Source organism: Monodelphis domestica, chromosome 1 (genome assembly GCF_027887165.1).
Source record: "Monodelphis domestica isolate mMonDom1 chromosome 1, mMonDom1.pri, whole genome shotgun sequence".
NCBI lineage: Eukaryota > Metazoa > Chordata > Mammalia > Didelphimorphia > Didelphidae > Monodelphis > Monodelphis domestica.
In genome coordinates this window covers 609973460-610261817 of record NC_077227.1, presented here as the reverse complement: position 1 = coordinate 610261817, position 288358 = coordinate 609973460, and the positions used below count along the sequence as shown (strand labels likewise).

Sequence of the window (288358 nt, the reverse complement as noted above, 5' to 3'; positions counted from 1 at the left end):
CTTCAAAAGGAGTGTATGTAAGCATTTTCTAAGGGTTGATGAAACATTTTTTAAAATGAGTTTAGGCAAAAAATTGTTCCAAAACACTAATGTTAAGAGAAAGGCAGCCAAAACAACTCTGAGGCTTCATCTCAGACCCAGTAAACTATCCAAGATGACAAAATATAGACAATGATTATATTATTGTAAATAGAAAAAATAATAACAACACAAAGAAAATTTAATACTTTGAAAATATGATTTTCAGATCTCATCCCAGAAAAGAAATATCTCTTTTCTTTGAAGAGGTAAAGGACTACAAGTGAGGAATGATGCAGATAAAGGGAACCTTTTTTGATGTATTAGTTGTACTGAACTATTTTTTCTCCTCTCTTTTATTCTTTGTTATAAGTGATAGTTCTGGGAAAGGGGTATGTGTGGAAGGAGACATTGAGAAATATAGGTGATATAAAAAAATTAATTAAAAATGACTTAAAGAAATAAATAAACAAAAGCCCCAAACCATGACACTAGGTCACTTCTATTCCAGAACTTGCTTTATGTGTGTATATAACAAATATATATAAATATTATGTGCATATATAAATATAATAAAATATATATAGAGAGAGAAATTTACTTCAGATCAGTGGTGATTTAAACAGAATTTAAATATGGAAATGATCTTAGTGGTGTGCTAAATGTTTAACAACATATTTTAAATTTCATTTACATTATTAACATTTCCTTGTCACTTTATTAAATCTATACAATCAATAAAACAATAAATCAAGCCCCAATTTCTAGTGCTGATTTCTAAGGTATAAATATGAAAATGTGACAGTTAGCTCTGGTGAGCTGGTTCTAACTGGTTTCAGTACAGTCCTGATCTTATTGACAGATGGGTTAACTAAGTCCTGGAGAAGCAAAATAACTTACTTAATGTCACACATATAATAATATAATATAATAAGTATGCAATAAATATTTATCAAGTGTCTATTACAAGACCACTAGATGGCTTGAAATACACATTTGTATTTATTGTACTTTACAAAACCTTTTTTATGAATGAGGATTCATTTAATTCTCATCTTAAGCCTTTGAGGTAAGAAATAAAAATATTGCCATACAACTAATAGATAAGGAAACTGAGACTCAGAAAGGTAAATTAGTTGTCTCTAAGTCCCACATCTAAGCTGAGAGTTGGGTGGGGGAAAGAAGCAAAGTCATCGATTTCAAAGTGCTGTACTCTTTCTATTACAGCATTGCCTCAAAGGGAAATAGAATAGAGGGTCCTTGTCTTGAGAATAAATAATAGATGGCCACCATAAGTAGTCAGTTTATTAACTATCTCTTACTTTGTGCAATCTTGAGCAAGGAAAATTTTCTAGACCTTGGTTTCCACTTCTGTAAAATGAAGAGGTTAAATTAAATCACTTTTATGGTCTCTTTCAGATATATGATCTTATCCTCCAGAAAGGTACAAATAAGAAATACTACAGGAGAGGCAACTACATAGACCAGTGGACAGAGAGCCAGACCTGGAATCAGGAGGACCTGGGTTCAAATTTAGCCTCAATTGTCTAGTCCCTAACACTCTTCTCTCTTAAAATTAATACTAAGATAGAAGGTTAATGTTCTAAAAAGAAAGAAAAGAATGAATGCTAGAGGGGATGCAGCAAAGGACACTAATTCATTGCTGGTGGAGTTGTGAATTGATCCAACCATTCTGGAGGGCAATTTGGAACTATGCCCAAAGGGTGATAAAAGACTGTCTGCCCTTTGATCCAGCTATAGCACTGCTGGGTTTGTGCCCCAAAGAGAAAATAAGGAAAAAGACTTGTACGAGAATATTCATAGCTGCACTTTTTGTGGTGGCCAAAAATTGGAAAATGAGGGGATGCCCTTCAATTGGGGAATGGCTGAACAAATTGTGGTATATGTTGGTGATGGAATACTATTGTGCTAAAAGGAATAATAAAGTGGAGGAATTCCATGGAGTCTGGAACAACCTCCAGGAAGTGATGCAGATCGAAAGGAGCAGAACTAGGAAATCAGTATACACAGAGACTGATACACTGTGGTACAATCCAACGTAATGGACTTCTCCATTAGGGACAATGCAATGTCCCTGAACAATCTGCAGGGATCTAAAAAACACTATCCACAAGCAGAGGATAAACTGTGAGAGTAAAAACACTGAAGAAAAGCAAGTGCTTGACTACAGGGGTTGAAGGGATATGACTGAGGAGAGACTCTAAATGAACACTCTAGAGCAAATACCAACAACACGGAAATGGGTTCGAGTCAAGAACACATGTGATACCCAGTGGAATCATGTGTCAGCTATGGGAGAGGTGGGGAGGGGGGGAGGAAAAGAAAATGATTTTTGTTTCCAATGAATAATGTTTGGAAATGACCAAATAAAATAATGTTTATTTTTAAAAAATCACTGGAAAAAAAAGAAAGAAAAGAAATATCACAGGAGCTCCAAGGAGGCACAAGAGAGGCTTTTCATAACTATTTGATGAATGAATGGAAGCACAGATTATCATCAGCTGGAATGGTCAAGGGAGGCTTATTGTCGATTTCATGCTCCTCACCCCACCTATCTAGGCTATTGCTAAATATTTCTATCTTTCTACCTCCACAAAATCATCTCTGTCTTTTTCTGGCTACTCAAAAGAACCCTCTGAGCTCTAGTCCTCATCACCTCTGCCTAAACTATTGCTTCTTAATGTCTCCTCCCTTCCTCAGATCTCTCACCACTACAATCTTCCATACCTTTGCCTGAGTAATTTTCCTTATGTGAAGCTCAGACCATGTCACTTCCCTACTAGATTTATTCCAGTAACTCTCTATTGCTTCTAGAATAAAATGTAAACTCTGTTTCCATTTATAGTCCTTCACTTCCTGCCTTGGCTACCTAATTACCCATTATTCCCCATTACACACATCAAAAAATGGCCAAACTGACTTTCTTACTGTTCCTTATACACAAAACTCCACCTCCCATCTCAGGGGGTCTCCATCTCTTTTCATGGTCCCCTACTCCACAATGGGAAGCTTTCCACCTTTTGGAATCCCTACTTTCTATTCATTCAAGGCTCTCTGCTCAAGGGCAGCCTTCTACATGAAGCCTTCCTGACCACCAACTTTCTTCCTACCCAGTTACTAGTACATTCCCCCCCAAATTATCTTGTGTATATCTTGTATATAATTAGCTTGTAATTATGTACATGCTATTTACACACACACACACACAAACACACACACACCTAGAATGTATGTTCCTTGAGGACTTTTTTTTGTCTTTTTCCCCCAGATTTTAGCACAATACCTGGTACATAATCATTACCTAATAAATGCCTGTTGAACAATCAACAGCCACATTTAAACATTTTCTGAATTATTAACAATTAGAAAAATTAAAGCAAAAATAAACTTGAAGTTTATTTTTTTTAAATCTACCTCACACCTATCAGAGATAATAGAAAAAGAAAATGACAATTAGTAGAGGAGCTTCTAGAAGATAGGCTCTCTAGTGTACTAATGGATCTGGGAATTGATCTCACCATTCTAGAAAGTACAATTAGAACAATACCCAGAAAGCCGATATACTGTCTATAATCTTTGACCTACTAATGCCATTATTGCCCAATAGAATTATGTGCATTGGGAGGTTTTGAGTGTGACTCCTCTGAGGAAAGGGATGGTTTCAGAGAAACCTTGTATGAACTGATACGAAGGGAAATAGCAGAACCAGGGAAATAATTTTTTTGTGGTAATTACAGAAATGTAACAACATGATAAAGAAAACAACTTCAAAAGTCTTAAGACCATGAATAATGATATAATTATGACTAGAGAACCCACACCAACCTCCTATAAGGGTGATGGACTCAAGTTGCAGAATGGGATATATTTTCAGGCATGGCAAATATGTGGATATGTTTTACTTGACTATATTTAGTAATTACATAATTTTTTAAAGTTATTGATTAAAACAGAAGTTTATGCATTGAAAGGTTGTTAGGAGGCGGGATATGGTCTGAGGGTAATTACTGGAATAAAGATGCAGGAAAATGAAATTTTGATGTATTTAGAAAATATTGAGTACTATGGACTGGGTAGAACAGAAATGTGGAAAGGAAGAGTGAAACAATAAGTTAAATAAGACTATGTAGGACCTAGAATACTAAGTTAAGGGGTTTGGACTTTATATTGTATAAATATGAAAACTGGGAAATTTTTTAAATTGAGAATTGGGGGAGTAAATTTTTCTAATTTTGTGTGGGAAATACATTGTGAAAGCATTCTTTTTAAATATTAATTTTACAAGATAGTACAGATTAGATTGGAAGAAGAAAGAGACTGGAGGCAACTAGTTAGAATCATATATGGAGTTTTATAAAGGCAGCTAGGTGACACAGTGGAGATAGCTCTGGACCTGTAGTCAGCAAGACCTGAGTTCAAATTAGATCACAGACACTTACAAGGAGAGTGACCCTATGCAAATCACTTAATCCTGTTTGCCTCAATCTCTTCATCTGTAAAATGAACTAGAGAAAAAAAACTACTCCAGTAATTTTTGCCAATCAAAGATATCAACAAGGCCAAGAGCCTCTATCAATAAAATAAAGGTATAAACTAAGTACAAATCTAGTTAATCAAGTCAGAGAGAGTATAGAGTACTTTATACTGGCTCATAAAATAAGATAATGCTACACAGGAAGTATGTTCGATCTGATTGAAGAGTAGCCAGCTCATTTAGAATCAAGCATTCCAATGGTAGGGCAGTCTAGTGATGCAATGGATTTTCTGACATTTTGCACTCTGTTCTTTCCTTCCTTTCCTTTCCTCTCCCTACCACAATACAGCAGATAATATTGTATTGGTTATACATATGCTAGCTATCATGCAAAACATATTTCCATATTCATCATATTGGGAAAGAGACACATATCACTTATACAAGAAAAACAATTATGAAGGAGATAAGATGAAAAAGGGTATGCTTCAATACGCATTCAAACCCCATCAGTTCCCTTTATGGTGGTGGATAGCTTTTTTTTAATCATGAGTCTCTTGGAGTGGTCATAGATCCTTGCACTGATGATAACTGTTAAGTCATTTAAAGTTGACTAAAGTACTTGATTTCTGTTTCTGTGTATAACATTTTCCTAGTTCTGTTCATTTCACTTTGCATCAGTTCATATAAGTCTTATGGAACAGTAGCATTTCATTACAACCATCTACCACTGCATTCAGTTATTCCTCAATTGATGGACATCCCTTCCATTTCCAGTCCTTTGATGATATAAAAAGAGCTGCTATGAATATTGTTGTATAAGTAGGTCCTTTCCCCCATCTTTGCTCTCTTTGGGATACATATCTAGTAGTGGTACTGCATTGTACAAGGGTATACACAGTTTTATGGTCCTTTGGGTATGGTTCCAGATTGTTCTCTAGTATGGTTCTATCATTATTACAAAACTGATTAATATGGAAATGAGTGTTAAGTGATTACACATGTATAACCCAGTGAAATGGCTTGTCAGCTCTGGGAGTGGGGAGGGGAAGAGGAGAAGATGGGAATCATGTAACCATGGAAAAACACTTAAATAAAAATTAAAAAAACAATAGAATGGTCATATCAGTTTCCAGTTCCACCAACAGTGTATTAGTGTCCCAATTTTCCCACATCCCCTCCAACATCCATCATTTTCTTTTTTTTGTCATGTTAGTCAATGTAATAGGTGTGAGGTGATTCCCCAGAGTTGTTTTAATTTGCATTTCTCTAATTAATAGTGATTTTGGAGTATTTTTTCATATGATTAAAGAGAGTTTTAATTTTATTTGAGAACTACATGTTCATATCTTTTGACCACTTATCATTTGGGGAATGACTTCTATTCTTATAAATCTGACACAGTTCTCCATATGTTTGAATATAAAGCATTTTTCTTTTTGCAAATGTTATTTCATTTGATCCTCACAATGACCCAGTGAAGTAGGTGTTATTATTACTTCCATCTTATCACTTGAAGAAATTGAGGCAAACAGAAGTATCTTGCCTAGAATCACACAACTAGTAAGTATCTGAGAACAAATTTAAACTCAGATTTTCCTGATTCTAGGCCTAGCACATTATCCACTGTGTTTATAACTCCCTCTAGTTAAGGATTAAGTAACTATTATTTATAGACTTCTAAAATATTAACTCAAAACTGTTTCAAACTATTATGATATTTTCCTTATTCAAGATTCCTGCAAATGTCACTTTAAATCATCTCAGAGAGGAGAGACATTTCTGAGGGCACTGGGTGGGAGATGAAGGGAGAAATTATGCTAGTTTGGACAGTTCTCTCTTTAAGCTAGACACTGGTGAGTATTAGATAAACGTTAACTTGAATAAATTGTTTCTGTCAAACTTGTAGCTTATACGTAGAGTACAGCATAAATATTTTGTCTTCAAGACAACTGAAGCTGTTGGTGATACTACCATTATTGCTAACAACAAAAGTATGAATAAAGCCTACTTTCTATATAAATGTATGACTAGATATAAATTTACTTATTTAAATATTTGTATAAAGTATAAAATAACAATAAAAGTATAAAAATAAAAAATAATTATAGAATTACTTCAAGTTTGCAAACTTTATCTCCTTTGAACTTCATGACAACTTTATGAGATAGGCACTACAGGCATTATTATTATTTCAAATTCATACTGAATATAAGTATAAGGGTAGGGTCAAAACTCCCTTTTAGCCCCATACATTTATCTGGTGTAAGCACAATCATTCATTCTATGAAAAAGGCCTGGACATCTCCTGAGGTTTGTGAGGGAGACTGTTGAGACTGGCAGGGGAACTTGATCATGCCCTCTGGGGCTTGTATAATGCCATCTATCTTGCTTGAACCAGAGATTAAAATGTCTGGAATTGGAGAAGAGAAAATGTTCCAGCTAAACTGCTGAGAAAGAATCAATTCAGGAGAGAGAAGCAGAGCCCTGGGCCAGGGACAGACCTTAATCTCAATTTCTCTCCTCTGTTGGTTGGAGTACCTAGTGAGCTATCCACAGAATTCTCAACAGCCCCCTACTAAGCATTTGTGGAATAGCTAAAAGCTGTGTCTACATCATTAAGAATTAAGAACATTGAGACATGAGAAAAGACAGATTCATGCTGCCACAAGAAGCTCAGAAGAAAAGCTATACTACACCTAAGAGAAAGCACCTTACAGGCTCCAGCAAAGGGATTTGTAGAAACTCTAAATTTTGTAACATTTGACTACATATGCTTCTAAAGCTGGAGCCCTCTCTTCCCATGTACTTGTGGGAGATTGAATCACCGACTTTCAGAGGAAAGTTTTGTATTATCTTCTCTTTATCACCCAACTAAATAACCCTTTCTAAAGACTAATTGGGTCTGACTGACTGATATCAACTAATAATCATGGTGGGAAGCACACTGGTTGGGGCTTGTGAGCCATATAGCACTAGAAACCATACTACTCCACCTGTGAGGACCAACTTTATAGCACTGAAAGTATATAGTAACAATGCTATTGGCATGTGATCCATAAGTACAAATTGAAATTGGGATCATGACTCCAGAGTTTTTATCCACCACACAAGCACAGAAAATCTTAGTTATGGAAAAGGCTGAGAAAAGTCTCTAAAAGATGAGAGGCCAAGAGACTCAGTCCAAATTTAAAGATGGTCTCTTCAGATTTAGAGAATGGTGGTTTGATTAGGGTTCATTTCTCTACTGGGTATCTAAATATGGTTTACTGGAAAAAGTAGTACAGATCACAGATGGTCCATGACATTTCTCTAAGGCTATGTTTATAACCGACTACTAGATCAAAAAAATTGGTCAGATTGAATGACCAATTGTTTTGGTGCTCTTCAGACAAAGCTTTAATTGCCTAGATTCCTCTCTTTTAAGGTAAGTGAGAAGAGAATGAAAAAACCTACAAGGAGTAAAAATAGCCATGTGACCAAATGAAAGTCATTCCCTCTCTCTGAACCTCAGTTTCCTCATTTGTAAAATGACAATAATGTTAGTAATACAAACTTTATAAGGTTGCTTTGAGGAAAAGTGTGAATTATAAAGTGTGATATAAATGTGAATTATTATCATCAAAGGCTCATCTTTTTAACATCTATATTCTTTCAATGTAATGACAAGACATAGAACATTCTTGGGCAATATTTCTGAAGAAGTGGAGCTTAAAATCACTTGAAAGGTAATAAGGAAATATAGAGGGCATGACCAAACTGCAACACATTCCCACAATGTAAAGGATATCACTGAAGAAATGTATGAACAAGAAAGATGGGCTCCTTATGTGATAAAAATGAATTGAGAACCATTAGACAATATGTGCTTTATTGATAGACTCACAGTATTAAGAGAAACCCAGAATAGCAAGTTCCTCCCCACCCCCACCCCAGGGCCACATTAGAAGGTAAAGTTTTGAAAGGGCTTGAACAAGCATTGGATAGGATAGTCAGGCATGTGTGAGATTTAAGTCGATTAGCTAGTATAGTATTTAGAATGGTGGTCTTGAAGTAAGGAAGACCCGGAATTCAAATCCTCCCTTAGTCACTTATTAGCTCTGCTACCCTGAGCAAATCATTGAGTTTCCTCATCTATAAAATGGGGTTAATAACATAGCACCTACCTCATAGGGTTGTTGTGAGAATCAAATGAGGTAACATGCAAAGCACTTTTCAGATTTTAAAGTACTATGTAAATGTTATCTATTAAGATGTTGATGATTTTTGTTGGAAATATTTGCATTGATGGACTTAAAGATCTATTTGAATATGAGTATCAATCAATTATTATCATTATTGGTGCTACTGTTTGTACTACTAGTGCCATGGGGAAGTGATACTGATGTAATTGTTGAAAATCATGAAAATGTTACTAGTTTTGATGCATCAATCAACAGGCATTTACTAATTAGTCTCCAGCACTATAATAGATGCTAGGGATACAAATATAAAATTGAAAGGAAAGAGGCAAGGATGATGTTAAAATTATGAGCCTGGGGGGAAAAAGGTGTCACTTTTTGAAGCCACCTGAACAGAAAGAGAGAGGTTTGAGGATGATAGGTTCAGGGGAAAGCTAAGTTCTGGTTAGATGTGTTTTCTTTCTATATCCAGTTAGAAATTTCCATTAGTTAGTTGGAGTTTTAGAACTAGAGCTCAGAACTGATAAGACCTAGATATCTCTACCTCTGAATTCTCTAGGACTATGCAGTAATATCTTTACTCATCCATTTCCCTTTCTTTTGAAATCCCTCTCATACCTCCTGCTCTAAGAACTGCCACCAAATAAAGTCTACCTTTGTCTCTGGAAAGGATATGTGAATTGATTGCCCTATTTTGCTATTTACCATGTGTAAAATGAGGATATTAACTTCACAGGGTTGTTGTGAAGATCAAACGAGATAATGTTTATAAAACTCTTAGCAGCGTGCCTAGTACACATTAGGTGGTATATAAATACTACTTTCCTATACCTCCTTCCTATCTTTATGACCTTATGGACTTTTCCATGGCTTCTATTTCCTCACAAGCTATTTCTCTAGTTAGAATGTAAGCTCTTGGAAGGCTAGGACAGTCTAATTTTTCTATTTATAATGCTAGTATTTTCCTAGGGCTTATCACATAGGATGTACTTCATAAATACTTTTCATGTATGCAAAGTAGACTAAGACGGATTAGTCAGATAGATATGAGGACAACCAGTACAAGCCAGTGCCATGAGAACCCAGAGAAGAAAGGATAAACTTTAGAAGGGAGAAGTTAACAGTGTCAAGAAAAAGGCCATTGGGTTTATCAATAAGGAGATCATTTAAAAATTTGGAGAGAGCAATTTCAGTCATGTTGTGGGGAGGAAAAAAAGAATGCAAGGAGTTGAGAAGTAATTGGGAAGTAAGAAAATGAAGTCACTAAATATAGATAGCTTTTTCTAGGAAATTTTCTAGGGAAGAGATTCCAAACTCTAAGGATGATCCCATGCAGAAGATTGAGAAAGATCAGTAAGATAGGTAGCAAGATAACAATAACAGAGCAGGCATTAAAACCCAGGGAGGAGAGACTATTTAGAAGGGAGTGGTCCCCATGATCAAATTCTATAAAAACATTAAGAACATTCTGAAGAACTGGTTGTCCTCCCTAGCTTTTGAACTCCCTTCAGGTCTTTTTTTTTTTTTTGGAAACTTTTTTTAAAACAGATTTCCAAAGTACTTCAGATGATATAATGCTAATTTTACTCAGCTCAAAAAGTTTTAATTATAAAATTATATCACAAAGGTAGAATGTCTGAGTTTTTAGTCCCTACTTTTTATATACTCTTTCTAAAACACAAGTATTAACCAAATTATAACTGAAAATAGCTAAGATATAGAAAAAAGCTAATGCAAGTAAATGACATGCCCAATTTTTTTTAATGATTCAGAGCAGTCTCATTAACTATAAAAGAAGTATTTTCCCCCATTGAGTTTGAACTATTTAAAAATCATTCTTGTCTTTGGGCCATAACTCAAATATCCTCAATAGTAGGAATTTAATAAATGTTTTTCATACATGACAAAAAGTGTACATATATACATATATATGTAACTTCCCTAATGTGTCTGAAGTAATTACTAGTTTGAGGAAGGGTAAAGAATGTAAAGATGAATATGAGAGTGGTTGGCAATAAATGGAAATACTTGATGCACATTTAATAGGTTAATATTCTCCAAAATACGTTGGTTAATGAACGAGTGGTATTTCTGACTTGAAGCTGTCCCAAGCAGTTAATGCCCAAATTTTCCTGCTTTTTTGATTTTCAATTCTGCTTGGTGTACACACACACACACACACACACACACACACACACACACACACACACAAACACAAACACACACAACTCTTTGTCTAAGTCTCACTTAAACAGCTACTATTCTGTTGAAATGTGTTTTAAAAAAAATATGTGTCTGATCATAGAGAAGCCAAACATTTATCAGAATAAGACTTCCAAACTCATCAACTTTAATGGCAACCAGACGGCATTTCTAGAGAGTGCTCATTAGTTTTTTAAAAATCCTGGAAATCTCCCTATTCCATGGTTTTTTCTTCATATGCCCCTATCTTCATTTTGTGTTGATATTTTTTGCCCATATACTGCCCTGAAAAATAGTCACATGAATATAAGGAAGATAAATATAAAGCATAAACCAACTGCAGCCCAAGGGGGATAGATAGCATACATTAAAATGAATAATATCAGACCTGCAGTTGTTTAAAATTAGAACCATTCCCAAAAGATTCAAAACCTTCCCATTTAAGGGGGAAAGAAGGAAGTGCTCACAACATTTCATTGACTAAAGGTGTCTGACTCAAAGTCTGAATTTAATAAAAGGATGCAAAGAGAGAACCCACAACCCACAACATAAATAATAGAAACTATTCATATACTTACAGAACTGTCTATGTGGGAAGACCTAATGAAATTCAAGAAGAAAAAAATGTTAAAAATTGAAGTGAATGTGGCTGATAGGAAGACTATTGTTATGCTCTTGTGACACAGTGACTTATTTTCTGGAAAAGTAATTCTTCACTGAGTCCAGGAGAGCACTGTATTCCTTGTAAAGTTGGATGCTTAGACCTGTTGTCTGAAGAGTTTGCCAGTGTTTAAAAGGCAATGCTACCATACTTTCATTAAAGTGCAAGAACAAAGCATTATAATATTTCTGCTTCAAGATTATTCAGAACTTCGGTATAGCTTTCAATGGCCTCAAGTACTTAGTCAATAGAGTAAGAAGCAGAAAATGGAATACTAACTGATTTAAACATAGGAATCAAACATATATGTGTATATAGATAGATAAATATATATTACAACTGAGCCCTCCTCGGTTACTGAAATCCCCCCCCCCCCAACAATTTCAATGTTAAGTGAAGGTTTGCTATAAACAGGTCTGCAATTTGCATGTTATAAACATAGATCAGGCTTCTAGTTCTAATTCAATATCAAATAGTTTCCATCTGAGCTATGCCTAAGGAAGACTTCATTGCCTAAGGAAAGAGAATAGAGCCTTACCAAATATACACCAGGCTCATGAGGAACTGAAATAAATTACAAAATAAGCTTTGGTAGCTTGTGTTTTTAACAAAAAGGGTAAGAAAGAGGATTATTTGTTGGAGGAAGAAGAATAGCAAAATTTTAAGATATAAACAAGAAATGCAAGAAAGGTAAGATTATTTCTGATCGAAAAATTCCAAAAAGTTCTTACGTTTAATATAGGAAAGTCAATCCCTTTGGTTGATGTTGATTCCTAGTGAAAAACTGTCCCATAATCCTTTCACCCTCTGGAGGAAAGGTAATATGTGTATGAAGATGAATGAACTGAGGCTAGCAGAAAGTTGGAAGAATAAGAAGTATAGCAATTGGGGAAAGCTTATATGTGACTAAATCCTATATGAACAATTTGTCTTTCCATTTTATGGTTACTGAATTAAAATCTATCAATAGATACTTTTACTTCTCCTACCCCCCAAAGAAAGAGGATCAAAATATTCCAGCAAGAACTGGATTTGTCTCCACTACCCACACTTAACTTCTATAATAAGATGTTTAATTTAAAATTAAAGCATTTGGGGTTCTTGAATAGAATACTAGAGCTCTCTTTAATGATCTAAATCTAAGTAGGAAAAAAATCATCTGAAATGGAACCCTTCTTTTAAAAAAATGTGCTACTGTTAATGACTTAATTTAAACACTGTTGTTAGTGAGTTCTAGCAAAAACTTACTAATTATGTTTACAAGTTAAGAATTGAAAGTGTCTGTGTGGACAGCTAAGTCATTGCATGAACTCTGCCAGCCCCATTGTCCATAGGGGACCTTGCCAAAACGTTTTCAAAACTGAATAGTCATTGGGTTGGCAGATAATTCAGAAACTATTTGTATGAGCTGTTTATCAAATTATTAACTGCACAGATGTTGTTTGGCTGAAGAGCAGCTGAACCTTCTCTCTGCCAGCCGCGGAGACAAAGGTCTACGGGAATAATTGGAGATGTGCATGGAATATTAAATTAATTTACTGCTCTTAATTCTTATGCAAATCCTGACCTCTGATAGAGCCTATCAATTACCAGGCACACAGTGAAAAGGAAGGAGACAGTTTCTTTTTAAGAATTCGGAAAAGGAAATATTTGCAATAAGCAGTAGGTAGGAGCACCGAATAACTGGAATTATTTAATTGAATCTCAAAGTTGCAATGCTGTCCTTGGGGAATAAAGACACGGGGCGGCGGGGAGATTGCACTGTGGGGATCGAAAAGGGGGAGGGAACCCAGAGTATCCAGGAGTTTGCCGAAATAGCTGCACATCTGTGAACGGGGGTGGGGGCTGCGAATAAAGGCTCTATGCGTCATATAAAACATTGACTTTCAAGTAAAAGACCGATGTAAAGGAAACAATGACAAACGCCTTCTCATCTTTTAGCGTGAGAAAAGGTAGAATTGCTGTAAACTGCGTTTAGAGGGAGAAAATGACCCACAGGATGTAAAAAGAGAGCATTCTCGGTGCTGGTCCGTTTTTCTCTCATCATTAACTGGGATTAGAACTGGCTAATCGAAACCCGCGGGCCGAAGGTATTTAAAGTCGGCTGCGGAAATGCGTTTAGTGGCTTGGAAATCACTAGGATCCTGGTCTTAAGGCTTGGCTGGGCTTTAATTGAAGCATTAAAACGTTCCCCAGAAGTCCCTTTTGGGATTGCCTTTTGGTTACAGTAGGCAGTTTTAAAAGTTTTAAATCACGTACACCTATCCAAAAACTATTTGGGAGGAGGGGGAAGAGTAGACGCAGCAGGGAGCCGCTCAGTCCCTGGCCTCGGTGGCTGCGCTTCGGCTGAGCTTCCTGATCAATCCCGCGTGGCCCGAAAACCCACGCGATGGCTTCCTCCGTATACTCTGCAGTCTTGTGGCACGAGCTGCTCTCCTCGGCCGGGGGCTCCTCTTCGGCCTGTTGGGGGACTTGTTCTAAACGCTGTGCTGTCTACCTACGATTTAGTGAATGTTTAAAGACTCCTGTCTCTCGCCTTTCATCATATTTCAAATGAGGATAAATAAATAGGATGCATAATGCGATCGGTCTATCCCCGACCTTTGCGAGACCTCAGCAGTGAAATGAGGTTTCCAGCTCCTTTCGTCACCTCCAATATGCACTGCCTTTCAGCTCTGCGCGGCCCAAACAAAGGCTATACAACAATATCAATTAATCATGCAGCGGGCAAACAAGGAGATTTATTCCACTACAAATAGCCTCACAGAGAGATGTTGAATGGGTGTGATTAGCATGTGAAAAGAGGAGCACAACTCCACAGTTCAACAGCTAAAGAGCAATTTGATGGGGCTGGGATGGGGAAATTACTTGATTAGCGTCTGTTGGAAGAGATCACGATTACTGCGCCTCGACTGTGAATCCTGCCTCTGAAACAAAACACGCTGCTGCAGCAGGAACTAAGGAAGCGAGCGAAATAGAGCTTGAGGGAAGGGGGAAGGGAACCAGAGAAAAAGGAGGAAGTGGAAGGGAAGAAAGGAGGAAATGGAAAAATAAAGAAGAAACCGGGGGAAAAGGGAGAAGAAGAGAATGACAATTCATGTAACTTCTCTGGCCTTCAATTTCCTCACCAAAAAACTAGAGGTTGCCCTAGATAACCTACGGGGCTCCTTTCCACCCTTAAAATAACTATCTTATTATGATCCGATGAAATGACGGAAAGATCAGGAAGTGACCATGTATTAAGGAAAAAAAGAAGGGAGCAAGAAGAAACCTCAGTCACAGCAAAAACTTAAAAATCAGGTCTACAAAGGAAATTGGAAAATGTTTCTCTGCGGTGTTTTTTTCTGCCCTGGGTCTTTAGAAAAGTAAAAGCAAGTATACCCTGACCTGGGATGCAGGGTCAAGGGGGAAAACCACCTTGCTTTCTGAATGAATCGCTTTTAATACAGGAAGCGAAAGTGAAAGAAAGAAAGAAGGGTTCAAAAACCTTTTGGAACCATGAAGAGATTCGAGAACTGGATTGAGAGTCTTAAGACCTGGCTTCAAAACCTGATTGTCCCTTTTCTCTCACTGTGACCTTGGACACAAGTCTTAATCTCTCTGGTTCAGGTTCCTTATCTGTAATATTAGGGTTTGGGTTTTGATAACCTCTAAGATCCTATGTAACTCAAAAATCCTGAGATTGTCTGGGAGTTGTTATGGTCCTTGTTGGTTTGGAAACACTGCTACCCTTTCATCTTAAACTTCTCTTTCCACTCTTTTAAGGAATCTCTTTCCATCTACTGTGTAATACTATTGTATTGGGTGACTCTTGTATTAGACTCTTGTACAACACTGGAACTTGCCAATTATTTCCAGGGACTTCTGAATCACAACAAAATGTCTTCATAAACATGAACAAAGTATCTTCAGCAATGCTTCTTTTGTTCTAGTAAAAAAAAAAATGACTTTCTGGCCCCAAATCTAGTAGAGAAGGGAGAAGGGGAAAGGTTTCAATATAGTATCAGGTTTTTTCATGTCTTCAGATTAAGTGAGATGGGATAGATGCTGCAATCACTTTGTCCATCCAGGCAAAGGACCTTTTGGGGAAAGTTCTCTCAAAGTATTCAGAAGCTCATTACCAATCCAAACACCAGGGTTTCTCTCTCAAATTCACCTATGGGTGGATCTCCCAACCATTCTTCACCTGGACAGTGGAATACTTCATGTAACCAACTTTTATTATTTTAATTCCGAAGAACTTTGGTTTCAGGGATGAGAGGCACCATGAAAGATACCTGCTTAGGAGTCTTACTGACAAGAGTAGTCAGAGTAGTCAGAGGACTTCACTTGAAGACAGAATTCATGGGTTTGTCAGTGACTTTGGGCAGACTACTTAATCTGGTTGAATCTTGATGGGTTTTTGAGTGGCTTGACTTGCTTGTAGTTTTGTTTTGAGAATCAAGTGAAATAATGTGTTAGAGCCTTTGTTAATTGAACAGATAAACACCAATGCAGAAGAACCCTTAGGGAGCAGATTGATATAGTATATTTAGTGCTGGTGGATGTAGAGCCATAAAGACTTGGTCCAAATAATGTCTTAGACACTTAGCTGTGTGGCCTTAATTAAATCACTTAAACTCTTTCAGCCTCAGTTTCTTCATCTGTAAAATGAAGGTAATAATAGGGTCTACTTTATGGGTTGTTATGAAAGACCAGATATGATGATATATGTAAAGTGCTTTGCAAACTTTGAAATGTGACATACTGGTGGCTACTTTTATTATTTACAAGACAGAGTCAATTCTAATAAGTTTTACGGGATGGGAGCATTCTTTAGTTCCCCAAACTGTGTGCAATATGGTTTGATATACTCCAACTCCTATAGTCTCTTTCAAGTATAAGGATTGGCGGTGGAGGCAAGATGGTAGAAGAGGCTGTAGCAAGGTCATGATCACAGCCCTGGGCAGGAGTAAATTGTTTTAAGCCTGGCAGATCCTTGCCCTCCTCCTACTTAGATTGTAGAGCTCATAGATTTCTTCCGAGATTCACTAGAGTACTTGCAGAGACAATCTGCTTTCTCTCTATGCTTTTGTTTACTTAGGAAAGTAAACCTTAGTAGCTTGACTCTCATTCAGAAGAAGAGTGTCCTGGCCTGAATCCAAAGGTTGGGAAGTCCTGGATGAAGAGTAAGAGTCTGGACTTAAAAATAATCTTGGCAACAGATTTTCAGGCCCATGGTTCTCTATGTTCTCTTAAGGATCCTACTTTTATTTGTCTGAAAGGGGATTTAAGTTGACTAAATATGAATGTATAAAAAGTGTTTTCTCTTTTCAAATATTATCCAAAACAGAATGGAAAGGAAGGGAAGAAAGCAGAGAAATCCCTGCTTTGTGGACCTAAACATTCGCACTTATGACAGAGGATAGACCTCCATAGAATCAAACTCATTGTTGTCTCTGATTTTTGGTCCACTGATTCCTCAACCTCCCATTCCCTCATCTAATAGTGCCCACAGGAAAATCAGACTGAATTTCCTTTAACTCAAGCCCTCCCATACCAGAATATTTAGAAACATCATCCTCCCACATTTCTTGCATTTCTTGTTTCCCAAGTGAAGATATTTTCCCCAAATTACCCAGACTAATCAATCCCCTTGGGGATTCTGTCTCCTCAACAGAAATCACTCCTTCCCCAACTCCCCCCCCCCAAAAAAAAACCGCTTATCCCCACCTAAATGTTTGTCTCTCGCCTCACTTTAGGATAGGACTCCTAAGAGGCGCGATAAACATTCCAGTTCTCCCTCAAAATCTAATTAGCAATCCCTAGAAAGACATTAATATAAATATACAGAAGTCTTCGATGACCCGATTAGCAGAGGTATTCATAGTCTTAAAGGAGCACTACACCTTGGCACAAATGAACCAGCAAGACAAGGGGTAAAGTCTTGTTTTTAAAAAGGAGAAAAATCGAGAGCTTCGAGCTTTGCAGTTCAAGTGCCAATTAACAAATTCAGCTCATTGCTGAGCACTGCTTATCAGTTTCTAAAATGCCACTGACTGCAGATTGTGAAGGAAACTTGGTCTCTTCTCTCTTCCACACTCTCTCCCTCTCTATCTTGCTCTCCGGACTCTGCACTTGGCCTAGAAGGAGCTATCAGAAGAGACAGGCTAGTTAGTTCTCTTCTCCCACGACTTCTTCCTCTTCCTCTCTCTTCTGAGACTACGGACCTCGGCAATCTGTCCAACGGTGCCAGGAAACTCAGCGCAAGGATGAACAGACGTGGCCAGACTGTGCTCCCAGGATGGAGAGAGAAAAGAGTCCCGGATAGGGAGGCAGAAAGCCGGAGGGTCGTTCGGAAAGAGTCCTGCAGCACCGCCTAGGAGAAATATGTCTGCCTGCAATATGTTGCGGTGCGTCTCCTATTTTCAAGATCCGAAAACAAGCTTTGAAATCCAGGGGCCTCGGTCCTTGAGTCTGTAAAAGACCCAAACCAAAAACAGACCCTCTGCATCCATATGGACACCTTCTCGAAGCCACCAATCTATAGAAGAAAATCAGTGCTTTCCCCACGTACCAATTTTTCTCCACTTTAAAAGCAAATGTTATTTTTTAAATAGGCAACTTTGGCCTGTGGCTCTTTCTTCCTGTGGATGCGGAGGCTGTACATTTTAGTTCAAATGTAGAGTGTTTAAACCACCTCAAACTTCGGAGGGAGGAGGTGCTGAAGGGAGAAAGAAGGGGTGGTGATGGAGAGAGAGGTGGTTGCCTTTGATAATTTCCTTGCTAGGGGCCTATAACTATGGACCAGATTTGTTCCTTCCAATAGAGAATGCACAGAGCTGCTTTTTGTTCTTTTTTTTTTTTTTACAAAGTTATACCCGACTCACATAATATTTCTCTGAAAAGCAAAAGAGGAGCGCTGCAATTTATTCCAATGGGTGGTTTTTAAGAAGCTGGCAATTTGAAACGGCTGGGTGTTATTTAGTGCAATATGAAATCAAATGATCCTATTTCTCAAATAACAGTGTCTGTGAGTAGAAGTGAATACTCTGAAAGGGTAATTGTCTCCTGATGATATTTCCATTATACCCAATCTTGGCCTAAATGGTATTCAGCGGCTAGACTGAAAGCGAAGGGTGAAATCAATACATACACACACACACACACACACACACACACACACACACACACACACACACACACACACACAGTAAAAGGGGGTGGGGGAGGACGCAAGAGAAAAAGAAAGGAGATAAAAAAAAACTTGCTTCTTAGCAAGTGAAAAGGACTTTGCATTCCATGCAGCTGCCTTAAAATTGTCGTCTTACAGATTTCAAAAATAATCAAACTATCGGAATCACTTTACTGTCCAAGAAAGAATAAAACTCTTATTTCATTGCAACTTTAGGGAGGCTTTCTAAATTAGAAGTTGCCATAATTCTCAAAGTAAATCTAACATCCTTTTGTCTTTTCTATTCTTTTAGGCACCAGTATTACTATAATTGGATCAGCACAACTAAAGCTTAGCACCCGAAGTTTAATATTGAGGAAATGAGACTCTTTGCTTTGGAACAGCGTATTTCAGTTTATGACTTTCCCAGCCCAATTTCCTGAAGACGACATTCGTTTCCGTGACCGTGAGACCTATATCCCAGTGCTACTGCCCATTATTTATACAACATGTTGTACCTTTTTATTGATCATAGTTTATCCTGTACTTTGAAAGTCTTCCCCTGACCAAATCATTCTCATCGGTGGAGAACAGGTGCAGGGAAGTGTCTGTCGCGCTTGTATTTGAATAAAGGGCACAATTCGGTCGACATAATGGCATGTGTGGAGAGAGATTATGAGTCCATACAATAGACGATCTGCTAACCTACCAGTCCTGTGAACCATGCACCGGTATAAAATGCAGTTACATCTCTCACACATTTTTCTCTCTTGTTATTCTTATTTTTTCAGAAGGAAACCGGAGTTTGTAGCTCATCCTTGTTAGCTAGCTTGTTATTAACGCTCCCTAGAGAATATTTCTTATTAAAAAACAAACAAACAAACAAACAAACAAAAAACAAAAACGGAGGCAGTTACTCAGAGTCAAGAAATGAGGAGCTGTCCACTTTTTCAGCAACAAGGGGGGGGGGAGGGGGGAGCGGCTTCCCCTTGTCTCCATCAACACTAACTCCGGACCACTCAATAAAACAGAAGTATCTCTCTCCATCATTACAGGTGTTTTCTCCTGCTAGAATTTGGTAGAGATATATTTTATAGTTTAGTTAGTCCCACATTTTCTGTCAGCTATTATACGCACCTGCTTTGTGACTATCGATCTTTTCCCTATTTGATACTGTATTATTTCTTTATGCTCCTTAGGGGGTTACTCCTACCCACCTCAGAAAGGCTTTGTCTGTGTACATTTTCTCACTGCCATCTTTGTTTACCAGTCCATCCTGCTGCTCAAAAATGATTTACGTTTTTCTCCCCTGACATTATTTTCCAATTTCAAATGTTAATTCTTCCAAACCCAAGGATCCTGCCCCGTGCATGCACTTAAATGACTAGGTGGAAAAACATCTTCCCCACACATTTTTTTTTCATCACAGGTAAATCCTCTCAACCTTGGAAATGTCTCTGTGCAATTTTAGGCTATTGACTATTGAGGTGACTATTAGAAAGAGTTTCTACAGGCACAAATTATTAGAGTGGGTCACATCTTAAATGAAAGTAGAGTGCCCGAGAGTTGCTCTTGAATTGACCGTCCCGAAATATCAATCGATGGAGAATTTCCCATCTGGCCATTTGGGGCATCATTAAAGACAACGCCTTCTGTGAACTTAGTTTGTCTTTTATTGCTAATCCTTCTCTCTCTTCATTTGAAAAGCTGCAGAGATTAAGTTTAATGGCGATATTATTGGGACACACCTGCCTCTTTCTGGGATGTTCCCTTTCCCCTCTTAGATGTTAATTTTTTAAATATAGTCATTTAAATTGGAGAACGAACCTCCTCAGTCTCGCCCTATTATGTGTTATCTCGCTACATCCTTCCTCTGGCTCCTCTATTGAACTGACAAAAGGAGTAGAAGGAAATCCAGGGAACCCACTAGAGAAGCAACCGCTACACGTACAGACACAGTGCTCTTAATATAAGGAAAAGGAGGGACCTACCTTGATCCACGCCTAACTGAATAAATCACCGTGGGGTACACTGTAGGATTGGGACTGTGGGGCGGTTGGAGAGCAGTGAGTGAAGTTTGTTAAGAGAAGAGAGGTTTGACAGCCTTCTAAAGAAAGGGTTCTCGGTCAGAGTACTTTAGGGAAAGAGGGGCCCATATACCAGAGCTTAACTAGAAAAGGACCAAGATCAAAATAATGAAAAGACTAATCCTGCATTTTTTTTAAAAAGGCAGCATTATAACATAAAGGTTTGGAAAGCGACTGTTTAAGCCAGGTTCCTTCAATTCCTCCCTCTCCCCCTTTTTCCCCAACCAAAAACCAAAAAACCTTACATATCAAAGCCCAGTAAAAACACAATCACTAGGCTTTGTTACCAAACGCATCCTGCGAAACGGTCTTGCTGCTTCTCCCAGGCTAGTTTCCCTAAAGGGATTTAAAGATGGTTGTTGGCCCTCGATTTTTACTGCAATCTTTGCATAGCTCTCTCCCTAAAACCACAGTGAACGTTTCTGATGCCAGAAGTGAGAATACTGCAAGTGAACAGAGGCAAGGAGTAGAGACGTGGGGCAGGCAAAAAAGACGTGTCTTTTGTAGCGAGAACAACTACAAGCCAACCCCGATACCGCTTGCGTTTCCAAATCCTCAGCTCCAACCTGATGCATCTTAAGAGAGAATCCCTCTGAGATAAAGCAGAAAGGCCACGCAGTTGTCTCGGGAAACTCGGAAACTCTCGGTTCCCCCTGGGGACTGAAGGTATATTGCAGCAGCTCTTGGTTTTGTTTGTTTTGTTTTTTAAATGACTTAATTTGCCTGTTTCTGAAGACTAGGATCACTTTGCCGCTATGACTGAGAGCTACTTCCTTCAGCCGAGTACAGATTTACCTGCCATATAACATTCGAAAGCCAAGGGAGTAGCCCAGTGAAGGCCCAGTTCGTTTGAGAACCCCGCCCCCCCACCCCACCCCCACCCCGCATCCCTAGCCGCCTTCTCCTGTGATCCCATCCTGCTTCCCCTAGAGAAGATCCCATTTCTCAAGGTTTCCCTTTGGAATTGGGTTAAATGTGGCCAAGAATGAAGAGCCTGCAGATCTAATCTGTGTCTAGGTTGTCCTTTCTAGGCTTGGATTTTTATTCTTTACCTATAACCACCCTCCTAGAGCCATCTCTCTCTTTCTCCATTCCTGAGTCCCCACTGTAATCACACACCTTTTCCTTCCCTTCCAGCCCGGCCACTCACTCGGTGCACCACCACCCCCGCCCCGCCCTCCGCGCTTCTTCTAAGTGACCTTCAGGAAACCACGAACCTTCTCGCCAGCGTCACGCCTCGGGACACCAACCCCGTGAAGGCATTGTGCAGAGCCTGCAGCTTTCCTGGCTTCCCCTGGCGTTGAGAAGCACTCCAGCACTGTCCGCAGCTTCGAAGAAATTCTTATCACCCCCACCCCCAACCCACACACTTCTAATTGAATCACACGCGATATTAAAATATCAAACATTTAATTAATCACTGCACGATTTATTGGAAATATACAAACTGTCAGGTCCCTAGATCCAAGAGCATCCCCACCCCCAGACTACTGGAATTGTTATGGATCCCCTGGGGTATACATAAACACCCCAAAGATATACGCCCAGCTCCCTACGATTTAAATGTCCTTTTTCTTCTTATCACCCTAAAATGTTTAGGAAATCTTTCTGATTGGGCTCTTCATTTTGGTCGAGGGTCTGTCAAATGCATTACTGTACTCTGTTTAGTATCGAATTTATATCTAGATTATTAAGAAATTCAGTTAGAATACCAATCAAAGGATTTTAATTTGCAATTTTTCGGCAGAGTGATTCGACCTGAATTTTTGTTCGTCTTCATTACACACCGTTTATGTGGTTATGTTATGTGTTTGAAATACAGATTGACTAAAATAATTGAAGCTGTTTCAAAGGATTACTTTAGAATATATACTAAATATCAAATAGAAAGAAAATAATTCTCAAATCCTTAATTTGCATTTTTCATTCTCTAAAAAAAAAATTATACCGTTTCAGCATGCAATCCCAAAACCATTCATAGGATGATATTACTAACATTAACTTATTTTTTTCCACCTTGTTTCTTTTAAGTAAATTTTTTAAAAAAGCCAATAAACCAATTAGCCGCAACTTCCAAATACTGTTAGGTATCACATAGTAGAAAGAATACCTGCTCCTATTGAAATATCTTATTGGCTCAGAAAATGATAATTAATAAGCATCATTCTAGATCTTACAGAACAATAAAGGAACAAAATAAAGGAGGATCCCTCCTATATTTTCTTGAGAGGCATTTGTCTGCACTTACAATGTGGTTTGGAGACTAATTCAATTAAAATCAATCAAATAGCTATTTTAAAAGCAACCAATTTGCAATTCGTTTTTTTGTCTAAAATTAGTTTTTTCAAATCACCAATGTTAATAAACCCTTTTTCAAACTGGTATGAGTATGTAGGCCCAACCCAAATCTGAAAATAGTACAATACAACAAAGGATTTATAAAAATTGACAATGTTTATACTGAGTTAACTTTGGTAACAAAGTTTCCTAATATTTGCAGATGGAATGAAGTTATTGCCTCTGCCTCTCTTTAACAATCACACTTTTAAAAAAAGGAAAAACTAAAAATGTCATGTCCATGACTTCGTGACAATAAATGTATTCAAATATACAAATACATTCAAAATAATTATATTTAACAAGATAATAAAATATTTTACACTTCCAACAGAAAGTTCAACGAATTTTAAAATTCTCAGAAAGTTATATCTATGATGTTAAATGCTTACCCTTTTATTTTATGGTAGATATTTTTCTTTCCCTAATCTATTCATTGTTTCCCATAATGCTTGACAACTCAGTATTGAAGACAGCAAGTTTAAAATCAGTAATCATATAAACCCTACTACCAAAACACTAAGTTGTAAATATTGAAACTGGCTGGGGGGGGGGGGAGAGATCTTTGCTTTTTTATCATAATAAATCATATATAATAATGAACAATAATGATGATATTTGCCACTAGCCTGTATTGAATATAATACCTTTGACCAAGCATCTTCTATGAACTTCAAGTTGAACCAGCATAAAGTAGAACCCTGAAAATTATCTTCTAAAATTAACTTTTTTGTATAATTAGAGCAAAATGTGTTTTTGCATTTAATTTGTCTAAAGGTACTATGAAGTTTAAAAACAATACCTGCATTCATCAGGAGAAGTCATTAAAACTTGAAACTTGCATTCCTTTCTATCATATAGTATTTTTATACCTCTAAAATGCTTTCATAAATTATCTCATTGGGTACTCAGAACATTCCCGTGAGTAGTTAGTACAGATATTATATCCATTTACAAATGAGAAAATTATGACAGATAGGTTATGTGACTTAACCATTCTCACACAGCCGTAACAAAAATTCAACTTTTGCTTCCTAGTCCCAATCATTCTTCATCCACCTCATACACACAAAAGTTATTTTTGATTTTGTTTTTTTGTTGTTGTTGTTGAGTAAAATAACATTTTAAAACATGGATACTATAAAGTCTAATCCCATTTGACTAAAACTGATTAAGAGACTTCATCAGAGCATTTTAAGGCACTACGATTAATATCATAATCATTTTGATCTCTCTCCAGTCTTTGACACAGGTAAATATGAGGCCCTAATCCTGAAGGATGCCTCCAAATTATTAGTAGATGTCTTGAAGACATTCTCTTGTCTTATAGGTGTAAAAGGCATCTATTCTTCCTTTGAGTATAATGATATAGGGTTGTTTGGGGGTTTGTTGAGCTCTGAAAGACCACAGAAAAATCTTTACTTTCCTTTATATCTTGAAGATAGCTCTGTTCCTTTGTTTTGCCCTATAGGAATACTGTTTTTGGCAATTTATGATAAATGGGTTATTTATAAGAAAATTATAACTGAAATGTCCAGGGAAGTGATACAGGCAGAACTAGATCAGAGTATTCCATTAGCAATACTGATGGTGGAGTTGTGAATTGGTTCAACCATTCTGGAAAACTATTTGGAAATGTGCCAAGAAAGTTACAAAAATATCTATATGCTTTCGCCCAGAGATCTCACTGCCAAGCATATGCAAGTAGGAGATAAAAAAAAATAGAAAGAACAGTCCAATATACATCAAGAAGTTATATATTTCCATGATAGGGAAGAACTGGAAACAAATCTGTTTCCTGCCAGTTAGGAAATTACTGTACAAATTACATTCCATGAATATGATGGAATATTGTTTTTCTATAACAATGAATTTGAAGAAAACATGGAAATAATGAAAGACATAAATTGATAAAGAGTCAAGAAGATCTGGGAAAATAGGATATACAACTACAAAATGTAAATGGGAAGAACAACAATAATCAAATTGAAACTGGATGTTGTATAATTATAATGATCAAATTAGATTGTGAATAAGAAATATGAGAATATGACACATGAGAATGATTCTCCTGCTTTGCAGAGTTTGGGGACTAAGGATGTGGAATGGAAAAAGAATATGTATTTATTTAGTGCCTACTATGTGCCAGGGTAGTGCTAAGCATTTTACAAATATTATCTCATTTGATTTGCAAATGATGTAAACATTGTATTTGTTGTACTGGCCTAGTCTGTTTCTATTTTTGTTAATTATTGTTTTATTATAAGAGATAGACCTGGGTGAGGAAGAGTGAAGAGTATATTAGGGACTAAAGGTGATATAAGAACAAAAGTTTTTTCTTAAATAAAAGAAAATATAAAGTTGATACACAATTATTTAATATTATAGGATTCTTGGGTAATAGGGTACAAAAGTGTCTTTTTAGTGTCCTATTGACTTAAGGCTTTATACTTATTTTCAATGTCACTTCAGAACAATTGAACAGTCAACCATTCTTTGCACCATATCATTTGAAATTTGCCCCATCTCTCTATACCACATCATTAAATTACCAATGTATTTGTCATAAGACTCTCTACCTTCTTGACCCATTTTCTTAAATCACTTCATCTTTCTGTGTAATCATTCTCAAAAACTACAACATTCATGTTGATGACTCATTCCTAAAACCCTTAGACTTCTGACATTTCCACCATGCCACAATCCAGCATTGGATTTTCTGCATGATCTCTCAGTAGTCTATTCCTGGGCTGCAGAGCATTACAAGACAAGCCCAGAATTAGTTGTCTAGAGAAACAGTATGTTTCATAGGAATCTTACATTCTGTGCTTTGCTAATTCTATCTGTAGAGCTTAGTAGGAACTTTCTTTGACAGCTTGCTCCACAAATCCAACCCACATTTTGTCACATATAAATAGTAACATAGAGTAGGTCTAGACAACAGAAGGCCACATACAATCCTTTCATTTTATAAATAGGTCCCAGAAAAGTTAATAATACAGGACTTGGGTATAAGACACAGAATTTAAACATAGGTCTTCTGATTCCAAATTCACCGAGCTTTCTATTACATGACTCTATGATCACAATATATCTCAGAATAATTGTCAGCACCTTGTTATCTCATTCATCTGCTACATAGGTCTTTCTGCCTAATTTCAATATCTCTCTTCTCTAATCCATCCTATACAACACTACCCTATTAGTCTTCATGAAACAATGCTTTTCACAAACTTTACCTTGCCCCACTTCCTCACCCTCATCTCAACAACTTTCAATGGCTCAGAATTATCAACTGAATAAAATCCAAATTCATTATTCTGGCATTCCAAGATTTCCACAATTCCAGCCTATCTAATTTCCCAGTCTGACTTCAGCTTACTTCACTACATCAAATTATTTTCAAATGAGACAATATATACAAAGTACTTAGTACAATACTTGGAAAATAGGAGGTACTTAATAAATGTTTATTACCTTCCCCTCTTGACAAGCCAAACTTTCCCATGCCATATCCTGAATATATCTCTTCTTTTTCTACTTCTGTAAATTTATTTAGTCATTTTCTCTGCTTAAATTAACCCTTTTCTCCCTTGATACCTTTGCACATCTCCCCTGCTCCCACCCCCAGGAGATCTACTTTTCAAAATATTATTCATCTTTCATGTGCTCTTCCATGAAATGACTCTCGTGATCCACACAAACAGAAATAACACTTCCAGCCTCAAAACTCTTAAACCCTTTGTATTATTTTATGTCCCTCATCTGATAAACACAGCCATATAAATTGTATATATGGTTATTGTTATTCTTGTGTCTGTGTCATCTCCCCAACTAACTTGTGAATTAGAAGGCAGTGATACATATGTAAACATATATATATATATATATATATATATATATATATATATATATATATGAGACTCAATGTAACATGGTAAGTAGACAACCAGGAAGATCTGAGTTCAAATTTCTTTTGACGCTACTGAGCATGTGATATGTTCTAGAGAAGTCACTTAACCTCTCAATGTCCCAATAAATTGCTGAGAAGGTATAGATCTGAAAGAAAGATGGAAAGGAGTGCTCGGCAAACACGGCATGGGCAAAATGAACAACAACGGCCTACTGCTACTCAGAAAATGCTCAGAGTTCGAACTCACCATCACAAACACTGTGTTCAGAATGGCGAACAAATATAAAACAACATAGATACACCCATGATCAAAACAGTGGCATCTCATTGACTTCATCATTGTACGCCTGTGAGACATCCAGGATGTACAGATCACCAGAGCCATGAGAGGAGCTGAATGCTGGACAGACCACCAATTGATTAGAGTGACTCTTCCTCGCCATCCAAAACGTGCCCGGACAGTTCACGCATTTTACAACGTGAGTCGTCTTAGATATCCATCTTATTTGCAAACATTCCAGTCCTGCCTAGACGACAAGCTGTCTGCCAAGGGACCACTCACTGGAAGCTCAACTGAGAAATGGAACCAGTTCAGAGACGCAGTGAAGGAAACATCAAAGGCAGTCCTAGGCCCCAAACAACACAACCACCAGGACTGGTTCGACGAGAACAACACTGCTATTGAATACCTATTGAGCAAAAAGAACAAAGCCTTTATGGAGTGGTAAAATAACCCAAACTCTGCTCCTAAAAAGGACAGATTCAAGTCTCTCCAAGCCACAGCGCAGCGTGAAATCAGGAAGATGCAAGACCGATGGTGGGAAAAAAAGGCAGAAGAAATCCAGCGGTTTGCTGATACGAAAAACTACAAACAATTGTTTAGTGCCCTCAAGACTATCTATGGGCCATTAAAACCCACCACCACTCCCTTGCTATCCTCTGACGGTGACACTCTCATAAAAGATAAAAAAGGCATCAGCAACAGGTGGAAAAAACACTTCAGTCAGCTTCTCAACCAACCCTCTTCAGTTGACCAAAGCGCCCTTGACCAGATCCCCCAAAACAGCACCATTGAACAACTTGACGTCCCTCCTTCAATAGAGGAAATCCAAAAAGCCATTAAACAAATGAGTGCAGACAAGGCACCCAGTAAAGACGGGATCCCAACCAAGGTGTACAAGGCCTTAAATGGAAAGGCGCTCCAGGCATTCCACTTAGTGCTGACCAGCATATGGGAAGAGGAAGACATGCCCCCAGAACTCAGAGATGCCTCCATTGTAGCCCTAAACAAGAACAAAGGCTCACGGGCAGCCTGTGACAACTACAGAGGCATCTCACTACTCTCCACTGCTAGAAAGATCCTCGCCCGTGTTACACTCAATAGACTCCTGTCATCTGTTTCAGAGCAGAACCTGCTCTGAATCACAATGTGGCTTCTGACCAGATTGCAGCATCATCGACATGGTCTTCACGGTGAGGCAAATGCAGGAAAAATGCCTTGAGCAGAACCTGAGTCTCTACATTGTCTTCATAGACCTGACAAAGGTGTTCGACACAGTGAACAGGGACGCATTGTGGGTGATCCTCAGCAAGCTCGGTTGCCCAGCAAAATTCGTCAAACTGATCCAGCTCTTTCATGTCGACATGACAGGGGAAGTCCTATCTGGTGGAGATCTGATCACTTCAACATCTCCAATGACATGAAACAAGGCTGCATCCTCGCTCCGGTACTATTCAACCTATCCTTCACCCAAGTATTACGACATGCTTTGATGGATCTAGACCTGGGCGTCTACATCAAATACTGGCTGGATGGCTCACTATTCGACCTTCGCAGCCTGACTGCCAAAACAAAGACAACAGAGAGACTCATCCTGGAAGCTCTCTTTGCAGATAACTGTGCTCTCATGGCCCACCAAGAAAAACATCTTCAAACCATTGTGGACAGGTTCTCCAATGCAACAAAACTGTTTGGCCTGACTATCAGCCTCAGCAAAACAGAGGTGCTGTTCCAACCTGCACCAGGGAGACCAACTAACCAGCTGTGCATAACTTTCGACAGCACGTAGCTTTCTAACGTCAACACTTTCAAGTACCTGGGCAGCACCATCATCAACGATGGGTCCCTAGACCACGAAATTAATGCCAGGATCCAAAAGGCCAGCCAGGCACTTGGGCGGCTATGCTGCAAAGTCCTCCAACACAGAGGTGTAAGCACTGCAACAAAGCTCAAAGTGTATAACGCAGTGGTCCTCAGCTCGCTCCTGTATGGTTGTGAGACATGGACACTGTACTGGAAGCACATGAAACAGCTGGAGCAATTCCAAAGCTCCCTCCAGTCAATCATGAGGATCCGATGGCAGGACCGAATCACCAACCAGGAAGTCCTCGACAGAGCCAACTCCACCAGCATCGAAGTCATGGTCCTCAGAACCCAGTTATGATGGTCTGGACACGTCATCCGCATGGACCCACAGTGAATACCAAGACAGGTATTCTATGGTGAACTGTCAGCTGGACTCAGGAAACAAGGCCGACCAAAGAAAAGATTCAAGGATCAGCTAAAGTCCAACTTGAAGTGGGCTGGCATGACACCAAAGCAACTAGAACTCGCTGCCTCTGACAGAAGCAGCTGGCGAACCCACATTAACCATGCAGCCATCACCTTTGAAGATGAGCGACGTCGACATCTTGCTGCTGCGTGTGAATGCCGACACTAGGCCACAGTCGTACCTCTCATAACAACTGGCGTCCCATGCCCCATGTGCCACAAACTGCGCCTCAGTCTTTGGACTGCAAAGCCACATGAGGGTACATCAATAGATGATAATGCACAAAGACAATAGTCATTCTTGGTCACCGAGAGACTACCACTGTAGATCTGAATTGGTAGAGGAATTTCCTCCCCTATACTGAGGAAATCAAGTAAACATTTTTAAGTACCTGCTTTGTGCCAGACAATGTACTAAGTGCTAGAATACAAAAATGAAACAGTCTCCATCTCAAAGATTGCATTTCACTAGTAGAGACAATATCCACATAAATAAGTACATATAATATGGATGAAAGGTAAATTTTGCAAGGAGGAAGACACTAGTAATTATGGCAATCAGAAATGATTTGGTGGTAAAGGGGTTACTTCAGTAAAGTTTTGAAGAAACATAAAAACATATGAGACAAGTGAGGTAGAATTGAATTCCAGGCATTTGGGATGCACTTAGCCAGGGCAAAGCCAGGAAGACAGGATTGTGGGTAAGGAGCAACAAAGAACACCAATCAGGTCAAATTGAGGAGTGTGGGAGAGGGAGTTCTATATAATAAATGGAAAGATAGGTTGTAGCTAGGGTGTGAGGGATTTGAAACTACTAAGCATATACCAAGGGGTACATTGGAGCTATCTCATTTCAGTTCAGGAGAGCTGATCATTAAACCTCAGTGTGAGTAGTTATACCTTGGAAATTGGCATATGCTACAAATGAGGGATTAATTTATTATTTTGTTGATTGTTGAGACCCAAGAAAGAGATGGAGAAAATGTTAATAATGCAGATTATAGTTAAAAGTATGTCATGCATACTTTTTTTGGAAACTGATAAATAATTGCCAGAATACTGCAAATATTTTTTAAAAGATCATAGACAGGGGAAAATGATTCATATGTACAAAAGTATTGTTAGCAAACCTTTTTGCTATAGGAAAAAATCACAAGTAGGATACCGAATTAGTTCAGTTTGATGTTGGGATAAAAGGAGGCACTTGCAAATAATTGAACAGTTAACAAAAGGAGGTTTACTTTTCCCTAACACAGCATGGATATGCAACAAGGATACAATGGTATTTAGCTTCTCTGGATGATCCTCTTCCTTCCACCACCACCACCCCATCTCCATATGGAAATCAGTCTGATCAGCAAGGCTGGATATGGTGTTGTAATCTTCATTAATCCATCAAGTCAGATGGACTCAGATTGCATACAGATGGGATTATTTATGCCCTTTAAGTGACTAAAAAGCTACTTCAAGAGAAGTAGGGGCCAGTCAAGTCCCATATAGTTGTGTTGTCTTTTAGGGAAAACACATCCTTGTTGTATGGAAATAAGGGACACTGATCTAGCATATTATCATTTGGGAAACAGATGAAAAAAATTTAACATAATCTAATAAAATAATACTGCACCATGAGAAATGACAAAAGGCATAGATGGAACCAGAGAAACCTGAGAAGAATTGTCTGAGCCTTTGTAGAGCAAATTGAACAGAACCAAAAGAACAATTTATACAGTGACTATAATATATATATGTATATATATATATATAAAATATAAAGAAAAACAACTTTTAAATGATCAATGCAATGCCAAATCATGGTAGACTAATAATGAAAAATATTTCCCACCTTTTGGCAGAGAGGTGATGGACTAGTGATACAGAATGATAAATACATTTTCAGATATGACCCAGGAGTGTGTGAATTTGTTTGCAAGATCATATTTATTTGTTATAAAGGAGGGCTTATTTGGGGGAGGGGAGAGGGTGGTCAGAGAAGGTGAAGTTTTCTGTTCCAGAGCTTATATTGCCCATTCAACTTAACTCTATTGCCCACTTACCTGTTTTTTCACTTTCATCCTGGATGAGTTCCATTCTTTCCAACTCCTCCCTCCCTCCCCTCTCTTACCCTGATACCCTGGATCACTCTTCCAATACTGCACATATTCCCCCCCTAACCAGGCTAAAGCAGCTGCCCTCTTTCCCTCTTGCTCCTCAGCAGGACTCAACAAATATGGTATATTAAATAAACAAATGTTTAATTGAGCTTATTAAAGGTTTTGGGGGAAATGCATACCTACATATGTATAGGTACTACACATATTGGGGGGGGGAGACAGAGTGATAGACAGACACACAGAGAGAGAGTGTGTGTGTTATATTACAGGGGAATTTGAATTGCAAAGGGACTTGGGATGCTGTAGTGCCAGGGGTATACATGAATCATATAAATGCAATTTTAGGAGTTTATCCTAATTGCTATTTAATTTCATCTTACTAGATTTCTTTTTATTCTAGCTTGTTCAGACCTTTTAGACCCTGATGACTGCTATCTGAGATGTTTGTTCTTTCCATCAGGTTTATGACCATGTCATCTATGTCTTTAACCCATCAATAAAGAAAGTTAATAAAGCAGAACCAACCATGGAGTCCACACAGAACCCTTGTAATAGTCCATAAAGAGTTTATTCTATCTCAGCACTGATCCCCTAATGACTACTTTTTAGTTTGTCCAAGCAGTCTCAAATAATCAAAATAATATTACAGTCCAGTCCACACCTCTCTACATTTTCTAGAAACATCATGAAGGACTATGTTAAATGTGTCACTAAGACCCAGATATGCTACATGTATCACATTCTCCTGATTTCCAGTTTAGAAAACTTGTCAAAGAAGGAAAGAAGATAAATCTGGCATATGTTCTTGACAGGACCATGCTAATCCATTGCAATCACTCTTTTCTAGATGTTTATCAGTAATTGATCTAATAATAAATCTTTGGATTTTTTGAGGATTTGAAGTAAAATTCACTACACAGTTTAGAGAATCTACTCTCTTTTCTCATTTGAAAGTTAGTGCAAGATTTGCTTTTCTCTAGTCCTGTAAAATGTTTGCTTCTCCCTGATCTTTCAAAGACCACTGTCAGTGTTTCAGAAATTACATTTATATCTTCTTTAATTACTATGGTATGTAATCATCTGGCTAAACAATAGTATATAAAATAGATAAAACATTTATCTGGACTTAGTGACTCAAACTCAAGGGCAGTGATGTCCCCTATCACTATTCCCTCATTTATTTTGGGTTTCAATTCTTTATTAGTTACTAGTTTTCTTTCTAATCTAAAGAGTATTCCCTTTTCCAGTGGAAACAGTGGCAAAGGATTAAGTAGCTTTACTATATTTTTAATGTCTGTTATAATCATCTTATCCACCCAAAACAGGAGACTCATCACTTCTTTGATTTTTTGTTTCTTCTTGATATTTTAAAATTCCCTTTTCCCCTTAATAGAAATTGTCAAAAACCATTCATTCTAAAAATTGACACTCCCGACACTATTATTAAAGGATCATAATATGGGGGACAGCTAGGTGGCTCAGTGGCTTGAGAGTCAGGCCTAGAGACAGGAAGTCCTAGGTTCAAATCTTCAGTCCAACTCACCAATGCGGAATGTATCTTTGTAAAGTGCCTCTTCATAAAGTGAATCACAGAAAAAGCCTCCTCATTAGCCAAATTCCTCCTAAAATGCCTCCTCAGGAGTCCTTGGGCTGGCTTTTTATAGCAGTTTCTTGATGTAACTTCCTGTCTCTCTCCCACTTCACAGGAATCAAGCACAACCTCCCAAATTGCCTGGTACTGCCTGGGGGCAGTGCTTGTGGTCTTTGGGGGGGGGGGACTTTTTCTAGTAAAAGACTCTTATTAACTGTGAAAGGAGGGGTACTTCAAATTCTTGATTGATTAACTTAAAACGAAGAGAGTTTTAAATTCCCTTTCACATTTTGTAGCAATAAATAAAGAAACCTATTAATCCAAGTTGAATAGCAAAAAAACAGGCATCATAGAAAGTATACATATATATATGAATGTATATATCAGATAAATTAGAATGAAGGATGTTTTCCATTAAGAGCAAAATAACTCAACTCAATAAACAGAGATTCTGGGAAGAAGCTGACATGAGAGGAGTCAACATGTCTCTAGCTCAAGCTTGGAACAGTAGAGAATCTTGGTTGAGATGATTCACCTTACTTCCAAAGAAAGAGCTCCTTCACTCTGTTTTATCTCATATGTATTGTTATATGCATATTTCTGTGACTTTCTAATGCCTCTAGGATCAGCTAAAATAATCTGGCTTTAGCCAATATTTTTAGGCTTTTTTATATTACACTTATGTATTACCTTTTCCCCAATCCCCTCTCCAGTATAGCAAAACTGACATACTTTCTTTACTTTCCTAACTTTCCCTTGTTTCTCAACATTCTATCTTCCATCTCTTCTCCTTTATACAGGTTATCTCTTAGAATATATTCTTTCCTCACCTCTTCTTCTTAGAATCCTGAGCTCTCTTCAAAGTTTAGCTGAAAAAGTAGAAGGGTGCAATATGTTTAATGTCAAGTTAAGGAATGTATTATTCAATTTTAGTATATCAAGGATTGACCCCAACAAATAGCTTGAGAGTGTCATCATGTGGTTCAAAGGGAGAGAGAATAAACAGTTCTAGCCTCTTCTTCCACCATCTTTCTGCAAAGGAGTCTTTATTTTCTTTCAGAAGATGAAGCAAGAAGCAAAAGCCCATTCATACTTAGCTCTTGCCAGAGAGAGAGAGAAATGGAGAGAGGCAGAGACAGACAGACACACAGACAGACACACACACACACATACACACACACACAGAGGAAGAGAGACAGAGAGAGACAGAGAGACAGAGAGGAAAAGAGAGAGAATGTAGAGATCTAGAATTTTATCTATCTACCAAAATATTATTAGTCTAGGGAATGAGATTTTCAAGTTCATCCTAGTCTTCTTATCTTTGTTTATTAATGGGGGAAGTAGAACCCCAAACTTTATATCCAAGGTTTGATTCCTTTCCTACCATATTCAGTTCCATAATAAATACACACAGCAATTTAAAAAATTTTTATTTAGTTGTCAATAACACAACAGAAATCAGAGAAAGTATACCTAGGAGAATATACCAGACAATATAGAATGAAAGATCTTTCCTACTGGGCTTGAGATAATAGTTCAACCAAGGGCCTAGATTTCACTCAAGGCAAAGTTTCTCAAAATCTCTAGTGTAACAATATGGGGATAGGGACTTGATAAAGACAGCTAGCTCCTCTCATATCATCTTCCCAGGCCTGGTCTTCTTTTCCCTTCAGAAATTTTAAGTACAGTTGGCATTTTCTATCTTTTCTCTTGAAGCTGGAAGTCAGACATGTTTGAAGCACCAGCAAAAATGCAAAAAAAGATTAAAGCGCATGAAGAAAAAACTTGAAGAAAGTCAGGGGACTGAAGAGACTTGAAGCAATTCAAAGAGACAGGGACTCTTCTCTGTCTCACCAACTCTTTCCTGCTCCTCAATGAGCTTTGGGTCATGGGTTACATTAGGTAACGGCAAACCAATGACATTTTTTTTTCAGCAGAGAAATAATTTGATCAAAGTAGGAAATTAGATCTTTCTTAATTTGGTCAGTGGAGTGAAGTATATAGTGAAGAGGGGATAAACTAGGGGAAGGAAAATCAGTTCAGAAATTATTACAATAGTCTAAATAAGAGGCATTAGAGATTTCAAGTATGGTGGTAGGAGTTTTCCTAAAATAACTTTATCAAATATATATAGAATAGAAATATTTCATTGGCATATCACTATTCTCCCTTAAAGATAAATGTCTACAAGTTACAAAAGTCTGTCTTCAATTAGGTGGCATAGTGGATTTATCATTGGGTTTGGAATTAGGACATTGTTCAATTGTTTCAGTCATACAAGACTCCATTTATTATTTTCGTGGCAAAGATAGTAAGTGGTTTGGCATTTACTTCTCCAGCTTGTTTTATAGTGAAGGAAACTGAGGCAAACAAGATTAAATGACTTGTCCAGGGTCACATGGCTAATAAGTGTCTGAATCCAGATTTGAACTCAGTTCCTCCTGACTCCATCTGCTCCAGTGGTTCTCTAGCCACTGCACACCTAGCTGCCTGGAGCTAGGAAAATCTCAGTTCAAATCTAATTTTAAGTACTTACTAGCTGTTTGATCCAATATTAGTCACTTAACCCTCATTTGCTTCAGTTTCTTTAGCTGCAAAATAAGGGAAATAATAGCATCATCCTCATAAAGTTATTATTTGGCATGATATATGTATATATATATATTTTTTTTTTTAATAAACCCTTACCTTCCATCTTGGAGTCAATACTGTGTATTGGCTCCAAGGCAGAAGAGTGTTAAGGGCTAGGCAATGGGGGTCAAGTGACTTGCCCAAGGTCACACAGCTAGGAAGTATCTGAGGCCAGATTTGAACCTAGGACCTCCCGTCTTTAGGCCTGGTTCTCAATCCACTGAGCTACCCAGCTGCCCCTGGCATGAGATATTTATTTACAAAAACATTTAGCCTAGTACCTCGCACATAGTATGTGCTTCATAAATGCCTTTTTATTTTTCTTCCAATCTTCCATTAGTTGCTTTACAAGGATTTGGGGCTGCTATGTCCCTACCATGATAGCAACAGAGTCACTATTTCTACTATACAAAGGGATTTTCTTTCTTTATTCTGATTAAATAGTCTATCTTTTGCTGTTTGAAATCTAGTATCAAGGTACCCTGGACTATATATGTATGATGGAGAGAAGCGTAATTATGTTGCCCTTGAACCAGAATCATAGAAACTTAGAATGTGAAGGGGCTTCAAAAGTATTTTGTTGGGGTTTCCCTTAACCTGCCTTTTGAGTTGTAAGAATAGATGTAGCACTTCTCTTTGTTTCAAACCCTTATAGTTAGAAGCACTTGTTGAACCTGATGAGAAGTGCATCAAAGTGGCAAATAATTATGAAATCAACCAAAAATGATTTTTTAAGAGAGGCTAGTAATTCAGAGATACATTAGTAAGGTTACTATCCTACTGACTGACATTCGTGCTCCTGATATTTCAATGCTGTCGGAGCTTTCCATGTTTAGTAAAACCATATTATCTCACCACGCTAAAGGCTTCATTAATCAACACAGACAATGGTTCAGCTTTGCTTTGAGTCCAAGGATTTGGATCTTCAAGCCTTTTACCTTCTTTAAGTGCTTCTCTCTGTCAACAAAGGGTCTGATCCCAGAGCCCTTGTGTGTGCATAATTCCAATTGACTTCAATGAGAGTTGTAAGCACATAAGAGCTCTAACACAGAACTTGGCAAAATAAATGATTCTCTACAACATATTTTTTGTTGTTGCTGTTAAATTTTAGCTGTAATAGAAAACTCCATCTTTTAGAAAATTATATATTATTGGCCAAAATGATGACATAAAATGGCAAATATTCATGAATTAGAAAATATCATTTCTTTTAATAGGCTGGGTTTGGAAAAGATTCTTGTTATCATAAATTAAATTAGATGAATCTCACAAAATGTTTGTGGGCAAACTGGACTTATCAACCTTATTTTCTCTGGCCCTTCACTGTTTCTTTCCTCTTCTCCCTTTCTCTTTTCTATCTGCTCTGTTTTTGTCCATGGCTCCACCTTTTTCTATCCCTCAACTTGATATAACATTATTTAGCATTTTTGCTTCCACCCCACAATACAGGATTATTGAGTTTGTTTCTCTATTTGCCTCAAGCTCTAGGTGACCAGTTATCTTTCTCTTTTATTACATGTACTGTACAATCATACATTGAAGGTTTTTTAGAAGGCCAGGCAATTCTGAAAATATAATCTCTGTGCTTTTTTAAAAAATAAGCCTTGATTTCTTCAACTGGAAAACAAGAATTTTAGACTAGATGATCACTAAGGTTTATACGAGTTCTTTGAACTCACCAGTATTTGGAAGGCTGTTATGAAGAAGAGGGTTTAAATTCCTACTTAACTCCATAGATCAGAACTAAGCAATGGGTGGGAGTTACAAAGAAAAACATTTAAATTTGATGTAAGAAAAAGCTTCTTAATAATTAGTGCTATCCAAAAGTGAGATGTTCTATGCCAAAGGTAATGTGTTTTCGTTCATTTGATGTCTTCAAGCAAAATTTTATTGTAAAAAATAGAATTTTGTTAAGGTAAACATTGGACTAGATGACATCTGTGGTTCCTCATAATTCTGACATGCTACTGTAATACCCCTCACAAGATCACTTCCTCTAATTCTCACTTGTATTAGCAGTTCAGATTCTCAGAAGTCAGTCGACTCCTTTAATGTTTCTAAAATCAGGTCAAGAAGCATTTATTAAGTGTCCACTCTGTGCCAAACCCTTAATAACTACTAAGCACTGGGGATACAAAGAGAGGTCAAAAAAGTTTGTTTGTTTTTTTAATCCTGCTCTCTAGTATTAGTCTAATGGGAGAGGTGAAGGAGGGAGGTTATGTGGAAAGAAAATATGTGAAAAAACTATCTATAAACTGGATGTGAACAGGATAATTTGGAAATAATCAGCAGAGGAATGGCACTAAGATTAGGGAAGAATAAGAAAGGCTTTTTTGCAGAAAGTAAGACTTTAATTGATACTTGAAGCCAGGTATGGGAAAACTTTATGGCATTGTTCTCCATCTTTGATGGCTAAGAAACTACACCTGTTGCTTAGAGACTAGATTAATTTAATGTTTAACTCAGGACCTAGATTATGCTGACCAGAAATCCAGTCAGATTCTAAGATTGATATGAGGAATATAAGGAGTTTTCTCACATTATACATCTCAAGCAACTTATATGTCTTATCTGGTAACTGTCTGTATGCTGACCAATTAACTACTGTTTTCTTGCTTTGCTTGAATCCTATAATACATGTAACTTATAGACACTAGGAGGGAGTGAACAGCTTCTTTTTGGTCCTTCTCAGCTAGTTAATTTAATAAAACTTTTTTCCCCTAAATTATTCCAGTTTAGGAATCTTGTTCTCAGCTCTTAAATTGTTGTCAGAAGTGGGATTTTTGATGTTTGACCCAAGAGATGGAATTCTACCTAGACAAGTTCACTTTGCACAATGAGAACTGGGTGAATGACCTTGTGGTTCAGGTGGAACATAATCAAGTCACCTTTGGTCCTCAACTAAGTCTTGGAACTAGGACTCTGAGTGTCCAGAAAGCTAGGAGACTGTGTATTATCCTTACCTGGGGAACCACTCAGGGAGGGGTAGAAGTAGTCTAGCTCTCCTTAGAGGCACATAAGTAGTTCTCTTGGACTGATCAACTAAGAGTTTTGGTTGGGTGGTCCTTTCATTTGTCAATTGGGTCAGTCCTCCAGCAGATCATTCTTTTTTTTTTTCTCTCTCTCTCTCTCCTCACTTTCTTCCTGTACTTTCCTTAAACTCTTGTGACTCTCAGAAAATAAAATAAATAGCTGGTCTGTGAGTATATATTATCAGCAGCAAATGTAAGGTCCATCAGTAGGAGCATGTGACATGCCAGGAAGAACTCTTTTATCTGTTTAGTTGACTGAACAATCCTGAAGAACTAGTTGCCTAATCAGTCACTCATTCACTTAGAACAACCTCTCATATTCATGAGGGAAGCTCATAGGCATTATAAACCAGAATAAACTTTGCCAGGGCTGAGCCTGTTGTGAACCAAATGCTCATACCCCAACAGTGGGAATCAATCTCCTCTTTCTCAAATCTTCCTACAAACTTCTCAGGAAAATTTTTGTCTTGTGTCATCCCTAGTGTTGTTTGTTTGTAGATTCTGCTGTTTAGAAAAATTTCTAAGGGGAAAATACAGGCAACCAGAAAGATTGATATAAAAAAATTACAGTCAGAGAGTTTAGAATGTAGGAAAAGATTAAACCTGAAATAGTTCTTCCAGCTTTCTCTAATCTGATGCTGAACTCTTCATTCCAGTAAACAAGGACTGACTGCCACTTCAGACTTTTGGTGGGAGATAAGGTTTTAGGAGAAAAGTAAAATAAAATACAAATTTAGAAGATACTTTCACTATGTCACTTCAATCTTGGCCAAGTTGGGTTTACAGAGATAAAGTTGGACAAGCAAAGAAAGGGAAACTTTTTCCAGGTTTATAGAAATTTATGGCATTACAAACTAATTTACAGGCTAAATTTCTCTTTGAAGGGTAGATTTCACTCAGCCACTGTGTAGATAGAAACCATCCCTAACTTTGTCCTACCCCACATCCCATTTTACATGTGCACTTTGCATGAGTTAAGGGGACAGGAGTAAAAAGGTGTGGTGCATGAGGGTAAGTCTCTCTCTCACTGGGTTGGCATAATGGTGAAAGATCATCTTGAGCAGGAGCTCTGGTGCCTGCTGTGCCCTCAAGGGTTTTTGTGGTGTTTGGTGGCTTAGTAGGCTGCAGATTTCGGCTTCCAGATTCTGCTCAGGGTATTATTTTAGATAGGTGATATTTTCTGTCCCTTTCCTACATTTCCCTTTTTTTTTCTATATCTCCATTTTTATTGAAATGTAATGAAAGCTACTAACAGACTCCTGACTTTGAGAGTTAATTTTATAAATGGCAACCACACTCTTTTAAAAAAAATTAATATTACATGTAATATTTTACTTTCATTTATTACATCACATTAAAGTGAAATGGAGAAATGAGGCAATTTTTATCCCAGTTAGGCCAAACAAGGACCTTTTTATTTTATTTTACCTGATTTATCCTCATAATCATATTCATTATTAGCTTTGCCTTGTATGCATGTATACCCAGCCTATATTCTCTATAATAAATGTTAATTTAGAAAGATTTCTGTAAGCTATATATTATGACTGCTAACTGATCTAGAAAAAGGTTATAGAAATCAGAATGAATCCTATTCATTCTTGACCAATATAAATTTCTTTTTACTTGATAAGCTGAAAATAGCAATCAGTATATGTTTTTGTTCAACAGTTTCTTCTCTAAAATGTGGCTGTCTTTGACTTATTACAGAATAGTATCAATTTGCCAATATAAAAACATTTATTTCTTAAAATAGTGATCTGAAAGGGTCTAAAACAGTATATACCCTTTGACCCAGCAACATCATTATTAAGTTTGTATTGTAAAGAGATAAAAAACAAAAAGGGAAAGGATCTATATGTACAAAAATATTTAAAGCAGCTCTTTTGAGAGAGGGAAAAGATTTGGAAAGTGAGGGGATAACCACTAATTGGGGAATGGATAAGTAAATTATAGGATAGGATTATAATGAAATACTATTTTGCTCTAAGAAATGATGAGAGAAAGAACTCAGAAATACCTGGAAAGATTTACATGAAATGAAACAGAGTAAAATGAGCAGAACCAGGAGAACATTGTACATAGGGACAGGAATACTGTAAAATCAACAACTGTGAATGACTTTGCTATTCTTAGCACTACAATGATCCAAAACAATCCCAAAGGACTCATGATAAAAAATATCATCTGCTTCTAGAGAAGGAACTGATGGATTCTGCATTCAGACCAAAGCAAACTTTTTTCACTTTCTTAATTTTTTTTATTCAAGCTTTTATTTTCCATGAAAGGATTAATATGGGAAAATATTTTACATGATTGCACATGTAAAATCTTAATGAGACCAGTTACCATCTTGGGGGATGGGGGTGGTAGAGAGAGAATTCAAAACTCAAAATTCTTTTTAAAATGTTGGAAACTGTTTTTACATGTAATTTGGAAAAAAATAAAACAAAATAGTGATTTGGAATATGACTTCGAGTGATAATGGATCCATTTACTAGTAGTCCAATTAGTCCAAGTCAAAGACAGCAAGAGAGGCCTGCCCCACAATGTTTGACACGCTTTGGGATACATCCCTCCTTCTTTGCTCTCCAGTTGTGAACTGGAGCAATCCTAATTTAAAATATTCCATAAATGGCATTGGCTGCAGAGAACCTGGGGGACTTGTACAGTTCCATTTTCTCTTTCAGTGGTAACAGAGGCCAAGGTTGGGCCAAGGAGGAGCCTGTGGTCCTAAGATGGTTGGTCCAGGATTGGTTCATTGGCAATGGTGACTCAGGAAACTGCAGTTTCCTCAGCATATATTTCTTTGGTGGCTAAATTCATGAATTCATTTTTGGAAGGTATAATAACTTTTGCTGCAAATTTCCAAATTATTATTTGAATATTTTTGTCTATTCTGAAATGTTTTAAGGATGAGAATGTGACACTGACACTATAAATCTTTAGAATAAAGTTAACTGAAAGCAGTAGGCTCTATAATTTGAGGTGTTAGCATCTAATGATTCTTGGAAAAATTAAGACTTGGATGATAACATTTGTGATTGTAAATTCAGATTTGATTTGTTTGTCTTAAAACTAAATTATAATGTAGTTTCATTTAAAGAGAGATAATTGTGATGTTTGACTCTATATAGGTAGATTAGGCCTTAGTGGAAAATACACTTGATATTTGGCATCAAGGTGATATGCTTAGAAATTACATAAATAAGAATTAAAAATATAATTACTCTATATTGTTCTTTGAATGTGATTAGTATAGAATGCCAAATGATGGATAGATGAAGTAATTTTCTTTGTAAGAAGTTTTGTACATACATTCAACTGAATACATATTATTTGACTGGCAAAATTAAGTTCTTTCTGGTATGTTTTTAAAATTCATATTATTATTTATATTATTACTAGGTTTAAAATTTTTCTTATCTTGTGCTTTGGGGGAAAATTATTGTATAAGAAATGTTGTTAATTTCAAAATTGATATCAAGGAAGTGATACAACTATCAATGGGAAATTAACTCATTTGATAGAGACTAATATTACTTTTTTTAATTTGTTGAGTATTTAATTAGACATATTTTGTTAAAATGGATAACAATAATAATGATGATCAAGTAATAAGAGAGAGTTTGGAACAGACTGCAAAAATCCAGAAAGTTTTTAAGGATTTGTTAGGAGTTTCAGTCTTCTGGATGTTTAGTCTGTTTAGTCTTAGTGAGGTTGTAAATCTTGTTAATTTTATGAGAGAAATTGCTAAAGGTATGTTGTGAAGTTCTAAAATAATAAAGTCATTTAATGAGAAACTAGGATTTTTCAAAGTTAAAGTAAAGGGGGACTTGCAAATTTATTTTATAAAGATAAATTTTTATTTTGGCTATTCTGAATATTATGAAACTATAGTTGAAAGAGTATAGATTTATGTTACATCTTTGAACCAACTTACTATTAATAAATTCAAATTTTAAATGTTTTATTTTGACTTTAAGAGTTAATATGCAATACCTTGATCTATGGATATCTATCTTCCTCAAAGTTTATAGTAGCCAGTGTTTTCTGGGTTTTGAGTGAACTATTATGTATTTACAATATATGTAGGATCATAGAATGTGATTATTTTCTGAATGGATAATGATTGATGTTTGCTCCAGCATGTATTTAAACAAGAATGCTTGTTATTGCAACAACATGGAAAAAATAATAGCTATATCTAAATTGAGATTAGTGATTTGAAGTAAAATCTCTTTTTTTAAAAAAATTATTTGTTTTTAAGTATTTTTCCATGTTTACATGATTCATGTTCTCTTTCCCTCTCCTTTTCCCATCACCCTCCTGGAACTGACAAGCATTCCCATATCATTCAATACCTATTTTCATATTCATTTTTATAATACACTAATCTTTTAAAACCAAAACCCCAGATCCATATCCATATAAAATGTGATGAATCATATGTTTTTCTTCTGCATTTCTTGAAGTAAAATCTCTTGGCACAGAATTTTAATATTTCGGGTTTTAACTTCAGGCATAATTGTCTGAATTGCCATTAAACCATGGAAGAAAAAACAAAGTACTACTCAGAATCTGAGAATTGCTACAAGTAGATTGTCTGTTCCTCAGAAAGTTGAGGGGATGACCTTGGTTAGTATTTTTGTGGGAAAGAATCCACTTCATGAAATTAAATAAAATCCATGTACAAAGAGCGGGGCACAGGAAATGAGGAGATAGAAATTCTTGACTCAGTTTCCCACTGGGCAATTTTCTTATAAACAGGAAATTTTTTCACCTTGTTAATTCTAAACCTGACTGTGATACCCTGTGGATATGGAACACTGCTGTATGATTTTCTGTTCTAAAATAAAGGCTAACTATGACTCTTACCTGGAATCAAACAGTGTTAAGCTTTATGCTTTTATCAAATCAGTCTGTCCCCTTGAAGAGATAATCTTGATATTATTATAAACATGCCCCTTCTTCATTTCATAGCAAATTTCTATAACAAGGGAAGATGAAGCAGAAAAGTTTGTGTGTGTATATATACATATACACACATATATATGCATATATATGTATAAATGGTTCCTGTTCTTTCAATAGTAAACATCTCAGTTACTATAATGAGATGCAAGAATGAAAGATCTTATTGTTTTGGATTTTACTATCCTGAATTGGTGATTACTAAGAGTTATATATTCATGTATATAATTAGGTCCTTAAAATATATCATTCTATCTGGATGATGTGAGGGTATATTATCCTCAAAGTGGGGATGGAATAAATAGGACAAAAATGTGATACAATGAAGATGCAAAAGTATGGATTGTGTACTCAGAAAAAGCAATGAGATAGATTATAGATTGTTTTCTCTAATAACTAATTAACAGGGGTAGCCAGGTGGTTTAGTGAACTGAGAACTAGGTCTAGAGATGGGAAGTCCTGGTTCAAATCTGGCCTCAGACACTTCCTAACTGTGTGACTCTGGGCAAGTCATTTAACCCCCATTGCCTAGTCCTTACTATTCTGCTTTGGAACCAATACACAATATTGACTCCAAGACAGAAAGTAAAGGTTAAAAAGAATGAACTAATACATATGTATGACTGGCTTTCAAATATTTCTGTGAAGAATAATGACAAAAGGATACGGATGAGTAAAATTCCATAAGGTTTGAATTGTTTTTGACCACTTGGACAGGTTTCTGGAAAACCAAATTTAAGAGGAACAAACAATCTTCCACAACTGCCTTGGGAATAAGATCTATTCCTGAATTTCCAAGGGAAAATGTTTCCTAGTGTCAGATGGCTCCATGAGACAGCCAAGATCTTTTATGAATTAAGTTGAGTAAAGGTAGTTTAATATGTAACTGGACTTAGTTTACCTACATTCTGTTTAAAGAGATTTGTTTCCTTAGGAGATGTGTGAGATTATGACTGTTTAATGACATTTCTTGAACTTTTTGTAATACTTGCGGCCATATATGTTTTTTCAATGTCTGAAAATCTCTATATTGCATAACGCACTTTCCCCTCCTAGTTCAAGTCTACTAAGTCCTCTGACTTAGTCCCTGATACTTAACCAACATGGTCTCTCTAAATATGAATTGGTATCCATCTGATCTTTATCATTCCTTAAAGGAATTCTAAGTTCTTGATAAGAAGAGCAATGAAGGCGATGCCTTTACTGATTTCAGTTATTTTAAACCTTAACCTAGCTATCTGCTTCTGTAATTGTACTTCTGCTAGTACAGCTTATATAGTATAGTTGGAATTAAAGTTCAAAAGGGAGTAAATTGTGGGAAAACTTTTTGGCATTATTTGGACCTAGCCCTGAATGGCTGAGAAATAAGAGCTTAACCCAGATCTTAGGTCCTATGTCCTCCCTGACTCAAGTCCTAACCAGAAATTCAGTCAAATCCAAACTTTGATGCAAGGAATCTAAGAGTTTTCCTGTTGTATATTTTGAGCAATCTGTGTCTTATCTAGAAACTTTCTTTGTAATAGCCAATCAGCAGCTATTGTTACCTTACTCCTTTGTTTGACTCCTATAAAATATACAACTTACAGACATTTGGGAGGAGTGTACCCTCTCTTTTTCTGCTGTGTGCCTTAATTAACTTCTTTCTAAATTAGTCCAGTTTAGGAATTGTTTGTACTCAGCTCGTACAGGGAAGGCAGAAGCCAGAGATGAGGAACAAGTACTAGGCATGTGAGACAGTTAGAAAAAATACCAGGATTTCTAGAATTGTTGGCCATTAATCAGTCAGTAGTTTCAATAAGCTGTTAATGTAAGGTTTTCCCCAAAGCATTTCTATCCTTGCCCATATTATGTCTTTACAGGGAGTTGCCTCAAACTCAAAATACAAGAACAATGGAGTACATGTGACTATGGGGTACCGATGAGTCCTAGCAATGGAAGTCCTTCCTTTGATGAAGTCCTTATGAAGTTTCCCTTAGGTGTAAGTGATTCTCTGGGGGATGATTAAGGATGGGTCCTTCTAGAATTTCATAACTAGCATTCCTTCTGACACACTCTCTTCTGATGTTGTTTTCTTCTATGGAAAGCTATCTTTCTGTTTCCCTATTAGTCCATGTTTATTTTCACTGTGTCCTCTGAATTATATGCTACTGGTTTTGACTTGCCAATAACGTGGCCACTGAGGGAGAGGGAAAGTTACTCCCTCTGGGCTCCCTTACCACTTCTTTGATGCCCTCTGGTACAGTTAAGAAGATTTGTATTCTTAAGGCCCTTCTGAGCTTAGTCTTCCTAAGGCATTGACTTCTAATGACCTGGCTCTAGCTATTTAAAATCCCTAGAGGTATGGCTACTAGCTTGTTTGGTCAGGATATCAGTTGTTCCCTTCTTTATGCAATCAAAAGATTCACAGCTCATAAAGAGAACACTTGGTGTTAATCATCAATGTTTACTCATTTAAAATGTTATTTTGCCCATCCATTATATTAAATGAAGCTATAATATGGAATAACTCCTTTACATCTAATGTAGTTAGGCAGATTAAGCAAAATTCTGATGTAATGGTTTAATATTTATTTGTTTTCCCAGATTTTAGTCTTGAGTCATATGATTTTCTCTAACATATTCTACTGATTTTTAAGGTGCACTCCTATAACTCCTTAACGTCAACATTTCTTTAGCAAGTTTTTTGCTTCTAAAACAGCATTAGTTATATTGCTGGATACAAAACCAAATTCTTTTCTATTTTCATATCTGATGCTTTTAAATTTCATATGCAGTGCTAAGGCTTCTTGGAAATCAATTATGCTTTTTGAAGTCAGTGAGTAACCTTTTGAATTTATGTAGCCACCATACTGAAATCCACTACATAGTATCCAACATGAAATATAAATTTCCAATTACTGAAAATGCAAAGAAATACACATATCTATTAGTAAATAAAATCTGATGTTTTACAAGTGAGCAAATTAGGTCATTTAAAAGCAACCCTAATGAACTATTCTTTACTGACTTCAAGAAACTAAGATTAAAAAACCCAACTCTTGAATTGTTTAAATTAATTAAAACATAAGTATTAAATGTAGTATTTTAATTTTGTCTATTACCCATTCATTGGAACTTCAAGTGGGAAATAATACAGTTAGCAGGTTTCTAGATAGCATGATACAGTAGGAAAAGTTCTTCATTCTGAATCTGGATAGCACAACTTATTAGCTGTGGGACTTAATCTCACTAAGACCCAAGATTGCTTTTTTTTTTAATCATGTAAAATGCTAATAATAATTCTTGTACTTCCTGTTTTACTGGGCTGTTTTGAGGGAAAGTGTTTTATAAACTCTAAAGCAAATTGAGGAAAGTGTTTTAAAACCCTAAAGCACATATAAATATACATTTCTACATCAGCTATTTCTATTCACAAGACTGTCTCAAATTAATTTTGGTCTTCATGGCAGATTATGTTTCTTTGCTATCCCTCAGTTTATCCTTCTGTACACAATGGCCAGTAATAACATTCACCCTATCTCACAAAATTATTGTAAAGATAAGATAATGCATGTTTAATTTACTGGTACAATTTGTTTTTTGTTTACAATTGTATCACTTGTATAGAGGACATGAGCCAAGAGGAGATGGATGTGTAAGTCTCATCATGCATGGAAGAAATTCCTAAGGCACACATAAAATCAGAAAGGTTTTTATGTATTAGAGGGATCAAGTGGACCTCAAAAGGGAAACAGAGAGCAAACATGGACTCAGAGTTGTCAATGATCTGAAAGGGAGAAAGAGGTCTATGAAGCTACTTCTTCTAAGTCCCTGTTCTCTTTTTCCCAAGAGACAGAACCTGGATGAAGGAATAAGGCAAAAGAGATAGAGACCTGATGAATTTGGTCAAGAAACTGGGAGGAAAAAAGGGGGAGATGGAGATAAATAGGGAAAGTCATGCATAGAAAAGCAACAAAAACATAAAGCGGCACTTATGGATCTTGTCTTTTCTTGGTGGCTTGATAAGTACTTTTGGATTATCCTGGCAGAGGGTAAGGTCAAGGAGGAAGAAGTTAACTCTCTAGCAATCCTAAATTCTTTTACCATAAGGAATATGGCCCTGACCAGGAGGGGAAGATTATCTAGTGGCACAATTAATTCCCTAGAAGCAAGCTCAAGCATGTGAGCAGATCTATTTGTATACAAATACACAAAGAATTATATAGTATTTTTCAGTTGCAAGTTGGATAGGAGCCTGTGGGAAGGGTTTGAGAAGGGAGAAAGTTTTATCGACTGTAAATTCAGGCACAGGTCCTTTCTGTATTTTATTTTGTATACAAAACGTTTTCTGTATTTGAAATGTTAACCTTATTAACCTGAATAATTGTGTATCAAATGTGTGGAGATTTCCATGGCCTCATACATCTTTTATAAGGTATGTAGACATTCATTTTCTGAGCTGGCTTGATTACTCCAACCTACCCTCACATGGTCAGTTCTAATTTCCCAAAGAAAAACCATAATGAAGTTAAATTCTTTAAAAAATATTTTGTTTTCCCAATTACATGTAATAACAATTTTCAATATATATTTTTTGAAATTATAAGATCCAAATTGTCCCTTCTTGAAGATGGTAAGCAATTTGATCTGGATTATACATGTATTATCATGCAAAACATATTTTCATATTAGTCTTTGTGGAAGGAGAACAATTTTCTCATCTTCTGTAACTCTTATCTTCTCTTTACCTCTCTACCCAGTGAACCACCCAGCTGCCCCAATGATGCTAAATTTAAACTGTCTCAAGCCCCTAGGGATAATCCTGTTGTGAAATAATGTAATTTCCTTACCACTTTACCTTTCAGGTTCCAATTGATCTGTTTCCATTTTCACAAACTAGCAACTTACAGTGATGACATTCTTAGATCTTAAACATAATAGCGACAATGGCTAACATTTATATAATAGTACTTAGATGATAAAAGTATTTTACAAATATTATCACATTTTATCCTCATAACAACAGGTGATAATTATTATCCCCATTTTGTAGATGAGGAAAGTGATGCAAACCACGGTTAAATTATTTAACATAATCATTAACTTGGCAATAAGGCAAATACATTATAATAGGACAGGTGCTAATGATTTATTAAAGGAAATACAATAATAATCCATACCTAAACTTGAGCCACCTTCTCTCACTAATGTACTCAGTATTTTGGGGGAAGAGTCTGCAAGCACAGAAACTTGGCACCTAAGTGAGAAAAATCAATGTCCTTGAGATAATTTACAACTCTAGTCTTCAGACTTTGATATTTTTGGTTCATTCAGGAACATCTGCAGAATAAATGTGCTTTTCTGCAAAATTTTTCTCTTCTGTCATTTCTCTCTAGACTGGCAATCCTATTCCCTTTTACTTTCAAACAAAGCATTTATTAACTCTTTAAACTGGTGCTAAAAAATCATTACACTGTTAGCTAGCAGTTCTATTTAAGCAGAAAATAGCAAAGCTCATCTGACTAGCTTGTTCTGGGCAGTATATACAAGTAAGAATGTTGTGTTGTCTAATCATTATAACAAATAGAGTATTCAGTAAAGCAACCGAAAAGCTTGTCTTTCCCTTTTCTAACTAGAGGTGAATAGCAATAACACCTACTTCCTTTTTTCTTTTCAAACCTTTCCCTTCTGTCTTAAAATTAACATAGTGAATAAGTTCTGAGGCAGAAGAGCAGTAAAGGCTAGGCAATGGAGGTTAAGTGACTTGCCCAGGGTCACATAGCTAGGAAGTGTCTGAGGACAGAGTTGAGCCCAGGATTTCCTGTCTCCAAGTCTGATTTTCAAACCACTAAGCCACCCAGCTGCCCCCATCAACATGTACTTTCTCAAGGTGATGAAGGACAATAACTGACACTCAAATTGTCATCCAATGAATTCCAGTCTTCAGTCAATCAATCAGTCAGTTAACTAGCACTTGTGAAAGGTATGCCTAGTAAGTGCCAGGAATAGTTCTAAACTCTGAGGATACAAAGACAACCTAAAAGTAGTCCCTTATCTCAAGAAGTTCATAGTATAATGTGGGAGACAGCCTACAAAAAGTGATGTGCAAATAACACATTTTAGGATAAATTGGTTATCATTCATGCCTGAAGCTTTCAGTCAGCTGAGTCTATATATAATCTACACCTGAAGCTTTTCCGTCCAGAGGTCCTTTGCATAGTTCCTATAGTGCTGACCTTTTACCCCCTACAGTTTCTTCATCCTCCTATTCTAATCTAACCAAGATTCTTCATCCCTTCTTTACCTTCCCCTCACTCTTCATATGGACTTTCCATTTAAATCAGAGCTTCTTACCACTCCACCTTTTTAAATATAAATTTTTTCCCCAATGAACAAAAATCAATTTTCTCCCTCCTCCATTCCACTCTTCCTCTTAAAAAGAAAAAAAAGGAAAATAACAAATTTCCACATTGTCATATTCAAAAATATGTTTCATTTTGCACCTTGAGTCTATTCTTTAGGGAGCAAGGTGGCTCAGTGGAGGGCTAAGTCTGGAGTCAGGAAGAACTGAGTTCAAATCTAGCCTCATATGTTTATTAGCTTTATAACCCTGAGCAATTCACTTAAACTGTTTGCCAATATCCCTGTAAAATGGGGATAATAATAGTACCTATCTCCCAGGGTTATTGTGAGGATCAGAGAGGAATAAAATTGAAAAGCACTTAGCATAATACACATCACATAATAAGCTCTATGTAAATGTTCACTATCATTCCTATTATGTGGTAGCATGTGTAGTAGATATGGATACAAGGGGAATTATGGTAATGGGGAAATGTTAGAGAGGTAACTCCAGGAAGCAGGTCAGGGAAAAGACATGATCTTGAGCTCCTCCCCCTATACTACTTCCTGTTCCCTTTCAACTGACTTAGAAAATATTCTCCTCACTGATGGTAAACTTGAAGATTTCCCCTAATAACCAAATCCCACAATCAAATCTTTCAACTAAAATGTCTTTTATTCTTTTGGGTAAAGGAGATAAGGAGAGGGGAGGGATGAAAGGAAAATAGGTCTCCCTAAATTTTCCAAGTTATCCTGTTGATTGAAGATTTCAAGATATATTCAAATTCAGGAAAGAAAGTTATCTTTCCCTAAGGGGAGATAGCAACAGCAATGCTGACAGGTTTCTCCTGGGCTAAAACCCAAGTCTTTTCAGCACACAGTCTCATGGATAAGACAATGGCTAAAGAGAGAGTCTATCTTCTATCTTCTGGTCTAACAGCCAGAGAAGAAATTCCTTTCTGCCAGCTCAAGCTGCTTAACTGCTTTTTCCCAAGGTTCCATGGAACTGTCTCCCCAACTCAGTTGATAAGTGTTTCACAAAGTTCTGAGCTCCTTTTCTTTTTGCAGATGCATTTGTCACTTCTCAAAATCTTCATTTGCAAATCCCCATCTTCTGACTTTAGCAGAATTTACAACCAGAAATTCTGCAATAATCTTTTCCATACTTACCTTTCATATTATTAATATTTCTTAACTGTCTAAGCTATGATACTATACTATTTTAAAGTATTCCACACCCCACATCCCCCCAAATAAAAATCCTAGTCTGTCTTTATTATTCTAATCTCTTTATTCCTAGTCTAAAATTTGGGATTAAGGAGAGTGGGGTAGGTCAGAGAAGTATAATACAGAAATGTGGTTTTGAAAACAATGGTAGCCAATGCAACAATTTAAACAGTTTGTTAACAACAATATAACTTCCTTATTTCCTAAGGAATTCTAAGGAAAAGTTTTTTTTATAAACAATATTGGTTCCTAACATTACCATGTAGCTTAATTTATGTTAACTATGCTATCCATTTGTCCTTAATCTATCTAGAATTTTAAATGATTTATCTAATCTTGCTTTGTGTCAGTTAGAATATCAGTAACTTAACCTTCTCCTATTAGAATGTTAGTTCCATTAGTATTTTACAAATGTATATAGTTTTGTCTGTACAAATTTTACATGTGTACAATTATGATGCATTCTTTATGTGAGTTCTGTTTAAAATCATTCAGATAAGAAATTTCCTTCATCTGTTTGAATTTTTTCACAGAAACTCACAATTATATCAGTATGAATTTTGTGTGTGTTCTAAATATGAGATGTTACATACTTACCCGATCCATGAGATTCCTTTCCATGTTGTGTTTATGTGTGATTGTACACATGCATGTACTTATGTGTGAAGTTATGTAAAGATTACAATTTAGGGAACTGAGGCAGGTAGAAATTAGTTTCTCTCTGCAAGGAATATTATATTTTTATGAGGTTTATTGAAGATTAAAATATAAAGAAACACAAGTAAGAAAAGCAGGTGTCTAGGCTCAGAGAGCCTATTCACGAACACTCACATCTTGCCTGCTAGGTAGAGAGCCGCATGTGCTCCGAAGCAGAAGTAGAAAAAAAGGGCAGAGCCTATTCACAACCAGGTTAAATACCCCATCTCGCTCTTGGCCCAGGTGAGGTTTCAGTGAGATTAGAGGGCATTCTGGGGAAGTGGAGCAAGGACTTCTAGGGATTGAAGTCCTGGATTCAAGTTTCCATTTTTACAGTTAACATATATGATTAATTCTTATGTGACCTCATCACCATCAGTTCTAGATTTCAAAGTCTTTCCATATCCTTGGTGTTGACTGTAGAAAACATACATTTCTTGGGTACTTCATCTATTCAGCTTACATGTGTTGTCTGTCATCTCACCTTGATTGAAGTCCCATGTTCTTTAACATAGGAACATGCATGTGTGTAAGCTCTTTGTATGCCTGTGTGTAAGATTGATTTTTCCTTGTTTGTTTGTACATGGAAATAACTTTGAATTCTTCATGCTTGCCTGTCAGTCTTTATTGGTTTGTTTCTTCATGTGTGGATATATGCTTTCTCATGTGATAATCTTCATGTGTGGGTGTAGTATGTTGTACTAAGTAGATTTTTAAAATGTATCTTATGATTTTGAAGTGTTATATTGTCTGATATCATTTGATGTTTAATTTTTTCAAGGGGTTTATTGCATGTAGATTTGACTTCTTTGATATGTTTATATTAGGAGATTATTTTGACTTTTGAATTTTTCTTGGAGATAGAATTTTTCTTTACTCTATGGTTATTATTTACTTGTTGGTATAGATAAAATTATACACAATGTAATGTGTCTTGCAGAGATGTGTCTTCTTAGTTCTGTAACATTATTATGTTTTAGTGTTATTGTTGTAAGCAGAGATCTTTTCGTATTGGAGCTATGTCTTAAAAATTTTTTTAAAAAGAAGGGATGTAGTCTATAGGGGAGTCTTGTACCCTGAGGTATGGAGAGGGGGAAGGAGAGGAGAACTCCCTAGGGTATAGGGGAGACATGTAAAGATTAAAATTTAGGAATAGACTGAGGCAGGTAGAAATTAGTTTCTCTCTGCAAGAAGTATTATATTTTTTAGAGGTTTATTAAAGGTTAAAGATTAAAGAATTTACAAGTAAGAAACATGTGCCTAGGCCAGAGGCCTAGACAAAATAACCTCACATCACGCAAGAGACCGCCTGCTCCAAAACGGAAGTCCAAAAAGAGCCAAGAGCGACCGCCAAAAGCCTTTGAATCAGCTTAAATACCTTCTCAATCTCGGCCCAGGTGAGATTACAAGGCATTCTGGGGAAGTGGAGCAAAGGCTCGTGGGGATTGTAGTCCTGTATTTGAGTCTATTTTTTACAGACAGCAGATGTAACGGGTTAGCTCAGAGAGAGGAGAGGGGGTTTGAAGATTTCCCCCCTTCTGCCTTCGCTCCTTAGCTAAAGCTGCTCTTCCCAATTCACTCTTGTCCCTCTTGTCCCCCCTCCACTACTCGAGAACACAAGGTCTCCCCTTGATCCATTCACTCACACTCAGCTTGGGGAACAGACAACTTTTAATATTAACTCAATCAGGTAATAAAAAAGGAATAATGGGCAGGGAAGAATGGGAAAAGGAAACTGGGAAAAGGGGGACCCTGTCTCTATCTAAACCCTTTTCCCTCCCTCTTTGAGTTTGGGGGGAACTCAGGCCTTGGCAGCCTGAGCCCCCGAAAGTCAGGTTGACTCACCCCTGGGCAAGAGGAGCTGAGGTAAAGTCTGCTCAGATTTCTCTTCAGAAAGTCCCTTCAATTCAGAAGTGTTGGGGGGAAAGATTTCCAGTCATCAGCAGGAAAAGTGGGTAACCCTCAGGAGAAAGTCTTTATCCACTTTCTCTCTTCACTGTGGGAGAGACCCTCACTGCTCACCCAGCCAGAGTCTTCTCTCCTCAGGAAATTCACTCCTGGGGCCCCTCCCCCATAGAGGTGATCAATTTCACATACTCTTCTTTTTCTTTACACATACTCACTTTTCAGATATTCACTTTTTCTTTAGTGCCCGTCTCTATCACAATACCACAATTTATTCAGCCATTCCCCAGTTGAAGAACATCCCCTCATTTTTCCATAAATCCTCCATTTCCTGTTGTTCCTGTGGTGCCACCCTGGTCCATGCCAGTTAATTATCTTCCATGCCTATTCTAATCTATCTATGCTACTTATTGTTCCCATCTAACCTCCCCCCTCCCAAAATAATAAGTCTTATCCTAATCTGTCTGTTTGCTAATCTAAGTTCCTATCTTATGATAAGACTGAGTTGTGGGAAGAGGGTTAGGATTATGTGCCAACAAAAGTTTTACAACATAACAATTTCTTAATTTATACAAAAGTCATCCCTATTGCAATCAATAAAAAATTTAAATCTTAAGTAAAATTGAACTCTCCTATACATTATGCTAATTCCAATGTAACAAATCATAACATTTATAGGTATATATATGTATATACAGATATATATATATATACATATTAACTTGTATCTAATGAAATCTGATTTATCCTGTCCCTATGTTACCTCTCTAGTTACAATATTCCCTTTTCCACCCTAAACTATTCTGTCCCTGTCTATTAACGATTAGTATTTTAACTCTCCTATCTAGTCATATTACTGGATTAGATCATTATTATGATATATATATATATATATATATACACAAGTCTACTATTTTTACACATTTACATATGTCATATGTTATTTAAATACATATATACATATATATCTTCAGGTAGTAGAGATTTATTTACAGATATACAAGTTATGGACTCTCCTTATTTATGGCACAATCCCTAATGTCAATGTGAAATTTGATCATGTTCTAAATATGTCATGGTGGATGCATATTTATTCAAATGTATATGTGGATGTACTTCCCTATATGTGAAGTTAATATGATCAGCAACTAATCTTACATGACACATTTTCCCGAAGTTCATTCCCCATAATGTCTTTGATTCAAAGTTCTTTCCAGTTGTCTGTGTATCTTCCATCCTTTGGTATTGCTTGAAGTTTGTCACAGGTCCAAGGTGCCTTCTCCTTTATAGGAAACATACTTGCCTATTGTCTCACCTTGAAAGATGATCTCAAGTATCTGGAACTATAGGATCATGCATGTGTGTAAGATTAACATGTTTGTGCATGTAAGAGTGAATATTTTGATGCGTGTGAGTGAAACTTTATAAAGGATGTTTGTGCCATCCTCATGAGTGCAAGTGAGATTTTTTTTAATGTAATGAAAGTAGATAACTTTCATAATGTGTGATAGTAAGGCAATTATTATATTCCTATGTGGCTGATTGTAGAGGTTAATGATATTTTAGTCTAAACTTGAGATTGAAATTTGTTTATAGGTTTAATAATTCTAAGGGATTATAAATACACTCAAATAAACTCCCAGGTTCCACAAGGAACCACTTCTCCTGTGTTTCACAGGCTACACTAATCCTCCCTGATCTAACTAACCCAAATTTATACTATCTGTCTTGGACATTATTCTATTTTGATTTCATATAATAACTCTTGTTTGGGTAAGATGCTCCAATAGCATCTTGGATGTTTCTCATCTACATTTACTGGGGTTCATGGACTTGTCTCAGTTTTCTTTTTTTTTCAGCCAGGGATTGTCACTATGGGTTTAGGGATTTTCCTGATTCGAATAAGGTTTCTTTGTGGATCATGTGTCAGATCTTATGCCTAGTACCAGTCTGGGTTCTTATAAGGTTTCATGTTGTTTGCTACCCTATTGAACTCAAACCACTCCTAGTACCAAGTTCTCTATCAAATTACTTCCAATTTGGTGTCACTGTCCCCTAAGTCATATTTCTTACAAAATTCTTCAAAACTACGGACTCCTGTAATACACAGTATTTCCTGTACTGATAATGAGTTACCTATGTTTTCAATTGCCGAATCAGTATCACAATCAGAAAAGCTTGTGTGGTCTGAATTCAGGTGTTCATGATGCCAATTCATGTCCCATTCATCTAAATCTATATGAACTTTATCATAGAGCAAGTCCTGGTATCTCTCTGTACCCTCTGTTGACTTTGGGGTGTCTGTCTATACTGTGGGGTTTGCCTGTTAAATGTATTAATTGTAGCCAGGTTCTTAACCTCCTTTAATTCTTTCTGCCTTAACATTTCAGAGGTCTCTTGGAGCTTTTTCTTTAGATCATTCTTTTCTCTTTCTTGATCTACTTCATTATCATGAAGATAGGTTTCAGTATCTCTAAGTTCATTAAGTGAGATGGTGTCAAACTTAGGGCAATTTTTCCTGAAGAAATCCCTAAATTACTTATCACCGCCCTTGAGAAATTGTCTCCTCATGTGTACTTCTGCTTCTCTTGAATCATGGCTAAAACCTAACAGTCCCTCAGTTTTTTCAATAAGGTGATCAATAAATGTGCTTAGGTGTTCATTTTTTTCTTGGAATCATCTGTCAAATTTTCCCCATGCATTGCGTCTTTCTGACAACTGCTTCATTCCCTGCAATAGATCATCATGGCATTTTCTTAGATAAGCCATTGGTCTTGGATTAGAAAAATCCAGATCCTCAAAAACTTCTGGCCAGCTCATGAGTGAAGAATCCTTTCTAGTTTGCTCAATAAAATTTTTATGTTCCTGGCATGTAAAAAGTTCAGATAAAAGAATTTCTACATCCTCAAAATCTGGTTCATAGAAGCAAAATGCTCTTTTCAGTTCATTAATTGCGAGATGAGGCTCTAATAAAAATTTAGGCATATGGTTATGTAAAGATTCTAAGTCTGTAAAATTGGACTTGAACGCTGGACTTCAATCCCCACAATTCCTTGCTCCACTTCCCCAGAATGCTTTGTAATCTCACCTGGGCCGAGATTGAGAAGGTATTTAACCTGATTGCAAAAGCTTTTAGCTCTCTTTTGGACTTCCGTTTTGGAGCAGAGGCGTCTCTTCTGTGATGTGAGGTTATTTTGTCTAGGCCTTTGGCCTAGGCATGTGTTTTTTCTTATCCTGTATTTTCTTTAATCTTTAACCTTTAATAAACCTCTAAAAAAATATAATACTCCTTGCAGAGAGAAACTAATTTCTACCTGCCTCAGTCTCCCCGTCTCCCCTAAATTTTAATCTTTACAAGTCATGGGTGGTGAATGACTTATGAACCTTGGCATGTAAAATGCCAGAGTTATCAGTGACCTTAGCTACATCATGCAAAGGCATAATCTTTTGAGCCTTTGATGCATTTGCAAGATTGTTAGCAGATGCATTAATTGGTGCTTTGTTGTTATTGGCAAAGTCATTTCCCCCTATTGCACCTAATGGTTTCCAGTATTAGTATTAGTAACTACATCACCCTTATTAGTCTGCCTTGTCATGTCCCCAGTCTCCTCATCGGTTCCCTTACCCATGCTTTGTTTTCTCTGCATGTAATCCTGGTACATCTCAGTTATAAGAGGGATCTGACCAAACAATGTCACTAATATATTATCAATGACTAGAGTATGCACAGTTTTCTTTGGGAAGATCAGGTTAGCAGCAGCTTTGATATTCTTTAAGATGTTAGTCACTACCAAGAACACAACATAGACTTGGAGTATGATTTGCCGGAGGTAATTTCCATCTAGATAATTCATTGGCAACTGAGTCCATCCCATAGTCATATTGGTCAGTGTCCCCAGAACATTGTCTATCATCCCAGACACTATATTATAAATGATACAGTAGCCCCAATAAATGGCAATTATTCCTAGCACAGTCAACCATAGTATTAGTTGTAACATGTTCCCCTTAGATCTTTTCTAGGCTCTAACTACCAGGAGTTAACAGTTAGAAAATGGTTGTTGTCCCCACAAGCTTTGCTTCTAGCTAGATAGTACAGTTTCCCTTATACAATAGACACTCTCTCTCAGTTGTGTAACTGACCAGAGTGGCAATTGGTAAATGACTAGTTCTCTCCCCTCCCCCCCAAAGAATCAAGATGTTTTTGATCCTGTGTAGAAACTTCTAGGCAGAGTCAATGACAAAGGCTGCTCACCTCAGGAGTTGTAATTGACAACTGACAGTTGATGGCAGTTGGTGACAGTCTCTAAAGGTTATTATTTTTTAAACAAATGGGGTCCTTATAAATCTGGGGTGCCAACTGTTTTAGGCTTTTGGTATGGAGGGGGGGAAGAGGAGAACTCCCTACTCCACAAAGCGTGGTTCAGGGGAAGACAGCAGATGTAATGGGTTGGCTCAGAGAGAGGAGAGGGGGTTTTAACATTTTCCCCCTTCTGCCTTCCCTCCCTAGCCAAAGCTGCTCTCCCTAATGTGCTCTTGTCCCTCTTGTCCCCCCTCCACTACTCGAGAACACAAGGTCTCCCCTTGATCCATTCACTCACACTCAGCTTGGGGAACAGATAACTTTAATGTTAACTCAAGCAGATAATACACAAGGAATAATGGGCAGGGAAGAATGGGAGAATGAAAGTGGGAAAAGGGGGTCCCCATCTTTATCTAAACCTTTTTCCTCCCTCCTTGAGTTTGGGGGGAACTCAGGCCTTGGCAGCCTGAGCCCCCGAAAGTCAGGTTGACTCACCCCTGGGCAAGAGGAGCTGAGGTAAAGTCTGCTCAGATTTCTCTTCAGAAAGTCTCTTCAATTCAGAAGTGTTGGGGGGAAAGATTTCTAGTCACCAGCAAGAAAAGTGGGTAACCCTCAGGAGAAAGTCTTTATCCACCTTCTCTCTTCACTGTGGGAGAGACCCTCACTGCTCGCCCAGCCAGAGTCTTCTCTCCTCAGGAAATTCACTCCTGGGGCCCCTCCCCCATCGAGGTGATCAATTTCATATACTCTTCAGTCTGGCACTTTTTCTCTAGTGCCAGCCTCTATCACAGCTATAATCTTCATAATATGGGGCTATTCCATCATTGCTTTTCCAGTACTTATATTCTGTTTTAACTTGTACTCTTGTATCTCTCATTTGTGTTGTTGTTGTGTTCAGTGCTTTCATTTATATTCTTCTTCTTCTACTCTCATGTAATGATTTCCATTTGTAGGGACAATTGTTAAGATATTATTGTTATTGGGGCTATTGGAAATACTTCAGATTTTTCTTATGCATTTTCTTTATGATATTACTTCTTGTTCTTCTATATTACTGGTAATATTATGGGAATAATGTTTTACATGCGAGGCATGATACCATGGATCTTTCCCCAACACTTTTGACTGATGTGGGAGTAACCATAATCATGTATAGAGGACCTATCCATCTTGGTTCTGTAGATGTTTCTCTATTAAAATTTTCTCCCAGTTTTATGTAACGAGAAATCCAATGGTACCCTTTGTACTAATAATCCTAGCTTCTATAGTTCTTCTAACCTGTTTTGTATTTCAACTAGGTATTGATGAAGTAAACATTCTCCTTTTGGCATAGATAAGTATGATGGTTTTGCAGTCCTACCATGCCATAAAGGTTGACCATATAACATCTTGAATGGGGATACATGCAAGTCACCTCTGGGTCTTGTTCTTAGTTGAAATAAGGCTAGTAGAATAACATCTGTCCATTTCAAATGGGTTTCTGAATAGAGTTTTCCTATTGATGTTTTCAATTTTTTATTCATTCATTCAACTTGGCCTGAACTCTGTGGCTTATATACACCATGGAGACTGCTTTTAATACACAGATTCTTATATATTTCTTGAAAAATCTGAGAAGTTAAATGAGTCCTTCTATCCAAGTCTATGGTATCAGGAATGCCATACCTAGGAATTATGTCTTTCAGTAAAGATCTCACTTCTGTGGCTGAGTCATTTTTCTTAGCTGGATATGCCTCAACCCATCTTGTCAGTCTATTCACAATAACCAATGCATATTTGAATCCTTTGTCTTTAGGCATGTTTATGTAGTCTGTTTGTAGCCATTGGAAAGGCATATAACTTAGAGGTCTGCCTCCCAATGCTATGTTCTTAAAATGTCCTCATTAAATTTTCTACATATGTCACATGTCTGACAAATTCTGGTGGTATTTGTTGAAATCCCTGGAGCCGTCAAGAATCTTTGTACCATATCTAGAATGGATTGCACTCCATAATGACCTTTGGAATGAATCATATTGCATAGATGTTGGTATAAGTTTCTGGGGAGAATTGGTTTTCCTGCTTGAGCTACCCAGACACCTTTAATTAACCTAGCCCCTAACTGTTTTTTCCATGACTGAACCTCATCCCCATGGTAGGCTTTGGTAAGATCATGCTCTTCCACCAGGGAAAAAATCAGCACATGGTAGGGACCAAATCTTGCTGCGTATTTTGCTGTTATATCTGCTTTTTGGTTTCCAAGGGATATCCTGTCTTTGTCATGAGTATGTGCCTTGCAATGTATCACGACTAATTTTTTTGGCAATTCTACAGCTTTTATTAGACTGTGAATAAGTTTGCTATATGCAATTGGTTTTCCAGCTGTTGTTATAAAACCTCTGTTCTTCCAAATAAAACCCATGGCATGTATCACAGAGAAAAGATAAGCAGAATTGGTGAATATATTTGCTCTTTTGCCTTTTGCCATTTCCAGGGCTTTGAGCAAAGCTTTTAACTCAATGCCCTAGGCACTAACATGATTTGGTAATGATGCATGCCAAAGTGTCACCTGCCCCTGTGACCCTGTGTATGCTATAGATGTATGAGGATCCATCAATGTATAACTCCATATCTGGATCACTTAGAGGTGTGTCTTTGAGATCTTCTCTAGGCTTATACATATTTCCACCACTTGGTTACAATCATGCAGTGGTTCTCCACCCATTGGCAAATCTGGAATCAGAGTAGCTGGATTCAGCAGTGCACACCTATGAAGGGTTATGTTGTCATTATCCAGCAAAATCGAGATATTCTTGCATTTGTAAAAGCTTGCATATTCTGTGATTGTAATAGTTTTTCAGTTTGATGTGCAGAATACACATGTAGGTTGCATCCCAGTACAATATCATTTGCTTTCTTTTCCATGAGAGCAGTTGCAACAATGCTTCTCAAACAATGTACCATTCCTTGTGTGATCGCATCTAGAATAGAATTGTAAAATGAAATAGATCTTAAATTCAACCCAAAATATTGTGCCAACACCACTGAAGCAATGCTCTTAACTGCATGTACTTTTAAGTGGAATTCCAGTGACAACTCATGGGGACTAAATAATTCAGATAAAAGAAAATCCAAATCCTGAAATTCCAACAAAAAAATTTTAAAGACCCATTTTAGCTTCCTTGAGCACTCAGTAAGGTTCATTTATAAACTTTGGATATCTGCGTTTTATTGAATCCAATTCCTGGGTGGTGTGAATTTCAAAACTACTCCACCCTGTTCAGACCATTCTTTGGAGGATGGGATTTAGCTATTTCCTGATCAATGACAGTGGAGATACTTGGAGTAACAGAGTCAGGTCTTGGAAACTGCAATCTCCACCCTACTCAGGTAGAGATTACGAAGAGCTGCAGCAAAAAAGCTCAAGATTTAATTATTTGAGAATATGGCCCTCAACAGACATGTGCAAAAAAGGACAGACCTCTGGGCAGTCCTAGGTCAAGCTAGAGCCACCATTGGCACTTGTGAGGCACAGGAAGTGAGGTAGGGAACAGCCTCTGGAATTCGCTCACTTCCTGTGGACAGGGCCAGAGGCAGTTTGTGCTAGAAGCTTGAGGAGGGAGGAGGCCCACAGACAGCTTTCCTTCAGATCAGTCACGTGAGTCAAGGACTGAACTTCTCTACCTTGGCCCTTTGGGCCTAAAACTCCCTCTGGCTCTCAGTTCGCTGAGCCAGAAGGTTGAGCTAACCTTTTCCTCTTTCTCCTTTCCCCCTCTATCCCTCTCTCTTTCTTACTCCTGTTGTGATTAAACCACCATAAACTCCACTCCGACTTGAGTGTTTCATTTAGTGAATTACATAGCTGAATTCCCTGGTGACCATAAATTAATATTTTAACAATCTTTAAAGGTTGATTTTCACCACAGCAGTGGAAAATTGTTTGTGGACCTTAGATTGAATGATACCAGCTGAGTCAGAAATCTTAGCAATATCCCTAAGAGGCAGGATCTTTTTAGTTTCTGTATCTTCCTTAGTTTTTTCCTCTGCCCCTTTCTTATTGTGGTCCTTTGACTTCATTGTCTTTGTTCTCTTTATCTACCAGCACTGTTGTCTTTTTCCCATTTCCATCTTGAGCCTGTCCTTTTACTTGCTTATCTAGATATTCTTCACACATCTTCCTGACCAGTTGTTCTAATTTGTTATCTACTACTAGGATCTGGGTTGCCTTTTAGGTGTCACAAATTTGAGGATGTTCCTGATGTATGTTAGTGTCTGGATTGCTGCCATGGCAAATATATAAGCTTATTTAATTATTTGCCATACCACTGTGTTATTAGTAAATGGCATAGTTGTTATGAAAGCAGTTGAGTTAGGTGTCATTCCTATATTGTCCATCACCACACCAGTAACTGCACTGTATAAAATATTGTAAATCTAGTAGAAGGCAAAAGCAGTCAATACCATAACTCCACACAATATTTGCAGCATCATCTTTTTACTTTAATCTATATCCCTTAGCTTGGGGTGGATCAGACTTTTCTTGGGGTGCCAAATTATAATAGATATGGATACTAGGGGAATTATGGTAATGGGGAAATGTTAGAGAGGTAACTCCAGGAAGCAGGTCAGGGAAAAGACTGGATCTTGAACCCCTCCCCCTATACTACTTCCTGTTCCCTTTCAACTGACTTAGAAAATATTCTCCTCACTGATGGTAAGCTTGAAGATTTCCCCTAATAACCAAATCCCACAATCAAATCTTTCAACTAAAAGGTTTTTTATTCTTTTGGGTAGAGGAGATAAGGAGAGGGGAGGGATGAGAGGAAAATAGGTCTCCCTAAATTTTTTAAGTTATCCTGTTGATTGAAGATTTCAAGATATATTCAAATTCAGGAAAGAAAGTTATCTTTCCCTAAGGGGAGATAGCAACAGCAATGCTGACAGGTTTCTTCTGGGCTAAAACCCCAAAGTCTTTTCAGCACACAGTCTTATGGATAAGGCAATGGCTAGAGAGAGAGAGAGTCTATCTTCTACCTTCTGGTCCAATAGCCAGAGAAGAAATTCCTTTCTGCCAGCTCAAGCTGCTTAACTGCTTTTTTCCCAAGGTTCTATGGAACTGTCTCCCCAACTCAGTTGATAAGTGTTTCACAAAGTTCTGAGCTCCTTTTCTTTTTGCAGATGCATTTGTCAGTTCTCAAAATCTTCATTTACACATGCTATATCATTTATCATTTGGAATTATGGGTTGCTGCATTGATCGGATTCTTAAATCTTTCAAAGATGTTTTTACAATGTTTTTGTTATTGTTTAAATTGTTTTCTTGGTTATTTTCACTTCACTGTATCTTAATTCATACAAGTCATCATAGGTTTATAAAATACCATCTCATTAATAATTTACTATGGAACAACAAAATTACCTTATATTCACATACCATCACTTATTTAGCTATACTATTAGTTAACTGGCAAACCCTTAATTTCCAGTTCTCTGTCACCACAAAAGGTTGCTGCTATATTTTTAAACATATAGAAGCTTTTCATTTTTCTTTGATCTCTTTCTGTTATAGACTTAGTAGTGATATCCTGGATTCACAGAAAGAGAATGGCAAAGCAGTTCTTGATGATCCTGACACAACAGAGAGGTTAGCTTTTCTCCTTCTCATCTGCATCATGAAGAAACTCATTTGCAATTGTGCAGAAGTTACCCTATAGGACAGAAGGGATTCTACCTATATATTATATCATATTTTAACTTTTTCTTTTCCTCTATTTGCAACTCAACTTTTTGGAAGACAGAGATGGAAACAGCTGTGAGTAAATATATTCCATCTAGAGTGGTGAAAATACAGACCTGCCTGATGCCAGACAGAAACCATAGCACCATAAGAAGAGTTTTTGAGCTTGAAGCAAATATAGCAATTCAAGAGAAAAGATTTAGAGTTGCTGAGACAGCCAGCTGTAGATCACATTGGTCTAGTGAACTTGAGAAGTTAATTTCCTTTTTAGTCAATCAGTCTGTAATGGGGAAGAACAATCCCCCATCATCTCTCCCACTCTCCCCTTTTTTAATCATTCTGAGATATGGAGCAAATAGCATTCCCTCTAATCTTTTTATAAGCTTTTGCAGAATTTTTCCTGAAAACACCCTAAAATGGAAGGGAAACAGAAGAGGGCTAGAAGATAGTTGGATATGAACATTTGGTTTAATTTTCTTTTCACTTAATCACATGTACATTTAAATTCTAGGATCTCAGCATATTAAGTCTCTGGATCTATGACTGTAATGGACAGTCAACTAAAAAAGTGAAGGCTATTCAAAAGGAGAGGTACTAAACTAGGTACAAATAGTAGATTTCAAAATTTAATTATCTTTTGGATACAGCAACCGAAGATGCTTAGCTCTATAGTATGGGCTTATAGCAGGGGGGCAATCTTGGTATTTGTTTTCAATAAGCCAATAGGAGTGCTGCAACCTGTTAGGAAAGTGCCACCTCAGGCATGTAACAGAGAAGGTAGTTGACAAAGCTAAATTGATGGCTAGAGAAGAGTCCACTTAATGGACAACCAAGATATTGTACTTTCTGTATAATTATTAGTAAGGCAACATTCCGTCTTTCTGTAGGTCTAAAGAAGGGTAGCACTCAAGCCACACAAAGAGCCCAAGTGGGGACTAGTGTCACACATGTCTTCATGTTTATTAAAATATTTCATACTGCAGAAGTGTAGCAGTCCGCCCCCTGGCTATGGGCAAGGGGAACACAGTATGTGCAGATTGCTCAGTCTTGGGCATGCTCAGTAGTGCTCATGGCTGGGAAGGCCTCTGACCCTTGACCCCAGCTTCTCCCAGGTTAGGCGGGAAAACAGGTTTCTTTGTTCTCACCTGGTTAAGAGAAACCACACCTATGCCTTGTCATTAACCAATGAGAATCATCCCTATGTACTGTGTATATTTGCATATCAAAAACTATATCTAGCCCAGCAGGCTCCGCCTTCTCTCTCTCTGCTCTCTGCCCTCTGCTCTCTGCTCGCTCCTTCTCTTTCAGGCTACCTGATGGCTGTCCTTGCAGGAGCTTGGCCAGAGGCCAATCTTTCTCTATTCACCTCTCTGACCTGCGTGGTATGGATCTCAGGACTGGAAAAGCCTACAGAATTGGTCCTTTGATCAGAGCTTAGCTGTGGCTCATTGATAATTAATAAAGACTCATCCTGAACACCTCATATCTCTATTAGGACTCCGTCACTTCCCTCGTGGTATCAAAAACTTCTATCCTGTCTCTATCTTCCTACCTTGTGGCTTTTCTCTCACCTCAGAGAGAGCTACAAGAAGAAGAAAATTTATCCATGTATGTAGCCAGAAGTAAGGCAGATAGGTGGCACTAGGCTCTTCCATCTGGCCATCACTTGAGGCTTTCCTTCCTCCATTTCAATTTCCCCTACTTGAACCAGAGAGAAAGCCACAAGATCATTTTGATTCAATCCTGATGAGGACCCCAAATGTTCAAGACCATGGCTGATGGATGGTTTATGCTCCAGATTAGAAGCAAATGATTCATTTGTGAACAATTTATCATTTTAGAAAAAAGAAAATGAAGAAGGGAGTATTTATTGTTATATTGTTTAGCCTTTTTCAGTTGTGTCCAACTCTTTGTGATCCCATTCAGGATTTTTTTTGGCAGAGATATAGGGGTGGTTTATCATTTCCTACTCCAATTCATTTTACAGGTGAGAAAACTAAAGCAAACAGTTAAGTGATTTGCCCAGGGTCACATGTCTAGTAAATGCCTGAGATCACATTTAAACTCAGGGAGTCTTCCTTGCTCTAGTTCTGGCACTGTGCCATTTTGTTGCCCCATTTATTAAGTGCCTACTAAGTTAAGCACATAGCAAATATCAGCTCATTTGATTCTCACCAAAACTCTGTGAAATGTGCTATTTCATGCATTTCACAGTTAAGGAAACAGGATAGGTTAAATGACTTTTCCATGGTCACACAGCCAGTAAGTATTTAAGGTTGGATTTGAACTTAGGCCCTCTTGACTTCAGGTTCAACATTTTATCTACTGCACCACCTAGTTTCCTTGTTTACTTAACAATAGCACAAAAAAAGATATTCAACTAGGATACTACACTGAGTTAGACTAAGGAAGCTTTCTTCCCTTCTTCATTTACCAAAGTGTTGTTGATCAGAAGAGTGTGTTTGTTGACTTGTACAACATTAGGAAGTCTGTCAAGACTGAGTAGCATATTCTTTATACACTGGGCATTTATACCTAAGGAGTTAGGAAACAATGTCAATGGTTTGAGCCAGTGTTGTGATTTTCAATGTCTTTTTAGGAAAAAAAAATTAGTCTTGCTTATATGGAGCAGATGTTGTATCTACCACATGTAATGATAACTAGGTCCTGTGATACCTGGAACAAACAAAAGTTCATTGACATTTCTCAAATAATTCCAAATTGTTCCTAAACTGATTAGACCAACTCATAGTTCCATGAAATGTATTAGTGAGCTTATCTTTCTGCAGCACCTCTAACATTGTCTTTTATTATCTTTTCTAAATCATGAGTATGAGAAAACATTTCAGAGTTGTTTAAAGTTGCATTTCTTTTGTCACTTCAGATTTGAAGTGTTTTTAATTTGGTTGTTAATTATTCACATATATTCTTTTGAAATCTGTTCATAGTTTTTAGCTATCCTTTGGGGAATGGCTCTTAGTCTTATTATCTTCCATGAATGCCTTGGACATTATTTTCAGAGATATTTGATAAAAAAAATCCTCAGTTGACATTTCTCTTCTTAGTTGAAGTATATTGATTTTACTCATACAAAAATGTAATATTTTAAGTAAAGTTTTTTTTATCTTTTATAACCACCTATATCACTTGCTTGATTAAGAATTTCCCCTCTAACAAAGGATCTAAAAGGTCCCTTTTGTCATTTTCCTTTATTTTTATATGACTTTTTATATTTAGTTCACATATTCATTTGGAGCTTATTGTATATAGTATAAACCTATAAATCTAATCCCAATATAACATACATACTTTTAGGGAGGAATACTTACTTTAAAAAGTATAATAGCAAATATATAAATTTATTCCCCCAAATGTGGGAGGTATAATTCTTTCCCCTCCTGAACTACTTCAGCCTCTGGAGAAAAGAAAAGGTGTAACTTCATAGCTTAGCTTTTTTCCCAGGTAGTTTAAGTTCAAAACCCACTTGGGTTCAAGTCCCAGGCACCTTTGCTTCTTAGTGTTTCTATGTTGGGCAGCTTGTTGTATCAATCTGCCTGTAATCCTGGCTCCAAGACCATAATGCTCAAATTCTAGTGCCTTGGGAATCATGCCCAGTATCTAAAACTGAAAACAATTAACACAAGGCAGAAATGTTAAAAGGGAAGGGAATAGGAAAGATTTTTCTTTTCTTCTCATTGGTTCAGTTCATGGTATCCAGATGAGGCATAGCAGACAAGGATTTCTGAAAAGATGACAAAAAGAATACAGCTTAAAAGAGAGTGATTGGCTTCGTCTTGTCAGTTTTAAGGACACAGACAGCCAAAGGAGGCTATCCCCACCCCTGTGGAAGGAGATGAAGTAGGCTTCAGGTTAGGCAAACTGGATATATCAAAAGGCCCCTCAAGGAGGTCTCCATGTTAAAACTGGGCATGCCCAAAGAAACTCAGGTTCCATTAATTTCTGACTAACTTCCCAGCAGTTCTGGGACAATCAACTTATTCCAAGTAAGATACAAAATAATTTGGAGTCAGATAGATAGAGAGATAAGATAGGTAAATAGATAAGACATTTACTAAGCACTTGCTATATGCCAGGCATTGCACTAGGCATTAGGGATGGCAAGCAAGCAAGACAGTCCCTGACCATGAGGAGCTTATGTTCTGATGGAAGAAGACAACACAAAAAGGAGAAATGAGAATGGTGATAGAAGTAGGAATGGTACAGAGCTGGCTGGAAAATGGCTTGGAGGTCTGGTTCTGGGCAAGATAAGTCGCTAACTCTTCTATCAGAGCCAGGGTGACCCAGCAGTAGAGCCCCATGAGGTGGTAGGGAGATAAGGATGATGGTCCCAGTACAGGCAAATGGTAAAAAAAAAATGATTAGAATTTAGTTTATAGGTCTTTCTGAAATTCTGCAAAAGTCACTTAAAATAGCTGAAGTTTTATATATTCAAAATTTTAGAAGAAATAGGAAACAGATCATTGGGCTTAAGCTGCCTTTGCACTAGGGTAGCAGTATTCTTGTGTTATCTATCAATAATGTGATTATATTATAATATAACATACATTGTATTCTTTAGTCAATTATGAAAGCATCAGAGTAAGCATGGTGTCTCTGTAACATTGATTGGTATTTTTTCATTCATAATTATGATAATTTGATATCATTATTTTAAGATACAAGAACAGTGTGGGAGTGAGGAAGGGAAGGGGAAAGTTTCAGAACTGTGAAAAGTCAGTCAACAGATATGTCTACTATTGACTAGAGGGCAAGGCCATGATTTTTAGGTTCTTTATTTAAGAAAGGGCTCAGCATAATCTCATTTCTCACAAGCTATATTGCTTTCAGACTTCTTTGGAATTCTCCATCTTGCTCCTATAGCTTGCTCCCCTTCTTCTGTTCTCACCCCTCCTCTTTTCAGCTCCCTTTTACGTGTTGTCTTCCCCTTTTAGAATGTAAGCTCTTTGAGGGCAGAGACTTAATTATTTTTTTCTATTTGTATTTCCAGCCCATAGTACAGTACCTGGAATATAGGAAATGCTTAATAAATTTGATTGATTGCTATGTGCCAGGCACTAGGGATAAAAAGATAAAAATGAAACAGTTCCTACCTTCCATGATCTCATATTCTATTAGGGAAAATAATATGAACACATAAAAAAATGCAAAGTATATACTAAGGAAATATAAACATATAATAATGGAGCAAAAAAATTCCCTACTGGGTTAAGAGTTTGGAAATCTAGGTTGTGTTCCTATTTTTGCCATTTAGCATCTTGGGAGGTTGGGTAAATCATTTTACTGTTCTGTGCCTGTTTTCTAAGGATAAAATAGTCTACATAAAAGCGATTTTAAAAGTCCTATTCAAGTGCAAGGTATTTTTAGCTATGTTGATGTTATTGAAGTTCTATGTGTTCATCAGTTCATACTTTTCTAAATGCCTAATATTGATTGCCTGATAACAAATTTTTTTTTCTAAAAATACATTTATTTCTAATTCCAAAATCATATAGTTATATGGCTAAGGGGATACTAGAATTTAAATTTATTTTACAATGTTTTAAAAGGCCAAAGAAAACTGCCATTCTGTACTAATTCTACCAACATAATAGAGATTTTCAGCTGAACATCAATCATTGAAAGGATAGAGTTGCACATAAGCTATTTCTATGATATTGAAAGCAGGAAAGCTATCTTGAATCATTTCATGCAAATTTATACAGTGTCTCCCATCTTAGAATCTCAAAGAACTTTATAAGCAAAGTGACACTAGACATATTTCATAGAGAAAATCAAAATACTTAGCGGTTTAATGATTTACAAAGTGAGGGACCAGCTTGTGAGTAGAAGACATTTGTAAGCATCTTCTAGCCAGGTCTATATAAGCCAAAGCAAAGAAGATTGATGTAATTATTGGGCTAGTTCAAACAAAACCTTACTTTTGCCTAAATTATTAGAGTTTTTGTACCATATATTTCTTGTAACTATTTAGAGGCTTTTTTTTTTCATAGTATAGTTAGCAAACTGTCAGTTTTAAAGTAATAGTGGGTTAAACTTATAGCTACAATTAGCTGGTGGAGACACTTGAAAAATTTTAATATCTTTTTATTTCCAAAGATAAATAATAATACCTCTTTCACCCATTCTCCACTAGGTCCATTCCTTATAATATGAAATAGATGAAGGGCTGAAGAAGCAATTCCATAAAACTAAACAACACACTGAGTTTGATCAGATATGCAAAGTTCCATACCTATAATTCCCCACCTCTCCAATGTAGGTCCAGAGGGGTACATTTTCACATCTCTTCTTTGGGATCAAGTTCCATCATTTTCTCCTCAAGTGTTATTTCTTTTTGTTCTTTCTATTTGCATTGTTGTAGCTATCAAGTGTATTATTTTCTTAGTTTTGTTAACTTCAATTTGATTCAGTTCCAATGTCTTTCTATTCTTCTCTAATTTCTCTTTATTCCTCATTTCCTACACCAGAGTAATATTCCATTATATGAAATATAACACTTCATTTGGTCATTTCTCAAATCTTGGGCATTCACTTTTTTTCCAGTTCTTTGTTACAAGTAATGCATTCATATGCCTATATATTAGCCCTCTAACTTTTGTCACCTTTGCTAATTTCCTAGGTATCAGGTGAAACCTCAGATTTGTTTTGACCTACTGTTTCTTATTATTAGTGATTTGATACAAATGTTCATTTGGTTATTTTGCAATTCTTTTATAACTTTATATCTTCTGATCAGTCCATTAGGCAGTAGCTCTTGATTTTTATGTTAATTACAAAGAGAAATAAAGAGAGAGAGGATTTGCAGGACAATCCAGGCATGCAGACCAAGGTGAAGGACCTGATCTGCAAAATCAAAGTGAAGATTCCAAATGGAATGTTCCCAGGAGGAGGCAATTGAAGCTGACCAGCGGGAGAGGAACTGATTCTGTCTCTCTGGGGATGACTGACCAAGAAAGGAGACTTTGGCTCTCTCTGGGGTTTTACTGACCAAGGGAGGCAAGCCTGGCTGTAGGGGGAAGAAGCTGAACTGATCTTATTAGCTTCTATCCCAAACTGAAGGACCCGTGAGGGGGGCTTCTGAAATTAGGCTGAGAGACCTTGGTGGTTTTGTGAATTGAAGGAAGGAAAGAAGACAACAATTATTCTCCATCTCTCTGTCTGTCCCCCTGTCATAGATGTGACTTCCCAAACCCCCATAATCTTCATTTTAGATTAGGGAAACCCTCATCCCTCTCACCTCAGTTTCTTTGTCCTGTTATCCCAATAAACCCCTTACCTGAGAAAAGAAAGGAAGAAGTTTTTCCTCATAAATATAATAGTCCACTCAGGGGGGAGAGGGGAAGCCACAAGCTTCAGAAGAAACTGGGAGGGAGAGAGTAAAAGAAGGGAGGGAGTGAAGGGAGGAGGATGGGAAAATATTGATCCACTAGTCATCAGTAGAGATCAGTAGGCAAACCCCAGAGCATACCCCTGTAGCAGCATCTCTCATCTATCCCCATTTTAACTAGGCAGCCCTCAAGTGTCCCCATACTAGCAGCTCTCTAGTAAGCCAGAGTATACAGTTATTACAACAAGAAATAGTCCTATATAGATCATCTCTTTTATTACAAGTAGCTCTTGATTTTTATGTTAATTACCTATATATTTTTCATAACAAAATCTTGGGAAGTCTGATGCAAAATTCCACCCTCCCCCACTGGCAACTTCTCTTGTCCTTATAACATTGATTTTTGTTCCTGCAAAAGCTTTTCATTTTCACTTAATCAAAATTATATTTTTGTGTGTGTGATAAATAACCTCTATTGCTTGTTTGGTTTGAATTGCAGCTCAAGTATTAAGTATTTACTAGCTTTGGAAATCTCTTCTTGTCTTGATTCTAATCTGTGAAATGGGAGCAGTGATTTCCATATTACTTGGATCCTCCTAAAGCCTTCATTGTGAGGTGAAGTTGATTATACCACTGAAATACAATGCTAGCAGGTAACCCAAGTGGGAAAAACTTTGCATTTAGGCCTTTAGTGGATTACATATGGTTTTCTTCAGGATGCTTACCTTTTTTCATCAAAACAACTCTATTAGATCTATTATTGCGCAGTCTAATCTGATGAGTACCTAAGTGGCTATTATATGCTAGCACTAGGTCTGTACAAATATTGGAAAAAAACCCCAAATATCTGCCCTCAAGAGGCTTACATTCTCCTAGTGGAAGTGTTCTTCCCAGTAAATTCAATACTTCGAATTATCAGGGTAATGGCTATTATATAGAACTGCACCACACTCTGGTCAAAAAGCATTAAATAAGTATCCATGTGCTGGAAATTACTAGGAAAGTCCGAAGGCAATCCTTGCTCTGGAGGAGCAGACAATATGTAAACAGTTCTGTATAAGCAAGATATGTACAAGATAAATTGGCAATAATCACCAGTGAAGGTCCTAGAATTAAAGAGTTAGAAGGTGAGCTGAGACTTGAAGGAAACAAGGAAGTCTGGAGGCAGAGATGAGGAGGAAGGGTGGTCCAGGTCCAGGATTGTTATTCTCGTCCATTTGGGTCAAACTCTTCATGAACCCATTCAGGGTTTTCTTGGCAAAGATACTGGAGTGGTTTGTCTTGTTCTTCCCCATTTCATTTTACAGATGAGGAAACTGAAGCAAACTGGGTTAGGTTACTTGCCCAGGATCACAGTTAAGTGTTTTGGGGTCAAATTTGAACTCCGGAAAGGAATCTTCCGCACTCCAAGCTTGGTGTTCTATCCACTGCGCCACCTAGCTGTCCCCTAGGAACCCCGGGGGCCAGCCAGAGAAAAGGCCCATGATCTGGGGAAGGCGAGTCTCCCTGGAGGAATAGCCAGGAGACTGGTAGTTCTACCTTCTGGGGCTAAGCTTGACCACAGGGCAGCACAATCCGATGCTCAGAGCAGGGTTGATGTTCCTGTGCGAGGTCGAGTTGAATACGGGACGCAACGAACAAAGTTTACAGCAGGCATAAACATTTTTTCTGCAGCCCTCAGCTCCAGACCTCATTCCCCAGGAAGGAGCCTGGGGGCGGGGCCACAGCCTAGTGAGCCCGCAGCTTCCAGCCCAACCCTCTGCAGTCTCAGGTCCCCTCTTCGCGTGAGGGAGGGGCAGGCTGAGCCGCAGAGCATGTCGGGGCGGTCGCTTAGGCTCCGGGGTAAAGGCGGATGGACGCGGCGGGGTGGGGGGTACGCGCCATGGCGCAGGGCTCGGTGTGGGGCTCCTTCCCCGGCCCTGAGTACTACGAGAAGCTGGGCCGCCTCCAGGGCGCGCTGAGGGACAGGTAGGGGTGGGGGCTGGGGCCAAGACCGGGGGCGGGGCCGGTGTGGTCGAAGTCCTCGGGACCTCCCCTTTCTCCGAATTGGTTGGGGGGGGGCAGTGTAGGCGGCGGGGGTGGAGGGGCTGTTTAGTGAGTGGCGTCCCTCGGCTGCTATCACTGGTCCAGGAAGGGGTGGCGGCTTCTGCATGCTGCTGGTCTGTGAGCAAGAGCGGCCGTCTCTTCCCATCCCCTTCCTCCTCTTTTTTTTTTTTCCTAATCTCTTCCTCCTTTTCTTTCCGTTTTTGCTCTTCTTTCTTTTCCCTTCCCTCTTCCCTTATCTTTCCCTTCTCTACCATCTTCCCTTTCTTCTTCCCCTTTCACTTCCTCCTCTTTCCCCTTTCTCCTTCCCTTCTTTTCCCCCTCCTTTCCCTTCTCTTCCTTTTTCCTTCCCATTTTCCTTTTCCCTTCCCTTGTACCTCTCCATCAGCATCAAATTCATCTCACTAAGACATCAGTGACCCTATTCCTCTCTTAATTCTAGAGGGAAAAGACTATCCCCCAATCTAGAGGTTCTTAACCCGAGGTCCATGGACAGATTTCAAGAAGTTGGAGAACCTGGGCGGGGGGGGGGGGGGGGGGGGGGAAAGAGTGTAATTAGTTATTTTCTCCGATCTTTGGTTTCCTTTGTAATACTATCGGTTTTATGCATTTATATTATTTGTATTTATGCATAATATAATATATACATTATGTATGCTTTATCAGACTGCCCGAGACATTCATGATATTTTTTTTTAAAAAGGTTAGAAACCTCTGTTTTAGAGCCAACAAGTTGCTATTGTCCTGGGAGATTTTGCCATTTTGTGTCAACTTCAGTTACATACATACAATTTCATATGACTCTTTACCTCCTTTAAAATCTCCATCTTCAAATGTTTATTTCATTTGGGACAGAGGTGACATCTTTAGTATAAAGGTGTGTATGTTTGCATGAGACTGGGGGAGTAGGTGGGAAGAGAAGGAGCTGGGATCCAGAAAAGTTTTCCAGTGAAGGGCCAGTCATGTAAGTTGAGGAAACTAAAGGTTTTCCAGAATGCCTTTTGTCAGAGTTTTAATAGAATGAAAATTTAAAGTTAAAAGAAAATCATGCATCCCAAAATAATTTCTATAGCTTATTATTGCTGCAGAAGTAATTGAAAATGGAAGTAACAGCAGTTGACCAGGCATTGAGAAGGCCAACTTTCAGAGCCTGAACAGGAATATCTATAAAGTATTGGAAAAACTACTGGACTATGATTCTAGATACCAGGGAAATAGTGTATGCAATTAAAAGCTTAAAAATAATTCCACATAAGAAAAATGTTACTTCTTCTGAAAAAAAGTATGTTTAGAACTTTGAACATGTCCTATAGGAATCAGGAACCTGTATGGATCAAAGTCACTAGTTATAGACAAAAAGTCATTGAGGATTTTTGACCTAACTTCTACATAATTTAGAAAAAATTGATTAACCTGACATGTGTATTCAATTGTTGTATGTAAATAATAAAGATATAACACATCATTCATACTTAGTACCTGCAAAATACTTTTACCTTCCTTTTATAATAGTATAATCATTATTTGCACAAAGGTGACTTGTTTATATTTATCAGTCAAGCATTTATTAAGCACCTACTATGTTCCATAGACTATGTTAGGCATTGGCAATAAAAAGAAAAAAACTTAACTCTCAATCTTTAAGGATGTTAGCCAGTTAACTGTATGATTCTGAATCGACAAATTCTATTGCACATTTTATACTCTAGATAAAGTAATGTTTTTGGAACTAAGTTTATTGGTGTTCCATTTTCCATATCAGAGATATTTTCAATCCTTGTGGTGTAGTAGTAATATAGTAAATGTTACTTGTATTTTATATTTCCCTGAATTGTCTTCTCAAGTAAATTGAGCTTGGTGAAGTTATATAAGGAACTTAATTAGTTCTTTATTGGTCTTATACTTTTAAAAAGGTACTTAGTCATTATTTTAATAAAACATTTATAATTAACTAATTAAAATTATTATATAAAATTTTTCTAATGTTAATAAAGAGTCCAATACTAAAAGTCTAGAAGTCTGAATTCTAATCTTTTATTAGCTCTGTAATCTTGGTTAAGTACTCTTTAAAATGAAGAGATTCAACTATTTTATTCTAGGCTCTTTTCAATTCTAAAATTCTTCTCATTGGGCCCATGATCTTTAAAACTACTGTTATGACTGCCACTGACAAGTCAATATTGATTTTCATGCCAATGATGTCCAGTGATTGAACAACAGATAATAAAAGGGGTGTGTGAGCACTAATCTTATTTTATAATTAATTTGCTATGTGATAAATGCAGCCTTTTAATTCATGATTAAATCTGAAAAGTCTGATGAAATTAAATTCAGTTCAACAATCATATTAAGCATTTATTACATTCAAGACACAGTACTTGGCACAGGGGAACAAAGACAAAAAAAAATCCCTACCATCAAGGAACCTAAATTCTATTGGGGATATAGCATTGACAGATAAATAAGATCATTTGAGGTGAATAATAATAGCTCACATTGAGGCTTTAAGCTTTACAAATTGCTTTATAAGCATCTTATTTGAAACTTACAAAAACTTGGTGAGGAAGAGGTACTATTGTTACGCCAATGTCCAGAGATTTTTCAAAGATCATGCAACCAGTGTTAGAGGTGGTATTAATCCAGGACCTTTTGACTTTAAATCCAGTGCCTTTTGTCATTACCATCCTGCCTCTGAGGTGGCTTCTTTTGGGAAGACTTCAAGGAGGGTGTAGCATTTGCATTGAGCCTTAAAAAAAGATATGGATTCTAAAGGTGGAAGTGAGTGTGTATTCTAAAATGGAATAAGCAGTTTGTACAGATATGTGGTATGGCATAGTTGTGTGTCTAGCAATTTGATAAGCATGTAATTAAAATGTACAGCATATGGTAAGCATTATAGAAATATGTATGTAAACTTACTACTAACAAATTATATATCATAATTCATTGAAAATCTATATCACCCATTGTTGATTTATAGTGTTCTTATTCAGATGTCTTAATATTCTAAGAATTGACACAACCAGCCAGTCTTATTTCATTAATTTCAAATTATTAATTGTAGAGTTCAGAGATAAAGAGAGTATAATTCAGTGAGGACAAATAATTTAAATCACATCTTTTTGAAGTGTAAGCTAGTCAACTATAGAGTCATATAGGTCAACTATAGAGACTGGCCAATTTTTTTATGTAAAATGTAAAATCTAAAGGTCAAAGAATATAAAATAGCAGAATGCACTTTTTTCTTTTAAGATTATAAAGTTGGAATAGAATAGAGCATGTAATCCTCTCTTAAGTTATAATTTTTTCTTCCTTGTATCACCAGTATGATATAGTGGAAGAAGTAAGAAAAATTTGCTTTGATTTTGACTCTACCTCTTATAGACAGGTGATTTAATGGATGGAATTCTGGTTTTGGGCTCAGGAAGACCTGAATTCAAAATGTTACCTCAGACATGGACTAGCTCTGTCACCTTGGGCAAGTAACTTATTCTCTGCCTTAATCTACTTGAAAAGGAAAGAGCAAACCACTCCAGTATCTTTGAAAATCCCATGAACATCATAGTCCACAAGGTCACTAAGAGTTGATCATGATTGAATAACAACTATCTCCCTCCCCTTTTTTGTTTTATTTTTATTATTAATTAATTAATTGATTGATTTAGAATAGTTTTCCATGGGTACGTGATTCATGTTCTTTCCTTTCCCTTTTCCCTCCCCCCCTCCCAGAGCTGACAAGCAATTCCACTGAGTTATACATATATCATTGTTCAAAATCTATTTCCATATTATTCATATTTGCAATAGAGTGATCATTTAAAGTCAGCATCCCCAATCATATACCCATCAAACCATGTGATCAATCATATGTTTTTCTTTTGCATTTCTACTTCCACAATTTTTTCTCTGGATGTGGATAGTGTTCTTTCTCATAAGTCTCTCAGAATTGTCCTGGGTCATTGCTAGTAGAGAAGTCCATTACATTTGATTGTGCCATAATGTATCAGTCTCCTTGTGTAATGTTCTCCTGGTTCTGCTCCTTTCCCTCTTCATCAATTCCTGGAGGTCATTCCAGTTCACATGGAATTTTGCTAGTTCGTTATTCCTTTTAGCACAATAGTATTCCAATACCATCAGATACCACAATTTGTTTTAGCCATTCCCCAATCAATGGACACCCCCTCATTTTCCAATTTTTTTGCCACTACAAAAAGCATGGCTATAAATATTTTTGTACACATATTCTATGCCCCCCACCCCCTGTACTACCTGTGAGGAAGGCAGTTGGTTCCTGTCAGCTTACAGTGGACTACAGAGGACTGAAAAAAAAATGCCTATCTTTATAGTTGTTCTTGATCTAGTCAATGCAGTGGACTAGGTAGCCCAGGTCCAAGATGAATGGTTTGGGACTAGCAAATTTGCCAGTGCTTTTTTCTCTATTTCTGTGGCTGAGACTAGAGCCATATAGGTTGAGCCTTGATATCAATTTAGATCTCTGAAAGGTATCATGCAAGAGGCTGATGACCTCTTAGCCACACTTATACTGGATAGTAAATTGTTGATTGTGCGACAGTTGCTATTGCAGAAGTCCTAATGTTCTTGGAGTTGCTCCTGCTTATTATCACCACCTCATTTAAGGAGATGAAATTTGTGACTCAGTGGGAGGTGTCATTATCCTTGCTCTGGTCCTCCTGTTCTTGATGCTGCTCTGGTTCCTTATTACTACTTGCATTAGGATACCCACTGAACTTCAGAGGTGTGGCATCACTTATCACAGGGAGCAGATTGTAAGAATTCAAGATTTAGTCATTTTGAAGGAGAAAGAAAATGCTCAAGATTTCTAGATTTTATGTTCTCCATATTTTTGTTTTGTTTGTTTTTCTGTTTCCCTTTTTCCTCATTATAGGAAACAATTATTTAAATGGTAGAAGACCCTCTTTGGGATTTCCACTGATTAGTCCCAGCTTTCCTGATGCATTTTACTGTTCTAGGGCATAAAAGATTCTAACATAACCTAATTATCACCGTTCAGACTTGGCAGGTGCCCAAGATCACTTAGATCAATATATCCTGATAACTGACCAGAGAAATTTACAGATGAAAAATGAGGGAGACTAAGTCCAGAGAAACTAAGTGCTGCTGTAGCCTCATTGCATATCCTTGCTGTGTCAGGACAAAGTAAACTTTTGTTAAACGTTGAACCTGAACTAAGAGTATGCTGACTTTAGAACTGTCCATTCAGTGAGTAATTTTTCCAGCCCAGGTTGAGAGTGATTGAGGATACTGAGAAAAGGATTAGGCCAGGGAGCACACTGTTAGGAGCACTGGAGCATAAAAGAGAATCTATGTATGAGGGTAACAAGAGGTCCCAGATCCATACCACAACAGGAATTTGTGCCAACTGGCAGCTTTGTCTACCTAGGGCTTGGTAACATATATAGGGTAGAGTGAAGAGGATACCTAACTTTATGGATGATGTTCCAGGGTAAGAAGACATTTCAGGCCCTATGCAGTGTCCTGAGTTAGGAGAGAGTTCATAAGCAAGCTGCAATAGTGTGGCTTAGAGTAAGTGTCCCAGGAGTAAAGTGGGGTCTCATTTTCTACTTCTAGCCCAGTTTGAAGTTTATAGAGGAATAACCAGGGCAGGAATCTTAGATCAAAGGGGAGCTTGCAGTTTTGTTACTCTGAACCAATAGATGTTCCCAGCTGGTATCATCCACCGTCAAGTAACTGAACCTCTTAGCAATCTACTATTACTTAAACCCAAACCCAGCTCAGGAACTTATAGAGCTCAGACTAGGGAGACAATAATCAAACGACCATTTAGCAGACCACTTTGGGAGCACTACAAACCTGCAGGTCCCTAGACTGAGATCTTGGAATAATACAACACTCAAGATACCAAGAAAACAAAATAAAACCATTCCAGACCTTTACTCCAGAAGTATGAATAACCTGGCCCTAATATCAAATATGAAGACAGGAGATAGATTGGGAAAATGAGCAAATTAAAAAAAAAAGTATCTCACTATAAAAAATTGTCATGGTACAGGGACACTCGAGACACAAATTTGGAAGAAGAGAATGATTCCAAAACAGATGTAAGCAGTGCCTCAAAGAAAAAGTTTGGATACAAGTTCAACTAGGATTCCTGGTATAAATGAAGCAAGAGTTAAACATTTTTATGAATGAATCTAAAGCACTAAAGGGAAAAAATGAGAGCTATAGAATAACGAAGTGGAAAGGGAAGTAACAGCTTGGCACAAAAGTTATAAAACTTTGGTCATGCAATAAATTATCTGAAAATTTAGAGAAGTCCAAATAGAAGCCGATGACTTCATGAAACAACAAGACAGACTGAAATAAAGTGAAAAGACTGAAACTCTCTCCGCCTTCCCCAAAATATTGTCTTAATAGCATAAACTAACTTGGAAAATCAAGGATGTGAAACACTTGTGAGTGATAGTAAGAACAAGGGTGTGATTGTCTCTGTATGTAGCTTTGGTGAAGTGGAGTATAAGTCTTAGTTCTCAATCCATACCAGGACACCACAACAGGAATAGGTGCCAAATGGCAGCTTTGTCTCCCACTACCTAGTTCTTGGTCTCTCGTGGAGAGTAGATTGAAGAGGATACCCACTCTTAGGGGCGATACTCCAGGTACGGAGTAGTTGCAAGCCCTGGGCCCTAGGCAATATCCTGATTTAGGAGAGAATTCATTAGCAAGCAGCAGTAGTGGGCAGAAGCTTTTCAGTTTCAAATAATCAAAGTTATATTTTATCTTTTGTAGTTGTATTTCTCTCTTATTTGGTTAAGAATACATCTCCTACCCATAACTGTGAAAGGTATATGAACTTTCCTCTTCTAATTTTCTTTTTACAGTTTAACATTTAATATTAAAGTTATATCCATTTAAAATGTATTGTGGAATTTAGTATAAGGTGTTGGTCTAAACCTAATTTTTGCCAGACTCTTTCCCAATTTTCTAAGCAATTCCTATCAAATAAGAGTTTTTTTATTTATGTTTCCCACTTTATCAAATATTGGGTTACTGAGTTCTGTTGGTTCTGATTCTCCCTTGTTTGTCTGTTCTATTGATTTATCTCTATTTTCTGATCAATACCAAATGCCTTTGATGGTTGCTGCTTTAAATTATAGTTTGAAATTTATAAGTGCTACTTACCCATTGCCCCAACTTTGTTTCATAATTTCCCTTGATATCCTAGATCTTTCATTTTTCCAAATTAGTTTTGTTATTATTTTACCAAGTCCTATAAAGTATACTCTTAAAAAACAAACAAACAACTTAGTCTTCCATCTTGGAATCAATACTAAGTATTGGTTCCAAGGCAGAAGAGTGGTAAGGGCTAGGCATTGGAGATTAAGTGGCTTGCCTAGGGTTAAATTGCTAAGTAGTGTCTAAGGCCATATTTCTGGGCCTGGCTCTCAATTCACTGAGCCACCTACCTGCCCCCTTGCTATGTATCTTAAAGTTCATAACCTTGGAATTTTTTTTGTAGAGGTCATTTGTGAATTTTTTAAATTGGTATTTCATTTTCTGTGTTCAGGAGTTCTGGGCAATTCTCTTCTATTATTTCCTTTATTATAGTGTGTAAAGGGAACCCCTTCCTCCTATGGATGTGAACTTACTTCTCAACTGACCCATCCCATTAGTGTGGCTGGAATGCTCCAAACAGAAGTCACAGGTTAAGAGCCCTAGGAACATGACGCAGAACTAAGGGTTACAAGTTCGGGTCAGGGAGACTTTGATTGATTCCTGAGATGTGATATAGACCAGCTCAGAGAGAGAGGAAGTGATGTGGAGAAAAGGACTAAAAGAAATGAGACTGTAGAGAGATCAGGGTCTTCTCTGAAGGTCTTTGGCTGGGTAGTATTTCTGCAGTTAGGCGTTGGTGGCTTACAGAGGTCCATCCAGTGGCTTCTCTGAGGACCCAGGGTTTCCCCAAGTATGATGTCATGGTCGGATAAATGAAGTAAGACATACTGTGCATTCAGCCCATGTATGCAAGCATCACACACAGTGCTCTGCCATAGTATCGTGATGCGTTTATTATATAGGTTTTTTGGTATACACACATAATCAATTCTCTATGTATGTGACATTCTACAGTTTGATTGGATATTATCAAATCACCTAAACAACATTCTTGTGATGTTAACTACAACAAAGAATTCTTTGATAATTTACTAGGTTTCTACAATGCTCTGTGATAGATATGATTAATGTGAATAAAGCCATTTGTAGGTTAGTACCCCTTGACCTGCTGAGAGGATCATTGTGCTTTAGGTCAGCTTTCACTGTCAATCATAATTGTTTGGGAGATGAACAATAAAATATATTCATATATGGTGTGAGGACTTAAGGCAGACCAATTTTGGGGTTTTCCTCAATTTAAAAGTTCTGTTTTTCTTTTTTTTTTTTTAATATATTTTATTTGATCATTTCCAAGCATTATTCGTTAAAGACATAGATCATTTTCTTTTCCTCCCCCCCAACCCCCATAGCCGACGCGCAAGTCCACTGGGCATTAGATGTTTTCTTGATTTGAACCCATTGCTTTGTTGATAGTATTTGCATTAGAGTGTTCATTTAGAGTCTATCCTCTGTCATGTCCCCTCAACCTCTGTATTCAGGCAGTTGCTTTTTCTCGGTGTTTCCACTCCCATAGTTTATCCTTTGCTTATGAATGGTGTTTTTTTCTCCTGGATCCCTGCAAGTTGTTCAGGGACATTACACCGCCACTAATGGAGAAGTCCATTACGTTCGATTATACCACAGTGTATTGGTCTCTTTGTACAATGTTCTCCTGGTTCTGCTCCTCTCGCTCTGCATCACTTCCTGGAGGTTGTTCCAGTCTCCATGGAACTTCTCCACTTTATTATTCCTTTTAGCACAATAGTACTCCATCACCAACATATACCACAGTTTGTTCAGCCATTCCCCAATTGATGGGTATCCCCTCGTTTTCCAGTTTTTGGCCACCACAAAGAGCGCAGCTATGAATATTTTTGTACAAGTCTTTGTGTCCATTATCTCTTTGGGGTACAGACCCAGCAGTGCTATGGCTGGGTCAAAGGGTAGATATACTTTTGTCGCCCTTTGGGCATAGTTCCAAATTGCCCTCCAGAATGGTTGGATCAATTCACAACTCCACCAGCAATGAATTAATGTCCCTACTTTGCCACATCCCCTCCAGCATTCATTACTTTCCTTTGCTGTAATGTTAGCCAATCTGCTAGGTGTGAGGTGATACCTCAGAGTTGTTTTGATTTGCATCTCTCTGATTATAAGAGATGTAGAGCACTTCTTCATGTGCTTGTTAATAGTTTTGATTTCTTTATCTGAGAACTGCCTATCCATTTCCCTTGCCCATTTATCAATTGGAGAATGGCTTGATTTTTTGTACAATTGATTTAGCTCATTATAAATATGAGTAATTAAACCTTTGTCAGAGGTTTCTATGAAGATTTTTTCCCAATTTGTTGTTTCCCTTCTGATTTTAGTTATATTGGTTTTGTTTGTACAAAAGCTTTTTAGTTTGATGTAGTCAAAATTATTTATTTTACATTTTGTGATTCTTTCTATATCTTGCTTGGTTTTAAAGCCTTTCCCCTCCCAAAGGTCTGACATGTATACTATTCTGTGTTTACCCAATTTACTTATGGTTTCCTTCTTTATGTTTAATTAACTCACCCATTTTGAATTTATCTTGGTGTAGGGTGTGAGGTGTTGATCTATTCCTAGTCTCTCCCACACTGTCTTCCAATTTTCCCAGCAGTTTTTATCGAATAGTGGATTTTTGTCCCAAAAGCTGGGATCTTTGGGTTTATCGTATACTGTCTTGCTGAGGTCGCTTTCCCCCAGTCTATTCCACTGATCTTCCTTTCTGTTTCTTAGCCAGTACCAAATTGTTTTGATGACTGCTGCTTTGTAATATAGTTTTAGGTCAGGGACTGCAAGGCCCCCATCGTATGTGTTTTTTTTTTCATTATTTCCCTGGATATCCTTGATCTTTTGTTCTTCCAAATGAACTTTGTTATGATTTTTTCTAAATCAGTGAAGAAGTATTTTGGTAGTTCAATGGGTATGGCACTAAATAGATAAATAAGTTTGGGTAGGATGTTCATTTTTATTATATTGGCTCGTCCTATCCATGAGCAGTTAATGTTTTTCCATTTGTTCAGGTCTAGTTTTAGTTGTGTGGCGAGTGTTTTGTAGTTGTGTTCATATAGTTCCTGTGTTTGTCTTGGGAGATAGATTCCTAGGTATTTTATGTTGTCTAAGGTGATTTTGAATGGGATTTCTCTTTCTAGTTCTTGCTGCTGAGCTGTGTTGGAGATATATAGAAAAGCTGATGATTTATGTGGGTTTATTTTGTATCCTGCAACTTTGCTAAAGTTGTTGATTATTTCAATTAGCTTTTTGGTTGAATCTCTAGGATTCTTTAAGTAGACCATCATGTCATCCGCAAAGAGTGATAACTTGGTCTCCTCCTTGCCTATTTTGATGCCTTCAATTCCTTTATCTTCTCTAATTGCTACTGCTAGTGTTTCTAGTACAATGTCAAAGAGTAGAGGTGATAATGGGCATCCTTGTTTCACTCCTGATCTTATTGGGAATGCATCAAGTTTATCCCCATTGCAGATGATATTAGCTGTTGGTTTTAGATATATACTGTTTATTATTTTTAGGAATGACCCTTCTATTCCTATGCTTTCTAGTGTTTTTAATAGGAATGGGTGTTGTATTTTATCAAAGGCTTTTTCTGCATCTATTGAGATAATCATGTGGTTCTTGCTAGTTTGCTTGTTGATGTGGTCAATTATGTGGATGGTTTTCCTAATGTTGAACCAGCCCTGCATCCCTGGTATGAATCCTACTTGATCATGGTGAATGATCCTTCTGATCACTTGCTGGAGTCTTTTTGCTAGTATCCTATTTAAGATTTTTGCATCTATATTCATTAGGGAGATTGGCCTATAGTTTTCTTTCTCTGTTTTTGACCTGCCTGGTTTTGGAATCAGTACCATGTTTGTGTCGTAAAAGGAGTTTGGTAGAACTCCCTCTTTGCTTATTATGTCAAATAGTTTGTATAGTATTGGGATTAACTGTTCTCTGAATGTTTGATAGAATTCACAGGTGAATCCATCAGGCCCTGGGGATTTTTTCTTAGGAAGTTCTTTGATGGCTTGATGGATTTCAATTTCTGATATGGGATTATTTAAGAATTCTATTTCCTCTTCTGTTAGTCTAGGCAGTTTGTATTTTTGTATATATTCATCCATTTCTCCTAAATTGGTGTATTTGTTGCCATATAATTGGGCAAAGTAATTTCTAATGATTGCCTTAATTTCCTCCTCATTGGAGGTGCTGTCCCCCTTTTCATCTTTAATGCTGTGAATTTATTTTCTTCCTTCCTTTTTTTAATTAGATTGACCAGTACTTTGTCTATTTTGTTTGTTTTTTCAAAGTACCAGCTTCTTGTCTTATTTATTAAATCAATAGTTCTATCACTTTCGATTTTATTAATTTCTCCCTTAATTTTTAGGATTTCTAATTTGGTTTTCTGCTGGGGGTTTTTAATTTGATCGCTTTCGAGTTTTTTCAACTGCATTTCCAATTGATTGATCTCTGCTCTCCCTTGTTTGTTAATATAAGCTTTCAGGGATATGAATTTGCCTCTGATTACCGCTTTGGCTGTATCCCAAAAGGTTTGAAAGGATGTTTCGCCATTGTCATTTTCCTTGATGAAATTATTAATTGTTTCTATGATTTCTTCTTTAACTAAACGGTTTTGGAGTATCATATTGTTTAATTTCCAATTGGTTTTAGATTTGGTTTTCCATGTACCATTACTAATCATTATTTTTATTGCCTTGTGATCTGAGAAGGCTGCATTCATTATTTCTGCTTTTTTGCATTTGTGTGCTATGTTTCTGTGACCTAATGTATGGTCAATTTTTGTGAATGTGCCATGTGGTGCTGAGAAGAAGGTGTATTCCTTTTTATCCCTATTTATTTTTCTCCATATGTCTATTAATTCTAATTTTTCTAAGATTTCATTCACTTCTTTTACCTCTTTCTTATTTATTTTTTGATTTGATTTATCTAAATTTGATAATGGTTGGTTTAAGTCTCCCACTAGTATGGTTTTATTGTCTGTTTCTTCCTTCAATTCGCCTAGTTTCTCCATTAGAAATTTGGGTGCTATATTATTTGGTGCATACATGTTGATTAATGATATTTCCTCGTTGTCTAGAGTCCCTTTTAACAAAATATAATTACCTTCCCTATCCCTTTTGATCAGGTCTATTTTTGCATTGGCTTTATCAGATATCATGATTACCACTCCTGCCTTCTTTCTATCAGTTGAGGCCCAGAAGGTCTTACTCCATCCTTTAATTCTGACCTTGTGGGTGTCAACCCGCCTCATGTGTGTTTCTTGAAGACAACATATGGTAGGGTTTTGGATTCTAATCCATTCTGCTATTCGTCTATGTTTTATGGGTGAGTTCATCCCATTCACGTTCAAAGTTATGATTGTCATTTGTGGACTCCCTGGCATTTTGATTGCCTTCCCTAATTCTAACCTTTTCTTCTTTGGCTCTACCTTTTAGTCCAGTGATTTACTTTGAATCAGTGCCCCTTGTCCCCTCCCTTGATGTTTCCCTTTTTAGTCCCTCCCTTTTTGTTCCCTCCCCCTCCCCCCTCTCTTTCCCTCCCTTTTTGTTCTCCCTCTCCCCCTCCCCCCTTGGTTTTCCCTTCTCCTTACCCTTGTTGGGTAAGATAGAATTCAAGATCCCAATGGATCTGGATGTTTTTCCCTCTCAGAGTTGATTTCCCTGAGATTGAGGTTTAAGTACCCCCCCCCCTCTCTTCCTCTCCTTCTTATAGGAGTTTTCTTCCCCTCCCCTTCCCATGTGAATCTTTGTGTGAGAACCATTATTCTATTTGGTCTTTCTTTACCCCCTATTTATACATTACATTTCCCCCACATGTTAGTATACATAGATTGATAGAAATGTAGTCCTTATAGAAGAGAGTTTGAGTAAAAGAAGAAGATAACATTTTTCCCCTTTCCTTAATATTTACCTTTTCAGGTATTCCTTGCTCTTTGATTTTCGGTATCAAACTTTCCACAGAGCTCTGGTCTTTTCTTTGCAAAAAGTTGGAAGTCTTCTATTTTGTTGAATGCCCATACTTTCCCTTGGAAGTATATAGTCAGTTTTGCTGGGTAGCTGATTCTTGGTTGGAGACCCAGCTCTCTTGCCTTTCTGAAGATCATGTTCCATGCCTTACGATCATTCAGAGTAGAACTTGCAAGGTCTTGTGTGACCCTGATTGGTATTCCTTTATATCTAAATTGTCTTTTTCTGGCTTCCTGTAGGATTTTTTCTTTTGTTTGATAGCTTTGGAATTTGGCAATTACATTCCTGGGAGTTGTCTTTTGGGGGTTTAGTGTAGAAGGTGTTCTGTGAGCTCTGTCAGTGGCTGTATTGCCCCCTTGTTCTAGAATCTCTGGGCAATTTTCTTTGATTATATCTTGTATCACCATGTCCAGTTTGGTGTTTATTTCTGGCTTTTCTGGGAGTCCAATTATTCTTAAATTTTCTCTTCTCCCTCTATTTTCCAGATCTATCACCTTGTCGGTGAGATATTTTATGTTCTCTTCTAATTTCTTGGTGTTTTGGCTTTGCTTTATTAGTTCTTGCTTTAAAGCCTGGTTTTCTTTTACAGTTTGGTCAAACTGGTTTTGTAGATGCATGAATTTCTTTTGCATTATTTCCCACTTTTCCTCCCAGAGGGCTTCCATCTTTTTGGTCATTTCTGATTCAAATTCTTCATGGGTTTGTGGAGAGTTTCTATTTCCTTTGGAAGATTTTGGAGAATTTTCTTGTATATCTTCTTCTATCTGCTCTGTATTTTGTATTTTGGCTCCATAGAATGTGTCCAAAGTCGCCCCTTTCTTCTTATTTTTCTTGGTATTTTGGGGCTTCTGTGCTTCTGTGGAGTTTGTCATCTCTGAATGTGGAGGATTAGCTTTTCTTATCTCTGTCTGGTGATCAGAGGCTTTAGTCCTGGGCAGATGTTGGTTCTATGAGCTTTCCCTGGGTTAAACTGAATATGCCTCACTGGAACTGGAATGGAAGGGTCGGACCACGAGGCCACACTCTCCCCCTGGCTCGCTCTCCGGAAGTTGCCTTCAGAATCGCTGGCCGTGAGGCTGTTTCGTCGGCCTGCGGGGGGATGGGCTGCAGCTAACCCAAGCTCCGAGAGCAGGGACTTTCACTGAGACTTGGATAGCAGGATCCAGCCCGTGAGGCTGTCTTGCCCGCCCTGAGGGTTGCTGTTGTTTCGACCAGCTCTCTGCAGCGGAAGCCCCAGGCAGTAACTTTCACCAGGACTCGGGTAGAAGGCCCTGAGGGTTGTTGTTCCGAGGACCCTGCTCTCTGAGCCCAGCCGGGCTGCGGCTTCCGGGAGCCTTGGACTCTGCGCTCCTACCCCTGAGGTCCGAGTGATCTCGGGTTCTGACTTTTGAGGGGAGCCGTACCTTTTGAACCGGGTCCAGGTCCAGGAGGAGGGTTCCCAGGGTCTGTGCTGTTGATCGTTTTGAATTTCGGCGCCTTGGGAGCTTATATTTTGAGATGGGTCGGGAAGGGTTTTCCGGAGATCTGAACTTTAGCTTTCTCTAAGCCGCCATCTTAACCGGAAGTCCTGTTTTTCTTGTATTACTTTGAAGTGTCTAGCAATAATGGTTGGCTTCTGTTCCAACAAATCATTTGAGTGTGGTAACTTTAGGACAAGATTCATTATAGTTTTCAAGCTTTTGGCTACTATTTAATGTTTACCGTGTCTTGTGCTTGAGAAAGGAGGGGTCATGGGCAGTAATCTTTGGGCTTTTATTCTGTAAATTGCAATCTTTTGGGGGTAATAACTTAGGGAGCTTAAAGTAGGGTATATATTTATTGAATCTATACGTATTTGCTCTCCTATTATTTCTCCTATATTGGAGAGAGAATAATAACCATAACAAGTCCATTAATGGGGAAAATTTGGGGAGAGAAGTCACAGAGGGGGATCAGCAGGGGGCCCTCATTCTGGGGTCTGCAAGCAGACCTCCTTTCCTCAGACCGTGAGCTTGTCAGTCAGTCGGGGGTATGATGGACTCCAGCGGTGGCTCAGGTAGAAGACACTCTTGTGGGCTAGTAAGGTTAGAGTGTATGAACTTTAAAACTACTCCACCCTACTCAGACCATACTTTAGGGGAAGATAAAGTTGTAATCTCCTGATTGTAACAGGGGAGATACTTGGTCTAACAGAATCAGGAATGTCTTGTGAACTCTATATTTCTCCACCCTACTTAGTCTAACAAGGTCAGGAATGTCTGCACCCATACTTAAGGATTAAGTATTTAGGAGGATGGCCTTTGATAGACATGTGCAGAAACAGCTGACAGACCCCCTGTGCTGTCCTAAGTCAAGCTAAGCTACCATTGGTACAGATAAGATTCAGGAAAGTGACGTAAAACCTACACTATATCAAGACAATCCAGAACGAACTTTGGGTGAGGTTGATTGAACTGAAGTTTGATTGAACATTTATTGTAAATGTATACTTTTATGCCAAAGGGGACTTCCCCTAATTTGGCTTTTTGTCAATGTGCCTAGCAAAACATTGGTTTTGCTTTTTCTCTTTTCTATTCCTCCCTAACTATTGTACTTTCCTCTTAGAAACTGAATATTATATACATCTGTAGTTAGAAGTGCTTTAGGACTACAAGATGATTATGTTAAATGATCAATGGGAAGACTAGTCTCCCAATGATTATCAGGGGGGATTGTGAACTTTAAAACTACTCTACCCTACTCAGACCATACTTTAGGGGAAGATAAAGTTGTAATCTCCTGATTGTAACAGTGGAGATACTTGGTCTAACAGAATCAGGAATGTCTTGTGACCTCTACATTGCTCCACCCTACTTAGTTTAAGAAGGTCAGGAATGTCTGTACCCATACTTAAGGATTAAGTATTTAGGAGGATGGCCTTTGATAGGCATGTGCAGAAACAGCTGATAGACCCCTGTGCTGTCCTAAGTCAAGCTAAGCTACCATTGGTACAGATAAGATGCAGGAAAGTGACGTAAAACCGTTTATATAGGGCATGTCACTTCTTCTCTTCCCACTCTTTCCCCGGAGAGGTGGATCTGGCTGGTGACTTCCTGTGAACAGGCCTGGACACCAGTTTGATCGTGGAACTCAGCCTGGAGGAGCCCCCTCAGATAGCATCCTTGAGATGGTCTCGTGATGAGTGATGACTGACTTCCCTTTCCCTTATCTCTCAGGGGAGGCCCCCTTGGCCAAGGCCTTGAACTTCAGCCTGGCTTAGCCTGAGCCAGAGCAGTTTAAATGAACTCTTTACCCCCTCTCTCTCTTCTCCTTAATTCCTTCTCTCAATATTAATTAAAATCAGCATAATTTCCAGCTGGCTTGGGTATTTTATTATTTGGGATATCCCATGCAACCAATTAATTTAGATTTTAAGTCACAATGCTAAAATTATCCTTTAAAGGTGGTAGGCTAGGAAATATTTTTCTATTTCCTTCACTCCATATTTCTTTCTTAGACTATATTTATATTAAAATTAAATTGTTAAAAGCTTTTAGCATCCTCTTATCTTAAGGGCTAATTACTTTATAAATGATGACCACAACAATCTTTTTTTTACTAATAGTATATTTCCTAATCAATTTCTAAATATTACATTTAGCATATTACATTTGGCATAATATTAATTTTCAATATTATGATAGTTATTAATATTTTTATCCTGATATGTTCTTCTCAGGTTCCTATAATCTTCAAGTTGTCTTTATGCATCCTGTTTTTGAAATCAGTATATTTTCATTACAGAGTGAACATGAGCATATTTTCTTTTTTCCTTTTTTGCTTCTCTTTTTCTAGATTATCCTTTGCTTCTCTATATTTATAATCTTAATCTGTTTTTCTCTCTTTTGTTTCTTTGTTAAGATCTGCCATCACAAATTCCAGTTCTATTCTGCCCATTATTTTTGCTGTGCTGGATATAAATTCTCCTCTCATTCTTATTTCTCTTTTGAATCACTCAGAAACAGCGTATTGTGGTTCCATATTCTCTCCATATTCCACAGCTATCTCTCTTTCATCAAGTGTTGTATTGTTTTCCTTTGTTTTGCAATATTTATTCATAGATGCCTGCATTAGATCTAGATCTAGATATCATATTCTCTTTTGTTAATGTTTTTCCCTGTTGATTTATCTATTTATTTTCGATGTCTTTGAATTTTCTCCTTCTGAAATCTTTGGTAATTTCAGTCTTTTACCCTTCCCTGCCCTTACTTTCTACTATTGTTCATTTTTTGTCTCTGTCCCTTCTGATGGTGTTTTCCTTGGGACTAGATCTCAAAGTTTCTTAAGCCTTCTTTTGCCCTGGGAAGTTAACAGTTTCCCTGCCTAGGTTACTGCCCCAAATGAATTTTGCATGTTCAAAACTGGCCACCCTGAGTAGAATGCTTTATTTTTTAATTAAATAATTTGTTTATTGTATTGCATTTACAAAGAAAACAGACAGTACACCCAAGCAGAAAGAATAAAAATGTATTTTCCTTCAGGGCTGTTGCATTGTTGCTTTTTACTGACAGCAAGTACAAATCCTTTAGTGAGCATTTTATGGCAATTTCAATGCAGGATGGAATCTCAAGAGAGCAAGCATGGGAGAACCTGGAAGAATGGATTCTACAGTTCTCTCTTCATGCCTTCTATTCCATCTGATTCCCTAAGTGAGTCAGGGAAAAAAGCCCTTATTTGGTAGGGAAACATTTCAGGAATTAAGTTACAGGACTCATCTTACCACCATGATAATAAGCAGTTATTTCTTTTGCATCAAAATGATTCCTTTCTCATCAGACTATTTGCTGAAAAGGAATGACTAGTTTTTCTTCTTCAATGCTACCAACAGAAATGCCTTCAACCCTACTATTATGGCTTAATGGCATTTAAAGTAATATAACTTGAGAGTCCTCCATCCTTCAACACAAGATTTCATGTTCTGATGCCCTAATTCCCTGGGTTCCTTAGTTCTCTGACCTGGTACATAAAGTTTAGAGCTTTGCAGCACTGTTGCTATAGGTTTGCTGCCCTTCTAGGTTTTTGTTCCTGAAAGACTGCGCTATGCTGGCTATTACAACCAGTACAAATTTCTGCATCTGGATCAGAGGTCTCTATGACACTAGAAAGACGTTAGCAGGACTGAATTTTAGGAGTTAATTTTTTTATAAGCCTGTGTCAGTTCCTTGGATCTGCTAATACACCCGTGTGAGGTTGGGAAGGGTTGCAGAATGATCTCAGGGTAACTTCTATCAGATTTTGGGTGCCCTAGGTCATGAAACTCCTTTATCTTTGGCTTATAATTTCTGTTTTGGAGAGATTTAGCAGTTATACTCTGCTCTGGTCAGACCAAGTCTGGAGAATTTTATCATAAATCTGCCATATTTTAGAGGAGATACTGATAAATTAGTATTCAGATGATAACCACAATAGTGAAGGTTCCCAAGGCAAAACCATAGGAGGTTTGATAAATGAGGAATGTTTAGGGAGAAACATGAAAATACTCAGTATTTGAAAGGCTGTCTTGTGGAAGAGAGATTAACTCAACATGAAAAACTAAGAGTAACAAGTAGAAGCTACAAAGATGCAATTTTAAGTTTGACATAAGAGAAAACTTTCCAATACTTGGTATATTAATGTAACAAAGTTATCAAAATAGGAAAAGGGATCTGGTAGTATTCTGTATTTATAAATTGGAGGTTTTCAAGTAAAGACTAATTACTTGGTAGGTGTGTTATTGGGATTTCTTATTCAGTATGACTTGGATTTGATGTTCACTGAGGTCTTTTCCAACTCCGATATTCTTTAATTTTGTGATGAACTATTGCCTCTTCCTTTTTGGTATGAATTGGTATACTTTCTCCATTGAAGAATCTCAAGACTATAATCATACTCTAATGTAGCTATAAGTTTTATTGATAGCATGTAAGCCACTAATGGAATTCTCACATGTAAAAAGGTTACCAAAATGCTTCACTTTTGGGTCTCAATTTTGTTCCTCTCTGTAGAAATAAGGCCAAACCTGCAACTAGGAAATCAGAACTGGACAGAACTGCAGGTTAACTCTGTGTAGGTAGTGAGGCTAACATTGTTTTATTCTTAGGAAGAGAAAGGGAGCTAGACCCTTTACAGATGTGCCAATTATGATAAATAAACCCCACACAAATTTGACTATACCAATAACATATAGACTAAAGATATATTTATGGATTGAGACTCATTTAATTTTAAAGGTTGTAACCGTCAATTCATCTGCCACTCAGTTTCTGTCTACATACTTCTCTCCCTCCTTCCCCACCTTTCTCCATCTGGAGGAAGAGTCCTGGTCTAGTCAGCCTACATCAGTTAGACTTGAGTGGTTCTAGGCTAGGTTCTAGTGTATAGTTGTAGGGTATAGTTATAGGGTACATATTGATGGGGTGAGCAGAGTTTGAGGACTTCCAGTGCTGGTTCAATAGAGGAAAACAGGAGCCATCCAACCTTGGCATTCATTTCTATATTAAGTAATTCTTTTAGTGAGTTTTTTTTTAAATATCCAAATACCTCAATCATTATTAAGCCCTTTCTTGTCTATCTTCAAGTAGAGATTGAGATCAATAAGAATTCTTTATATATTTATGTCTAATGGCTATCATAGAACCTATCACATGGTAGATGCCTAATAAATACTTGTTGCATTGAAGTGAACATTTGAGGCAAAGTGACATAGAAGGCAAAGCAACAGATTTGGAGTTAAGAAGACTTAGACTTGGATGTAACTATAGGCATTTCTCAGTTTTTCTTTTCAGAAATTAGGGATAATAATAGGATCTACCTTGGACGATTGCCTGAAAATCAAATTGTTTATAAAGCATTTTGCAAACCTTAAAATGCTATATTAAATGTCAGCTCTGATTTGGAATAGAGCTGGAATTTCACCAGTATAGGGGACTCCTGGGCAGAAAATTTCCTCTATCAATACAGATTGACACTTGCTCTAGAGCAGAGGTGTCAAACGTAGCTCACAGCACTAAGTGCAGAGAACCAGATTAAAATGCAGTTGGAAAATGCTCAACAAATTAAGTAAAAATGCAGTAAAGCATAGATATTATGTAGTTTTCTAAGACATTTTTTACCCATGGGAATCCCTAAAAACTGGTTAATGGCTCTTGTTTCTATTTGAATGAATATTCTACATGATAGCTGTATTTCAGTATAATTTATTTCTATTGTCACCTCATGTATTTTATTTTGTGCTTTGAAAAACATTTTTCTGAGATGAGATTTTTAGGCCACTGTTGTAGTCATATCTTATCTTTCTCTTACTGTAAACTTGATTTCTGTTACTAGCCAGTAAAACTAGTCAGTTTTAGAGAACTTAAAAATAGAAAGATTATTGTTGATATTTTTTGTTTTTAATTCCTTCCATTTGCTACTACATTTTTCTTTAACTTTCCCCAAAGAACTATTACTTAAGGATTAAAAATAAGGGAGAAAAAAGTTCAACAAAACTAACAGTGAAAAATCTGACATGATATGCAATTCTCCCTACCTTAAGTTCCTTGAATATTTCTAGCTTTGTTAGTTTACTGGATGTAAGACATTTGGATTTTCGTTTCACAGACAACTTAGTTGCAACCCTACAATGAGCTAGTTTGTGACTCTGTAAGATATTTCACTCCCTAATCAAATCTTTCACACTAATCATGCTATTCATACTTAATGTTCTGTGCTATACTCCCCTGATTTTTCTCCTCCCTTGTATTTCACTGTTCTTTTGTGTTTATATTTGTTACTGGGATATAGTAAAGAACAATGAGATAAAGGCACTATAAAAAAATAGTAAGACAATTTGAAGAAGTTAAAATACTGATGGAAACCTAGTTTGAATTCTATCTGGAAGGGCCAAACCTAACTTAGATCTGGTCTGCTCTAATCCTCAAATTAAGATTTCATTTGTACCCACAGTTATCCTATCCAGGATGTCAAAAGGCAAGTTATATCAGATTGTGTGGAAAATGTTAGCCTGACCTTCCATTTAAATATTTCTTTCCTTTATGCCCAATTTTTAAAGGAAAAATCTACCTGAAAAAGACTTTTCCCAAAGATTTTTGGTGATGTATTTCCTCCTGCTTTGATGTTATATTGGCTTTGGGAATCCTTCCTCTTTCTTGGCACATTTGTCCTTTTACATATCTGACTTCTCGACTGAGGAGTATGTTTGTTGCTTGGAAGGAGTCTTGACCTTGTTTGGAGTCTGAACACATTATACAAAGACACAATTCTAACATTTATTCACTAAGCTGTGTGATTCTGAGTAAATTATTTAACTTTTCAGAGCCCCAGTTTTCCCATTAGCCAAATCAAAATAATAAAATAATACCTATCTTGCAAGCTTGTGATAAGGGTATTGCTTTATAACATTTAAGTTTTATATATATATATATATATATATATATATATATATATATATATATATATATAAAAGTTAGTGTAATTGATTAATCATTAATTAATTAAATATTATTAAACATGGGCAAATAGTTACAGAGGAATGTTTATAAACTTACAGATTGAAAGATTTTTACAAATGTTGAATATTAATCTTATTAATTTACTTATAAATTGTTTTCTTTTAAAACTGCAGTGAAAAGAAGAGATTAGATCTGGAAAGAAAACTTCATGAATATTCCCAATCTGATATATGTAGGTAAGTAATGATGGAGATAATAGTTTTTACTATAACTGACATTCATTATTACATAGCTATTACCTAAGCTATTATGTAGCTTAAAATACTATGTAACTTCAAATATCAATTTATAAGATGTTCCTTTTTACATGCCATAAACATTATGAAATGTGTTATGTGTAAGTGAATTTACATAAAAGATTAGAACAAAATGATAATTATTGTTTAATATATCGTTGTTAAGCATTTTTTCTGTTTTTCTCATACACTTTAAGAAAAAGACACTGTTTACTCCTTTTGGAGGGACATAGTTTAAATGAAATAACCTATATGATGGTTAATGGAGAATTTCTTAATTGATCTTTAACCAAGTTGCTTCCCCAAGATCACCTGGTTCTAATATGATTTCTTGTATAATTTTTAGTAAGCAAATAAGTTTGTAGAACACATTCCTAGTATTTGAATTTATGGATTTTGAGATCTACTTTAATAATATTTGGATTTTAATTATAAAAACATTTTCTTTGTAAGATAATCTTAAAATGAAATCTTTCATGTTGAAATAAAAAAATCTTCCTCTAAAGGGAGGTAGATTGTTTGTGAAAGGCCTAGATGGAAGGGAAATGAGAAACACCCACCTAGGGACTTTTCCAGGGCCAACAAAGCACAAAACCCTTGGGCTTTTGAACCCCAAGTTTATTTGGATAACTGGGGCAAAGGGAAAGGGTATGAAGGGTCCTAAACTACAGATGTATAAACTCATACCCACCTTCTTTGCATCTTGCTTCTTTAGGCCCTGCCTATCCACTCCCTGCTTTTACTTAAAACCCCAAAAAGCTATCTATCTGCTAACCTACCTACCCAGATTGTCTTTAAGAAGGTTAAGAAAACAGGACTCATAAGTAGCCTCAATTCCCTCTCAAGCCTGGGGTTGGCTTCCTAGGTAACCCAGAGTCCCAGGTGTCAAACTTGGGATTACCTTAGCCAAGTAGATCCCTGACTGGTAGCTCTTAGACAGGTGAATCTCAGTACTGCAAGGAAAAGCAGGTCATCCCCGAGGCAAATCTCCCACCCAAGAATATCCAAACCTTTCCACAACATCAGGATTTCCAGTGGAATGCCAGAGCAAAGATCTTCCTTCCAGCTTAGTAGAAAGCCAGATCCAGAGTGACAGTTAAAACCAATCAAATCGCAAGATCCTCCTCTCCTTCCAGAATCTTTCCCCTCAGGGCTTGTATCTAAATTTTCCTCCTTTCCTCTTAAAGACAATCTATACTTTTCCCCTGTCCCTTACTTACATTCATACAATGTCAAAATCATAAGTGGGTAGTGAAAGAATCTATGTGTCTTGTTTCACAATATGATGAACAGGGTAGTATGTGATTATATATGTACAATCTATTTTAGGCTATCTGCCTCCTTAGAGAAGGGGGGACATAGATTTTTGGTCATAGCTAATATGAGAATTTGTTTCTCTCAGATAAGAATATTTATTATAATCTGTTACATATTTATGTATGTCATTATTGTTATGTTACATCTTACATATATGTATATATATAAATAGCAAAACAAAACAAAAACTAAAGGCCAATTTTACTACTTTTATTATTTATTAAACATATCCACATCTTAATTATCAAAATTATTCTTTGGCTTTTAAATCTAGAGGTAGTTGTACTTTTGTGAAGAGTACTAGACATGAATTAAAAAAATCTTTTGTTTAAATCTTGTCTGCCTTTACCTCAGTCATGGATACAAATGTTAAACAGCATAGGGTCTAGCACAGATCCTTGAGTTATTGCACTGGAAATGTCCTGCCAGGTTGACAATGAACCTTGTTACTTTTCTGTCTGCCTCAGTTTTATCATCTGTAAAATGGGGATAAAAATATACCTACCTACCAAAGTTGTAATGATATCAAATGAGAAAATATTATAAATTGCTTAGTAAATCTTAGAACATTATATAAATGCTAACTTAAAAAAAAAGAGATGATTGGCCTATAATTTTCACTCTATTCTCTCTCCCTTTTTTGACAATTAGTATAACATTTGCCCCTTTCAGTGCTGTACTACCTCTTCTTTCTTTATATATCACTGACAGTGACTCAGCAATCATATCTGCTAGTTCTTTTGGAGGGGCAGCTAGGAGGTTCAAGTGAATAGAATGCTGGGCTTAGTTAGGAAGGCTCATTTTCATGAGTTCAAAACTAGCCTTAGACACTTACCAGCCATAGGACCTGGCATAAGTCACTTAACCTTGTTTTCCTCAGTCCTTATCTGTAATGTGAGCTGGAGAAGGAAATGGCAAACCATTCTAGTATATGTGCTAATAAATGTACCTAAAGGAGGTCACAAAGAGAAGGACACGACTGAAGAAGATTAAATATCTGAATGTTCTTTCAGAATCTTAGTTTATCTGGGTCAGGTAACTTGCCTTCCTTTAGGGTAGCTAGGTCCTTCCTTATTATCATCTTACTCATCTTGGGTATCAACTCTCTTTAATTCTTTTGGTTCTGTCATTTCCAGCATACAGATCATTCTCTTTTATAGAAAAAATAAAAACAAAGTAAGGTTTGAACAGTTTTCCTTTCTGTTTTGTCAATTAGCATCATTAAATCCACTCCAATTCCAAGCTCAATTATTATCTTTATCTTGATGGCTTCCAATTCCAGAATGTCCAGCCTGCCCTGATCTCTCTCTTAGCTCCACTTCCACACCACCAACTGTTTATTAGACTTATTAACTGGATGTGTCCCCAAAACATCTCAAATCCAACATTTCCAAACAAAACTAATTTTCTTTTTTCCTAAATCTGTACCTCTCCCAAACTTTACTGTTTCTGTCAAGGTCACTACCTTCTTTTGGTAACTTAAATTCATAATCTTAAGAGTCATCCATAATTTCTCACTCTTCCTCACTACATTTATCTAATCAATTTCCATATTTTGTCAAGTCTGAATCTGTAACATCTCTCTCACCCATCCCCTTCTTTTCACTGCACCCTAGTCCAAGCCCTCATCATCTCTGCCCTAAGCTATTGTGTCCTAGTTGGTCTCCTTGTTTTGTCTGTCCCCTTGGCTTTATCTTTCATACTGCTGCCAAATTGGTTTCCTGAAGCTCTGGTCATATCACCCCCCCCCCCCAAATGCATTTCTATTGTTTCTTATTACCTCTAGGGTAAAATACTGCCTGATGTTCAAGGCTTTTCATACCCTGGTTCAAACCTACCTTTGCTGTTCCACAAATAACCCCCCTTTTTTCACTCTATGTTCTCACCAAATACCTTTTTCCTGTGACATTTCATTTTTTAGCTCTTTGCTCAGATCTGTGCTAGGAATGCACAACTTCCTCACTTCCACCTCTTAGAATCCCTAGTTTATTTCAAAGTTCAGCTCATCTTCTACACAAGCCCTTTCCTAATACTACCCCTCCCTCTAATCACTATTGATTGACTGTCAAAAAACCCAAAAGTTCCTGCCCCCAAGGAGCTTACTTGTTTATTTGTTTTTTTAAGCCCTTACCTTCTGTCTTAGAATTAATACTATGTATTAATTCCAAACAGAAGAAGAGTAGTGGTTAGACAATGGAGGTTAAAAAACTTGCCTAGAGACACAAAGCTAGAAAATGTCTGAGGCCATATTTGAACCCAGAATCTCCTGTCTCTAGAGCTAGCTCTTAATTCACTGAGCCCCTTAGTTGCCCCCTTGGTTGTTTGCTTTGTTTTTGCTGTACTTTCTGTGCAACAAGAGGAGAGATTCATGTGAGGATAAATTGGAGATTTATCTGCAGATACTATTTTACTGCAGAACCTATGTCATAGGTAGTTAAGAGAGAGATATTGTATGAAAAAAAGCACTTTACATGAAATCCATAAAGATCAGTTATTACTAGTATTATTCTGTGATACCAGACATTAGAAGACTTGAAAGTTATCTTACTTTTATAGCAAACATTTATTTGTTTTCATAAAATCAATCTTTTCATGAATAATTTAAAATTAAACATTTTTAATGCTTTCTGAGTTGTGGTTTACTATTTGATCCTATTTTAGTTGAGCTGGTAATTTTAAAATAGTCCGCTATGTGACTAGTATGTGATTTATTTTAACATAGCTATGTTGATAGTACTTAAAAATCACATTTGATTCTATGAAGTAAGTCTAAATAGGTCTTTATCACATGAGCGTTATAATGTAGTTTTATATAAGTTTCTCATGAGAGCTACAATCAGATAGAGTCAGTATAATACTTCAGGAATTCTGCTTTAATTTTCTTCCTGTGGAAATATACTTTTAGCTTTTTGAATTTCAGCATTAAGGGCAAAATAACTCAGGTAAGTGTGCTTTTTGAATATTGTGTTAAAGTAATTCTATGCATATGTGAAAATATTCTCTCAGGTTTGTTGCTCAAAATCTAACTAAAATCAAATTTGTTTTCTAGAAATAAACTGAAGTATTTAAAACTAAAGAAATACCTGAAAGAAATATGTGAATCAGAAAGAAAAGCCCATATTCGAAACCAAGAATATTTAAAGCATTGTCATCAAATTCAGGCCAATATTGAAAGCTTCACTGTAAATACAGACAAACTTCAAAAAATGAAGGTAAAGTGTTGTTATATGGCTTTTACTTATTCACTTTCAAAAATAGCAGGTAATAGGAAATGATTCTCAATTAGTCACTGAGCATTTATTAAGGGCCTTCTATGTGATGTATTGGCTAGAGAGCTGGACTTGAAATCAGGAAGAAAGACCTGGGTATGATACTGGACAAATTATTTATCCTCTAAGTAATTTTTAAAAATAATATTTTATTTCTCCCCCATTATATGTAAAAATAATTCTTTAAGCCTCGTTTTTTAAAGTTTTGATTTCTAAATTCTCTTCTTCTAACTTTCTCTCCCTTTCTACCTTCCCCCATCCCTGAGATGGTAAGCAATCTGATATAGATTTTTAAGTAAATTTTTTAAGACCGATAAGTTGCAGAGAAGTTATCAACCTCCATCTTTAGAGAATTTAACCACCAGAGAACACCATAAAGAAACTATAGGTCTAAATTCTACCCCTTCTGCCGTAGTAGGTGCTAGGGATTCTGAGACAAAAATGATATGATCTTTGTTTCAAGGAGCTAATCTTCTATCAGAGAAAACAGGATGTAAGCATAGAAGTAAATACATGGTATATATTCTCAAATAATTTGTAAAGAATTTTATTAGGTCACTCAGCAGAGGAGAGAGAACTGGAAAATTGTGGCTCCTCTCTCTTCAGTCTCTGTGAATCTTATTTTGTTGAGTTCAGATAAGGATACCAGCACACAAACTCACATAGGCAATTTCCAGAAGAGAGTAGTCCCAGGTAAGACTGTTTGATTTTTGTATCAGCAAGTAAATATAAACATTCAATAAAATTTGTAGGACCCAAAAGAAAAGCTTTGGGTGGACCCAAAAAAAGACCCAGGTAGGATCTAAGCATTCCTTGCAACTATCTGGATTCCCTGGAGTATTACTAAGGTAATTCTGACTTCTTTGTAAGCTTTAGGTTGGACGGTGTTCTCGCCACATTAAACTAGGTTTAAGTAATATTAATAAATAATGAAGTATTTGATTTTCCTCTTTGGAGACTTTTCAAAGTCTAATATTCACATAAGCAGAAAGCTTGATTAAGGTCTTAAAGGAAGTTCATTAAAATAACCCAAATCAATGATGTCCTCCTTTCTACTTATCTTGTCTAAAACTTGATAGAATTCCTTTAAAGAGGAGTAAGGGCCAAATTGCCAAATTGCTGACAAACTTTTCCCTGATCAGAGGAATCATTTTGAGGAAGCCTAAGGGACCATTAGTCAGGGGGTTTAGACTTGCACTGGGAAATAAGTGTATTTACCCTGCCAGCATAGGGAGATTTCTGAGAAATTGAAAGCAACAAGAGGGAAAACTGCATATGGCTGTGTATATTACAAAAAAATGCCATTGAACAAGTGGGCAGTGGGCAGAATGCTGGGCCTGGAGTCAGGAAGACTCATCTTCATGAGTTCAAATGTGACCTCAGGTACTTACTAATTGTATGACCCTAACAAGTCACTTAGCCTTGTTTATCTCACTTCCTCATTTATAAAATGTGAAGGAAATGGCAAAACATTCCAGTGTCTTCACCAAGAAAACCCCAAACAGGGTCATGAAGATTAATATGATTAACAAACAAAAACAATCACAAAAAAATCATGATAACTTCTAAATCAGAAAAGCTACATCTCCAAGGAGGCAAACCTGGTTAAATAGAAGCTTTAGATAAACTTAATCAGGTTATAAATTAAACTACATTTAGATGTTCACATCAGGCTTCTTTAGAAGGGAGATTTACATATCAACAAAGTAACTAAGAATATTTGCTGTCAGGGAAATACTCCTTTACACAGTTAGGTAGGGGAACTAGCAAATAATGAAATCACTTTGAGAAGCTCAAACTCCCCCCTTCCCCCACTTCTACCTGAGGAATGTCAGTTAAATCTTTTATTCCCTAAATCAGGTTTTGGTATGATGAGGTTAATATTAATAGAAGACAGGCTTTTAGTTAACCAAAAGTTGCAGGAGGATTGGTTTTGACTGGGGGGGATATATATTTTACATTTCAAAATATCATTTATTTGTTACATCAAAATATCCAGTTAATTTCCCCACTCTTTCCCTCCCCCATTAGAGAAGACATCATTTGACAAAAATTATTTCATCTTATTTCTATTTTTCAGTTCTTTATCTGGAGATGAACATACATACACAAGTCATTATTCAAATAGTATTTCTGTTCCTGCATGTAATGTTCTCTTGGTTCTGCTCATTTCACTCTTCAAAAATTTCATATAGGTCTTTCCATGCTTTTCCAAAATTAACCTATTCATCATTTCTTAAGGCACAGTAATATTCCATCTGAATCATATGCTATATAACTTGTTTAGCCATTCCCCAACTGATGGGCCTCCCTTCAATTTCCTTTTTTTTTTAGACCCTTACTTTTCATTTTAGAATCAATACTGTGTATTAATTCCAAATCAGAGAGTGGTAAGGGCTAGGCAATGAGGATTAAGTGATTTGACCAGACTCACAAAACTAGAAAGTATTTGATACCAAATTTGAATCCAGGATCTTCTATCCTATCCCCAGACCTGGATCTCAGCTGAGCATCCCTTCAAATTCCAGTTCTTTATCACCATATAAAGAAATGTTTTAGAACATATAAGTTCTTTTTCTTTTTCCCTGATCTCCTTAGGAAATCAATATAATAGTGGGTCAAAAGGTATACACATTTTTTATTAATAAATGCTTGTTTATTGGTAATAAAATAATAAAAACATTCGATCAATTGGTAATCAAACATTTATCTTTTTTTATGTTATCGTATTTTAAATTTTTTTAAATTTTTAAATATTTTCCCATGGTTACATGATTCATCCCCCACAGAAAATAAAAGCAATTTGGACATATCCCTCTTCCAGGCAGACATTAACACCACAAAACATTAAAGCCAAAATAATACAACAATGACAATTAATATTAAACAATATCAAATCTCCTTATTCCTGGTAATTTTCCATTTAATTGACATTTATTTCATCTTGTGTTTCAACTGTCACATGTAGTTCTGTGACCCCTGTAAACATCTTCCCTTGAAAATTCTGGGATAGGCCTCATCTCAGAGCAGCTCTGGAGGGAGCTCCTCCTAGTATATCTACTTCTCTAGTTCCAAGTCACCTGTAGAGATTTTCTAGTTAATGCTGCCTATATGAAATGCTACCTGTCATTAACAAAAACAATTTAGTACAACTGCCTAAATTCGGTTTTCTAGCATCTAGTTTATATGGTGAAAACCAGCTCAAATGTTATGGAGCTAACCCAATTAACATCAAATCAATGAAAAGAACATCAGCTTAGGAACATAATGCACTTGAAAGTTCAGGGAAATTCAGGTTGACATACCACTTGCTCTTTCTGTCTTGAATCAGAACCCTGTACCTTATATGGATAATACCATCTACCAGTGAAGGAGAAATCTTAAAAAAGACCCATGAGGGCCTGACTTGTAAAATGGTTCCTTCCATCTCTAAATATTACCACATAGACACTTCAAAACACAGGAGGAAAAAAAAACATGATTTAAAGGTTCTTTACAATTAACTCAATTTTATATGTAAATCCTTAAACCATTTTTGAGAACTTATTACAAAAACATATTCAAAGCTTAAATATTCCATTACACACATACATATATATGTATGCACACATGTACATGTATACGCATATGTCCAAATTCTTAAAGACAGCAGGCTAATCGTATGGCTTTCTCAAAGTAAAATTTACTGCTTCATTAAAATTTGAGGCTTTTACATTTTTACCCTATCATTGTATCCCTACTTTGATATTATTATATGTGTATATAAGTATGTATGTATGTGTGTATATATGTATACACACATGTATATACATTCAGAACTCAATGTCAAATTATAGGCCCAGGAGATTTTACCTCAAATAGCAAGTTCCATTAATCACTGCTTATTATGTTTCTCATATTGTTGTAAAAATAGTTAACAATAAACACATATAAGGTCCTATTTATCGTTTTTAGTATGAAGCCATCCTAGAGCAAAAATCAATCATTAGAAATTAAGATTAATCATATTCTACAGTTTCACACATACAATGAATACATGAGATAGTTTATAGTCTCTAGCTACTTGCTGTAAATCTCTAGACTAATAGATACCTATTAACCTCTAAAGCAAAAAAAAATCTCTACATCTAAACTCTATAGATATTATATTGACTCAAAGATATAAGTTCATTATGGACTATTCCAGGTACAATTTCATAATTTTCATAAGTTATGACCAAACAATCTGTCTGATAAGAATCACTCTTTTTTTTTAGTAGAAACTTGTAAACTCTTTTCTTCAGCTCTTAGATGTCCTAGTTTATTCTCAAACCACTTCATTACTTCAGAACAGTGATGGCAAACCTTTTAGAGACCAAGTGCCCAAACTGCAACTCTCATGTCTCATGTGGACTCCCCCTCCCCAACCTTACCCCAGATCAGGGAAGGAGAAAGTGCTCCCATTGGGTTGCTGGGCTGAGGGGTAGGTCATGTGAGAAAGGTCCTCGGGTATGGGGGGGAGTAGACCCCTCCAGCATGTGTGCCATTGGTTCACCAACACGTCTTTAGAACACTGCAGCTTGCTGTCAGTAAGGCTGATAAAATATTATGACCCTGCCCAGATAGAAAGTGTCCCCATTAATCTATTTTAAAGTAAAATAAACTCAAATAAATACTTAACAATTTTCAAACATTATGACAGCCTTTATAATAGCTCATTTTATAATCTAACAGTATCTAGATTAAAAGAGAAATTAATTTTCTAATGACTATATTATCCCTGGTAATCATTTTTCAGATTAACAATTTCTTTTGTGATAACTTTCCAGAAATTACAATGCAAGAAATATTGGAAGCCTAACAATAACATGAATAATATTATGAATTTTAAAAGAACAGCCAAGATGGCTGCTTAGTAGCAAGGAAAGTTGAAACTGCTCTGAGAATCCTTCTAAACTAACCTTTAAAAAGTATCTCAGAATGACAGGAGTTAAAAACCAACAATAATACTGGAGAAGAAGCTTTCCTGCAGAAAACAACTTGAAAGGTAAGCAAAGAGAGTCAGTTTTCATGGGATAAGAGAGAACTGGAAGTAAAACTGTATACAAGAATACCAGCCAACCACTCACCACCTATTACACTAGGTTCTAAGCCTGGGCATAGGCCAGCTTTGGGAATCTGAGGTCCCTGCCTATGCCAACAACAGAGTGCCCACATTCCAGGCCCACTGTGTAAAGTTCTAAACCCTGCCACCAGCCTGCAGTAAAGCCTAGAAGTCCATAAAGCTTGGGCTTTTCAAGTCTGCAGTATTGGTGAAGCCCTAGACCGAGGGCAAAATAGCTCACAGTGCTGAGTCCAGAAAACCATCAGCAGAGAAAACAGAATCAGTAGTTTTCAGAACCCTCAGTCCACAAGTGCTGGGAAAATGAGCGAACGGCAATAGAAACCTAACCATAGAAATTTTCTATGGTGACAAAGAGCAAAACACAGAGTTAGTAGGGGATGGTGAGATCCAAGCAACCATATGTGAAACTTTGAAGAAAAATGGGAATTTGTCTCTGGCACTGGAAGAATTGAAAAAGGAATTGAAAAATAAAATAAGAATGGTGGAAGAAAAATGGGGAAAAGGAAATGAAAGTAATGCAAAAAGAAAATAACAGTTTAAAAAAGCAAAACTGGGCAAATGGAAGAAGAGACAAAATCCAGTGAAGAAAAGAGATTTTTAAAAAACAGAATTGACCTACTGGAAAAAGAGGTGAAAAAATTCAATGAAGAAAAGAGTTCCATGAAAAGTAAATGGCCAAATGGAAAAGGAGGATCAAAAGGTCTTGGAAGAAATTCATTTTTTAATCATTAGAATTGGGGCAAATAGAAACTATTGACTTAATGAAACATCAAGAGACAAAAAAAAAACAAAAATCAAAAGAATGAAAAAATAAAAGAAAATATGAAATATCTCAATGAAAAAACAAACAAATGGAAAGTAGATACAGGAGAGGTAATTTAAGAATTTTTGGACTACCTGAAAGTCATGATAAAAAAAAATCCAGACATCATATTACAAGAAATTATCAAGGAAAACTGCCCTGATATTCTTAAACAAGAGGGAAAATAGGAATTGAAAAAAAACACAAATCACCTCCTGCAATAAAACATAATACAAAACTTTTTGCCAGTGAAATAACATCAATTCAGTTGAACGTATTTCTGAATCTCTTCTGTAAGGAATTACCTTATATTAATTGAATTAAAAAACCAATATTGAAGTAATTATACTTAAAAGATAATTTTTATAGCACTCACTATATACCAGGCACTATGCCAAGTATTTACAATTATTATGTCAATTGATCCTCACAGGAATCCTGGGAGATAGGTGCTATTATTATTTCTATTTTACCGATGAAGAAACTGAGACAGAAATTAAATGACTTGCCCAGAGTGACACAGCTAGTAAGTGTCTAAGATAGATTTGTACTTGTGTTTTCTTAAACCCTGTAATTTTTAAGCATATTAACTTAATGCTAAATATCATCTTAATGGAATCAAAAGCTTCTCAAACTTTTTCTACAACTCTAAACATTTATTTCTCATTACCCTCCATTCACAGTGTCAGTGCAAAAGGATTCCCTCTTTTTAAGGTTCTACTCATTCTCCTCTTATCTTTATTTGTTCAAACTTTCTTTCTTGCCCCCCCTCCCTCCACCCCCTTCCAGTGGACTTTGATTAAAGCCCTACAAACTCCAAAACTACTTCTTTTGGGGGGGGGGCAGGGCTGGGCAGCTACATGGCTCCCGAGATTGAGAACCAAGCTTAGAGATAAGTTTTAGCTTCAAATCTGGCCTCAGACACGTCCTATCTCTGTGACCTTAGGCAAGTCACTTGACCCCATTTGTCTAAACCTTATCATTCTTCTGCCTTGAAACCAATACACAGTATTGATTCTAAGACAAAAGGCAAGCCTTTAAAAGAAAAACTGCATCTTTCTTGTTACACTCTCATCACTTCACTTAATCTTTGCTATTTTTCTTAATTCCATTTCATCTTTTTTCCCCAATCATAATAGTCTGAATCTTTCTTATATGGATTTCCTTATAAAATACCAATTAATTGCTATACTTTTACTTATTAAGTTGCCAAGTCTATTTCAATTTAGGAGAGTTGGCTACTAATTTTACCCAAATAATTAAATTCTATTAAATCATTTCATATTATTTTCAGTTCTGCTTATTCTCCAGTTGGTGAATTCACCCTCTACTTAAACAATGCATCAGTCACTCCAAGGAGGGGAAAGAATAATCCATCTGTATGCTCTTCATCCCTAATCTTAATCTAAACTGCAAACCTCCCCCAAATCTAAGATATTTCAGCAGTTCAAAAACCTTTAAATCATACCTTGAAAATTTATAATTAAATGTTACATTTCAGTTACAAATTCAGTCTCTAGTTAGTTTATAGTGCCACAAATTTCTACAGACCAAGATAAATATTTTTTCTTTTCTGTCTTTTATCTTTGTAATTGCAGCCTAGCCAGGGTTTTGAAGGCAAAGAGAGAATGTATCTTGCAGGTTTTTTTTCTTTCTATATCACACTGATAGTTTAATCTAACGGACAGTGAGAGTAAGTCCCTGCCAGTTTTTTAGAGAGAGCTAGAAGAGCTGTTTCAGGAATGAGACTTTATTAATCTTCCCCACCCTTCTAAATTCCCCTTCTGCAATTTTCCCAGCAGTCATGATAGCTTGGCCTGGTGTTTCCCTTCAAAAATCTCCAAGGTAAATATGACCTTGTACATAAAAGAGAACTTTGGAAGTAGAATCCTCAGGCAAAGCCCACTTTGCTGTCTACCCTACTCATTTGAAGTTGTCCTAAGTGAACTAGTATAGAACTATTTGGGCCAACAGTTCATCAGTTTTTTAATCAACTATAAAAATATCTGATAAAACAATTCCAGTTCTTCCCTAGCAGATCATGAAATTTAAGTGGCAACCCTTGCTTTCAAGTTCTAGATAATAATACCATGTCCACCAGGATCTCAGGGCAGTTGCCAGTTAGTCTCAGATTAGGTATCAAAGGAGGGTTAAAGAGAAATACAGGGAAAGAAAAAAGAGAGAGAAAGCTCTATTAATGGACCGGCCAAATTTTAAACACATTTTAATAGATTACAGCACTGCCTCAAAGCCCTCAGGTGATCAAGCCAAGATGATGCTTAATTTGTGGATCAGGGCAGCTGAATTAATTATAATCTCACCTGAGTTTTTTTCTTATAGCTCCTTAACTTTCTGGACACTCAGAGTCAGTCCCCAGTCCTAATCTGGGACCTTGACTATGTTTGACCTGAACCCAGGGCACTCACTAGGTCCTCACTATGTCTGACTTAATCCCATGTTGGTCAGTCCCACTGGCCTGAGCTCAATCTTGAAATCACAAGAGTTTTACTTAGCTTCTATGTTCTTGGAAAACCTTCAGGTTGACTTGGACCAACCATTAGGAAATTCTACTTCTGACACTATAATTGTTAGGGAAGAATAAACCCCCAAACTTGAAAAAAATTCATAAAGAATTTATTAGGTCACTCAGTGGAGGAGAGAAAGCCAGAAAAAAAGAGTGGCTTCTTCCTCCAGTCTCTCTGAGTCACCGAGAGTTTAGATGAGGGGAGCAGCATATGAACTGCCAGTAGGCAGTTTCCACAAAAGAGCAATCCTCAGGTAAGTTTGCTTGGGATGTATGTAAAAGCAGGTAAGTACCAACATTTGGCATAATTTTGGAAACCCAAAATAAGACCTAGGTGGAATCTAAGTATTCCTTACAGCCACCTAGCTTCCCTGAGATTAGTGTGACCTCTTTGGTTAATTTTGGGCTACAATTTTTTAGCTACATAAAATTAGGTTCAAAAATATTAAATCATGGAGTAATTTCCCTATTATAAGGTCTTTCACAATCCTACTAATTTATCTTCTAGGTTGATCATACACCACTTTTTCTTACTTCGTGCTTCATCAACATTCTCCTACTTGCTTTTACTTATGCAAGACATCCTATTTCCTGTTTTTTTTTACAAGCCTTTAATGTTTTCCTTCCTTACCTCAGTTCAGTTTTAAGTGCTTCCTTATAAACAAGTCCTTTCCTCACCTAACCCTTTCTAGTTACTTTTTATTTACTTTCTATCTAATTTGCAAGTAATATCTTTGAACATATTTTTTTTTCTCCAAATAGAATGCATGCTTCTTGAGAGCCAGGGATTATTTTCATTTTTGCTTTTGTGTTCCCAGCACCTAGCACAGGGCCTGTGACACAGTAGATATTTAGTAAACACTATGCTAGGACTTAATTTACCAGTGTTTATTATCCCTCACTCACAACATGGGATAGACCTAGGTCCCTCCTTTTATAAAGTTCCTTGATTAGATTTTCCTAATACAAGTTCAAATTCCCTCTAGGATCCAGTTTCCCTGATGTGGTTTTCTGGTCACATACAGGTATAAAATTTGCCAACTTTTAGTCTGGGACCCTCTAACTTAATAGGTTTCAGAAGATTTCTTGAATCAGTATGTCTTCCCCCTAGGATCTTCTCTGATGGCTAGATGGGTTTCCACATGGAAAGGAGAGGGGCTGGGTCCAGAAGAATAAAGTGCCACTTTATCCTTGTTGCTTATCCTTAGTGTGTTAGGGTAAAGAAACCTTCTTTTGTTAACAACTATTCAGTAACTTTCAAGTGCCTCATTTTATCCCAACATTGAACCTGAACTTACAGAGGACTGACATTAGAGCTATCTATACAAACACTTAGTAAATCAAATTGAATATAGACTTTACTTACTTTGATTCTAATATGTATGGTAAGTAGAATTTCCTTGTTGATGGTCTTCTATGAATGTTCTTGCCATTGAAGTCTAAATTTGTTTGTTCTAGTTAAAGAATATAGTAGTTTCGGTGGCAAAGGGTGGAAAAAGAGGAACAACTTACCTTAACAAATTTTCCTTCATTCTTGACTTTGTGGCTTAAGATTTCTTTTAACCTGAAATGACTAATTTGGGCATTGCAAGCCTATGATTATTCTAGGCTCTTCTTTCTTGGCACTTTACAAATGATACATGTCCCTGAAGAGTAGCAAAATATATAGGAATTATGAGTCCTCCTTGACGTTCTTTTCATTGGCTAGCCATTTTTTTAGAAAGTGTCTATGGGATTAAAAATTAAGATTTAGGGGGCAGCTAGTTGGTCAGGGGATTGAGAGCTAAGCCTAGAGATGGGAGGACCTAGGTTCAAATATTACCTCAGACACTTCCCAGCTATGTGACCATGGGCAAGTCACTTAACTCTCATTGCCTAGCCCTTACCACTCTTTTGTCTTGGAATCAATACATAGTATTGATTCTAAGATGAAAGGTAAAGGTTTTAAAAAGAAAAGTAAATTTTAAAAAGAAAAGTAAAAAAAAAACTTATGTAAAGAAGATATGGTATAATGGAAATAGTATAGAACTGAGTTTTGATGTATTGGTTGTAGTCCTAGTTCTAAATATGTGACTTTACAAAAGTCATATATTAGCAGGTAGCTAAGTGGCTCAGTGGATTGAAAGCCAGACCTAGAGACAGGAGGTCCTGGATGAAGATCTAGCCCCAGATACTTCCTATCTTTGTGACCTTGTGCAAGTCACCTAACCCCCATTACTTAGGTCTTTAAACTCTCTTCTTGTAAGGGGTAAAATTTAGGGTTTATGCCAACATGAAATATGATGGTACATATAACCCTATGTTTCTGATTTAAAATTGTTTTAAAATGACTATAACTTTAATAAGATTGTAATAGAATTATCCTACTTGTCTTTAGGACTTCTGAACTAATTTCCTGCTTATTTATTGGAGTTTTATTTTTTGAGTTTTATTGCTGTTATTCCTGTTGTTGTTTATATCCTCAGTCCAAATTCAGCAAATGTTTATTGAGCCTTTACTTTATGTAAGGCACTATGCCAGCTATACATTGAGGTACAAAAATGACTTTGACTCTTGACTTCAGGAGAATTTATACTCTCCCTCACAGGAAGTTAGAATCTATAGTAGCAAAATTTCTGTGAGGCACACACATTGTCAGTAACAATAAATTACCAACAAATGCAACTGAGGCACTAAGAAAATGAAATCAATATGATTCTTCTTATAATTATAACTGTATATATATAATTTTAATAATACTTTTGATCTCTTAATATGTTCAGTTAATTTGGAAAGTATGCTCGAAATAACATGAATAACTTGCTGAAGGGGCATACACATTCAGTGGTTATCAAAATTTATAAATGTAGACTTATGCAAATATAAAATATAGTGAAAAATTATATAATGATTATTAAAAGTTTATCATGAAGTATGAATCTGAGGAAGCAGACATAAAATTAACTCTGTGATCACAGGGATCACATAGTGTAATTTTAGAAACCATCTAGGTCAGTCCACTCAGTTGATAAATGAGGAGACTGATAATCATGTAAGGTGAAGTTACTTGCCAAGGATCAGATATCTAGTTAGGGTCTGAAGAAGGATTTGAATTCTGGTCTTCCTGACTCTTTAAGTCTAATTATCTGTTCATTATAGAATGATGGTAGACGTATTTAGGGTGTGATAAAATGAAGGAAAATACTTAGGACTGATTTTAATAAATAATCAGGAAAAAATAATAGTTAATTGAAAGAACTAAGAGACCAAATCATTAGCATTTGTTAAGCACTAGTAATTATTATGTGCCAGACACTGTGCTAGATGCTGATGATATAATTACAGTGAATAGAATGATCAATAATGGCCAGGTAACACTAGTGATTCGGCCAGAAACAGAATTTTTTGTTAGCTTTTAGAAAAGCATTACCTAAAGGAAAGCTATTTTAAACGCACTAGTCTAAGGAACAACAGAATTGCTAGACATTTAAGTTTATATATATATTCTTCATATTGTACTATATCAATGTATTTTTCAGTAATAAGCCATGAATGGAATGGAAAAGTTCTCCCATAATCAGACTTAGTGCGTATCCAATATAATACTCTGTTTGGTGTGCAAAATAAAAAGTTAACATAAAGATCAGTTATAATGTTACTTTTTGGGTCATTTTATTAAATTAATTTTATTAAAGTTATATTTTGCAAAATGAAATCTGAGAGATTATTTATGGAAGTGTTTGGGATTAGAAGATACCGTATAGACAGAAATAATTTGAGACCCAAAGTAGTGAGAATTAATAGTAAGGAGTATAGCCTGATGGAAATATTTTGGAAGGAAAGAAAATAGAGTGGGCTGCTTTTTCTGGAGAGAGAGTAGAAAAAGCCATTAAGATATTATGAAAATAAAATTAATAAAAACTATGATACTTGAATGGAGAAAAATTAAGAAAACTTGAGAGAGTTTTTAAATTTAGGCAGATAAGAATGTGGCCCTTGAAATTTCATCTGATGCTCAGGACTTGAGTAGAAAAGGTTTTAGAAGGATTGCTGTCAAGAATTTGGCATAGATTATATTCTATATATGACTATATGATATATTCATTAGTTAATTTGGAAAATAACCTACTAACTAGCTGAAGGGGGACATATATTGAGTGGTTATCAGAATTTATAAATATAGAAATATAAATCCAAATATCAAACAACCCAGTGAATAATATGATGATGATTATTATGCATTATTGAGAATTGGTACTGAATTAAACATTTTAATAGCTTTTATTACATGCTTATTTTTAGCATTTTTCTCTTAAAAATATCTTTTAAACCTGTACAGAATATCCATTTTTAACTTTAAGTGCTAAGAAAACTAAGTAATATGTTTGAAGGAATAATTACTGTATTTCAAGAAGTAAATTTATCTTTCCTTAGTTGCCTTTTTCTTTATCTTCTTCCTCTTGGCTAGTTTAAAAAAAGTAATTTATAATTGTTTTGGAAATCTAAAAATGGTATGCACTTGAGATTATTAATTTCTTTTATATTCATAACATTCTTTAAATTTTTTAAAGTGTCAGCAAAATGGGGTAGGAGATGAACTAAAATATTTCAAGGAACCAAATTTATTTCAGACATTATTATGTATTTTATATTTGAAAATAAGGTTTAGATTTTGCCCTTTGTTAGATTAAATATGAGGTATAAGCTTTATTGTTTATCAGTCAGATATATATTTTAAATTGTAATGTAGTATGGCTAAATTTTTTTAATGTTCTGCTATATATTTATAATGGAATATAGTCTTGAATTATGTTTTGCGACTTTAATGATATACTGAAGTAATGCTTTCTTGCCATGTCTTTAAGCAGAAATCTGATTATTTTACTTTAATTAGAAATGTAGTAGCTACAAAGATATCTTTCTGTAGTTATTTATATTAACAAATTTATACTTTATGCTTCTGATTTATTGCAAAATAATGCAATAAAATATGTTTGTGGATAAGAAGGGAATTGCTATATAGCTTTGGCTATGTAGTATCAAACATTTGATACGGCATCATGGAATATAGACAGGACTAAATTTTTTATTTGACACACCATACTTACTGAAAAGATAGCCACAAATTTTTTTTTTACATGATCTCCAAACAAATTTATCATCTTCAGCTACTTCTTATATCAAAGCTTTAGTTGTTTTTTAAAGTGATGACAGAAAACTCTAAATTTTTTTTAGTGTGGAAATGCATATAACATTTTATGAAATGGGTTCTTCATCTGTAAAATGAGGAAATTAGAAAAGATACCTTCTATAAATTGTGATTCCATGATTTATTGTTTGATGTAATTAATTTTCTGAGATAAGAATTTCTGAGTGACAACTATCAGCTTTCATTTTCTATACTATAAAGAACTGATAAAATAGGTATTTAATGGTCATAACATTCAACACAAGATTTTTAGTATTGGCTTTTTTTGTATTTAGATGGAATATGAGGCTCAAATCAAGAAGATGCATCTCTTGACAAAAAATAACCTGGGAAAGAAAAGCATACTTCAAGACAATGATGAAAAGGTACTTAAAAGGTTAAAATAATTAACTTTTATCTTAAGGATTTCTAAAGTTCTAATAATTTAAAATGAAGATTTTCATAAAAATAATTTTGTTGCAAAATGCATTTTCACTAAATCTTAAATGAAATAATTTTAATGACTGATTTACTGAAAGACAATTCAGTTAACATAAAGAACAAAAATAAAAGAAAGGAACACAATGTCTTCTGGTTTACCTTTTGATTTTCCTAGGAAAGTATGGTTTCATAAACTCTGAAAAACATTCTAAATGAAAAGTAAACAAAATGTGCTGTTTTGATGCTTGTTTTGTATTTATAAATTTGTACATTTTGACCTTTTTCACAGAAGAAGTGAAAAAAATGATTGCATATCTAAGCAACAGACAAAAAGATTGACAAGGAATACTTAAATATATTCTGCTATATATCTGCTCTAATGCAGGCTTCTAATCCTTCTTCCTATCTCCATATAAATGATACAGTTCAAGACCATAGATGTTTTCTTCACTAAAAGCAGTAAAGCTCTTTTAGATGAAATGTCTAAAAACATCTTGTAATAACTTGGAGCATGCTGGCAAGAGTAGTCACTTGTGACTATGTGTGAAACCCCCTCAGCTAGTCGATATTGTAATAAGCAAAAATGGTAGCATCACTCCATTATTCAGAAAAGCCAACAGCATGCTTGTCCCTTAGGCTACAGCATTCATTAAGAAAAGCTTACTGGGCTGAAAGCTGGAAACAGATGATAACGGGATATGATTTTCATATTTAATGCATTCCTTGGAAGAGTATGTGTGCTGCAGATTGATAGAAGAATCAACTGCTACTTTACTAAAAGACTTTCTAGTTTGCCCTATAGCTACCGATGGAATCATTCAGCCAAGAAATTAACTTTTTCTCCTTTTACCTGCTTTATATATCTGCTAAGCAGGCTGCCTGGCTGCCAGTAAATGTTATTATGCAGTTAACTGTTTGGTATTTAAGACTCTTATCAGAAAAGAAACAGAGGCCACACTATTTTGTTTTTATAGTAGAGGGAAGGTTTCAGTTTTTCTTTCTTCAGTGCATTAGCAGGCATTAATCTCAGTTTATAGGAAGTTTTTTTTTCTTTCCCCATAGATTAAAAAGTTAAAACATTGAATTCAGAGCATTCTTTAAACTACAAGATACAAAGCAACAAGCTCTAGCAACCTTGACCTGTATAAAAAGGCCTTTAATGACAAATGATTCATATTACATTAGATGTACACAAAATAGGATATGTAGTACTGGCCACCTGAACTATTGAGCAGGTTTTCCTGTTTGTCATTGCATTTAACCATGAAATAATTGACATATTTTAAGTCTAAATCATTTTATTCCTTCTTGAACGTCCCTGATACATGCATTTTTAGTATTGCAGTATCATTGACACTTAAAATGTGGGGTGGTTTTTCTATTTGCAATCTTGAATTTTTACCCTACACAAAATGTTTTTGTGTTTTTTGTCTTTTCTTCAACTCTTAGCTCAGTACCTGACATAGAGTAATTGCTTAATAAATGCTTATCATTTGATTGATTTCTTACATATATTACCCTTTAAAGAGCTAGAAACAAGTTGTTGTAGGTTTACTTGTTTTAGGACAAATCAAAAGTCCTTCAATCATCCTTTAAAATGTCATTATAGTTAGAATAGACTGGTTTTTGTTTATATTTGAGAATATCTTCTCTAAAATTCTCTTATTAATTGTTTAATCCTAGAATTCTGAGCCAAAATAAGAATTGAACTATGTTAACATAAAATATATTTATAATTTACCTTGTAAAATTGAACACAGGTTTAAAATTAAATATATTTGATTGAAATAGCATATATCATCTGGAGGGATAGAAACTAGATCTTTGATTTCATTGACCATATTGGGGAAGGTGTGGCACATGTGCCAGGGTATGCTGGAGGGGACTGTTTTCTTCCTCTTCTCCACAGCGCCTGAGGGCATTTTTCACATGCCCCGCCCCTCTGCCCAGCAGTCCAATGTGAGCACTACCCTCCACTCTCTGGGATCATGTGGAGGGCTCACAGGTAGCTTGAAGTTGCATTTTAGTCACATGATCTCACAAAAGTTTGCCAACACTGGTATAGAGAGTTACTAGTAAGGAAATACCTTTCACTATTGTGAATCTGTCCTTTCTTTACAACTCAGAAAGTCATTGTCTGGAGGAACTGAGAAGTTCCTAAAGATTTGAATCTAGTCTTCTTGATTTTAAGTTTGATTCTCTTTCCACTAGATGCCACACAGCATCTGCATGTCATACTTGTCATTTATTAATTTCTGAACAATTTCTTAGAATACAAATTATGTTCCATAGCTTAAATTTTATATTCATTTGGGTAGCTATATAATTTGGCTCACCAGAGTCTACAATTGACTATCTTCAATGTACAGTATAAAACCTCACTATTTCAACTCAAGTTTAGAAAAAGAATTCAAATGATTCATAGATACTGTTATGAATATAATAGTAAATATGATGCAATCATTTTTCTCAAGAAGCTTATATTCAAGTAAATGAGATAGGTACCCTCCAAGGTAGTATGTGAGTAATGCTATGAGTGGTAGAAAGAGCTTTAAAAGTTTCTAGGAATGAAAGTATACTTCTAGCAGAGGTCAATAGGGGAAGCTTTAAAGAAGATTGTATTTGAGCTGAACATTAATGGATGAAGGACTCAAATGTTTTTGGTTGGAGGACAAAGGTTCAGAATCAAGAAAGTGCAAATCATCTACAGAGATGTATAATTCAATTAGACTGTTGTAAGAAACTAGAAGCAATTTTTTTCTTTTTCTAAACTTTTATATTAATTTATATTTCTGCATGGAATTTATCATATTAATGTATTTGTGAATATGTTGTAGCTGAGATTAGATTATAGTCTTCTTGAGTGCAGGAATTTAATCTTATTTATCTTCAGAATGGAAGCCAGGAGAACTTGGGCTTAAAGAAGAGAAATTTAGGTTAAAGGAAGAAAACATTGTTTGAGACTTTGATTATTTGGGGAGGCATATTGCCACTTAGCAACAAACACTTCCTAAATGTTTGCCCTTTTTGGCAAATCCACAGCCATACCAGAAAATGGAAAATAATTTAATAGATTTGAAAGCATGTTAGAATGAAATTTCAGATATAGTCAGCTGGTTCTTGGCATCAGGTGCTCAGGAAAACCGTTGCTTCAGAGCCTCAGAGTAGTCTCACTTGGAGATGTTTGTGCCTATTGGGAATCTATGGCTTTGGGTCCACAGTTAGTATCAAAAGCTAGGACTCAGATCCTCAAATTTTATAGCAGCAAAAAGTCAGGATCTTGGTCTTTTATTATTTCTAGAAAGAAATACAGCTTCCTCACTTGGATTATGAGTTTTTTGTCAGGATTTCCTGTCTTCTGAGATATGTATCATGTGAGACACATGGAGTCTGTAAAAGTTAAAAATTAAATCTCAATAATATTATATTTTAAGAGATTTATTAATGATCATTAGAAATCAAGTAATAAAGAAGATGCAAAATAAAGACCACATGCCCATGGCTGGTTAGCCATTTTTTTAGTCAACCCCACTCATCACCATCAATGCTGATTCTGCATCAGAGAGAGGGAGCCTCCAAAGCCTATGCCCTTTATCCTCTGTCTACAGGAAGTACATAATGACAGAAACTCAGTGGGCTCTTGGGATATGTAGTTCTTTTTTTAGGGTAAAAGATTTTCAGTCATACAAGTTACAGGTCAAAGATAGCAATTTTGGGAACCAAGGTCTGTAAAGGTACATTACTATCTATCCAGGACCACTGTAAAAGGAAGGAATCTTTTAGATGGATACTTTACCTATGACCTCATAGCTTTTTGTCAAAACAGTAGGAATGAGGAGAAACTGTATCAGCCTTAGGAATTCATGGTTAGTAATGAATCACTGGGGGTATTAAATAATCAGTGTAAAGAAATACTTTTTATAGGTACATGAAAAATATATATATCTTCCTATTTCCAATATAAGTTTTTTTAAACACTAAAATCATATGGCATATACCTATAAGAAGATATACAGGAAATAACTTAGCACAGTGCTGTAATAATTAAAGGAATTTGTAGAGGACAGAAGAGGTACAGGGGATTGAGGAAGGTTTGTGACAGGGAATGAAGGAGTTGAAGGGAGAGAAGGAATATGGTTGCTGGTGAGGTGAAAGGAGAGGAATCCCCCCTGCTGAGAGGCTATTTCTGAAAAATGGGGTTCCCAGAGAAATGGGCCAACTGTGACAGCCTGAGGGCATGTCTTCTCTATTGATTGATGTGGAAGATACCCCAGAGTAGGTAAGCATGGACCCCCCTGAGGGACAAGCCTCCCCCCAGACCAAGGTTTCCCAGCAGGGGTCCAATAAGGACCATTTATGGTTGAATGACTGTCCTGAGATTTAGCTCCCTCTATACCCCCCCCAAAAGGGGGTCCTCTTATCTGATTGTGATTATTTAAATAAAGATGAATTTTAATACAAGTTTGGATTGGGAGGTATCAGGGAAGAGGAAATCAGGATTTCTCTAGATTGGGTTTGAGTTTCTCAGCTTTTGTGCTGAGGCCAGGCCTCACAGACTGGTGGAGAGTTTCTTTTATTCCTGTATATGCTAATCTGTGCTAGCTTTCTTAAATTCAAAGGCTTTAGCAGTAGACAGTAAGAGGAAGAAAAGGTTATGACCTTCAGAGCTGGTTGGGCTTGTCTCTTCAGACTGATGCTGCTAAAGACTGGCCTTACAGTTCAAACTGCTCTCCTTAAATCCTTTTGTTTGATGACACGATCACAGGAATCCAGGTAGAGCATGCAGTTGGGAAAATCAGGAATAGAGAGACTTCTATCCAGAGTCAGGGAGAGAGTCTCCTTCCAGTCCCAGGGCCAGGAAAGAGAGCCTAGAGACCAACTGTCACTCCAAATTGCCCTTCCCCTACCAACTGTCATTCTTGTCAGTTCTTTCTAACATTCCAACTGCTGTTTGTTCCATCTGAGTAGCAGAAAGTCCAGAACTTGATTCAGTTTTCCTTTCCACAGTGCTAAGGGAATCTTAATTACCTTTGCAAAGGGAGTAATCAGTTTGTTTCCCTTATGCTTAGGATTTAGAATGGTTTAGCAGAAGGCAAAGAAATATCTCTCTTTATATTACATTATTTTGGTAAAGTTTGCAATTCACTTTTTTGTTATGCAAAACATTTCCATATAAGTTATGTTGTAAAATAATATACAAGTTAAACAATAAAAATAAAGAAAATGTGAAAAAATATGCTTCAGTTTGTATTCGAATTTCTTTAGGACTCTCTAGAAGTGGATAGCATTTTTTATTATGGGTCCTTTGGAACTGTCTTGAATCATTGTCTTTTTAAAATATATTAATTTTCCCCAAATTATATGTAAAAATAATTCTTAATATTCACTAAAAATTTTTAATTTCAAATTCTCTCTTCCTCCTTTCCTTCCTCCCTCCTCTAGTAGGCAGCAATTTGATATGTTATACATGTGCAATCATGCAGAACTCATTTCTATATTAGTCATGTTGTGAAAGAGGAAGAAACAAACTAAAGAAAGCCAGGAAAAGAAAGTTTTTTTTTAGAGGTGTGTTTTGATATGTATTCAAATTCTATCAGTCCTTTTTCTGGAGGTGGATAGCATTTTTCATCAAAAGTCCTTCAGAATTATCTTAGATCATTTTATTGCTGAGAGTAGCAAAGTTATTCACAGTTGATCATTATACAATATTGCCGTTTCTATATACAGTGTTCTCCTGGTTCTTCTAATTTTACCTTGCGTCAGTTCATGTAAATATTTCCAATTTTTTCTAAAAGCATCTTGCTTGTCATTTCTTATAACATAATAGTATTTCATCATAATCATCACTGCTTATTCAGCCATTTTCCAGTTGATGAACATATCCTCATTTTCCAATTCTTTGCCACCACAAAATGAGTGCCTATAAATATTTTGGTACATATAGTTCCTTTTCCTTTTTTTTTTGTCTCTTGGGTATACAGACATAGTAGTGGTATTGCTGGGTAGCATGGCATATATATAATTTAATATCCTTTTGGGCATAGTTCCAAATTGTTTTCCAGAATGGGTTATACTAGTTCACAATTCCCTCAACAGTGCATTGGTGTTTCAGTTTTCCCCTATCTCCAACATTTGTCATTTCCATTTTTTATCATATTACTCAATCTGATGGGCATGAAGTGTTACCTGAGAGTTACTTTAATTTGTATTTCTGTAGTGAAAAAATTATTTAGAAGCGGCACCTAGAAGACTCAATGAATAGAGCACTTGGCTTGCAGATCGGTGATCTTGAATTTAAATCTGGCTTCTGGCACTTCCTAGCTGAGTGACCCTGGACAAATCACCTAACTCTAGATGACTAGCCTTTACCACTTTTCTGCCTTGGAACCAATACTTAATATTGATTCCAAGACAGAAGGGAAGATTGTTTCCTTTTAAGTGAGTTAGAGAATTTTTTATATGACTACAGACTGGATTATTTTATCTGAAAACTACTTGCTCATGTCCTTTGACCATTTATCAATCAGAGAATGACTTGTGTTCTTATAAATTTGACTCAGTTCTCTATATATTTGAGAAATGAGGCCTTTATCAGAGAAACTTGCTGTGAAAATGTTTTCACAGTTATGATTACTAGCCTTGTATTTCCTTCCATCCTATTTCTCTCCCTATTTATCCTGTTCTCTCTCTCTTTTCACCTTGTCCAATCTCAAAATGTTTTGATTCTGACTACTGCTTCTCCTAATCTTCCCTTCTTTTAATCAAGCAACCTTCTCTTATTCCCTTCCTCTCCTGTTTTTTTTTTTTATTGTAGAATAAGATAGATTTCTATCTACACAGCTGAAGGTATGTGATGCTCTTTTTTTGAGTCAATTCAAGCAAGAATAAAGTTCAAACTTCCCTCTCCACTTCCTTTAACTCCCCCTGTACTATAAAAGCTTTTATACCTTTTTTATGTCAGATAATTTACTACATTCTACTTCTCATTTCCCCTTTCTCACAACACATTCCTCTTTCTTACCCCTTAATTTTAATTTCTTAGATAAATTTAATTATATTCATCTCATACCCATTCTCTTTTATGTATACTTTTTCTAACTGCCCTAATAATGTTAAAGTTCTTAGGAGCTGAAAGTATTATCTTTCTGTGAAGGAATGCAAACAGTTTAATAACCTTATTGAATTTCTTATAATTTCATTTTCTTGTTCACTTTGCTGTGATTCTCTTGAGTCTTGTATTTCAGAATCATATTTTCTATTCAGCTCTGGGTTTTTTTGTTTTGTTTTGTTTTGTTTTGTTTTGTTTTAATCAGGAATGCCTGAAAGTCATCTATTTCATTAAATATTCATTTTTTCTCTTGAAAGATTATACTTAGTTTTGTGGGGTAGGTGATTCTTGTTGTAATCCTAGCTCTTTTGCACTGTGTTATATCACATTTCAAGCCCCGCAGGCCTTTAATGTAGAAGTTTTGAAATCTCATGTTATCCTTACTGTGACTCCACATTATTTGAATTATTTCTTTCAGGTTACTTTCAATATTATCTCTTTGACTTGGGAGCTCTAGAATTTTGCTATAATATATTCCTGGGATTTTCATTTTTAGAATCTCTTTTAGGATGTTATGGATAAAATGTTTTCATTTTCACCTCAGGTTCTAGAGTATCAGGATAGTTTTTTGATAATTTCTTGAAAGATAATATCTATGCTCTTTTTCTGATCATGGCTTTTAGATAGCCCAATAATTCTTAAATTATATCTCCTCAATTTATATTCCAGGTTACTTGTTTTAAACAAGAAGTTTATTTAAACAACAAGATGTTTGACTTTAAGGGAAAACTATCTAGGATCATTTTCTTTATAGTAATTTATCCCTGAGACAGAGATTGCCATACACGTAACAGCTACGTACAAAAAAAGTTATAAAATCATCCTTGGCTTTACAATGATAAAAGAAAAACATTGAAATTATCCAATCAAACAAGGAATGCACAGATTTTTTTGTGGGTATTTTTTTTTTTGTTAAACAGTGAGAACAAAATAACTTACTAGAATATAAAGATGAAAGTTGAATGAGCATGCCACTAATAGAGAAATGGGATATTTTCACAGAACCAGTTTGTTTTTCCCCCTCCCCATCTCCATTTGATGTTAATAAAAACATTTAGTTAAAAAAAATATGCATTATACCTGTGCACATACACCAGTTGCTTTATGTACAATAAAGGAATGGGGGAAGGGAATCAAAGAGAGAAAACTGTACTGCAGTAGTCAGGATGTGGAGGAACCAAATCTTGATTTTCTAATTGTGAATGTATTATTTTCCTTGGAAGCACAGTTCTGGAGTAGAGTTGCAGGTTCTCTTTTTAGTAAATGCCTCCTGTCTGCTGCTGGAATACATAAATTGTATCTTCATTCTCCATTTCCAGCTCTGCAGGTGTATCTGTTTCATTGATTGGTTGCCCATCAAATCGGAATCTGATCTGCCTCATTGACAAACCCTGTTATTTACAATAGGCTTTCATTAGTTTACTAAGTGGCGTGTGCCTCTTAATCTTAAACTGCACCACCGAACCACCTTGCCCTGCCACCTTCAAATTAATGTGGTCATTGTTTTCAGTCTTGACTCCTTCCTTCGGCTTCTTGTCAGCCATGGTGAGTCTGGGAGTCTCCTCAGCCGCCACTTCACAAAAGAGGCAACAAGATGGTCTGCTCCAAGGGAATAGGGGGAGAAGCATCAGTGGCAGAAGCAGGAGAAAAAGGAGGATGAGAAGGAAGAAGATGGTGGTGATGATGGTGAGGACAAAGAAGAAGAGGAGGAGGACGAGGAGGAGGTCCACTTGTTTTTCTGATAAGATATTTCACATTTTCTAAATTTTTTATTCTTTTGATTTTATTTTATTGTTCCTCAGTGTCTCATGGAATCCTTAGCTTCCACTTGCCCAATTTAATTTCTAAGGAATTATTTGAATTTTTATACCTCTTTTTCCATTTGGCCAAATCCTTTCTAAGGAATTCTCTTCAGTAAAATTTTGGGATTCTTTTACCATTTGACTTATATTCTGTTTTTTATGGTATTATTTTCTTCATTTTGGGGGAGCCTTTACCAAGCTGCCAACTAAAATTTTTTCATGATTTTCTATCATCAACCTCATTTCTTTTCCCATTTTTTACCTTTATTTCTTTTATTTGATTTTTAAAAATCCTTTTTGAACTCTTCCAGGAAGTCTTTTTGAAGCTGAAACCAATTCATATTTTCTTTGAGGTTTTGGATTTGCCAGTTTTGACTTCATTGTCTTATCAAGTTTGTGTTTTGATTTCATGGAACTGTGACCAGGATTCTCACTCTCCTTTGGCCACAAGCTCTGTTGTGTTAGTGCTCTTCTTCACCCTGGTACTGTTAAGCTAAACTGTTAGCTGGATCCCTGAATGGGCAATGCAACAGAGTCTCACACCTAGTGCCAGCTAAGGGACCCCTATAATCTCTTTCTGACCAATTTTCAGACCCGTTACCATCTGTGGAATAAGATCTCCTGAAGTTGCTGCTGCTGATTCAGTTGCCCCCAAGGCCTGTTGCTTTCTTTTTTTTTTCTTCTTGGTCTTTATTCATTTTTTTAATGGATGCAGCACAAGAGAGAAGCATTGATTTTTTTAAAATAATATTTTATTTGATAATTTCCAAGCATTACTCATTAAAGACAAAGATCATTTTCTTTTCCTACCCCCCCAACCACCTCTCCCATAGCCGATGCGTGATTCCAGTGGGTATCACATGTGTTTTTGATTTGAACCCATTGCCATGTTGTTAGTATTTGCATTAGAGTGTTCGTTTAGAGTCTCTCCTCTGTCATGTCCCCTCAACTGCTGTAGTCAGGCAGTTGCTTTTCCTCGGTGTTTCTACTCCCACAGTTTGTCCTCTTTCTTATGGATAGTGTTTTTTCTCCTAGATCCCTGCAGATTGTTCAGGGACATTACATCGCCACTAATGGAGAAGCCCATTATGTTCGATTATATCACAGTGTATTAGTCTCTGTGTACAATGTTCTCCTGGTTCTTCTCCTCTCGCTCTGCATCACTTCCTGGAGGTTGTTCTAGTCTCCATGGAATTCCTCCACTTTATTATTCCTTTTTGCACAATAGTATTCCATCACCAACATATACCACAATTTGTTCAGCCATTCCCCAATTGATGGGCATCCCCTAGTTTTCCAATTTTTGGCCACCACAAAGAGTGCAGCTATGAATATTCTTGTACAAGTCTTTTTCCCCATTATCTCTTTGGGCTACAAACCCAGCAGTGCTATGGCTGGATCAAAGGGCAGACATTCTTTTATCGTGCTTTGGGCATAGTTCCAAATTGCCCTCCAGAATGGTTGGATCAGTTCACAACTCCACCAACAATGAATTAGTGTCCCTACTTTGCCACATCCCCTCCAGCATTCATTACTTTCCTTTGCTGTTATGTTAGCCAATCTGCTTGGTGTGAGGTGATACCTCAGAGTTGTTTTGATTTGCATCTCTCTGATTATAAGAGATTTAGAACACTTCTTCATGTGCTTATTAATAGTTTTGATTTCTTTATCTGAAAACTGCCTATCCATGTCCCTTGCCCATTTATCAATTAGAGAATGGCTTGGTTTTTTGTACAATTGATTTAGCTCTTTATAAATTTGAGTAATTAAACCTTTGTCAGAGGTTTCAATGAAGATTTTTTTCCCAATTTGTTGTTTCCCTTCTGAAAAGCTTTTTAATTTGATGTAGTTGAAATTATTTATTTTACATTTTGTGATTCTTTCTATGTCTTGCTTGGTTTTAAAGTCTTTCCCCTCCCTAAGGTCTGACATGTATACTATTCTGTGTTTACCCAATTTACCTATGGTTTCCTTCTTTATGTTTAAGTCATTCACCCATTTTGAATTTATCTTGGTGTAGGGTGTGAGGTGTTGATCAATTCCTAATCTCTCCCACACTGTCTTCCAATTTTCCCAGCAATTTTTATCTAATAGTGGATTTTTGTCCCAAAAGCTGGGATCTTTGGGTTTATCATATACTGTCTTGCTAAGGTCGCTTGCCCCCAGTCTATTCCACTGATCCTCCTTTCTGTCTCTTAGCCAGTACCAAATTGTTTTGATGACTGCTGCTTTGTAATATAGTTTGAGGTCAGGGACTGCAAGGCCCCCATCATTTGTGTTTTTTTTTTCATTATTTCCCTGGATATCCTTGATCCTTTGTTATTCCAAATGAACTTTGTTATGGTTTTTTCTAAATCAGTAAAGAAATTTTGGGGGAGTTCAATGGGTATGGCACTAAATAGATAGATGAGTTTGGTTAGGATGTTCATTTTTATTATATTGGCTCATCCTATCCATGAGCAGTTAATGTTTTTCCAATTGCTCAAGTCTAGTTTTAGTTGTGTGGAGAGTGTTTTGTAGTTGTGTTCATATAGTTCCTGTGTTTGTCTCGGGAGATAGATTCCTAGGTATTTTATTTTGTCTAAGGTGATTTTGAATGGGATTTCTCTTTCTAGTTCTTGCTGCTGAGCTGTGTTGGAGATATATAGAAATGCTGATGACTTATGCAGGTTGATTTTGTATCCTGCAACTTTGCTAAAGTTGTTGATTATTTCAATTAGCTTTTTGGTTGAATCTCTAGGATTCTTTAAGTAGACCATCATGTCATCTGCAAAGAGCGATAACTTGGTCTCCTCCTTGCCTATTTTTATGCCTTCAATTTCTTTTTCTTCTCTAATTGCTACTGCTAGTGTTTCTAGTACAATGTCAAATAGTAGAGGTGATAATGGGCATCTTTGTTTCACTCCTGATCTTATTGGGAATGCATCTAGTTTATCCGCATTGCAGATGATATTAGCTGATGGTTTTAGATATATACTGTTTATTATTTTTAGGAAAGATCCTTCTATTCCTATGCTTTCTAGTGTTTTTAATAGGAATGGATGTTGTATTTTATCAAAGGCTTTTTCTTTGTCTATTGAGATAATCATGTGGTTCTTGCTAGTTTGCTTGTTGATGTGGTCAATTATGTGGATGGTTTTCCTAATGTTGAACCAGCCCTACATCCTTGGTATAAATCCTACTTGATCATGGTGGATGACCCTTCTGATCACTTGCTGGAGTCTTTTTGCTAGTATCCTATTTAAGATTTTTGCATCTATATTCATTAGGGAGATTGGTCTATAATTTTCTTTCTCTGTTTTTGACCTGCCTGGTTTTGGAATCAGTACCATGTTTGTGTCATAAAAGGAGTTTGGTAGAACTCCCTCTTTGCTTATTATGTCAAATAGTTTGTATAGTATTGGGATTAACTGTTCTCTGAATGTTTGATAGAATTTACTTGTGAATCCGTCAGGCCCTGGGGATTTTTTCTTAGGGAGTTCTTTGATGGCTTGTTGGATTTCATTTTCTGATATGGGATTATTTAAGAATTCTATTTCTTCTTCTTCTGTTAGTCTAGGCAGTTTGTATTTTTGTATATATTCATCCATATCACCTAAATTGGTGTATTTATTGCCATATAATTGGGCAAAGTAATTTTTAATGATTGCCTTAATTTCCTCTTCATCGGAGTTGATGTCCCCCTTTTCATCTTTGATGCTGTTAATTTGCTTTTCTTCTTTCCTTTTTTTAATTAGATTGCTCCATATGTCTATTAATTCTAATTTTTCTAAGATTTCATTCACTTCTTTTACCTCTTTCTTATTTATTTTTTGATTTGATTTATCTAAATTTGATAATGGTTGGTTTAAGTCTCCCACTAATATGGTTTTACTTTCTCTTTCTTCCTTCAATTCTCCTAGTTTCTCCATTAGAAATTTGGGTGCTATATTATTTGGTGCATATATGTTGATTAGAGATATTTCCTCATTATCTAAAGTCCCTTTGAACAGAATGTAATTACCTTCCCTATCCCTTTTAATCAGGTCTATTTTTGCTTTGGCTTTATCAGATATCATGATTGCAACTCCTGCCTTCTTTCTGTCAGTTGAGGCCCAGAAGGTCTTACTCCATCCTTTAATTCTGACTTTTTGGGTGTCTACCCACCTCATGTGTGTTTCTTGAAGACAACATATGGTAGGGTTTTGGATTCTAATCCATTCTGCTATTAGTCTACATTTTATGGGTGAGTTAATCCCATTCATGTTCAAAGTTATGATTGTCACTTGTGGACTCCCTGACATTTTGATATCCTTCCCTAATTCTAACCTTTCTTCTTCAGCTCTAACTTTTTAATCCAGTGATTTATTTTAAATCAGTCCCCCTTGTCCCCTTCCTTGATATATTTCCCTTTCTAGCCCCTCCTTTTTTCCCTCCTGCAGCCCCCTCTTCTTTCCTCCCTTTTTTATGTTCCCTCCCCCTCTACCCCCTTTGGTTTTCCCTTCTCCCTACCCTTGTTGGGTAAGATAGAATTCAAGATCCCAATGGATCTGGATGTTCTTTCCTCTCAGAGTTGATTTCCCTGAGAGTAAGGTTTAAGTAAAAACTCTCTTCCTCTCCTTCTTATAGGAGTTTTCTTCCTCTCCCCTTCCTGTGTGAATCTTTGTGTGAGAAAGATTATTCTATTTGGTCTTACTTTTCCCCCTATTTACACATTACATTTTCCCCACATATTAATATACATAGATTGATATAAATATAGTCCTTATAGAAGAGAGTTTGAATAAAAGAAAAAGATAAAATTTTTCTCCTTTTCCCTTTCCTTCATATTTACCTTTTAAGGCATTCCAAGCTCTTTGTTTTTCGATATCAAACTTTCCACAGAGCTCTGGTCTTTTCTTTGTAAGAACTTGGAAATCTTCTATTTTGTTGAATGCCCATACTTTCCCTTGGAAGTAAATAGTCAGTTTTGATGGGTAGCTGATTCTTGGTTGAAGGCCCAGCTCTCTTGCCTTTCTGAAAATCATATTCCATGCCTTACGGTCATTCAGAGTGAAACTTGCAAGGTCTTGTGTGACCCTGATTGGCATTCATTTATATCTAAATTGTCTTTTTCTGGCTTCTTATAAGATTTTTTTCTTTTGTTTGAGAGCTTTGGAATTTGGCAATTACATTCCTGGGAGTTGTCTTTTGGGGATTTAGTGTAGAGGGTGTTCGGTGAGCTCTTCCAGTGGTTGTATTGCCCCCTTGTTCTGGAATCTCTGGGCAATTTTCTTTGATTATCTCTTGTATTACGATGTTGAGTTTGCTGTTTATTTCTGGCTTTTCTGGAAGTTCAATTATTCTTAAATTGTCTCTTCTTCCTTTATTTTCCAAGTCTATGACCTTGTAGGTGAGATATTTTATGTTCTCTTCTTGGTCTTTTGGCTTTGCTTTATTAATTCTTGCTTGTTTTCTTCCAGTTGGCTGATTCTGACTTTTAAAGCCTGGTTTTCCTTTTCAGTTTGGTCAAACTGGTTTTGTAGATGCGTGAATTTCTTTTGCATTATTTCCCACTTTTCCTCCCAGAAGTCTTCCATCTTTTTGATCTTTCTGATTCAAATTCTTCATGGATTTGTGGAGAGTTTCCATTTCCTTTGGAAGGTTTTGGAGCATTTGCTTGTGTTTCCTCTTCTATCTCCTTTTTATTTTGTATTTTTGCTCCATAAAATGTGTCCAAAGTCTCCCCCTTCTTCTTGTTTTTCTTGGAGTGTTGCGGCTTTTCTGTGCTGTTTGCCATCTCTATCTGAGTGAGGAGGTCTAGCTTTTCTTATCTCTGTCTGGTGTTCAGAGGCTTTAGTCCCAGGCAAATTGTCCGTTCGTGGGTGTTACTGCTCTCAGTTCCTTCCCGATGCTTCTTCGTTGCCTTACTCCCATGCTCTGAGCCTGGCTTTGCACTGTCCCCAAGGTTATCTCAGAGCCTTTGTGGGCCAGAGAGGCCTGCAGTCTGAGAGGGGAGGGGCCGAGGCTTCCCGGAGCTCCAAGAGCTCCTGATAGGATTAATTTCCCCTGGATTGGATTGAGTGTGTCTTAAACCAGGGACCTTCCCTGAGACTCAGACGGAAGGATCCAGCCAGGGGGATACAGGCTCCCCTCTGTCTCTCTCTGTTTTCCTGCTGTCTGGGTGCCCCCTCTACTGGCTCAGGTTGTTTTCAGGGTGCGGCCTTCAGAATAGCTGGCCCTGGGGTCCTTTTGCTGGCTCTTAGGTTCCTGCTGCTGCCTCGGACTCAGCGCTCTGGGTTTGGGGGGATGGGTTCTGGGACCTTCCTTCTGCTAATCCCTTAGATCCGAGTGATCTCAGGCTCTGGTTTTTGGGGGCTGTACCTTTTGGTCCAGGTCCAGGTCCAGGTCCAGGAGGAGGGTTCCCTGGATCTATCCTGTTGTTTGTTTTGAATTTCAATGTCCTAGGAGCATACAGTTTGAGATCAGTAAGGAAGGGGTTTCCGGAGATCTGAACTTTAGCTCTCTCTAAGCCGCCATCTTGACTGGAACTCCAGAAGCATTCGCCTGTTGCTATCTTGCTGAGGTATTACTTCCACTAGACTGTGTTCCACTGTCACCACAGTGCAGCAAACTTTTTCTGTCAATTTCCTAGAGATTGGAATGGAAAAAATTGTTTCAATCCACCTCTGGTGGGTTCGGCCACTCTATAATTTGTTTTGAAGTGTTATTTTACAGTTTTTTTGGAGGTAAATTTAAGAGAGGTCAGATAAAAGCCCACCTTTTCTCTGCCATCATGGTTTTGCTGAATAATTTTCTTGATCAGAGTACCTAATTCTTTCACAGTTGGTCATTACAATATTACTATTATTATGTACAATGTTTTCCTAGTTCTGCTTATTTCACTTTGCATTAGTTCATATCAGGTTTTCTAGTTTGTTGTTTTATTGGAGGGGCATAATACAACTTTATTTTTTTATTTTATTTGATTGATTAATTAAGAGAATTTTTCCATGGTTACATGATTTATGTTCTTTCTCTCCACTCTTCCCAAACCCATCCTGTATCCAACATGCAATTCCACTGGGTTTTACATGTGTCATTGATCAAGACCTATTTCTGTATTATTGATATTTGTAGGGTGATCATTTAGTCTACATCCCCAATCATATCCCCATCAAACCATGTGATCAAGCAGTTATATTTCTTCTGTGTTTCTACTCTCACAGTTATTTCTCTGGATATGAATAGCATTCTTTCTCATAGGGCTCTCAGAAATGTCTTGGATCATAGCATTACTGCTAGTAGAGAAGTCCATTACATTCGATCTGCCACAGGGTAGCCATCTCTGTGTATAACCTTCTCCTGGATCATCTTCTTTCATTCTCCATCAATTCCTGGAGGTCATTCCTGTTCACATGGAATTCCTCCAGTTCATTATTTTTTTAGCACACCACAATTTGTTCAGTCATTCCCCAATCGAAGGGTATCCCCTCATTTTCCAATTTTTGCTACCACAAAGAGTGTAGCTATAAATATTTTTGTACAAGTCTTTTTCCTTATTATCTCTATGGGGTATAAACCAAGCAGTGATATGGATAGATCAAAGGGCAGGCAGTCTTTTAGTACCCTTTGCTATCCAGAATGGTTGGATCAATTCACAACTCCACCAGCAGTGCATTAATGCCCCAATTTTGCCACATCCCCTCCAACATTTATTACTTTCCTTTGCTGTCATATTAGCTGATCTGCTAGGTGTGAGGTGGTACCTCAGAGTTGTTTTGATTTGCATTTCTCTAATTACAAGAGATTTAGAACACTTTTTCATGTGCTTATTGATAGTTCTGATTTCTTTATCTGAAAATTGCCTATTCATGTCCCTTGCCCATTTATCAGTTGGGGAATGGTTTGATTTTTTGTTCAATTGATTTAGCTCCTTACATATTTGAGTAATTAGTCCTTTGTCAGAGATTTTTCTTATAAAGATTTTTCTCCAATTTGTTGCTTCTCTTCTAGTTTTGATTGTTTGGTTTTATTTGTACAAAACCTTTTTATTTAATGTAATAAAAATTATTTATTTTACATTTTGTAAATTTTTTTAAATTCTTGGTTGGTCTTAAAATCTTTCCTTTTCCAAAGATTTGACAAGTATACTATTCTGTTTTCACCTACTTTATTTATAGGTTTCTTCTTTATATTCAAGTCATTCCCCCATTCTGAATTTATCTTGGTGAAAGGTGGAGATGTTAATCTATACCTAATCTCTCCCATACTGTTTTCCAATTTTCCCATCAGTTTTTGTCAATTTTTTTTTATTTTTGTTCCAAAAGCTAGGATCTTTGGGTTTATCATACACTGTCTTGCTGAGGTCATTTATCCCAAGTCTATTCCACTTATCCTCCCTTCTGTCTCATAACAAGTACCATATTATTTTGATGACCACTGCTTTATAGTACAGTTTAAGATCTGACATTGCTAAGACCCCATCCTTCACATTTTTCCATTATTTCCCTTGATATTCTTGATTTTTTGTTCTTTCAAATTAACTTTGTTATAATTTTTTCCTAATTCAGTAAAAAAAAGTTTCTTGGTAGTTTGATTGGTATGGCACTCAATAAATAAATTAATTTGGGTAGGATTGTCATTTTTATTATGTTAGCTTGTGCTACCTATGAGCAATTAATGTTTTCCCAATTGTTTAGATCTAGTTTTAATTGTGTGGAAAGTGTTTTGTGGTTGTGTTCATATAATTCCTGTGTTTGTCTTGGCAAATAGATTCCTAAGTATTTTATATTGTCTAGGATGATTTTAAATGGAATTTCTCTTTCTAACTCTTGCTGCCAGGATGAGTTGGAAATATATAGAAATGCTAATGAGTTATGTGTATTTTTTTTTTGTATCCTGCAACCTTGCTAAAGTTGTTGATTATTTCCACTAGCTTTTTGGTTCATTCTCTAGGATTCTTTAAGTAGACCATCATATCATCTGCAAAGAGTGATAGCTTGGTCTCCTCATTGCCTATTTTAAAAACTTCAATTTCTTTTTCTTCTCTAATTGCTACAGATAGTGTTTCTTGTGCCATGTTAAATAATAGAGGTGATAATGGGCATCCTTGTTTCACTCCTGATCTTATTGGGAAGACTTCTAATTTATCCCCATTGCAGATGATGCTTGATGATGCTTGATATATACTATTTATTGTTTTTAGGAAAGGTCCTTTTATTCCCATACTTTCTGGTGTAGGAAAAATCCTTCTATTTCTATACTTTCTGGTGTTTTCAAAAGGAATGAGTATTATATTTTGTCAAAGGCTTTTCCTGCATCTTTTGAGATAATCATGTGATGTTAATATGGTCAATTATGTGGATAGTTTTCCTAATATTGAACCATACTTGCATTCCTAGTACAAATCCCACCTGATCATAATGAATAACCCCTCAGGATGACTTGCTGGAGTCTTTTTACTAATATTCTATTTAAGATTTTTGTAGCTGTGTTCATCAAGGAGACTGGTCTGTAGTTTTCTTTTTCTATTTTTATTCTGCTTGGCTTTGGGATCAGTGCCATATTTGTGTCATAAAAGGAATTTGGTTGAACTCCTTCTTTGCTTATTTCGTCAGATAGCTTGTGTAGTATTGGGATTGGTTATTCTTTAAATGTTTGATAGAATTCACTTGTGAATCCATGTGACCCTGGGGATTTTTTCTTTGATGGTTTGTTCAATTTCTTTTCCTGAAATGGAATTGTTTAAATATTCTATTTCTACTTCTGTTAATCTAGACAATTTATTTTCTTTTTGCAAATATGCATTCATATCATGTAGATTGCCATATTTATAGCCATCTAATTAGGCAAAATAGTTTTTAATGATTGCCTTAATTTCCTCTTCATTAGAGGTGAGGTCTCCCTTTTCATCTTTGATACTGTTAAATTAGTTTTCTTCTTTCCTTTTTTTATTAGATTAACCAGTACTTTGTCTATTTTATTTGTTTTTTCAAAGTACCAACACCTAGTCTTATTCATTAATTCATTAGTTTTCACTTTCCATTTTATTAAGTTCTTTAATTTTTGGGATTTCTAATTTAGTTTTTATTTGGGTTTTTTTAATTTGTTCTTTTTCAAATATTTTAATTTGCATGCCCAATTCATTGACCTCTGTCCCCCCCCCCCATAATTTGTTAATATATCCATGCAAGGATATAGTTTCCCCTGAGTACTGCTTTGGCTTCATCCCATAGATTTTGATAGGATATCTTATCATTGTCATTTTGTTCACTGAAATTATTAAATTGTTTCTATGATTCTCCTTTAACTAACCAATTTTGTAGAATCATATTATTTAATTTCCAATTAATTTTTGATTTGCCTCTCCATGTACCCTTACTAATTATTATTTTCATTGCATTGTGGTCTGAGAAGGTTGCATTTATTATTTGTGCTCTTTTGCAGTTGTTCCTAGTACATGGTCAATCTTTGTGAATGTCCCATGTGCTGCTGAAAAGAAGGTGTATTACTTTTGTCCCTATTTATTTTTCTCCACATATTTATGAACTCTAATTTTTCTAAGATTTCATTACTATCTCTTCTTTCTCATTTAATTTTTGGTTTGATTTATCTAGATCTGATAGAGGAAGTTTGAGGTCTCCCACTGGTATAGTTTTACTATCTATTTCTTCCTTAAGCTCAACCAGTTTCTCCTTTAGAAATTTGTATGTTATATCATTTGGTGCATGAGTTGTATTCCATCACAAACATAATTACAACTTGTTTAACCATTCCCAAATTAATGGGTATCCTCCTATTTTCAAGTTCCTTGATACCAGAAAAAGAACTGCCATAAATATTTTTATAAATATAGGTTCTTTTCCTTTTTCTTTGATTGCCTTGGGATACAGACCTTTGTAGTCAATTTTTGTAAAACTTTAATGTGTCTGAGAAATTTTTAAATTCTCTTTCAGTCCTATTTAGAAGATCCTCCATCTTTTACCTCTAATTTCTCCAGAAATTTGCTGTTCCATATTTCCCCTTTTGTTTATCTTTCCTTTAGACTTACTCAAAACACAGAGAGACATTTTAAGTCTTGTGTCACTATTGTATTATCCTCTATGTCTTATAGCTTAGATGTTTATTAATATGGATGCTATGGCATTTCAAGTATAGAAATTTATTACTTGTATTAAATTGTTATCTGTCGTTCCTTTTAGCATAATACAGTTTATTTCTTTTTATTTTTTCAATATTTGTTTTTTTGCTTTGTCAGATATCATGATTGTAGCTCCTGCTTTTTTGGATTTACTTTATGTATAATAAATTTTTTCCCGTTTCCTCAGGTTTTTTCAGTGTCTCTTTTTGTCATTAAAAAAAATGAGTTCTAATTTCTCTCCTTCCTTCTAGCCCTTTCCCCACCCACTGAAAAGACACATAATGTCATATCAATTACATGTATGTAGTTATGTATTTTTTTCTATATTAGCCACCTTGGTTTCAATGTCTCTTTGGCTTCCTCTGACTTTTGCTTTAGATCCCTGATCTGGTCATCCTTCTCCCTTTGTTGTTCTGTGTGTCATGCAAGTATGTTGCAGAATCATGCAATTCTTGCAAGGAAAGTGATTCAAATTGTGGGCAGTAATATTTATGGAAATTTTTGAGTGTGTTACTGCATCCCTGTAAAAACTGTCTCTTTATATGTGGTATGGCCTGTTCATTGTCCCGGGGGTACCCTAAAATTGGCTCCACATTCTCCAGAAGCCTATCGAGATAAATATATGGTGTTCTTTGGGATCCTGCCTAATTCTTTCAAAATTTCCCCATGCAATAGAGTGTACACAGAAGGATTTGATTGCTTCAAGCAGATCTTCTCTAGCTTTTCTTAAATGTGTTAGATTCTGGGGCCTAGAAAATTCGACATGCCCATGAAATTCTGGCCAGATGGTCAGATTTGCATCCTCTCTCTTTTTTTAAGAAATTGGGCCTGTTCTTAGAGGCTAAATAATTCTCCTAAAAAAAATTCAACATCCTCAAAACTGAGTACAAAGAACCTGAAAGCACATTTCAGCTTCTTAAGGCTCTTGAAAGGTTCGGTGCAGACTCTAGGCATTCTCTTACGGAGTGCTTCCAAATCCTGGGCTAAGAAAGCTTTATGAACTTTCATATGGACGATGCCAGAGTCTGGTGTAATCTTTGTAAAGTCCCTGAGAGGCATAATCTTTTGTGCCCCTACAGTCCCTTCAGCTTGTGTGGCTTCTGTTCAAAGCTGTTGATGTCACTACCCCATTGTCCTTGTCTGTGTCTTTGTGTTTTTATCTGTCATAGTGCCCTTCACCATCCCCAGTTTCTCCATCTTTGTCATGAAATCTTGATACATGTCTTTCTTGGCTGCCATTTGAGAAAATACTCTATCTAATTTACTATCCATGTTGTTGTTGCAGTCACACTTGCCCAAGATCACTTTGAGTCCTTTCCTTATTGTGGAAATTTCCTTATTGCCATGTCATCATGAGAGATCCATAGACAGCTGGGAGCATTGGCCATAAAGTTGTAATCTCAAGTTTCATTTGTTCCCAGTATTTTAGTATGTTAATGACTGCCCTTATGAAATCTCGAAGTATATTGGTTATTGCCCCAAAGAGTGAATAGTACCAGTGTGCCATTATCAATAGCACCAGGCTAGTCCATAGTATCTTTTGGTACATTCTGCTTCTCTCTGTACCTCACCTTCACCCAGATTTCTGTACAAGCCTTGTGAGCCCCTTCCCTACTGTGAGCAGTGTTCACAGAATTCTATGTACAAAATGGCCACCCCTCCTCCCAGTCACTCCCAACTGTCAGTTGTAACTGCTATGGTGGATTCTTTGTCCTCTAACCAGGGTGCTAATTGTAATGTATGGCCTGAAAGGGAACAGGGATGATGGAGGGAGAGAGGTAAAGAGTTTAGAGGGGGAAGAGGAGGAAGCGATTGACCCCCTCTCTTTCTTTTGGGGGAAGATAACCAAGTCTTCAAGTCTTGTCTCCCTGAGAAAGGGAGTATGTCTCCTCAGAGAATGGTTCTGGGAGATGGAGGATAAAAACTAGAGGGAAAAGCTTTGGTAAGATGACACATTGCCCCCTTTTTGGTCTCAGCTATTCTTGAGGAGGCAGGATGAACTCTTTTTGCCTCTGGATTCTTCAGGTACATCAACTGCCACTCCCCACCCCCACCCCCTACCCCCCACCCCAGCCTCAGGACCTTGGGTTACTCCACAGTCCAGAAGGGATGATTGCTCCTTGGGTTTGGTTGTTTGGATCACTGGGCTCCTGGGCTAACCCTCTTTTTTTGGGAAGAGGTATGGTACTCCCCAAATCTTCAGTCCCCTTTCCTAGTATCAGAAATTAGCCAGACCTAATTCTAAATTAGTAGACAATTGATTTGGGTTCACACAGGGAAGGCAAGATAAGCATGTCAGGCAAGGGAAGTGGGTGAGCAGGAAGCCCTATTGACTTGTCCCCTCTGGCAGACTGACCCCCCAGGATTTCAGGGTTCAAGGCTCTCAGCCTTGATCCCTCTTCTGCCCAGCTACTGGTTGGTCCCTCCTCCTAAACTAACTAGCTTGAGTACTGGAGTCCAGGAACAAGTTAGGGAGAGAGATGGAGAATGAGATCCTTGAAAAGGGGATCTCAGTGGATGGCTTCCTTCAAGTCCTTGTCCACAATATTCACTGATGGTTCTGTGCTGTTGTTGAGAGCTGAGTGAGAAGTATCCAGGGGTTTGCAGGGAAAAAATTGATCTCCAGAGAGACCCAAGTTTCTTAGCCTGAGAGCCCTGCTTCTTCTCTCTGGCTCCCAGCTGGAAGTGAGGTGAAGAGAGTGATCAGTTGGAGTTCCCTCAGCTTCAGGTCCCCTCCTGGAACTTTCTTTTTTCCTTTTTGCACCTCCCTCGATCTCTCTTTGCATCTGATTTCTGTCAGAAATTGCTCCTTGCATAAATTGGATTACTCCCCTCTTACAATGAATTGATATGGAACTAGGAAACCAAAGGGAAAGAGTATGAGAGAGGTTCTTAGGAGTGCAGGTTGGAGAGGTAATGGTCAAAAGAAATTGATTGGAGGAGGAATAGGGCAAAATGAGAGGGAGAGAAGGACACACAGTCAGGAAAAATAGAATGGAGGGAAATACACAACTATTAATTATAACTTTAAAATGTAAATAGGATAAATTCACCCTTAAAATGGAAACAGCAGAATGGATCAAAAACCAAAATCCAGTAATATCTTGTTTATAAGAAATAGACTTAAAAATGAGAGAGACATATCAAAAAAAGTAAAAGACTAGAACAATATATTATGCTTCAGCTGATACAAAAGAAGCAGTAGTAATCATGATCTCTGACAAAGTTAAAGTTAAAATAGATTTACTCAAAAGAGACAATAGGGAAATTATATTATATTAAAAGGTACCACAGATAGTGAAACATTATCAATATTAAACCTATATGCACTAAATGTTATAACATCCATATTTTTAAAGGAAAGGCTAAATGGGTTAAAGGTAGAAATATATAACAAATCTATAATAGTGGGAACTTTAATTTTCTTCTGTCAGAAATAAATAAATCTAATCTCCCCCACATAAGAAAAGTCAAGGAGATGAATAGCATTTTAGATAAATTAAATATGATAGATATTTTGAGAAAATCAAATGGGAATAGAAAGGGGGAAAAATTAAAAATCCCCTGCTGAGCACCAAATTATAAATACTAAAAATAAAGAGGATATCAGTAAAATTGAATGTAAGAAAAATACTAAATTAATAAATAAAACTAAGGTTGGTTTTATGAAAAAAATCAACAAAATAAACTATTGGTAAGTATAATTAAAAGAAAAGAAAACTGAATGAAGGATTCCAGTAAAGGTGAAAAGAGTAAATATACCTCCAGTGGAGATGAAATTAAAGCAATTGTTAGGAATTATTTTGCTCAATTATATGCCAACAAATTTGATAATGTAAGTGAAATGGACAAATACTTACAAAAATATAAACTGCCTGAACCATCAAAGGAGGAAGTAGAATATCTAAATAAACCTATTTTAGAAAAAGAAATTGAACAGGTTATAAATGAACTTCCTTAAAAATAAAATCAAGATGAGATGGATTTATAAGTGAATTCTACCAAACATTTAAAGATCAACTAATTCCAATGTTAAATAAATTATTTAAAATAATAGGTAAATGGGAGTTTTACTAAACTTCTGTGTAACAAACTTGATGCTGATACCTAAACCAAAAAAAGCAAAAACAGAAAAGGAGAATATTTAAGTAGATGCAAAAGTCCGAAATAAAATACTAGCTAGGAGATGACAACAATATACCACAAAGATTTATACACTGGGATAAAACAGGATTTATACCAGGAATGCAGAGATGGCTTAATATAGGGAAATTTATCAATATAATTTATTATATTAATAAGAAAAGTAGCAATCATCTGATTATATCTGTAGATGTAGAAAAAGCCTTTGACAAAATACAACATTCATTCCTATTAAAAACACTAGAAAGCCTACAGCTAGGTGGCTCAGGGGTTTGAAATCCAGACTCACAGAGTTGGGAGATCCTGGGTTCAAACATTGCCTCAGACACTTCTTAGCTGTAGGACCTTGGCCATTACTGCTCTTCTGCATACGTATCAATATATAATAGTGATTCTAAGATGGAAGGTGAAGATTTTTTTAAAAAATTATATGAAGCATATACCTAAAATAGCATCATCAAATATTATTTGTAATAGGGATGAGTTAGAATCCTTCCCATTAAGATCAGGAGTAAAACAAGGATGCATGTTACCACCCATATTATTTAATATAGTATTAGAAATGCTAGCAAGAACAATGAAGGAAAAGGAAATTCAAGTATCAGAATGGGCAAAGAAGTAATAAAACTATCCCTTTTTGCAGACAATATGATGGTATACATGGAAAATCCTAGAAATCCAACTGAAAAGTTGGTTGAGACTATTGAAAATTTTAGTGAAGTAGCAAGATATAAAATAAACTCATTAAAATCATTAGCATTTTTACATAGTACTAACAAAATCCTACAAGATGAAATAAAAAAAGACAGAATAAAATACCTGGGACTACACTTGCCAAAACAAACCCAGGAACTACACAAACATAATTATAAAACACTTTTTATAGTCAATTCTGATGTTTTTTAATCCCTTACCTTGTTATCTTAAAATCAATATAAGTATCAGTTTCAAGACAGAAGAGTGGTAAGAGCTAGGCAGTGGGGTTAAGTGACTTGCCCAAGGTTACATAGTCACAAAGAGTCTAAGGTCAGATTTGAACCCAGAACCTCTTATCTCTCATTCCATCTCTCAGTCCAGTGAACCACTTAGCTGCCCCTGTGGATAAGGTCTTAGTAATTTTTTAGTAGAAGGGATTTCCCTAATATCTTTTATATAACTTAAATTTTTGTATCTTTTTTATTAACTTCATTTTACAGGATGGATTTTGTTGTTTGTTTTGATTTATATTGTAAAATTGTTTATTTTTGATTCAACTGTGAAGATCAGTTGTAGAAAGAAATAGTCTCTGGGGGCAGCTAGATGGCTTAGTGGATTTGAGAGGTAGGCCCAGAGATGGCATGTCCTGGGTTCAAATCTGGATTCAGACACTTCCCAGCTGTGTGATCTGGGCAAGTCACTTAACCCCCATTGCTAAGGAAGGAAGGAAGGAAGGAAGGAAGGAAGGAAGGAAGGAAGGAAGGAAGGAAGGAAGGAAGGAAGGAAGGAAGGAAGGAAGGAAGGAAGGAAGGAAGGAAGGAAGGAAGGAAGGAAGGAAGGAAAAAGGAAGGAAGGAAGGAAGGAAGGAAGGAAGGAAGGAAGGAAGGAAGGAAGGAAGGAAGGAAGGAAGGAAGGAAGAAGGAGTGATGGAAGGAGTGATGGAAGGAGTGATCCTGGAATAATCAGAATTCTAATTTTAGTATTATTGTGGATTCATATGCAGGGCTTTATTTTCAATTCCATTATTCTTTTTAAATTATAGATGTTGTTATTTCCAGGTTTGCCTCTAACTTTCTATATGATCTTGATCAAGTCATTCAACTTTTTTATATATGGAAAAGCATTTTATTGGAATTATTTGTGATTTAGTTGGTTTTTTAACTACTTTAAAGTGCTGAGGCAAAAAGGTATAAGTATTTGAAATTTAAATAGGAGTCATGATTATTATAAACTCTTTTTTGTTGTTTAGTCTTCAGTTGTGTCTAACTTTTTGTGACCCCATTTGGGGTCTTCTTAGCAAAAATACTGGAGTGATTTGCCATTTCCTTCTTCAGCTCATTTTCAGATGAGGAAACTGGGGTAAACAGGGTTAAGTGACTTGCCCAAGTAACACAACTTGTAAATAAGATCAAATTTGAACTCAGGTCTACCTGACTCTAGGATCAGAACTCTATCCATAGTGCCACCTATAGATCTTTAGTTTTAAACAAGTTTTCCAAAAGCATTTATTGAATTTTATTAGGGGGTTCCAAAAGGCAGTGCATTCTTTAGCCTTACTGATAGCTATTATTATTGTTATTATCATATAATTAATAACAATAGTTATTTAATCTATAAAAGCTTAAAACTGCATAAAAACTTTGGGGATACCCTGTATTATGTATATTAAAATACATATGTACTTTAAAACACCATTTTGGGTCACTATATTCATCTGCTTTTAAAAATGTAGAGGTCATAGTTTTGAACCAGTGCTTCTATTTTATGCAGCTTGCTTCCTTAGAATTGAATTTTATAGAATGTGTTCCTTTTCCTGTATTTTTTTTAGGAAGCAACCTATTTTTTAAATGTGGCATGTACTAATTTCAGTATTCTTCTAATTGCCTTCTCAAAATAACAAAATAATAATTTTATACAAGATGTGTTTAACTTTAAACTTTTTTTTCAGGTTGTACAAGTTGTGAAGCCAGCAGGAATTAACACAGGGACAGCCATGTCAAGAGGACTGTATCATCCAACAACAATCTTTATGGGCCGCCAAATGTCAGCCATCTCAAGCACTGGAGATTTCAGTACACAGTGGAAATCTTCCCAGCCCACAAAGAGCTTTTCAATTTCTAACCCACATTCATGCCAGCAGACAGCAGAGAGAAGTAATGTGACAGACAGCTGTGGAGTACAAATGAATAGTGATACACAGTTCTTAAATAAGTCTGACAAAATAGACGGAAAGACATCTTTCCAGATTGGTGAGAAAATGCCAGTCACATCCACAGCATTGTCTGAGGTTGAACAAACTCATTGCTTAGAGATAGTAAGCAACATAAATAATGGCAAGAATCATTTACCCGAAAGCAAAAAGTCTGCAGAACTGAATTCTCTGTTGCAGGAAAGATTATGTCCAGAAAACAGAACCACTGATTTAAAGGGTGACAGTTCTTACAGATCAGAGGGATCAGAAGAAGAAATAGTGACACAGGAACATAGTGAAAGAAATAAAGAAAGAACAAAACATTCAGTTTCACTGGTACCTGGCCCTGAGTACTGTGCCTCTGAAAATGCACATTCAGAAGAAAATCTTTCAGGTTAGAATTTTTTGCATATGGATGTGTATTACTATACATGTGTTCTTCTTTCCGTTGGGTTAGGAAATAGTGAGGAGCAGAGTAGTATTTCTGTCCTCAAGGAAAGAGGTAAAAAGTGGACAATTTGATATAGTTGATATAGTGCTGGTCTTGGACTCAGATAGGTCTGGGTTTAGATCTACCTCCAGCGATTAGCTGTGTGATCTTGGGCAAGTCACTTAACTTCTACCTTCAATTTCTTTCCCTGCAATTATGCAGATTTGAGGAGTAGGACTTGAAAGGAGTTATAATAATCAAAGTAGATCATGTATGTGAAGCATGTTGCAAGGTCATATACATTTCAGCTATTGCTATATATATATTTAAGTGAAAAAATTTATTGCTGCATTTTGCCTATGATATTCTTTTATACACACTTATAAATACTGTCTACAGAAATGCAGTTTAAAATTCAGGCATTCTTTTTTTTTAATTTCTTATGGTTAACTCACTACCATATGTGGTAGAAGATCTTATCATAACTTCTTTGAAGCTGGCAAAAAATAGCCTCATCATTCATTGTCTCTTATAGATCATCCTAAAGACCTGAAAAATCAGAGACCCACCAAACATATGCAAGAGCATGAAGAGGAAAGTTTAAGCAGTAGCAGTGACCTTACTGTTTCTGTGAGTGAAGATGATCCAATTATCAATACTACAGAACTACATCCAAATCTGGGTGACAGAGTTGATGAAGTAGATGGAATAGAGGCCTTAAAACTAATCCATGCTGAACAAGAAAAAGATGTCCTATCTGCGGAGAAAAATAATTGTATTTTGCAAACTATAAGCTCTCATGCCTCAGAAAAGGAATCCTCAGCTAATTCACCAACAAGAGAGTAAGCCATTCAATTTTTCCTGTTCTGTTTTTAATTGTAGACAATTTTTTGGAGACCATCCCACTGGGAATGTATTATTGAACACAGCCATGAATATGTAAGTTCCTTGGTTGTCATAAATAGATTTTTCTCTAAAGGTAATTTCTTTTGTTATGAAATAGCTTTAAGAGTATGAATATTATGGAATCATAGTGGTTGGCAGTTGATAGCATTTATGTTTAAATAAAAAGTCTTTCTTTTTCCCCTTATGTTAGAAGACAAAAATCTGTTTTGCAATTATGATGAAGTAAACCAAGTTTTTCAGATGGCTAACTTTTCTTGGAATCCAATCGAATAACTAAAAATCCTTCATATACAACAAATTTGCTTAATTGTTTACTTTTTTATTAGTGTTCTTTCTAAAGTGGTCACACAGATACATTTGTAGACCTCCCAGATATCTATCTATGCAAGTTGCTCATTTTAGAATGCAAATTCTAAAAGTCAGATAAAGAATTCATATTATATTAAAACTAGTATAATTCCATGCACCCTTGGGTACTTAAGTTCAAATTGATGAGACCACAATTCAGACATTTTTACAGTGATTTATCTTGGGTGTTAAATTAAGAAAATAGATAGGAAAAATGACATTTTAAGTTGACTATTTGCTTAGAAAACAATAAATTCCAAATCATAGAAATTTTAGAGCTAAAAGGAAAAATAACTTAGAAAAAATAATCTAGTTAAAATTTCTTCTATAACTGATAAGGAAAAAGCCATAGAAAGATTAAGTGCCCAGTTTGATAGATGTTTATGGTAGAGTTTAAATTAGAAACCAAGTTCCCCGACTCATAATGAAGTCCTTTTACATTTTATCATTTTGTCTTTCCCCAAGAGCTAGTATTAACAATAAATTCACTTAATGTTTTGATTCATTTATACCTTAGCATATTTAACATCATTATTCAATCATACTGGAGTATTAACTGGATTAATGTTGGTTCAGACCTAGAGGAGGAGGTGGGCAAAGACTATCATACAACTTCTTATGTAGAGAAGGTGCTAGTTGCTGCAGTGCATAGAGCACCTAGCGTAGAGTTGAGAAGATCCGAGTTCAAATTTGGCTTCAAACACTTACTAGCAACATGATCCTGGGGAAGTCACTTAACCCCTCAGTTCATATTATCTATGAAATAGGGACACATTGGGGAGGAGATGGCAAATTGCTCAATATCTTTGCCAAGAAAACCCCATGGATAGGATGGTTCACAGAATTATGAAGGCCTGGACACAACTGAGCAACAGTAATAAGCCAGAGAATAGTAGAAACTTAATAAGTGTCTTTGCCTGTGGCTTCCAAAACAGATGAAAGTAGTTATATCCAGCATTAGGCAAAATTGTGAGTTTAACCTAGAGAGTTAATAAATGCTCTGTTACTGGAAGTCTTCAAGCAGAGTATGTTTTACCACTTGAGTATATTTTAGAAGTAATGTTAAGATGTAGGTTGAATTATGACACCTGAGCATTTCCTTTTGGCATTGAGATTCTGTGCTATTAAAATTGTCTTTTCCAGTATATTAATTGTTCACAGGTGCAGAGTTTACTCCTGGAGTACAATAAACTTTAGGAAAGTGATCAAAAAAAAATACTGAGTGCATCAGAAAGCAGGAGGGACTTAAAGTACATATGAAACCTTCATACTTCTTTTCTCTTCTCTCTCTCTCTGTGTTCTCATTCAGTACTACAACTTTGATATTCCCTTTAATAATGATGAATCAAATCTATTTTCCTAGTGACAACCTTTCATTTGAGTTCTAATCTTATATTTTCAGCTTCACAATTGGATATCTCTATAGGAATATACTTTTGGTACTTCAGCCTCAGTGTGTTCAAAATTGAACTTATTATCACTGCTGACATCCCTTTAAAAAAATTCACTATTCCTTGTGATGTGTCTGCTACTGTTACCACCCTACTTCTGGTCACATACTCTTCAATCATTTTTTACTTCTGCGGTTAGCCAACTCCCCTATGTCCATTTTATTGCCAAGACTAATCTTAATTTCCTTCATATATCTTATACCCACCCCTTTTTTTGCATTATCAGTACCACCATCCTATTTCATGAAGGTCCTTAATCAAGCTCACCTAGACCATTGTAAAACCATCAGGTTACTGAATGTACAAGCTCCTTTACAATTATTGCAATGTATTGATACAGAATTCTTCTACTACATAGCTCTGAACTTGTCACTCCTCACCTCAAAAAGCTCCATTGACTTCCCACTTTTTGTAAAGTACAAAACTCCTTTGAATGTCTTTAATAATTTGGTTCTGATCTGTCTGTCTGATCAAATATCCTATACTGCAAGTAATGGATTATTTCTTGATCTCTAACTATAACTAGTACTTTCTGACATCAGGGCCTTTACTACATGTTATGCCTGAAATTTCTTCCCTTCCACATTTCTACTAGTTGAAAACCTGTTTATTCTTCAAGGTACAAAGCTTATAGTACTTTATGCCTCTTCCTTGACTTTTATACTCTATTTTATATTATATTTAGTTGCAAACTATTTTATCTCTTTTATTATCCCTCTATACATACTAGATACAGAACTCAACCTTAGAAGAAAGCCTTTGTCCTACTAGATGAGATGAGTGAAAAAAAGTGTTCCAATGACATACTTTACTATTAGGAATTTAATTATCAGGGATATAAATAAAATTGAGTTATAAGAGTGAGTTCCAGTATAGAAGAAAAATATTATAGTTTGAAAATAAACAAACAAAAATGAAAATAATGATAACTGTGTAAACAAGCCCTGTAAAAGAGGAATCTAAGAATTGTAGAAGAAAAGGTGTGTGGAGGGAGCACTGGCAAAGGAGAACCATTGGAGAGAGGAAAAAGGAAAAAAAAAAAGAAAGGAAGAATGTCTTTTTGGATGGCTAATATATATCCCACCCCAGAAGCTTAAAGTCCCTGGCCCTTGTGCTTTGTGGACAGGAGGGACAGTAAACTATCCCTTTTCCATGTTTCTATCTACCTTCACTCTTCCCTTTAGACCTCAACTATATCAGGTTTATATTCAGGGGTGGCTTCAAATAGGTATATTATTTTCACAATTCTTAACACCACCCAATCATTTCCTAGCTTGATTACTTATGTTTGAAATTCCTTTAATAGGATTAACACAAGCATTTATTAAATAATAAGTATGTATCAGGGACTATGTAGAGGACTAGCCATACAAAGAAGCTGGCAAATTACTTGTTCTCAAGGAACTTTCTAAAAAATGTTCATTCCAAATTGCTCTCATAACTGAAATTCATTTACTAATTTGGTTAGCCAGTTAATTATGTATAACTATTATTGATATCTGATCCTTTCTTGTCTCAATAAGGAAGTGAGGGATTAGAGAACTAGAGAAATAATAAACCCCTAAAAGGGGAAGAGAAGGAAATTGATGTTTAAGGGCATATTTAAAGGAGGTAAGGGAAAAACAAGGAAAACCTAACTAAACTAAAAAATTTTTCTAAGGCTCAATGTACATGTAGGCTATAAGTCCCATTATACAAATTTGACTTAATGTAAAGAATTCTGAAAAATCTGCATTTCCCAAAAAAAAGCCTACCTGTTTTAACTTTTACCGTATTATACTGTGTTCTCTCTCTCTCCTTCCCTGCTCCTGTACCTCAATGAGATGCTCTGTGGCCTAAAAAAAAAATTCTCAAAAAACCCTCCTGGTAAAAGCAAAGATAGGAAGGGCAGAGAGACCATCACTTCTGTAGAATGAAGGGTTAGCCTGAAACCTCTACCAAAAGAGACCTTTGCCTGCCTCTCCTGCCTACATGGTCCAACACCTGTCTCTCTTCCATCTCTTGGTGCTTGGACATGTCTGTCTGTCCTCGCCTGGCCAAGTCTGGTCCCCATGCGTCTGTCCCACATGTTCTCCCTATGTTCAGGCCAGCCCCAATGTGACTGGCCCTGACCATTCTCATGTTCCTCTTCCAACTCTCACTTTTCTGTTCCTGGACCCCATGTGTCCTTGAACTATGTGCTGGACTCCTCCCTTCACAGGAATGGAGCTCTCTTCCTTTCTCCCTACTTCTCTTTCCCAGATCAGAGAAAATTCTCATTAGGTTAAAATTGCTTTACATAGAGGTCTGCTGAATGACCTACTTATTGAAAGTGAGATTCCTCTGTACCTTCATTTAATTTTGGTAGCTACCATTATTCAATACAATTAGTAAGAATCCATTATTAAGTTGCTACTATTTTCTAGGAACTATGGTAGATCCTTTGAGGATCCAATGAGGAAAGTGACAATCTCTGCCCTTAAGGAATGTATATGTTATCTTGGGAGGTATAATAGTGAACTTACTATCTCAACCATCTTTTTGACTCTTTCATTTTTCAAGTCAGTTGCCAAATCTTTCCTTTAAGAATTAGAAAAAGAATAAATTTCATCCTCTCCAGATGAAATTTATTCTTTTTCTAATTCTTTAAGGCAATTTTTTGATAATTTTATTGGTAGGTCAACAAATAAGTAAATTCAGTTAGTCTGATAATTTTTATCAAATTAGCTTAGTATATCTGTGAGCAATTAATATTTTTAGTTACTTAGGTCTGTCATTATTTCCATAGTGTTTAGTTGTTGTATTCATATAGTTCCAATATTTATTTTAATTGGTAGATACCTATTTATTTTTATGTTTTTAATTTTTGAAAATAGAATTTCTTATTTCTCCTGGATTCTACATAAATGTTGATGACTTACATGGGTTTATATTCTATAAGTTTATATTGATGCTTTTTTCATACCATCAGTTTTTCCAAGAATTCCTCCTCCTCTCTCCCACAGAGACATCCCATATAATTAATAGCATTTTAAATAAAAAAGATGAAAAAATTAGTACAATTGATCAACATATTGAAAAAGTCCAAAAAATATATTGAATGTGTGAAATCTTCGAACCTCCCACCCCTGCAAAGGGGTGGGTTGGGAGCATTCTCTCATCTCTTCTTTTGAGCCACGTGTATCATTTATAATTTTGTAATATTTATTTTTGATCCATGTTTGTGTTTGTGGTTGTTCTTTCTGTTCATATTGTTGTAGTTATTGTGTGTATTCCTTCTTAGCTGTTTCACATCAGTTTATATAGATTTTTTCATGCTTCTTTATATTCATCACATTCATCATTTCTTCAAATATATTGTATTGCATTCATGTACCATAGTTTGTTTAGCCATTCCCCAACCAATGAGCACCTACTTTGTTTTCAATTCTTTACTATAGAAAGAAGTGCTGGTATAAATATTTTTGTGTATATGGGGACTTCTTACCAAAGACTTCTTTAAGCCCAGTGTTGAGATCTCTAGGTCAAAGGGTGTGGATATTTTAAACAGTCCCCCTTGTTCCCACCCTTATTTTATTTCCCTTTCTACCCGCCTCCTTTCTTATCCCCCCCCTTATTTTCCCTGTAGTATTTCTAAAATTAACCCCTCCCCCCTCCCTCTCTTGTACTACTTCCCTCCCCACCAGACTGTTTGCTACCCTTCTACTCCCCTATTGGGCGCAAATCTATTCTCTGCCCCCAATGGATTGGATGTTTTTCCCTCATTGAGTCAATTTCAAAGCACGTAAAAGTTGAGTATTTCCTGTCTCTGACCTCTTTACCCTTCCAGTATATTGATGTTCTCCCCCCTCCCACCATGAGCTTCTTTATGATGTATAAATTTACCCCCATTTGTTTCTTTTCCCATTTCTTTTAATTTCTTTTAACCTATTTTTAAGCTCTAGTTATATATATGTATTTATATATGCATACTCATGTGTATTTTTGCATGCATACATCTATATACCTATTTATGTCATGTCCTTTCATCCTATACAGTTTGTCACTGTTCCCTCTAAGTGTACTTCTTTTTGCTGCCCAGGTAATAACAACAGTTTTTAAGAGTTACCAATGACCTCTTTTCTTATAGGGATACATATCATTTTAACTTATTGAGTCTCTTAAAAATTTTTTTGGGGGGTTTTGTTTTGTTTTTCTTTTTTCCCCTCTTTTTAATTACCTTTTGATGATTCTCTTGAGTTCTGTGCTTGTACATCAAATTTTCTGTTCAGGTCTGGTCTTTTCTTTACGAATTCTTGAAATTCTTCTATTTTGTTGAATAACCATACTTTCCCCTGTAAGAATATAGTCAGTTTTGCTGGGTAGTTGATTCATGGTTGTAGACCTAGTTCCCTTGCTTTCTGGAATATCATATTCCATGCCTTTCTTTTTTTCAGTGTGGATGCAGCCAGATCCTGAGTTATCCTCACTGTGGTTGCTTGGTATCTGAATGACTTCTTCTTGGCAGCTTGTAATATCTTTTCTTTGGTCTGATAGTTCTTGAATTTGGCTATAACATTTCTTGGTGTTGTCAGTTGGGGATTAAGTACAGGAGGTGATCTGTGGATTCTATCAATCTCCACTTTTCCCTCTTGTTCTAGGATATCAGGGCAGTTTTCTTTAATAATTTCCTTAAAATAATGTCCAGGCTTTTTCTTTTGTCATGGTCTTCTGGTAGGCCAATGATTCTTAAATTGTCTCTCCTTGAATGATTTTCTAAATCCTCTGTTTTGTGAATGAAATGCTTCATATTTTCCTCAATTTTTTCATTCTTTTGGTTTTGTTTTATAGTGTCCTGCTGCCTTGTGAGGTCACTTGATTCTAGTTGTTGTATTCTGGTTCTTAAAGACTGGATTTCATCCTTAGTTTTTTGGTTGTCCTTTTCCTTTTGGTCGGATTTTCTTTGGAGGTCATCTTTCATCTTCTTCACCTCATCTTTCATCTGCTTTGCCTCATCTTTCATCTCCTTTGCCTCATTTTCCAGCTGGTTGATTTTGACTTTCAAATCACTATTTTCTTGTTTTAGTTCAAGTGCCTCTGTTTCCAGATGACTTGTCTCAGTTTTTTAGTTCTTTTCCCAATTGTCTTCAGCCTCTCTTAATTGTGTTTTGAATTGCATTTTGAGTTCTTCCAAAGCCTGTATCCAATTCACTGGGATTTCTGATTTTTCCTTTGCTGATCCCTCCCCCTCTGTTTCCTTCGCTCTTTGCTCATTACCTTTGCAGAAAGTGTCTATTGTAATTTCTTTCTTTTTCTGTTGTTTGCTCGGGTTTACCCCTTCTTTGCTCCCCGTATTTGTCTGTGCTCTTGCTCCTCTCATTTTTTTTTTGGTTTTGGTTTTGGGGCTCTCAATCTCCCCTCTTGGAGCCTTGTCAGATCTCTTGGTATAGTCTCTAGAGGAGGAATGTTAGCTTCCCTGTCCTCTGGAGGCTTTTGATTGGATTAAGTTCAACTGGGTTGGGCTGTATGTGCTCTGAGGTGGAAGACTCCTGGAAGGCTGGGCCGCCCAGGCTCTCTCCAGTTCTCTCCAGCTGCTTCTCTGCGGTCTGCAGGGTTCCCCAGTGCCTTTGCCCGCCTCCCTGAGCTCTGAGGAGTCCTGATGGGATTAGGTTCAACTGGATTGGTCTGGATGTGCCCCAAAGCAATGGTGAGACTGGAGCCTGATGGGGTGACCCAGCCGCCCTGATCTCTCCCTGGCTTCCTCCACACTGGATGCTTGGTGCCCGGCGCCCCGCTGCTCACAAGGTAGACCCTGCAAAACAGCACCTTTGCCCGCTCAGAGGTTCACGCTGTCACTGGGGGCTCAGCCCTCTGGGTTGAGGGGGAGGGGTCCTGGGACCTTCCCTCTGCTTTCCCCTCAGACCCAAGTATTCTTGGGTTCTGGCTTTTGGGGGGCGTACCTTTTGATTTGAGTCCAGAAGGAGGGTTCCCCGCCTCTGTCCTGTTGCTCAGCTTGAATTTCAGTGCCCTAGGAGCATTCAGTCTGTAATCGGTAAGGAAGGGTCTTCTCAGGTCTGAACTTTTGCAGCTTGCTAAACAGCCATCTTGACTCTGCCTCCGGGTGTGGATATTTTAGTCACATAATTTGCATTATTTCAAATTACTTTCTAAATGGTTGTAGCAATTCATAGCCCCATCAGCAATACATCAGTATGTGTATCTTACTGCAACTTCTCCAACAGTGGTTATTGTTTTTTGTCAAATCTTTACCAATTTTAGGTTATGAGGTGAAACCTCGAGATTGTTTTGATTTGGATTTCTCATTCATTCATGTGATTGTTAATACTTTGCAATACTTGTTTTGATAACTGTTTGTTCATATCTTTTGACCACTTAAATCTTGGGGAATGACTATTGGTTTTATATATCATGAATACCAAACTTTATCACAGAAATTTGATGTAAAATGTATTTTTTCTCCATTTAACTGCCTCCCTTTTTATCATAGGTATATTAGTTTTGCTTTTAGAAGTTTTTCAGTTTCATGTAATCAATTATCTGTTTTATCTTTTATAATTGCCTCTATCCTTTTATTAAGAGCTCATCTCCTAACCATAGCTGTGAGAAATATAAGAACTATTTCTCTTCTAATTTTTTACTAATATGATCCTTAATATTAAGGTCATGTGTCCACTTAGAATGTATTGTAGAATATGGTTTAAGATGCTATTTAAGTCCAGTTTCTGCCAGACTGCTATCCAGTTTTCCTAGACGTTTTTATCAAATAAGTTCTTTCCCAAGTAATTTAAGTTTTCTCTTTTATCCAATATTGGATTATTTAATTCAATTGTTTCTGATTCTCCCATCTCTAGTTTGATCTATTGATTTGCCTACTTTTTTAACCAATAGTGGATGGTTTTGATGACAACTGCATTGAGGTATGGAAATACTATTTTCCCTCTGTCCTGTTTCTATCATTTCCCTTTATATGCTAGATCTCTTATTTCTCCAAATGAATTTAGTTATTATATTATCAAGTTCTATAAAGTATCCCTTTGAGTATTTGACATAGCATTAAATGTAAGTTAACTTTGGGAGTATTGGCATTTTTATTAGATTAGCCTAGCCTGACTTCACCATGAGACCTGATTGTTACTCAAGCTATTTAAGTTGTATATTATTTTTTTAAGGCGCACTTTGTGATTGAATCTATTTGAGTCTTTTGTGTGTTTGGATAGATCTACCCACAGATTCTTTACACATGATATAGTTATTTGGAATGGGATTTTCTTTTTTATTATTAACTCTTGGATTTTGTTATTATATAGAAGTAATTAAATGGTCAAAAGATACAGACAGTTTTTGGATGAAGAAATCAAAACTATGTATAACCATATAAATTGCTCGTAATCATTATTGATTAGAGAAATGTAAGTCAGAACAACTCTGAGATATCATCTTATACTTATCAGTTTGGATAAAAGGGCAAAATGATGAATGTTGGAGGGGATGTGGAAAAATAGGGACACTAATGCATGATAGGTAGAAATGTGAACTGATAAAATCATTTTTGAGAATAGTCTAGAATTATACTGAAAGAATTATAAAACTGTGTATACCTTTTGATCCAGTAATACCATCATTAGGTTTGTTTCATAAGGTGATCAAGGAAAAAGGAAAAGAAACTATATGTTCTAAAGTATTTCTAGCAGCTCTTTTTGTAGTGACAAAGAACTGGAAACTGAAAATATGTACAACAATTGAGGAATGGCTGAACAAGCTGTGGTGAATGATTGTAATGAAATACTATTGTCCCATAAGATATAATAAACAAGGTAATCACAAAAAAACCCTGGAAAGACATACAAAGTGATGTAAAGTGAAATGAGCAGAACCAGGATAATAGTGTACATAGTAACAATAATGTATGATGATCAACTGTGAATGACTTAGCTGTTGTCAACAAGGCAAAGATCCAGGACAATTCCATATGACTCATGATGAAAAAGGATATCCACTGCCATAGAAGGAATTGATGGAGTCTGAATGCAGATTGAAATATATCATTCTTCACTTTATTTCTTCCATGAATTTTTCTCTAATGTAAACAATAGGTATCTTGTTTCATAACATAACAAGCAGGAAATTATGTATTATATAATATTATATTTACAATCTATATTGTATAGCCTGCCTTCTTTGGGACAGGGAGAAGTAAGAGAGAGGAGGGGGAAAAAAGAGTTAGATACATATTTGGACATTTGGATAGCTAATGTGAGAATAATTTATTTCTTTTGGATAAGCATATTTATTATAACTTATTACATATGTATAACAAACCACATATTGTATTATTGTTTTGTCACATAGTAAATTATGTATTAAAATGTTAACTTTTTCCTTTTTTTAATTTTTTATTGAATTAATTAATTTCAAATATTTTTCCATGGTTACATGATTCGTGCTCTTTCCTTCCCCTCCTTCTGGAGCCAACAAACAAAAATTCCACTGGGTTTTTCATGTATCATTGTCCAAAAGCTATTTACATATTATTAATATTTGTAGTAAAGTGACCATTTAAAGTTAACATCACCAATGAAATCATGTGATCAATCATATGTTTTTCTTCTGCATTTTTTCTCCCACAGTTCTTTCTCTGGATGTGGATAGCATTCTTTCTCATCAGTTCCTCTGGATTGTCCTGGGTCATTGCATTGCTGCTAGTAGAAAAGTTCATTATGTTCAATTGTGCCACAGTGTCTCAGTCTCTGTGTACAATGTTCTCCTGGCTTTCCTCCTTTTGCCCTGTATCAATTCCTGGAATTCTTTCCAGTTTACATGGAATCACTCCAATTCATTATTCCTTTCAGCACAATAGTATTCCTTTACCATCAGATGCCACAATTTGTTCAGCCATTCTCCTATCAATGGACACCCTCTCATTTTCCAATTTTTTTGCTACCACAAAAAGCGAAGCTCTATACATATTTTCATACATGTATTTTTCCCTATTATCTCTTTGGGATACAAACCCAGCAGTAGTATGGCTGGATCAAAGGGTAGGCAGTTTTTTAAAGCCATTTGGGCATAATTCCTAATTGCCTTCCAGAATGGTTGGATCAATTCACAAGTCCACTAGCAATGCATTAGTGTCCCAATTTTGCCTCTAATTTCTTTCTCTTGTCTCACTACTGTTGTTGTATTTCCAGAAGAATACAAAAAACTAGTGGAAAGAGTAGTCATCCTTGCTTTACAGCCATATTTGTGGGAAAAAAGTTCATGTGTTCACATTATATACAGTGTTTTCATTTTGTTTTAGATACATGCTTTTTATGATACTGAAAAAGGTCCTTTTATCCCTCTACTTAATACAATGTTTAGAATAAATGTTTTCCTTTATAAAAGGCCTTTTTGCATATAATAATAATCATGTGGTTTTTAATGTTTTGGTTTTTAATTCAGTTAATTATGTTGGTTGTTTTCCTAATGTTAAACCATCCTTGCATTTCTGGTACAAATCTAATTTAGTCATAATGAATAATTTTTAAAATAAATCCCTGTGGTCTCATTGATAGAATTGTGTTTAAAATTTTTTAAGTCAATATTTGTTAATAATGTTGGTCTGTGGTGATTTCTATCTGATCTTCTTTTGGTTTGGGTGTTTTGAATTGTTAAAGACATTTCTCCTTTTTTGTATTTTCAATTTTATTAGCACATACATGTACATAATTTTATTTTTTCTGGTTTTGTTACTTCATTTTGCTTGTTTACCATTTTATTGATTTCATTTTCTACCTTCTTTTACAATCAGATCATCTAATTTGTCTTTTCAAGGAAGTAGAATCGAGGTTTATTCCATCCATTTAGTTTTGTTCCATCATTTTAATCGGTATTTTTTATAGTTTTATCTGTTTCTCTTTTATGCATATTTTAGATTTATTTATTGGTTTCCTATTTTTAAAAAATACACATTCAGTTCATTAATCTTCTCTTTTTCTATCTTGTTAATTGATGTTTATAGGGATATGATTTTTTCATTTTTTCATTTTGAGTTTGTTTTATGTCTTCCTCAATTTGTCTCTAATGTTCTTTCCCCCTTTCCCAGTTATTTTTTAATTTCTTCTACTGTAAACACAGTGCTATGTTTTTTCAATGATTTTAGCTGAATATTTTTATGGATTTTTTTTCTGTTGTACTTCACCTTAGAAAAATAACAATTTTTACCTGTGAGAGAAAGGTAGGATTGCCCAAAGGTGGAATTCTTCTTACATTCTTTATTTTGCAGTTAATTTTTTACTTTGCCCTCCTATAGGTCATTTTTTATTTCTATTTGCCTCAAAATCCCTTCCCTGGTCCATCCTTCCTCTTCTTTTCATCATCTCTTCTTGCTGCTAGTTGCCTTCAAGAGCTCAGATTTCCTTTCTCTTGAAATGGGATGAATGTTTTCTCTAAGTACCAAATACTTATAGCTAATATCTATTGTAAAGTTCCCTTTTCCTTTTATAAAAAAAAAATCTCTTTTCACCTTTAAGAGTATTAATCAATGGTACTCCTTCCAGTCATTGAAATAAAGTTTCCTTCTTTGTTTCTTCCATTTCAGGTCCTTACCTTGCTTCCTCACTCATCTTCCTGTAGGCTCTTTTCTTTCTGAGAAACTACAGGAGTTATTTTATCTTCATTATTAGCTTTTGACTTGATGAGAGCCTATCACATTCTCCTCTTTTCTTTTTTCCCCTCTCCCTTTTAATGTACCTTTTCATTTTGTAAATTAATCCCACCAAAAAATATTGATTCATCATGATTTCATTGATTCATTCATATATACTGGGTGTTAATGAAGTTTATTTCAGATGTTTCAGATCTGTTTCTCTACATCACTTCTGTGTAACTTTTGCTTTAACCTTGTCTCCTGACATATGTCTAGAAAGAAGTTTAATGGTCTATCTCTTATTATTGCCTTTGTTTGCTGTATTTTTTTGCCATTATTATATTTCTGTGGTCTATGGTGTTTGAGAAGCAAATAATCTTTTTAGGTCTGGTTTTCATTAAAAGAATGCACTTAAAACCTCTTTTTATTGAAAATTCATATTTTTTTCTTTTATGATTAGGTTTATATTTACAGGGTAGAGATCACTTTGGGCTACATTTTAAGTTCCATTGCTCTTTGGAACTCATTCCATTGCATTTTCTGATTGGTGTAGAATTGTCTTGCATTATTAAAATTTCCTTTATATTTGAATCACTCTGTGTCTCTGTCTGTCACACACTATTTATACTATTCATTTTGGAGTTTGAAGCCTTAGATTTTTTTTCCTATAGGTTATCTATAGATTCTTTCTTTTGAAGTTTTGTTTTTTTTGTGTGTGTAGTTCTGGAAAGTTTTCTTCTATTATTTCTTGCTTTATAGTATTCAAGTTTTTTGACTTGTTATATTCTTTTCTGAGACCTGTGATCCTTATCTTTTCTCTAAGCTTCCTAGGAATGTGGCTCAGAATAAGTGCACACTTTCACATACCAACAAAATGCTAAATAATTTTTTATGTCAAAATGCCAACTTACTTTTTAGGTAAATGTAATAGTATAGTTGCTAATAGGCTTTCATTTGCTTTTTTCAGGTTTGAAATTATTTTCATTTGTAGTGTTTTGAATTTTTTATATTCCTTAAAGGCATAAAGTAAAAGAAGCAATTTTATGCTAAATAAAATACCTATTCAGAAAATTCCTTTCCTTAATCCTAGTTTTTCAAAATATTTCATTAATAATGTTGAATAAACTAGCTATCATTACTTAAGAAATCCAAGTTTACTCTATAATAAAAATACTGAGCAATAATAATTTGACCTTTTGTTCTATCCCTATTGATTTTAGTGCTTTCCAGCTGCTAGTAAGCTGATGAAGTGCTATGTGTTCTCCTTCGAGCTTGAATAAATTATTTGTAAAGTTTCTTTGTTCCCAGTACCCCAAGAGTTTGACTGAAAGCAGAATATAATGTTGTCTTTTACACTAAGTTAAATGGAAGCCTTAGCTTCTCAAGGTCACAAAATATAATCATTATAGATTGATTCTTAAAGAATTGGCAGTGGTTTTAATGTAGTCCTCTTTTTAAGTTAAATTAATGAATTTTTTCATCTCAAATTTATTGTTGAAAATCATGTGTTCTAGTACGAAAGGTTAGGAATGTGCTCTTTTGGATTTGCCATTTTATGATGTAAAGTTCAAAACATGCTTTTTTAAAAGTTTTTATACAAATTTAAGTATTTGTATCATCCTTTAGTGAATAATCCTTCTTAAAACTTAACTAGTTAGAAACACTCCATTATTCATTTTCTACAGAATTTTTATTCACCAACTTTTGGATAAATGTACAAATGAAAAAGCATTTATTAAGTAGTTATTTGCAAAGAGAGTAGCTGGGTGGCTTAATGTATAGAGTGTCTGGCCTGAAGTCAAGAATGCTCATCTTCCTGAGTTCAAATCTCGCCTCAGATGCTTTTAGCTGTGTGACCCTGGGTAAGTCACTTAACTCTGTTTACCTCAGTTTCCTCATCTGTAAAATGAGCTGGAAAAAAATGACAAATCACTTTAGTATCTGTCAAGAAAACCCCAAATGAGATCACAAAGAGTCAGACATAAGTGAAAACAATTGAATAACAAAATTTGGAATATACTGCGCTAAGTTCTGGAGATTCATGTAGAAAGAGTCCTTTATATTTTGGAGAACTGCAAGTTATAATAAAAGAGACAACAGTCTGTCAGTCAGTATACATTTAAGTGCCTTGTATGTTCCAGGCCTTGTGCTAAATGCCGAGGATCCAAAGAAAGGCAGAAAACAGCCCCTGCCTTTCAGGGACTCACAGTCTAATGAGGGAAACAATATGTATATGAACTTGTACAAAGTATCTAGAGGACAAATTGGATAATACAGTATTATTGTTAATTAACCATATTTAACAGGAAAGGCACTAGCATTGAGGGTGATCTGGAATGCCTTCCTATGGAAGGCAAAGTATTAGCTGGGACTTGAAACAAGTCTGGAAAGCGAGGAAGCTGGGAGAAGGAGGGAAGAACATTCCAGGTTTGGAGAACAATCAGAATCGGGAGATGGAACAATTTGCTTGAGTAACAGCTAGGAGGTTACCGGATTGAAGGGTATATAAACAAAGCATTAGAAGACTGAAGGGGTTCTGAAAGATTTTGAGCACCAAATATAGGACTTTATGTTTGATCCCAGAGGTAATAAAGAACCACTGGAGTTTATCAAATGGGAGGGTGATATTGTTAGCAGATAAGAGGAGTCATCTAACTTTGGGTTTGAGAAGAACATAATCTTTATTAGATAAAAGGGTAAGGGATTCAAGAGAAAAAGACAGTATAAAGTTGAACTGGTTCACCAGTCAGTAAAAAGAGGTTAGCTGCTCCTAACTTAGAAGTGAACTGAGGGGTAAGAGAACTGAAAGTCACTGTGAAGACAAATAACAGTTTGGAGTTGCTAGGCAGAGGAAGAGATGAGATGACCATAGCATATAACCAGATGGAATTTTTGAGTTCATGAACATGGATGTGGAGCAATTGTAGGTGTTGGAAAGATCAAGGGTATGGCAAGGTCTTTGTGTAGCTGAAGTGGGGTGGAGGAGAGGAGGTCATGGGAAATGAGTAAGTTGAAAAATTGGAAAATTTATATATCTTAGGGAATTTCAGTATATCTGATGAAGTTCCCTGCTATTGGGTAGGAGAAAAAGTCTGAGACAGGCTCTGAATTCATTGAGGAAGGAAGGGCAATGTCCTGAGGATCTGTGGACAATAACTACCAGAATCTTGGTTGAGTGGTAGTTATGGATTCATTGAAGCTTGAAGGAAAAGTGAGTGAGTGATAGTGGTAGAAATAGAACCTTAAAGTAATAATTGAAAGCAAAGAGGAATTCAACTTCCCTACCATGACCATTGAGTTTGGGTGAATAAATGACAGTTCAAATGGTTCTGGGGGAGGTAGATGCCAGATGGAAAACTACCTCCTCCAGAACTAATTGAACTGTGGATAGAAAACTGGGCCCAGAGTCAGGAAGATCTGAGTTCAACTTTGGTCTCAGATACTTATTAGTGATATGACCCTGGGCAAGTTAACCTCTTTTTGCCTGTTTCCTCAACTGTAAAATGAGGATAATAACAAAACCTACCTCACAGGGTTGTTGTTCCACATCCTAACTTCCCCCATTTCAGGAAAGGTCAATATATCTTGAATCAGCATAAGAAATTAAATGGGAATTTTGGAGGAGTTTTGCAGAAGCCACAGATAGCACACAAAGAAGTTTAGAAATGCATAAGATCTAGATATAATATTGTATGATATATAATATAATATCAACATATTTTATCTTTTAATTCATGAATATATACAATTTCATTTTTAACTTTTTAAAGTTAAAATTAAAGTTAAAATAAGTAACTTTTTAACTTTTTAAAGTTAAAATAAGTAAAAAGATAAAGTTTTTGAAAAGAACATGAAAGCCAGCAAAAGCTAGAAATGTAGAAATATTTTTAAAGTTTCATAACTCATAAATCCACATAAGGTATTGTAAACTCCCCATAAAAGGAAAAGAAAAAAAATTTCTTCTTTCCTTCCTTCCTTCCTTCCTTCCTTCCTTCCTTCCTTCCTTCCTTCCTTCCTTCCTTCCTTGCTTCCTTCCTTCCTTCCTTCCTTCCTTCCTTCCTTCCTTCCTTCCTTCTTTCCTTCCTTCCTTCCTTCCTTCCTTCCTTCCTACTTTCTTCTTAGCTTTGAAGTGTGTGTGAGGGATTAATAGAGGTAGGAATAAGAGAATGGTTAGTGTAGAATGGACAATGAGTTTGAACAATGACATCTGGGAGTTCAGAATTTCTGGAATAGACTGTGGGTGAAAGAAAGTATATTAATCATTGAGGAATGGGTTCAGATAGGTTATCATTGTCCACAGGAATTTGTCCTCAGGTAGAGACATCACAGGTTGTTAAGCAGTTATGGGTGTGGAGCTATGTGAAGGCTATCCAGGTGAGGCTAAGGCAAGCAATGAGAAGTTTAGGTGGTCAAAGATGGAATATGTCAGGAGACTAATGGAAAGGTAAGGCAAGCCCACAGAATATACTTTCCTTGATCTCTATAGAAGGGTCCATGAAATGTCTTTGAGGACACATAGATGGTTATCCCAAGCATTACACCCACCTCACAGGATTGTTGTGAGAGCAAATGAGATAATGTATGTAGAGTACTTTGTGAATCTTGATATAGTATGTAAATAAATGCCAGATATTGTCATCATCATTATTATTATTAGCCAACCAGTCTTTATTTTACCCTGAGGAATAAAAAGAATGTCCTAGCATCATCCTTTCCCTTTAGTTGGCAATATTGTTAATATGATTGCCAGATACCCCAGGGAAATTAGCTAATATTTATTCTAACTTCTCTCTACCACTCATGTATCCATTGACCTCTTGCTAGTCACTGACTTTTCACAAGCCTAGGTGATAGAATCTCATACAGGTATGCTCTCCCCAAAGTGCCCATTTCTCCAAAATTACCTTATTCTCCTCCAAACAATCACTTTTCAGTGTGCTCGAGTATAACTGGACTATAGATTATCTGATTAAAGCAGTTCACATGTAATTCACAATAAACTGAACTTTTCCCGAGTTTATTTGCATTTTTAAAAGAAATTTGTTAACATAAATGAATCTCTCGATAGGATTATATGTCTGAGAGTTAGTTATGTCTATACTCACAGCCATTCAGTTTCATCCATACTTCTCAAAAATTGCTGACCTCTGTCTTAGGAGATAGAGTTCTGGCTGGTCATGAATTTTAAATAGGGTTGTTAGTCAACAGGCTGGTTATCTGTAATTGGCCATTCTTAAATATACACCATAGATGAAAATGCACAAAGACAATCATCATCCTCGGTTACCGAGAGACTAATACTACTAAATATCTGGCTACTTTTTTATTTTACTGTGCTATCTCAAAAAGACTCTACCTTACAATTCATGGACTGAAGTTTTTTGGTCCTATAATATTTAAAGGAATTATTGACGATTGAAGAGGTACAGGGAATAAGGAAGGTTTTGTAACAGGGAATGTTGGAGTTGAAGGGATAGAGGGAATATGGATGCTGGTGAGGTAAAAGGAGAGAGACACCCCCTGCTGAGAGGCTGGCTGTGAAAAATAGGGTTCCTGAGAAATGGGCCAACTTTGATAGCCTGAGGGGATAACTTCTCTATTGATTGATGTTGAAGATACACCAAGGCAGGTAAGCACAGACCCTCCTGAGGGACAAGCCTACCCCCCCACCAAGGTCACTGGGCAGGGGTCCAGTAAGGACGGTTTATGGTTGAATGGCTGTCCTTAGGTTCTGCTCCCTCTAAGTTCCCCTGAAATGATAGTTCTCCTCTTATCTGAATGCAGGTTATTTAAATAAAGATGAATTTAATAACAAGTTTGGATAGGGATGGTATCAGGATAGAGGGAAGAGGGGTTCCCTATACTTTGCCACAGATTGGGTTTGAGTGTCTCTCAGCTTTTTAGCTGAAGTCAGGCCTCACAGGCTGGTGAAGGGTTTCTTTTATTCCTGTCTATGCTAATCTATGCTAGTTTTCTTAAGTTCAAAGTCTTTAGCAGAAGACAGAAAGAGGAAGAAAAGGCTCTAACCTTCAGAGCTGGTTGGGCCTTTCTCTTTGGGCTGATGCCCTTAAAGACCAGTTCTTACAGTTCAAACTGCTTCCCTTAAATCCTTTTGTTCAATGACACTATCACAGGAATCCAGGTAGAGCACACAGTTGGTAAAAATCAGGAATAGAGGTACTTCTATCCAGATAGGGAGAGAGCTCTCCTTTCAGTCTGAGAACCAGGAAAGAGAGTCCTCGAGAGCAACTGTCACTCTCCATGTCCCCCCACCGACTGTCATCACTGTCAATATCTTCTCTCCAATATTCCCACTGCTGTCTCTTCCACCTCAGTGACTGAAAGGCCAAAAGTTTCATTCAGTTTTCCTTTCCACAGTCCTAACTCTATGACTGTCCACATTTAGATAAAAAGACTCCTTTTTGTGACTAAGCTTATGCATATTAAAAGTTTTAGTGCAGTTTAAAACTTCAGTACCTCAAATAAAATTAGTTAATTTTTAAACCTATTCATTATTGTAATCTTATTAATGATGAGGGCAGCTAGGTCACATTGTAGATTGAGTAGTAGGCCTGGAATTAGAAAGACCAGAGTTCAAATCCAGGCTCAGACACTTAAGAGCTTCATGACCCCGGGCAAGCCACTTAACTTCTGTTTCCCTCAGTTTTTTCAATTGTAAAGTAGCTAATCATATCCATGAGCTAAAGTTGGGAGGCATAGGAAGTTCCAAGATATCCTTACAAACTGTGACCTTTGAACTGGATCTTAAATTCTAGTTCTAATCTGAAATTTAGTAGTAATTAAGAGAAATCTGAAGTTATGGTAAAGGAAAATGTTATTTTGAGCTTGGAACTGCCAGGTGGCATAGTGTAGCCAGACCGATGGAGACAGAATAACCTGAGTTCAAATCTAGCCCTAGACACTTTTAGTTTTGAGGCTTGACAAAATCAGTTAGCCTCTGTCCCCCTCAATTTCCTTGTATGTAAACTGATGATAATAATACTTCCCAGGGTTATTGTAAGGCTCAAATGAGATAATGTTCATAAAGAGCTTAGCACCATGCTTGACACATAGAAAGTTCTTTTCCTTCCTTGTGCCCAACACACTAGTTGTAGATTTGTGCTCCAGTTGTAGAGATAGTACAATATATTATGAGCCTAACCACTTGATAAAGCTATTAGGTAAGTCATGGTGATGAAATAAGAAAATGGATTTACAACCTTGTGAGAGTAAAAAGAGGTATGTGTGTATTCTACTGTGCCCATTTGAGGCTCCTGGCTACTATGACTTTGTGAGACAGCCCACAGAATAAGAAAAAAACAAACTAGGATCATAAAAGAAAGTACAAAAGTATATTTTACAAGTTTCCCTTAAAAGGAACAAATTCTTTAGCTTTTTTTGTTTGGTAACATTTTTAATGTGATAATTTAATTCTAGCTTACTCTTTTGTGGTTCAGTCATTCCTGTTATATCTGACTCTTTGTGACCCTATTTGGGGTTTTCTTGGCAAAGTTATTGGAGGGGTTTGCCATTTCCTTCTCCAGCTCTTTATAATTAAGGAATCTGAGGCAAATGTCTTAGATGATTTGCCTAGAGTCACACTGCTAGTAAGTATCTGAGGCCGTACTTGAACTCAGGTCTCCCTGACTTCAGTCTGGTGCTCTGTCCACTGCACCACCTAACTGCTCCATATACCTCACTTTTAACTACATATATTATTGAATATAGGAATAGTACATATGCCATCAAATGGATAACACAGGAATCATTTATATTTATCATTGGATACAGTCAGAGAAATAGTATAATTTGTCTCTGCTAGATGGCTCTCTGACTTTGTCCTTTTGTGACTTTGTAATTTACCTGCTTGAAGATCAGAGAGGGAGTTGTCAGTAAGCTTACATTACTCATATAATCTAAATAGTGGATAATTTGCTGATAGATGATCACGTGCACTAAACACAGAAAATACACTAAAGTTTTCTAAATAAATCATAGGTTTCCTTTGTTCTTTTTAAAGGAAAAAAGTTATTAAGCATGACTTTGTTCTAGGGATTTGAATCATTTGAAGAAATGATGATCAGCTTGGTGATTCACTTTTTGAAACTATACTTGTGAAATGGAATGTGGTTTAGGGAACATAGAATTGGCATGAGAATTAGACACCTATAATTTTCTCCCCTCTTTTTAAGAGGAAAAAGAAGGTGGGAGAAAATAGTAATGAAATCTTAATAGGGTCATAGATTTAGAACTGGAAACAATCCTAGAGGCCATATAGACAAACCTCTTCATTTGACAGATTAGGAAATTGAAGCTTAAACAATTTAAATGATTTGTCCATGGTCATGTAAATAGTAAATGAGCAGAATTGGGTTTTCAAATCAAGGTCTTCTAATTTCAGATATGTCCTTTTTTCCTAATGTGTCACTTGTTTAAATAGTCTGATCCAAACACTCTCTGATTCACCTCTTTGTTTTCTCCTTTTCCCCCTTGTTATAATCAATCTTCTTTAGTTGAAGTTTATTTTGCTTGTGGCTATACCTTCTGTCTTAAAGTTCCTTCCTTCTCCTAACTCACTTCTTTGTTGAATTTATTGTAGTACTGTGCTGTACTCCTTCTTTGCAACCCCAACCTTCCTTTCCTTGGGGCAGATTCATTATTGTACCCATCTCCAAACTTCATACTGTACTCAATACTCTTGTGCTCTCATCAGACCCTCCCTGCCCCCCCCCCTTCTCTGTCTCTGTCTCCTCTCTCTGTCTCTCTCTATCCTTCTCTCTTCCTCTCTCTCCCCCTCTTTCTCCACACTCCTCTCTTCCCCAAACTACCTTCTAAACAAGCCAGAATCAACAGTTCCTAATTTAGAACAGGGATACTATTTCTGCCTTTATCTGTATCTCCAGCACTTTGCACAGTGCATCATACATCATAAATGCATTTTTTATTTAATTACTTGGCTCAGTAGAAATAAGTATGGTGTCCAAGTTAGACATGGAGGCATTCCAAAACTTGGCTTCCTTTTCCCACCTCCTCTTTTCCATCTCTACCTCTTTCTTTTTAGAAAAAAAAAAAAACTGAAGTGATTGGAACTAATGTATAGACCAAACCTGGAAATTGCCTTATTTTCTTTTACATTATTATATAGAACCCCTTCATAATATTGCCATTGGGAGACAGGCCATAGTATCAGTCTCTTATTACAGGTGACTGTTTCAGCAATATAATTTTACTCCCTAGGTCAGTGAGGTGGCTCAGAAGATAGAGTTAAGTTAAGCCAACTTAACCCCAGTTGGATAGTCCTTGCTCTTCTTCTGCTTCAGAACCAATAATTTAGTAGCAATGTCTAAGACAGAAAGTAAAGGTGTACATATATATGTGTATATGTGTGTGTGTGTGTGTGTGTGTATTTTGACCCATACATATGTAATTGGTATCTTATTAGATTTTTCCATATTTAAATATTTAAAGATTAAAAACTTTAAAAAAAACCTGAAAAGTGAAGTAAGTATGCAATCTAACAGTTATCAATTTGAATTAAGGATTTGACTTTCTATAAATTTTTTAAAATATAATTCTGCAGTTTTCTGTTTGGGAGGGGAACAGATTATTGCTGAAGTATAAAGATCATAAGATCATTGATTTAGAGCTCAATAAAAAGGCATTAGAGGCCATCTAGTCAAATTTTCTTATTTTACAGATGAGAAAACTGAGGCCCGATAAAGGTGAAATGACTTTTCCTAAGGTGAGAAGTAAATGTCAGAGCCCCTAAATTCTAAATCCATCACTTTTTCCACTGTACAAAGTATATTACCTGGCATAGCAATACATGTATAATTAAGTAAAATAATAATAGCATATAATATAAATATTTTTTCCATTTGGAATATGGATAAACATTTACTCCTATCCAAATGTTATTTGAACTGAGATAACCAGTTATAAGTCTGCATTCAGAGTCTGCAGATATGATAACAATCTTTATTCTCTCTGAGATTACCTTTGGTCCCTATTTCAGGAAGTCACTATACTTCACTTCATTCCCTGGCCTTTTTTTAGACAACTATGCCACCTGGGCCAGAAACCATATCCTGAAGGTTTTCTTCCTTTTCGGGGCCCTGCTCTCTTAACTGGTAACTCCACATCTGACCCAATATTTCAAGGAGACCCTAGCCATATTTCATTAGTTTCCCAGTTCTCAGTCTTCTTTTCTACCCGCTACTACCAGCAGCTCTTCTCCATTCACTCAGGTTCTAAAAACCACAATCAAATCAAATCTGCCCTTGTCCCTAGAAAGACTGTGTTAATCTGATTCTCACAAAGTCCGATTCACCCTCTTCTTATTTTCTTCTATTAGAATTTAAGCTCTTTTAGGGCAGTCTGATTTGCCTCCTATTTATATTCCAGTAAGTATTTCAAACATAATAATAAATTTCTCTTATTTTAATCATAGCCCTTTGCTATATAAAATATAAGTTTTAGAGGAATAAAACTTACTTCAATAAATTACCTCATTACTGAAAGTCAGTCAACATGCATTTATTAAGCTTACCATGTGCCATGTATGAAGCTAAACACTGGGGTACAATGAAATGAAAAAACACTGTCCCTGTTCTCACAGATCATACATTCTAATGGGTGAAGACAACACATGAATAACCAGGTACATAGAAGATCTATATCAAGTAGATGGGAGTAAATCTCAGAAGAAGAAAGGGGACCAGGTGGATGCTCCTAAGATTTGAGTTGCTCTTAAAGGAAGCCAGGAAGCAAAGAGGTGGAAATAAGGGGGCAGAATATTTCAAATGCGAGGATAGCCAGTGCAAAGGCAGATTTGGGAAATGGTTTATTGTGTTTAAGGAACTTTGAGGAGGTTACTGTAGCTGGGTTCTAGAGTGAGTGAAAAAATAATAAAATGCAAAAAAAAAATTGGAAAGATCAGAAGAGACCAGGTTGTATGGGGTTTTAGTTGCCAAACAAAGGACTTTACATTTAATCCTGTAGGTAGTTGGGAGCCAATCAAGTTCACTCAGTATGTGAATGATGCCATCAGATTTGTACTTTAGCAAAATCACTTTGTCATCTGGGTGATGGATGAGAGCAGTGAAAAATGAGGCAGGGAGACCAATTAGGAGACTATTACAGTAATCCAGGCAAGAGATGATTAGTGTCTGAACTAGGATGGTAGTTCCATTAGTGGAGAGAAGAAAACAAATATATGAAAAATGAGAAGACAGAAATAACAAGATATGATAGAGTGCATATGTAATTAAATGTGAGGGTGGAATTAACTATGACTGTGACTGAGATGATGATATACCCTTAACAATATTTGGAAGGTTTGTAAGAGGATTTTGTGGAAAATAAGTTCTGTTTTGCTCCTGTTGAGTTTGGAATACCTTTGAGACATCTTGTTCAAGATATCTAAAAAAATAATGGGTGGTATGGGATTGAAGCTCGGGAGAGATATTAGGACTGGATATATAGATATGGAAATCATCCAAAGAGAGAAAATAATTGAACTTGCCAAAATTGCTGAAATCACCAAGGGAGAAGAGAAGAGAACACATGCTGAATACGTGATTTTTGCATGACCTATTTGCTCATTGTGAAATTCTAATATGTATCTTGTATGGCATGTGATACTATCTTAAGGGAATAAATGAACGCTTGTAAAAAACATATTAATTTTCTAATGACTTCTTAATTATATAACCAGTCACATGTAATAGCTCTTTGGATATACTTAAATCCCATTATGTAAATATGTATTGAAAGACTTTTTATAGTGGCCATTCTTTTATCTTTTGTAGCAGAAAATAATGGCTGATGGCTCATTTTGAGCTATCACTTAAGCTGTCACTAACCCTATAAATCTTAGGAACTTAAAAAAAAACCAACCTGATTTTGACCCAATAGATCATAATAACATCTCTGAAAAGGCTTACATAGGCTAATTTGTCAGCAAGCCTTTAGGGATTCATAAAACTCAAGATCCCTTGGTTGCTGTATGCATGTACTTTGTTCATATGGAAAAACCCTTGTAAAATGTTTTTTGACAGAACTCTTTTATATAGATGCTAAGTTAAAGCTTATTTCTACATTATTACACACCTATTTTTCCCAAAACACAAGTATGTTCAAAAGGGGGAGAAAGAATATTCTTCATACTAATAATTTTCAGTAAAAGATTTTGTAGAAGAAATTAAAAATCAACACAAATTTTTCTTAGTTTAAATGCTTTGTTTTTTGCAACTTGAAAATAATTTAGCATTAATCTTTGTTGTTCTTGTTGAAAATATATTTGCAGAGTTTTAGTGCCAAGAGTTTTTTTCCTTGAAGCTAATTTTTAATGGTGTGTTGTAACATATGATCTAAGCAATGACACATGTAAAACTCAGTGGAATTGTGCATGGGTTATGGGACAGAGGTGGAGGAGGGTATGGAAAGAATAAGAATCTTGTAACCATGTAAAAATATTCTAAATTAGTTAAATAAAAATTTCCAAAACTTAATAAATAAATAAATAAATAATGAAAAACAAAAACATGATCTGAGGCCTTTTTGTGGCATGGAGCACTATGCCCTTAAAGGTTGGACCAGTAGGAGAGAAGCTCCAACAAATCCCACCAAGTTTTAAGGGTCCAAATTGCATGTGTCTGCCACCAGTTAGGCAATCTAGTTAAGTTTGGAGAAGCTCATCTCTAGATTAGTCATTTAGTCAGTCAAAGAATAAACATTAATTAAGTGCCTACTGTAAAGCACTGTGCTAAGTAGCGAATATTTTTTTTTTAGTTACAGCAGCTCATGAATTCTAAAACATTAAAGGGTTGTATTCTCCATCAAGTAAGCTGAAATCAGTGAAGTACTTATTCAGTGCCCACTGTCATCAAAATATTTTCTTTCTTTTTATTAATCTATATACTTGGAGTTCAAGACTGTTTCTCTTGATTAGAAGGTTGTTTGGCTAGCTTAAATCTGTCCCATGAGATGTAATTTAGACTACAAAAGCTTCTTTAGAACATAGTTTATAAATATTTTCCTGAGCTATGAACCTGTGCTTAAGCATAGTACAACCAAGTTTTTTTACCACTGGAATCTCTGTGTTGTGATAGTCATTAGGCAGTAGTTACTAATGGGTATATTTTTTACCACAAAAGCACTGTGAGCCAGGCATTATAGGCAGTGAGTAAACAAAAATAACAACAAAAATATGATACAATTCTTTCTCTCAACAAGCTGACATCCTTTGGGAGGAAATATATCCATATATAAGTAAATACAACATGTTTACAAAATTAATACAAGACAGATTTGTGGGGGCAGTCATTAGCTATATAACAAGAAAAGCCTCACACAGAAGGAAGACACTTGAGCTGCCTTTAAAGGAGAGAAGGTCTAAGAGGCTGAGTGAGGATTAAATTCACTCCCAGTAGGACTGAGTACAATATGGGAAATGGAATGTCTTCCTTCCTTCCTTCCTTCCTTCCTTCCTTCCTTCCTTCCTTCCTTCCTTCCTTCCTTCCTTCCTTCCTTCCTTCCTTCCTTCCTTCCTTCCTTCCTTCCTTCCTTCCTTCCTTCCTTCCTTCCTTCCTTCCTTCCTTCCTCCTTTCCTCCCTCCCTCCCTCCCTCCCTCCCTCCCTCCCTTCCTTCCTTCCTTCCTTCCTTTCCTATCTCTACATTGTAGAAGAAATAGATAAACCCCACTGCTGTGAATTGGGGGGAGATGGGAGGACAGAGAACAACAATAACAAGAAAGACATCTCTTTCCCTTGCAAATTTACAGTAATAGCCTTATGGGTCAAGGAAATGGATCCCACTGAGTTCTATAAATTAAGACAGTTTGTATTTTGTTCAGATTATGTTTTAAAGGTGTGAAGGTTGTGAAAAAGGAGCGAAAGATGGGGAAAGAGAGAGAAGGAAGGTGTGGGGGGTTGGGAGGTAGGGAAATTGACCAGGGTTTTTTTGTAGGTAGGCTAGTGAATAAATTACATAAGGCTGGACTCCAAAGAAAGTTAGGTAGGTTTATTTAGGGTTAGGAAAGGAAAGTTTGGGAACGTCAGGGAAAGTTTGATCTTCAACAGTTGGCAGGGACCAAAGCTCTCCACCTAGGTTAGGGGGAAAAGGCACCAAAACCTGTGCTTCTCTCTTTTCTATTCTCTATTCTCCCTCTGACACCTCCTTCAAAGGAAGTGGAAAGTGTCAGAGGAAGTTGCAGTAGAGAGTCCTGGGAGATGGAGTCTCCCAGAGCTTAGTCCACTTCAAAACTCACAGGTGAGATCTTTGGTCCCACCTAGCCATTCTCATAAGACCTCCTAGAGACTTCTTGCTTTATCATGCTGGTCTGATGAGATTAACTATAGTGAAATAGGGCAGTCAGATGGCACAATGAATAGAGTGCCTGGAGTGAGAAAGACTCAGGTCACTTAATTCTGTTTGTCTCAATTTCCTCATCTATAAAATGAATTAGAAAAGAAAATAGTAAGCCACTTCAATATCTTTGCCAAGAAAACTACAAATAAGGTCATAAAGAGTCAAAGATGATTGAAACAATTGAACAACAAAATAGGAAACCCATCCCCTCAAACTGAAACAGACCTAAGTTAACTGACAGCCACATAGTTGCCATTCTCCCTGCAAATCACCTGACATCCTGTCCCTATTACTCAATCTTAAAAATAAGGCAAGTGGCTAAGCAGTCTTTCCTAATAGTCTCATATTGCTACCTGCCCTATGGCTATATAAAACCCTATATAACGTATGTGTGTTTTTCCTGTTGTTCTGGGTAGTTTTAGCCATCTAGCAACTACCCATCCATTAATGCTATTTAAATTTTGTCATTTAGCCTTGCTTCTTGATTTATTGACCTCAGTCAAATGATCCTAGATGTGAGGAATTAGTTTTCTGGAGGTTTCAAGGACCTTAGGTTGAAGAATTCCCCAACAACAGCAATAAGATAAGGTTGGCTGATTCATAGAGTGAATAAAGAAATGAGTAAAACAAGAAAAGCTGATTGGAGAAAGTTTGTGAAGGGATTTAAATGCCAAGGAGTATATATTTGGTCCTAGAGATAGGGAGCAGCTAGAGTATAAATGGGGGAATGATGTAGAAACATGCCTATGACTTAGGAAAATTGTTAGCAGCTGTATGGAGGGCAGCATCAAAGGATACAGAGGTTCAGAAACCAACTAGAAGGTTGTTGCAATAGTGTAGATAAAAATAATTGGAGCCTGAACTAGGTTTATGGCTGTGTAGAGAGGATGGTATAGATGGAAGAGAAGCAGGAGAGATAGAAATGCCAGAGCAAAGCAGCTCTTTGATATATGAAGATAAGAGAGAGTTAGAATTTCTGAGATTGGGAAGGGGAGTATCCAGAATGATGGTGATCCCCTTGACAGAAATAGGGAAGTTTGAAAGAGAGACAGGTTTCAAATTATGTTTTGGATGTGTTATGTTGAGATATCTACAGGACCTGAGCAAGCAGTTGATAATGCAGGCCTGGAGCTCAGGAGAGAATGTAACAATTAAATTTAGTTTCTCTGCTAAAAGTATTATATTTTTATGAGGTTTACTAAAGATTAAAGCACTGTGGAGTGCTTAGGGCACGTTGGAGCACAAAAGACAACACGGCCATCCAATGCAGCTGAGGAAGTCTCCAGATGTAACGACTTTTCATGCCACTGGACCCAGGCTTCCAATGCTGAGAGAGTAGGACTGTCTCTGTGCATCCACTTTTCCACTTAAATCTTCATGCACAAGTGTCTTTGTGCACAAAAACACACAAAGACAATAGTCATCCTCGGTTACTGAGAGACTACTACTAACTAACTAAAGATTAAGAAATGAAGAAAATACAAAATAAGAAAGCACGTGCCTAGGAGGGCTGAAAAGCCCTTTCAATTTTACTTACTCTACATCTTTAGAGACAAGTGTGCTTAGAAGAGGAAGCAGGGAGAGAGCTCCTGGCGGTACAGTCAGTTTAAAATACCCCTCTTGTTCTCAGCCCAGGTGAGGACCTCCAGTGAGATTTCAGGGAATTCTGGGAACTACCAAGGACTTCTGGGAATTGAAGTCTGGGGTTCAAATCTCCATTTTACAAGAGACAAGAGCTGGACATAGAGAACTGGGAATCATCTTCATAAAAATGTAAAATGGGAACAAATTTTTTATAGAATTGATAGACCATTGATGATTATGGCAAAGATGGTTTAAGAGAATTCAGTTTAAAGGGTTGTGTGTTATATAATCTGTTTTTGAGTTCATAATAAGTATTATTTATTTAGGGCATGTCAAAAATATATGTCTTGATTGAAAATTTCAGAGGAATAGACATAGAGAGACATCAGAGAACTGTGGTTGTAAAAGAAATTAGGATTGACTTATCTAGGTTGGTGTGATTACAAATACATTGAACCAGAAATGAACTTCGCATCCATTAGGCCTACCTATCTCTTCATGTTTGACTTATCTTTTACCTAAGGCTTTGAGCAACTGTTATCACTAGTCCTGAGATACTTCTGTTATTTGGAACTAACTGACAAGGATCCAACAAATACTTTAATAGGAGTAAGTTAAACACACCTGCCCTATTTTAGCTAGACAAATAACCAAGAGGAAAAGAGATAAATCTCTCTTTACAATCAATCACATCCTTCATCCTTTGCTATAATGTAATGTTTAAAAATATTAGTTATGAGTATGGTGATTAGTTCTGATCCTGAATCTGAAAACTAAGAAACTAAAAGTTCATATATCATAGGCTAAAGAATTCAATGATGCCATTATCTTATTCCTACTGATTTAAAGAGTAAAAATGTGTTTTTTCAACTTTCCTTCTTATAGCAAAATGTTCTGATTTATCATGATTTGAGGTACTAAATTTGTGATCCCTGTGATTTTTCTAAGAAAGAGTGTACTAAGACCACCTACTCTTTCTATAAAAGACACTAAGCAATTATCAGTAATGCCTGATTTAGGCTGTCTCTAACTGAAAGGCTCCCTGTCCTATTAGGAATTCTCACTAACTCATCCAGTTACACTTTAAAGAAGTTTGGTAGTGTTTTGTTTTATTTTGTTTTAAAGGAATCCTGAGCATTAAAGTGATGATGAGACTGAGAGCTTGAAAAAGGGAGGGTAAAGAGAGGCAAAGGTTTTGCTTATGCTGCTTCAGCTGCATTGAAGAGGACTTAGCACAGATGGATTGTGCACTATAAAATGTAACACATAATTCAAGCTGTCAGCTTACTCAGACTGTTTCCAGGAAGCAACCTGTGTAAAGAGAAGGAGCCCTTGTTTGCTGACCCCTGATCCATAGCCTGCTGCAGATTGTCATACGTTCTGTTTTTCTTTATGTTGGTGTCCCTTCCTTCCCCTTCTTTTTAGTATTGTGTGCCCTTCAAGTGGCACCCTGGAAAGACCACCCACGGATAGTAACACAAGAGAAAATGAGGTCTCCACTAAAATATAGGTTTTGTAAGACATTTTGGTAAAAGAAAAGTACTGTTTAACTATGTGTTTGTCCTTTCTACAGTTGTTTTGTGTTTCCAACACAGTCCCCAAATTTATACTTCATTGTTACCACACATACAGCTGTTGAAGCCATCAGTTTGCAGTCCTTGAAATAACAACTTTAAGTATAATTTAATATGCACTAATTCATCATGTAGCTTGCAAAGAACTTTTCTTTATTTATAATGGAGAAATTTGGAATTAGAATGAGCAAGGGCACTAAACCTAAGAAAGTCTTAATAAATTATTTGTTGTACCAGATTTTAGAGGTGGTAGCACAGCATTGATCTTTAGTGAATTCTTCTATTTAACTCCTGAACAAAGCAAGCAGTCTGGAATCCAATTCTGAATAGGCATTTACACCTCTGTAAAAGGATTAGCTGTATTCAGTTGTTAAACTGTTTAAATCTTAATTTGCATCATTATGGAATTGTAGCCTCCACCAAATCCCAGTTGGTTCCCCATTTCACTTGTTGCCTAAAGGTGGTCACTTTTAAAGGTGGTTTTCTCTTTTTGGTGGAAATCCATAGAGGTGCTGAATTGCTTAGAGCAGACCAATGGGTTAATTAAATTGAATTGGTATCTCATAATATGATTGATAATAATTTACATTGGTGTCCTAATCATGTTTTAAAAGAGAAATTTTTGTGTATGTGCCTTGTCTTTTGTAAATAGGAATTATTTTTTTTTGTTGGCATCATTTATACTTTAAAGAAATCTGGTCCTTTTGAGGATATTAATTAATTAATTATGCTTATAAATAAGTTTACTTGAAAATTAGGCGCTACCATAAAGTAAAATGTAAATAATATAGTTAAACCATTTTATTATGATATTATTTGGGTTATGTTACTGTTGAATAGGACTTTTATATTTTAAAAATATCATTTACAAATATCTATATGTGAAAAGAAATCTTGTTTTCAGTACTCAAAAAGCTCATTGTTTATATTGACTTCATGTAATGTATATATAATGATGGACCTTCATATGGAAGCTCAAAAGTATAATCTTTTTTAGTTTCATTGCCTACCTGTTCTTGCTACTCCCAATGAAGTGGTAAACCTCAGAACCTTATAGCAGACGGGACCCTGGATCAGGAGTCAGATCCATGGGCTTCATTTATTCAATCACTAAGAAGTAGTATAGGATTTGAATAATTTGCTTACCCTCTGGGACCATGGTTTCCTCATCTTTGAAGAGAAGAATTTGGACTAGATCCTATGTTAGTAAAATAAATCCAAAAGGAACCCCTTCTGCCTCATAAACACAATCTTACTTAAATGTTGTTATTGCATTTAAAAGTATAAAAACCTTAGCTCTGGGGTTTATAAAAAGTTGGCTATATTTGGATTTTTCCCTGGGACAGCAATTAGCCCATCTAGACTTGGTGAAGCTACTTTCTAAATCTAATTCCAAACTATCTGAGAGGAGAATCAGATGATTTTATTTTCTTAGGTGGATGAAAAATGGTGCATTTGATGGGTTTGGTCTGAGCTAAAGATAAAAGTTATGGGAAACCTAGATCTTTTAATTTGTCTTATCTATGTTGAATAGGTAAGGTTATTAGGTATATTAAGTAATAAGAGCAAGAAGGTGAGACCAGCTGGTAGATGGCCTCAACATTATGAAAAACCACTGAAGAATTCCTCTTTAATCTTAGAATTTTCTTAGCTAAACCATTTTTTCCCTATTTTTGAAATATTTTGAGGTTGGCATCTAAATAAAAGTAGCAGATTAGTGACATAGAAAACTAAGGCAATGAACTAAAAGTCTAGCCTTTACATATAAGAAAAGTGAGACCTAGAAAGGTTCAATCACCATATTTTCAACATTTAGTAAATAAGATTGGTTTGAGGGGCATAAAATAAGGAAGTACTATAATATACTTGTGTATTGGATAAAGTAGCATCCACCTCTAAAGCATTTTTTTTTTTGGTACACTGGCTTTCCTTATGCCAAGTGCCTTAATAATAATACTTGACATTTATCTAGTGTTTTAAGGTTTGTAAAGGATTTAACATATAAAACCCAGTTCAAATTCTATACCCCATTCCCCTAATCTAGTAATCCAATCAAATTATTAGATTATTAGAATTATCAGAAGAAATCTAATAATTTCTTCTTTCAAACTCCCATAGTACTTGGAAATATTCTTAAAATTTTTTTTTTACTCTGGGGGCAGCTGGGTAGCACAGCAGATTGATACCTAGGCCTAGAAATGGGAAGTCCTAAATTCAAATTTGACCTCAGACCCTTCCTAGTTGTGTGACCCTGGGCAAGTCACTAAACCCCCTTGCCTAGCCCATACCACTCTTCTGCCTTGAAACCAATAAATAGTATTGATTCAAAGGTGGAAGATAATGTTTAAAAAAAAAATTACCACTCCAATATTCCTGTAGATATCGCTGTGCCAAGCTCTGGGGATATAAAAGGAAAAAAGTGAAAGAATCCTATGTACTATTAAAGGAGACAGCATGTACATATATTTAGTTCAGTTATTTTTTAGCTATCTGACTCTTCATAACATGTCTGTTCTGAGTTGGATGCTTGGGTTTCTTGTGGTTTATTTTTGTTCTTTTTTTCTCATCTTATTTTTGATAGCAATAAAAGGATGATACTCCAGATAGATTGGAACAGCTAGGAGACACAGGGGATACTGTTCTTGGCCCTAGGTGTTAAATCCATCCTCAGATACTTAATAGGCTGTGTGACCCTGAACAAGACACTTAACCCTTTTGCCTTAGCTTCCTCATCTGTAAAATGAACTAGAGAAGGAAATGCAAACTACCTCAGTATCTTTGCCAAGAAAACCCCAAATATCATCAGAAAGAGTCAGACATGAATAAAAAATGCCAGGATATATGTATTACAAGTCTTCACAATGAGGGGATTTAACTAAGTGCCTGATTCAAAGGGCCTTCTGTCTCTAAATCTTTGGCCTTAAGTGTTCTGTTAAAGTAAGAACTAGTTGGAAATCTAATCTTTGAGGCGGGGAGGGGATGGGAGGAAGAATTGATATATGAAGTTTGACCAACAAATTCCCAAAAGAGTTATGAATGAAAGAGTTCAAATTACCAAGCCATTCTGATAACAATGGTCTTTGATGGGTCTTAGAGATAGAAAGATAAAAATTTCCATTTATCCTGCATATATCTTGTTTGTACAGAGTTATTTACATGTTGTCTCTTGTATTAAACTGTGACTTCCTTGAGAGCAAGGACTATTTTTTGCCTTTTTTTTTGGCAGCCCAATCACTTTACACAGTGCCCAGCATTAACTGACTGAACAAAAAAGTTCCTACTTTCAAAGAGCTTACATTTTAGTGAGGATATACTACAACATGAACACAGTCAAACAAATACAAGATAATTTAGGAAGGAAGAAAGCATTTAAACTAAAGGATCAGGAGAGGCTTCTGAAGAGCCTAACATTGAGATAAGACTTCTGGTAGGTTATGGAGTCTAACCGATGGAGGGGAATAAGTACCTCCTTCCAGATTTGAAGGACAGAATATGGAAAGGAAGGAAGATGGGAGATATGATGCTGTGTCTGAGAAAAAGGTAGTAGGCCAATTTAATTGTAACAGTGCAAAAAAGAGTATTATGAAATAAATTTGGAAAAGTGGGTTTTTACTAGATGGCATACCCATAGACACCAACTTCAATTTGTGTTTTATCTTTGAGGTATTAAAGAGCTATTGAAGAATTTTGCTGACTCTGCTCTCCTCTCACCCCAGTGCTCCAGATGTTCTTTGCCTACCTTTTGGGTTTTTCTTTCTTTCTTTCTTTTTTTTTAGAACCCTTATCTTTCACCTTAGAATCAATACTGGGTATTGGTTCTAAGGCAGAAGAGTGGTAAGGGCTAGGCAATAGTGGTTAAGTGACTTGCCCAGGATCACACAGGAAGTGGCTGAGGTCAAATTTGAACCCAGGACCTCCCATCTCATCTCTGGGCCTCTCAATCCACTGAGCCACCCAGCTACCTCTGGGTTTTTCTTTTCTTTGAAAGTTGTTTCACTCTGTCTCTTTGTTGGTTCTTTCACTCCTGTATTTGTTTTGTGGAGATATTTTAATTTTGGTCTAAGAGGATTCTCATGGTGGCACAGAGTTGCTCTGGATTACTCTGCTGTCTTGGCTCCACTTCCCTCCCCAGAAGATTTCTGAACAAGAGAATTACATGCTCATACCTGTGATTTAGGCATATTCATTTGACAGCTGTGTGGAGGATAGTATAGAAAGGAATGGAAAGAGGAAGATCAACTTGGGGGTTATTGCAGATAATGATAAAGAGATGATGAAGACTTGAACTAGATTAGTGAACATAGAAAGAAAAGAAAGTATGTGAAGTATATTGTGGTTGTTGATTCAATAAGACTTGGCAACTGATTTGATATTGTAGGAAAAGGAGGAGTTGAGGATAACTGAAGCTTAGAAGTTGTATGACTAAGATAAATGAGTTAGCCTAATTTGAAATTGGGAAATTGAAGGAGATTGGGCAGTGGGCATATGAAGAAGATGATGATGAGTTCCTTTTGGGGCACGTGGAATTAAAAGTCATTGGTATCCAAGGCTTCTCCTTCCATTGTCTTTTCCTCTCCCTTAGTATCACACTCCCAAATTTTCTCCCCTAAGATACCTTAGGTACCTCATACCAAATTTCATTCCCTGGAAATGATATGATGAACACAATTCACACTGAAATGTAAATAAACAAAAAGGCTTAATGTATTGTTTCTTCCATCATGATTGACATTTTTATTACTCAGTTGTTTTTCAGTAATATTCAGCTCTTTGTGGCCCTACTTGGAGTTGTCTTGGCAAAGACACTGGAAGTGGTTTGCTATTTGCTTCTTCAGTTAATTTTATAGATGAGGAAAATGATGGACACAGGGTTAAGTGATTTGCCCAGAGTCACACAGCTAGTAAAGTATCTGAGACCAGATTTGAACTCAAGAAGATGAATCTTTTCATTCCTGGCCCAGCACTCTGTCCATTGTGCCACCCAACTGCCCCATTAACATGTTATTAGGAGGCAATTTGAATTGTGGCCTTTCTTTTTACTTTTCAAAAGTAAAAAAGCAATTGAAAGTAAGGTTAAAATATACAGGAGAATTTCTACTTTCTTGGCCCTCAATTTTCTCAACTGTAAAATAAATAGATAAAACTAGACAGCTTCTGAGTTTTCTTCCAGCTCTAGATCTCTAATACAAATAATCCTTTTCACAAGGTTACAGTTCTTTTTTTTTTTTAATGGGATGAACTTTTAAAACCTACCTTCTTGATTTATATCTATGTTAAATTGAATGGTGACTCCAAGACATAGCATATTGCCATTGGACCTTTGTTTTGACTGTATACCTAGGGATATTTTATATAAACCAAAATATTTGTCTATTTTAGTAATAATAATTTGGTGTAAAATTACTTCCAAATAAATTTCCATGGTAAAAATCTTTCCCCTTGAATAGGAGGACATATATCAAAACTGGCCTACAAAAATATATTATTTTTTGTGGGTAAAGTCAGAGACTGTATATAAAGGATATTCATCACCAAGTCTACAACTGTATCTTCAAATTTTTGTGTTTTTGCAGCTCTGACTTTGAAGAATATTTATTTCATTCTTAAGGGTTTGGCATTTTGAGTTAATTGAGTCAGAGAAAGACATCCCTAGAAAATTGAGTCTAATATAAGAGAAAAAGAAATCTAAGGGTGAGGAAGTTCTATCTATTATAAAAGTACTATATTAAAAGTTGAAATCAAAACTAAGTATAAAAATTCACTTAACCAAAACCTTCTGATTGCTTTTGAAAATATCACATACTAATTTTTGAGTACTCGTAAAAGATTTTCAGTTCTAAACTGTTGGAAAGATATTTGTACATTATGTACTCTAAAATGCCCATCATCTGTCTTTTAAGTTTTCTTTTTTCTGATTTCTACTAACAAGAATGTTACTTATAACTTTTGAGATAGGAATATATCCATTTTCTATACTATGCTGTAATCAATTTCTTTTACAACATAAGGCAATATTCTAATAAATATTATTATTAAAGTTATTTTACTCAGTTTAAACCAACTGTTAATATTGTGGAAGAAGATCTTTTATTGCCAATGTCCTCCCTCAGCCCTCCTTGACTAGAGGATTAACTTCATCCAGCCCTTCTTGATTTAAGGATTAACTTCAAGATAGCCTTATATGATTTGAGTGGCTCTAGTCCATGGTGACTTATTGATTGCATTCTTGCCTGTTATACTCTGAGAGATGATCCTAGTCTATAAATTCTCTTCTCTCAAATCCTTCCTTAAAATGATAAGCTACCTTTCTACTATTTGTGGAATTGTCACTTTTTTGTCCAGTTTTTAGGAAAAATAGGGGAAAAAACTTCTTACGGGAATTATTTTTGTCTGATAGTCTAAATAAAAATTCAGTCTTTCTAAAGAGCAAAAACATACTATTAGAACTGACACTATGCTCAAATATATTATTGTTGCCTTTAAATTTCTTACCCTATTTTGAGACTTTAATAAACATTCTATTCAGTGAGTATTTCAGAATATCAAAATCAAAGGTGTCAAATTTGGCCAGGACTTCATTGGGCCCCCAAAACTCCTGAGTATAACTTGAACCAGATTAAAATGTATTTGAGAAATATTTAACAAAATTTTTTAAAAATACAGTTCACCATATATAATGTCAATTCATGGTTTTCTGAGTGAATATGCAGCTCTCAGGATTTGTTCCTTAATTCTTATATGATAAACATTATAAAATTAAAACACATATTAAATTTGTAATTAAATCATTTGGAAATCAGAATTAACTTTTCCCAAGAATGCAAAAATAATCTAAGGATATAACATCTTATAGGCCTTGGAAACTCCCTGGCCTGGTACTTTCATTTATCAATGCAGTTCCCCTGATTCTTAAATTTTAGAATATAATTTTTTGGGAGAGGTTCAATGAATTGCACTGGGTCACATAAGCTTTTGACAGTTGGGAATTTTCCCCACCCTAGAAATCAACAGTGAGAATTCTCCCTATCCTTTCTCTATGGGCAGACTATAGAGAAATAGAACTTACCCCTTTACACGTACCTGAGACAAAGTCCTTTTAACATATTTGTGAAAATGAAAGAAATTTCCCTAGGTCAAGAAATCCCTAGGTATTCTTAATTAAACAACAATGGCACTTTGAGGTTGAGTTGGTAGAGAATCTTTTCCTTTCTCTTCCCATTCCCTTTCCTTAAGCACTTACTGGTTAAATATACAATTTTAGGTTAACACCTTATTCTGGTAAATGTTTAACAAATGATTTCTTCCCCTCCCCCTCCAAAAAAGTATGCAGAGCACATTTAAAAACATGCTATTTTTAAAAATTTGCATTATTAACATTTTCTTCATCATTTTAAGTCTAGACAATCAACAAAACAATGATTCAAGCCACGATACAGCATTTACCAGTTTCTGAGATGTTAATGCTCACTCTGAAAATTAACAGGCTGTTTGAGCAATGTGTGGGATGAAATTGTGCATTATTCCCCAATATACATTGATTAGTATTAGTAATCATAAATTGGCAACTTCCTATAGAAAAATAGTGAAGTTAGGTGCCCTCCACTAGGGGATATCAATCTCTCCTTTTGAAGAGTAGAAGAAACCCCCTCCCCAAGAAGAGAGATATATATATATAGATAGATAGATAGATAGATAGATAGATAGATAGATAGATAGATAGATATAGATATAGATATATTTAGTATAGGCCTTTGATATTCTTCTCAAATGTGGCTAAGACTGTACCTTCCCTTCTATTCCCGTGGGAAGAAGTTTTGGGGTAACCTAATTTCTATGAGAGAAATCTCAAAACTTACAAATTATAATCTTGACTACATGTCCTAAGTGATGCTATAGCCTGAGAAATGTTTCAAAAGAATGTTTCAACCTGAATTGTTGCAATCTGATAAATCTTTGGGCAGGAAATCACCACTCAACTAAAAATGGCAAACCTAAGGAATATTCCCATACTCTTGGAAACACTCAGAAGTGGTAGGAAGAATTGAGGAGGATAGAAGGAGGAGGATAGAATAAGATACAGATGATAGGAAAGTGGCAATAGCATAGTGTTAGATCCCTATAAAATCTGAGTAAACCTTGCCATCAGGCCTGACTGTGTCTGAAGCCTCAGACTGTGGAGTCACTCTCTCTTTCTCTTCCTTGCCCTACTCCCTGTGAGGGTGCTACCTGTGCCCAGGTAGTTTTGCCTCACCCTTGCCCCCTATTTTGTGAGGATGCTATCTAGGCCCAGATAGTGTTTCTCACTCTATTCCCCACCCCCACCCCCCACCCCCGCCTCTGAATAAAACCATGTGAACTCTACCAGCATCAAGTCTCCTGTCTGCTCATTAGAGTGACTTGGGGGGGTATAAGCCCCCTCCAGAATTTCACTCCACATAGTCAAGCAGACTCGAACATACCCCTGCTAACATAGAAATAAAACATGATCCCTGCCATCAAAGAGTATATAGTCAAAATGAGAGAAGAGAGATGTATATATATTATATATATGTATTTGTGTATAAATATGTACGTTGTGTGTTTTTCTGTCTATATCCATATGTCAATTTGAATATAATAAGCACACTAGACAAAGTGTAGTATATCTCTTATGAGGGAGAAATCACTTCTGATAGGAGATTAAGAAAGGCTTCATGGAAGAAGAAGGGAAAGTGACATTGAGTTGGGAATAAGTTGGTCATTATTTAACTGAGGCCTGCATATATACAGATATATGCTACCTTACTTTTATTCTCTTTTCCAAAGTATTCCTCCCCAAATAAGTTTTATACTTTTCAGTATTAAATATGATTAACTATAGTCTTTAATTAACAAAAAATTTTGAAGAAACAATTTTTTCTAATAATATAACAATATTTTTTAACTTTGCACTAAATTGTGGCTATTAAACATCACTTTATTTTACTGGGCTATTCCCTAAAGAAAGCAAAATCTAAAACTAAAATTATTCTGATATTTGTTGCTATTAAAATGTAATTCAAAGTGTTCAAAAGATATACTATGCATGGAAGTACAAGCAAGTTATTATATAGTTAGAATAAAAACTAAAACTAATATAGTATTGTTTTTAACTGAAAAGTAATTATGTTTTGCTAGAGGTAGGAAGGAAATATATATCATAATTTTTTCCTTAAAAATACAATTTGGACAACCTCATTCTCCTTGGGTTTTTTTTGTATTTTTATCCAATAATTTCTCAGTTTCAGACTAACTTGAAATTGAAATTAATGTTTATAGATTTACTTAAAATTCAAATGAATTTCAAATGAAATGAAATTTTATTCAATGAAAATAAAAATTGAAAGATGTATCTTAAATTTTCCCATGGAACAGTAATTAGTTAATGATATATCTAACCTTGGTTAGAGAAAATTAAACATTATCACTTTAAAATTATTATTGTTTTTCTACAGGAATTATTTGACATTCAAAGGATTCTCATATCTGCTACAGTTCATAGAAAACAAGTTAGTCCAAGTAAGCCTACAGTCTGTGGAACTCTATCAAAAATCAATTATAGATCAAGAAAGATTTAGCTTGTTAATAAGGTTTGTGACACATAATTTTTAATAGAAATGGATAGAGATAAGGTTACTTAACCTATGATTTCATTGGTATATGGAATTTCCAAATATGGAATCTCTCTCAACTAGAGCAAGCTTGCATCTCTTTGTAACCTTTAGTCTCAGAGAGTTGCCTAGAGAGGCACTCTGAAATGTTAAGTGGCTTACTCAGAATCATATAGGCAGCATATATTAGAAGCAGGTCTTGAACTCAGGTCTTCCTGACTTGGAGGTAGTAGCTATATAAAGAGAAGGGGTTGGATTTGAGAGAGATGCCTCTCAAGAGAATCAATGGAATCGACAGATTGTGTTTGGGAAACAAAGGAGAAGGAACAGTCAATGGTAACTCTCAAAGTTGTGAACCACTGAGGTTCACCAAAATGATAGCAGTGACTTCAACAGGAAAAGAGAAGTTTGAAGGAAAATAGAATTTAGGAAGGAAGGGAAGTCCCATTTTGAAGATGCTGAGTTTGAGAGACTACCTACATTCTACATGGATGAGAGACTGAAGAGGTGGCAGGAAGGATAAGATAAAGGGAACAAGTAGTTGGATTAAAATTGACAAGAAGGGCCACTTCTTTGTAAGAGACTGGAACAAAAGAGACAGTTGGGAATGATGTAGAATACAGATGAAAGAGGAAACTTACGATAGATAATAATATCTCTTCTCTCAGTAAAACAGGAGACAGGTTCTTTACTAGGGCTGTGAAGAGGCAGGAAGGCGAATTGGTATAGGGAGTTTAAGGAACAACCTCTTGAGAGGGTAGGCACTGTGGTTTGGTAGCAAGAGAGCTAACTTGAGCTTCATAGAACTAAAATGTAGGTTCTACCCTACCTTGAGAAATTTACATAAACCCTGGTGATCTAAGTTTTCTCACCTGTTAATGAGGAGGTTGGATTAGATGATTTCACAAATAAATTTGTGTTTGAATACGTATATATGTCAGTATTCACACAGATACATACATATTTCCAACCCGCAAATGTCCTATTTCTTTTTGATGACCCCAGTTTTCCTTTCACCTATACTTTAAGCTTTGGAATTATCTTTGACTCTCTTCTTTTTTATCTACATCATCTGATTAGTTTCAAATCCTGTTGATTTTACCTTGGAAATATCTCTTATGTATGTCCTTGTTTCTTGTTCATGCTACCATTACCTTTGTTTAGGCCCTCATCACATCTCACTGAACTGTTTTAATAAAATCTCATATAATCCTTCTTCTGCCCCTAATTTTTCTTTTTTTTCAGCTCAGTGTTCCCACTATATATTTAGCATGTATCTTAGGGGCTGTGAGGGCATGAGGTCCTTTTCTAAAGTAGCTTATAGTCTAAGTAAAGAGACAAAATGTAGTATGAAATAATTAGAGAATGTTTATAAGCTAGTATACTGTTAAACACAAGATTATGTCACAGAGTACATAAAAATACTTTAAGAGTTTGTAGAAATTGAAGATCATTGTAGGTTGCTATAGACAGAAAGGATTATTACAAACATTGGAGAAATTGTTAGAGTATACAAATCAGAATGTGAAATATATATATGTATACATATAAAAATAGATTTTACAGAGGTAAAGCAACAAATTACACTTCATTTTCCATTTCTTCCAATTAAATAAAACATTATTATAATGGAACTTGAGTTTATTGTAAGCTTCTTGAGGTCAGAAGTCATGCCTTATTTTTCTTTGTGTCCCTCAACCCCCAATATGGGGTGTTTCATAGTCTAAACAGTCGTTTAAATTCACAAACACTTATTAAACACTTTCAATATGCCTGGACCAATATTAAGTGTTTGCAATGCAAAGATAAAGACAATGGTCTCAGCCTTCAAGAAGTTTGTAGACTAATAGGAAGAAAGAGAGAGAATATCCAAGAAGTGATTAACTGTGCTAAGGATTTGTGACAATTCTTTTACATTATGCTAGGGTTTAATCTAACATAATAATACTATTTATCCCTGCAATTCAGTTTAACAATTTTAGTAATTTAAGTGCATTTTACTAGCTGCTGGAGATATAAAGATGAAAAAAAGACACAATTCTTAATCTTAAAGATCATAGGATTTGGAATAGATTTCCAAAAAGTTTTCAATGAGTATATCAACTCCAACTTTCAAATAATCATTTCAAGAGAGAGACAGGATTAATAATTGGGGATTCCAGGAGAAGTTTCATATAGATGGTATGATCAATGTCTTAAAGAAAGCAAGGGATTCTAGGTATGGAGAGAGTACATTCCAAGAGTAGGAAACCACTTGTGCAAAGATGTGGAAGTGGAAGATATATTGTGTATGGAGAATGGCTAAAGTACTAATTTGTCTGAAATCAACTATACATTAAGTAATAGAAAGTAAAACTAGAAAAGTAGGTGGGAACTAAATTATAGAAGAAATTAAATTCCAATGTCAGTAAGTACTTGTTGAATAAATAGAAGTGGTCGTTTATCTACATTTGAATTTTGCATCATAAAATCATTCTTTACTCCCTAAATCCATAGCAATAGAAATTTTAAAAACTTCTTATGTTATAGATGTAATATTTCAATGATACAAAATAACTCTTGACTTTAATTCTCTAGTCTAGCCTCCTCATTTTACATATGAGGAAAGCAAGGCCCAGTCACATAGGTAGTAGGCGGAATGATCAGGATTCAAACCTGAGTCTTCTTTATATCCAGCACCCTTTTCACTCTATCATAATGCTAATTTTATCTAGATAAACTGAGGCATTCATGTAATTCATTATCATATTTACACAGAATGAGATTGTCAAGCTAAAGAATTATGCATAGTTTTAGACATCAAGGAGTTAAAATTGGTTTGTTTGTTTTTTAAAGCAAGTTTCCCAACACTGCTCTATTTTATGTCTTTGTCAAGAGACATTGTAGCTGCTGCATTTTTATGTCTAGATTATATTACAGATATATTTCAATAAACCATGAAGAACTACCATAGATTCTATAAGCTGTTGGTCTGTGCTTAAATAAACATTTCATGCAGCACCTGTTTTATTTTATAGCCTTTGTAATCAAACTGACATTTTGAAAGAAGAAGACCTTGAAGCATGTGGAGCAGTTGTCCTTCACCAGCTTCAGATATTGTTACAGCATACATCCACTAAATGCCTCTTACCTGAGGAAGCTCTTATTGACAGAGATAGTGATGTGGATGAAAAGCCAGTCAGGTATTCTAGTAATGAATTAATGCTATTGTGTATTTGCCATTCTTATTCCATTTGTCAGGATGCTATCCAGAGCGATTGAGAATGAAAAGTGTTGTATAAGATTAGTCCAAATCCTAAGCAATTGTACTATATTTTAAGTGATCTAAGCCAAGGGCTTAGATCTTTGTCTACTGCGTTATATATGCCTTTCTAATTGATTACATTCTCCATTATTTGATTCTTCTACTTTCCCATAGTTTTATTTGGCTCATATAAACTCATAATAACATTTAATGTATTTTTCCAGTTTGAGCTAGATTTAAATGATTTATTTCTTGAGGGATAAATGGACTTACCTGCTTATATTGCTATAAACTTCCACTCAGATGTTAGTTGTTACTGTTTTAAAAATCTGAATGAATGCATTTGAGCAAAGTTTTTGGTTTGTTTGTTTTCTAATTTTTAAACATTCTGGCCACCCCTGACTGCTTCAAATATTCTTTTTTTTTTCCTAAACCCTTACCTTCCATCTTGGGGTCAATACTGTGTATTGGCTCCAAGGCAAAGAGTGGTAAGGGCTAGGCAATGGGGGTCAAGTGATGTGTCCAGGGTCACACAGCTGGGAAGTGTCTGAGACCAGATTTGAACTCAGGACCTCCCATCTCTAGACCTGACTCTCAATTAACTGAGCAACCTAGCTGCCCCTAGAGCAGCTTTTTACTTAGCTAGTTACAAAAAGTCCAGCAAGTCAAACTAAGCTAAGACTGTGATTGATCTGTAATAAAGGCAAAATGTGGCAGGTAGGTAGGTAACTCAGTGGACAGAGAGCCAGGCCTAGAGATGGGAAATTCTGGATTCAAATCTGGCCTTAGACACTTTGTGATTCACAGAAATTAATCCCAGTGACTAAAACTCTTCATTATTAACCAATCAATAAGTCATTAAAATTTTACATCATATTGTTTTCATGGCTCTAATTACCTCATCCTAAATCAGTTCACATAGACCTTTCCTTATTTCTCAGTTTTCATCACATTCATTCATCATTTTTTGGAGCACAGTGATTAGCCATTCCCTATTCTATAGGCTTCTACTTAATTTCCATTTCTTTGCTATGTAGAAGTGCTGCCATCAATATTCTGGTATACTGAATATGGGGTCTTCCTTATGAGTGGCCTCCTTGAAGTATAAGCCCCAGCAATGGAATCTCTTGGTCAAAGGGTATACCTTTTGGTCACTTTATTTGTATTTGTCTGTAATTAGTTTAATAAAATAAATGAAGAGGCATTTTTTTAACCTTTTAGTCAGAAGAACTTTTAATAGTTTTATGAACTGAGGCAAGTCACTTCATTCTTCTAGAACTGTTTTCTTATGAAGGTGGACTAAATGGCTTCTAAGAGTTCCTCTAAGATTATAAATTCATATTCCTTATTAGCCCAGCAAAAGTTTTTACACTAAATTACACTAAAGGTAGTTGAGTGGCTATTTACAAAACTTATTTAAATAAGCTATAAATTATAAAGCGATTTTTTAAATTACATTTCACTCTTAACCTGGATTTTTTCACCTTTATCCCTGAATCCAACCCATTATTATAAACAAGAAATAGGTTATAGTGAAATTTAGTATAAAATAGGTCTGTCTTGGACCATGTTCAAGAGAATCTAGTTAAGATGGATATTAGAATGTAAGCTCCAAGAGGGAATGGGTTGTTTTGTTTTGTTTTGTTTTTTTACTTTCTTTGTAGCCCTAGCATTTAGCAGAGTACCTGGGGAAAATGCTTATTGATTGAAAACTTAAAATTACATGATGGCCCAAGTATATTGTTTACTGTAGGCTAAACCTAGATTAATCATACACAAAAATGAAGGAAATACTGGAAATGCATCAAATTTCCTTCTCCATCAGGATACGTAGTTTCTGAACTGAAGAAGTCAAAGGCAGTTAGATAGAATGATCTTCCTTTCACATTTTTTCATCAGGTAAAATAAAAAAGAGTGCCTTAAAATTTAGCATGTTTTACAAGGTGGTAGAAAGAACTTAGCAAGGAAAATCTGTTTTGTGAGATAATTATATGTGTTAACAGCCTAACCAATACTTTTGCTACTTTCTCCAAGCTATTTTATAAAACTGATATACTATTAGTCATAAACTACAGTGTTGGTATGACATTAAAAACACATATTCATTTATAATTCTGTTTGCAAACAGATTTTATTATTATATGATACATTGCATTATTCTCTGCCAAATTGAGATTGTACATGCTAGAATATGATATATCTATATCTAATGGACTTAAACTTGTTATAGTTTCATAACATTCATAATAGAGCATCTGACTGTTGATCTACAGTTCTATATCTAGCTCAACCTTTCATAAGAAATGATCTTTCTTTATTACTAGCAAAGATCTGTAAATTAATATCTGTAGCTTTCAGTAGCTGTCTCTACTAAAACAGTTTTCTAAAGCCAGTTAGAAACACCAGGGATGGTTTTAATAGCAGTATTTTATTCACTTACATTTAATTACTACAATCTTAATGCATTTTGGCCACTTGTTAAATAACCACTTAGCTGTGTACCATTTAACATGCTCTAGTAATTAAACAGTTGAACTGTAATTGAATTCTAGTGTTTCCTCCAAAGGAAAACTTGTGAAATAGATGTTTTCCTTCCATATCTCCTCCACAAATGCCCAAAGTTCTTTTGCTCCACATCTGTTCTCCCTTCTACAACAACTTACTGCTGTCTCTGCAGTGGTATCTCTACCCCAATTCACTTTTCTCTCTTCTGTAATCTGTTCCTTTTTTTTTTAAGTGTCACCTTCCTGACCTAATATATCAACTAATTAATAAATTCGTCCCAAGACATTCATTTGGAAACAGTAACCAACCTTTACTTAGTAGACATTTCACACTACACAGAAGGGAACATTTTGAGACAAGTAAACCTTTTTGTTTCCATCAAATTAAATCAAGTAGATTATTTAGGCTTTATGACCAAGTCCTTATAAGACATGTCAGTTAGTCATCAAGCATTTATTAAATACTTCTATATTCCAGCACTGTGCTAAACCCTAGATATATAAAAAAGAGCCCTCAAGGAGCTAGCATTCTGTTGGTGAGCTATAGAAATAAAAGATATATATATTAGGAATGGAATAGGATCACTGAAGGAAAGCTCTAGATGTAGGTGGGGTAGGGAGGAGACCAGGAGAGTCTCCTGCAGAAGATGATATTTAAGCTGTAACTCAAAAGAAGCCAAGAATGCTAAATGCTGGAGGTGAGGAGTCAGTAAGCACTTATTTACTGTGTTTCTGTTTCTGTGCTAATATCCTCTCCAGGGATAAAAAAACAAAGGCAAAAATAGCCCTTGCTCTGAGTAGCTCATATCCTAATGGAGAAAACAACATACAAGCAACTGTACATTCAGGTTATATAGTACATAGTGGAAGTAGAGCATTCCAGTAGTTGGAGATAGCCATTGCAAAGGCAGCATTGAGAAATAGTGCTGTATGTGAGGAACAGTAATTAGAGCAAGTCAGCTACATCAGAGCATGAGTGGAAGAGAATGTGTGAGAAGATTGGAAAGAACCTCATGGTGAATGACTTTAAATGTCATGAGACATCTCTATGCTTGAGTTTCTTCACCTTTAAAATGAGATTAACTATCTCTTAAGGATGTTGTGTTCATGAGTTATTTCTAAGTAAACTTAGCCCTTAGAAGATAAACATTTAATGATTCTGTGTATAAAAAGGTTCCATGATTTCTTAGTTTGGGGAACCCCACAGTGTGGGAACTCTTTATAAGTTAATGTCTTAAGTCATATAAAGTTACCAGGGGCACATAGAGGTTAAATGATTTTTTTTCATGATCACACACAGTTTATAAATGTAAAGGTGAGATTTGAACAAGTCTTCCCAACTTCAAGGTCATCACTTTTTGCCATTATGCCATATTGCTCTTTTAAATAAAGTAGAATTATTAGTATTATTTTTATGAACTAAATCATCAGCAAACATTTCAACACACAAGAAGAATGAAAAAGAACATTATATATGAAAACATAAACTTCTGTAATACAGTTGTTTTAAGCAAACACATAATAATATGAACCATATAATAATAAGAAAGTAACAAAATTGCCCTGCTTATGTGTCCCCTTCTGAATATATTTTTCTTATATGTATTTTTAATATTGATTTTTTGTATCACTTCTACTATAATAAGGAGATTTTAGGAGGGAAAGGGAAAGAGAAAGTTAACAGATGGATCACACTAATAAAAATATATAAAAAGGGATTTTACCAAACAGGGATAAGGGGAATCAGGGAGTGACTTATCTCTAACCTCCCAGAGTTTAACACACTAAGGTTTCTAATCTAAGCTTAATCTAAAAAAGGTAAATAAAAGATAAAGCCCCAAAAGGGTCCAAATTCTCACAAACTCCGGAGTCCTTAGTAGGGTCAGACTGAAGAATGCAGATGTAGGGTCCTTACAATATCCAGGAAGTTCACTTCCTACTCACAAATGTCCACCAGTGTAAAAGGGGAACACACACTCAACTTTTCCTGAGGATAATCAACTCAACCCAACCCCTCCCCAGAGAAACCCCTCTATTATTTTCTCTCATTAAGCACTAAGTAGTCAAAAAATGTTTAAGTGATAGCTCCAGTATTGGGAGATGGGAGATATTATATTACTACTTAATTTTTAGGTATATATGATTCATTAAAATTTAATTCATATTGCCTTGGGAATATAATAAGCATTTTGCTCATTACCTTATTGTGCCTACTTTTAAAATTTTGAAAGTATATGTCTTGATATAACCTAAATTAATATAATATTACTTAGAGGTTTTCTCATGAAACAAATAGTTTGAAAAGACTATTATTTTATTTTATTTTTTGCAGGTGCAACTAATTGTCCCCCATAAGTGGCTATTTTCAAGTATAATTATTCAACTGTGCTTTCAAGCCCATGTTGAAAAATTATGCTAGCTTTGTCTTACTTGGATTATAAATATGTATACCAACTATTATTTGTGTGTGTGTTTTCTTAGAAAATTTTGATTAATGAAAATTTTTGTTTCATTTAAAACTGGTCAAAATACCAGGCTCTTGCCAAAAAATTGAAAGTTGGATACATTTAGCAAAAATTATATATATTCTGTTTGTAAAGAAATCTTCTATGTGGAATTAATTATAGACCATTTCAAGCATGTTTTCCTTCCTCTCTTGTCAAACCTGGGAGATATATAACTTCATTGCTTGTAGCCTTTGCATTTTCTCTTTGGCAGTCATTTATGTCATATAATTTTCCAATACAAAGTAATCATCAATAATCAACACCCTCCAAATAATTTTAGATTTTTTCCTTTTTTGTAACTCTATAGGGCATAGATTTTAAGACAAATGACAGACAACCAAAATCCCAAATAAGTATTAAAATTATTACTTTAAAAATTATTTTTCTTTAATTCACCTAATTTTTTTAGTGACTTTGGATAAGAGTTTAATTGGGTTCTGCTCCTTAGATTTATAGGTTTAGAAATTTATTTTTATCAATTTGACAAGGGAGATGACCATAATCAACTAACTGCTCAGTAGTTATGGCAAATTACTATAGAATTGTATATTTTAGGTTTTATTGATAATTTATAATCTCAGTACTTCCCACAAATGAAGTAATCTTATCTTTAAAAAGACAGATTGTTTCATTTTTATGACATTAGAAAATAAGACGTTTTCTTTATCTTAAAAAACCTACCAAATAAAATACCTGAAATTATTTTTAATCTCTTTTACATATATGTGATTAAATCTCTTCATGTCTCTTTTCAAAAATCCTATTTATGTTTAAGTGGTTAGTATACTCCCATGTCATTCTGCTCAACTGATAACAAACTTCCTTTTCATCTTAAACCTTTCTTTTTTATTCATTCCATTTTAGGTTCCTCAGAGAGAAATGACTTGCTCTTAACAACACATTCCCCTGCCACTTCTTCCATTACTGAGTACTCTTTCTCTCATAATCTCCAACTCACTAATTGTAATTGGGGAGTTGAAATACTCTTTGTTGCTTATTACCATTTTTAGACCTTCCCTTAACCACCTTAACTAAGCAACTTCATCTTTTTTGAAGTTCACACTACTGAAATTTATCACCTTATCTAAATCTTGATAGCTGTTATTTTTTTCACAGTCAGTTAACTGCCTGGCTTATAGTTTTTCCTCTCTTCCCCATTTCCTACTCTGAATTTCTCTGCACATATTGATATCCTATAGATAATTTAAAGGCTTTCTTGTCCTTCTGTCTCTCTTCCACCTGACCTCAGCTAACCACAGAGATAATCCTATCCTTGATCTTGCCTTCATCTATTAATTTTACAGTTCCATATTCATGAATTCCTAAATTCTTTTATCTAATCATAATATTTTACTATTCTTTCTTTCTCTATACTTATCACACATAATCCTGTTCTTCATCCTCTTCATAATTACCATTCCCTTTACCCCTCAGGTCTTTCCAGACCATTACCCTTATAATGACTATACTTTTCTTCCTCTCTATCTCAATCCTTTGGTGAACTAACTTAGTATAATGCCCTTCACCCTCAGTTCCCTTGACCCCTCTTCATTTTGCCTGTCACATCTTGCCAACCTCCTATTCTAGAAGACTTCCACCATCCACCTGCATTTCTTTCATTCACATAATGCTAAATGTAGGTAAAGGAAATCATGGAACTCTTCTAACTGGGTATACCACAAATTTATATTATCTAATTTCAACTGTTCCCTTACTTGAGCAAGACAAATCTCTCCTGCATTGATTTGCTGTGGAATAGGCTTTCAATCTGACTCAAGGAAGAGAGACCTAAGAAACTATTGCAATAATCCAAGTGAAAAATAATGAAGTCTTCAACCTGGCTGTGGGAATAGAGAGAAGGAAATAATAATAATAGTAACTAATAATAATAGCTAACATTTATATAGTTCTTACTGTATACAAAGCACTATACTAAAATTATGCCCTAGAGATTGAGAAAAATTTGTAAGAGAGGTGGTTTTGGAGGAAACCATAATGGTATAAATGTATTTGAGGCAGACAACAATCCATGTACCTATAAATGATAATAACAAGTTAAAACTTTATTAATTTAAATTTGAAACATAATATAAGAATAAAAATAAGATAAAATACTCTCCTTCCTTAGTCACCGAGTCAAAAACTGAAGGAACTGACATGCAAGCAGTTTGAACTCACGAAAGATTATGACATGAGCCCAGGCTTATCTTTTTTTTTTAAGAATTTTTTTCCTTAATTACATAAAAAAATTTTCAACTTTTTTTAAAAGTTTAAGCCAAATTCTCACCATCCTCTTTTTCCCTCTCTGAGAGAGCAAGCAATCTGATATAGATTTTACATGTGTAACAGTGTATAACATTTTTCCATAATAGTTATTTTGTGAAAGAAATCTCAAACAAAAGACAAGTGAAGAAGTGAAATAAAATATGTCTTCATCTTTATTCAAACTCCATTGATTCTTCTCTGGAGATGGATAGTATTTTTCATTATGAGTCCCCAAGGATTATCTTGGATCTCACTGCATTGCTGAGAATAAGGTTTATCTTTTTATAGTTCATACTATAAACTATCTAGTTTATATTAGATATGTAAAGCATCAAGGGGAGCTTGTTGAGGGTAGCAGGAGAGTTGAGCCCAAGTTGAGGAGTAGCCCAAAATACTATATGTGGTCCCAACAGCTATAACAGCTGCAAGAGCCTTCTTTTAGCCCTTCTTCCAAGGCTTAGGAGTTTATATAACAGAAGGAAAGGGAAAATGTTGACAGATAAGGGTAAGTATGGTTGTATTTGAAACAAGTCTGAGTTTTAGCTGTTACAATGAGGATGTGATGCCACCCATTTTCCCACTCCATTTGTTTGATCACATGCCCCTTGGAGATTAGTCCTAGGAAGAAAGAGAATAAAGCTTCCTTGGAGTTCCTAGCCCCAACTTTGGAGACCATTATTCTAAAAGGAATGTATTTACAGTTGTCAAATGTGTGGTTTGTGATGGAAAACCAGTCTGAAGGTCCAGAGCTATGAATATCTTACCAGGAAAGTTCCAACACTAAGTTAAAAGTCAAAATGAATTGAAAAAAAGTGTCTTCTCAAGCACGTGAAGGGGATACTAGAGTCAAGAACCAGTAATGACCAAAAATAGCTAAAGATGGTATCTAATTAAATAGGCAGTTGCTTTGTTATCCTGTAGTGTTTCTATTACTTTTGCTCTTGCTTCAATTTTCAACTTTTTATATATAGTGTTATTAATGTTAGTTAATATTTTGGGGTTTAAGCTCTTAAAGTAAATATAGTTCTTATTAAAAGAAATTCAATAGGATAATAAATAAATCTCTTTCATATGATAAGCTTATGGAGAGACTATAAAGACCAAGGGACTATCCAAAGCAATATATTCTAATTGAAAACAAAGCTTTCTGCTGGAGCTCACATGCCCTTATAAACCCAAGGCTAAAAATTAAACTTAAGGTTATATTGTGATTATTACTATTTTAATAGCTTACACTTGATTATAGGACCCTTGAAAACATTTCAGGTTTCATTCTATAAGTAATCATTTCATTCAATGTGACAAATCTATAATTTTCTCTGTATTTCTGTTTTACAGCTTTGAACAACTACCTGACTTTGACCAATTAAGAGAGCAGTTAACAAAGCATGTATCTGCCTTAAAAAAACACAACATTCCTCTCAAAGAAGAAGTAGCCAAGATGTTTGAAGTCTTGATAGCAGAAAAGAGTAAACAAAATTCCACGGTTAGTAATTTTTGTAATCTGTTTTCATGTTCCATTATTCATTTGGCGGTAACATAATATTCTTAAGAAATTAAACATGAAAATGAATATTATTTCCTTCAATCTCATCATCTTAGGATACGATTCACATTTTTTTTAACAAAGTAGACATTGGTCAACATATTCTTCTTTTGGAATTAGCTTTCAGAAACTGGTCCATTTCTTTGACTATTCTCTTTGAGGACTTTCTGTTGAGGGCAGATTTGATTGTTGGAAAAATCTAGAATCATTGAGAGCCAAGTCTGATAATCAGTAATGATCTTTTATGTTGAAAATTAGATATGACTACAAAGTAGTACCTAAAACTGGTTACTTCACTTAGATCTTAAACTGATTTCTTGGATATAGTTCTAATAAAAGAGTTCCATGGATGTTACGAATGATAATTATTAGAATAACAGGATAGTTTCCTAAAGTGACTACCATGAATTTTAGTCTTACAATTGTGTATTCCAGTGTTTTTACTTTAAAAATATAGTATCATAACTTTATCTTCCTCTAAAACCTTCATCATGGTATAAAAGTGGCTACTTTTATTGAAATATACCACTTGAATTGCCAGCTTCAGGTAAGTTCCTAGAACAGATTACATTTGAGTAAGTTTGGAAAGGTTCATCACCAAAGGATTGACCACTAGAAGATGAATATTTTCAGTCTTTCACTGATAGTTTAATCTGCATCAGTAGAAAAAGTTCTGACAGATCATATCAAATTCTTAATATCTTGAAGCAAGTAACATACATTGAAGTCATAGTACACACATGAACTTTGTTGTGAAGTAGATATGACTACTAAGTCCAATAGAAATAAAACTTTATTAGGAAGAGAAAATCAGATAGGCACCCTCTCCAGCCAGTTACAACTTTAAAGGGGTTGCCTTCTCAGAACTTGTCTTTCTGAATAGATTCCACTGTGTTCCAGGCACCCTACCATTTCACTAGGATTGTCTTGCCCCTCACAAGGATAAACTCCCTTAAGCAATGATAATCTACCTGAACTTCTTCCTCAGTAATTAATATCCTCCTACCCTTTAATATATATTATATGTGTATATATAATATATAAAATAATAATCTTTAGTGATTCTAAATGCCCAGTTGCTATTGTTCAAACCAGTTTCTTCACCCTGTTGGTCTCATCTTTCCACTCAATTGTTAACTAGATGAATGATTCATAAAGCTCACTGTAAAGAGATAACACTAAACAAAGCAGAGGAACCCATAAAGCTAACTAAACCCTAGACCTGTGTAGGGAAAGGCATGGTATGCATACCCTGGTGGCACAGAAGGGGCTGCCCCATTCCCCTTCTCCACAGCACCCGGAAACATTTTTCACATGTCCCACCCTTCTGCCCAGCAGCCCAAAGGGAGTACTTCTTCCCTCTTCAGTCTGGAATAATGAGGAGGGCTCATAGGCAATTTGAAGTGTCAGTTTGGGCATATGACCTCTAAAAGGTTTGCCAGTGCTGCTCTAGATCATGATCCTTGAAATATTTTGCACTATCTAATAAAATTACTTTTTAAATGGATTAGAGGTGGCATTTCACCTCCCATTAACAGATCCTCCATACTATTTTGATGTCCATAGGAATGTGCTACATAAAATAGTATGTTCAGGTCCATTCCTTTACCTGTTCATATTCTGTTGTCATTCTTCTCCCTCTGCCGTGCAACTCAAAATCCTTTTTTTCATCCTCAGTGCAACTATCATTATTCATCTCCATCTCTTAGTTCTGTCCCAGGTTATCACTCCTACACTGGTTAAGCTCTCTTCTCTTCCCTATCTTGACCCAGTGTTAAACCAGTTCAAATCCACTGTCTCTTCTATTAAGTCTCTTGTCCCTTTATCCTATAGATTTTCTCCCTTTCATACTTTAGACTTGGATTACTCTCATAATCTGCTATCTTCATTCTGTTCATATGCTGCTGAATGAAACTAGAGAAAATCTTGAAACCATGATGACTGAATTTACTACAAGTTATGCTACGTAACTTTAGTGAGGCCCTGCTCTCAGAAAACTCATAGTCTACTAGGTGTCCAAGGCAAAACGAAAAGGGCCATCTTCAAACAAGATATATACGAGATAAATTTGAGATAATCATCATAAGGTAATAGCTTAAACTTTTGTAGTAGTGGTAGTCTCTTGGTGATCGAGAATGACTATTGTCTTTGTGCAGTTTCATCTATGGTGTACCCTCATGTGGCTTTGAAGTCCAAAGGCTGAGGTGCAAAGTTTGTGGCACATGGGGCATGGGACGCCAGTTATTACGGGAGGTGCGGTTGTGGCCTGGTGTCGGCATTCACGTGCAGCAGCAAGACGTCGACGTCGCTCATCTTCAAAGGTGGTGGCGGCATGGTTAATGTGGGTTCACCAGCTGCTTCTGTCAGAGGCAGTGAGTTCTAATTGCTTTGGTGTCATGCCAGCCCACTTCAAGTTGGACTTTAACTGATCCTTGAATCTTTTCTTTGGTCGGCCTTGTTTCCTGAGTCCAGCTGACAGTTCACCATAGAATACCTGTCTTGGTATTCGCTGTGGGTCCATGCGGATGACGTGTCCAGACCATCGTAGCTGGGCACTCAGGTCAGAGTAGAGCTGCTTGATGGTCTCTTCTGTGCTGGTCAGTGTAGGTGCATATGCGCTGATGATTGTGGCATACCAGTCTTTGCTGAGAGGCAAACAGATCTTCATGAGCCTCTCGCTGATGCCCACAGGCAAATCTGGCAGCTGTTTGAGCAAACTGGACTTGATGGCCAAGCCAACACCGTGGATTCTGTCTTCATTTGAGGCTCTGGTAGCTCAGTGGATTAAGAGCATGGCCTAGAGACAGGAAGTCCAGGGTTCAAATCTGGCCTCAGACTCTTCCTAGCTGTGTGACTTAACTCAGGTCACTTAAGCAGGTCACTTAACTCCCACTGCCTAGACCCTACTACTCCTCTAAACTTTTGTACTAGACTATTAAAAAGAATAATTCAATTCCTATTAATAAATACCAGAATTTTCTGTTTTATTTGACTTCAGTAATAACTAAAAAGAATTTCTCTTAAGCAATACGAATTCTAATTTAAGTCTTATCTTTCATTTGAACATTTACTTTATTTTCAAATAAATAAAATAAATATAATGTAAATAAAGTCAGTAGACACATATAATTTAGTCAAAGATATATACATTTATCAGGTTTTCCTTTACTATAACATGTTGAACAATTTAATACATTGTTTATAATCCATAATATTAAAAATAAAATTACTTTAATGAATTGTTAAATAAAATTATGATTAAAAAGTCTTTTCTGGTTGTTTTTAATAGTTGTCCTTAACCTTTGTTCCTTTCTTCTGAGATTATTCCCAATTTATCCTTTATATATTTTGTTTTTCATAGGTATTCTCATATTGTCTTCCCCTTTAAGCATTGAATTCCTCAAAAACAAGGACTATATCCTTTGCTTGAAATCCTCTACCTCACTCCTATGTGGTGGAGGCCCTAGCCCCTTTAAGGCTTAGATGAAGTGCTACTTACCAAACAAAAGTCTTTCCTGATTCAGTTTTTAGTGCTCCACCTCATCAATTCCCTGCCTAACAATTACCTTGTATTTTAAATGTATATACTTTGTATTTACTTATCTTTGTATGTGTTGCTTCTTCCTAGTTCAATATAAGCACATTGAAGTAAAAAAACTGTTTAAATTTTGCCTTTTTATTCCTAGTACATTATCACATAATTTCTGATGCATAATAGGTGCTTAATGAGTACTTTAAATTGAAGATAGTCTGTTAGATGATATGTTAAATTTAAGTCCAAATTTTATTGGTATATGTTTTTCTTTTATTTAAATTTAAAATATATATATATGTATATATATATATATATATAAGACTTCAAGGGAAAGAACAACTATTTGTTCCCTGAAGATATATTTTATTTTTTTAGTTATTTTTTTTAGTATTTTCATTCATATGTATGCTTTTATCTTCTCTTGATATGTATATTATTAATATTCAGTAGAGAAACAAAGAAAAATTAATCAGAATCTCTTTGAAGCTCAGTGTAGCCTCTTATTCTCTGTAGATTAATAGCTTGTCATAAGTGATCATTTTATCTTTTCCTTAAAATATGTAATACCTGCTAAACCAAATTTATGGCCATTTAATTTTTAAGTTCTGTCTATGTATTTTGAATTTTTGTTTATTATACATAAAGTAGCTCACTACATAAAAGGATGTCATCTCTAAATGATAGCAGCATGCCTGTTTTTCTTCCTTTAAGCTTTTCTATTTGCTTTAAACTGTGGTAGAAAAAGAGATAATTATGTTTATCCTGGATATATTTCTTTGTTTCCTATGAATTATTGGCTTATAGCATGACTCATGTGAATAAATATGCTACTTAATAGTATATCATGGTATAGCCTAGCATCCTTTTTAAAATCTATAAACTATTAAGTGGTAGACTTCTGTAAATTCCAAAAAGTAAACTTAGAAGTTCTGTAAAAAATTACTTAAGATATCTGATTTATTTATAATCCTTAACATACAGAAAGTAAGATATAGTTTTATTCTACTTGTAATTATTTAGGGAGTTTCTAATAGCAATTAAAAAAATTATCAATAACTAGTCTCAGTCTTTAAGCATTTATTAACCACCTGCTATGGAGGTGGTTGGTGGAGGCACTGCTTTAGGTACTGGAGATACTAAAAAAGGCAAAAGAAATCCCTGCTCTCAAAGAGCTGAGAGTCTAATGTATGTCTAAGACAACATGAAAATGTGTACATACAAACAAAATATATATATGAAAAATTGGAGATAATTAATAGAAGGCAATAGTTAGACTTTTGTACCATAATATAGCAAGAGAATTAATTTAACACCTATTAGTAAATACCAGAATTTTCTGTATGTTTCAAATCAAAGAATCTCTCTTACAAGCAATACAAATTTTAATTTAATGTTTTTATCTTTCATTTGAACTGAACATGTACTTTAAACTCAGTGATTATATTTATTTGCTTTATTTATTTCTTTAACAGCTACATTACCATAATATTAGGACTCATAGTATCTGATGGCTGGCCAGATTCGGGGATTCTAAAGGAACCTTTGATTGTATTTTATAAAGCGAGTTGAAACAAAGGTTCATAAATTGCATTGGCTTTCATTCCAAAGTAAACTCTACTTATGCACTGAGATTTTGTCTTAGTTTTATGCTTATTTCTGAAATTAAATTTCTTTGATGTGTAGTGCCTTATTTCCAAGGTATTAACAGAAGCATTGTATTGTACTTAAAAGTTCATAAAGCAAGATATATTCTTCCTCATGACCTCCCCCTCCCCCATACTTAACTATTAAGGACAATAAACAGCTGGTAGAAACTATTAGGTTCAGTACATTGAAAAGGTTTTTATTTATTTTCATATATTCCTAATAATTTTGTGAATTCAAAAATGTCTTTCAAATTCTTTGGAATTAATTTTTATTTCCCTTGATTTTTATCTCTAAAGTGACTCCGAAATATTTTCTATAAAGATTATATTGACTGGATTTTCGTTTAGAGGAGTGTATTTACTTTGTGTGTGCTTTGTTTTTACTTACTGAGAAAATGTCACAAGAATTAAAAATACATATGAGAAAATAAAAAAGCAGTTAAAGTGAGGATAGCTAAAATGAGGAAAAGAGGATGATTAGGGAAGGGGGTAAGTGTTGCTTAGGATGGTTAAGATGACTTCAAAAGATGCCAGAACAAAAACAAAACTGCTTAACTCTAATTTTGCTTCTCTTTTTTCTTGCCAAGAAGAAAGATCTTTGAAGTGGAAAAGATGGAACAATAATGGTTAATAGGAAGGTGATCCCCAACTCAAGAGGGGGAAAATAGTAAGAGAACATTTAGCAGCTCTTGATGAGTTAAAGTCACAACTTATAGAGAAATGAAAGAATTAAGATGATGTGATTGCTGAACCACTGACAATAATATCTGAAAGACTATGGGATGCAGAATTAATGCAGGTGTGAAGAAAGGCATTTGTTATTTCAGTTTTTAAACAAAGGAAGAGTGGAGTCTATAAACTATAGTGACCCTAAAGTTCTTTTAAATATGTTTTTGTGTAATTATGAATCATAGAAAAATAATGGTCTAGGAAGAATTAATGATGAATATCATTTAGAGGGCATTGTAGAGGTATATGATATAGGTGAATAAATTAGTTGTTACCCTTCATACTCAGAAAGGACCAAAATGACATCATTTGTTGTGGTCAGTGTACAGTGTGTCCAACTGTAGCTCATCAGACCAATGTAAATTCAGAAGTCTCCACTACTGGACTGACACAAATACCCCATATAAACAGCTGAGATAAAGATGTCTTTGAATTTGTCTGTCTTATATTTCCTTTGAGGTACTGCAATTCTGCTTTATGAGTAGAGCACAGCACTTTCTTTGATTTGGGCATGCCATGTGGGATGGTCCTATGCCAATGTCCCCCATGCCTCACAATGGATACTTAAGTTCTTTTTTATTGAATTTTTTTTTCAGTTACATTTAGAAACAATTTTTGACACTTGTTTTTTGACATTTTGCAATTCAGATTCTCTCCCCCTCCCATATTTTGTGCCAATACCAATGAGAGTAAGGTTCAAGTATCACCTGCTACCCCTTCATCTTCCCTTCCACTGTATTGATTCTTTCATACCTCCTCATGTGAGATAATTTACCCCCAATTTTCTCCTTTTTTCTCTTTCCACAGTGTATTACTCTTTCTTATCCCTTGATTTAAAAAAAAATCCCATTATATTCAACTTACTACCTGCTTTCTGTCTATGTATGCTCCTATTCGTTACTGTAATAGTGATAAAGTTCTTAAGTATCTTTCAACACCTTAAGCATCCTAGGTGCTTTAGATATCACGGGTACTTCAAGTATTAGATATCTTAAGCATCTTCATTATCATCTTCTTACTAGTAATATAGTTAGTTTAACCCCATTCTTTCCCTTGATTACCTTAAAGTATCTTAAATATTTCTTGTACCATAAGTATCTTAAGTATTCTAATTATTACTTTTCCATGCCAAGAATGTACTTTAAGTATGTCTTATGTTATAGAACTCTTAAGTATCTTTGTTACTCCTTTCCCATGCAGGGATGTGATTGGTTAATACTGATTCCCCTTATTTTTTTCTGTTTATATTTTTCTGTTTCTTTTGAGTGTCAGATTTGATCACTGAATTTTCTTTTTAGATTTGGCCATATTTCTTCAGGAATGTCTGTAATTTTCTCTTTTATTAAATGTCCATTTCTTCCCCCAAAGTACTATTTTCAGTTTTGCTGGGTAGGTGGTTTTTGGTTATAGGCTTAGATTCATTGCTTATGCTAGGGATTCAAGAATGATCCAGCATTAGGAAAGCAATAAATATATTCACATCAAAAAGATCCAAAACCACATGATTATTTCAATAGAAGATGAAAACATTTTTGATAAAAAACACATCATTTATGCTACCAAAAAACCCTAATATGTAGCAACATAAAAACTAAAATTAAAATCAAGCATCTTATGCCATAGAGATATGCTAGAAGTTTTCCAAAAAAATAGAGAAAAGCAAGGACATTTGTTGGTCAGTCATTTGAGACTCTTTGTGACCCCATTCAGGGTTTTCTTGGCAGAGATACTGGAGTGGTTTGCCATTCCCTTCTCCAGCTCATTTGACAGATGAGGAAACTGAGGCCACCAGGATGAAGTGACTTGTCCAGAGTCACACAACTAATTGTCTGAGGCTAGATTTGAACTCAGGAAAAGGCTTTCTGACTCAAAACCCAACATTCTGCCTACCAAGCTACTTAGCTGCCATGAATAAACAAGGATGCTTTCTCTTGATTATATGTTTTTCTAGAAATACCAGCAATAGCAATAAGATGAGGGGAAAAAATTAAAATGGAAAAATAAGTGAAGAAAATTGTAGGCATTTGCAAAATGCTAATGAAGCCAATGGCTTCAGCAAAATTATAAGCTATCCAGAACCCTCTCATTTTCTAAATTCCCTATTAGTGTTAAGAGTACTACTATCTTCTTAGTCACCCAGATTCACAAACTAGGAAGAAATCATTCTCCATTCCTCACCCTTAGTCATGCCTCTCTTCACCCCCAATATTCAATCAGTTGACAAGGCCTATTGATTTTACCAATTAGGTTGGTAATATCTTTCATATACATATCCTTCTGTCTTCTAATATTGCCACTACTTTGTTATATGTCATCTTCATGCTGGTACTATTGTAATATATAGCCCACTGGTTGTTCTCCCTCCCTCAAGTCTTTCCCCACTCAACTGCCACACTGATCTTGCTAAAAGTCAAGTTTGACCATCTCATTGCCATTCCCACCCCATTTCATAAATTCTAGGGGTTATTTATAATCTCTGGCATTAATACAAAAATCCTTTGTTTGGCATTCAAAGTCTTTCATAATTGGGATCACCCCCACCTTTCAGTCCTTCTTCCACCTTGTTGTTCAGTTGTGTTTGACTCTTTATGACTTCATCATGGGGCTTTCTTAAAAAAGATACTTAAAAAGGATTTTTTTAAAAAGACATCTCCAGGGGATTAAGACAAACAGGAATTAAGTGACATACTTCAGGTAATACAGCTTGTAAATGTCTGTTGCTATGGATGCTGAGAAATACCCTGGTCATCTTCACAGAATTGCCTGGTATTGGTCATAGGTGGACTAGCAATGGATGTCTTGTCTTAACACAGACTGTAGCCAAAGCTTTTGCAAAGAATGTGTCCTCTAGAACTGAGGAAAGATATTGAGTTCAAATTCAGTCCTATTGATTTTCAGTTGCCATTGGACTGTCCATTGGGAAAAATTATTCAGAAAGTCAGATAAAATACTGATCCTCTGGCTTTTCCCCACAAACTACTTATAGTTTCCTAGAGAAAATCAATGGCTTGTAAATAAGTCAGGGAAATTCCATGGGTGAGTTGAATGGAATTGAAGGGGAGGAAGAATTGCTTGGTAGTGTTATCATGTATTAAATGGTTTCCTACTGGTTCAAAAACCCTTAGACATAAAATTTGTATGAACTAAGTATTTTCATTTTGTTGTGAACACTTGGCCAAAAGTCTATGGGTGCTAACCAAACATCACCACTGACTTTGTAGATTAGTTTTCCATCTTTAAAATGGGGTTCAGCAAATTTGTTCTCCCCCACCTCACTAGAACTAGAGAAACTACATAAGCAATTATATTTAGAACATTTTGAAAGAAAGATAATTTACAAATACTATCAAATAACCAAAGTTAGTTTAGGGAGAAATATGTACATTTTCCCACCTTATGTAGAGGTCATAGTACTACCTAAGGCAAACGGTCTTTTGCTCACTGCATCCCCTCTATAGAGAAGCCTTTTTACAAGCTGAGAGTCATTTCTGTAAAGTTCTGGGGGCAGTTTTTGAAGGATAGGGGTGGAAAATCTGATTACCTTTCCCGAAGTTGCCTTTCTCAAACCTAATCAGTACTGATTTCAGTATTTTTAGTAAAGAAAATATTTTCTTTTTTACTGCCTTGATCCCCACAAAACAATATTTAACAGAAAAGTAATCTCCTACCTAAGTTGATAGGAACTCTCTTTTTCTTTACACATGTATTTGTATATACATAAATATTTTTGAGCCAGTAAGAAAACATATTCACATACAAGGGAAAATAAATCAGTCAAGGAAATAATAAATACATTGATAGTCTACTTTCTTACCTAAGTGGCATAATGCCCTATGTTATGGAAAAAGCATTCCTCAAAAAGAAAAACAAAAAGATTTCACTGCAAATATATGTCATTTTCAGGATTTAAATATAATGTAAAATAATAATTTTAGTTTAATTTGAAAATAATTTTTGTTAAATGTCAAGCCTAAAATTATTTTTGAACAGGTATATCTCAGAGACCAAGGGGAAATGTGGCCACAGTTTATTTTTATTTCTTTGTGTAAATGTGTGTGTGTTTTAATACTCTAGGCTACAGCATTATTGAAAAAAGCCCTTACAGAAGAGTGTGAAGATAGGTCGTCTATTCACAGTAATGAATCATCTTGCAGCTTGCAATCTATTCTGAATGACAATAGTGAAATAAAGCAAGCAAAACATGCTCAATGGCTTGACAGCATTGGTACAAGGGAACAAGGTAACTATTGTTAGAGTGTCTAGCAAAAATGCATTCATGTGATACCCAGTTTCTAAAGGTATATTTATAAAATAAAATGTTGAAGACTATTTTGTAGCTCCCTTCTGATAAATATGACCCTTCTCATTCTAAAAAATATTAGAGTATATTGCATGTTTAGGGAAATATCCACCAAACTCAGTGCTATATCATTTTCCCACTAAACCATAAATATAAGATCATAATTTTGCTAAATTTGAATTTCTGGGGAATATAGTTTTTCCAATTTATAAAATTTTAGCAAGATTTCTCTTTTGTGGCCAGAATTATTACTCAGAAATGAAAAAATATTCCATAAAATACCATAAAGTATTTTAAGGATTAATTAATTGAATGTGCTTCTTTTTATTAGCCTAAAATTGTTGGGGGGGGGGGGGTGAACATTGTAAGCATTATAACTTCAGAGCTTTTCTCATCAAAGAATAAGGAGTCAAATAGTGTGTGATATATTTTACATAAGTCAATTTTTAGTCTTAGAAATTTGTGGTGGTGCTATTGCTAATATCAGTAGTATTTTAATCTAAGCCAGTCATAATATTTTCAAGATTTTTAGTAGATATACATTTTTACTGTTAAAAGATGGAGAAGAAATAGGTTGTTTTGTTTTAAATTCCATCAGAACTTGGGATCTTTCTATGGAAGCTACACAGACATAGTAGAAATAGTTTACTATAAAGTTCACAGTAGGTTTCCAGTTTAAGAACAGTAATGGATAGTTTAGATCAATAAACAAGAGATAATGAAAGCAAGAAATTAAAGTGAATGAGTCTTAAAAGAAAACAAAACCAGTCTGATCAGTGTGACTTTGAAACATTTTTGTCTGTTCTTTTTTCAGAAGTCAGTAGCACATGTGAAGATGAGAGCAAGGAAGAAAGCTTGGTAGAAAAGATTCCTATTACAGGTAAAAGTGATTGTTGCCTAATAGTCTCAAATATAGCTTCCAACCTTATAAAATCAAAATATTCTTTTTCAGTGACTTGTGGATCCCACTAATAGGTAAATTCAGCTACTATATCCTGAGCATAGAGATTAAACATAAGATCATAAAGTAAAAGCTAAAATAAGGTTGAACATGACAGTGCCTATTTAATTCCTTGTAATCATGTTATACATTTAAACCCTGTGAATATCCTCTGTCATTTAGCCTTTCAGGTCCTAGTATCTGTGTTAAAAGGTCAGTCTCCATGGGGAAGATCCAGTAATTATATGGCAAACTACAGATGTTTCTGATTTGATTCTTTTCTTCTCTGTCGTAATTGAATGTGTATCATTAGAATAAGAGCAGAAAAAAATGTGCTAGGCAAGAAGCTGTGCTTGTGCCTCAGTTACAAAGCCTGTCTGATAATTTAAAAATTTTAGCAATAAGGTTTCATCAAGCCCTATTAAAATTTCCCTGGAGTAGATGTTTAACCTTGTTTAGATGGAATCTGAATATTATTACTTTTGGGTTTTAAGATATCAACAACATAAATTAGTATTCTGAACAGAGTTCTATTTGTCATACATCTAAATTTACTATTATCTTATTTTTGTAAAGTGGTACAGTAGTACTTCATTATAAATTCAAAGGTCTGACTTTAAATATTTATGCAAGCATATATACCATTGTGGATACTGAGACATGCATCTGCATCTATGGTATTTGTTTTTTTAATAAGTAGAAAAAAATAACCATTTTATGGCAGTACAATTCATGGCATCAATGATTAATTCTTTAAAAACCATGTGTTTTTTATTAACTCTGGTTTTCAAAAAACATATAATGAAAATTACTTCATGTAAAATACATTTACAAAAATTTCTTTTTAGATGTGATTCTTTTTTCCTTTTAAGATTTATACTGGAAGTTTTTTTTTATTTTGAATCTTGGTTTGAAAAAATACTGATAGAGTAGGTGCAATTCATTCTTATTAATGAGAGCAAAGGAATAAATAATACAAAGTAGCAGATGATCTCAGAATTACTTTTAACTGCCTTTAGAATATGTGTGGAATTTTCATTTGAATATGGATATATATATATATATGTACATATATATATATATATAACAGAAATTCACTTCATACAAAATAACAACACTTTATTGTGAAAGATCTACCTGGTTTTAGGAGGAGAAAGAAAATCATCTAGCTGCCTCATTCTGAACCTCTATTCATGACTTATAAAGACAGAGATGATTAAATCTAGACTAAACTTCAAAGGCAATTAGGTAGTGCAGTGGATAGATCTAAAGTCAGGAAAACTCCATTTTCTTAGTTCAAGTTTGGCTTAGATACATATTATCTGTGTATCCCTAGGCAAGAGAAGGAAATGGCAAGTATTCTAGTAACCTTGCCAAGAAAACCCCAAAGGGGGTCATAAAGAGTTGTTCATGACTAAATTGAACAAAGAATGACTTTAGAAATCAGTCATTCCTTCTTTCCAAACTGTACAATTGTGATTCTTAAAATTTCTCAGACTTGTGAATCTTAAAAATTCTCAGACTCTACCTTAAAACATTTGGTTAAGACCATTCCCCATTTTAAACAATGCAGGTACTTGATCAGGAATGTGAGAACTCTAACATTACTCCACCCATAGTTAAGTATCCTTTAGGGGAAGATAAAGTTGTAAACTCCTTACTGAAAAATGAAAAGTATTTAACCCATACTTAAAGTAAAGCTAAAACCCTTAAGCTGTGTCTGTTTTTAGATCTAATGCAAAAAGGTGCTAAGTACCTATGAAGGTCAAATTAATAACTAAAAGTTCAAGCAAGCTTAGCAAGAGGTGTGAGGTTTTAGTCTACTCAGGTGTGAATTACTCAAAAGTTTAGTCTACTCAGGTGTGAATTAAGAATGGTCAGTCCTGTAAAAACATCTACTGTGATTGGTAGATGTGAAAACTTAGGGGAGGTGATATAGGAGAAAATTCTCTTTAAAAGGAGGTCAGAAGGCCTTTGATCAGGATTCAGCTATGGAGCTGAATTGGAGGCCGGTCTCTGTCTCGGTGGCTGAAAGGAAGTTCAGCTTTGGTAGCTGAGTTGGAGCTTGGACTAGTTGGAGTAGCTGGGTCTCTCTGAACACTAGAGTTTCGCTTGGAAGGATCTTGTGGTGAGTTGATTAAAAGACTGACTGATCTCTCTCTTAAGGCTTAAGCCTAGGCTGACCTAGTCTGGCCTAGCCCTTTTTCTCATTATTTCCTTTTACTCTCTCTCTCCCTTTCCTTAATTCCTTATTTGTATTAATTAAAATCTCCATAAAAACCTAGCTGACTTGGGTATTTCATATTTGGGAAATTTTCCCATGGTGACTTTATTTTTAATATAAAATCAAGACACAAAAAAATTATCTTTACAGTTTTGGCAATTCAAAGTCTTGAAACCATATTTTCTTGGTCACAGTTTAAGGCAACCACTCTTTTGTCTCTAACACAATGCCATGAGTAGATCATTTTTTCTTAACTTGATTCAAAGTTTACCTTGTGTCATATGTTCCCTTGAGAAGGGTAAGATAAGTAAGTATTTAGGTTTCAAAGTAAGCAGAGGAAGGTCAGTTGCCAAAAGATTCAAGTACTTAAAAGGCTGGATTTTATTTGTCAATAAACTTGAAAGCAAGATAAGAATAAACCACAATCAGTTAGCTTGATATCTGTTAAACAGGAATTGGCATTTTTTTAAAGTACAATTTTGTATGTTTATAAGATTCCATATATGTCAAAAAAAATTCAAATGACTTTCTATTAGAAAACAAAAAACATGATTTAGGTTTGATGTCTTTTTTTAAAGTAAATTTTATTGATATATTTCTTACATTGTCAAACTTTCCCAAGTAACACTTTCCTTCCTCTCCTCCCTCCCAGAGAACCATACCATATGACAGATAGTATGTTGGGAGATTTAAAAAAAAATCAGCACAATTAATTGGCATATTGAAAAGATGCAAAATCATATGCAATATAAGATATCTATGGACTTCCCACTCTACAAAGTAGTAGGTTGGGACTTTTCATACCTTATAAATTCAAGACCTGCTTGATCTTCATAATTTTGTTATTTAGTTTTGATTTTTTAGTTTGTATCTCTTCTTTCCATTTACATTTTTGTAGTTTCTGTATACAGTTTTCCCTCGCTATATCATGGCTTCACTGTATTGCGAGTTTTAAATGCATATATATCAAATTCTATATTGTGGAGGTTTCACTATATCAGGGGATTTTTGTGGATGAAAACTATACTGTACACAGTGGAAATGCAGTATGCCACTAGGACTTGCACAAATTTGCCAGCTTATAATTGTACATGGCACACTATTGGCTGGTGGAAAGAAAGGCGACCAACCACAGCACTCACTGTTCTGTATCCTGGGTGCTGATTGGCTCAGTTAATAAGAGTGTAGAAAAGGTTTATAGGAGAGTTGGAAGGGTTTATAAAGCCTTAAAAAAAATATATATATATATATATATATAAATAACAAAATAAATATAATATTGCTATTTCATGGATTTTCACCTGTCACAGGGGTCTCTGGACTGTTAACTCCCACAATAGGTGAGAGATCACTGTATATTGTTTTCTTGGCTTTGCTTCCTTTAATTCGGCATAAGTTCATAGATCATTCCATACCTTTCTGAATTCATCACACATTTCATTTCTTAAAGCACAATAATTTTCTGTTGTATTCAAGTATCACAGTTTGTTTAACCTTTTCCCACTTCATGAGCATTGATTTTGTTTCATATTCTGTGTTTAAAATGCTACTATAAATATTTCAGTGTATTTAGGAATTTCTTATTCATGGCTTCCTTGGAGAACAAGCCTAGAGGAGTCTCTGGTTCAAAAGATGTGGACATTTTTATTTTATTTGCAAAATTTCAGATTGCTTTACAAAATGATTGTACCATCTCACAGCTCCACCTACAATATAATAGTGTATGTATTATTCTACAACCCCTCCAACACTGAGTATTATCATTTCTGTTGTTCTTATTTTGCCAGTTTACAGGATGTGAGGGAAACCTCAGGGTTATTTTGATTTTGTTATTGTTATTCAGTTTTGTATCTGACTCTGAGTGACCCCATTTGAGGTTTTCTTGTCAAAGATACTAGATTAGTATGCCATTTCCTTCTTCATCTCATTTTTAAAGATGACTTGCTCAGGGTCATATAGCTAATAAATGCCTGAGGACAAATTTGAACTCAGAATGATGAGTGAGGCTTACTAACTCCAGGCCTGCGCTCCATCCACTGCACCACCTAGCTGGCATTATTGAATTAACAGTTCCCATTTTTAGGGTTTTAGAGACTCCTCTAGGCTTATTCTCCAAGGAAGCCATGAATAAGAAATTCCTATATACACTTAAATATTTATAGTAGCATTTTAAGCAAAGAATTTGAAACAATTTGGAGCATTCGCCTTTGTGATTTTAATACTTTTTAGTTCTTTTAAGAACTGTTTGTTCATATCTTTTGTCCATTGTGGGTTTTAAAATTTTTTGGCCAGGGAAGCTGCATCCCCCAGCTGTGCCTCAGGGGTCCCTCCCTACTATTTCTTGGCATGGGATTGGTCTTGAATTGGGCCAGTCCTATGATAGGGATGGGCCATACCCCCATACATCCAGGGATGGAATTGGTCTACATAAGGACCAATCCTGTGTTTAGGTGGGGATTAGATTCAAAGTCTGGGAGAGGCTAGTCAGTTTCAGGCTGCTGAAGCTCCTGGTTTTCTTTCAATTAAAATTTTACAGTTTAAAAAAGAAAGTTTTTATTTTAATCATTTTACCATTTATCTATTGGGAAATGATGATTTAATATCTTTCAAAGTTGTATTGGTTTGTTATTTGGTTTAAAATGTATTTTTTAATGATTTTACTCAAATTTTCTTGATGTCCAATATCTCCATAGATAATTTGATCCATTCATTTTATTTGGAGTATCACAGTTCCTAACACAAAATAGACAATAAATATTGTTGATCTATCAGTTAATTGATCATTTGGCTAATGTCCACTGTTTGCTATGAAAGGGTTTACTGGCCTCATGAAATATGTTTGGTCTTTTTCTTGACTTTTTATTTTGTTCTAATTACCATACCTTCAGTTTCCAGTTTACACAATTTTCCCCTTTTATTAAAATGTGTTGTCTTTTCAGCAAGAAACATTTGGAACTTTCAAGAGTGACATAGTAGTAAGCTTAGTTATTTGTGAAGAATATGTGAAGGCACCTGAAGATTTACATAGCATTTATATACAAGCATGTTTGATTCGTACAATAACTATGAATTAGGTATTACAAATATTATGCCCTCTTAACAGATGAGGAAACTGAGACTTAGAGAAGTTAAATGACTTATCCAGAGTCCCATTTTTAATATGTGTTAAAGGCAGAATTTGAAATCAGGTCTTCCCTTTGCCAAGACCAGATTTCTCTTTCTGACATGGTTTTATACTTAACCTATTTAGATTTTTATAATTGCTTCCATTCCTATTGTTTATGTAAGTATGTAGCTTACATGTTCACATATTTATTGTCTTTATTTGAATAATTCTATCCCTAAATTAAAGAATTAATCACTGGCCACATCAAGTAGATTGTCAGGTCCCTGGGTTAAACACATTGTGTGAGCTCCCCTACATTTTTTGTATGTAAAATGTGGTTAAAAAGAACATTATGGTTAGCTTTGAAGGGGAGGACGTATGGAAAAAGGAGAACATGCTCCCAGTGAAATGGAGGAGGGGAAAAGAAATGAGAAATTAAGCATCTGGCCTTAGAATTACCGATTATATGAGCATGTACACCTTAGATCTTATTTAGAATCAAGTGACAGGTGCTGCCACCCCCATTTCCCATTCCTGGTTATTGTAGCAAATGAGGGCACAGATTATGGACATTGACTCTAGGGATAATTTTGTCTCCCATTACAAGGGATGGGGGAACCCTCTTCCATTTGTGAGCACAGCTAATGATTTTATTTAAGGAAGGTGTTTACTTATCTATAATGAAGATGCCACTCTTAAGTAATCTTGAGTAGAATGTCCTGATACCTGAATGATATCCACCCTAAAGCTTCCAAAGAGTTCTTTTAAGTAAGCCTTAAAGAAGGTCTTACAAAAGCTGATGAAATACCTGCTTTAGCTCCTGTGAAACATTTGTGAAGACAGAAGCAAATATCTTTTTCTGCAAATATCTGAAGGCATTCCAAGCTTTCTTGTCCCTAAGCAACATATTTTCTTATCCTCAAGAATAGGCTCTTAGAACCAGAAAGGACTTAAGGTCATCCAATCACATCTCTACCTGAACAGTAATTCTCTCTACAATATCCCCAGGAGGTAGTCATTTAGTCTTCATTTGAAGGCCTCTAGTAATAAGGAAATCACTGCCTCCTGAGGCAGCTCATTCTACTTTTGAAAACTTTAATTATGAAGCAGTTTCTCTTTATATTCAGCTGATATTTGCCTCTGAAACTTCCTCCCATTGCTCCTAGTTCTGCTTTCTAGGTCAAAGCAGAATAATTCTAATCCTTCTTACATAAGAAAACTCTTCAAATACTTGAAGATTGCTATTTGTCTCCCATAAGCCAAAGGGAGATGAAAGAATGGTTTAAGGAATATGTAGTATTTTAGCTAAGCCTTAAAGAATTTGTGAGATTTCAGTTGGCCTTCTAACTCTTCCCCCTCCCCCTCCACTTAAAGAATTCCTTCTTATTCCTTAAATCTTTACTCAAATACTCCTTCCTACAGAAAAGTTCCTGGAGGAAACAGGACAGAATGGATTCAATAACCCAAGTAGGGAAGTTAAGTTTAATGTGGAATAGGGATTCCTCTTCTACAGACAGACAGAAAGAGAAGAAATTGGTAATGATACAGAAAAGTTATAAGGACTGGCAGAAGGAAGCTGATGAGGGGTTCACTTTGACTGCAGCCTTCTAAGAGAAAGAAGTAAGCTGGTTAAGTTATTATCTATTTATAAGCGCTGGGGGTAGAGATGCAGTTGAAGTTTGAGGAGGAGAAAACATTTTGAAGCAGTATTGAGGATGAGATGGGTTGAGGATGAAAATGAGAAAGAGAAGAAAAATGGGAAAAAAAACAATATATGGTATGATATAAGAGGAAAATTCCTTGTGACTCTAGGAATGGAGGGAAGGTTTCCTGTAGATGATGTGGTTCTTAAAATGATTAGGTTTTAAAGTGATAAGTAAGATTTTCAGAGAGGAGAACAGGAAGAGAGATGGACCTCCAGCTGAAATCCTATCTCCTTCAAAGCTCAACTGAAATGATACCTCTTTTTTCATGTCTCTTCCTTGATTTATTAGACAGAAGCTGTCTCTCTTCCCTAAGAGTTGTCATGGTAACTATGTACCTTCCTTTTATAAGCAACCAGCCCTCATCTCCCTACTCTATTTGTATATGTGTCCAATTTCCAATTCCCCAACTTCCAGATTGTAAGCTCCTTGAGAGTAGATATCATTCATCTTTGTGTCTTCTATAGAATCTAGGAAAGAAATGTACATATAGCAGGTTCTCAATGAGTGTTTGTTGCATTCAATTTAATTGAGTTGAAGACAAATCTACATACACTTTAGTGTATAGAGAGGAGTCAGCCAGCATGGAGAAGAATAGAGACAAATATTAGTATGAGTAAAAAAGCAGCTAAATGTGCTAAGATTGTTTAGCTTGGAAAAAGAGGAATCTAAGTAGCTAGCTACTTAGCTAAATAGCTACCTTTAAATAGTAGAAGGGCTATCATGTGGAAGGAATAGATATAACCTATATTATTCCACAGGTGAGACCTAAAACTAATAAGCAGTTTCATAGGGAAGTATACCTCAGTTCGTTATAAGCTAAGAAATATAAATTAGAAAAAAATTACTAATATTTCGACTTGTCTCATGGTGAAAGGGAATACTTCACAAAGTGGCAAATTTCAGAACGTTAATTGAAATATTCACATTAAGCCTGTTGACCATTTCTTAAGGATGTTATAGAAAGAAGTTGGGCTAGGTGACTTCTAGAGTCTCTACTCACATCTCTGTGCCTTTGTACTGACTCCCACTCCCTCCAATTCTGTGAGAAGAAAAATATGAATGATTTCCTTCCCTCTCACTCATGATTGGCTTCCTTGTTCAAGACTGCTCTAATCTCACGTTCCACAGTAGCCTTTTCCTTCAGCAACAAAAACTATGCACTCAGAAAGCATCATCAACTTTGTTTAATATAGTTTTGTACCTAGTTATTTATATATTGACCCCCCATTTGAATATGAATTTCTTGAAGGCAAGAACTGTTTTTTTGCCTTTCTTCAAATCCCTAATTTTTAGCATTGCCTTGCATGCTAAGTGTTTAATAAACCTTTATTTACTGAATGCTGTATTCTATGGTTCTAATTGCATATAAACTGAATTAATAGAGGCACTTAAGGTCTTATGATCTTATCTTTTCTTGCTTTTCTGAATTCCTATCCCAAACTATATAACTGTCTAACAGACCCACAATCTTGCAGAGGTTTATAATTTGGAAATAGATAGCTGGCCACAATATTACTTTAAAGTATAGAAATCTAAAATTCAGTTATTGAGATTCTTGTTTAGTCTGAAGACTTTTGGGAATCCAAAAGAGTTTGGGGGACAGGGTGAGACTTGATAGCAGCAAACCAATTATTTGAAATTCTCATTTAATATAAAGATTAGACTTGTTCTTCAAGTACCCAGAGGACAGAACTAGGAACAATGGGCAGAAGTTGCAAAAAGACAGACAAATTTAGTTTCAATGTAAGGAAAAACTTCATAACAATTAGAGCTGTTCAGAAGTGGAATGATCTGACCTGTGAGGTAATGAATTCCCTCTCCCTGTAGATGTAAAAGCAAAGGAGATTCTTGTTCAGGTGTGGATTGGACTAAATGGTCCCCAGAGTCCTTCTAATTCTGAATTCTGCCATTTAGGGATTTTTATTTCTTATACATGAAAAGTTTGAGATAGAATCTATTGTTCAGATATGATTCTCTTCTGGCAAACCTGCCATTATTATAATCATATTGGCTTTGGATTTAGCCTGATTTTTCATGGATGCTACAGTTTGTTTATGCATTCCCTATTTTGAAGTTTTGAAATTAATAATGGTTAAATTCATCAAAATTTATTAAGCAAAAGGCCACTGTGCTCAGTACTAAGGAGTGAAAGATGGAAAATAACATAGTCCCTCTTTAAAGAACATCATAAAGTACAAATCCTAGCTCAATGTGCATATCAAGGAGGGCTATTGACAGGATACATAAGGTATGTTTCATGCAGAAGATGAAACTTAAAGGAAAGAAAGTTTAAGTCATTTTCCTTGGAGTCACTGTCTTTCTATTACCTAAATCTTAGAGCAATTAGTGATGGGTAAAGATTTTTTCAAGTGAAAAATTATAGAAGAGAAATGCAATTTTTTAGATAAATTATACTTGCTAAGGTATTTGGACCTTGATCTTCATCTCTTCACAATAGCTCCCCTAAAATGAGGACAATTCTGTGCATATTTTGTACTTTGATGCCACATCCCAAGTGATAGGATAATCAGGAAATAATATTTTATTGAGACAATTGCATTGGGATTAATGTAATTCTTAGCTGATAAAAGTCTCTTTTAAAATTACTAATCTCCCAAAGCTAAAATTTCTCACATTAAATATTATTTTATGGTTACACTGAATTTAACTTGGAGTAAGTGAACTTGAATGACTGATCCTAGCAATTGATTCAAGCTCTACTAAGTTTTGTCAAGATAAGGGAGTATTAAGGACTTCCTTATAATCTTTCTGAAGTTAAGGTCAGAGTTCTACCTAAATCACTCATTCATCCTGCCAACATTTTTCCCACTCCACGTGCCCATCCTGGCAAAACCCTTCTCGGTAAGCTTGATGTGAAAGAGCCCTCAGCTTTTATCCTGAGAGGATTAATCCTCTGAGAATGTCCATTCAGTCTCTTTTTCTTTTGACACAGGTTCACTTGGTCAAGCTGTGTTAAAAGTGGTTCCCTGACTGTGCCATTTCTCCTTGTTATTCCTTGGTGAGCCTACATATTCAAGGTCATATTAGGGTATGTTAGTTCAGAAGCTTGTCTTTACGTCAGTCAGTTCAGATTTGAAGGGTACCACTTAAAGTTTTGTGTAATGCCTTGCAAAACATTTTTATTTGAGTTTATTATTGCATATGAAAAGGACTTGGAAAATGCAATATTAAAGTAAAGCAGATCTTAGGAAAGAAAGTTTTTGCATTTTTAATAAATAAAAGCCTACCATGATAACATTAGTCAGCAGAGAATACCATACAGATAGCCTCCTTACTCCTTGCTTGCTTTTATGGAAAAATATATGACATTTTCCTTTGTATTTAGAGGAGCTTCTGGTTATTTCAAAGCCCTATTTTGTACATAGTCAAAACTCTGCATTACTGTAGCTCTAACTTCTAAAGGCCCTTAGGCTAGCATGGACCAGTTGAGGTAAACATAAAAGTTATTAAACAAATCTCATTATTCTTGATTTATGATCCCTTTTGTCAGTTTATTTTATAGCTTAGATGTAACCAACTCTAGGTTTCCAGAGGCTGAGATCTATCTGCATTCTGGCATGGGTTTAGTTATGGATCTTTATGAATATGTAGAACAGTAGACGGAACACTGGACCTGGAGTCAGGAAGACTTGAATTCAAATCCATCCTCACTATGTGACCCTGGGCAAGTCACTTAACTTCTTTTTTCCCCATTTTCTTCATCTTTAAATGGGGATAATAATAGCACCCACCTCCCAGGGTTGTTGTGAGGATAAAATGATATAAACATTTGTAAAGTGTTTATTTAGCACATGCCTGGCACATAGTAAAGATAATATGCTTCTTATTATTTTTTGTTATTATTACCATTATTATTACTTAAAAAATGTTTTATGATTCTCATGTTATATAAAAAAGCACTTCCATATGAGCCATTTCCTTTTTTTTTAAATTTGTAAGTTTAAAAGTATTTAAGTAGGGGTACATTTAACTATAAGAGAGAATAACAAATGATAAATAGTAGCTTTTCTGTATCCTCTTCTTGTCATCTTCTCAGCTCTCTTTTTCCAGCACATATTCTCAGTATCTATTCATAACCTTCTCTACTTCACATTGACAAAAATATATATACAAAATATTCTCAGTAATCCTTCACCATTATGAAAAAAATTAGATTAAGTAGGAGAGACATATATAAGTACATGTAATTAGAATAAAAGAAACTTCTCCTTGTTGTTTGACAAGTGTTGCTTAAGTCCTACCAAATTTGGGTGGAGGGGTTGTTTTGTTATATTAAATCTTGACACAGACTTGACAAGATCTAAAGCAAAGAATGATTTACATATTTTAGAGGTATTTTAACTTGAACTAAATATTCTACTATTCTATAAGAAATAACTCTCATACCTCGTTATCTTAAAGGTTTGGTAATTTTCTGAGAATTAGCAGTGACTATAATAACTGAAAGCTTTTTGAATTGGAATCATGAGTACTAAAAACACAAGACAGGATATCTATTCATAAGAAGTAATTTCGTTGTGTGTTTCTTAGGTTTTGAGGATATAGTGTGCCATAGTCCTAAAAGGGATTGATATCTTGACAATATGTGGTTCATAATAGTTTATTTTAATGTGTGATCCTATTTCTTACTTTCATTTATTTACTGTTTCCTACTTTAGGACAATGTAGAATATTTTCTTTCACTCCATCCCAATCTTCCCTCCCTAGAGCACATGGAGCTGAATTGCCTTAAACTTTTCATTTGTAGCATAATTTTTCTCACTATTGGAATGAATGGAGAGTTTTTCTAGTTTTTTTTTTGAGAGGGAATCTTCTTATGAGAATTCTAGGATAAAACTAAAACACTATTTCTACATAAATTTAAATAGCACTTGAGAAATTCTAAAGATAGAATTATTGCATAATTTTCACCAGCTCTGATTTTCTTTATATATCCCAATATTTAGTTTAAATTTTAATTTGTGGTCCTTTTGACCTCATGTTGCCCAAATAAAGCCTATTCTTTTTCTTTTTTAAATAATTTTTATTGATATTTTCTCTTTCTTATATCACCATAATATCCCATGTATACATCCCCTTCTCCCACCTCTCCTTGAAAACCATCCCAGATGACAAATAGCATTTTTAGAAAGGAAAAAAATATTTTTTAGTTAATTCATGATGATAATTTGTGATATATGGGTACTCACTATTCTAAAAATATAAAGGAATTCTCTTGTGAAGTCACCAAGACCAGAGTTTTTAAATTTTGTTTTGTTTCTTTTGATAGTTCCTTTACAGATAAAGCTATTCCCTTTTTTGAGATTGGGGTATTTAAGGTCTCTGATAGTTTGGGTATTTTTTATTTTTTAAGTTATGCCTCTATTTCTTTTGTGTTCTCGGTTTTGATAACAAGTGATTGTCACAATTAATTGATATACTGGAAAAAAAAAAAGCCCCCAAATTGTTTCACGTGTAACACCCATAGAACTCCCATCCTGACAATTTGGGTAGGTTGGGGATATCTTCTCATATCTCTTCACTTGAGTCCCAATTAATCATTATAATTTTGTTACATTTACTTTTGATTATTTTGTCCTTGTTCTTTTAATTTACATTGTTTTGTGTAATGTTTTTTTACTCTGCTTTACTCTATAGCAATATAGATTTTTTGGTGCTTCTCTGTATTCATCATATATTTTATTTCTTACAACAATGTAATATTCTATTCATGTACCACAATTTGTTTAGCTTTTCAGTTTCAATTTATTATAGTTAAATAAGCTATTGACTTTTGAGGATTTTCACTGTAGCCTGAATTATTTCAGTTAGTACCTTTGCTAATTCCCTGGGATTTTCCCAAACTATCATCAATAAACAGATAGTTTTATCTCCTCTTTATCTATCTTTATCCCTTTCTCTAGTCTTATTGCTCTTGTAATCATTTCCAGAATCATATTAAATAGGAAAAGTAGATATCCTTGCTTTACTCCTATGCTTATTCAAACAAGGCCTAGTATATCCTAATTGTTTATATTTTATTTTATATAGATTTTAAAATAATTTTCCTTTTACAAAGTCCCTCTATGCCTATATTATATAGGATTTTTGACATTATACTTCATCAAAGATTTTTCTGCATATTTTAGATAATCATGAGATTTCATATGTTTTAATTTTTAATTTGATTAATTATGTTGATTGTTTTCCTAATGTTGAACCATCCTTGTATTCCTAGTATAAATCCCATCTGATCATAATGAATGATTTCTTGGATAAATTGCTTTAATCTGTTTGATATGATTTTATTTAAAAATTTTAAGTCATTATTCATTAATGGTTTGACCTACTTTCTGTGTTTTATCTTTCCCTGGTTTAGGTATTATGACTCTTTTTATCTCATAAAAATGTTCTGATAGGGTTCTTTCTCAATTTTTGGAGAATAATTTTTAATATATGAGTACTAATAGTTCTGCAAAAGTTTGATAGAATTCTCCTGTGATCCCATCAAATCCAAGATTTTCTTTGATAGCTCCTTTTCTGAGATTGGATCAATTAAGATCTCTATCTGGTCTTCTGCTAGTTTAAGTATTTTATACTTTTTAAGGAATTTCTCTATTTCTTTTGTGTTATCAGTTTTAGTAGCATATAATTGTGCATAATATGTTCTGATTATTCTTTTTATCTCTTTTGGTTTTGCTCTGATTTCACCTTGCTTATTTGCCACTTTATTGATTTGATTTTCTACTCTCTAATCTGATTGAATGTTTATCAATTTTATTAGTCTTTTTAAAGAACTAGCTTTTAGTTTTATTTATCATTTCTATAGGGTTTTTTGTTTCCAATTTATCTATTTCCCTTCTCATTTTTAATGTCCTCCTTTGTGCTTATTTTAGGTTTGTTTCTTTATTGGGTTTCTGAATTTTAATGCATATTCAGTTCACTAATTGTCTCTTTTTCTAGTTTGTAATGTATAAAGATATGATTTTCACCCTGCAGAGTGCTTTAGCTATACCCCAGAAGCTTTGGTATATTGCTTTTTCATTATCATTCACTTTTAAATAGTTGTTAATTGTTTATATGATTTATTATTTAAGATTGCATTATTGAATCTCCATTTGGGTCTGTATCTTCTTTTTGTGACCCCTGGACCAATTTCTAGTCTTATTATAGTCTATAAAAGATGTATTGGATGTTTCTGTCTTTTTACATTTGTTTATAATATCTCTGTGTCCTAGTACATGGCCAGTTTTTATAAAAGTTTCACATGGTTCAGAGAAATATGTATATTTGTTTGCTATTCCATTTAAAAGATACTATTAACTTGAGTTTCTCCAGAAACATGTTCAGTTCCATCTTTCCCCTTTTGTTTATCTTTCTCTTAGACATCCAAAACTGATAGAAGGATTGGAGTCTCCTGTCACTGTTGTGTTACTGTCTATGCCTTTTGAAGCTCAGATAATTTTTCCTTTATGAATTTGGATGCTAAGGCAGTTTCTGTATATAAGTTCATTGCTAATGTAGTTTCCTTGTTTATCCTTTTTTTAATTTTTGAATGATAGCATGATGGCAACTCTTGCTTTGTGTTCACATGATGTATAATAATTTTTTCCATCCCTTATTTTTTATCTTTATTTTGTCTTTGTTCTTTAATTGTGGTTTTTTTTTTAAAGGAACAGATTATAGGTAGTAGAATGCTTTTTAATCTTTTGTGTGTTATCTTAACTTCCTGATTCCTAAAGAAGAATGAGGTGGTGGTGGCAGGGGGAAATAGAAAAGGGGGAATGTGGGAAAATATGAAAGGAGTGATAATTTATGGATATGGAGTAAGGGAGTGAGAGTGAGGTTATAGGACTTAAAGAAAAGGAGTGGAGGAAAAGAATGAAGAGATAAGGGGAAAGGGAAGAAAGCAAAGGGTTAGGAAAGTGGGGACAGGACAATATATTTCACTGAAAAGAGGCTGAAGTTTTAGTCAGAGAATCCAAACTTAACCTATTCTGTACTTTGTCATTGTTATTGCTGTTGAATCATTTTCAGTTACCTTTGATTATGGCAAAGATCCTGGAATGATTTGACATTTCTTTCTACAGCTCATTTTTAAAGATGAGGAAATGGAAGCAAATAGAATTAAATGACTTGCCCAGGGGCACATAACTAGTAAGTGTCTGAGGACTATCTGAACTCAAGAGGAGAGCAGTCTTCCCGACTCCATGTCCAGCATTCCATCCATTGAGCCACTTAGCTTACTTCCTAGCATACAAATCATGTTCCCTCTCCAAGCCTCAGTTTCTTTTTATGTAAAATGAAATTAGACTAAATGATAGCTAAAATCCCTTTAGCTCTTAATTTATGATCCTATGAACGTCTTCTTTCCTAACATTATCATGTAGTATATGATTTTGATACTAAAGCAAAGTAAGAATAATTTTATCTTTAAAGAAATTTCTGTGAAGAATTTCACAGACTCCTGAAACCTAAAGGTGTGCCACAATTAGGATCAAGAAGCACTGGTCTTACATTTATGTGAGTTATATGTAACAAAAAACTTTAAAGTATGGCATCTAATTTTTCACTTTAATCATATTAAAATTGTATTAAAATTTGTAGCATCTCACTATTTTGATATTAGAGTCTGTATAGTATTAAAGATTTCATAAATATATTCTTAATTCTGCCTGTAAAAATCTAAATTTCTTCTTTCCACTTTTTTCTCATATCTTTGCAATAAATGTTTATAATAAATGTAACACATTGCCAACTTAAGCCCTTTACATAATTTTTCTTAATTGCTTTTCCCAGAAACTTTGTGAAACAACTTAACTTTAGTCTTAGTTTTGCAAACAACAAAAAGAGATATTCAGAAGAGTTCAAAAGAAATGGGGAAAAGAACAAGTTCTTATATAACCCCTACCATGATCCAGGCCCTGTACCTCATTTAGAGCATTCCAAAAACCCTTGGAGGTAGATGCTGTTATGATCCCTGCTTTACAGTGGAGGAAACTGAAGCAAGCTGAAGTGAAGTCACTAGCCTAGGGACACATAGCTAATAAGTGTCTGAAGTCAAATTTGAACTTATCTTTTCCTACTCCAGTCCTGGCACTCTGGGCACTGAATGTGCCCTCAGCAGCCTCTAAAAAGAGTTCAATGTAGCCAATCAGGTAGAGAACCAAGCCTACTATCTTGTTCACTGTATGTAGAAGTTTCACTCTCTCAGAATGTTCTTGAGCATCACATGTCGTATTCCTTTGCCTTCTGGACCCTCAGCTATCACTTGGCCCCTACTCTAGCCATGCCACATTCTTATCAGTGAGGTGGGACAATGGACAGAGTCTGGACTTGGAGCTGCAGACACTTCATATACCTTACAGGGTGAATGTGAGAGTTAAATGAAACAAAGCACTTTGCAAGTCTTAAAATGTTGTATGAGCACATAAAACTATATATTAGGAAAGAGGAAGGGAATAACTATTTGTAAATCCCTACTCTGTGTCAGACATTGTGCTAAATGCTTTACAAATATTGTTTCATTTGATCCTCACAACAACCATGGGAGGGAAGTGCTATCATTATCTCCATTTTACAGCTGAGGAAACTGATGCAAACAAAGATTAAGTGACTTGCCCAGGGTCACACAGCTAATAAATGTCTGAGGCCTGATTTGAACTTACATGAGAGCTCTGTCCACTTTACCATCTAGCTGCTTCTCCTATCTTACTACCATTCAGCTTATACCTATATCATATAGTAGCCATACTGTATGGCACAACTCAGATCTCAGTCATTCAACAAGCACTTATTTGGTATGTATCAAACAGTGGGAATACAAAGAGAGGCAAAAATCTGCTCCCCACACCAAACTCTGATAAAAAGCAACAAAAGACATTCCCTCAAGAAGTAACTTTGAAACTTCTAAGAGTATCACTGTCTAATTTGACTTTCTCACTCCTGCTGAAAGGACTGGAATAAAAGAAGCAATCAGGCTTGATTATGTTCCTGTCCCCAGAACCAATGAAAAAATTCATAAACATTGGACCGTTTAACTATGTCCATATAACTCCTTTTCAAGGTTCATGGTATTCAAGTCCAATCAGGTTTTTTACCCCTAACATTACTCAAAATTAATACACTAAAGAACATATGTTAACATGCATGATTCAAAGGCTTAACCTACTGGTATGGGATCTCTTTCTGGGGGATTTTTTGTATTTGTTCCTATCCAATATTAAAAGCTATGAAATTGCATTCTTTAATTTGGCCAATTAAAAAAAAAGAATCAAAAACCTTCTTAAATTTATTCTATAAAAGGAAATTTCTTAGCAGAGTGAAAAGAATATGTTTTTCTAGGTCAAAGAGTTTTCAGTGTTTTTCATATGTTTTAAATTTACAGAGACAAAAGCATATCAATTATTGAAGCAATCTACATTACAGGATAATAAAAACCAAACTGAAGAAAGATACCAAAAGGAAAAAATGGGAGTTATTTCTGAATCCCAGATGGCAGGTAAGTATAGGGAAGTACATTAATTCTTTCAAGCCTGGCAGACTATAGTAGTAATTTGTTTATTAGTAATTGGGTATTTGTTAATCAGCAAGCATTTAATTACTGCATATTCTGTACCAAACACCATGCTTTGGGTTTCAAAGACAAAAATAAATCAGTCTCTGCCCTCAAGGAATTTACATTCTAACAGAAGAAGCAACTTATTTAAGAATATAGAAAATATACTCAAAATGAATACAAGATAGTTTTGTAAGGTAAACAGCAACAGCTTTGAGGATCAGAAAACACTTCCTGGAGAAGGGAACATTTGACCAGAGTCTTGATGGAAACCAATAGTTCTAAGAGAACCACTGAGAAGAAAATGCATTCCAGCTACTGAAAGCCACAAGTACCAAGTCACAAAAGTGGAAGAGTATCACACAGTCATAGAAAGGGAATTTTAAAGTTTCCTATAATGAGAAAGGACCATAGCAGTATCTAAACCAAGGATTCTTAACTTTGTGTCTACTGAGTCCAAAAAGACCCCTGGACAGATTATAGGGTGTCCACAAACACAGAAGTGGGGGGGGGAGTATACTTTTGTTTTCACTAATCCCTAACCAAAACATAGCATTTCCTTCCATTATAAATGTTGGCAACAAACCATACAGTATGAGTATCCCATCCACATCCCAGAGGTTAGGAGTCCCCTTGGCTCTCCCTTCATACCAGAAAAGAAATTTGATATTTTTCTTTTTCTTTTTATAGGGTGTTTACTAGATATCTTCATGGTATTAAAAGATATGTAGATTTATATAATACATTTTATGCATGCTTTAATACATGTTTTATGCATTTCTGAGCTTCTAAACTTTTTTCTGTCATTTGCTGGCCTTTACATGTTGTCTTTGACTTCTGCAAAATACCCATTTGATTTCTTATGCTGACCTCAATTGAGAAAGTTGTGATGTGGAAGAGAAACCTGTGGTATTAGCAGTACTGTCCCTCTGATTTTTTCACCAATAAAAATCACAGATATTTTCACATCACGTAGTCGTTGCCTTCCCTCTAAGATTACCTCCCTTTCCCCCCTTTATGTATATCTTATACATATATAGTTGTTTACTTGTTGTCTCCCCTATAAAAATGTGAGCTTCTTAAGGGCAGAGACTGTTTTTGCCTTTCTTTGTATCCCCAGCACATCATGTTTACACTCATTGTTCCTACATATTAGATTCACCCCTTGATTAAAAATGATCCCTGTGTACAGATGCTTGTGTGATATAACTGACCAAATGTTGGGTCCGTAGTACCAGAAATCATAGAGTTCCATAACACAAAAAGGTCAAGACTCCTGATCTTGTAACACCCCCATTTTACAGATGGAGAAGCTGAGGAATAGAGAGATAAAGTGACCTCCCTATAGATCACACAGCGGTGCAGTGGCAGAACTAAATCTCTTTGTCATTTCTCTGTAAAGTTTACTTTGGAACTTGGGGAAAATTCTGTGAATTGATGAGAGAATGAAGTGAGCAGAACAATTTATACTATAACATTAAACTTATACAAAGAAATAATTTCAAAATACTTAGTAAATGATCATTGAAATGTTTAACAATGATTCCAGAGGGCTGATCATGAAGCAGGCACCTATCTCCTGACAGAAATAACTGACAAATATTCAAAATGAGAAAAAATATATTTTGGACATAGAAAATATGAAATTTTGTTTTCTTGACTGTTTATTCATTTTAAGAATTCTGTTTGGTTTTTCTAGTGGTGAAGAGGAGAGAAATAAATGGTTGGTAATTGGAAAACAAAATTTAATTTCAAAAACAGTTTATTTTGTGAACAAAATTGTCTAGGTTCAAGATATAAATAAATCATTATTCAGAATTGTTATATAATCTGAGTCATGCCTATCAAACATTTTGATACTATTCAGCATGTGGAAGTACAGTGATAGTTGACTATCACTTAATTTACTAAAGTAAATTCCCTGCACAAGATCACATACTATGAATTGTATTCAAGGGGCATTTAAAATAAGTCTCAATACTGGCTAAATTACTTCATCCATTTGACCATGCTGCATCATTTACAATATTTTCTTATAGCAAGATTCTGAAAGTGCTTCTGATTTGGTGTGTTAATGGTTTAGGATCTCTCTTTCTTCATGTTTGTCTCTTTCAACATGTTAAGTTTTTTTTTCAACAATTTTTCCTTAAGTATAAACCAGTGGCCTAAAGAAAGAAAAAACTAATATTTGTTGCAAAGGAGAAAATAAAATCTTGTGTAAATTGCTATGTATGATATCATGCCTAACTAGTAAGGTTTTCAGCCTTAAATGTCTTTGATTTTCTTTGCCTTGTCCTTGGACTAGTTATATGACTTAACACTTATGCCTCAGTATCCCCATCTCAGTAACCTCTGACTTGTTAAACTCTTTGATATTGGTAGTGTGCTTGACAGATCTAAATTTTCATTAAAACTAGTTTACTATTGGAGGTTAAATTGGACTAAGCTTGTAGATTATGCATATTATAAATTTAATAGATTCCCTCCTCAAAAAGACCTCTTTCTGGTTTCTATTCTTAGCAATTATCTGTTAGAGCAAAACTGGTAGCAAAAATATACAGGAAAGAGGATCATAAAGATGCAAGAGTCAAGGATTCCGTCCACAGGCTGGGAGCACCATGGTGACAGTTCACCAGACTCCTGGGAAAAGACTGACTTTTATATTGCCCAGCAATGACCTTTCAAACTGGTTAAGGAGTGTCCTTGGTGGGTTTCAGAGGGAATTGCATTTTGTTATTCTCAGCTGGAAAGATAGGAGATTTAGCATTGAAGTTTGAGGGTGAGTGACTTAGGTAGTTCAGTCTGAGAAAGTTTGTCATTTTTCAAGTCTGAATCAATATCATTTATTGTAATAAATGATCCAGGGCCATGTATCATAAAACTTATTTATTATGCTCTGATATAAAACATTTATAAGACTTCTCTTGTCATATTTATCATCATTTAAAATAGAGCATTTATGACCATTTTATTGTCTACTTATTATTTCTTTATCTAAGTATCACCGCTACCTACAAATATTCTACCATGTGCTTTTTCCAGTGTATGAAAGTTCCTTATTTTGGGGCCTGAGTAAGCCCTTCTTCTGTTGACAATGTCCCCAAAGTTATTGTGTCTTCTTTTTCATTCATTCCATTCCATTGTTGAGGATCAACTAAACATTTACATTCAGCATTTTTTCTTATCACAGGCTTGAATATTGGCAGCAGTTCTTTCAAGACAAAGACAAGTAACGATATCGGTTCAGAAGCTAGTTTTTCATCTAGTGAAGGAAGTCCTTTGTCAAGGTAAAGTCATGAAAGGCATTACATTTTTGAAAGGCTGTAACAAGATGAGAAATGTCACTAGAAAATGAATAAAACTGACTATATATTATTTTGTTTTGCAACTCGATGAAGGGTTAAGTTTTGTGTTTTTGTTTATGTAAAAATAGCAGCTTAAACTTCAGTACACCTTTGAAAATATTTGCACCAAAGCCAGGTATTGTTTTGCAGCTGTTGTTTTCTCATTTTAAGACTCAATTGACATCTCAGTGAACCACAAATTAGCGTGTACAGCTGCTCGCAGTAGGGCTACTTAGAGACCAGACAATGGAAGTTGTCAGGAGAAGGGCACATATAGAACATAAAGTCTTGAAAAAAATAAAAAGGTACATTTTTCTTGAGACTGCTGAGATATAAACTAGTCATAACCAGATACTCATTTTTGTATTCCTTTTTTTAAGGCTTTCCTATTAGAGTGTACTTTTATTTGCCTTTTGCTTTCAAACTGAATACATTTAATTGCCTACTTTTCCTAAAGGACACAATTTATCTTTTTTTATATGTGTTAACCAAAATACTTCCAGTTCTTTTGTTGTTTCCCTGTTTTTTCATCAGTATGAACAACTAATCAAACAGTAATAATCAGGTTACTGTTGAGATATCAGTAGGTGAAAATGTAAAAAGCCAAAATATTCCCTTGCTTTAGCTTAAATACTTAAAGAGAATTTATAGTAAATTCAGTAATATATTATATATATATATATATATAATGCCTTTTTGGGCTAAGTAGCCTTTCTAATACTGTGATACTTTGTATTTCTATTAACCTATAAAGTTATTTTAAAACAAACTTTTGTGCTGTTCCATTTTAAATACTCTGTGTTTTTAAAAAATCATTCTGAAATATATTTTCCAAATTAAAAGTTTTATTTCAGTTTCCATGAAAATATTCAGATTTTTTCAAATAAAAATAAGGAAATCAAGTAATTTTATTTAAGTTCTATTCTTTGTAAAAAAACTTAACAATTGTATTGTTCAAATTAATACCCCAAATTTTTGCATTTTTATTCATATTAATTGTAAAAGTGTTCTTTCTGCAGAAATAAGCTTTCATATTCTGCAATGGGGAATTAAAAAAAAAGAACAGCTTTTATTCATGATGATCTTGTAAATTAAAATTGAGGACCTTTCCGAGAGATGAAGAAACAGTAAATTAAATACCATGTCAATTTTCCCATTGAAATAATCATGTGATTCTTAATTTGTAAAGGTTTTTAAAGTTTTTTCATTGAATTTATATACATTGGGCAGATTAACTCTTAAACTTGGTCTTCAAATTTGCATTTCAGCAAATTTTCAAATCTGCTTCCAAAGCAACTGAATTTTAGAAAACAGTTTTTTGCAACTTTAGTTTTATGTCCTAGGTTGCAAAGACCTCCATTTCCCACAACTAAAATCATATTTTGTTATCTTTCCTTTAAATTAGGGAGAATATATATATATATATATATTCTTTATTGTTATTGAATAATATTTATTCCAAACAAACAACACATATTTTATAACACTTTTAAACAAAAACATTGTTTGTTAAGAATAATTAGTTCTGAGGGTGTGACATTAATTCTACATGGAAGACATCTGGAAATTCAGTATTTAGGTTCTTGATTTTGTTTTTAAAGAAAGAAACATGCAGTATTATACCAGAGAGCTCAGTTTGTTGCTTATTTGTGGTTGGGACACACTGATGTTTCTTTGAGGCTTACATTTAAGGATTCCACTTATTGCAGTCACTTCTTGTGCTTTATTGCTTTTACAAGTGGTCTCGAAATCCAGTACTTGAGAATAAACATAACAGTGCAGGACTGCTGTAGTACTTTTAAAAATTCTTCTTTGCTCTATTTTGTCAGTGAGCTGATGAGTGACCTCAAAAAAGACCCTGCTGGACCTAAATAAAAAATGGCTTCCTCTGATGTCCTAGAGACAATAATTATGATGTGCCAGTTAAGCCCAAACTACAGCTGAGGGATTTTACTTTAAAGCAGAGGCTTGGACGCAAAAATGCATTTATAGCTCTTTGTCTGGCACCTCATTATGTGTGGGCCTGATTCATTAAGTAATTGGTTTGCAGTTGTTTACATGAGTATTAAGGCTTTCTATTCAGCAGCCTTTGAGAGATACATTGTGCAAATGTTGCATGTTATGAATGCGGAATGAGGGGCAGAGGACCAGTCCTATTGGCTAAACACTGCACTCTGTTGAAAACCAAGAGAAAGAGATTGGGTGCTGCTTTGCATAGCAATGACTTTCTTAATAAGCTTTACAGATTAATACACACACGCTATAAAAGATGCAAAGAGATACTCTTAGCACATTTATACATGCTCATTTCATTATTATGGAAGTGGAGATGGGAAGAATTGAGTTCTTTCATAGTCAGTTTTTCGGTGCAATGTCTTCAGTGCATGAGACTTAATAGAATCCGATGTTTATTGTATTATAAATCATGGGGAAGTAGGCAGATCTGCAACAGTTTATTATTAAAGATTCTTTCAATGTAAATCTTTTTCTACCATTGTATTTCCTACAGCAAAATCATTTTGTGGTTGAGTGGGGATGAAAGGCATAATGTACGAAGGAGTGAGTCTTAATAGGAAGCTGCTCTCTGAGTAAAGACCACTTGTTCTCTTTTGTTCAGAGGTGCATGCCAGAGCTTCCTCTTCTCTAACAAACATTGTCTTGTTTTACCTTCACCAGAAAATTATTTTTACTCTCTTGGATTCATTTACTCAACTGAGAACATATTTTAACAATCTGACACGTAACTTAAGTTTAATGGTTGGATAGAGATAACATTTTACCAAAAGAAAAGAATGCACTAATGTAATATAATTGCTTGGGGAAAAGGTATCATAAGTCACAACTGAATCTCCCTGGAAGAGCAAGCAGGATGCTATGTGTGTGGCATTTTATAGTCTTGTAGCAACAGAAACAGCCAGTGGAGGTCACTAGCATTCTAGCTAATGTTGCACAGTATTTCAATTCTTTCTTTTTCGTTCGATTGACTATCATTTCTCTGGATTATGTGAACATGGCAGAGGACCAATAAGCCAGCATAATTAAACAGAATTTTATAGATATTTTATGTCTATTTAAAATATATGTATACATGTGCTCATCTTTTTGTTTGGCTCAAGTCACTATACTCTGTAAATTCTATCAGAACAACTGCTTTCTATGTGAAAACATAAATTCTATCTCTTGCATGCATAAATGAATAAATCACACCTATCTCCTTAATTAAATTAGGTCAGTAAGAGAGTTAACAAGAATACCTTCAAAAGGGGACAGTGTATCTTAGTGTAAAGTACCTGGTTAGCCATCAGGGGGCACTCAGACTTTGTAAAATTAGAACTGCTTCATGGTTTTGGTTACTTAAAACTAGAAAATAATTTCCTAAGATTTGTTAACACATTGAGATTTTCACCTTCTTTTTTGCCCCTTTTTGTAATGCTAACTATAAGTGCTATTTATTTTTCTAAATATTTTCTAGGTGACTACTAGAGTCAAATAATAGATAAAATCAATAAAATAATGAATTGGCATTTATCAAGTATATTTTATGTGTCAAACATATGGCACTTATTTTAAGACTCATAAAACTGTTTTGGATCTTACTTTTGCCCACATCAAGGTACATTATCCAACTTTAAGAATCATTCTAAGAAGTCCTATCCAATATAAGTCTTGGTTAGATGTATGATAACATAGTTATAAGAGCTTACTTCCTCCATGCCCCCAGACTACTCATAGGCCTGCAGAGTATCAGGACATAGACTTATCTTCATTGGTTTTCTTTCTAACCCCTTTTCCCCATCTAAATTCTCAAACATACTTCTCTTTTGATTTTAGTTGTTGGCTGTATTAGGTGAGTTGAGGGAAGCTACATTTCACAGAAAAAAAAAAGATTGATGAAATTTAGTAGGGGATTCACTGCTGTAGACTATTCTAGGTATGGAAAAGAATTCAGAGTTAAGAGTCAGTAAGCATTAATTTATCACCTACAATGTTATAGACTCATGCTAGATGCTGGGGATACAAAGAAAGGCAGAAGACAATCCCTGCCCTTCTGGAGCTCACAATTTTATGAGAGAGACCTCATATAAAAAGAAACTAAAAAACCAGAGGTTAGGGTTGGGGGGGATAGAGGTTTCCTGTTGTATAGCTGGGATAGGAAACAATCCAAGGAGATGTGAGTTTCCAAGTTGATTTCATCTTGCAGAATGAGTTTCTGGAGATGATGAAGTGCAGTAAAGTAGCTGGGTGCAAAATGCTGAGGAAAATTCACTGGGTGCCATCCTTAAATGGAGGAAGATCAAGGAGAAGCTCCCAGATGTCCACCTCCCACATCTCTAGCCAGGGACAGGGGGTGCTGAGGAGGTGTGAGTTTCCCATTTGATTTCATCTTCTTAAATGATTAGTGTAGAAATAATGATATTCTCTTTATATATCTACTCCATTCCAAAATTTGCCACTTTTTACTTCTTTCTTTTTTAGCACCTATAGCCTCACTTCTATTTACCTCTCACAGTACTTGACTCATAGTAAGTGCTTAACTAATTCCTGGAGAATTCCAAGTATATCCCATCTTTCCAAGGTGTCTTCTTTTTTTTTTTTAATTTTGAAAGTACCACCCTACTCCTTAGGCCAAACAGTACACTCCAGGATAGTGTTTCCAAGAAAGTCTAGTACCTCTGGTATAAGGGCTGACTAGCCCTTATCAGAGCTGCTTTCTTCCTTTTGGTGTTCACCTGCCACCCAGCTCTTACCTGTAGCTTCAAGGAGTTGTATATAGCATGTGTAGTGCCTACGCCTCTGTAAATCATCTTAGCAGAAGGGCTAAACCAGGTTGAAGATAATCAACAGATCTCAAACCTATTGGGCATATGAAGACTTTTCCCCCAGTGGATAGGATGTACGAGAGCAATATTTTTGCAACAGTCATGAAAGCTGTTAAAGGAAGTGCTGTGGAAAACTTAGAGCTTATTTAGATGCTAAAGAAGCCACGGTTATTCAATACATTTCAAGCCATCACCAGTCATCTTGAGTTTTGTCTTGCTACTAGACTTCCATGGCTCTAGAAGAGAGGAGGAGACTGACCACTGCAAAACTCTATCTCACTTAAATACAATTTATGTACAAGTCAAAAAAAAATCACCAGTAATGTCATTTTGATCCTCTTTGAATATGAAGGACAAAAACCAACTCATCAAATAACTTCCAACATTTTTTACCAGTTCCAAAATCACAACTCACTGCTTTACAACTTCTCACCAGACTACTAAAACTAACACAAATCTCATGTTATCACCTCTGAGGTTTTATTCATCCTTCAGATTTCAGAATATTCTTTGTTAGTTTATCTACTTATGTGTTAAGCTTACATTGAAGGGTTTTTCTCTTAATGTCTTTGGTGTTTGAGTCTTTTTCTTGATTCCTGTCATCATTCAATCCTTATTCCTTCCCTTCTTGAAAAGTGGTCATACCCTCAAGTTTAGCCTATAAAGGTGCTTCAACTTCCTTATACTGGGGAAATGGGAGATTGGTGCCATGATCTCATGCCCTGAGTAACTTCTGTGGAGACAAGATAGTTCCCATCTCTGTTGGATGCAATGTAGACACTGGTCCTGGAACATATTCAGTCCACCCAGTTCCTCCTTGCTTTCTTCTTTTCAGTCCTATGACTGGGTTGAATCAACATTGACCACAGAGTTCCCTGAGTTGAGTAACCTTGGAGGGACCAGGACTTTTTCAGCTAGTTTTCCAGTCTCCTTAAGTCAGGCTTGCTATAGCTGCCTGTGCTAGCATGTTTTCAGCCCAAACTGTTTCTTGCATCTGTTTTCCTTATTTTCTTAATACACCTGGACAGAATTAGCTCATGATCCTGAGTCCCTTGACCTTAAGATCAGGCCCCAAGCACAAGTCTACATGTTTTCTTCTACTCATTGCACTAGGCCAATGATGGTGAACCTTTTAGAGACTGAGTGCTCTCATGCCATAGGTGAGCCACCCTCTTACCCAGACAGGGGAGAGAGAAAGCACTCCCATTGGGCTGCTGGGCAGAGAGGCAGGTGAGGGGAGAAATGTCCTCGGGTACACATGGAGAGGGGGGAGGGGAACAACCCCCTCTGGTATAAGTGCCACAGGTTTGCCAACAGGGCCCTAGGCAAATGGAAGTCATGGAGCTCTGTGTGTGTGTGTGTGTGTGTGTGTGTGTGTGTGTGTAGGAGATACAAAGGTATTAGTGGACAGATTCTCTAGTCTAAATTTCTCCAGTATAAATTGATATGATTTTGACCACTGGAGTTGGGGGCTGAGTTTTGTTCCCTTCTCTTGAGGATTTAGTTATAATTATTCTTAGCTGGTACTGAATTTCTTTGTTTTGGTATTGAAAAGTTAAAGGGGGTTGCAGAAAGCAACTAATACACCATGTTGCTATCCAAATGATCACTCTTGCCTCTACTTGCTCTCTAAACTAGAGGTGTCAAACACAAACAAACGAGTGTAGCCCAAGAAATTAAAATATAATTGGGGATATTTGACAAAATAAATAAAAACATAGTTAAACATAGATAATAGCATATTTTTAAATTAAGTCAATATGTGACCCAGAGGGAATCTCATATATGATTTAGTTGCTGTCATTTCCATTGCAGTTTGATACCACTGGTCTAAATTATGAATTGACAATGTGACAATGTAGGGCACAGATGCCAACAATAAAATAGTGAAATAGCTTTGAATGATATGGCCAGAGCCTGCCCTAGACAAATTTGTTCAGTAAACAAGTTATACCTTTGTTTTCTTATTTTTTCTCACAACCCATCCTCTGAATTGAAAGGAAAGTACCTTCAGGTACCTAGTCTATGTCTTCTTGCAGTCATCTGGAAGTCAACTCAGGTATTAACTGATAATTAAGTTGTTAGTGATAATAGCTTATGGTATGACCCTTCTTCCAAAGGCATTTCATTTTTAAAAGTAGTCACTTGAAGGCTGATCTTGAGGACCTCTCATTCCTAAAGTTTTTAGCAGCAAAGATTTGTAGAATGAAGCATGAAAAGCTTCCCATGGGATGTCCCCTATCAGATTTCTACTGGTTTATTCCACTAACTGTATCATCAGCTTTTTTTTTAAGTGGGGGATGTGAGAGAGGAGGTAAGATAACCCACAGATGACTATTTCCTCTCCTCATTAAGGAGAAACAGTCTGATGCAGACATGCACAAGTCAGCCTACTCATGTCTATAAATGAAGACTTCACTTGACACCTATCAACAATCTGTGACTCCTAACATGGATTTTGCCCTCTGTACCTCAAAGGCACATTTATTTAGTGCTTTCTTTGTCTAGTCATACCATTCCTAACTCTAATCCTTTTATCTTACTCTCTACTCAGAACATAAACCAAACATTTTTGTTCTTTTTCAAGCAACTTCTTGACTAAATAGAAATCACAAAATTCCCTCATATGTAATCCTATTTAGATATTCAACTCCCGTTACTCAGATCTTTTTTGTTGTTCAGTCGTTTCAGTCTTGTCGGCTTTGTGACCCCATTTCGTTAGTTCAAATCCAACCTCAGACATGTACTAGCTGTGTGACTGGATAAGTCACTTAACCTTGTTTGCCTCAGTTTCTCATCTGTAAAATGAGCTGGAGAAGGAAATGGCAAACCACTCTAGTATATATGTCTTCTTGATTCCAAGCCCAATGCTCTATCCGCTGGCCACTGAGCTACCCCAACTTGACTCTCTTGGCCTTTTTTGTTCATGTCAGTGCTTTTATTCACATGATCAAGTTTTACAGGGGAAAATACAATTTCTTTCTGATTTCAACTACATTTGGCAGAATGACATCTTAAGTTCTTAAAGCATCTTTTGTTACTCAAAGATGCTTAGAAATGGATCAGATATTAGTGTCCATCTAGTCCATTTCATACCTGAACAAGAATCCCTGCTACAGCGTACCCAACAAGTGATTGTCCAGTGCTTGTTCAATAAACTCTTATAAAGGGAAACATGCTACCCCCTGAGGCTGCCCTCTTTGAAATGCTCTGTTGTTGAGAAATCTTACATTAAGCTCAAACTTACCTCTTTGCTCTGCTTGCCAGTTCTCAGTCATGCTATCTGGGCCAAAGCAGAATAAATCTAATCTCTGTTCCACATGACATCCCTTTACATACTTCAATACTTTAGCTTTCATTTCCTCCTTTGAGTCTTCTCCAGAATAACATCCCCAGTTCCATCAATGTAGCCTCCTGATCTTAAGGTTCTTTACTGTCTTGGTTGCCCTCTGAGTGGTCTCTAAGTTCTTAGGGTCTTTAAAATATTGTGCCAGAAACTAAACGCAGTATTCCAGGTATGATCTGCTCAAATAATGGATCTCATCTTTAGCTCTCTGAATATGTTGCCTTTCTTTGGATCCTTAATGCTTAGAAGGATGCCTGACACATAGTAGACACTTGTACTTGATGACTTAGTGGTTGATTATTTGGCCTTTTTTTGCCTCTACTTATTGCCTATCCAAAGAATGAAAACATTTTTCCATGGATATTTCCCACTAGAAAGATTATATTGCCTTTTTGAAAAATTATAAAGTTATATTCATGCATGTTTCATGATTTCTAAACTAATAAAGTTCAATGCTTTAATTACTAATAGTTTTCCATCTCAGTATAGTTAACAAGGAGGTATTCCTGGCCATAAAAGTTAAGGAAAGTAATTGTTATTTCACTAACCAATATAAAGTGGTCATTTGCCATGCATTACTTATGCCATTTTTCTAAAGATAATGTCCTACAGTGTTTATTAAGACAAAGTAATAATTACAAAGTTTAAACTTTAGGGTGACAAGAACTTTATTCCCATTATCTTATTTAACTATTAGTTAAGTAGTATAAATATTCTTTTCTCCATTTTATAAAGAGAGTTGTAGTCCAAGTTCAACTCAGCTAAATTACTGGGCGAGTTCTTCCCGTTTCAAGTTCAAGTCTACCCTTCTAGTATACTTACCTAATATTGTAAGATTATATCAACTTGGACTATTCATGGTTGAACAGAATGAGAATAAACTTTGCCAAGTCTTTCATCAAGCAGGGGAAAATGACTTTTGTTCATTTGCCAAATAAGCATAAATACTAAGTAAAAATATATCATGATTATATCAAGCATGGAATAGCATCATTCACTTAATTATTTACTTTTGGATTTAGGCTATATCATGTTTGGGTTTGGGGTTTTTTTTTGCCCCAAAATGATCAATTTTGAAGAGATTCTCACTTTTATTCTAGATATGTAAGTATATTATATATACATATGTGTGCATGTATATATATGTATGTATATGTTATCTCAGTGTCAAATAGTTACCTGTGAAACTAGCTTAGGGAAGAAACATGATTGCTATAGTGTAATTATGTTTCAACAATGCTTTCCAAGATAGATACATTGCTTTCAAGCTTCATAAAAGATTAGCCAGTCTGATTCTAGGCATATTTTATAGTGTAGTCACCACATCCCTTGACCTAAAACCTTCTTTTATTCACTCAGTATGTTCACGTTTTTTTTCTTTTTTAAAGAAAAATTTACTTCAATGATTGAATAAGTTTGCAATTTCTATCACTCAAAGGAAAGCTTTCTGATTCTGTTGCTTCCTCATTCCTTCAATAAAACAGTCCCAAACTTTCTTCTGTTAGTGAAACCCTTCACTTTGAGCCAAACTTCAGCTGATTGCTAAAGTAAAAATGACTTTTTGATATGCTTTCTGCCAGTGTTAACCAAATAACATAAGAGGAAGGAGAGGGGGTGGGGGTGATGACAGGCAGGCAGAAAGGAGTAGGGGATGCAGGCAAGACCTGTGGAACAGGAGAGCACCTTTGACCTACATACTACAGCCACCACCAGCATTCTGAGTGAAATGCAAAAGGGAGTTCTCTAAGAATCACAGTTGTTTTCCTCCCCAAACAACCTCTTACATGGGACTAATGGAAGAGAAGGGTGAAGATTATAGAACAAAATGTGGTAGGTCACCCTCAGTCTGTATGGAATTGAAGAAGATAGAGAACATTCTTATTCTCTTTTGGGAATTCCACTACAGAGAAAAAATGCAAACAAGACTATCCAAGAGGAATCCTTCCCTCTAGGTTCTCTCCCCAGCTTGCTCAAGGGACCCAATATTGCAGTTACTATGTTTTGTTTTGTTTTTAACCAAGAATTAGGTTATGCAGTCTAATGAATTTAATTGTTTTTCTGATTAGAATATGAGGAAGAATAATTTAAATTAGAACTACCCTTGAAAATCCTATAAATTTTGTCATTGTGGACATGGGATAAATGGGGAGCAAATAAAGAGAAAGGAATGCAGAACAAATACATAGAGAAAAGGGTGAAGGAGATGGAGCCTGAGTGGAAAGGCTAGGTTCATGGGGATGAGGAGAAAGTACAGGAACATTATTGGGATAAGGGGGAGGGGGAAGGGAGGGATGGAAGTCATTGAAAAACTCAGACATCATATCCAACTTCACTTTCTGATTTTTGTCCCTGAGGGTTCAAGAGTACCAATAAGGCCAGGAAGAGAAGTTCTGGCTCCTTCTTATTTTCAAACTTCTGGGATTGCAGGGCAAATTTCAAGGCTTGTTAGAGACTTAGGAACTGGACCTGGAAGTAGGCAGGCCAGTGCCTTCTGGAACCCAGATCCCCACTTAGCCCTAGAGCTGCGTCTACACTCAGCAACAGGAGGCCTACAAAATCGGCAGTGCATATCTGCATGCCCTGGGTACTGACTTGCCCAATGTCACACGTTTTCTTACTTGAAAAAGTCTTGAATTGCTTCAGAGTCCATTGGAAATAGTTTGAAAAATGCTGTGTCTTAAGTGGGTTGGTTGTATTTGGGGAAAAAAGGTGCATGTCCTATTATGGAATATCTTCCTATTAACTTCCAAATTGATTTCAGAAATGTTTCCCTAAAAAATAATGTTGATTCTAGCATGAATTTTGAATCCCTTTTATGACTGACTTGGTAGCCAAGATGAAGGGGTAGAAAGAGCTGGAGACTTCCGGTCAAGATGGCGGCTTAGAGAAAGCTAAAGTTCAGATCTCCGGAAAACCCTTCCCGACCAATCTCAAACTATAAGCTCCTAAGGCGCCGAAATTCAAAACGATCAACAGCATAAACCCTGGGAATCCTCCTCCCGGACCTGGACCTGGATCAAAAGGTACGGCCCCCCTCAAAAGCCAGAACCCGAGATCACTCGGACCTAAGGGGTAGGAGCGCAGAGTCCAAGGCTCCAGAAGCCTCGACCGCTCCCCCCTCAGAGAGCAGGGTCGTCTGAAACAACAGCAACCCTCAGGGCGGGCAAGACAGCCTCACCAGCTGGATCCTGCTATCCAAGTCTCAATGAAAGTCACTGCTCTCGGCACTCCGGGAAGCTGTAGCCCCTTCTCCCACAGAGAGCAGGGTTCTCTGAAACAACAGCAACCCTCAGGGCCGACAAGACAGCCTCACCAGCTGGATCCTGTTATCCAAGTCTCAGTGAAAGTCACTGCCCTCGGAGCTCCGGGAAGCCGCGGCCCCTTTCCCCACAGTTAGCAGGGTCCTCTGAAACAACAGCAACCCTCAGGGCCGACAAAACAGCCTCACGGCCAGCTATTCTGAAGGCAACTTCCGGAAAGCAACCCGACCCAGTCCAGTCGAGGGGGCACCTTAGCAGCAGGGAAACAGAGCCGGAGGAGAGTGTGGCCCCCTGGTCCGACCCTTCCATTCCAGTTCCAGTGAAAGTCATTGCCTTAAGGCATACTCAGTTTAACCCAGGGAAAGCTCATAGAATGGACAATCTGCCCAGGACTAAAGCCTCTGAACACCAGACAGAGATAAGAAAAGCTAATCCTCCACATTCAGAGATGGCAAACTCCACAGAAGCACAGAAGCCCCAAAATACCAAGAAAAATAAGAAGAAAGGGGCGACTTTGGACACATTCTATGGAGCCAAAATACAAAATACAGAGGAGATAGAATACGATACACAAGAAAATGCTCCAAAACCTTCCAAAGGAAATGGAAACTCTCCACAAACCCATGAAGAATTTGAATCAGAAATGACCAAAAAGATGGAAGCCTTCTGGGAGGAAAAGTGGGAAATAATGCAAAAGAAATTCACGCATCTACAAAACCGGTGTGACCAAACTGAAAAGGAAAACCAGGCTTTAAAGGCCAGAATCAGGCAACTGGAAGACAACAATCGTGTAAAAGAGCAAGAATTAATAAAGCAAAGCCAAAATACCAAGAAATTAGAAGAGAACATAAAATATCTCACCGACAAGGTGACAGATCTGGAAAATAGAGGGAGAAGAGATAATTTAAGAATAATTGAACTTCCAGAAAAGTCAGAAATAAACACCAAACTTGACATCATGATACAAGATATAATCAAAGAAAATTGCCCAGAGATTCTAGAACAAGGGGGTAATACAGCCACTGACAGAGCTCACAGAACACCTTCTACACTAACCCCCCAAAAGACAACTCCTAGGAATGTAATTGCCAAATTCCAAAGCTCTCAAACAAAAGAAAAAATCCTACAGGAAGCCAGAAAAAGACAATTTAGATATAAAGGAATGCCAATCAGGGTCACACAAGACCTTGCAAGTTCTACTCTGAATGATCGTAAGGCATGGAACATGATCTTCAGAAAGGCAAGAGAACTGGGTCTTCAACCAAGAATCAGCTACCCAGCAAAACTGACTATATACTTCCAAGGGAAAGTATGGGCATTCAACAAAATAGAAGACTTCCAACTTTTTGCAAAGAAAAGACCAGAGCTCTGTGGAAAGTTTGATACCGAAAAACAAAGAGCAAGGAATACCTGAAAAGATAAATATTAAGGAAAGGGGAAAGGAGAAAAATGTTTTCTTCTTCTTTTACTCAAACTCTCTTCTATAAGGACTACATTTCTATCAATCTATGTATACTAACATGTGGGGGAAATGTAATGTATAAATAGGGGGTAAAGAAAGACCAAATAGAATAATCTTTCTCAAACAAAGATTCACATGGGAAGGGGAGGGGAAGAAAACTCCTATAAGAAGGAGAGGAAGAGAGGGTTTTTTACTTAAACCTTAATCTCAGGGAAATCAACTCTGAGAGGGAAAAACATCCAGATCCATTGGGATGTTGAATTCTATCTTACCCAACAAGGGTAGGGAGAAGGGAAAACCAAGGGGGGGGAGGGGGAAAACAAAAAGGGAGGGAAAGAGAGGGGGGAGGGGGAGGGAACAAAAAGGGAGGGACTAAAAAGGGAAACATCAAGGGAGGGGACAAGGGGGACTGATTCAAAGTAAATCACTGAACTAAAAGGTATGGCCAAAGAAGAAAAGGTTAGAATTAGGGAAGGATATCAAAATGCCAGGGAGTCCACAAATGACAATCATAACTTTGAACGTGAATGGGATGAACTCACCCATAAAACATAGACGAATAGCAGAATGGATTAGAATCCAAAACCCTACCATATGTTGTCTTCAAGAAACACACATGAGGCGGGTTGACACCCACAAAGTCAGAATTAAAGGATGGAGTAAGACCTTCTGGGCCTCAACTGACAGAAAGAAGGCAGGAGTGGTAATCATGATATCTGATAAAGCCAAAGCCAAAATAGACCTGATCAAAAGGGACAGGGAAGGTAATTATATTTTGTTAAAAGGGACTTTAGACAATGAGAAAATATCATTAATCAACATGTATGCACCAAATAATATAGCACCCAAATTTCTAATGGAGAAACTAGGAGAATTGAAGGGAGAAATAGACAGTAAAACCATATTAGTGGGAGACTTAAACCAACCATTATCAAATTTAGATAAATCAAATCAAAAAATAAATAAGAAAGAGGTAAAAGAAGTGAATGAAATCTTAGAAAAATTAGAATTAATAGGCATATGGAGAAAAATAAATAGGGATAAAAAGGAATACACCTTCTTCTCAGCACCACATGGCACATTCACAAAAATTGACCATACATTAGGTCACAGAAACATAGCACACAAATGCAGAAAAGCAGAAATAATGAATGCAGCCTTCTCAGATCACAAGGCAATAAAAATAATGATTAGTAATGGTACATGGAAAACCAAATCTAAAACCAATTGGAAATTAAACAATATGATACTCCAAAATTGTTTAAAGAAGAAATCATAGAAACAATTAATAATTTCATCAAGGAAAATGACAATGGCGAGACATCCTTCCAAACCTTTTGGGATGCAGCCAAAGCGGTAATAAGAGGTAAATTCATATCCCTGAATGCTTATATTAACAAACTAGGGAGAGCAGAGATCAATCAATTGGAAATGCAAATGAAAAAACTCAAAAGCGATCAAATTAAACCCCCCCAGCAGAAAACCAAACTAGAAATCCTAAAAATTAAGGGAGAAATTAATAAAATAGAAAGTGATAGAATTATTGATTTAATAAATAAGACAAGAAGCTGGTACTTTGAAAAAACAAAATAGACAAAGTACTGGTCAATCTAATTAAAAAAAGGAAGGAAGAAAAGCAAATTAAACAGCATTAAAAATGAAAAGGGGGACATCACCTCCAATGAAGAGGAAATTAAGGCAATCATTAGAAATTACTTTGCCCAATTATATGGCAATAAATACACCAATTTAGGGGGTATGGATGAATATATACAAAAATACAAACTGCCTAGACTAACAGAAGAGGAAATAGAATTCTTAAATAATCCCATATCAGAAAATGAAATCCAACAAGCCATCAAAGAACTTCCTAAGAAAAAATCCCCAGGGCCTGATGGATTCACCAGTGAATTCTATCAAACATTCAGAGAACAGTTAATCCCAATACTATACAAACTATTTGACATAATAAGCAAAGAGGGAGTTTCACCAAACTCCTTTTATGACACAAACATGGTACTGATTCCAAAACCAGGCAGGTCAAAAACAGAGGAAAAAAACTATAGACCAATCTCCCTAATGAATATAGATGCAAAAATCTTAAATAGGATACTAGCAAAAAGACTCCAGCAAGTGATCAGAAGGATCATTCACCATGATCAAATAGGATTTATACCAGGGATGCAGGGCTGGTTCAATATTAGGAAAACCATCCACATAATTGACCACATCAACAAGCAAACCAGCAAGAACCACATGATTATCTCAATAGACGCAGAAAAAGCATTTGATAAAATACAACGCCCATTCCTATTAAAAACACTAGAAAGCATAGGAATAGAAGGGTCATTCCTAAAAATAATAAACAGTATATATCTAAAACCATCAGCTAATATCATCTGCAATGGGGATAAACTAGATGCATTCCCAATAAGATCAGGAGTGAAACAAGGATGCCCATTATCACCTCTACTATTTGACATTGTACTAGAAACACTAGCAGTAGCAATTAGAGAAGAAAAAGAAATTGAAGGCATAAAAATAGGCAAGGAGACCAAGTTATCACTCTTTGCAGTTGACATGATGGTCTACTTAAAGAATCCTAGAGATTCAACCAAAAAGCTAATTGAAATAATCAAGAACTTTAGCAAAGTTGCAGGATACAAAATAAACCCACATAAATCATCAGCTTTTCTATATATCTCCAACACAGCTCAGCAGCAAGAACTAGAAAGAGAAATACCATTCAAAATCACCTTAGACAAAATAAAATACCTAGGAATCTACCTCCTGAGACAAACACAGGAACTATATGAACACAACTACAAAACACTCTCCACACAACTAAAACTAGACTTGAGCAATTGGAAAAACATTAACTGCTCATGAATAGGATGAGCCAATATAATAAAAATGACCATCCTACCCAAACTTATTTATCTATTTAATGCCATACCCATTGAACTACCAAAACACTTCTTCACTGATTTAGAAAAAACCATAACAAAGTTCATTTGGAAGAACAAAAGAGCAAGGATATCCAGGGAAATAATGAAAAAAAAACCACATATGATGGGGGCCTTGCAGTCCCTGACCTTAAACTATATTACAAAGCAGCAGTCATCAAAACAATTTGGTACTGGCTAAGAAACAGAAAGGAAGATCAGTGGAATAGACTGGGGGCAAGCGACCTCAGCAAGACAGTATACGATAAACCCAAAGATCCCAGCTTTTGGGACAAAAATCCACTATTCGATAAAAACTGCTGGGAAAATTGGAAGACAGTGTGGGAGAGACTAGGAATAGATCAACACCTCACACCCTACACCAAGATAAATTCAAAATGGGTGAGTGACTTAAACATAAAGAAGGAAACCATAAGTAAATTGGGTAAACACAGAATAGTATACATGTCAGACCTTTGGGAGGGGAAAGACTTTAAAACCAAGCAAGACATAGAAAGAATCACAAAATGTAAAATAAATAATTTTGACTACATCAAATTAAAAAGCTTTTGCACAAACAAAACCAATGTAACTAAAATCAGAAGGGAAACAACAAACTGGGAAAAAAATCTTCATAGAAACCTCTGACAAAAGTTTAATTACTCAAGTTTATAAAGAGCTAAATCAACTGTACAAAAAATCAAGCCATTCTCCAATTGATAAATGGGCAAGGGACATGGATAGGCAGTTCTCAGATAAAGAAATCAAAACTATTAATAAGTACATGAAGAAGTGTTCTAAATCTCTTATAATCAGAGAGATGCAAATAAAAACAACTCTGAGGTATCACCTCAACCTAGCAGATTGACTAACATGACAGCTATGGAAAGTAATGAATGCTGGAGGGGATGTGGAAAAGTAGGGACATTAATTCATTGCTGGTGGAGTTGTGAACTGATCCAACCATTCTGGAGGGCAATTTGGAACTATGCCCAAAGGGCGACAAAAGAATATCTACCCTTTGATCCAGCCATAGCACTGCTGGGTCTGTACCCCAAAGAGATAATGTACAAAAAGACTTGTACAAAAATATTCATAGCTGCGCTCTTTGTGGTGGCCAAAAACTGGAAAACGAGGGGATGCCCATCAATTGGGGAATGGCTGAGTAAATTGTGGTATATGTTGGTGATGGAATACTATTGTGCTAAAAGGAATAATAAAGTGGAAGAATTCCATGGGGACTGGAACAACCTCTAGGAAGTGATGCAGAGCGAGAGGAGCAGAACCAGGAGAACATTGTACACAGAGACTAATACACTGTGGTATAATCGAACGTAATGGACTTCTCCATTAGTGGCGGTGTAATGTCCCTGAACAATCTGCAGGGATCTAGGAGAAAAAAACACTATTCATAAGCAAAGGATAAACTATGGGAGTAGAAACACCGAGGAAAAGCAACTGCCTGAATACAGCAGTTGAGGGGACATTACAGAGGAGAGACTCTAAATGAACACTCTAATGCAAATATTATCACCATAGCAATGGGTTCAAATCAAGAAAACATGTAATGCCCAGTGGATTTACGCGTCGGCTATGGGGGGTGGGGAGGAGGAAAAGAAAATGATCTTTGTCTTTAATGAATAATGCTTGGAAATGATCAAATAAAATAAAAAAAATAATAAAAAAATAAAAAAAAGAAAGAGCTGGAACGTCAGGGTCCAGGAGTTCAGTTAGCTGTGTGACCAAGGACAAAACCCAACCTTTCTGAGCATTCTCCTCATTTCTAAAAGAAGGAGAGTACTTTCACTGCCTGCCTCTCACAGTGGAATGAGAAAGTGCTTTCTAAACTGCCAGAAACCATGTCAATGTGAATTAGATGTGTATTATTAGAATTGTTTGCACAATTGCATAAAATGCTATCTACTTCTAAGAGCTTAGAATGTACCAAGAGATATCAGTGCTTATTAGAATGAATAATATTTGTATTTTAATATTTGTGTTGGTTCTGACTTGGCCCTGGGATTCTTCCATCGGTTATGTGGCTCATTTGACAGTGTAAGAGATTATTTTTACAATTCTGCTGATCAATATATCTATAAGAAGAAACTGTTATTCATTAAATATGCTAAAGCAAAATCATGAATAACAAACTATCCATTTATTCAACAAATATTTATTGAACGCTCACTACATTGATGAATCCTATTTTTTTCTGGTTGGTAAATTGAAAAGAATATTTTAAATTAAGAGGAGGTGTACCTATTGGCAGGTCCAATTCTTATGAAAATGAGATTGAGCTTTGCTTCTGTTTTTTTTTTTTAATGATTTATTGAATGATCTTTAGGAAGAAACCTCTTTCCTTACAATGTTTTATAGCAAATCCATCCTAGGGTCACAGATTGCAAACTTACTTCACAGGTGAGAAAACTAAAAATTAGAAAGATTCAGTGACTATGCTAAAGCCTCTCAGAAGCAGGATTTGAACTTAGGTTCCTAGAACTAAGGCTCTTCCCACTATACCACACTGCCTCATTGCTGCTTCACTACAGAGCCATGCAGCATCATAGTTTTTTATAGCATTGATTCATGCTATTTCCTCCAAATGGAAAATGCTCTTTCTACCCCATTTGTACCTTTGGAAATTCCAGCTATTTTTCCAACAGATGTTCCTTTCTCCATGAGCCCTCACCCAGTCACCTGAGCAGAAGTCTTCCCTCCTACCTCTGAACTCTAGCACTTGTCTGTCGCACCCATGTGACTTCTGTCACCTTCTGCCTCATATTATCTTTATTATGCATGAGTTTTCTTTTCTGTAACTAATTAGATAGGAAGCTTCTGAAGGATAACTTCCCCACCCCTCCAGAATACAGACCAGAGCAGCCACACAATCAGTATTTGTCCAGTGAATTACTGAATAATACTGTGCTCTTACCATAATCAATCCTGATTTTTATCTTGAGTTGGCATGCTGTCATTTTAAGTTATTTCTGTTCTGTCACTCGTGATACCTATTGTATGAACAATGTCATTTATTGCCAGCTGTCTGTCAGTACCACCCCAAATGTTCACTGTGGTTCATGTTTCTCCTGGTTGGAATGCTACAGAGAATAGCAGTTGTGGATCAGATGTCTTCAAGTGACTCTCCATTAGTGGGGAATTAAAAGACCCAGTACTTGATCATGGAAAATTAAGAGGTAGGCAGTGGCCTAAAAAGTGAGCTCTGAAGATCAGCAGACATAAACATTGTTCATTTGCCATGGAGCTTGATGGATTTTCTTCACCCAAGATATCGACAATATTTAATATTGACCCTTATGTAGCCTAAGGCAAAAAGTTAACTAATCACAACTAATTCTTTGCTAGAGAAATTTAAGTTTAATTTTTTTAAATCAGGTGCATTGTAGAGATATATCTAAGATTCAGCAAGGTGAATACCCCCTCTTTTATTGATTTCAGTCTGCTTACAAAGCAACAGAATCCATTTTAAGGAAATAGTTGAGAAGCCTAACAATATATAAATTATTTGACAAAAATCTAAATAGAGAAACCAAAAGGTCAAACAGTGCACATATACAGTTACTCTTCATTTTGAGACTTTCACAATAATTATAGTCAGTCTTATAAAATTAAACAGTGCTTTATAAAATAGAGGGGACTTTTAGTTATTAAAAGTTGAAAACCTCCAAAAAGTGATATAAAGAAAACAAGTACCAATTTTCTTTGTAAATAATTTGCACTTTAGCAAATTCATTTACACAAATAAAGTTATAAGACATTTTCTCCAAAGTGTTCTATATTGAAAGATAGGCATGAAATATTTTGATAAATAGAAACTTCTACTAAGATTTCCATAATGTTATTTTTCCATTAATTTTAAATCAGGCTTTTTAATTAAGCTAAGTTTATGGATTCATCCTGAAAATCTTTGGTTAAACTCAATTCTGTTTTCAGTGCAATGAGTATTTCCAACTTGTATATTCTATTCTATTTTTATTCTAATATTGAATGGTCCTATCAGATATTTCATATTCCGTCTTTACAACTGAATTGAGATGAAGCTTTGTATTTTTCTACTTATCACAAGATTGTTAAAGTGACAATTAATTCTCCATCACTGCCCCCTGTGTGCTTATTTCATAACAGCCACACAATATACATGCAGCACACAAAGGATCAAAATGATTGTAGCTTGTTAACAGATTCAAAAGGATCTGTGATACTCTAGACACAAGAGCAGTTATTTAACCAAGAAAAGAATAGCAACTACACATGTATCAAGGTAGATGAAAGACCCTAAACGCAGATTTATTAATAGGCATTGGATATACTTTGGAAACCTATCAACCAAAGGCATCAGACATATTAGACTCTTTTTTTAAACTACAATGGAAATAGGAAAGTTTTGCTTTTCTATTTGGGAAAAGGTCAACAAATGTAAAGTTTATGTGCTAATGAATGAATAGTACTTTTTAAATTTTCATATAGAGAAAAGTCTAGCTTCTCTTTCATTAATATATTAATATTTAAATTTTTGGATTTTATTTGTTCAATACTTATAATATTACTTTGTTTTATAGGGATGAAAGCAAAAGGAAAATAACAACCAATTTAAAATCAAAAGGTAAGCATGAAATATGTTTGAAGGATGCATTTTCATTTTGCCTTTTTAACCAATTACACTCCCTAAAAACTGTTTCATCTATTGTAATATGTGTGTGTGTGTATACTAGATGTAAATTAAACAAACATATACCAGGTTTCTAGATTAAAATGAAGTGTTTAAGACTTCAAGATAAATAAATCTTTTGTGGTATAAACATCCTAAATTCTGCAAGTTTCAGGAATTCTGGGTGGCAAAAGTTGGCATGTTTTAAACATATTGACCTTCTGGCAGTGTTTCCTAATCTAAACTACACTATAGAGCAGAGTTGTTGAGGTATTGTTATATGTGCTCAGCAGGCAGGGGAGAGCTGCTCCATTCTCCCTCTTCCCAGTGCCTGGGGACATTTTTTGCATGCCCCACCCCTCTGTCCAGGTGTCCAAAGTAAGCCCTTTCTTCCTCCACTCTCTGGTGTAATGGGGCTGGGAGGTGGCTTGAAGTTGCAGTTTGGGCACCAAAACTTGAAAACCTTCGCCAACACTGCTATAGACTGTTAAAAATCAGATAGATTTTCAACTAAGGATTTCAGATACAGCTTCATTAAAGCAGATTTTAAGACTCAAAAGTTAGGAACCAAATAAACTGGAAAAGAAAGAGGATGGAGCCAGACACAGGGAAAAGGAATTGTTTTTTGTTTGCTTTTGTTTTTAATTTATGTGCTTTGAGAAATAAGTAGCAAAAGTTTTGCAGATTGAGAAAAATCTGCCATAAACTAATGAGCAGAAATCTGCCTTAGAAGGTATATGATCTAATGCCATTTAATTAAGAAAATATGAAATTCTATAAGACCTGGAATGAATTTAGTAAAAGTTTAGGTAATTGTTTAGAAATAACATGATATATTTTTAAAAGATTTGAATAATATTTCCCCTGAGAGAACTTAACCTTGTCTCTCATTCCATTAACATGATTAGTACTAAATTCATCAAAAAAAGCAGAGAAAGTATACTAAATGAATTGTGAGTGAAGGGTGAACAGTGTGTCCTGAATGAGAGCTTCTGTAGCTTATGGGTGACTCCTGAACTGTTTTCATCTTCATACAACTCAAGAGAACCTGTTACCTTTAACTCCTACCAAAAAGAGTCTACAAAACCATATTAGTTTGAATTCAATTCAACAAGTATTTTTGTTAAGCACCTATTACGAGTCAGGGACTGTGAGATATTAGGAATGCGACAACAAAGTGAAAAACAGCTCTGATGGCTTCCATTCTAATGGGAGAAATAACATATTCAGATAAGTGTACAAAAATATAAAATCATTCATCTCCACTGCGGTTAAAAAAAAACACAACCTAAAATCGTATGCCATTCTGAATTTCCCCAGTATAGAATTCATTGAAATTTCTGGGAATAGATGGTTGAATCTAAAGACACTACAGCCTAAATTATTGTTGTTTGTACTTACTATAATATATTTATTTTTTATTTGTTTGCTTGCTTTTTTGTAAAAACTTAGCTTCTGTCTTAGAATCCATACTGATTATCAGGTCCAAGGTAGAAGAGCAACAAAGGGCTAGACATTCAGAGTTAAGTGACTTGGCCAAGGTCACACAGCTGGGAAGTACCTGAGATCAGATTTGAAACCAGGACTTCCCATCTCCAGGGCTGATTCTCTACCCACTGAGCAACCTAGATGCCCTACTCTGCTATGTTTGATAATCATCTATTCTGTAGATTAAGATGAAATATTGTTAAGTAGTTGTCTGTTCTTCTATCTTAGCTTTTTGGGGTGAATCTGATGATAGCAACTCTGAAATTGAAGCTGCTTTACGTCCTAGAAACCACAACACCTCTATCGATGATTTTGATGACTTCTACGACTAACAAGTGATACTGCTTGGGAATGAAAAAAAAAAGATTTTAAATAAAATAAAGTTTCAAATTGGAATATGCTTTGTGTATAGCTGAAACTTTTTATACATTTGATGTTCAAATTCATTACATCCTTTTATGTTATCTCCTTTTCAGATGTGAAAACATAGTATTACATTGATTTTTAAATAATCAGCATTTTATAATCCATGGAATGAGTATAGGTTGATACTCCAGACTAAGTTCAATCCCTGTTTGAAAAACATTTCCATTGAGAAAATGAAGTGAAGTGGGAGGGAGAAAGGGAAAAGAGTTTTGAAAGATCCTACTATATATTTCCCAAACTTAGCTCAGTAACAGTTTCTTAGATGACTTAAGTATAGTCTTGTGTAGCATCTGACATATTCCTTGTATGACTTTACCATGTTTCTTGTAACTTTATGGCTTTTTAAAAATTTTATAAAATCAGTCAATGATAAATCAAAAACATTTTTAAGAAGTCCTCGCCATCAAGGAGTTTATAATCGAATGGGAGATACAATGCGTAAACAAATATATACAAAGCAAATTATATACAGCATAAATAAGAAATAATTAAAAGAGGAAAGGTACTAAACTTAAGAAAGATTAGAAAAATCTTCCATTAAAAGATGAGATTTTTGTTGGTAGTTAAAAGAAGCCAGGGAAGTCAGTAGTCAGAGGGAAGGAGGGAGAGTGTCCAAGGTATGAGGAACAGTCAGAGAAAATGCCTGAAATTAAGGGAAAAAAATGTAATGGAGGGGTTGGGGAAAGGGGGGAAGGGGTATTAATAGGTGGTTACAAATAAAGGCATCTTAAATACTATCGTCATTGTAAAGCTCATTCTTATGGGACTCCCTAACAATGATGGACCATATACAATAATCATTTATGGTAATCCAATAGTCTGGGAACACTGAAGACTATAATCTCTACTGCTTTGGATTATTCCTTCAAAAGATGCAAAGTAATAACACTTCCATTCATACTAGCCAGCCTCAATAGAAGTAAGATCTGTCCTCAGTAAAAATGTAAGTGAAGCCCAACCTTCTCTACTAAGCATAGTTAGGTCTTCACAATAGCTACCTAAGCAGGGGGGATGGGGTTGCTATGATTATCCCTATTTTATAAATATGGGAACTTGTTCATACTCAGAGAGTTTAAGGGGCAGGCTCAGGATCACACAGATAATCTTCAAATTTGAGAAAGCTAAAAAATCACAATTAAAACATGACAAATGACAAAAAAAAAACATTGAAAATGGCAAATGGTAGAGGGAACTCAGGTTTTCTGAATTCTACACCTGCCCTGGTTTTGCATTGACATTATTGCCAGGAAGATTAGAGAATAGAAAATAGAGACTTCTAAGGACACCTATTTGCTAATGATGTGATTTAATTTAGAAAACCCCAGTGAAGCATCAAGGAAACTCATTGAGACAGTGCCTTCAGTGGAGTAGCAATATACCCCTCATATTAAGTAGCAACCAAATCCATTTGCATTTTAATATAAATTTACTAAATTGAGGAAGGAAAAAAATTTGGGAAAGGGAATATGATAGCCACAACTCTTACCCTCTCCCCACCCACAACCTGACCTCTGTTGTCAAAGAATCACCAACAAGAAGGAATCTGGCTTCTCACCAAATAATAGAAAGGCATAATTTCAGCTGACCCATAATCCCTATGGGGAGAGTTCTCCATGTTCTGGGAGCTTTGTTGGGACCAAAAAATGACCCACGTTGATTTATTAGAACAACAAATGTTTAACTTGGGGAAGCCCAGAGGAGAGGTTTTGCTTTCCCACCTCCTTGTCACAGATGATAATGTGTTGCCATATTAACAAGGTGTCAACACATGATCATTCTCCTGTATCTGTGAAAAAGACCACTGAAGAGATTTCTCTCTGATATGGCATTTAGCAGCAAAGCTACTCATACAAAATAAGATTTCCCCATCAACAGTTGGAAAGTCAGTTTGAAATACTTCAAGTCATAGTTGAAGGATCAGAGACAGACACAAATAGAGATTTTCAATCACTGGAAGTAGTTTCCAGGAGCTAGCTTCTGGTAGCAGAGAAGAGAGCCAATATGGATATGAGAGAGCTCATCGGGCCATCAAGAGTATGACTGCAGAGAAGCCTGCACAATAAAAGAAATTATTTCAATACCCCCAAATTCCAGGAGTTGGTAGTTCTCTTGGCCACATGTTCCCTGATTGAATGCTGTCCTGCATTTGTATGTGGTACCTCCTCTTCCCATAGATACTATAGGTATTAGTAGTATTAGGAGAAGCAAGTGCCCTAGGTTATGAGACAGGGGAAAATGGAAGTGAGAGGTGGGGTGAAGAACTAATGTTTTATAGTCAACTGTTTTAATTTTGCACTCTTGGTAAATACCCATCCTAAGACCCAGTCTACTGACTGACTGTTAATAGGAAACACAATAGCAAGTCTTTGTGAGCTATGGTTTCAAGAGTGGGTAACCACAAGGTACCCCATGAACCACAAGGTAGCAACTGCTGCTTCCTGGTGAATATGAGCATAAGATGGGGGAATACCTCAGGCAGTTAATCTACCAAAACACTGGGAAAACCTAAAGATAACAATTATCAGACACTTTAAAGAAATAATTACATTTTAGGAAGGATGTTTATTACTCTTGGTTGAGCCATGTCACTATAATAAAAATATTACATAAATTTACATCTATAATAGAAAGAATACCTAAATTTTACAAATGTGAACATATGGGGAAGGAAAGAGAGGCAGAGAGAGATGGAGTTATCAAAATGCCAAGGAAATACTTTTTAGAGCTATGAAAAAAATCCATTTAGAGAAACAAAAGGTCTAGACTATCAAGAGAAACAAAGAAAAAATAGTATGGATGAAGAAGGAATAGCAGTTTCAGGCTTTATATTATTTTACAAAGCAGTAATCATCTAAACTATTTGGTCTTCATTAGAAATAGAAAAATAGATCAATGGAAAAGACTACATGAGGAAGAATTAGAGGCAATCAAACTCAGTAATCCCCTTAGTGTTTAATAAACCTGGGATCACAAACCACCAGAACTTATTTGACCAGAACTTCTGGGAAAACTTCAAAGGTAGGCTTAAACCAAATCTTAACCATATCCTGTCACAATAAGCTCAGAGCGTCTACATGATCTGAATATAACAGCTCACAAAATAAAAATAAAATTAGAAAAGAATCAGATCATGTTCCTTTAACAGTCATGGTGAGATGGAAAATTGCTAACCAAGTAAAGAGAAGATGCAAAAACAGATCATGTTTTGTGTGAAACTGAAAAGCTTTCACATAAAATCAATGCAGCTAAGTATAAGAAAGGAAAACATTTTTGAATCAAATAATTCTGATAAGGATAAGTGTCTGATATCTAAGATATATAGGGAATTAACACAAATAAATGATCAAGAACTATTCCCCAGTGAATGTATAGCCAAAGGACATGAACATTTGATCCCATCTCCTCCAGCAGATTGCCCACTCTATCATCCTCACTCTTGCATCTTTAACTTCTCCTTGTCTGTTACAGACTGCTTCCCTGTTGCCTACAAACATGTCTATATCTCCTCTATCATCAAAAACCCTCATGAATCCATCCATAGGAACATTCCATATCTCTCCTGATTTTCAGAGCTAAACCTATTGAGAAGGCCTCCAACAATATGTGCCTCCAGTTCCTTTCCTCTCTCTAACTCTGTATAGTCTCACTTTCAAACATCATTCAGTGGAAATTACTCCCTCCAAAGTTATCAGTGATCTCTTAATTGCTAAATCTTTCTCAATCCTCATCTTTCTTGAACTCTCTATCACATCACTGATCAATCAATCAATATCTTAAGTGCCTACTATGTACCAGACACTGTGCTAAGAGGTAGAAATATAAAAAGAGGCAAAAAATAGTCTCTGTCCTCAAGGACCTTACAATCTAATCACCACCCTTTTCTACTAGAGACTTCTCTTATTTTGTGCACACTCCTGGCTCTCCTCGATACCTATCTGACTGCTTCTCAGTTTCCTTTTGCTGTATTTTTATGGAAGTCATGCTTGCTAGCAATGTATTTTCCAGACAGCTCTGCCCTATTTTCCTCTTTTCTTTATATATCATTTCATTTAGTGATATCATCAGCTCCTATTGGTTCAATGATCACTTCTATGCTAATGATTCTCTTATCTAATCCTAACTTCTCTGCTAACCTCCAATCTCACATCTCCAAGGGCTTATTCAACATCTCAAATAGAATGTCTTGTAGACTCCTTAAATTCAACATATCCAAAACTTAATTCATTCTCTTCCCCCTTGTAAACCTCCTCCATTTCTAAACTTCCCTCTGTCAAAGGCACCACCATCATCTCACTCCTCCCAAGTTCACAACCTGTGTTATCCTTGACCCCTCATTATCTTTCATCTCCCATATCCAATTTGTTGCCAAGGTCTGTCTATTTTCATTCAAACCATCTCTCAAATATGCCCCCTTCTCCTTCGATACTGTCACCACCCTGATGCAGGTCTTCATCCTTTGGAGATATTCAGTAGTTAGTGATGCATGATCTAAACTTAAGAGATTGGGACCAGATATGTAGATTTGGGAGGCACTTAGAGATGATAATTGATCCCACAGAAACTGATGATATCACTTATCATCTTCACCATCATCATTTTTATAACCCAGGAACTTTGGTTGAGTGACTTTGTATAGCAACATAAATTTGAGTGGAGGAGATAGATGCTGGACAAGTTGAGATCTGTCAAGATGTAACTGATGATAAGACAAGAGACAAAAGGAAGGGGGTAGCTAAACAGCACAGTGGATAAAATACCAGGCCTGGAGTTAGGATGACTTGGGTTCAAATCTAGCTTCAGACACTTCCTACCTAGGCAAATCACAATCGCCTAGCCTTTATAGCTCTTCTGCCTTGGAACTGATAGTCATTATCAGTTCTAAGATAAAAGGTAAGGGTTTTTTAAAAAGAGATTGCAAAAGAATACAAGGCTATCTGAGGAAAGAGGATTCTCACATCAGCAGATATGAATGGTGATTCATGGGAAGAAAGGAAGCAAGAACAGAAAATGGGAAATAACCAGTTGATAGCCACCTGCCCTCCAGCATCCTAGATGACTAAGTTGAAGCTTCCACAATCATCTTGATCTCTAATAAAGCTCTCATAAACTCTTGAGGCCATTCACCATTCCCTGAGATGATGGTGATGCCCTTGACAGTAAGAGGTACATTTGGAAGTGGAGAAGGCTTGAGAGGAGGAAGATAATGAGTTAAGTTTTTTACATGTTGAATTTAAAGAGTCTAAAGACATCCAGTTTGAGATGTCTAAAAGGCAATTGTAGCTGTGAGGCTGGAGGTTAGCAGGGAAATGAGGATTAGACAACAGCATTCACTCCACTCCCAACCACACCTTTGAGCATCTCTGGGCCTTTATACAACCTGTCCTCCATCCCTGGAAAGCTTCCCCTCCTTACCTCAACCTCTTGAAGTATTAGTTCAAGTGCTGCCTCCTCCTTAAGACCTTTCCTGCTCCTTGTAGTCATGAGTGTTGTTCCCACTCCTCCTAAAAATATTTTGTATTTACTTATATGAATAGTTGTTATAGCCTCCCCCTTTTTTCTATTTTCTATTTTTTAAAAAGCAATCCTAAATCATGTTTAGGTACTACTCAAGTGAAAGCAAAGGAAGTATGAGGATAGAGGGGATATTGACTGGTAATAGAACATTCAAATCCTAATCTGTATTATGACTGATTTAGGTCTGTTGATTTTGGTTTCCCCAGACCCTGTTCCCTTATCTACATTACATGTTAGTACAGGGAGGAGAGTTCCTATAAGAAAACTCTCTATTCATAACAAAAGTTCTATTTAAGATACCATATCTGTTGTGAGGGGGCAGCTAGGTGGCACAGTGGATACAGTGCTGGCCTCAGACACTAGCTCTGTGACCCTCAACAAATCACTTAACCTTGTCTGCCTCAGTTTCCTCATATGTAAAATGAACTAGAGAAGGAAATGGCAAATCACTCTAGTATCCTTGCCAAGAAAACTCTAAATGGGACTATGTGCAGTTGGACATAACTGAAAAAAATGACTGAACAACATCTGTTGTGAGAAACTGAATAGGGTCTGAGAATTAACCTATCTGAGAATTGACTCTACTATGAAAACAGACTACGGGCTACAAAGCTGATTGTATTTGGTGCTCTTGTGATTTCATTCATTCAATAAGCATTTATTAAGCTTTATAGAGTAGTGTATGCTATGCACTGTGTTAAGCATTAAGGATTCAAAGGAAAACAAAAACAAAAACAAAAATAGCCCCTGCCCTCAAGAGCTCAGAACAAAAGCTAAAGGAAGCAGAAAAGGTGATTATTCTCTATCCATCTGGACTACATTCCAGCCTTTATACAGGGAATTACCAAAGGTTTCCTAGGCTTTGGACTAATTCACATTTAGGACTTGGAAAGATCTTTATATATCACCCAGTCCAAATCCCTTAACATTCAGATGAGGAAACTGAGGACCTTGAAAGGGAAAAGTGGCTCAACCAAGGACATGTAAGGAATAAGGAACTAAACTGAAAACCACATCCACATTCTCCAATGCTCAGTCCAGAGTTCTTTAAATTGCACAGTGCTACCTTTTCAACAGGACATTTAAGCACTGCAGTAAATATAGCTCATCATTATTATAGCTACTAATAATAGCTAGAACCAAAAATGTGCCAGGAAATCTCTTGTCTTATTTTGTCCCCTAATAACTAATAGCTAAATAACAATAATGTATCATTAAGGCACATTATAGTTATTATTAATAACTAGTCCTTTAATGAAGTTAATAATCTCATGAAGAAGAGGGAGTATTAACATTAAAAATAATGGTAATAATAGCTGGTTGGTTGATTGTTGTCCTTTAGACTCAAAGAGGACCAAAATAACATCACTCTGTTGGTCAATCCTACCATGACCAGTATGAGCTCAGAAGGTCCTAAAACAAGTCAGGCACAAATAGCCCATATTTGAGATAGAAGTGTCTCTAAATTTACACATCTCACTTTTCTTCTGAGCTACTGCAATTTTCTAGTATTTTAAAGTTTGCAATCTCATATGATCCTCATAGAAACTCTAGGAGGTAGGTACTATAATCATCCCCATTTTACAGATGAGGATGAACTCTGTTGACTTGGAATGTTTCCATATCCTGCTAATACATTATTATTATAAATCACAGCACTGATTTACACAACTTTAAAAGTTTTACAAAGCTCTTTCCTTGTAGTAGTCCTATGATGTTGATGGCGTTGAGTATTATTATCTCTCTGTTTACAGAAGCAAAAACCAAAGCTCAAAACATTTAAGATACTTGACTAGTAGAAAGTAGCATATATGGCCCAGTCCATCTCCTAACTCCAAGCCTAGTGCATTTTCCTCTTCATCATACAATACAGTGTCTATGAGTTCTGGCCTTTTTTCTCAGTGAAAATGAAGCAAGAGACAAGACTATAAATCTTAACCATTTTTATACTGTTCTCAAGCCTTTGTCCACTTTTAATATTCCTGCAGTTAGTATTTGTGTCATCAGCAGAGTGCCTCTGTAGAAATCAGATTTTGATGTATCAAACTGGGCAAAAATACATTAAAGAGGCTCCCAATAATTCCAGCCAAAAACCACAACAGATAAGGATTATATTGCTCAAGAATTTCCAGTGAATGGCAGAGGCTAAACTCATCTGGGGAAACTCTCATTAGCATTCAGCAGTCAAGATTTACAGCCTATCTTTTGGTGGAGTTTACATGTGTGTGTGTACACACACACACACACACACACACACACACACACACACACATATATATATTTCAAAATCATCTTCAAATCTCTGGCTCCTCAAGGTAAACTCCCTTTTAAATCTCTTTAAATGATGCAGTGCTGTTGTCTCCATACTTAGGTGTTTTCCATTTCCTCCATCCAGTATAACCATTGACACAAAGACTAATATTTGATGACAGATGGCTCTGTGAGCTTCTGCTAAAGCAATATCTCACTTTGAGAATGCAAGTGATAACTGAGTTCCTCTTCAGCATTATTTATTATACTATTATTGTGCACAAACTCATTAGATGTAAAACATTCTGCCAGTCAACTTTATCCTTCTCTTTCCCAACTGTCAAACTGGCAGCTCAAAGATGGTGACAGATGATGCTGATGGACAGTAGGATTGCCATCTCCCCAGCCTTAACAGATTAAGGATTGGATGTTACTCAGCCAAGGAAAAGTGTTATAGAAAAGAAGAAGCTGATACTACTGAACCATGTGGTTCAATCACCATGATAGTTTACTAAATTGTTTTTGTAGTGCTCACTGCAATAGGAGTCCTTGTTTTTTAGTCCAAGCTGTTGGATGCAAAGGATTCCCATGGTCAGACACAATAGACCATAATCACAGTTGGTTTGCTTATATAGACTTTGTTGAAAGAATCCCAGAGACAGAGAAGTTAACAATCAATAGATAACCCTGATCAAATAGAGCTGTTCCATGTGGCTTCCCCTGACCCCGGAATCCTGCCCACTTAGTGATGTGAAAAGCTAGATGATGAACTTACTCCACAAAAATCTAAATTAATGTTAGAGCTAAAGAACCCACTCCCTTGAGTAGGCTTGAGGCTCAAATGGGGACTCAGGACCAAAGATCATGTGGCAACAGGAATTTAACTTGAACTTGCCCTGTTCCAGGTAGTGTACTGTTCTGCTTTATCCACTCTGGGTCAAGTATTGTATGTGTTCCCAGCCATTGGTAATACATATAGACCTGGGAAAGACATAATGACTATAAAAGTCTAGAACTATTTAAATAATAACTTAACAAATCACTTGCCATAGTACTGTGCAGCTGAAATGAGATGTTCTGTTGTCTGTGATGACAGTCATGATCATAGGATTGTAAGGAACACCAGGAACTATTTATTTTAACCATCTCATGTTGTGTATCTGGAAACTGAGGCCCAAAAAAAACCTTACAGATTGGGAGTGGGCTTGAACTCAAACCATCCAATGGTTCTCCTCAGTGTACTCATTCTATTTGTTATCACTGCTCTTTCCAAAAATGCATTAATGCATTCTTGCAGTTTTATCAGAAGGCAGTCTCTTTCCCATGTTTTGTTTTGCAACTGCAAGAAGGATCATAGAGATCATTTGGACCCATCCCTTCATTTTATGTAGAGAAAACAGGCCTAGAGAAGTTAAGAGACTTGACCAGGTCTTCTCCAACTCCACATTCAGGGCTCTTTTCACATTTTCTATACTTTAATGCACTTTGTATATCATTGATATAAGTAATCCCTACAAAGATTTGAATTGCAACCCATTCATGTGCTCTCATCCTTTGTGACTGACTATTGTCCATGTCCTCTCATTAATCCTTCAAAGGGATCTACCCAGTGTCTTGGGTGAGGGGATGGAGAGAAGAGTGAGGGGAGAGGAAGGCCAGGAGAGGAAGGTTCTTACCCTAGTTCACTTAAAATTGTGTGTACACCAGTGGGGAACACATGAGCTATCCATTGGTGATCCCTGGGTCTTACCACATAACAGGCCCATCTTGTTTTCTAGTCAGACATTTCTATAATGGCTCTCAGAGGCAATTAGGTGGCACAGTGGATAGAATGCTGAGCCTGGAGCCTGGGAGACCTGAGTTCAAATCTAGCTTCAGACATTTATTAGATGTGTGATCTTGGATAAGTCACAGTGATATGTGTGACACTATGCTAATGACACATTTCTATCTGCCTCAATTTCCTCAAATACTTCACAGGATTGTTGTGAAGATCAAATGAGATCATATTTGTAAAGCACTTTGCATGGTTCCTATGCATATGGTAAGTGCTTAATAAATGCTTATTCCCTTCCCTTACCCTCTGATGACATCATTTATACTCCTTTTATTCAGTTCCTGGTTGGTAATGTGCTTCAGCCTACACATATTTACAATGTCCACTGCCTTTTCAGGGTCACTGTCAATTTTAATTCTTTGAAGACTTTGGTATTCCTTGACTTACAGATGTATGTCATGATGAGAAGAACATTATTTTTTTTTATTTTCTGGGAGTTTGGGAACCACTAAAACCACTGTCCAATTTCCCAAAGGCCATACAGCCTGATTTCCTATTCAGTTCTGGACCTAGTTCACTGCCCTTCTGTCCTTCACTGCCCAAGAGCACTATCTGTCCAACTATGTGCATTAAAATATTGATATGTAGGACTTTGTCTTTTTACATGAAATTATGAGAAAATTAAACTTTACAGTAGGGCATAGTAGCAGATATGGAGAAATAGAATTTTAGTTGACTATAATAAAAGTTTTGGTGAACAGGGTCCCATAATCTAAAATGGATTTACTTAAGCCCTGATGACCCTTGATGGTCACTCAGGAATGAATGCTATTAAGGAGACCATTGGCATATAGCTATCGAGGAGCAGCTGGTGGCAGATGCAGAGGACAGAGCTAAGCACCAAAAAGCATTCTTGGCAAAAACATTGGGAACAAAGTTTTAATTGACTGCCAATGGTATCCTCTAAATGTCTCCCCTCTTAATTTGATTCTGTGCATTGGTCCAGGCAAGCCATAAGAATATTTTCTTTTATAAAATCAACTTTCAAAATATTATATCTTCAGGGATACATACTGCCTTCCATTCAGAGTACCACAAACCTTATTCAGAGTCTCATTACCTTTTATATGGACTAGTCCACTAGCTTCTTAAGAAGTCTCTTGACTTGGTTTAACTCCCATTTCCAGTCTATCCTACACAATGCTGTCATATTGATTTTCCTCAACCATAACTATGATAAATGCTTATTGATTGATGGATTTGCTGACTCCTCAAAAACCTTCCATTACTCATTATTTACCAAATTAAGTATAACCCCCTTTATCTGACATCATTGTACCACATTGGTGAAGTTTCAAGTCCAAAATTCCCCTGTTGTCCATTGGTGGGAAGTCAGACTGGAGCAAGATCACCAATGCGAGGTGGTGGTGTTGCATTCAAATAGAAATGGTGGCTACTAATCTGTACATAAGGGTCCTTGCGAATTCTGTATTGACTTAGTTTTAAAATGTAATATCTGTTTTGTTGGATTTTTATATTTTTGTTAAATATTTTCCAATTATATTTTGATTTGTTTGAAGGCCATTTGTGGTCTGGGAGCCATGTTTTTGCCACCTCTGGTCTAGAGAATTCTGAGTAAGGAAATTTCCTCTATTGATGCAGATGAGCAACTGTTCTGCAAATTATGGTCTTTGGGAGCTATTTGGACCACTGAGAGGTTAAGTGATTTGCCTGTCATTACATGACTACTATGTATCAGCAACAGGCCAAGTCTAAGACTGGTCCTCTATCCACTAATCCAGATTTCCACCCCTGTCTTACAGCACCTTCCCTAAAATCTCATCAAATTAGACTATATGCCATTACTTTAATGTGTCCTGTACTTTCCAACATATGTATTGTTATTCATGGCATATTGTCCACTCAAAATTCTCTTCTCCCAAAACTGTCTATCAAAATTTTGTGCATTTTCCAAAATCCAAATCAAATGTCATGTGTGCCATAAAGCCTTTGCTGTTCCCCAGTATTCCTCATCAGACATGGCTTCCCACCTCACTACTCAACTAAGAATGCTCTATCCAAAGCTACTAATGATCCCTGAATTACCAAATATGATGCTCTTTGTCCTTCATCATACCTACAATGCACTTCTTCTTACCTCTGTCTCAGAGAGTACATCTCTTCCTTTAAGAGGCAGCTTGAGCACCATCTTCAATATGATGATAACAATCTCAGTCTTCCCAAAAGCTAGAGACCTCCCTCCAAAATTTTGTCAGCATTTGTGTACCTTGAAGGCTCTGAATTTATTTTTCCAACTCACACTCAGACTAGCAGGTCAATTCCCCAGAATAAAAGACAACTTCTCTTTTCAAGTCTCTAGGGTAACCTCAAGAAGTTGTGGTGCCTTTTAGTTCTATTGTTCATGACCCTCTATCTGTTATGTTCCTCTTAATAATATTTGGCCCATTAGCATATCCCCAATATCAATTCACCAATTACTATAAATTAGATTTTAAAAGAAATATTTAGGGAGAAGGTATAGTAAAGACCAAAGTGCAGCAATATTTCAAATGGAGAATTCCCTTTCCACTCTATACACTTTGGTCCCTGAGAACAATGGACTCAAAGTTAAAGGAAGCGGTTGCTACAAAACATTTCCCCCATAAAATTTTGTGGCATCCCAGGTATATTCTAATCTTGAAAATATTATTGATGCATTAATATTATAGCCTCTGTGCTCATATACCAGGCTAATGGTCATATTATTTCTTGATCATTGTATTTAATTGGTACTCTATTAATTCTGACCACTCTCCAAACCTACAGTCCAAAGGTCAAGAGAATTTAGGGCTTTCGCTGCCACAGGTCCAGGCTCCTACCTTGACAGATCAGATTCCTTACCAGGTCACATGTTTGATTAACCTCCTCCTCTTGATCTTATGGTTGTTTATTGAGCCAATGTCAAAACCTATGCCATGTCCCATGTTCATTAACTACCTCCCATTCCCCATTCCTTGATTCTCCAATAAAAGATTGGGGACACATGTACCTCTCTCTCTCTTTTCCACCATCAGAGGAACACTGCACACTGGAGCCCATGTTGTTGAACTCTTCGACTTTGAATCTTTCTTCCTTTATTGTGTTCCCTCTCTCTCCCTCTATCCCCTTCACCCATTTTACCTCAGTTTCTACATTCCTTTCTCAGGTGTCCACCCACAAAGATATTAATTTGTGGCTACAAGCAGTCACAAATTTAATTCTGAGTATGGCATAGCCAATGCTTTCTTGCTTGTTGACACAGTGTCTCAAATTCCAGGTCAAGCAGGTCACTCCTCAAGGCCAGTACTTCATCAGACTCCACTACCGTTACTACCGGCTGTGATTGCAGAAAATATCTTAGATGGCTTTGCTGACTTTTCAAAGATCAGAAGGTCATAATATAGTTTGCTCCAAATCTGATATTTATTCATCTATCTCAGGAAAGAATAAATATAATCAAGAGAAACAGCAGCACCATGCATTTGTGGCATGAGAAAGCCAGCAGCACATAGAGGTCCTTGACTGTTGCCAATGCCTCTCCTCTCACTTTGATAAGTGAGATCTACAGCAATTCTTCTTCCTCATGTGAAAGCTACCAACAGAGAGAATTTCTCTCTCAAAGTTTTTTTGTATTTATCCCTAATTCCATTTTAGTCAAATAAAATGCTATTCATCACCACTCAATAAACAATAGAAGATGCCCAGAGAACACCTACCCATGCCCTGAAATGAGAAAGGAAAGGGTCTCCATCACACATTTCTAAAAGAAAATCCAATAAGCCTCCATGTAGATATTGTACATGTTGTAAAGACTAGATATCTTTTGACTCATTCTCCCACTACGTTTGTTTTCATCTATTTCACATTTATACTCTGTTCTTATATATGTATTCATCTCCACCATTAGAATGTAAGCTCCCTGCAAGTAGGGATTGTTTCATTCTTTGAACTTGTGTCATTAATGAAGGGCCTGTTGCCTATTAAATACTTAATAAATGCTTTATTTTCCTGCTGGTTCAAGCTGCTTCTATGCTAGTCTTGGGCTAATGAGACTTCCTAGGTCTTCAATTTGGGCTGGACACTGAGATGGCCTTTTATCTTTTTAGTGAAAAAATTCCTTGAAGTCTAGGTTCTGCAAAATTATCAAGGTCAGCTCTCTAGTCTTCCAGGTGGTACCCTTCTCAAGCCATAGAGGGCAATAAAGGACAACAGAGAGCAGGCATTTAAGGGGTTTCTCCTTTCTCAAGTTGTAGGTGATGATAGAGAGTAGAATAGCCTTTTTTATCCCAGTCTTTCAATTCTTTTTTCTCTCATCAACACCGAATGTCAGCATTTTCCTCTTCAGATCAGCTTCCTCTATAACTTGCAGATCCTGTCTCTATTCAGCCAGCCTGACCTGGATTTTTCTTCTGTTTCTTTAATTTGAATGTCTCAACTTCTTTTTTTTTTAACCCCTACCTTCTCTCTTGGAACCAATACTGGACAGAAGAGTGGTAAGGGCTAGGCAGTGGGGGTTAAGTGACTTGCCCAGGGTCACACAGGTGGGAAGTGTCTGATGTCAGATTTGAACCCAGGACCTCCCACCTCTAGGCCTGGCTCTCAATCCACTGACTGAGTCACCCATCTGCCCCCTCTCAACTTCTATAAGCAATTTCTATTGGCTTCTACCTTCCTTACTTCCCAGTTTCTCTCTATTTTCCTGCCTCAAATCAGTACCTTCCAATGATCCATCTCTAACTTAGGTTGAAAGATCTCAAATCCACATTTCTGCCAAACAAGACACATAATCAATATATAATTTTCTCATTGTCCCCAAAAAGTTCTTGAATTCAGAATTTCCCCAGCAATAAACTTTCAAGTCCTAAAAAATAGCCACATGGTAATTAGCTTTTGGGAAACAACGCGTTAGTCTTGATCTTGATCAGCAGTCAGTACTTTTTCCTCTGAGGGGCAACTTTCACTCAGGTGTCTCAGAACTGTTTACATCTTTTCCTAGGCAATTTTATCTAAAAAGCTGCTTTTCTCTCAGGTCATCTCAGAACTGTCTGTATTTCTTTTCAAGCTGGTTTGCCCATTGTTTCTCATATAAATGTACCCTTTCTGCCCTTTTTAGTAAGTAGAACGTCAACACAAGTAAATTAAATATCTACATATGAAAAGGGAATTACCTTTATGGCATTAATAGCTAATATCTCAGCATACACTCTATGCTTGGGCTGAGTTTCACCATTAATGATAATGGATACAAATCCACATTTCAAATAATCATGATAATTTCCATTGTTTGGTCACCTTGGAATATATGACTAGACCATCAGTACATGGTTCATGGAGAGCTTTTACCAGCAATTGGAGAGGGTAAGAGTACTAACTCACTTTTGTCTCACCTTCATCTTAACCTCAACTTCCTCAAATCCAGTAGATATTTCTTGTTCTTGAAAAGGCAACAGTCTAATTCAGATCATTTGAAAGATAAATGACATTTTGAAAAGAAAGTAAATCTAAAATGCTAATTTTAAAATAAAGCAAGATCAAGTGACAGTTTTATGAAGAAAGAAACTTGGATGACATGTATAGGCTTTAGTGAAGAGATGAATGGGAACCACTCACTGGATAAGGAAAAGAAACATATCTTCTGTACCCTTGAAGGTCTTATGGAGACAGTTCATTTTTAAGATGACCTTGAAAGAGATCACAGAATCCCAGAACCTCAGAATCACAAGGGACTTTAGACACCATCTAGTCCAAATCAAACTAGAATCAGAATCTTTGCTACTATATACCAGACAAATATTTTGGAAGTGGATTTAAAATAACAACACATGATACAGACTGCCAACAGAAGAATAAATCTACAAATACTGACAATGATTTTAGGTGAAATTGTCAGCCACTGTTTAAAATAAAACAAAAAAAAATGTACTCCATCTTCTCAAAATTATCCTCAAATATTTTCTCCAAGTAAAGGCTAATCGGCTATTTTCTTTATTATCCATTTCCACCAAATTTATTATATGTAGATGTTTGTTCTGTGACTATTAAGAACCAAATATCCAACTAAAAATGTTTTACCTGAAAACATCTAGTGGAGAACATCCCAAAGCATTTTTTGCACTTGGATGTTTCATGCTGGATCCCAGAAATATCTGAAATTCACTATGTCCAAAGCAAAACTCATTATCTTTCTGGCAAAATTCACTCATCTTCCAAATGTGGAAGAGTGAAAATGGGAAAGCATGCAACAAGAGTTTGGAGCAGCTGAGACCTATAACCTGTCATTCAAATGAAAGTGTTCTATTTGGAATGTTACCAGGAAAGGCAGTTGGAAGTCAGACCAACTGAAGGCTGAACTTTTGTGGCTTGAAAGAGGGAAGACGTTTTTATCTCTTGATTTTGGAGAATGAAGAAAGAAGGACAAAAGTCTAGATATCTCTCTCTCTGACTTGCTCTGTTGTGATAGTGACTGAACTTCCAGACCTATCAGCCATTTCTCCCAATTGAACTATATTCCACCATCCTCCAATCTAAGACTCATCCTAGTGATAGGGAAACCCCAAAACCTCTTTCCTTCCATTTCCTCATCCTTACCTGTCTTTCCCAATAAACCCCTTTATTTAAGATAGAGAAAAGTATTTCATTTGAAACATCATAAATTCACCCCAGAGTTTATTTAGAAGAAGAGAGAAGAAGAAGAAGAAGGAAGGGGGGAGGGGAGGAAAAGTGAGGAAAGGAGGAAGAAAGTAGGTAACAGCCTTCAGTTGGTCTGGCTTCCAACTGCTTTTCCCAGTAACATTCCAAATAGAACATTCTCATTTGAATGACAGGTCATCAGTCTCAGCTGCTCCAAACTTTTCTTGCATGCGTTCCCATTTTCTCTCTTCCACACAAACTATCCTATTCCTGTTGAAGGTACTACCATTTCTCAGTCTCCCAAGTTCATAACCCCTTGATTCTTCACTCTCCTGCAACTCACATGAGTTGATAGATCTTGGTGTTTCTACCACTGAAACAGGTTTTACAGTTGACCCACTACTTCTATACAGTCATTATTTTAGACTTAGCCATCATCACCTCCCATTTAGATTGTTGCTATAGTCTCTTGATTGATCTCCCTATTTCAACTCTCTTCATTCCATTCTCTACCACATACATGCTAAAATAATTTAAGTTAAGTGTAGATCTGAACAGGTCACTCTACTAATAAACAGATTTCAGTGTTTCCTCTTATCTCTAGAATTCTTTGCTTGACTTAAATCCTTTATAATCTAACTATATCCTACTTTTCTAGCCTCACTGCACTCTAACATCTGGCTAAACTGATCTTCTCTCTATTCCACTCAGATAAGACACTCCATTTCCAAAACCCATGGCTTTTCTTTGGCCGTCCCCTGGGATGTACTCTTTCCTCTATGCAAGAAGCATCATGTGTAGTGAAAAGAGTTCTAGACTAAGAGTCAAGAAGATCTGGGTTCAAATCCTGCCTCCAACTCTTAATTGCTATATGATCTTTGGTGCTACCTCTCTAAGCCTTAGGTTCTTCATCTTTATTTTTATTTTTATTTTTTGAAACCCTTACTTTTGGTCTTAGCATCAGTTCTAAGACAGAAGAATGGCATGGGTTAGACAATTGGAGTTTGATGACTTTCCAGGATCACACAGCTAGGAAGTATCCAAAACTAGATTTGAATCTAAGTCCTCCTAACTCCAGGCCTGATGCTCCATCAACTATACTATCCATCTGCCTCATTTTCTCATCTTTAAAATGAGAAGGCTGGATTAGATGGCTCCTTAGGTTCTTTCTAGTTCTAAAGTTATGATCATGGAATTTCTTTCTTCCTTCAAGACAAAGCTTAAGCACGACCTACACAAAGTCTTTCCTGATCCACCAAACTGCAAGTATCCTCCTTCCCAAACTAACATTATATTTATTTCATATTTATTCTGCATTTTATTCTTTTTTACATATATATATACATATATACAAATATATGTATGCATATGCTGGCTCCCTTGACAGAATGTAAAGTGTCTAGTTGAAGAGATGGCTTCCTAATTTTGTATGTGTAATCTCAGAAACTCTCACAATACCTGATCACTTAATAAATAGTAGTCACTTAATAAATACTTGTTGATTGATTGATTGAAGCAACAAATTCTCCTTTTGAACAGCTCTATTTGTTAAGAAGTTTTTCTTTATATCAAGCCAAGACTTGTCTCTGAAATTCCTATCCATTGTTCCTAGTTCTGCCTTCTAGTGCCAGAGTATGTTTAACCCCTTAACTATATATATGACAATCCTTTAAATACTAAAGATGGCTATCAATCCACCTTCTTCACACCATTAAGTATTCTCTTCTCTAGATTAAACATTATTCATTGCCTCAACAAATTCTCTCTATGTGATATTGAGGCCCTGACTATTATAATTGCTCTCCTTTAGACACATTCCAGTTTTTCAATATCTTTCATAAAATTTGGTGCCCAGAACTGAACCCAATATTCCAGATATGATCTGATCAGACTTTAGTACTCTAGGGCTTTCACTTCTCTGGCCCTAGATATCCTTTCTTATTTTAATATGGGCTGTGTTCAGATTAGCTTTTGGAACTGCGAAATCACAATGCTACATCACAATTTTTCAGATAAGTGCTGTCTAGTTACACCTCCTACTTGTCTGTCAATTGGTTTGTTGAACTTCATTTTTTTGAACCAAAGTTGAAGACTTCACATTTCTCTTGATTAAATTTGACCTTAATTATATTGGCTCAAAGATTTAGCCTATTTTATTTTTCCTCCAGTTACATACACCTCACAGTTTTATGATAATACAGTTCCAATTTTGATAAGCATACCACCTATGCTTTTATCCAGTCATTAATAGAAGAAGCATTAAATAGCAGGAACCACAATCTACTCATGAGTTTAACCCTGGATTGGGGAGAGGGTTGGAATTTTCCCTTCATTGTCTTTATTTTTCCTTCTTCCAAGGACTCAGGTGGCTTAGAGAGGTAACAAAGCTAGTTAGATTCTAGGACATTTCTGTATGAAAGACTTCCCTGAGAGTAGTATTAATTGCTTCTCTGACAGAAGACATTGTAAAAGGAGAGTGAATGAGGTTAAGCATGACATCAGGGGGAAAAGATTTAAGATTTGCCCTTGTCCAGAACTTGTTGAGAACCATGAACAGCTGGAATGAGTCCTGCCTAGCAACCAGCCAGGATCAGACTGAGTGAATCATGTGTCTTTGATTGCCCTTCCCCCTCTTTCATTGGAGAATTCAGCCAGAATCCTCTCTACCCTATTCAAGCAATTCATGTGGATAACATGAACCACAGGAATTTGAGAATGCACGGCAAGTCCCTAGCACAGAATAACATATGGACAAAGAAGGAAAAGAGAAGTATAGATGCCTGTTTCTACTAGACGAACTTGCTTGTCTTATGAAAATAGAAAATATATTTGTTTTACTTCTGATTTTTTTCCAAATTAAACTTTGATAACCTCTATGTTCCCAGAATGAAATCTTTAGGGTTATGAGGACAGGAAAAATTGAGAAAGATAATTATTCAAAGGGGAATGGAGTCTGAATTAAGAAAACCAAGTGGTAACTTTTCATAACTGTTGCTGGGAACTCAGAAACAGATAGCTGTCAGAGTATAATGTCTCAAGTTTTGAGTGTCCTCTAGTGGTTGGTAGGGATATGGCAACTTCCTGAAATGTTGAGACACCTGCACATGTGCCAATTGGGAAAGGGAAATAAAACAAACAAGAATAGCAGATGTTGCACACAGATTTTGCACACTAAATCACCCCACTTCTTTTTTAGCTACATTTTAACTCACTTGTATAAGATTCCCAAAATCCTTCCTGTCACTTAAGAGTTGCATCTCTGTATGTTTTAGAGCAGTAGCAGCAGCAAATCATTTACATGGAAACATATTAAATGAATGAAAAGTTCTGAAACTATGCTCTACCCAGGATCAAAGTAGCATTAATAGATACTAGTCCAAAAATTACTAAAATATTGCAACTTTGAGTTCCAGAGATTCTACTATAAGCTGATTGACCTCAAGGAAGGTCAATAATGAAAAGAAAGGCTCAAAATACACCAAAATATTTACTGTCATTGGGGCAGATAGATTGCACAGTGGATAGATTACCAGTTCTGGAGTCAGGAAAGTTCCTTTTCCTTAGTTCAAATCTTGCCTAAAATTCTAGCTATGTGACCGTGGGCAAGTCACTTAACCCTGTTTGCCTCTGTTTCCTCATCTATAAAATGAGCCGGAGGAGGAAATGGCAAACTACACTGGTATCTCTGCCAAGAAAATCTCAAATGGGGTCATGAAGAGTCGAGTCCAACTGAAAACAATGGAACCAAATGTCATTTACTTTAACATTTTTCATTGTAGGCAAAGAATTGGGGGAAAAGTAGAAGCTGGTCAATTGAGGAATAATAAACAAATTGTGGCACATGAATGTCATGAGATTTTCCAAGCAGGTTGTTAGCATCAACAGAAGTGTGGACACTGAGGTTCTGGTATGTACAGACTCTTCAGTACTCACTAGACCATAAGAACTAAATAGAACTAATTCTAGTTTAAAAAAAATTTTTAATCAATTTTATTTTATTTTTAGTTCCAAATCATCCCTACCACACCCATTCAAAAGGCAACAAAAATAGAACCCTTTACTAATATGAATAGTTATACAAAATGAATTTTCATATTAGCCATTTCCCTTTTCCCCACCCACAAAATATACAAGAAAAAGAAGAAAATGTGTTTTATTCTGCATTTTTTGAGTCTATCACGTCATTATCTGGAGGTGGATAGCATGTTTCATCTTGAGTCTTTTGGAATTGTGGTAGACCATTGTGTTGATCAAAGTTACTAAGTACTTCACAGTTGATTATCTTTACTTGTTTCTTGTTACTGTATAAATTGAACTCTTGGTTCTATTTACTTCACTTTATATCACCTCATAAAAATCTCTCCTTCATTATTTCTCATAGTACAATAGCATTCCACTGCATTCATATACCATAATTTGTTCAGCCATTCCCCAGTTAATATGTATCACACAAATTTCCAGTTCTTTGACACCACAAAAATAGCTGCTATGAACATTTCTGAAAAGACCTTTTCCTCTTTCTTTGATGTCTTTGAGGGTATAGATCCATTATTAGTATTGCTAAGTCAAGAGGCATATACAATTTAATAACTTTGGGGACATAGTTCCAAATTGCTTTCCAGAATGGTTAAACTAGTTCATAGGTCCACTAATAGCACATAAGTGTACCTGTTTCCCTACATCCCCTACAGTATTTTCTTCCTTCCTTCCTTCCTTCCTTCCTTCCTTCCTTCCTTCCTTCCTTCCTTCCTTCCTTCCTTCCTTCCTTCCTTCCTTTCTTCATTCTTTCTTTCTTCCTTCCTTCCTTCCTTTCTTTCTTTCTTCCATTTTTTCTTTCTTTCTTTCTTCCTTCCTTCCTTCCTTCTTTCCTTCCTTCCTTCCTTCCTTCCTTCCTTTCTTTCTTTCTTTCTTTCTTTCTTTCTTTCTTTCTTTCTTTCTTTCTTTCTTTCTTTCTTTCTTTCTTCCTTCCTTCCTTCCTTCCTTTCTTTCTTTCTTTCTTTCTTTCTTTCTTTCTTTTCTTTCTTTCTTTCTCTTTCTTCTTCTTTCTTTCTTTCTTTCTTTCTTTCTTTCTTCTTTCTTTCTTTCTTTCTTTCTTTCTTTCTTTCTTTCTTCCTTCCTTCCTTCCTTCCTTCCTTCCTTCCTTCCTTCCTTCCTTCCTTCCTTCCTTCCTTCCTTCCTTCCTTCCTTTCTTCCTTCCTTCCTTTCTTTCTTTCTTTCTTTCTTTCTTTCTTTCTTTCTTTCTTTCTTTCTTTCTTTCTTTCTTTCTTTCTTTCTTTCTTTCTTTCTTTCTTTCTTTCTTTCTTTCTTTCTTTCTTTCTTTCTTTCTTTCTTTCTTTCTTTCTTTCTTTCCCAATATGATGGGTTTAAGATGGTGCTTTAGAATTGTTTAAATTAGAATATTCTCTAATCATTAGTGATTTGGGAGCATTTTTTTCATATGACTATTGATAGCTTTGATGTCTTCCTCTGAAATCTGCCTGTTCATATCCTTTGACTGTTTATCAGTTGGGGAGTGGCTTTTACTCTTCCAAATTCGATTCAGTTCCCCATATATTTTAGGGATGAGATCTTTTTCAGAGAAACTTGCTACAAAGATTTCCCCTGTTTCCTGCTTTTCTTCTAAATTTGGCCATATTCATTTTATTTATATAAAATTTTAATTTTATGCAATCAAAATGATCAATTTAGCTCTCATGAATCTCTCTATCTCTTTGTTTGGTCATAAACTCTTCCCCTATCCATAGATTTGCTAGATAATTTCTTCCCAACTCCACTAACTTTTGATATCACCCCTTATGTCTAAATAATTATCCATTTTTAGCTTATCTTGGAATATGGTATGAGATATTGATCTCAGCCTCATTTCTGCCAAACTATTTTTTAGTTTTTTCCGGTTTTTCTCAGAGTGAGGTCTCTCCTCAATAACTGAGATCTTTGAGTTTATCAATCACTCTATTGTGTTCATTTGCTTCTGTATATTGAGTATCCAATCTGTTCCATTGATCAACTCCTCTATATTTTACCCAGTATCAACTTGTTTTGATTATTACAGTTTTATAGTGTATTTAATTTGAGATCTGATACTGCTACTCTCCTTTCCCTCTCATTTTTCCCCTTTGATTCTCTTGTTATTCTTGACCTTTTGTTCCAAATGAATTTTATTTTTTTCTAGTTCTGTAAGTATTTCTGTGATAATTTGGTTGATATAATACTGAATAAATAAATTATATTTTATGATTATTTTTATTACATTGGCTTTGACTACCCTTGAACAAACACTATTTCTCCAATTATTTAGATCTGTCTGTTTTATGTGAAGAATGCATTATAGTTATGCTCTATAGTTCCTATGTGTGTCTTGGCAGATAGACTCCTAAGTATTTTATGCTGTTAGTAGTTATTTTAAGTAGAATTTCTCTTTCTAATTCTTCTTGCTGTGTTTTGTTGATAATATACAGGAATATTGATGATTCGTGTTTTTATTTTATATCCTGCAAAATATCCAAAGTTATCAATTATTTTAATGAGTTTTAGTCTTATTGCTATAGGTGGTATTTTTAGTATAGTACTGAATAGTAATGGTGAAAATGGGTTTATTTGCTTCTCCCCTGATATTATTAGAAAGGCTTCTAGTTTATCCTCATAATAGAAAGAACTTGCTTTTAGTTTTAAATAGACAAAGAGATTTTGAGGATAACTCTATTTATTCCTATGATTTCTAGTCTATTTTTTCATAGAAATTTTAAAAGCTTTTTGTGAAAAGTTTCTTCTTCATCTATTAAATAACGTGATTTTTATTGTTTTTGTTGTCAATACAATCAATAATTCTTACAGTTTTCCTAATACTGAACCAGTCCTGTATTCTATATATTAATCCAGTCTGACCATAGTATGTTATCTGCATGACATATTGCTGTAATCTCTTTGGTAGTATTTTATTTAAAAATTTTCCAGCAACATTCATTAGAAAAATTGGTTCATATTTTTCTTTTTCTGTTTTCTCTTTGGGTTAGGTATTGAGACCATTTTTATGCCATAGAATGACTTTAGATGGACATCATCTTTAGATGTTTTGTTCAAACAGTTTGTGAAATATTGAAATTAATTGAAATTGAAATTGAAATATTTAATAGAACTCACTTGTAAATCCGTCTTGTCTTGGGGTTTGGGGTTTTTTCCCTTAGGGAGTTCAGTTAGAGTTTTATTCAAATTTTTAACATGTAGAGCAAGCAATTTATACTTTTGTAAATATTTCCTAACTTCATTTAGATTGCCAGTTTTGTTGGCTTGTAGTTGGGCAAATTATTTCCAAACTATTTTTATTTCATCTTCATTGCTTGTGAATTTTCTTTTTTTATTTATAACACTAGTGATTTGGTTTTCTCTGTCTTTTAAAAATCAAATCAAATTAGGAAGAGTATATGAAGAGTCAAATCAAAAATTAATTGGAAATAAAATAATACAATTCTCCAAAATCAGTTAAAGAACAAATCATAGAAACAATTAATAATTTCATTGAAGAAAATGATGATGAAGAGATATCCTTTCAAAATCTATGGGATGCAGCTAAAGCAGTACTTGGGGGGAAATGTATATCCTTGAGTTCATATATTAATAAATTAGAGAGGACAGAGGTCAATGAATTGGGCATGCAAATTAAAAAACTAGAAAGTGAATGAATTAAAAATCCCCAGATTAAAACTAAATTAGAGATCCTAAAAATCAAAGGAGAAATTAATAAAATTGAAAGTAAAAGAACTATTGAATTAATAAACACAAATAGAAGCTGGTACTTTGGGGAAAAAAAAAACAAATAAAATAGACAAAGTACTGGTCAATCTAATAAAAAAAGGAAAGAAGAAAACAAAATTGATAGTATCCAAGATGAAAAGGGAAACCTCACCTAGAAAGAAGAGGAAATTAAGGCAATCATTAAAAACTATTGTGCCTATAAACTATAAATTGCCTAGATTAGCAGAAGAAGAAATAGAATACGTAAATAATCCCATATCAGAAAAAGAAATTGAACAAACCATCAAAGAACTCCCTAATAAAAAAATCCCCAGGGCCTGATGGATGCACAAGTGAATTCAATCAAACATTCAAAGAACAACTAATCCCAATATTATACAAACTATTTGATATAATAAGCGAAGGAGTTCTACCAAGTACTTTTATGACACAAATATGGTACTGATTCCTAAGCCAGGCAGGTCAAAAACAGAGAAAGAAAACTATAAACCAATCTCCTTAATGAATATAGATGCAAAAATCTTAAATAGAATACTAGCAAAAAGACACCAGCAAGTGATCACGAGGATTATTCATTATGATCAGGTAGGATTTATACCAGGAATACAAGGATAGTTCAATATTAGGAAAACCATTCACATAATTGATCATATCAACAAGCAAACCAACAAAATCACATGATTATTTCAATAGATGCAGAAAAAGCCTTTGACAAAATACAACACTCATTCCTATTGAAAACACTAGAATGTATATGAATAAAAAGACCTTTTCTAAAAAATAATAAACAGTATATATTCAAAACCATAAGCAAACATCACCTGCAATGGGGATGAATTAGAAGCATTCCCATAAGATCAGGAGTGAAACAACGATGCCCATTATGACCTCTATATTATTTAACATTGTACTAGAAACATTAGCAGTAGCAATTAGAAAAGCAAAAGAAATTGAAAGTATTAAAATAGGCAATGAGGAGACCAAGCTATCACTCTTTGCAGATGATAGGATGGTCTACTTAAAGAATCCTAGAGAATCAACTAAAAAAACTAGTGGAAATAATCAACAACTTTAGCAAAGTTACAGGATACTAAATAAACTGACATAAGTCATTAGCATTTCTATATACTTTCAACTCATCCCAGCAGCAAGAGTTAGAAAGAGAAATTCCCTTTAAAATCACCCTAGACAATATAAAATACTTGAGAATATATCTGCCAAGAGAAACACAGAAACTATATGAAAACAACTATAAAACACTTTCACACAATTAAAATTAAATCTAAATAATTGGAAAAAACATTAATTGCTTGTGGGTAGGATGAGTTAACATAATAAAAATAACAATCCTACCCAAACTAATTTGCTTGTTTGGTTCCATACCCATTGAACTACCAAAAAACTTTTTTTTTACAGAATTAGAAAAAACAATAGCAAAGTTTATTTGGAAGAACAAAAGATCAAGAGTATCAAGAGAAATAATGAAAAAAAATGAGAAGGAAGGAGGCCTAGCAGTACCAAATCTTAAACTGTACTATAAAGCAGTGATCATCAAAACCATATGGTACTGGCTAAGAAATAGAAGGGAGGATCAGTGGAATAGACTTGAGGTAAGTGACTTCAGTAAGACAGTGTATGATAAACCCAAAGATCCCAGCTTTGGGGACAAAAATCCACTATTTGACAAAAAAACTTCTATGAAAATTGGAAAACAGTATGGGAGAGATTAGGTTTAGATCAACATCTCATACCCTATACCAAGGTAAACTCAGAATGGGTGAATGACTTGAACATAAAGAAAGAAACAATAAATATATTAGGTGAACACAGAATAGTATACTTGTCAGATCTTTGGGAAAGGAAAGGTTTTAAGACCAAGCAAGAGTTAGAAAAAATTAAAAAATGCAAAATAAATAATTTTGATTACATTAAATTAAAAAAGTTTTGTATAAACAAAACCAATGCAATCAAAATTAGAAGGGAAGCAACAAATTGGGAAACAATCTTTATAACAAAAACCTCTGACAAAGGTCTAATTACTCAAATTTATAAGGAGCTAAATCAATTGTATAAAAATCAAGCCATTCCCCAAATGATAAATGGGCAAGGGACATGAATAGGCAATTTTCAGATAAAGAAATCAAAACTATTAATAAGCACATGAAAAAGTGTTCTAAATCTCTTATAATCAGAGAAATGCAAATCAAAACAACTCTGAGGTATCACTTCACACCTAGCAGATTGGCTATGACAGCAAAGGAAAGTAATGAATGTTGGAAGGAATGTGGAAAAATTGGGATATTACTGCATTGCTGGTGGAGTTGTGAACTGATCCAACCATTCTGGAGGGCAATTTGGAACTATGCCCAAAGGGCACTAAAAGACGGTCTACCCTTTGATCCAGCCATAGCACTACTAGGTTTGTACCCCAAAGAGATAATTAGGAAAAAGACTTGTACAAGAATATTCATAGTCGTGCAGTTTGTGGTGGCAAAAAAAATTGGAAAATGAGGGGATGCCCTCCAATTGGGTAATGACTGAACAAATTGTGGTATATGCTGGTGATGGAATACTATTGTACTCAAAGGAATAATGAACTGGAGGAATTCAATGTGAACTGGGATGACCTCTGGAAATTGATGTAGAGTGAAAGAAGCAGAACCAGGAGAATATTATACACAGAGACTGATACACTGTGGTAAAATCAAATGTTATAAACTTCTCTACTAGCAGCAATGCAATGATCCAGAACTATTCAGAGGGACATATGAGAGAGAATGCTATCCACATCCAGAGGAAGAACTGTGGGGAAAAAAAAACACAGAGGAGGGACAACTTGGTCAAATGGGTTGGTGGGGCTATGACTGTGAAAGTGGACTCTAAAGATCACCCTAGTGCAAATATTAATGATGGCAAAATGGGTCTTGATCAATGGCACATGTTAAACCCAGTGGAATTTCATGTCAGATATGACAGGGTGGTAGGGAGAGGGAAGGGAAGGAACATGAGTCTTGTATCCATGGAAAATTATTCAAAATCATCTAATTAAATAAAATTTTAAAAATAAAACAATTCAAAGTTAAAAAAATAAAAATAAAATCAGTTAGTAATTTATCTATTTTGTTAGTATTTTCAAAAAAATAGCTCCCGATTTTGTTAGTTCGGTTGTTCTAGTTTTAGTTTTGACTTTTCACTTTTTTATCTCTCCTTGAAATTTAGAATTTCTATTTTGTTGCTCATTAGGGTTGAGGGTTAATTTGTTGCTTCTCTAATTTTTGTAATTGTATGCCCAATTAGTTCATCTACTCTTTGTCTCTTTTATTGAGATATACAATTCCTCCAAAATACTACTTTGGCTAATCCTACAAATTTTGGTGTTTTCCCATCATTGTCATTGACTTTAATAAAAATTATTGATTATTTCTATGATTGGTTCCTTCACTTATCCATTTTTTTGTGTAAGAAAATACTCTGAGGACAGATAATATACCGGGGATGAAAGTGGGAAGAGGCAGACAGGCACCTTAAGATTTGGGTACTTGAAGTTACAGATAACCTTCCCCTAAAAACCCTTACTCCCTTCAGGGTCCCGTCACCCTTACAAAGATATCTGACTGCATTTTATTAAATATAGATGAATTTAATAACAAGTTTGGATTCTGAAGATATCAGAATAGAGGGAATAGAGATTTCCCTATGCTTTTCCAAAGATTGGGTTTGAGTCTCTCAGCTTTTGAGCCTCACAGGCTGGTGGAGGGTTTCTTTTATTCCTCTCTATGCTAATCTATGCTAACTTTCCTAAGTTCAAAGTCTTTAGCAGTAGATAGCAAGAGGAAGAAAAGATTCTGACCTTCAGAGCTGGTTGGATCTGTCTCTTCAGGCTAGTGCCCCTAAAGACAAGTCTTCAGTTCAAACCCATCCCCTTAAATTCCTTTGTTCGATGACAGGATCCTCAGGAATCCAGGTAGAGGACACAGTTGAGAAAAATCCAGGAATAGAGGTACTTCTATGCAGAGACAGGGAGAGAGCACCCCTTCCAGTCTGATGGCCAGGAAAGAGAATCACCAATCAAGAGTAATTGTCACTCTCCAAGTCACCCCTCCCCCCTCCAACTGCCTTCTCTGTCAATATCTTCACTCCAACATTCCAACTGCTGTCTGTTCTACCTCAGTGGCAGAAAGGCCAAAGCTTGATTCAGTTTTCCTTTCCACATTAGAATTAAGGTTTTTGGCTTCTAATGAATTTTTAAACTATTTTTCAAAAACCTTTTAATTAATACAATTTTACTTGATTGTATTCAGAAAAAATACACGTTTAGTGTTTATGCTTTTGTACAACTATTTCCGGAGTATTTTATGCCTTAATATATGATCAATTTTTGTGAAAGTGCCACGCAAATTAAACAATAAACTTACTATTTTATAGCCACATTCAACATTCTCAAAAGTCCTCTTATATCCAATTTTTAAAAAACTTTATTCATCTCCTTAATGTCTTTCTTGTTTGTTTCATGCTTAGATTTATCTAGGTCTATGACGGGTAAATTGGGACCCCTAATTATTATACTTTTACTATCTTTTTCCACCTATAGCTTATTTAATTTTTCCTTTAAAAGAGTAGGTGCTATTCCATTTGGTGAATATATATTTAGTATTAATTCATTTTCAATGGTACCTTTGGGGGCAAAATTAAGACTTTCTGTTTATTTCTTTTAATTAGGTATATTTTTATTTTTCTTTGTCTGAGATCATGATTACTACAGCTGCCTTTTTACTTCAGTTTAAACATACTAGATTCTGTTTAATTATGTTTCTTCTGGTTTCTCTCTGCTATCTCTTGTTTTGTAGGTGAGTTCATCCCATTCACATTTATAGTTATGATTGCCGTCTGTGTATTTCAATTCATCCTATTCTCTTATACTTATTCTTCTCTTTTTTTTACCCTTTCTCCTCTCTATGACTGTTTTGACTGTAACCAATGTCTCCCTTAAACTACCCTCCTTATTGCCCTGTTTTTCATCTTCCTTTTTCCTGCTCTCTTCCACCATTAGAACATAAGCTCCTTGAGGGCATGGATTATATTTTCTTTTCTTTGTATTTGTATTCCCAGAATTTATATAGTAGTTGACATAGAGTAAGAGCCTATTGTTGTTGTTGTTGTTCAGTTGTTTCAGTCTTGTCTGAATCTTTAGGACAACATTAGGGGTTTTCTTGGCAAAGGTACTAGAGTAGCATTTCCTTCTTCAGCTCATTTTACAGATAATAAAACTGAGGAAAAGAGAATTAATAGACTTGCCTAGGGTCACCCAGCTAATAAGTGTCTGAGACTGGATTTGAATTCAGGTCTTCCTGACTCCAGACTCTACCCTTTGTGTCACCTAGATATCCCAAGGATTTAATAAGTGTTTTATTTAATCTTATCTAAGAGATACATATCCCAGAAACAGAATTATCTATAGCTAGGAGAAAATTTTAAAATAATATAGTACAGGGTAACTAAGTGGTTCAATGGATTAAGAGCCAGGCCTAGACATGGGTTCAAATCTGGCCTCAGATATTTTCTAGATGTGTGACCCTGGCAAGTCACTTAACCCCCATTGCCCAGCCTTTACCACTCTTGGAAGCAGTCCATAGAATTCATTATAAGGCAAAAGTTAAGTATTTTAAAAAGTAATAATAATGTAATCCTAACACTTGGTTTTGTAGATGAGGAAACTGTGGCTCTGAGAAGATATGTGGCTAGTCATTAACAACTAGGGCCATAATCTGGAGTCAGGTGCATTTCATGTCACTCCATTGACATAAAATTCTCATCTAGCAAACTATGGCCAGCGAAAAACGGCATCAGAGACAGAAGAAAATAGGAACAAAGAGGGACTTATTTCCTTGAGGCTTCTCTGGTAGGTTTCTTGTCTTTGAATATGAATCTCAAAGCTGAGGTAGCTCCTCAGACTCTAAGCTAAAAGAGCTTGGACTCCCTCCTTCTACAGGGAAAAGGCTTTATAGTAGCTGAAATTTAGCAGAGAACCAGAAGGTGGCAGCACAACGGAGAGGAAATAGACCAACACAGGTCCCAAGCAGTTAACAGCAACAGAGAAAGCAGCTGTGTCCAATGACATCACCAGATCAGGAGGTACTGGTGGCTGCCCAGGAAAGTAAGTAATACAAATAGAAAACTGCTCCTGTGGGAACACCACCCTAAGATTATGATTTGCCCTAGTACTGTTTACTCCTTGGTTACAGGGGTTTCCTAACATGAATATTCTTCAAATGTGTCATCCTGGCCAAGTGGGTTCTGTGTATGTCTATGTCCAAACAGACATGGATTCCTGTTCATACATGTTTTCTAGTTATTTTCCTACATGTTCTCTGTGTATATAAACCTAAGGGAGAGTATATTTTCCTGTACACGAGGAGAGGAGATTTTTCACTTTAATTTGTTTTCTTATGTTTTTAGTGAAATGCCTCTTTTTGCTTTAAAATATCTTGTCTTCTGATTGGATTTTTAAAAAGAAAAAAATAAGGACAGAGATTATAAGCTCTGGTTTTGAATGGATGCAGATTCAAAGAAGTCCTTGAACTTCAAGTAGCTTTGGGAGAGGGAGGAATAGGACATACCTGGAAGGGCCAAGGTTATCCTCATTCAGTTTTTATGGAAAATTCTATTTAAGCATATATCTTAAAGCAAAGATACGAATCAGTGATCTAGGTAAATAGCAGATTTCATATCAGAATATGTCCTATCATTAGAGAAGTATGAGTAAAAAAAAAGAGGTGGATATGTAAAAGTGATTTATTTCTGTTTTTACTTGAAATTCCCATGATTTTTCTCCTTTACATGTTATAATTGATTCACAAAGCAAAATTAATCTTTTGATGATATTTTTTTTAAAAGGCACAATGTTATTTTTCTCTGTGTGCCTCTTCCTCATTTTTACAATTGTACTCACATTGATGAAATCACACTTTAGACATAGAACATGTAATAGGACCAAATCTTTCCCAAGATAATCCCATTTAATAGCTGGAGATTTCATCCTATTTCAGCATCATCAACTGCAGATTTATCTTTATTTGCTTAAGCAGTGAATGAATGATGTGACAGGGTGGGCTGCGTTGTTCTTTTTCCTTGCTTCTTGTAATTGTCACGAATCATGCATTCCAATTTTCCAGTTTGTGCTTCTGTTAAAATTGCATCAGCCTCTTTAAGTACTTCAACCTCTCTAGGAACAATCTTTGATTTTTTTCTCCTACTAGAGTGAAGTTAGTGCCTTGCTATTTGCATCTCCCTGGGTGACAAAACAATTTTGTATCCCTACCATGCCCAGCATAGTGCCTTGCAGTTTGCAGGTACTCAAATATTTATTGAATGAATAGATTTATGAACTCTCTGTGAGGGGAGAATATACCACACACACTTACTGCTGTCCTCTGAAAAAGACTTTTAAAATTCTGAAGGTATTTTCCTAAGTGGTCACATCTTTACTTCAGTATCAAATAAATGTTCAAGATTCATACCTAGACAGCTTGTCATAAGAAAACTAAGGTCATCAAAGGATCCAGTGTTGAATGGTGTGTAGCTCATTATTATCTAACCCTTCCTAATTCGTTCTATAATTATGTTTCATTAGTCATGAAACAGATAAAAGTGTGGGAAGAATGGGAACCAGGCCAAAAAAAAAATACTTGTTGAAACTGCTTTCTTTAAGGTTACCTGCCAAACTGGATGACCTTTACAGTGTTTGCCTTACTAAATGTCAACTACCCTGTCATTTTGGATATTGTCTACCTATAGCTTCCATGACATTGATCTCTCCTGATTATCCTACCTATCTTACTTCTCCTCAGTGCCCTTTTGTGTCTCCTCATCCATCTGTGACTAAGTATAGATGCTCCCCAAGGCTCTGTCCTGGGGCCTCTTCTCTTTTTTATTTCATTTTTCATGGTAATCTTTCATGGTAACCCTAAGCCTAACCCTAATCCTAATACTTTCCAATCAGTCTTAAAATAATGCCACAAAATGCAGCCAGGAATGAAAGAACCAACAAGGAGACCGTGAAACAACTTTCAAGAAGAGAAAAACCTAAAAGGTAGGCAGAGAACATCTGGAGCACTGGGGTAAGAAGGGAGCACAGAGAGCAAGAGGCTACAGCAAGGAGTGAGGAGCAAGTCGCATACCCCCACCACACATCTCCTATGACGGGCTCTAAATCTGAGCACCAGCTAGACTTTGAGACCCTGTCTAGGCAAATAGAGGTCCAAGCCAATGCATACCCCTTGAAATTCCAAGCAAACCTACAGTGAAGTACAGAATTCCAGACCAGGGCAATCTATACTGACACAGCCTTATCTGTGTGAACCCAGAGCAAAGCCAAGAGTCCCAGTCTGGGTCTGTGGAAAGGCTCCTTCCTGATCCTTTTGCCAAAGACTCAAGGTGGAGCCACAAGGCAGGGCAATCCACTGTGTGTCTGACCAGATCAAGCCTAGAGTGAAACAAAAATACTTACACCTAAATCTGAGGCTAGAATTTGAGCAGTGCCTGACCTGATCAAACCGACAGTCAAACCAAAAACTTTACCCAAATCAGAGGTGAGAATTTCAACTATCAGAAATCTCAAAGATTAAGTGAATCAGCAATGGGGGGTGGCTCTCAGAACTACCAGCTCTCAGGGCATCATACCATCTTGGAAGAACTAAAACTGGCAGAAACCCAGAAAAAGCTAAGGATAACATCAAAGAAGGACTGAAGTTTAAGAGGGTAACCCTAACCTCCCAGAGAACAGAGCCTACCTATAAAAAGTTTAGAAAAATGAGCAGACAACAAGAAAAAGCACCTAAATATAGAGAAATTTTATGGAGACAGAAAGCAAGGTACTGACTCAGAAAGGGACAGTGAAAGCAAAACAAAAACATGCAAAGTCCAAAAGAAAAATATGAATTGGACACAGATTCTGTAAGAACTCAAAAAGGACTTTAAAAAACAATTAAGAGAGGCAGAGGAAAATGGAGAAGAGAAATGAAATCAATGCAAAAAATGGAAAAAGGGATTGAGAGCCAGGCCTAGAGATGGGAGGTCCTAGGTTCAAATCTGGCCTCAGCCACATCCCAGCTGCGTGACCCTGGGCAAGTCACTTGACCCCCATTGCCTATCCCTTACCACTCTTCTGCCTTGGAGCCAATACACAGTATTGACTCCAAGACGGAAGGTAAGGGTTTAAAAAAAAAAGAAAAGAAAAGAAATGGAAAAAGGAGGCTCAAAGGCTGACAGAGGAAAATCAGGTCTTAAAAATTAGAATTGAGCAACTAGAAGCTAATGATATCATGAGACATTTAGAAACAAAACAAAATCAAAAGAATAAAAAAAAAGAAAGAAAACATGAAGTAGCTCATTGAAAAAGCAACTGACCTGGAAAATAGACCCAGAAGAGACAATTTAAGAATTGTTGGATTATCTGAAAGCCCTGATAAGAAAACAATAGCTTGGACATCATAATACAAGAAATTATTAAAGAAAACTACCCAGATATTCTTGAACAATAAAATAAAATTGAAATTGAAAGAATCCACAGATCACCTCCAGAAAGACATCCTCAAATGACAATTTCCAGGAATATAATAGCTAAATTCAAAAACACCCAGGAAAAGGAGAAAATACTGCAAATAGCCAGAAAGAAACAATTCAACTATCATGGAGCTATAACTAGGATCACACAGGACTTAGCAACTTTCACGTTAAAGGATTAGAAGACAGGTAATATGTTATTCAGGAAGGTGAAAGAGCTAGGTTAACAACTCAGAGGCACCTATCCAGCAAAATTGAGTATATTCTTTCATGGGGGAAATAGTCATTTAATAATATAGAAGATTTCCAAGCATTCCTGAGGGAAAAAACAGACCTAAACAAAAAATTTAAAGTCTAAACATGAGGCCCAAGAGAAGCCTAAAAAGGCAAATAAGAAAGAGAAATTTTAAGGAACTCAATAAGAACAAATTTTATGTATTACTACATGGAAAGAGGATATCTGTAATTCTTAAACACAATTCTGAGTAGTAGAGCAGAAAGAAGGAGGATACTTAGATAGAGGGTGGGAAAGTAAGTTTATTATGATTATATGATATACAAAAAAATCTAGGTAAAAAAGAGGATTGCACTGAGAGAAAATGGAAGGGAGAGATGGAATAGAGTAAATTATATTACATAAAGAGGTGTGAAAAATTATTACAGGGGAGGGGAGGATGAGAGTGATGACAGGAAATGCTTATACTTTACTCTCATCATAACTAGCTCAGAGAGAGAATAACAACCATACTCATTGGGGCATGGAATTATAAATTACCCTATGGATAAGTAGAAGGAAAATTAGAAAAGGGAAGGGGGTAGTTATCAGAGGGAGGAGGAAATGGTGGGGTGACAAAAAGCAAAACACTGGTGAGGAAGAACAGAGTGAAAGGGAAAAGAGCAGGATCAAAAGGGGAAAATAAGTTGGAGGGCAGTACATAGTTAGTAATCATAAATGTGAATGGTAATAGGATGAAGTCACCCATAAAACAGAAGTAGATAGCAGAGTAGATTAAAAACCAGAATCCTACTATATGTTGTTTACAAGAAAAGCATTTGAGGAAGGCTGACACACACAGAGTAAAGGTAAAAAGCTGAAGCAAAATTTATTACACATCATCTAAAGTAAAAAAAGGCAGGAATAGCAATCATGATCTGAGACAAAGCTAAAGCAAAAATTGATCTGATTAAAAAAGATAAGGATGGAAAATATATCTTGCTAGAAGGTACGATAGACAATGAAGTCATATCAGTACTAAATATATATGCACCAAATGGTATAATATCCAGATTTTTAAAGAAGAAACTAAAGGAGCTCAAATAGGAAATAGATTATGAAACTATACTAGTTGGGGATCTCAACCTTCCCCTATTAGAACTAGATAAATTGAACCTAAAAATAAATAAGAAAGAAGTAAGGGAAGTGAATGAACTTTTAGAAAAATTAGAGTTAATAAGTATCTGGAGTAAATTGAATAGAGACAAAAAAGAATATACCTTCTTTTCAGCAGCACGTGGTACATATATAAAGACTGATCATGGAATAAGGCATAAAAATGTTACATGCAAAAAAGTAGAAATAATAAATGCAACCTTTTCAGATCACAATGCAATAAAAATTATAATTAGTAAGGGGTCATGGAGAAGCAAATTAAAAAGTAATTGGAAATAAAATAATCTAATTCTTCAAAACATACGGGTTAAAGAAAAAATTATAGAAACAATCACTGATTTCATTAAAGAGAATGACAATTTTATATCCCAAAGAGATCATGAGGTAAAAGACTTGTACAAAAATATTTATAGCCACACTCTTTGTGGTGGCAAAAAAATTAGAAAATGAGGGAATGCCCTTCAATTTGGGAATGGCTGAACAAATCATGGTATATGTTGGTTATGGAATACTAATGTGTTCAAAGGAATAATGAACTGGAGGAATTCCATGCAAACTGAAACAACCTTCAGGAATTGATACAGAGTGAAAGGAGCAGAACCAGGAGAACATTATACACAGTAACTGAAACATTGTGGGACAATCAAATGTAATTGACTTTGCTACTAAAAGCAATGCGATGATCCAGGACAACTCTGAGGGACTTATGCGAAAGAATACTATCCACATCCAAAGAACTGTGGGAGTCGAAATCCTGAAGAAAACATCTGATTCATCACTTGTTTATATCAGTATATGATTTGGGATATTGGTTTTAAAAGATTATTTTATTTTAAAAAATGAATAATATGAAACCTTCAACCAACTGACTGTGAGCAGTTGACTGAGAGGAGACTGACTAGATATTCTGTTATGTTGTGGCCACATATTCACAAGTGAATTTAGTTTGAGGGAGGCAAGAATTTTGGGAGAATGAAATTTCTGATTATGGTTCCAGGACAGAAGAGATAACCTCTGGAGAAACCACAGGGGTAAGAGTATTAAAAGCAATAGCATTGTGGGGACCCTGAAATATAGAAATTACAAGAACTAATAGGTCAAAGTCCCCCAGAAAAACCTGGGAAATAACAACAGAAACCAGGAGAAGAACCTGACACATAAAATTTACAATTAATAAGTAGGCAGAAAAAAAAATTTAAATATGAGCAAGCAAAAAAGAAAGAACCCAACTACAGATAGTTTCTTTGTAAACAAAGAAGCTAAAGGTTAAAATTCAGAAGACAATGAAATGAAAGCATCCACTTCTAAAACTTTATAGAAAAACACTAAATGGGTACAAGCCTGTAATGATAAAAATTCTCTGGAGACTGTATATTTATTTTTAATTATTTATTAGTGAAAGTGAGAGAGAGAGAGAGAGAGAGAGAGAGAGAGAGAGAGAGAGAGAGAGAGAGAGAGAGAGAGAGAGAGAGAGAGAGAGAGAGAGAGAGAGAGAGAGAGAGAGAGAGGGAGAGGGAGAGAGAGAGGGAGGGAGGGAGGGAGGGAGGAAGGAAGGGAGGGAGGGAGGGAGGGAGAGAGAGCACAAAACCACCTGGTTGTGCCTAATTAAAAACCACTTCTAAGCTTTCCCAGTTCTAGTTTAAGTCCTGGAACTCCAAGTGTCTCAAGCCACACTGTCTGAGATGAGTCAATGAGATAAGGTCAGTGTCTGTATAGCATTAAATATTCCAGAAAAGGGAGAGAGAGTGACACCTAGTCCAGAAAGAGAGAGAACTTGCACTTCACTTCACTTACTTATAAAGTCAGTATTCTTCACTCCTTCTGGGAGTCTCTGATTGAATAGGATTTAACTTCAGTTCATGTTCCCATTCTGGATTCCTCACCTGTCACTTGGGAACTTCCACCGATCCATTCTATATGATGTCAGTCAAAGGGTGGGACTGATATCAAGAATCAGTTTTCAAATAGAATAAATGGGTATAATTTATATTAAATTCAAATAAACCCAAAAATAATTCTTAGGAGAGATTTTTTAAAAATTTGAAAAACCAAATGGGAGAGGTTGAGGAAATAATTATAAAAAATAAAAGCAATGCAAGAAAATGCAGAAAAATTATGAAAGAATGGCCAACAAATTAGAAAAGGAGATCCAAAAACTCAGTGAAGAAAATAATTCACTAAAAATTAGAATTCTGGAAGAAGAAGCTGATGACTTCTCAGGGTAACAAGAAGTGATAAAACTAAATTTTAAAAATGTTTTTTTAATAGAAGAGGAAACATCTCATTACAAAATCAACTAACTTGGAGAACGCATTGAGGAGAGACAACATAAGAATAATTAGACTACCTGAAAGTCATAATTAGAAAAAAAAAGAGTTTAAACACTAACTATACTTCAAGAAATTATTAAAGAAAATTACCCTGAGTTTTTGAACTAAAAGATAAAATAGAAGTTGAAGGAATTCATTACTACCTATAAGAGAACCCAAAAGAAAAATTCATAGGAATATTATAGCTAAGTTTTGTAACACCCAGGTTAAGGAAAAAAAATACTATAAGGAAGTAGAAATAAACAGTTTAAATGCTGTGGAGCTAAAATTAGGATAACACAAAAGTTAAGTGATTCAACATTAAAACAATGAAGAACATGGCATATAATATTTTGAAGAGCAAAGGAGCTGGGTTTACAACCAAGAATATTCTATCTAGCAAAGCTGAGTACCAGCATACAAGGGGAAAAAAAAGATCATTTAATGAAATAAAATACTTTCAACTATTCTTTACTTTTAAACATTATTTTATTTGGTCATTCTCAAACACTATTCATTGGAAACAAAAATCATTTTCTTTTCCAACCCCCAACCCCTCCGCCATCCCTCCCATAGCCAACGCGAGATTCGACTGGGTATCACGTGCGTCCTTGATCTGAACCCATTTCCATGTTGTTGGTATTTGCATTAGGGTGTTAATTTAGAGTCTCTATCATATCCCCTCAACCCCTGTAGACAAGCAGTTGCCTTTTCTCAGTGTTTTTACTCCCATAGTTTGTCCTCTGCTTGTGGATAGTGTTTTTTCTCCTAGATCCCTGCAGATTGTTCAGGAACATTGCATTGACACTAATGGAGTAGTCCATTAAGTTCAATTGTACCACAATGTATCAGTCTCTGTGTTTTCCTGGTTCTGTCCTTTCGCTCTGCATCACTTCCTGGAGGTTGTTCCTCCATGGAATTCCTCCACTTTATTATTCCTTTTAGCACAATAGTATTCCAGCTCCAACATATACCACAATTTGTTCAGCTATTCCCCAATTGAAGGGCATCCCTTCATTTTCCAATTTTTGGCCACCACAAAGAGAGCAGCTATGAATATTCTTGTACAAGTCTTTTTCCTTATTATTATCTCTTTGGGGTACAAACCCAGCAGTGCTATGACTGGATCAAAGGGCAGATAGTCCTTTATCGCCCTTTGGGCATAGTTCCAAATTGCCCTCCAGAATGACTGGATCAATTCACAACTCCAACAGCAGTGAATTAATGTCCTGACTTTGCCACATCCCCTCCAGCATTCATTACTTTCCTTTGCTGTCATGTTAGCCAGTCTGCTGAGTGCGAGGTGATATCTCAGAGTTGTTTTGATTTGCATCTCTCTGATTATAAGAGATTTAGCACACTTTTTCATGTGCTTATTAATAGTTTTGATTTCTTTATCTGAAAACTGCCTATTCATGTCCCTAGCCCATTTATCAATTCGAGAATGGCTTGATTTTTGACTTTCAACTATTCTTGAAGAAAGGACCAGAACTGAATGAAAATTTTGATCTAAAAAATGAGAAGAAACAGAAGAAAATGAAAGACCAATTATAAAGAAATAAATATGGTCAAACTATTACTTCTCACATGGGGAAATGGCATATTTAAACCTTAAGAATGATATCATTAATTGGGTGACTTTAAGGAGCATTTATTGATAGAAGCTTTGAAGTCAAATTGGATGTAATGGAATGGCTCAAAAAATAAAAGTGGATAGAGAGGGATAAAATGAAATAATTATCTCATGTATAAGCATCATGAAAGAAAGAAATGTTGCAATGAAAAGAAAGAAGGGATGAAGACTTGGTAATGCTAGTACCTTAGTCCTATCAGATGGAAGAAATAAGATATACATATAGAATGCTTAAGTTTTTCTCAACTTGTAATGAGATAGGAGGGGGAGGGATAAAGATAAAGATAAAGAGAGAGAATTTTAAAAGGGTGTATAGATTAAGAAAAAGAGGACAAAGATAAAACAAGGGAGGGAATAATAGTGGTCCTTCATATTCACAAATAAAATATGAAAGGGATAAGGGAGGAACCCATAAAGGGTAAATAGATTAACATCTAGGAGTTTAAGGGGAGGAGACAAGGGAGTGAACTTAGAAGGTGAGGGAAGAAAATAAGGGGGGGCTGAAGAATGGTAGTGATTAGGGAGGTTAGATGAAAGTTAGACTTCTGATTTAAAAAAAGAGACAAAAAGAGAGGCAAAGAAGGAAAAATAGTGAGGAAAAAATGAAATGGAGGGAAATCCATAACTAATAATTATAACTCTGAAAGGGATGAATTCACCCATAAAATGGAAATAGATAACAAAATGGATCAAAAAACAAACTCCAACAATATGTTGCTTATAAGAAGCACATTTCAAACTGAGAACACACATAGAGTAAAAACAGTGGAATGGAGTAAAATATATTATACTTCAGCTGACTGACAAAAAAAAAATCAGGGGGAGCAAAAAATGATCTCAGACAAAATTAAATCTGAAATAGACCTAATTAAAACAGATAAACAATAAAACCAAATTATGTTAAAAGATACAATAGATAATGAAGCATAATCAGTACTAAATCTATATGTACCATATGTTTTAGC

At 35.8% G+C, this 288358-nt stretch overlaps 1 protein-coding gene and 1 pseudogene across 6 annotated transcripts; one reads left to right on the top strand and one right to left on the bottom strand.

Moving 5' to 3' along the window:
• Positions 1-73186: 73186 nt before the first annotated feature.
• On the top strand, positions 73187-248508 carry KIZ (kizuna centrosomal protein). Of its 6 annotated transcripts, XM_007476628.2 has the most exons (15): positions 73220-73421; positions 95286-95348; positions 99775-99937; positions 113888-113977; positions 140831-141467; positions 142039-142345; positions 181816-181950; positions 184989-185153; positions 193830-193977; positions 204022-204187; positions 205062-205127; positions 222611-222724; positions 225972-226068; positions 246536-246579; positions 248341-248508. In XM_007476628.2, exons 1-15 carry the CDS (start codon positions 73306-73308, stop codon positions 248442-248444), a joined length of 2415 nt encoding a protein of 804 aa, XP_007476690.1. In that variant the 5' UTR covers positions 73220-73305; the 3' UTR covers positions 248445-248508. The 6 variants fall into 6 exon arrangements, with proteins under 6 accessions (XP_056669812.1, XP_007476691.1, XP_007476692.1 ...); XM_007476629.2 differs by lacking the exon at positions 181816-181950 and having other exon boundaries at positions 73189-73421; XM_056813834.1 differs by lacking the exons at positions 181816-181950; positions 184989-185153 and having other exon boundaries at positions 73187-73295.
• LOC100031388 (small ubiquitin-related modifier 2-like) lies at positions 122283-122721 on the bottom strand (annotated as a pseudogene).
• Positions 248509-288358: the final 39850 nt, after the last annotated feature.

Coding starts and splice junctions, on each gene's coding strand:
- KIZ (XM_007476628.2), top strand. CDS start 73,306: ATGGACGCGGCGGGGTGGGGGGTACGCGCCATGGCGCAGGGCTCGGTG. Junction 113,978..140,830: donor TTCAAGACAATGATGAAAAG/GTACTTAAAAGG, acceptor CTTTTTTTTCAG/GTTGTACAAGTTGTGAAGCC. Junction 141,468..142,038: donor TTCAGAAGAAAATCTTTCAG/GTTAGAATTTTT, acceptor TGTCTCTTATAG/ATCATCCTAAAGACCTGAAA.